Source organism: Platalea leucorodia, assembly GCF_965183815.1.
Source record: "Platalea leucorodia genome assembly, chromosome: 3".
NCBI classification, from domain to species: domain Eukaryota; kingdom Metazoa; phylum Chordata; class Aves; order Pelecaniformes; family Threskiornithidae; genus Platalea; species Platalea leucorodia.
Genome location: NC_138825.1, coordinates 49,316,354 through 49,604,711, shown reverse-complemented (window position 1 = coordinate 49,604,711; position 288,358 = coordinate 49,316,354). Strand labels below are relative to the sequence as shown.

The following is a 288,358-nucleotide window of genomic DNA, read 5'->3' as shown; positions in this document are numbered from 1 at the left end:
AAGAGGCAGTGGCTTGAGTACAGCGAATGGCATCCAGGCCCTCAGAGCCTGCACGGGCAAGCCCCAGGAGCAAGGATGCAAGGAGAGGGGTGGTGCTAGGCCATGCAGCACCATCTTGGAGAGCAGTGTACGAGCAGCTGGGGACACAGCGGTGGCCCCCTGTCCCTTGACAGATGATGTGGTGCTGACACGCTGCCTCTCTGCAGAAGGTGTGGCAGGTCTTCCCAGGGCTGCTCCGGCTGTGCCTGCCCTGCCAAGGCAAAATCCCCAGGAGCGCTCACACTGCAGCTTTGCACGCTCGGCTCTCACCCTCTTCCTTCAACAAAAGGCTGTATTTACCCCTACTGCTCCCATCTGGCCTTCAGCAATTAATCTCTGTGCCTCTAACTGCAGCACATTGTGTGATAATTTGTTATGTTAATCCCATGTGTCAGCAGCGAGCCACTTAAAGGCTTCCTGGGACACAGTTCCCTGCTCCTCTTTTGGAATAAAAACTGGGTTTTCCAGTGATGCATATAAACAACCACATTCTCTGGCTTTCAGATATACAACGCTAAAGTTTGGTTGCTCCTGCACCTATAGCACTGTGTTCTTACCTAGTTTCAAATTTTGGAATAATAGAATTAAGGGGACCTAACTACACATTGAATCTGCAAGCTCCCCTTCCTCTTTTAAATGCAAATCTCTAGGGCAGAGGCAGTAAGGAATTAAACATATTTACACTATTACAAGCCACTCTATGAGCAGCAGAGCTAATGAAGCCTGGTTTTGTCCTGTCTGCACCCAGCTGCTGGTTCTGATGAATCTTTCAGGAACACCTTTGAGACCATTACCGCCTTTGGTGGTGTTTAAGATCATCCAGCAGGCTAAAATGTTGCTGGGGGGCAGGATGGATGACAGACAGACAGAAGGGGAGGCCGTGAAATCAATGACACATCCTTTTCTCGTGAAAGCAAGCTGGAACCCCTCTCAGTAGGCGCAGCAAATTCAGTCACCTTGCATTATCAAACCTGGATTCAGCTCCTCTTCCCCCTCCTTTCCCACTTAATGGGGTTGTAGTGAGGATGGGGGCAGTTTATAAAATGGTGCGTTCTGGTTGTGGAGGTCAGAGAGATTTAGGACAGATAAGCCAGTATGGTCTGAAATAGGGCTGTGTTTTCCTGGCACTGATGGAAAGAGCTTGTTGCTGCTTTTGGCACGTGTCCCACGCAGGCAACTCTTCAGTCTCCTGTGGAGCCACAGCAGATGAAAAGAGCATGGCGGTGCTGACCCGCCTCGTGAGCACAGACTTTAAAGAAGTTTAAAGTTTTTAAAGTTTTAAAGGGTTTAAAGAAGGAGGGGAGGGATGGAGTCCTGAATGCGTATAGAGAACAGTTTGTACTTGGTCCCTGCAGCCAGTGCCTCCAGGCTGGAGATACACAGCCTGAGAGGGAAGTAGCTTGAGCTGCCGCTGCCTCTGGAGCCCTATGGCCACCAAGGACTGCTGCAGATCCTGGGGCATTTTTCCCAAGCACTCAGTCCCTCAGAAGCTCTTAAGTTGGGCTTCAACAGCTCTCAGTTGCCTGAGTATCACTGAATATCTGGAGTGAAACGCACACAGCACCTCTCCCAGAGCTAAAACAGGCTCTCCTGAAGCCTCCAGCAAGTCATGGATGTCCTTCAGCTGGGTCACAGCAGCTTTAGGTCACAACTAACAGTGGTTTTCTTTTGGTTCTCCAGGTAGCTGAATCCCACCCCCCTCAGATCCATGACTGAATAAAAAAAAAGGAGGAAAATGATGAAGCTAATCCAGGCTATTTTATTTCTTTTTTTTAGGTTTTTCTCTCTCTGCTTTCAAAATTTCAACTTAGCTACAATTAATTTTAAAACAAATTGGGAATGTTTGCATGCTGAAATGATGGTTCGATTTTTCTCCTTTTCTTTCCAACTAGATTAGTTGGGCCATGTTCTGCCTGAACTGACAAATGTTTTCAAATGCCCCAAACTTGCTCTTTTTCTTCTTTTTAACTCAATGAAATATTTCTCTGGCATAGTGTTACCTGAATCCAGCTAAGCAATACGACAGCATGTTTCACTTGCTTCAGCTAGCTATTGGCATAAAGACACAGTTAAGGATCTCTGTGCAACCGTCTCTGTGTTTTTGGTTTTAAATTAAGGTTTTCTCCTTAGGGCTATTGCAGTATTGATATTCCACAGACAAGGAAGAATTGCACGCAGGACTACAAAAACCTGAGAAATTGCAGGAGGAGCCCTGGGCTAAATAATATGCTCCAAATATGCTCTGTAATATCATAAGGGTAGCATGTTTCCGACTCAGAATGAGGAATGGGTTTTCCAAAAGCACTAAGCTTGGGCCCAAAAGCTGAACTCTAGGCAAAATTAAAGCAACAAGGCTCCGAGCTTTCCTGCAATCAGCCAGCGACTTCAACTCTTGCTGCTTTTAGCTTAATGTCAAGCTTCCCTACCAAGTGTTTACATCTGACTCTGCTAATCAGGCAAACACAGAGCCTGCAAATGAAAGAGCTGTATCCCTGTGCCATCAGCGTCTAGCACAATAAATCCAGTCTGTCCACATCAAATGGCTCTAGGTCTGCTTTCCCAGCCTTCCTCCTTGCCTCCTCCCCGTGGCTTCTCAATCTTAATGCAAAAGCAATAGCAGCTATTCCTTAAGGCATGCTTCCTTAGCATATCATCCCTCCCAACCAAAGCACCACTTCCCTGGCTTTGTTTCTAAACCAGCAATAAATGAGGGAACAGAAGGGCTCATTAATCCCAGGGAGAGGCTGCACGCCCAGCAGGGACACAGAGCAAGCTCGGTGGCTCCTCAGCCAGCCTCGCTGGGAAGCATCAAAGACCAAGAGTCCACTGACACAAGCAGGGGTCCCTCTGTGCCCTGGGGTCAGTTGGAAAATGGTTGCTTGAAGGCCTTGCTGGCTGAGAGGGCTCAGCTGCCTAGGACTGCAGATGGGGAAAGAAGGACTTGAGAGAGAAACTTGCTCAGGGCCACCAAAGTACGAGGTGCAAGCAGGCTTCATGAAAGACCATGGTCCCTCTGAGCTCTTTCACGTTAAACTAAGGTGGCTGATGAAGCTGAAGGAGAAGACAAAGGGAACCGAGAGCACTTACCAGTGCTTCCCTGAGCATGCCTAAATGCTCAGGTAACCGCAGCTTTGAGTCCAGTCATGGCTGAGGCTCTTCCCACCACTTTCTAGGGTGGCACCAAGGCTGGCACTGGTGCCAGCGCTGGGCTGGGCACTCCTCAGGATCTTCCAGAGGGAACCAGCAGGGACAGGGCTCAGCCTGCTGTTGCCTAGACCCCAAGCACCCGTCCATCCTAAGCCAGGTTTTGTACCTCTGCTCTGCATGGCTATGGTGGTGTGCACCTTGTTGTGAGAGTGGTGCTAACTTCTGCCAAAGGGCAGCAATGCCCAGAGGGTGAATGCAGACCATCAGCACTACGCTCACATCTGGGCCTGACCAGATCCCCTGGCAGGGATGGGCAGAAAGATCGGTTAGTTAGGTTTAATAATCATTAATGAAAACCATGGACTTGGTGATGAGCTGAAGACAGTTTTCTTACATTTTTTGCAAGAAACAGAAGTCACCAAGACATTTCAGTACATGTTGTAAAAGGACTGGTACAAGCCTGCTGTGGGTTTCTTGGTGTCCAGCATTTGTAAATACTGCTGGCAATGCATTATCTGATTTATGAAGAAAGTCAAGATCAGATGGTTTTGGCATTCTGAATACTATCTAGAGTTTTCTGGCTTTTGTGCATGAGAAATTGAAGGCTTGGATCACAAATTCAAGAGGTCGGCAAAAAGGCATAAACCTACACACATCAATAGATGGGAATGAAATCATAACTTGTAATGATGCTGAGTATTGCAAGATCTTCCAATCAACAGCTAAAAGAGCATGATGGAAGAGATGGTATGGGGATGAATCCTGAGATGGGAACACAGACAAAAATCTGATCTCTAGAAGCATGAAAATGTTTGTCTGCCGAGGACTCAGTCCTGACTGACCTTTCTTGTTCACTTTTTCTCCCATATCATGATTTTATTGCTTTTATGGAGCAGGTTTCAGAGAACTCTGACACTGCCTCATTGGGAAAGCAGGAAGATTTATGCTGAGCTTATTGCAGGCAGCAGTTATGATTTCATTATAGAACACTAAGATAGTAATTTTGTGTGTTTACACAGAATGTTTAATGCACACATTAAGCTAGATGTGTTTTATTTCAGTTTGTATAGCAGCCTAAATGGCGTAACAGTATGATACACTTGTTTATTTGGCATTAAAGCTCAGATTCAGTGCTTAAGCATCTTACTGAATTGGGGGGCCATGCTGTGATTTAATGGTTCAAATAAGACTCTTGTTAGTGATCAAAACTCCTGGATCTGTAAACTCAGAAGATTTTCAAACTCGTGGGAAGTAATACTGTACCAGCATGGTAACCCTGCTGACCTTTCTAACGCAAAAGACAGTAATTTTAATGAGGCTTGTAGATACTATCACAGTTTTCACATGTCGGGTCAGTCTACAGACTGATAATGTGAAGGTTATAGGGTGAATTGTGCAATTCTGAGGGTGGAGTTTACTGTTGCAAACATAAAATGCTTCAGAAAACTTCTCGTACTAGTTTCATGAACATTTTTTTCCCCTTCATATTACTTGAAGATGTATTCCTCCCCATATAAAATTTATTTACTGCAAAAAGTAGATATTGAAACTGGGTTATTTCATTCCAAAGCTTACTAAGATATCCGAGCTGATGTGGGTTTGGAAATAGTAGGATTGTATCACTCTAGTTATTAATATCACAGCTACTATTTGGGCTCAGGAAATACAGCTGTTTAAGCACACATAAAAGATTCAGCTTTTGGTAGCTTATATTTTCATAACCCGTTAGTGTAAGATGTGTTGTGGTATATTTCATACTGTTGAGTTTGCATCTAAAAAAGATCCTTGCATTAGGAAGACTTCAGTTTTAAGAAAATTACTTAATTTAGTATTATGGGAAAAAGCGTATAACAGGCAAAGTAGCTTCTTGCTGTGCACTGGCTGTGTGTTCAAACAGCAAGGTTACTGAAATCCCCCAGCTGAAGGCTCAGCTCTCTTCCCTTCCCCCTAGCTATGTAGTTGTAGAGGACAGTACTGACTGCAATAAACTAAAATTAAAAAAGGCTGGACAAGGGATCCCTCTACCCTTTCTCCTTCAGACTGGCTGCCCTGAAAGATCAGAAAATTCAGCATCTGAGGACTACAGAAATTTAACTATTTAATGGAAAGGACTATTTCAATTTGATGACCCCAGCAGGATCAAACTGATTTAGCAGAAAAAAAAAATATGAGTTTTAGCAATAGCCAAGGTTTCTTTTTCCCCTGTGTCAGTTGTACTGTGAACAATTGTTGACAACTGGTTCTCCCTGAAGAATGTACCTCAGGACATAATGGAGATGCCCCTTCTAGCTTTGAGGCGCACAGTTTAGCTAAGACTTAACTGTCCTTTCAGCTGCTTCAGAAGGGCGTGTTTCCTTATTTAAATAACAAGGTTGGCGTTATTTAAATATCTTGCATGTATGTTTTTCCCTTGCTTACATTTAGGCCAATTTTGCCATCACTGAAAATCTTGCTGTGACGAATGCTCGACAGCCACCTGCAAGATGCAGAGAGTTACCCACTTACCAGGGACTTTGTGATTTGGTTTAAAATCTAGGCACCGGTTATTTCGGCTGTGAGACCCTTCCCAATCTGTAAAACCTTCCCTGATAGCTCTTTGTAGACTACTCACTCTTCTTGTCCAAGCTATGCTCACTTCGCAGGACAGCTTTGTGTCTGCCAAGGGCTGCTGTTGGCACAGTTGCTTCTGCCTTGCTGTGACCTATGGCACTCCCATCCAGCCCTATTTTTTTGGTGGCCTGAAACTTGAAGGAATGGTGCATATCACCCTCAACAGCAGTACGGGTGCTGGGAAAATACTCAGGATCCGCAAAGCGTTCTTCCCTATTCAACCCTGTTCTGCACAGGGAGGGAGGAGAGGTGCAACCCGTTCTGCAGGACATTCCTACTCCACTGTCAGGAGATGCCTGCCGGCTTTTCCCCTCTGGACAAGAACAGGATAGAATGATTTAAATTACATTACTGATTTGGCAAGGAGTTTTCTTACTTCCCCGCCACCCCCTTCCCCCTTTTGTGTGAAGGGTGGTGTTCAGCCTGGCTGACACTACCTAGCAGTCTCATTCCCAGGGCAAACACCTCACAGTGGGGCCTGTCACCTTATTAGAGTACAGGCTGGTTATAACAGGACAGCCTTCCAGCCTACCCATCCCCACTGCTTCACTTGCCCCTCGCCCCTCAGCTGGGCAGCTCAGGAAATGGAGGCTGCGCCTATGCAGATGGCAGATGACACCTACGGGGCGTGCAAGTCATGCAATTTAAGGAGGATGTCAGCATGTCATCTGTGCTCAGAGCTCAGCTTCCCTGCCTTCTCCTGAGCCTGGACCGTGACAGCAATGTGCGTTTTCTCCTGTGATTCAAACTATGACTTACAGCTTCTGAGTGGTTTCAGCTCCCTACACTCCTATTATATTATGCAGCATATATGGCTCTTACCTTAATGTAATGAAGTTACTGGGTAACTATTTATTTTTGCGATCAGCTTTTACACCCGCTAACAAGCTTTTAATTACTGAATTCTCCCCATAGTTCTTTAATTCAATTTGTTTTGACCTTTCAGTTAGTGGGGAAATAAAAGAAAGGTGAAATCTGTGTTATGCCACTATATTCTGGCATTTAGAGCTGGAGAAGGGCCTTGGCAGCAGTGAGCCAGGGCACACGGGCTGAGCTGGGAGAGCGTGGCAGGACAAGAGCGTTGGTTCCCATAAAGTAGATGGAGTATTTTATCTTCTCAGAGGCGAAAGCTTTGACACGCCTGCTGCCTACCCACTGAAATACACCTCTTCGCCCTAAAGACCCTTTGTTTGCATTTTTTTCCCAGAAAGCAGAGGATTGACACTGAAGCTGTTGTCATACCCCCCGCCCCACTGCCACCACAGGCAGCTCTAGCTGTGCTCTAAATGTGAACACGTGCCCCGTAAGTACGGCCCCGTGCAAACCTGCCATACCAGTCAGAGCTGTGGGGCAAGGGACCACAGGAAAAATAGGCCCCTGAAACATGGAGAACGAGGAGAGGTTGCTGATGTTATACAACAACCATCCCCAGCTGTTTGGGGAGCTAACAATCGGCTTCCCCTTGAGGACAGCCGATGTGCAGGACCAGTGATGTCTGTGCCGGTGGATGTTTGGGATTCCACAAGGAATATTTGATCCTTGTCCAGCCAACCCGGATGGCTATGTGTCTGTTTGGAGTATTTGCACTGCAAGGTGCCGGATTAATGATTAGAGAGATTAAAATCTACAGGCGCAGCCTGACTTGTGCTAGTGAAATCTCCACCTGGCTCTGCCAGTGGACCTGAACATGAGTCCAAAGGGCCACATCTAAGGGTCAAGCGAGTCCAGAGGGCCATATCTAAAGGTCAAGCTGCTGACTGGCCTGTAGGTTGTTCAGTGCTTGGCTTTTATGCTGAGATTACCAACAAGATAACACTCATTGCAGGTTGGATGGCTGACCTTGGGATCTGTCCTAAACTGGAGTGGTTATGCCCATTTAACTTTCATAGATTCTTGATGCAGGGTACCAGAAAAACCCCAGGAGGATACCAGCAGCAACAGGAGAGTCTGCCTTTTTGTGCAAGACCTTCATGTGGAAACAAAACCAGCCAAACAGCCTCATTAATCTTGGTTCTATTACATGAAAACTTTCCAAGCTTTGGCAAATGGAGGATAGACAGAGGGCAGGCCAAGGGTAATTGCCCCCTAAGGGTAAGGTAGAAGACACAGCTTGACCATTGTCACAACCTTTGGTGACAACGGTGGGGAACTGGATGTATAGTCAGTCATGACTACTCAGCGAGGTGAGGATTCTTTGCTGGCTGGTTCTGCTGGGATCTTGTTTGTTTCGCACTGGTGATTCACCAGAAAGCAACTGCAATGAGCCTGATAACGAGGCCAACGGGGGGCTGATAGGAGCAGAGGAACTATTATCATGATTCCTAAAAAGATTTTCTGAAATTAGTCGTTTAAACAGGAATGGGCAGCATTCACATGGGTGTGCTTCATTTCATGTCAGTAAGGATTGACAGGAATTCTTCCCTTGTCATACAAGGACCCCCTATTATTAGCAAGCTTTTGTGTGTTATTTCTTTCCTAAGAAATTCAAACCCAGTAAATTGCTTTAAATGTGTCTAGGTCTGGTGATGTCAGATCCATTTTAAATAAATGGCTCTAGACCATAAAGTTTCAGTAAAAATCTGAATTATTCTGTTTTCCAGATTGTACTATCATGGTCTAAACTAATTTCATTTCTTCCTTAGTATTCTTATGAATGCTGAACATCTGAAATAGTCTCAATACATACTATAACTTAATTCTTTTTTTTATACAGGCATACAGTGTATGAATAATGAATTGAAAGAATTGGAAAGAAAGGTTCTTAAAATTAATATTAACTCTGGTTTCTCAAATATTGTCCTAAGTCCTCCCCTAAGAAACAGAGAAAATATTCCAACTCCACATGATGGAAAAGGTTTAATGCAGAGAACTCTCCATAGGACTGTTTTCATTTTGTAGTGTATTTTAAACATATGGACAAGGCAGACTGTTAATTATTTCTTCTCCTTTTGGCTCGGTTCCACGTACAACTCAGCAAAAGCAGAGCTCTACGGACTGTTCAATGGACAATGAATGGCTCTGCATTTGCTGAGTGCTGAATAAAAATGATGAAAGGGTGTTGTGACTAGTTCTCCAGGCACTTGTTGGCCCACAAAAAAACATCCTTGCCCCTTCCTACCCCAGCTGCTGCATCTTGCTCCTTCCATGTTGATTCAGAGGGGAAACATTTTGAGAAGAGGCAGTTTAATAATCCTACATGTGATGTCGGAAAAGGTCATTCAATAGAGTGAGGGGAAAGACCTTGCAACTAGTGGGACCATGTCCTTAAATGCTGTTGGATGCAACTAGAGTGCAACATGATGTGACCAGAAGGGCATCTGCAGCTTTTGAGGGACACACATAGGAAGATCTAGTTGCAAGAGTTTGAGACATTGCAGCCCATGGCTGTGTGCAGGGCCCTTTGCTGTGCGCTGTTGGCTCTCGAGCAGCAGCAGCAGCAGAGGACCTGCGCCGCTGCCTCCGCTGCCTCTGCCTGCTCCACGGTTCTTCAGCCCATGCCCAGCTGCAGCAGCAGCGGCACTGCGGTGGGCAGGCGTGAACCGGGAGGCTGTAGAAGGAGCACATATACCCTTCTGCTGCTTGAATTAGACTGCTCTGCACCGTGTCTGAAGTGGACGGACAGTAATATCAAATAATAATAATAGTACCTGTACTGGAAGGAACGGTAATATCAAAAAACACCAAAGGTGAACTCCTCTGGCATAGCCCTGGGGATGCCCTTGCCCCTGGGTCAGTTTCCTCCCACAAAGGAGCAGAGTTTGTGCCGGTCTTTCCCAGCTTGTCTTCCCCACAGTGTCTCTCTGGCAATCACTTTTACACTCTCTGCTTCTAATCTCCCAGCAGGGCATGGTGTGTGCTGCAGCAGACTGGTGCTTATCTTTGTGTCTGGGGACCAACCAATGCGTCTACTCTTACCGCTGGGTCCTAAAATTCGATGAATACTTAATTACTACAGTGTTTGTTCTGTTAGCAACACTTTTATTCTGTTGCAAACATTTTTCAAATATAGTGGGGATAAGGTCTCTGCCTGATATTGTTTGTAGTCTGAACATGTAGCTATAACCTGGAGAAAAATAATGAACAGAAATAAAGTGTTAGAGTGATGGTTTTCAGATGACATGAAGGAATGCTTGGGGGTTTTTGTCCTTGTGACTGGGATGAGAACACATCAAGAAGGAGGGGAGAGCCACAGATTATGGAGCTATTACTCATTATTAATTACATATTTTGCACCATTACAACCACTCTGAGATCTAAACATACCTTGCAAGCAATAACAAATTAAGCTGCATGATGGCTCTTTGATGTTAATCATGGAAGACCGAGGATTATGTACCCCTAGCCAGGATAGACTTTGCTTTACTTTCAAAGAAGTGTGGGGAAGGTTAACACCAACTTTAACTTTATTATCCAAATTAGATGCATTACCGGGATGGTGATAAGCACGAGTCACCGTGCTTAAATCGGCCTCACAGATACCCTCCCTTCTCTCTCCTGTGTTTCAAGACAGAAAGAAGTGGTAGCCATGTCAGCTTCTAATCTTTCAGGGTAGCCGGGTCTCCAAAAAATATTCTCTGTGCATTTCCTTGCCAAGAAACTAAGTGCAACCTTAAAAAAAGCAGATGGAGGCCCTTTCCTGTCCTCCTTTCAGCTGCTCCAGTCATTTTTTTCTAGACTGAGCCCCTGCTGATGTGCCTGTACCCACTGCTGCTGCCTGCCAGGTACCCTGGCATGCTGACAGCAGGTTTCCAAGGATCTCCCCTTACCCAGGGAGGCAGGACCATGTCCGATAGCCATGGGGACTCCAGGCCCCTCCTGCTACCCCTCCCAGACCACACTGGCCATGACAAGCTGGCACCATGACCACCAGGAGCAAAGGGCTGAGCCCCAGGACGATCCCAAGCCTGCAGAGAGGGAAACGGCAACTTCTCTGGAGCGGTGCCAGTCACAGCCCTGGGGCCCTCTCTTGATGCAGCTTACTGCCTGCTGACAAAATGGCATGAGAAAGACAGTGAAAGAATTATTTAAAGTGCAAAGGAAGGCCCCAGTCCTGCAGCCACATTGAGGAGTCTCCTGCACCCTGCCTTGGCAGCAGCCTGCTCACTTCAGTGGGGCGACGGACATGTATCTCGCGTACCTGCAAATGCCCAGCATTTCCATGCCTAACTAACTGGAAAGCTTCTATAATGGCAGGTTTAAGAAAGGTTCACATGTTTATTCTGCTTTGCCTCTGAGTCAGGCACAACTCCTGAATGCACGACAGGGTGGATCCCGCTCAGTCCCCGGGGATGTGCTCAGGCTGTTCCCCACCACCACCAAGCAGAAGGAGCAGGCTGGCTTCAGCTGCGCCGAATCACTCGCCTTCCCTTTAGAAACAAATCCCTCACCTTGCCCAGGGATTTTGGAGAGCACGCAAGGTATTTCCCAACTGAGATTATGGCGATGTAATGGGATTTACTGAATGTGTCAGTCTTCCCTCCCCTTCCTTTTCCTGCAGGATTTCAGTGTGAAGCAGCAAATGAGCGGGGTTTAGGACTGGGTCCCCCTTCCTCTCCCTGCCAGGGCTGGCTGCAAGGTGGGCTGTGGTCTCGCTGCACCGCGTTGGTCACGGCTCAGGTCAGCACTGCACAGCACCACACGGCACAGCTGGTGTGCCTGCCAGAGGCGGACGCAGATGGGGAAGCACTTGCAGCATCATGCCCTCAAATCATTACAGCCAGACAGGCTGGTGATTTGCAGTCCAGTTCTTCACTGCGCTTTAGCATCTCGCCCCTCGTGAGATTTCAGAAGAAAATAAAAATCCAAAGCCAGAGCACTGGCAAGCAAAGCTGACAGTGCTGAGCAGCTGCCCGGCAGTCTGCAGCGCCATCCCTTCCCCCAGCCGCCGCGAGCTGATGTGCCAGTCTCATTTTGATGTAGCTTGTGTTCTGATTTCGCCTTTATTTTCCCCCAGTTTTTTGCCCTGAGGCAAAATTCAGCTCTCACACCCGCATGGCGCTGTGCTCTCCCTGCTCCCGGCGCCCAGAGCTCCCACTGACAGGGTGCAGCAGTCAGCCCCGGGATGGCTGCCGCCATCCCTGCCAAGGGACTATGAGCAAAGTGGCTTCCAGATATGCAGAGCAGGAGATTTGGATCAGCAACAAAAATGTATAAATGCAAGACTGCACACATATTAGTTTGGAATACCAATTAGATCCAGAAATAAAGGCACAGAGTAGCCAAATGTTTTGGGAAGCCAGCATTTTGTATCATTTATTATTCCTCAGATAGCTTGAGTTGGAATAAGAACTGACCGAGTGCTTGAGTATCATGTTGTCCCATACTGGTATTGTTTGTGTCAGAGGTTTTGGCTTAGGATCTACAAACGCTTTGGCAAGTAATCCGGTTGGCCAAGTCTGACCTTTTGCTAAAATGGGGGCCAGGGAGTACCACTAAAGGGATCACAGTACGTGTGAGGGAAGCTGTTCCTGTTTCTCTACAGTGCTTCGGCTGCACAGTCCTGACATTTTGTTTAATGATATTTCTACAGTTGTTAGGCCTGGCCAGTGCAAAAGCATCTGTGAAAATGGAGCATTGCGGGCCCTCCACGAAAGGCTTCTCTAAGTTTAAGATGGGGAAGGCTTAAACAGCAGACTCTAGTCCAGTGAAGGGAATACCCAGGTAGAGGAGCCCCCATTCAAGGTATATCCCACAAACTCATTGGGAGGGAGGAGCCACTGGAGAGCCGGTGTGCCTGATGCAGACCGGCGGGCAAGGGCTCCAGAGGAGGAGTGAGAGGTTGGAGATGTAGGAGAGCAGTAACAGCAGGCACACAAAAGTACCCAGAGCCAACTACCCAGAAAGGCTAGGACTTTGAACTCCAAACGCTTGCCTGCCAGTATAACGTTGAGTCAGGAAGAGGCTGAGGTCCATGGGAGAAGTTCTCCATGGAAAGACTTCTTTGTTAAAACAGTGGTACATGTAAAGGCAATGCCTGAAAAGGCCTGGTCTCAATGAAAGATTGCTGGATGGTTGACCTCTCCCAGGGCTTTGCCTTTCCCCTCCCTCCTTGCACAGCTCCCCGCACACACTCTGTGGCTCGCTAGGTCTGTCTGAGGGTTATCTTTTATCTGCCTCTCCGCCAGCTTCTGCAGAGCTCACCCAGAGCAAGGCTGACATGTCAGTTATTATTATCACCTGCTGGAAGCAAGGGGTGCGGGGGACTTCTGCTATTTTTATCCAGAGCTTCTCACTCTGCAAACAGCTTTCTCACCTCTCATATTATAAGTGTTGTTGGATGAGCACCAGTACCACAGTGACACTGGGCCATCTCTGCGTGTCAGTCCCAAACTCTTAGGATGTCCTGGTGAGAAAAAAGGGTGATTGCTCTGAGCTGGGCTTGGTTTGTGGTCCTACGGTGTAACTCACTGGAGACAAAACTACTCTTAGTTTCCTTTTTAATGTCTTTTCTATAAAAAAGGAAAGATGTCAGTGAACAGCACAAGCAAACTGTTCGCAGATTAAAGAAAAGGAAGGTAATGCCATCTGTATAATGCACTTTGGGATGTAATTATTTATGTGATCTTAACCTGAGTAGTTTCTGTCCTCTGTAAGACTCAATCTCCAGTTAACTGGAAGAAAATCCATCAAAGTCTACCCAAATAAACTAGTGGGTTTGTGTGTCATGATGTCTGTGCACTGCAGTGTGCCTGCAGGGGCCAGGGTCCCAGTCGGTACCTCACTAGACACTCACGGAACTAAACCATCACTTGTGCTTCAGAAAGTTTCAGATATAAAGTCCCAGCCTTGCAAACATCAAGATGGTCATTTTCCAGTCAAGGCTGGGAGGAGGGCAGTGGGGCCTGTCAGAAGTCCATCCTGAACCCAGTTGTTATACTCTGAGAGTTAAATGATACCACTAGCATCCCACATCCCGCTGCCTCTGACTTCTCCAGAGCAGAGGAATAGCTGTTGGATAAAGCAAACTGAAGGAGACACGAGAGTAAGAGGGGAAGATGGCAGGGAAAGGAAGCAGCAGAGCCCCTGGCTGTGTGTGAAGGCAAGGCAAGAGATGAATTCTGCAATCTGTACTTTGGTCATTATAACAGCACATGCATTTCATTTACTGTATTTAGAATAGTTTGACATTTTACTCTGATCCAGTTGGCTGTAACAATATAGTACCGGTGCATAAGACAGGTCAGAAGAGCGCAGTGAAAAGGAAAAGAAATGCTTCTCTTGGCATCCTTGACAAATACTGGGCTTAGCAGAGAAGGCAGGGTGCCATGGAAGAGATTCTACCATCCTTATCTACCTAAAGTCTTCCAGCAGCATGTGAAAGTTGTTTCACTGATTGTTAGATTATGCCAATGTGGTACCAATATTTATCATCACAGATTATGAATTCCATTCTGCGTAGAGAGATGCTTTTGACAATACACATTAGGTAAAAGGGTGTAAAATCAATCTTAAGAAGAGATTTTTATCAGTATATTCTTAATGATACAGAATACACTTAATGATACGCTTGGGGTCTGGGTGTTTAAAATGGCATGTGCGGGCGTCTTGCATTACAAAACTCTGGAAGACGGATTGAGGTGAGTGGGATGCATAGATATATCTTCTTTAGATTCCTTTTCCAGGCAGCTGGACCGGCCTAGAACAGGACTTTCAAACACTACAATCATATCTACATCTTTCATTCCTACAGAAGGCTGTCAGATTAAGGACGCGATAGAGACTCTTCTGTCATAATAGAAAAGGGCTTATATGGGTTTTGCAATGAAGATATGATAAAGCTTTAAGAGGGTTGTACAATTTTATGCTAATCCTTGGCAAGCAGATCAATATCAAGGTAAAAGGCGTAATGTTTTTGCAAAAGGAGGGATCAGCGTGGATGTACTCGGATGAGAGGCAAGGCTACAATCAAGTTGCCAGGTGATGCTTGTAGTACAAAATCAAATAAGGAAAGATTTCTTTTTGCAGGCATGGTAAGCTTGTTTCTGTTCTTCAGGAACCCTAAACGTTAAAGCTGGAACAGCCACATTTGATCATCTGACCTATCGGAATTGTTTAGCACATCAAGTCTCTGAGTAGCTTACTGCTCAGTGTTGCTGCGTGGAAATTTATATTCCCTGGAGAGCACTCATATACACTTATGGACATCATTAAAAAATTAAATAACATTTAATCATGTATCTCATGCAGAATTCATCAGTGACAGGGGATATTTCACTGAGTAGGTTTTCCCCTGCTGTAAATCAGTACACAGCAGTAGAATAAAAAATAATAAGATGAGAATGAGTATCCAATTTGGAGGGAGCACAGCAATCAAAAATGATGGTTTCTCTACTGAAAACAATTGGATTTTGCAGACATGCCCAGAATCTGTTATATATTTGTGTCCTTGAAAAATATATTGATGGGATTACTGAGTAGTCACAGCTCGTAAATTAAGAATATTTCTGATCTATTTCACAGGGAAAAGGAGGGAGCATAAAGGGGGCCTACAGGTAGGACCTGGTGCGGTGGAGGCACTCCATGTGTTGTGTGATTGCGTAGCCTAGCTCGATGAACACAGACAAGAAGAACAGGGGCATAGTTTAATATTGGCCTTGACACAACAGATTAATTTTGTAGACACAGCAGATTACTTTTCTGTAGCCCTGGGCTACTCCTCTCCCTCCCTCCAAGAAGTCCTGCCCGGGCTGCCTGCAGTCACCGACCTGCATGCAAGAAATTGCCAAGAGAAATGTGGGGAGTGGAGGGCATGGAGCAGCTGGTCGGGCTGGTCGGAGGATGAGGAGAAGGAGAAGGAGGAGAAGGAGGAGGAGGAGGAGGAGAAGGAGCGGGGCGAGCAGGTGTGCTGGGTGCGGGAAGGCAGCAGTAGGATCTTGGAGCTGGGCCTTGGACAGGAGGGAAGGGGAGCTGTGGCCATCTCTGCCCCTGGGGTACGGCAGGGCTGCATGCTCGCTGTCTGCCCCACATTCCCACACCAATCCTGCTTGCTTGACAAGTCAAAAGCCACCTCTTAAAATCTCCCCAAACCGTCACAGCCCTGCAAACCCTGCAAGGTCGCTGAATGCAGAGCAGGTAATACAGCTATCTCCATCACTGTCAGGGCTGAGACAAGACTGAAGCCCTGTTTTTCTCAAGTTCGCCTTGCAGAGCCACACCAGCCAAAGGGGAGTGGGCTGGGTGCTGCTCCTTTTGTTCTTGAGCAAACACTTCTAAGGTCCCGTCAGATACACATCTGCAAACACAATTACACATCCATCACCAGCAACTTAATTTGAAGAGAGCAGCACAGGTGTGTGAGAGAAGCACCTGTAGCCCGCACATTTTTTTTTTACTAGCTTCAGCAAATACAACTCTCCGTTTTCCATGGGAACAGCTGGGTCGAGTACTAAAATGTCTTATCCCTCCAATACAAGCGCTTTCAGGAGAGTTAAATACTTTGAATTTAGGGCACAATAAGTCTGGGTTTATGTGAGCGTGCCCTCTTTTTCAGCATACAAATTTTGTTCAAATGAGGAAAATAAAAAGGAATTTGGACTTTTTCCAGATTTTGCAGATGTCAAATAAATTTTGTCTCATCAGGCAGCTTCACACTGATTCCAGAGTCATTGTATACACACACATACACTCTTACACCAACTATGCACAAGGCAGACCTTCTGTGGCCGTGCTGCCCAACTGACCTCCACTTCCTCAGCAAGTCCCACGTGTTGCAGACACCTCTGATTTACTCCAATTAGCTGTACAGCACATATGCCGTAGGCTCGGTTTGTCCCAAACTCCACAGAGATATTATATATTGGTGTGGGATAAGTGCTAGGGGTCCGAGATATCTAACAGACTCTGCACATGTATTTTGTACCCTCATTTCCATCCAGGACTCCCTGCCTGCAGATATAGGGGCCATTAGTGAATAGCCTAACTAAATTACAAGCACGACTGACACGCTACACATCCTGTTTGATGCAGCCCTCGTTTAGCTGGGGGCAAGCGCAGGCAGCCGTGCAATCCCACAGCCTCCGCCGGCTCACGCATCCTGCAGCCCACACCGTGCGCAGGGGCACTGCAGGGGACTCCGGGCAAATCCGCAGCTCGTGTTGCCATTTATTGCTGAGCACCCTCATTTCCTGAGATCTGCGAACTGGAGATGGTAACTGCTAATAAACAGAATGCTTATTTAATTTCCTCCACCCTTTTAGCTGAAAAGAAAAGGCAAAAGCAAAACAGTGCTAAGTGTATTATCATGGGGTTAGCTAATTGAGCTCTTTGGCAATTTTAGATGTATGCAACTGCACAGCCTTGGTAGTGGCATGTAATCACATATTTGCACAACAGCGTGAGGCGGCAGGAAGCTACCCGGATAAGAATTCAGTTACGGGTCTCATTCTGTCAGTGAGAAACTTGTTTGGTAATCCTTCATAACTCCAGGATTTTAAATAACATCTTCCAAACTCATTCTTCTTTCCAGGGAGACCTGTTTCTGACGCCACCAGTGTGCTTTTCAGTGAGGCTTTGCCCCCACAAGTCCTTGGACAGTTGCTGCATTCACAAGCAAAATCTTGGGCTGGATTGTGCCCGCTGCTCAGTAATGACTGTACTCAATTAGGCCCTGGGTTGGTAACTGCCCCAGCACAGCTGGACCCCTGAGGCTCCATAAGGACCGCAGCATGCATTTTGCCGTACAGCATCATTGGCATGACTGGGGCTTCCAAATCCAACAACTCACCGACTAATCTTACAAAAAAACCCAAGTCCCCTGCTAAAAGAAAAATGTGCTTTGCGTGGCCCTTGTTCTAGCAACTCAGAAAGCAGCTGAATGAAGTTCTTGTAAAGTTATCCCCCAGACCTGACCTGCTGGCTGCAAATTTCCATGCTCAGCTTTTAGGAGGAGGACATATTTTCCCCCAGAGAGTGATGGGTGAGCAAAATCAAGATGCTTACAAGGAAGCACATGTTGCCATTTTAAATGTATGGGCTAACGTGGGGAAAACTATCAATTAGATTTACAACAGAAAGAAAGTTTGTACAGGCAAGAGATGCCAACTTCTGGTACTTGACAACGAAAAACTCTTACTGTAGGGGGATCCAGCGTCCCCCCTAGTGAAGCTGTGTTCAAAATCTGAGCCATCTGTTGATCTCCTCTTTGAAAGCAGCCACTATTTGCATCGCTGACTGAAGAATGTGGATCTGAACAACACTGAACACTGCAGAGTCCAAACATCAGGGTTAACATCAAGATTTCTGCTAGTCTGAAGTCTTAATGCGTCACAGTTCTCAGCCTCCTTGAGCAGCCTGAGAATTGCCATGGCCTTGTTGATCTTTCCCTGTTGACTCTGTTTTGGGAAAACAACAGTAATAGCTGGGTTTCGGAACCACTTTTCCCCTAAGCATTCAATCTGCCTTTGCCCTTCACACAGAGTATATAGGGCACAAGTTGTTTTATTATTGTTATTTCCAAATTAGCTCTTCTAGGTGTGTCCCCTGCCTTTTGTAAATGGGAGTGTTATGTCTTGCAGCTAAGCAGCTATCTAGATTTTAGGATATTTTTCTGGTTGTTCATGCCTGTAGCATCTCAGCCTGAACATGAGGTTCAGCCAGAGAGAATGAACTCCCCACTGTTCATTCCCCCCACAATGCCTCCAGTGGGTCTAAAGACAGTGAGAAAATGGTAACTGTAGGATGACTATGTGGGGAATGGATAAAACTGGAACTGGGGAGCGGAAGCTAACATAGAAGATGAAGCAGAACAGGCTCAGAAAAGGCCACGCTCACTTCTGAGGCTGTGAGGGACTGGGTTTTTTAGTCTGTCTTTGGTCCCTGAAAGATAAATGGCTTTTCATCAGCGTGGGCAGGATCCCCCATGAGAAGAGCCGGTCCTGGCTGCCTTCTGGGGAGGCTGCTGCTCTCCTGGCCGGGTCAGGAGAGAGGACGTCCCAGCACGCCTTGTGACTGCCAGCCTGTCGTCATCCATCTGGGTGCTGAGAGACTTGCTCGGCGAGTTCAGCAGCTCATACGGCTTCCCACAAGATACTAGAAAATTGCTGCTGGATTGTTGTGCGATGAGTAGGTTAGATAACAGGACTATTAAGCACTGTTTCATCACCACCCCCAAACCAGTATACCAGATACTTCCTCTAAAAATACTGTTTCATCCCAAGTCTAATAAACGTATCTATTCTAAACTCCATCTGCTGTTACGGTATTTAATCAATGGGAAAAATGGCCGGTGTTAGTTTTGATAGCTCAGGCGTAAGTTATCATATAGTAGGATCTGTTAATTATCTGAACAAAAAGTTTGTATTTGTATTTTCAGTCTGGTCAGATACAGTAATGATTTTTCCAAGCCTTCAAGCCAATTTCCTTAATGTTTTCTCCATAATGCATTAAGACTCCCATTCAGCAAGAAACATAAACACATGCATAATCCCAGTGTAACAGTTGGCAGCTGCTTGTATTAACTGTAAGATTAATACCTTGCTGAAAGAGGGCCTGAGAGATCTAGGAGCAGTGATGCTCAGTAGACTTGCCTTGGCAAGGGGAAGCAGTGGCAGGTCCCTCCTCGCGGCATGCTGCTTGGGACTGCAGGTGAAACCCCACCTGCCAAGGTCGGTGGGCAGCTTCAGGGTATGTTGTGTGGTCCGGAGGGTCTGCTCCCCCTCTGCAGCTCCAGTGCGTCCTTGCTGTCATCCCCATAGCGCTGCGGATAACAGGAGCTGGAAGTCACCATTTCAAAGCCAGTTTTCAGCTACAATCCCCAGCACTCTTCTGTGGCTTTTGGAAGGTCAAACCATATCCTGCCTCAGAGGAAACAGGAGGGAGACACAGGGAGGTCACATCAGCAGCAGACAGGGAGTCAGCACCAGGATCTCCCGGCCGCTCGCCCTGGCCCAGGGCCAGCTGCTCAGGGCCAGCAACTCCATGTTTCCCCTTGCTCTGCCACCGTGCACCATCCAGGGCAGGACTTACCAGGAGCGATCATGAGGGTGCAGCCCTGCCATGCCGCAAATAGGTCTCGTACAGGCTGGGGGTCATGTGAGGCAATGCAGAAAAGCCTATGCTGCTGCGTGGTACCCACATTGCCATGGTGGTTGCACCTGGGTGCAATACCTGGGCACAAGGAGCATTTTGGCAGCATACGCTGCCACTATCTGCTCTCCCAAATTGCTGGCAAGGTGACAAAGGGATTGTTATGGGCTTAGATAAAATACACAGGCCACCAAGATCATCGCCTTTGATTAGACCATACACTCTGCCAAAAACATCCTCATAGCACAGCTAGCCAAAAGACTGGAAAGCCATAGTTTCACCTGTGGAAAACCTTCAGAAACACCTGGGACTTGGTCCATCTTTGAGTTTTGCCAGCAGTGTGGAAAGTCTGCAGAGCAAACTGCTACAGCTCTGTTAGCTGATGCCCTGTGGCACTTTGCTAAGGGTAAAGTACTTTTGTTGATATGGTTCGTTTCATTTTGGGACTTGCAAGAGAGCTTTTTTGCTACGTGTCCATAGGTTAGACTGGGCAAAAAAGCCAGCATCCACCTTTCAAGGACAAAAATGATTCCATGAGACATTTTAATCCCAGTATAGGCCTGCTGGATTATTATCACTTATAATTAGTTCTCTACATGCTGCGACATTCCCTGCTGGCAACCTCTTTCTCATCTGTAAAAATACTAAAGAGTAAGAAGCAGGAGGGCTTGCCAAGACATCTGTATCAACGTTGCTAGTGTAGACAAGGAATATGTGTCCCACCTGGGAGGTTTGCTGTGTTTAAGCCAGACCCATTCTATCTGCATTATATCCTCTCCAGGGGCATGGCTATGGCAGTAGTATGGTGTTCTGTTTCAGCATGAGCTTTAACTCTTTATTTTTTGACAATAATATATATTTTGAACCCTAATGCATTTTTCACCGTGAGTTGGTGAAGCAATTAACTAACAGAGAAAAAGTGCTTTGAGTTCAGTCCTGTAAGTAATTTTCATTTTTAGTGGTTTGCCCTGCTTCTCTACACACATCTAAACACCCTCTGAGTCTGAACCAGTTTGTTGCTTCCCATGTCCTAACACCCAGTGCATCAGTTTTACTGAGCATTTTGTACTAGTTGAGCCTAACAGCACACATATGCAGCACGCTGAACCAGCTGAATTTAAATGTTATGATAAACAAGCTGACATATGAAAACCACCACTTGCCAAATACCCCACTAGCCTGGAGGAAAGCTTGCTGGGCTGCAAAAGGGGAGAGCAGAGTCTGAGAGCTGTTTAAATTCCTGCACAGCTCTTCACTCACACTACTGACTTACGCCACACACCTCACCAAGAGGAGAGCTTGAGAAGAACCATGGTCTTTACTTTAGCAAGGCTTTTGGTGGTAGTAAGGCCAATTGCTTCCCCAGAGGCACAGAAGCTGACAGGACCACGTGCTGACTTGCAGCTACGCACAAGCACATGATGGGGTCACTCTAAAGGCTTCACAATAGAAAACAGGTTTTTCTGAATTTGGGGGTGAGCTCTGATTTTTATTATCTGGCAGAGAGGAGTGCATGTCTTATGAAATACTGGAAGGTGGGGAGGACTTTGCCCTCCACTATTTCTTCCCAGCCTTTTACTGGTTTGGATGATCAGAGTATGTCCTGCCTCACACTTAGGTGCCATGAACTATTTGTTCTGTCGCCTAAGATAGAAATTAAACTAGACTAACATTAGCTACGTTTTCCTGTTACTTTAAATAGCAGCCCACCTCCTTCTAATGCAGAATATGTTTTCCTCCTTCTTTGCTGCTCCCTGAAGGCAGTGGTCACGTTCTGCCTACACAGTGGCTCTGCTGCTACCAGGATCAGCCTGGACCTGCTTAGATATCCTTACACATTTCTAATGGCATATGCATGAAACTTGCCCCCTTTTAATCAGACTTATGCAGAAAAGCACACTTTTCAATGGCAGAATGAACTCTCCAAGGCATTTAATGTCAAAGCAGGTCAATCAGACTAATATTAGCTCTAATTGCCACTCTAACTGTTCTTACATTCCTCACCTGCATCCCCTTTCTTACCTGAGACAGTATCAATAGTAAAAATGTTTTCTATCATCTCATGACATTGGTTCATTTAGTAGGATAAGGGGGTACATCCAGCAGCAGCAGTGATATACGGGTTTGGAATGCAGAGTTTGACCCAGGTATTGTTCACCGAGTCTGTGATTCAACATTCAATACCAGCTCTGTATCTACCAGATCATCTGGCAGTACAAGTTTAATCCAGATCAGAAACAAGCTCTCAACTGCATTTCTAGCAGGTTAGTAATTGTGTACTTTAGGGAGTCTGTGCCAGCTTGCGCCATGATCATGACCTGGCAGCCCTAGTGTTGCATTTGCCCTCTTTTTGGTTGCCTTTGTGTGACTGAGGAACGTTGTCCCCGTTGCATTGAGAGGATGTTTGGAGGTGGCACCCCAAGGGGCCAGCCTTCCAATTTTAAGGACAGTTTACATGTGTTTCCAATGGGGTCCTGCAAAAGGTGTTCAGGGGAAGCTCAGCACTATGGCCAGCAATATATTTCCAAAATCATATTAAGCAGCAGGATTAATTGACACCCAGCTGCATCCTTACACCTGGCAGAGCTGATTCACATAGATCCTGTTGTTTAAGTTAAATTTCCTGATCCCTTGCCTGTTGATGAATAGGGCCAGCCTACCTATTAAGGAATGAGTTATCCACCACACGCTGCCACTCTGCTTTGGTGTGGAAACTGGATATCCAGCAAGATAACTTTGGAGCTGATTTATGCTACCCAGAAGAGTCTCTGTTCACACTGTCTACAGGGGATGAGCACCAATGGACAGCGTGCCAGTCCTTGCTAGTATGACTGTATGTCTCCAGGGTTGGGACCCTTGAGAAGAGGCAGATGGCCGCCCTTTGTGTCTCTCTGTCCTTCTCCATTCTGTGCCAGGACCTTGTGGATCACCACGGATGGCGATTGCCAGTTTGTTCTGCTGGCCTGGCAGGCTGCACAACACCTGGGATTCCACAACTCTTGCCTGGCCAAAGTATGCAAAACCAGCAAGTGAGCTCCTGTTACAGCGAGCAGTGAGGTAAATGGAGACAGTATACTGCTGGTGGTCTTTCACGCTCTTGCCTCCCCTTCCTTTTCAGAAGAGATCAACTGCCTCCGAACAAACGGGTTAAGAGATGCTCCCCCAAAGCATCATTGTTCTATTCAAAAGCTGTGCTTATGTCCCAACTTGTAATGCAGTCCAACTCCTTTGCCCCAAGAGGAGCAAAACACTTAGTAGCCCACATTATTGTTGTTGGCTTTTTGTAGGGTCCTCTGAGCTAGTTAATCCAAAGAGGCCTAAACAAGGTGCTGAAATAATCATGTGGGATGGTATGACAGACTGTACTATTCCATAGGTTTCCACTGACAGCCAAGTGCATGGACACATCCATACCAGTACCTGTACTTGGGTCCAGTTAGGATCCAGCTAGGACCTGTGGAAGGTGGATAATGCCTCTGCAGGCATAGACAGAGCAGTGGAGCCACACTGCTAATGCTGTGCACGAGTGAGTCCAGGCACTAACAGGATTGGAAACTGAGGCACATTGGTAGCAGGCAAGGAGAAGTCTGAGCACAGTTCATGCCTGATGAGTGTGCAAATAGAAGAGGAAGTCCCTGGGTCCAAACCTGCTTACAGGGCAGTGCTGCAACAGCCAGAGACCATGTCCTTGGCGTGTAGGTGGCAAGAAAAGACTACGGGAGGTCCAGTCGAAGGCCTTGCAGATCTGCTGGGAAAATGTTATTAAACATTAGCATGTCAGAATCAGTAGATTCTCTTTAGATTGATAAATGGATTAATGTCATGCAGCTGTCATGTTTTTGACACAGTGCCAACTGCCCAAAATTTTATTTCTGGATTCATGGAACCATGGGGCAATCTAAAATAACCCATTTGGACCCTTTGCATGTAAGTAAACTTCTGTTTTACAAGGAGACCTCAGACACTCCACCCCCCAAAAGTCCAAAACATAAGCAAAATGCAGTAATATAAATGTTAACCATGAAACAGATAACTAATCTAAGTGCTAAGAGTAGGGGATTTAATATTAATATGGAAATTTAGAAAAGGCTAGGAGATAAAAAGTTGCTACAGCTGATTAGTAGGAAGAACCAAGTGCCTTCTCACCATCCTTTTTATTTTGGGTGTTTTTCAGAAATAACTCATCAGATCATGTATTTAAATGTCAGAAGGCGGCTTCACATCATTCCTCCCACCTCATAAAAATGAAGAAAATGGACAAGGAAGGGAGATGCTGGTAGGATTTGCAAGTTCGTCCCTGAGCTGCCGCACTGTAGTTTCGCCATTGTGCTGATTACTGAAGGCTGAATCACCGATAAGTAAATGGCCCTTGCCAAGAACTGCAAATGTTCCAGCCACCACGAGAACAAAAGTATGCAACAAAAGCTCACGTCCAACTTTTTGGGTAATGGCATGCCTTGAGTGGGAGAAAGGGGGCTTAAGAAGTGATTTTTCTTCCATGGATTTTCCACTGAGTACTATTAAATACAAATGCACCTCCTCTTTCTCACGGAAACAGGGAGTCAGAAATCACTGGAAGCTGGGGAAGTATTCCAAGAAAATATCACTGTATGCAAGCCCTGTTCCTGCTCTCTCCCTAGGCATCTGCCACTGACTGCTGTCCAAGGCAAGGCGTCGGGCTACGGTGACCCCTGATCTGATCCAGTGTGGCTGCTCTTCTCTTCTTGAAGCAAGGAAATCCAATTAATTTCAATTTGAGGCATTTTTCATTACCTTTATCCTATTAGGGAGTCTGGGTCTCATTTATTGTCTCTGAAAAATCGAGACACTTTGTACTTCAGTCTCCCATGCAGCTCAAAGCCTGGCAGAAATCAAGAACACTTGCGCTAGCCAGCACCATGTGGGGTTTTCCAACTCAGTCCAGAATAAATCAGCCTTTCACATTGACATTCGTCCATACCTTTCTGGGTATTTTTTGCTGGCTTGATTATCCTCAAAAATCTAGGTTATATTTACTTTGCTATGAACTTTTTGTCGATCATCGCCCTTCCATTTCATTCCACTCCTCGCACACTTGCACAAAAGATGGAATCAGGCTGCTGCTGCAAGGCTGCCATCTTCCCAGCTGCAGAAGGTTTTAGTAGCAGAAAATCAGCTGGCACACCTGGCACGAATGCATCAGAAACTTCTGCGGTATTTGATTAAACAGATGGACTAGAACTGTGCCCTTAAAAAAAACCAAAAATCCCCAAAAAACCCACCTAAGCAAACTTGGGAAGCTGGTACTGGATAACAAAACCAAGCCATCCTCCAGAAAAACAACTGTTCAGAAATCTAAGTGATTATTCCATTCAGGGAGCAAGGACATTGAAATGATGAAACCCGTCAACTTTCAAGCTAATAAGACAGAGGTAAGAAAGAATTCAAAAATAAAAAACAGAAAGGGAAAATAGGGACAGCTTGCCAGCATCCAGTTAGGCCAGCCTGTTTAACTGGCTACTGGAAAAAATTTAGCAGGGCATCTAGAGGTAAAAGGCTGGTATTTGCCATTTTGGGAAATGGGAGTTGGCAGTCTTATTCTACATACTTCAAATGGGCTTTTGTTGGAGATATAAATATACTTCTCCTCAGACCTTTCTCCAAGGTAGCTCTTCTCCAGCTACCTTTTACCTTCACTATCAATGCTCTAATCAGCACTTAGATAATTCTTGCCTTGCCTATTTTAGTATATTTAAGCTAGAAAGGTGTTAACACACCAGGTCTTTGTAATCATCTCCATTTTTTCTGACAATTGTAAAAGATAGGTCTCAGCCAAGTCAACAAAAAATGGCATCCTGTAGATCAAACCATGATCAAGACATAATATGCCAAGAACATTAGGGTTTTAAACCTGAAAAAGGGACATTTCAGAACTGACTCCCTCTCTTTAAAATGCCATAGATGGCTTGCTGCCTGGTGTCTTTCAAGATCACTCCTTGGGATGGGATGTGCCAGCTGGGATTTTTACTGGGAACAATTTTATTTCTGGAGAAGTTGTAAGATAGAAAATAGGCCTAAAAACTAACTTTAACTACAGAGTGGCTCCTGCTACTCCATAACACTTAGGCCATTTATCTTACAGCAAGCAATAAAGCAGCTGGTGGAAGCAAACAGCAAAGCAGGTCAATGAATCAAGTTATAGTCACTTTCTTTTGCAAACCGTTTCCTCCTTTTTTCTTCCATATCCATCTGTCCAAGAGTTAATTCTGAAATCCCTGGATTTTTTTTTAGTAAAGATTCCCACAGCTACCTAAGAAATACTCATTTCAGAAGACACCTTGGTGGCCAGCTCAACTGCAATATAATATCCCCTGGAATGTCTATCATGTTTCCATGCAAAGCTTGGTTTTGAATTAACTTTATATATATATATATATATATATATATACACACACATATACATAAAAAAAGAAATATAATTTTTATATATATAAAAATAAATATTATTTATAGTGTGTGTGTGTGTATGTATATGTATACATTCAAAAGAGTTTATATTTTAGCACCCTTTGGCCTGCTTACAAAACTTCATCACTGACAAATTTTGCAGCATGGTTCTGCCCTCTGGTTCTGCAAAGGCTGTGCCTGTTCAGAGAGAACAGGGGCTAAGAGAATTAAAAAATGTGGAATGTCCTCAGGGCCTCACTCCCGGCCATAATTCATGCAGTTTGCTGCAAGTAGAGATGTAAGTAACATTTCCCATCTTGGCTCCACCCCAAAGAGTAATGACTTTCAGTTTTCATTTTATCCTGACCTAGGTTTCAGACACTGGGAAAGCCGAGAGGAAGGATTCATTTAACTAGTTCCCAGATCATGGAATGATTTTGGAGAACAGTCTCTTCACCAAAAAATATGTTTTTTTTCTAAGCTGGCTAGCCCAAACTTGGATACAACCCTAAGTCTCAGTCATTTCACATCCTTTCTCAGAGCATGTATTTTCTGTCTTCTTTTAACAACTTACAAAGTTAATAAATACTCTGAGGAAGAGTAGATCACACTGCCACTGCCCTGTGCATTTACATGTGTGCATATACACATGCACATATATGTGCACTATGTATATATATGTGTGTGTGTGTGTGTGTGTGTGTGTGTGTGTATGTATATATACAAAAACCCCTACGGTAAGTAATAAGTGTGGGAGTAAACATGGGAGTATATAAAACCCTACCTCTTACCCTGGGAGCATAAAACATAACAAAGCCAAGTTTGCATAGTAATTTATATCAAAGAGTGCAATTAAAAATAATATTTGCTTCCCATCTATTATAAGAGACTTTTGCTAGCAAAAAGGATTAAAAAATAGCATTTCACTGCCCACACCAGAATCTTTACATATTTGTTAGCCATAAGGTAATATTGGCAAAACAAAACAAATCAAAAGGCATATCTTCTGAAGAAGACTCAAAGGTGAACACAATTCTGCAGTCAAGCAAAATTGCCAGCACAGGCTTCCCCGTTGTTCCCAAAATAAGTGAGGTGTCAGTAAAATTCCAGTTCATGCAAGGTCGTAATGATTTCTCCCTCCACAAATTACACTGCAATTTTAAAAGAGGGAAAATAATCCGAGCCCTCCTCTTGACGGTGCCTGCAGCAGTAAAAGGGCTCAGCGCGTGATGGTCTCCCAGAACACAGATCATCGCAGGCAGTAAGCAGGTTTTCCCTGGCTCATTCGAACAGTCAGAGTTCATACCACAGAAAGTCAAACTGAGGATTATGTGAAGACCTAAGGAAAATAACCAGCTAGCCCATCTAAACTGATCCTTCAGCCTGGAAAATTGTAGTGCTGTAATAAATAGGCTGCTTTGTTTTCTCATCCAGACTTTGTGCCCACTGCAAGCTTTGTTGAGCTTTCTCCTATTACAAGCTTACAAGATTTGTTATCCCACTGGCCCCTGTTTACTTTATTCCTTTATATGCAGCAAACTGCCTGTAAAATATTAATACACCGACTGTAGAAAATGTGCAAAATCCAAATAGGTGCAGGTGAGACCACCTTGATAATTGAATATCATAGTAAAGACCCAGTATAATTTAATTTACTGTGATAAGCATGTAAGTCCCAATTTTCCTGACAATTGCTTATCCGGTGTTTCAATTTTTCTTTTCTTCTTTTAATATTCTTTTAGGTAAAAAAGTTATTTCTATCAGATCCACAGTGGGTGGATAAGATCAATAAAATATACATAGCATTCACAGAAGTGCCAGGCTTTATTTTTATTGAAAAATGTAGTAGTGATGTGTAATAAAAAGCATTCTCCCTTTGTGGAGGTGGAGAGCAGCTAGTAACATTCCAGAAGGCCTCTTTTTTCTGTACTCCTCCTGCATTTTAAGAAGAGATCACATCCATTCTCACTTGCTTTTCAGTTTTGATTGAAGCCAACAGACACAGACAAGAATTTAAACCTGCATAAATCTGACTCTGCATTGCAAGGTTTGCGTACATCCTCAGCTTCTCACTAAGGTACGGGAGCTGCCCCTGAATACAAAGTTGGTCTCCTAAGTAGTCACTGGCAATACAGCTGCTTTGCACATATTAATTATGTTTTATTTACTGGATCCTCTTTATTGTGATTGTTCAAGGATTTTTTTAATCCTATAAAATATGCTAGTCATATAGCATTGTCACATAAACATTCCCAAAATGATCTTGCCTTTTGGAAGCTCCTAATTCTGCAGTGCTGGCCCCGTTACCTTAGCACTATTTTTCACCAATCTTTTCCATTTTAACTAAACCATCAGTGGCTCTATCTGGTCCTGGAACCAGCCTCTCTGAGGTCTCTCCACACCAGGCGGCACATGGAGGCACAGATTTCCATACCCAATAACCTGCCACTATATATGATCCTCCTTCACATGCTAACGAGAACTCGTCCCTATCTGCCCCTGCGGCACAGGAGCATGTCGGGGTGATGGGGGGATGTTTGACTTCGAGCGCATCCCATCTGGCTGAGCTCTGCTTGCACTCGCTGAGCTCAGGGCCCCTCTCCCTGCACCTCCGGGGGCTCCCTGCAACTGTTCCCGACCAAATATCTCTTATTTGGCAGACGACTTAAAGGCGTGTCCAGGAAACATTATCTTTAAGCCAAAAAGCACTGATGAAACAAAGAAATTGAGAAGAGCACGAAATGAACGGCCTGTCAGTACAACCACTCTTGGCCCCTGCCCTTTCCTAGCCTCAGCACAGGCAGGCCTGCCCATTTTATTTGCATAGATGGTGAAAAGTGCTTCTGCGCCAGGGGTCAGCACAAAGCCTATAGATCATTTAAGACCTTGGGCTGGCCTTCTGGGCAGGGATGAATTTTGCTCAGCCAACATCTTTATTATCTTGAAGTAATCTCCAACCTCTTGGGTTTGGTGTCATGTGGAAAAATACCTCTGCTGGGAGAAAAAACCCTCCCTGTTTATTAGAAAGGTCTAGACTGGATGGAATTTTCTTTTTCCCTTAAAATTATCCATATGATATATGTTGCATTGTAATTTTGATCTATGTCTGTTAAGGTTATACTTCTGCTCCCACCAGAGTCTGTGGCTAACACTCCCCTGATTGTAAGGAAAGCAAGCCCTCGAGCTGGAGGGAGTTAGACCTCCGTGGAAAGAATAGCAATTATAAGAAAATTCTAACTTCATATCTATGGTAATAAAAGAGAACAGCTCAGATAAAAATGAATTAAAGGAACATGAAGGTTTCAGGTCTGTAGGCAGTTTATGGAGAATGAATATGTTGTGTTTTTAACACTCTCTGGTTGAAATGTTAGACTAGGAAATCAAAGTTTGATCCAATAATAAATCAGCTGGTTAGCACAAAATCTGATGCATTTAAAATCCGGCTTCATAAAAATGTCATTCATTGATGCTGTATTGAGAGACTGCCTAGTCTGTCAAACACCTTCAAGTAGGTCATCTTTTAGGGATTAGTCTAAGTTGCGATCTGTTGACTTTTCACATGCGACATCATAAGCTTCTTAAAATGAATGAAATTCTGTTTCTTTTTTTTTTTTTAAGGCAAATGATAGCTGAAATCTTGCAAGGCACAAAGATTTGCAAAACTGTCTAGTGATTTTGCTGCCTTGTATTTGGAGTTTAACAGAATTGAAAGAGCCTGTTTGTCAGGAAGTGAGTGCTTATTTTTTTCTGAAAATCGGACTTCCTCTCTCAAACTGGAACTTGAAACATGAAACACTGTAGAAATGAATAGCGTCCTCTGAAAATCCCTACCCGTCATCTTCTAATTAATGATGTATTGCTCTATTATTTGTCAGAAGACGACCAGTTAGGAAGATGGATGTGAGTTTGATCCTCTAACTCTCAGATCAGTTCTGCTACCGATTTCTTGTGTGCCCTTGAGCAAGTCACCTGTGTTAGGCTTCTCAGAGGTGCTCATTGCTGGCCTCATCCCTTGGGCATTACAGTCCGCTTTGAAACGGTCCGTGAAGCTTTCTGTGCCTCAGCATTACTGTCTGCACAACTGAGGCTCCTAGTGCAGGGGATCACTGTGAGCACGACTGCGAGTACGGCACCATCCATATGTAAAATAGACCAGCGAGACCTACACAGCAGGACTACAGGGCATTACAATACACAGATGTTTCTTTTCCAGCTTATATTTCGATAACCGGATAAAATAACAGGAACGTCTCTGAGCGGGGCTTCCTAATGGAGCGGCAGAAAACCATGGAGGGGCTGCAGCTTCTTTGGGTTGCTCCTTTCCTATTTGCCCCCCGCAGTAGCCCTGGGCTCTGGTGTTGAGGACAGTGAGAGAAGCAGAACTGCACTGGGAACTGAGGTTGCTCCCTGCTATTAGTAAGAGGGAAACAGGACAAATAATTGATTTAACATGAATGAGACTAGTAACTCATCTGAATGCATTAAATTAAAAAGAGGGACATTATACGAGAATGTTTATTTTTACTGTAGTGAAGCAGCATCATTTTATTGTGTGTTCTAACTACTTAAAGCCATTGTGCTGGCCATCTTGAATACACTTAAGGAAAATACCTTTATGGAATGGTTCTCTTTTAAACATTAACTGGAGAAGAAAGCTAGTATGAATAACGGTACACTAAGTACACTATTTATAAATGTCATTTATTTATACATCCTTTGTATATTTGTGTATTCATTGAGACCTTAGTTTCTCAAGAAACTTATCTTATTTACTTGTCTGGAGTGGCTTCCCCTTTCGTACCAGTAAACTAAACATATAATTGTTTAGAAACACTGAGGACTTGCCAAAATATGAACTCATGCGCATGGAAGGGGGCAGAAGTTCAGATTTCAATCTGGCCATGTAGGGCGGCACGTGCTGTCCTAAGCTGCTCTAGTGAAGTTGTTCATCTTAGTTGCTCTCCAGAGGCTCTTTTATTGGGAGAGAAAAAAGATCTGACTGCCAAGAAGGAGGATGATGCTGTCTGCGGAGATGTATCAAGGCTCTAATAGGGAAAACAGAATATTTCTTTTTTCTTCTTTCTCCCCCTGTTCTGAGGGACTCTGGAAGAGAGTATGATCCAAAAATGATAACTCTCTGCAGGGCCATATTCTCCACGCAGGGCTGTGCTCTGGCCTTTCAACTCACTGTGCTGGGCCACTGACTGCCCCTTTCTGTTTTCTCTCTTTGCCACTGTAAAGGAGCCCCTAATTCCTGGTTCACGGCCTTCTCCTTTTCTTCTGTGCTCCTGCAGTGTCTCATCCACCAAGCAGCTGTAACCAGGATCACAGTCTGCTTTACTGACACATATGTATTTTCTTGCACCTTAGGCATAACTCATGAGCAATATGCCATCATACAGCTCCACAGGGGAACAGGACACAAAACCCCACTTCTTTTTCCTTGGGCACACATTCAAAGGGCTAGTCACCAGCAGAACAAACTGTGGATTCAAGGAGAAATAATTTTTTTACCAAAAGCAAGAAAAATGTTTGTTATCATCTGTACGGAGCAGAAAAAAAAAGAATTTGCTCCTTTGGGTTGTAAATACTCACAACCTGCGTGAAATCCAAATGACTAGAGAGTACCATATAGCTCTCCTGTGCCATTCAGTGCTTGGGAGGACCTGGCTTTCGGCAGCCTGGGAGCACCCAGAGGTGGAGCCCACCTTTTCTCCCTTGCTGTCACAGCTTCTAGGTTATTCTCTTAGGGTGCTGAAGGGTACCAGTACTGGGAGCTTCCAGGTCTGCCATGTGACATGGGACCAATGTCCCTTCAGGTGCACTTAACCCTGTGGTGTAGCAGCAAATAAAAAGGTGGCTGCGCTTTTCCTGTCAGGTACGCCTTCTATTGCCCCAGCTGGCACTTGTGGTTAGCAGCAGCTACGCTGCCGACTCGTGCAGCATCGTTTCAGGCTTTCTGTTTTGATCGAGTTGCTCAGAGTAAAATGCCAAAGCACGCTGCTGACCCAGAGTCAGCCAGAGCAGGTGGTGAGGCAGAAACGCCGTGACTCCTGTGAGCCAGGGTCTTGAGAAGCTGTTCAGCAGCAGCTGTTTTGTGCAGCTTCAAGGGCACGTCACAATAAAGAGCATTACAGCATCTTAGAGCCTGACAGCGCAGCTTCTTTGCCACAGAGAGCTCAGCACTCAGGCAGCATTTCTCAGCACTTCAGAAGGCAACAATCCACAGACCAGCACTCCTGTGAGCATGCACAAGATGCAAAGGAGCCATGCAATGTGAATGGCACACAAGAAAAGCTCAAGCTAGCTTCACTCACCCCGTCATCTGGATGAGCTGGAATACGTCGTTGCATGGAAAGCACGCTGTGAGAAGACTGCTGCTGCTCCCTTCTGCAGAGGTTTGCTCTTCCCCACGACATGGCCATGTGTTATGGCTCATATGGCAAATTGCTCATCAGATTGAGTTTTCTTCCTCTTCTTGAATAACATATCCCATCCCTTCTTCATTCGTTATGGGGCATGGTACATCTGGCAAGGCTCGGTGCACAGAGGGGTGGGAGGAGGTGGGTGCACTGTGCTCAGGTGCCTGCCTGTGGACCGGCACGCTCATGAAGGCAGCAGGCAAACCCTGCGGCACGAAAGCACTGGCTGGGAGGACAAGGTGGCATAGGATGAAGGGTTGCTATTGGCATGTTCTATAAAATGTGTGTCTTTCTGACACATTTTGGAAGATAACGCAACAGACATGCATATGCCACCTAGCACACTTCTGGGAGCATGGCAGGAATCCAGCGGAGTTACAGATTAAAGCTAAAATGGGATAGAATGTCATCGCTCATTTCAAAGATGTGTATCAGGCACTCAGGTCAGGCCCTCTGGGTAAAATTTGTGACTAAAAAAATTTTCTGCAGATGATTTTGTAATTTTTCTTGTATTAATGATGATCTTGATCAGCAGATATTTCATCTCACACTAGTTATGTCCTCCCTGTGTGCTGTGAGGGACTCCTAGATCCAAACTCAGAAAGTGTCCTGGAGAATGCACTTCTAGGGAAGAGGTGGGGGGGTAATGCAGTTACAAGGAAATCTAGGCTACGCTTTCTTGGTTGGTGTCAGTTTGATTGATTTTATATGGAAGATCTGAACATCTTTTTGTGGGCAAGAGTAGTAAAAAAGGTAGTTGCAATTCTCTATAGATGTGTTGGGAGGGTGAAGGAGAGTCTCTATATTCCAGCCACAATCCAGCCATTTATCAGAGCTACCCCTTTGCCACAAAGCACTCCAGTCTCTTACCTGCCAATATCTTCCAGAGGGAGAAAACCGTATGGGCAGCTCTCTGTCTTCCTCCTCAAGGCGTGGCACGAATTCAAAGCGCATCTGAAATCTGATAGAGAATCTCTATGAGGATCCTGACAGCCAGGATCTGTTTTTACACTCCTTTGATATGCAGAAGTACTCCATCAGCATGCTTCCTCTCCTGCGTCTGCGACTTCCAGACACATGCAGGTCTATGGTTCTTGTAGGAGCATCCCACCAGGAGGGCAATGCATGTGTTATCTGTCTGCTATCAGTATTATTCCCCATCTTCCAATTCTGCATTGCTATTGATTGATTGTGTGCTGGCTGGCTGACTCTAATAGATAGCTCATTCACTGCCTTTAATTGATTGCAAGTTCATCATCCTTTGCCCAATACCCTGAGCAGATTGCTATTAATTGCCATTTACTTATTCCACATTACTATTTATTGCTATCTTCCTTCTCATCAGCTTCTCTCTTTCTCTCTCCTGTCCTTTTTGCCTCCCCTTTGCCCCCTCCATCTGCCAGTGTCTCTCCTTTTCCCCCGTTACCTCCTTGCTCTCCTACATCATGAACCTGTTTTTCACCATGGTCTTGGTGAAACTTGTGCCTGCCACAACCTCCTATCTTGCTGCCACTGGTGTTTGCCTTCTCTGTCCTCTGTTCTGGGAGGGCCTCTCCTCACACCTTCCCCTCCTGCCCTCAGCAGCTCCCAAGAGGAGGAACAGACAGGCTGGCACCGAGCACAGCCCAGGGGACCGCAAGGACCTGAGCCTGTGCCCGAGAGATGTGCAGTCCTGAGCCCTTCCTTGGGGGCTGCTCAGGAGATGTGCAAGTCCTGGTGCTCCAGATGAAGGAGGCGAAAGTGAGAAGAGGCAAGTGTTAAAAGCAGGCTTTCCTACAGTATAAGGAATAAGACAGCCAGTGTCTGTGCTTTGGAGTGGGAGTGTTTACAACAACCCTTTGAAGGTCTGCGCTGTGGCTACCAGCATAGGGACACAAGCCCCAGTGAAAGTTTCTGGTAGGGAAAACTGCAAATGAGCAGACGTCTTGTCTGTTGGGTAGTGACCCTCTTGCTGGTGTGTGTGAACAGTCTTCTACGTGGCGATGGTGCATGTGTGTAACCTCAGCGGGTGGGACTGTGGGCAGCAGCATGCTGGTGGACACCTATTACACCTGCTGAGAGTGGTAAGTCTTCAGTATGTCCTGCCACACCTGACATGAGTCCAGGCAGAGTGCAGCGTGAAAACAGGCACATCTGCCTTCAGCACTGCTCATCAGCATGCGGAAAGAGGAACCTCCGCACAGCAGGGTATGGCTATTGAGAGCCAAAGCCTGGGAGGGACGCTGGGATCAGCGTGTTCAAACACGACCCAGAACTTTATGCATTTCATGGATCAGCACCAGGGAGGTTTGTGCGCCTCCCTGCCTGCCTTTCCCCTCCCAGGAGTGCTCCGTAGCCAGAGCGCGTCCCCTTCCCAGGCTGTGGCCGGCACCACAGCAATGTGCTGCGTGGATGTTATTTCACAGGCAGGAGGAAAGGGCGCAGGCAACTGGCTGAGATATACCTTCAGTGCTCCCCTTTGGCTCCTGCCCAGGCCCAGTCACATTACAAACCTCACAGGAAGGCTACCAGGGACACTCAGAATGCTCGACCAAAATCATTAAAAACAGGCTCATTTTAATAATTCCAAGCCTTGCACTCTCATATGTCTTAGAAGGAGCTCTATTGCTCTCCAATCTGAACCTTTAAAAATAGTCTGTGTTTTGAAATCATCATAGTGCAGATCATCCTTCACTGGCGGGTTGATAGGAAGGTGTGAAAAAAAAGAGCAGACAAGGATCTGGAATCAAAGGCAGGGAAGCACTTTGAGACATGTCGATAAGAAGTGCTATAAGAATGCCACATTAAAAGGACTGGCAGATTTCTATCTAAGCTGTTCCTCCTCCTGGGTGCATTCATCTTTCAGCGGAGCGCTTCTTCATCCATACCATCCCTGTGACTGTGATGGCGCCTTTCCAGAAGACCGTGTTCTGACCAGAGGTACGCAGATCTAGCCACCTTCCCTGGTCATATGCCCTTATCTGAAGCCAGCGAGGTCAGGTCTTTGGTCCCTGACCTGCGCAGTGTGGCAATGGTGCAGACGGTATGTGGAGTGCCCCTAGCTCAAGCCCATGCACATTTTACTCCTCCTTTTGACCCATGATGTAAGTAGACCAGATCGAGTCACTTCTCTTGCAGAAGCTTAAAGATGTCAGTTCCAGGCGAGGCAAAAAATTCACAGGCCTCAAGCAAATATCCGCCAGTGACCAAGACAGCCGAGAGCTTTCCGCTGGCTGCGGGTGCTGCACGTGCTACCACGCAGCTGCAAGACAATGCTTCAGTCATATTTTGAGATGAAAAAATCAAAGATGTTCCTCTCCGCCTAGCACATGCCAGAAAAAACACAAATGGACAGCGCTACTTTCAGTTCATTTGCCGGACAAATTACGTCTAATGAAGAAACGGCACGGGGGGGCTGTTGAAATGAAGGGCGTGCAAAAGAGAAAACTGTGAGAGTCGCCAGGGCAGGTGCGGAGGCGATCTGTGAGCAGCCGGGGAAGAGCAAAGCCTCCCTGCACTAATCCCCACGTCTCCCTGGTGCACAGGGGTTCCCGGCACAGGAAGGGATGGCGTGGTGCCCGGAGGGCTGCTCACAGGTCCTGCTGCTTCGAGTGGAGGGGCCGATGCGGGTGGCTGCTGGCTGGGGACCGCTGCGGCTCACTGCCACTGCCGGGTGGACCCAGCGGGCACAAGTGTGTTGCTGATGAATTTGGCCATCATCCCTCTGTGAGCGGCAGGCAAAGGGCGATAAGGGAACCGAAAATGCATCTTTGAAACGCAGCTCAGAAGATACCATGACACAAATTTCAATTTCAGACTCTCAGGTCTGACAAATTAGACTTGATCAAAACATGATTCATCATTCCTATTATTTAACATTAGGGGCGAGATGCAAAATTCTCCAGAGAGCAAAGACACATGGCCGAGTTCAGGTGTGATACAAAGGTGCTTTAAAATAACCCTTCCTTTACCTTCATTTTTATCTTGCTTTAACTGAAAAAGATCATTACTTTTTTTTTTTTTAACCAAACTGGCAGAATTTAGGCTTTGAACAGGAGAGAATACACGTCCACCATAAACAAGAGATGGTTTGTGGATGTTTGTATTTGACAGCTGTCTTCCAACAGGTAATCAGATGAAATAAATGGTGTGTCAGCTACCCACTATAAGAGAGCTAACAATTACATACAGGAAGATGTGACACAGTTGGTTTTGATGGTTTCCCCTGTGGTCTTCACTTCTCCTTTTGGTGAAAGTGATGCAACTGTGATTTCTCTCATTTCCACCCTCTTCAGAATTTGCGAAAGTGTCCTGTCTGTGTTTCTTTTTATATCAGCATCTTCATTTTGCTGTCAATTCAGAAGCAAATCCAGTTGTTCAAATGGATTAAGGCTAAAATGAAACATAGCTGGGAAACCGCATTTCTCTCAGCCAGTGTTTTGTGCATAAAATCACTGAGTCACAGAATCACAGAACAGTCGAGGCTGGAAGGAACCTCTGGGAACCTTCTAGTCCCCCACTGCTGCTCAAAGCAGCTGACATATGGGGACCAAAAAACAGGAGTGTGCTCTGCCTGTCACTTCACTGAAATGCATGCAACAATTTCTGTAGAATACTAACACTTTCTTAGTGCATCTAATGAACAGCCCATGTTTAGATATCTTGGAATACAGATGGTATTCAGAATTCATGAAGCGGGCCAGAAGCACTCCCTTAGTCTTCATCCCAGAAATTAGCAACAAAGATATAAAATCACATGAATACTTGTATACTCACACCCTAAATTACAAGTTTTTGACATAATAGCATGCCAATGCAAAAGTACTGAGCAATTTTCCTTTAAGCAGAATGCAGTGCATTGCTTTTGTGCTTGCAAGCCCTTGGCTGTGTGAAGGCTTCTGTCTTTTCATAGCTTCCTTAACTGCTAATTTATTACACACATAGGAGATGCACACTCTCCATCAACGTCTAGATACAAGGAGCAAGCAGTGATGTTTTTGAAAGAATGTGCAAAGGCAGCTGCATCCAGTGTTTCTCTATGGGGACATGTGGCAGCAGCACACTGACGTTGGGCACCATCTCATTCAGCGTGAGTCTGTTTGCGTCCGATTCTGAGTCGCTGACTCTTTTCCATGCTCTGTCTAGGCAGCCAAGCCCCTAAACTTTGGTTTATATCCAAGGAAACCTGCAACACCCTGGTTTTAGCCACTTGAACTCTGTTGGATCTAGCTCTTCATGTCCAGTCCTGTACTACATCACACTGTAGGAGCTGAGGCCACCAAACACACGTGTGCTTGTGCTCCCACACGGCTCTGCCTGAACAAGCAAGGGGAAGCTGTCCAAGCTCATTCACTTCAGGGGACAGGCGGTCTGCAGCAAGGCTCCCCCTCCATAGAGGGTTTTTCTCGTTTAATCCAGCAGCTGCAGACTTACCTGCAGACTTTCTTCAGGTTAAGATTCATTGAGGTCTTTGGTTCATGTTCACCTCACAATTCGCTGGGAGAGTTTCTTGCCCTCTGTTTCCTGCCACCTCTCTGCCAGTTGTCACCATTCCCACAGCAGAGTCAGGACAATAAGCCTCAGCCTCTGGTTTATGGGTGGACCGCCCTGGGGAATGATGGCTGAAACAATGATGCTCTAGATGTCTTCCTCGTGCCCACCGTACCTGGCCCTGTGCTACTCATGAATCAGGTCTCAGCTTCTGTGATTTCCAGTTGAGCAGTGGAAAGCAAACCCTCGCCGATTTTGGTTTGCTCATTGTGGGTGGCAGCAGCGGAGGGACTGCTGCATGAGCAGCTCAGGCATTTGTATGGCAAACAGGACAGCAGAAGCAGAGAGGAAGAAACTGTGTGAGTCACGCCAAAGCGTGCTAAGCCAACCACATCCATCCATGCTGGTCCCCAGTGATTTCACTGCCATGTCAATAGACACATAAACGGGCAGCTTGGGTGCTACCTTCAACCACTGGTGGGTTTGGTATGTCTTGTCTGTCCACAGCTTAGGTTCAGTTTCAGTCTGTTCCTGAGCACTTTGGGCAGACTTCAGCTTAATGCAGAACATTTTAAATTTAAATATTTTAAATCAGAGCTTTTTGCTGTTATTAATCAGCTTTAAAACAACAACTAAGTTCAGCCAGCACAACTCAGTAGGTGGAAAAGTCCTAGGAAACTGGATGGGGATCAGGAAAGCTGGTCAGGTGTTCAGGCTGACCGGCTGGCAGCCTCATAGGTCCCGAGTGTTGCAAGAAATGAAACTCAGTGTTTACTCTATTCATTAATTCAAACACTTAAACAAATTAGAAAATTAAATATTGTTATAATCCGACTAATATAATTAATTTGGAATTAATTACAACCGTCATATCAAAGTCAGATGAGCCTCAATATTATACAGGAATTTAGTCAAATTACTTCAAAAATAATCAGTCTTTATGCATTTTAAAAATAATCTAAGAAGAAGGATGTCCTCTGTTTAGAAAGTACAGCTGAAGAATTTTATCAAAACCTGTCAAGTTGCGACTCTAAATGTTAACCTTCTTTGTGCTGAAATAAAACTACTGGCTGACAATCTGATTGTCTAAGGGATGATTACTAAAGCTTTCTTCTTAGAATTATGTTGCTGAATAGTTGAGTACTTAGACAGCCTGCTCTGGTGCCTTTGAAAATCATACTGGCAACCTCGAAAATCTAGTTGTTACCTTTCCCTGCCTCCACCCTCAGAGATGTTTATCAATTTGATAAGAAGTTTGAAACCTTTATTTATGAAGGATTGTAGATAATTGATTCTTTTCAGACTTTTAAACATACAATACACTCTAAAAAACAATTTTATAAAATAATATTTGAACACTAAAGCCTTCTCTAGATTGACTCTACATGTGCTCATATGCATGCATTTGGTATGCCTGCTTTCACGCATAAGATTAAGGAACATAAAAAGACCACGGCATTTCACAGCACAGAAGAACAGAGAAAAAAAAAGAATAATAAATTTCTGAAGATGGATGGAGTCTGAAAACATATCAGCTCTTTCAGGCTTCTGGATTTGTACAAAGTAAAACCTAGGATTGCAGCCAATAAGCCAGATGGTGATCTGCTGGACATCACATCTCTTGAACAGACTTTTGCTCCGTTCAAGATGACTAGTCACATGTTGGTAGGGGGTACTTTTTAGTGCTGTGACTTTTCTCTGCTCAAGGTGGACAGTCACAGAGCTTTTAGAATATTAATTTTCCTTATCTTTTTTAGGGCTGTTCTTTTTGCCTTCCAGAGCATCCGTCCAAAGTCTTTGGACAAATGTGGTACAAAGCCTATCTCGATGTTATGCAAGTTACTAAAAACTTTCAGGTCAACTCCCTAACTAACATCAACTTTTAAGAATTCTACTTTAAAAAGTAATTTAAATACAGTCAGTGTTTTGCTTCCCACAGTGCCTCCCTACCCCAAATATATACAAAATCCATAGACAGAAGACCATTTTTGAGGAAACTGGCATGGCCTTATCTGGCTGAAAGGTCTTGAGATAACATTGTGTCACCAATTTAGAGAAAGTTCAGCATAAAAATAGAAGTCACTACTTAAAAAGGAACCATGATAAACACTAATCACCAAGCATTTGCCCATCAGTGATATTTTGCATGGTTATTCTAAAAGATAAGTTTCACTATGGTGATTTTTTCTCAGAAACAGCTGATATGCAATATTTTCTTAGCACACAAATGGGCTCCATGTCAAGCTGTTTGTCAACTGGAAATTTCATCTTGCAAGGGAAAAGCTATTTTAAAGCCATTCAGGAGTGAAATTCATGTAAAGCACTAAACTGTATATATGAAATTTGCATTCCTTAAACTGCTCTTCCCATGCAGGAAGTCTGGGCTTCACAGCTCCCTGTGTTGATAGCAGAGAATGGCTGAAATACATAGCAAAAGCTGTTGAAGTTTCCTCCATTGTGCTGTTTCCACTGGGAACTGCATTCATGAGAATGTTACCATCTCCCAATACCATCGTCAGTAGAAGGTATCATTATTTACATGAATTCACGTAGACATTTACATCATTCTGTCCTAGAGATACTGCCTTTGCATGCCACAGCAAGGCACATTTTGTCCGAAGTCAGAGCAAACAGAAGAAAATAAACATTGTGTTGGTGAAGGTGATTAACAAGACATAAAACATTACACCTGTGACGACTCCTGGAAGGGAATAGAAGCATAAATGCCAACTAATTCTTTGTATGTCCTGAAAAACAGAGCTAATCTGTGCAGCTGGCAGCACTGCTGTGCCACGGGTACTCTTATAGGGAAACTGTTCCCGTGACTGACTCTCTACAGGGCACATTTTGTCCTTTATCCACAATAAGAAGAGAAGAGCAAACAGAAAAACCCATTCACAAACTGCCAAAATTGAGAAGAACCAACTCTGCAGGCTGCAGAGGTAGATTATCAGAGAGGCACCGTTGAGAGCTACAACTCAGAGATGGTTTCAAAGCTGTGATACCTGGATTCGAGTGGAAACCTTCCCCTAGGATTTCTCAGAAACCATTCTTATTTCTTTGGTCTCTGCCCTGGCACAGTTTTACCATCACCTCTGTGTCTCTCCATACCTCTCTGGTTTGTTTTCATTACATGCTTTTCCTTGCATCATCTCTTGCCTGCGCTAATGCTTGTCCTTCTGTACCACACTTTTAATTCTTTGTTCTTTTCATTTATGTTTCTTTTTCCTCTCATCTTTTGTGGCTCCAGTCACCTTGCCCATTCTCCTGCATATCAGAAAGCCTGGGGATGGGGTATTTGATACTCCAGGGGTCCGGTACCCCAGGAGGCTCCGCCAAGGGCTGTTGCCATGGTCATAACGGAGGCTGATGGACAACTGCTAGAACTGGTGGTCACATCTATGTGAGCTTCCACACCTGGCTGAGCTACAATTACCGTAACAATACAGAGGGAACATGAGTATTGTATAAGGACCCACCTTTACCTACAGATGCAGTGACATCAGGAGTGGCACTCATAAGGGATGAGTGGACTTTGGGTCACTCAGCTGTATTCCCTTACATTAACCCCATGACAAACACTGGGGAGTAAAATGTGTATTCGTACATTTTTAGTTACATAGCCACATACATATGCATTACAGCCAAATACTAAAATTCTTAGCATTCATGATTTCACACTGACTTTGCACTGTATTTATATCACTACAAAAGAGGCTTTAAAAAAAACACCAGATTTTCAGCAAGTGTAAATCAGTGTAGCTCCACTGAAGTGCATTGCCTTGACTTTAGTGTGAATGTAATTCAGACCTGAAACACTGAAGGTGCACTGACTTGTGCCAGCGAAAAATCTGAATGAAAAAAAACTCATAAAACAACTAATGTATTTATCTCCTTGTATCAAAACAAGCTTGGGTGAAAGCAAGCCAATGAGTCTATGTGTATATATACTACTTTCCATGGGACTGCCAACATTTTTTTGTTTAGGAAATGTGACTGACATATGAAATTCTCCATGGGAGTCAAACACAGAACTGTTAAAATTGCCCCTCTGCTGCTAATGACTTCTTCCAGTTCGCATCCATATGACTAAAGTTTTGCTTATTCAATAGCTAGAGTCAGGGTACTATTATGTATTGGTAAAGCAATTATTTTTATTAAACTTAGTAACAAGATAACGGGCTGATTTCCTCCTGACTAAAGGACAATTTGTATCGAGTGTGCGTTGTTTCTCTTTAAAGTTCTTTAAGAAAATGCATTCTCTTTGTAGGGAGCTATATAGTGCATTTAAGCTGATACCCACTGCCACTATGTAGAAGGCAAATTGCCAGCACTGCTAACACACATGGGTGTATAATCTGAGTAACCATTAAAACTCTCTGTGAGCCCTGCAATCTATTCTTGCTGGCACGCTGGCATTGTGGACGTTGCTACTAGCTCTTCTTCCAAACATCTTTCAGCACTCATCCCACAGGCATAGCCTGAATTTGTAGGATCTCATCTCTACTTGGTGCCTAAATCAGAGCTTTTTTTCTTTGATTGTAACACAACATTTACTGAGTAAGTCACAACAGAGTGGCGGAGTCCTGCTTTCGAACGGCTGATCTGAAAAGGGTGCAAGCGGAGCCTCTGCTGCTAAGATTCAAACACACTCTTGTTGACCTCCCTCTATAACAAAACTCTTCACCTGTGAGTAGTACGCCTCAGGAACAGATTGTGAGTGGGGAAGTCCTCCTGCACAGTCCTTTTTGGGAGAACCTGACGACAGACAGGCAGGTGGCATGCTGAGGCTGCTGCTGAGTATGGAAAATCCACTTGCACCTCCCCTCCGCCCTCTCCACAGTGCCTAAAGCATGGGAGCCATTTGGACCAGCACTTGCTGAGGTCCCTGGAAGTATCTGGGGTACTTGACAGGTGTTCAGCCTGGGGTAGTGTCCGTGGGCTCTGCCCAGGGACAGCTAAGAATAGGTGACTTTACTAACACCTCTCACAAATGACAGCCAAGAGCAGCATGACAGGTACCTACGCAAGGCGTAATGGGTGAGCGGGCAGGGAGGAGAAGGAGGAGTCAGGAGCCTGCCTCCTCTTTCTGCTTCATCGATTCACTCGGCACCTGCTTCCTCCTCTGTAAAATGGGAGTTTCTACGTTTACTCCCAGTTTTGATAGCTGGATGAAAAGAGACGATGCACATTAATTTTCATACTCTAATTTTCATAAGCAGGTATTAGGCTTGCTCATGATTTTGAAAAGCTCTGTCAAAGAGAAAGTCAGACTGAGATCATGATCTGACTCCTTCCCCAGCTCCGGAAAGACTCAGTAGTCAGTGGATACCAAACCTTCTCATGCAGCAGGTTTATACCCTGCTCTTTGAGGTATGGCAGTTTCAAAAACTTAGGCAAACTCACCGGTTGGGCATGTCAGAGGAGAGGAGCATTCCCACAAGGGAACTTGTCTGCCTGACTCGGATATTCAAATTTTGTCAGACAGGATCTCCCTCTGCGGTAGGCAAATTTCCTTCTGCCCTGGCTAAGGAGCAGCGGCAGCATTTTTTCAGGAAAACGGTGTCATTAGGTACTTAAGCATAGAACAAGGTGGGTGCCAAAGCAAGGGTAGACTGGAGCACAACCATGAAAACACCAAGTCATGGAAGATCCGCCACAGCACGACACAAGTCTCTGGTACACAAGGCTGTGTCTTCTCCTTTTTCTCACTGCTCACATATGTGTGTGCCATGCTTACCCTAAAAGAAAACATAGTATGATAAAAGTGATGGACTTGTCAGCCTTGGCTTTTACCCAGCACTGTCTCCTCAGGAAAGGCCAGTGAAGGAGTATTCGCTGTGGCTGACATTAGTCTGGTGGAGCGTGCCTGAGGCACGTCGCCTGCCCCCCCTGCCCTGCGCCGGGCTCCTCTGCCCTCTCCTGCCCCGCAGCCCCGTGGAGCCCAGAGACAGGCACCGCGCGAGCAGCAGAAATGATGAACGAAGCCCCTTGCTCCGGGGCTGGCATGGGAGTTTCCATGCACGGGGCGCAGGGTCTGGCACGTGATGAGACATGAGGCACGTGGTATGGAAAAGATTTCCTATTATTTCTCCAAAATTAAGGAAGAGAAGCATTTCCAGGGGTTGATTCAGAACAGCGAGGTGAGGATCCTGCCCTGAGGTGCCCTCCGCAAGAGCCTCTCTTTTTAACGGCAGAGAAGCCGCAGCGAGCGTGGCTTTCCCGTGGTAAAGGCAGCCTCTGTGAGCATCTTTTTATCACCTGGAGAAATCCTTGAAGATCCTAATTAAGGCCTGACTTCACCTAAATATCTGTAGCCAGGAAAGATAAACAAGCATATGCATAACTTAGCATGAGCCGAGTTATATTCTTTGTGAAGAGGAACTCAGCAAATATATTTGCTTCTGCCTTCTAGAATGGGCAAGGCAAGGCAAAGAAAGGCAAGGAAAAGAAAGGAAAGGAAAGAAAAGGAAAGGAAGAAGAAAGGAAGGAGGAAAACAGAACAGGAAAAATGGAAAAGGCAGAGTGGGAAGGGGGACTTTCTTCTAAAATGGACCTTTTATTTTATTCTACTCTTGTCCCTTCTCTGTCTATCTACCACACGTTCAGTGTTGCTTTTGTTTTACCACTGTGCATTAAGTGTGCCAAATCCCTTTGCAAAAAGTCTTGAACCATAAATGAGCCTCAATTTTGTTTTTGCTACAGTCAATAGCAAATCCATTTACATCAGTGGCTAAGGATCATGGCTTTGCTTGAAAAACATTAAATCGGTAGCAAGAAGGTCATTTTAATGTGTTAGGCTGGGTTCTTAACTACTTAATTCAGTTTGGGTCTGGTGTAATTTTACTTTTCCAGCACTGGTGTGAAACCTGGAATAACCCTTTTAAATCTTCTGTACAGTTAATCCAGCAGGCTGCTGTACAGATATCACAGCAAGGCTGGGTAGCTGCAGTCTCTTTAAGATGTTCCTTAAAGGAAATAATTATATTTAAAAGGAATAATAATTTCTGAAGACTTTTTTTTTCTCTGCTCAGTCTAATGGAGCCCTTTGAGCTCAAGACTTTATTTGTATATGACAGTATTAAATTACTATTTTCTTAAAACTGTTTCAATTTCTTACCCTTGCTGAAAGGCTGAGGGCTGTAACAGTGGTATATCTGCTTTCCAGGGACAAATGCAAGTAACTAGGACTTTGGAAGGTCTTGTAAATATTTCTGAAAGCACATTTCATATCCCTGAATATTTTTTCTCCATCTTGAAGTGTATGTATGTGCTGTAGCTTGTTCTGAGACAGAAATCCCCAAACTGGCTGTTGAGCAAAACTATGGATCACAGGAATTTTTACCAATGACAGTCCTCTCTGACCTGCAGTAACACTCCTACTGGGTTTAACAAGTAACAGAACAGTCTATAATCCTTAACAAAAGAAGAGTTATCATATGTATACACAGTCTTCAGAGCCATTGCAAGCAATCTGTGATTCACTGAAAACAACCACCACTGCTTTCCTTAAAGATGTCTTAGCATTTTCTCTCTAAGCAACCCATCGGATCATTAGGGCTGAGCTTTAGACCACCCCTGATGTAACTTAACACAGCACTTCTTGGCCTAAAAGCATAACATGGGAAAAAAAAGAAGCAGTGACTATATATATTTATTTCCATTTAGAGAGATTTGTGTTTAGAAGCTCCTTTGCACTTCCAGACATCAAAAAGCCTGGTTTTAAGGAATGAAATTAGTTGCATTGCTGCAGATGGAATTTAAATAGTTCCCCCTTAAAATATTTTACGTTTGTTAGAAAGGTGTATGGCTAGAAAGAATGCTACTGTGCACATGAAGGAATGTTGTCTTAATATGTACTTTTTTTTTTTTTATTAATCTGGTAATGCTCTGTACTCTCAATTGAAACAATACAATACAGCCCAAAGATTCAGGAAGAACTTGATATGAGAAGTACGGCCTGATTTATGCAGAGCTAACCGTCATGCCAGAAGGCCCCAAAGGACTTGGTGAGCGCTCCAACTCCTACAGCCAGAAATACGAATTGTTGTTTTGCTGGATGCTAGTATCCCCTTTCAGAAAAGTCAAGATACGCTTGCAAGCACAATGAACAGCCTTAGTGCTTACTTCCAAGCTAGAAAAAGTGTGTTACAGTGAGAGAGAGGGCTATCTGTTTAGCTAGTTAAAAAGAAGAAGATAAAGTGCTATCTTTATACATCAGCAGGTAAGATATGAGTGTCTTAAAAGGGAGAAAATATGAAGTACCAAAGGGCTATCGAACAATACAGAGAAGTGTGACAAGAGCTAGTGCCTGCAAGTCGGATTTGGACAGATAGATTGAATAAAACACACCTGTTAGCAGTGAGGATGATTAACGGCTGGGACAAACCCCATGAGGTTCTTTATCCTCTCTCTCTTGCCATCTTCAGTTCAAGTCTTTGTGAAAGATAGGACTTCACCAAATGTAAGTCACTGAATTAATCCAAAGACCAGCTGAATGAAATTCTGAAGTTTGTATTAAACAAGCCAGAACAGATCTGCTGCTCATTCTGCCTCATAATCTACTGGAATATAGATGAGTCTTTCCATTGCTGCCTCTGCATTGGGGCACTCGTGTCACAGCTCCTGCCTGCAGCAGGGCATTTTATATTATGTCTCCTTAGCGGACGATGTTTTCTTAGCCCACTGTCAATCGAGAGTTACAGTGAGAAGGAGCTGTAATCTCACCACGCCACCTTCTCACATGATGGTAATTCTGGTGGTCAGATTAGGGTCAATAACTGCAAGGAAATCCAGCATAGGCTGGGGATTTCAAAACATCCTACTCAAGCTGAAGTGCCTGTGTCTTGGGCTGATGACCGTGCCCTAGCTTTAAAATGCTGCTAGCCGTATAACCCTGACAGCAGAGAGGCCCACCAGGCTGACCCCTTGACTCAGCAGCGTGCTTGGTGAGGCTTGCCGAGCTACCTGCTGCCACAGCGCCCTTGCGAGCGATACCCAAAGCGGCCAGTGCGGCCCCACGTAAATACATTGCAGCGAGTGCAACATAGACAGGCGCGGAGTGGCTGATCTCCGCCATGCGCCGGGGCCAGGGCTGAGCAGGCAGAGCCCCTGGCAGCCTGGCAGCACGTCCCAGCTTCAGAGCAGTGCCTCCAGACTCTGGTGATTGGTTGCATTAAGCAGTTTACATCCATCTGCCATAACCATGTTGGGTGAAGGTTTTTTGCAGAGCCTTTCTGTTGAATTCCCATATTCGGATAGGTGTTATTGGGAGGCAAAGGACACGTTTTTCATGCCTCGTGGTCTAAATTTGCAAGTGAAGATTCAGAGGTGCCTTTGATGGCTGGGAATTTACAGCATTTTAAAAAACAGGTCATTAATCTAGGTGCCTATTTCTGTGCATGTGTTTCTAACTTTAGTCCAAAAGAATGAAAGCAGTGATCTTCTAGTTTTGAAATGTAGAAATAATGTGATTCAGGAGATCCTTCACCGAGAGCGCTGTACTCCTCCATAATCTTTCTCTACAACAATCTTTTAATTCTTGGTTTCTCATTTGATTCGCCTGCCGTGCTGGATCTGAAGAACCTTCCTTGGGATATATGCCTTGGAAACCGTACTTTGTTTATGTCAGATCTACTCCCAAACTGTTAATAGTTTGGTTTTTTTTTTTTTTTTTTTTTTTTTGTTTGGTAACATCTAAATGCACTTTTACAATGTGAAAACAACGTAAGGACAAATTTTTCACTTAGAAAAACTGCACACGGGGAAGTTTGTCTGGGAGGTGTTGACTCTGAAGGTGCTTACGAGGTAGAGTACGCTGTCTTTAGGATTTGCGTAAATAGACCCCACAGTGCCTTCCTGGGTAACATTAAGTAAGGACACTCTTACACATTTCTTAAATTACCTACGAAGCTGTGTGTTGTGCATGACAGGCACATTAACAACAAGCTCTAGCTGCCATTGTGTCAGCATGCCCGTACTGCCAGGAGATGGTCTGGTTTTTCCATTCCCTGTTGTTGTACAAAATTGCACTCATGGGAGAAGGAGCCAAGGATACAAAATGCTGACGATTATTGTACCAGGGTCTGGTAGTCACACTTGCTTTCCTGCAAGCTTTAATATTTATCACGTGGTGATGCATCTTGCCCCTACTGTTTTGAGCTGTGCTAACTGCTGCACACGTGCACGAGAAGATGGTGCCTGCCTCAAAGTAATACGCAAATCCCAGCACATATTGAAACACAGTAAGGAGGAAAGGAATATAATGAACAGACAGAAAGGGGAAAGATGCGGAAAACATGGTAAAAACGTGAGGCTTGTGGTTAGCTAACAAGCAGAGGTCACAGCACACCAAGGGCCTTCTCCATAGGCCTGCAGTTCACAAGCTTCACGACTGTAGGGAATTTAGAAGGATCTGAAAGAAGTACCTTTGTGATTTTGGCTGGGTCTCTTCCCACAATCAAGGAGCAGCATGGGATGAAAGGTGAAGGTGTTTGAGGAAAAAATGCACAAGCTGGTATGAAAGGTTGGTCTCACAGAGAAGAGCCAGGGCTCAGTTATTTCAAAGTGTAATTATTGAGTATTCCTACGCTGGCAGATGCAGTGTTGAGCACAGACATCCCAGCTAGCTGTCTAGGAGGTGAGGCAGGAGAGAATTCACATGGACAAGTTCAGCCAGCTGAAAAGGACGCGCTTTTAAATGTAGCCCAAGTACCTCTATTTCACGTTCTGCAATGTAAATACACTGCCTAATATGCCCCCCCCCCCCCCCCCCCCCCAGCTATTCCCTTCTTTACCCAGTTGGGCAGGACTAAGCTGTGACATCCAAAAGGTGAAAAACAGGTCCTTCATTGAGCTGGATGCATTTGGTTTAACACAGGTGGAAGGACTCCTCGTCTTTGTATAAATGAGATGACCACTAGAGCTGTGTCACGCCTGACACAAAAATGGCATCATTGGCTAAAGCAATGCTGGGCTTGGAAGGGAAGCCTGTGCCACAATCAAAACATTGAAGCTTTGAAGAAGCTGAGGGATGGCAGCATCCCTCTCAAGGAGGGATTCACCTCACTTCTCTGTAGCCATTTAAAAGTTAGGGTTTAATCCTGTCACAAGATAGGTGTCAATGGCCTCCTGGAAATGGCTGCTTCTCTCCACTACCTATACAGGGAGTCTCCACTCACCCTCTCTGTCTAACTTTTAGACAATTCAGGTTAGATGATAACATAAACCCCACTGCAGGTTTCTGCAGAGGACTTTCCTGATGCTTTCTGTTGCTTTTCATTCCTACATACAAACCCCACTTCTGTTCCATACTTGTTCTGGACAAAGACCTCAAGAACGCAGAAGCATTACTAAGGAAAACTTGTCGAGGGAAGGATTGGCTTTTTTTGCTGAACAGGCACTTTCATTTCACAGGTTTACACCAATGTTTTCACTTATAAGCTTCCTGAGATATTTGTGTTCGAGGCTAAAGCTCTCCACATAGAGGACTTTCGCATTTTATATGATTTAAAAGAACAGCGATTGTTGGAGCAAATAATTGAATATCCATTACAGTCTTAGCTCAGTGGCAGGGTATTTTAAAGGAAAAATCCTTTTGGTGCTTTCAGATTGGTTCTGAAAAAGAAAATATTATTCTGAAATAAAAACAAAAAGCCAATGGCATCCTGACCCAGTTTGCTTCCAAATCAAACTTTTCTAACAAAAACTGCTCAGATGTGGCCAAACGACTTATGCTCATACATGAAATGTATGTACGAGTTATAATCATCGTGTGTGAAAACAGATTAAAATGAATGCTCTTTTAATTTTCTATACAATATATGCTTTGAATGGCGTTATTTTTTTAGTCAAGTAATTACAGGGTGGGGAGAATGCGTGGCCAATGGCAGCAGGTTAATTACAAGACCAAACACCCACCACATCTTGCTCAAAGAGCCTTGAAATGATTACACATTGTTGTGACTAACAGCCTAGTTTGGACCACTGATTAGAGAGCCACCCTCAACTTAAAAGAAATGCATAACTTCCACCTAAGCATCTTTACCATTTTTACAAGTAACGCTGTATACCACAGAGAGATTAGCTACATTTCTGGAGAAAGGGGATGTCAGTTTATTTACACTGTCCACTTGATAATTTTACATAGACTCCGTTTCTTCCTTTCCCTTCTTATGGTCAGCCAATTTCGCATCTTCTTTCACAACACAGCAGTTTGGGAGAAAATACTTTAGAGATCTGTGATTAAAAATGAAAACTATCAGAAAGCTTTTGTGGTACCTGCAGCAGCTCTGAACTTTGTTTTAACTGATTGCATTTTAAATTATATGGGATAAGGCCAGGAGGGATCAGCTGATAATCTAATGTGTATACCAGCCATTAAATTTCTCCTCAATACCTCTACATTGAGAACAGCACTCCCTGGATAAAACCTGTTTTCCAGGAAAGCATTCAGTATTCATCTGAGGATGAATCCAGGAGGATTCCAGTATTTGACTGACATCGACCACAGACCTCTGACTGGGACCTGACCCTCCTCCCATGTGCTTCCGCTTCCCAGGAGCTGCTCACCTGAAGACAAACATACATCTTGCTGCAGCCAACACGAATGCTCGCGTGCCGCAAGACAGTCAAACTCTCATCCACCTCGCTGAACGTGCATCAAAGAACGCACTTCAGCGAAGACAGGACGGCGGCTGTGCGTGCTCTGAACCTGCAAACACAGGTATGCCTGAGCACCCCGTCCGGGCAGAGGACCCTGCCTTGAGGCCAGCTGCGCAAGAACAACTTCAGGCTCTCTCCCCACTGCTGAACGGCCCACCCGACCGTTTCAGCATCCAGACCCACTCCTCTGTGCCCGACCATCCCTACGTTAAATCGTTAGCGTGGTCCGGCTATGAACCGGGTCGCTCACGAAACAACTCCTGGGCGCGGACTAGGAGCCAGCACGTGCCAGGGACCACTCCGGCAGGCAATTTGCACGCAGCCACCCTGTTTTAGAGCTAAACCAATTTAAGCCCACGGAGGTGGCCAGGCTAGGTCTGTTGGCTGTAGGGCTAGAGAAAGGCCCTTACACTGTTTAGTTTATTAATACAAAAATATAGCTGGAGGGAGCTTAACTCAAGAAGCGTTTACCAATAAATTACTTTGGAAGATCTTCTATACATAACAAAAATTAAGCCTCTTCCTTAAGTGGATTTTCTTGACAGTTTTTATAATTCATCCATATATAAACCAAAAGTCAGATACATTTATTTATTATACAGTTCTGTGCTTCCCTCTCCTTAAAAATAGAGCGAGGATAATTGAACTGAAAACCTAAAGATTTCCAAAAACCAATTACATAACTTGCCACACTTGCCCTGTTTTCCCCTCTACTCCCCCCCCTTACTTATTTTTTAAAGAGGCCAAGGTTATTAAATATAAGCTCCTACATTCATACAGTAAGAAAAATGGGATCTGAACATACAATAAAGATTTTTCATGCAGCATGAATTTGCCCACGTAGCCTACATGTACTATGTTTGTTTACCAATTAGGATACAAAATTGATACTTTGATGTACACAGTGTGTGCAATTCATGCGGGTGAGATAATGGTGCAATGAAATACTTCTTTTCCCTCCCTGACTCATGTGTGTTTGTAGTGTCCAAAGCTGCAATCCTTATTCCGGCTAATTTATTTACCTCAGTGGGTGTGTCGTCTATGTAAGGACAGCAGTTTAATGACCCAGGTTTGCAACGCTGATGTTGCTCTAACATAAGCTTTTGCATTGCGTTATGCAAAATTACAGCCCCGATACTTCTGCTCTAGAAATGCAGGCACACTTGGGAAGCCATGAGAAGGGTTACTTTAATCTATAGTCTTACCTATGAATTTATAACTTCCAATAGTGAGCTGATTTATACAGCATGGCACCATACATCAGATGTATGCTGCCTCAGAAAATTAATGCTGCATTCTGGCAACCATATGGCCAGCTGGCGAGCGGCCAGGAGACCAGCAGAGCATGACCCTACCTTCACGCAAACCTTCCCTACGCAGAAGAACCGTTTGCACGAACTGCACTGGCCGAGGAGCAGAAATAAAGAGATCCTGTACGTTGTTGTTGCTTATAACCGTCAGATCCCCCAGGGACAGACGTGCGCCAATATGATTCATGAGAGAAGCTGCACAGACACGACCCCCTTGCGGCAGGTAACCACATGGGCACCGCACCTCTGGATGTCTCGGGGAATGGAGAGGATTGCAAAGGCCTCCTTGTATATCTGTGTTGCTTCTTTTTGGATTGCTCTTCTAGTTGTTGCTCTCACCTGTGACAAAATTTAGCTTGCAAGCTCTACAGAGAAGGGCATTAATCTTATTTGCTCTGTAAAATGCATATTATACTTCAAGTGCTGAACAAACAATCACAATAATGGTTTACGGTAGCTTAGTTATCTTAAGCACCTTTAAAAAGAAAAGAACATTGTTCAGTAAGGAAAGAAGTAAAAAACATTTTTCTTTATCACTTGCAAGTAAAGCAGTTTTTGTTCCCTGTTCTTTTGCTTCTCTCACACTATTATTTCCTATCAAGTATTCGATCATTTATAGAGTTAAATCTAATTCTGCCACCAGCTTCAGTGGGACTACCTACAGCAATGCTGGGCTGAACTGGAAACTCCTCAAATAGCAATCTGTCCTCTCACTGTGTAAATAATAAAAGACTCAGAAAGAATACAGAGGAAATTTTCTTTTAATGGTTTCAAATAACTTTATGCAATAACTTAAATGGAAGATGCCTTGATGATAGCTCAAACACACAATCCTGTTTATCATGTATTTTATGTGTATAGTGCTTTCCATTCATAAGTATCTCTGAATTTTTGTTTACAACGCTTCACAGGAATCATGTCACTTGCTAGGCTTTACAGCAGCTGTTTTACTTCCCATTGCAATAGCCCTATGAAAAAAATAGGGATTGAAAGTGAAGCAGCACACATTTTCCACTGTAAACGAGCTGGTACGCTATAATTTCATGCTTTAGCTCTCTGCACACTAGCTCTTCCATGGAGGTCAGGGCTTATGCTTTATCTCCCACAGTACAATCTCCATACGCATACTGTCCTGCTGGTTCACTCAGGCAGCTAAATTCTTGTCTACATTATGGTTTTCCTTAAACCCTGATGCTGTACTAAAGCTGCTGCCGTTTGACTGTTGATGGCAAGAACTTGCTCTGCAGGTACAAGCGGGCCTGGTTTCTTTTAGTACTGCTTCAGCCCTGTCCAGCTCAGGGCAGAGCTAACCAGCAGCGTGGTCGCTGCTGGTATCTGACCATCAGCAGCATTTCCATTGCTCCTGCCACTACAGAAACAGATTGTAGTGACTCGGGATTTCTGAGAAATTACATCCAAACATTATTAGCCTGCTCCAATTCTGCTCAGTTTGAGGGATCTGTTTGTATCCAGACTGGAGTCTAGCTACTGTTTAGAAATGCTGACTAGCTGCAGTTAAAATAGAAATAAATAAATTCACAGCTGATTATATACACCACGTGGGTCCAGCAGAGTGATAATTTTATTCCTGGTGCTCCTCGGCATTTGAAAACCCAGGCATGCCAGCAACGCTAAATCAATCACTTTGGGGAGCCAGTTTTCCCAGAGCAACTGCCTCTTTTCCCCAGGAAAAACAATTCTATCTATGTAGCTCGTAAAAGCAAAATGGCGAGCTATGCACACCCTGTACCTAAAAGTCTCCTTCCTAATCTTGAAGTAATACAGCCACTCTTTCTCATCCCGTGTCCTGAACAATCCCATTTCACCAATATCCAGACAGAGCCAAGCATCCAAATCAGCACACCACTCCGCAAATGCCATCTGTGACAGAGCACGCAGCTATCTGCCTGGGTTGTGGACTATCGCATCACAGATTTCACATGGTTTCCTGATCTTTGCAGGCACTGCCAGAACATCCAAAGTTATCTGGCAGCACACTCTTTTCTGGATATGGAAAAAAAATCCAGCATAATTTTTTTTCCCCTTTTATGTAAGAAGAGTTATGTTTAGGTTTTTCTTTCTCTTCTCTCTACACTTTACTTCTAAAAGGAATAAAGTATAGTCTTAGGATTATGATGTTACAGGAACTTGAGGTTGCATCCCCACCTCCAAGTTCTGCAAGGGCTTTCAGGTGGCCTTTCAACCCCTCCCAGAGTCTGGGACCCGAGAAATAGGATCTCCTCCGTCCTTGGAGCTGTAAAGCTCTAATATGGCACAGTTACAGATGTAGGGCAAAAGTATAACTGACCTTCGCCTGTAAAACCAGAACTGCTAGTACTTATACAGGAGCTATACTGCTGGATAAAAACAATAATTTAATTGCTTAATGTAGACAAGGCCTCTGAGGAATCTCCTTCTTCAAATAACCCAGCCAATCAAAACTTCATCAGCAAAATCCACTCATCTGAACTCCCTCAGCAAAGAGGAACTTGGAATACTTTGCCAGGTACACTAAAAAGAAACAGTATTTCCCCTTTTTTAACCACCTGAAGAAACCAAAAAAACCCACACACTCGGATAACCGAGTTCAAATTATGACTGTTCAAGGACCAAGTTTCAGAGGGTGCCGAACGCAAAACAAACAACGATCGTCGAATTATCAGGACGCATTACTTATTTCAGCGAGTAAAAAACAAAGCCAAACCCCCAGAGCTGTACTGGATTCCAGAGCCTGTACAATGGGCGATGCCTCCTACAGCTAACAGACACGTTTTGTGAGAAACCACACATAAATTACGGATCTAAAAACGATTAAAACGTATCTGATGCTTTAATTCCACCTCGGGTTCATCTCAAGCTGCGGGAATTTCTGTCAATACAGTCTTTTCAGACAATTCCTTTCACGCAGCGCTCCGAAAACACGCCGTAAACATCGTTAAACAGAGCAGCACCCGGGGAAGCAGCGCAGCGCTGCTCTCCTGGCTCTGCAGAGAACCGCCGAGGCGCGGAAGGGCGAGGTGAGGGGCCGGGGCGCTCCGCTGCGCAGCGGCCTTGACCTGCTCGCCCCCCCCCGGCCGTGCGCCCTGACCTCTGCCCGCAGGCAGGGCGGGTTTCGGCACGGAGGGAGGGAGGGCTGGGAAGCGGGGACATTCCCGCCCGCCCGCCCAGGCGCGGAGAGGCCACGGCGGGGCCGCGCCAGCCTCCGCCCGCGGGGTCTTTGTTCCCGCGGCCGCGGCGGCCCAGGCCCTTTGTTGCTGCGACCGCCCGACCGCCGGCCCGGCGCGGCAGCCGGGGCTCCCGCTGCCGGCGAGGGCCCTCCTGCCGCCCGCGCCCCCCGCCGCGCCAACGGCCGCGCCAACGGCCGCCGCGTGTCCCCGGCCGCCGCCCCTCCCCCCGCGCGGCGGCCCCCGCCGCACCTGGCCGCGCCCCGCCCCGCCCCGGCCCCGCGCCGGGGGCAGCGGGAGGGGAGGGGGCGCCCTCCTGAGGCGCGCGGCCGCCGCGGGGAGGTGACGGGTGGCGGGAGCGCGCGCAGACGCGCGCCCCGGGAAAAGGCGGGCGGGCGACCGGGCGGGGGCGCGCACGGGACGGTGTGTGAGGGAGCGAGCGAGCGAGGGGAGGGCGATACCGGGGCGGAGAAAGGCGGCAGCTTCGCTCGGCTCAGGGCAGGCGAGCGGGGACAGACGCTGCCGAGCCGGGAGAGACGCCGGGCGCCGCCGCCGCCGGCTCGGGGCATCCTTCCTCCTCCTCCCCGCCCCCTCCCCGCCCTTCCCCCTTTCTCTTTCTCTCCTTCCCCGCTGTCCTCCGGGGCCGATCGCTATCGCCGGCGCGATCCCGGGGCGTTTCCGCGGCGCCCGTGCCGGCAGCGGCCGAGGGGAGAGCCGGCCCCTCCCCTCCCCAGCCGGGACTGAGGGACCCCCCGCTCCCTGCGCGCCTCCGCCCCTCGCCGGAGCTCGGCGGAGAGGGCCCGGCCCCGGCTCGGCTCCCCGGCGGCGGGCTCGGCGAGGATGTCGGGCGGCGGCGGCGGCAGCCGGGAGGAGGAGCGGCGCAAACTCGCCGACATCATCAACCACTGGAACGCGAACCGGCTGGACCTGTTCGAGATCAGCGACCCCACCGAGGTGAGCGACCCCGCCGCGGCCCCCCCCGGCCCGGCCGGCCCGCCGCGGCCCGGCCCGCCTCGCCACCCGCTCCGGGCCGCCCGGGAGGTGAGACACCGCGCCCGGGCCAGGCCGCGCCCGCCTCCGCTCCGCGGCCCGTGGTCAGCCCGGCCCCCCGCGCCGCGCCCCCCCACCCCGGCAGGCCGGGGGCTCGGGCACAGGCCTCCCCCCGCTCCCCGCTAACGCGCGGCCCGCTCCGGCCGGGGAGGAGGCTCCGCGCCTGGGCGGGGAGGGCCGGGGAGCGAGCGCCGGGCCCCTTGCCGTGCCCGGAGCGGCTCGGGCGAAGGCAGGTTGCAGCGGCCGGGGGGAGAACGGGAGCGCAGCGCTGGGGCCCTCCTCCCCTCTCCCCCCCTGCCGCGGGCACATGCCGGCCGGCCCGGCCCCGCGGGACAGACGGCTTCCAGGCAGGAAACCCTCTGGGGGCTGGAGGTGGCGAAAGGGGGCGGGCAAGGGCGGTAATACAGCAGCTACCCCCCCCCCCGCCCCCCCGACCCCGAAAGGGGTTACCGCTGTGGGCTTTTTTTTGTCTGTGGCTTAAACAGAGCCGAAAGGCGGCGGGGGGAAGAGGAGGGCTGAGAAGCCTGCCGGTGGGCTTTTTTTGTTGCTGCTTGTTTGCTTATTTACATACTCCGCTTTGTGCAGAAGGCGCCTCTTGGAGAGCAACCTGCTCCACTTGGGCGGCTCGCCGGGCCGCTGGTGCAGTCTGCGGGGCAGCCTTCCCAGGGCGTGACGGCCGGAGCGCCTTGGCTCCCCGCGCCTGCAGGCTGCCAGCCTCCCCTGCAAAGTAAATACCAGGCGCAGGTTCCTAGTCCTGAGTTCACATGTTGTACCGGAAAAACACAGCGGGTAATTTCTTCCTAATGAAGTGGGTGTTTCTGATGGCTGAGAGAGGCTGGGGTTTACTTTTTTTTTAAACAGTAATAGTCAAACCACACCCTATCGCTACCCCTTGTCATGTTCCCTTTGGCTGGTTCGTGCTGTGCGTCTGGTTTGAAAGCGGCGGCGGGGGGGGGGCAGGTTCCAGCCCTGTTTGTGTGTGACAGCGGGCTGCCTGCTCGGAGGGTGGAGGCTGATCATGTGCGTGTTCCCGGGGAAAAGGAGGAAATTCACACTTGCTCTTGGCCTGGCCCCGTTCCTGGTTGTTTATTAACAGAAACCTCTGAGAAATCACGTTGGCTTGGTCTTGGAGCTCGCTCCTCTTTCTGCATCCAGGTGCTGACTGCTAGGGTAGCCACGAAAAAGCCTTGAAAGGAATTCTAAGACTATTCAGTCTGTGATAGCTTGAAAAGAATTGCTTTGGGTATTTCCAGTTCTGCTCGTTGCAAACCGTTTCTTGAACGCCAAGATGAGGGGTTTCAGTGATTATTTCCTACGTCTTGCAATATTTATCATAATTAGAGCTCCTTGCTTGTATTGCTTAGGTTTTAACAATATCACTGTTGGCTGATGGGCGCTTGTTCAAAAAAGCAGGCTGATGCTAGCGTGAAGGAGCCTTCGTGATTGTGTTTGAGAGCATAGCACAGTCCTTCTGGAATTGCAGGTTGACTGCTGACTGTCCGTGGCTTATTTCTTATCTGATGAATGCATTTGTCCATTCCCAATACATTCTACCTTCAACCTGTTTTCTTTGTGTTGATGGCAGATTGTGCTTCTGTAGTTTTTGTTACTAAGTAGTTCAACAAATCTTACCATTTTTTGGGTCAGCCTTACATGTTTATCATAATTAACTAGACTTTGCACAAAACCTACCGGCTTTGTTATAGTTACTATGAAAAAAAAAAAAATTTACTTGCGTTAGCTCCACAATTCTGCAGTTTAAGCCTCTGAACCTATATAGGAGCATGCTTACTGCTGTCAACGATGACATTTATTTCAGTTGAACTACTGATAGTAAAAATTAAGTGCATGCATATCTCTGAACGTCTGAGCTTTTTAGACTGCTAGTTCTAAAAGTGTTTCATAAGACTGCAGGTGCGTGTACTATACACTAGCAGTGGGTAACTGTTTTGTAGATAAAGTGTATTTTCCTTCCGGATAATTACAAATACAAACGTTCACATTTTTTTCACTGTTACCCTGAGCTGACCCAAGTTTGGCAATATTTTCAACCCAGATGATGGTGTGATTCACATGTGTACTATTTATCAGCTTAAATGAAAGCTCTTTCACTAGACTGCTTGAGAGCTGACAATCCTCTGTTGTTTTCCCTGCTTTTCCAGGCTCAGCTTGACCATAATGCACGTCTTGCTTATTGTAGGGGCTGCAGCAAGCGTGGCATCTGTGAAGATGCAGTAACCTGGATATGACTTCTGGTTGGGTGTGCCTGAGCTGGGCCAAACCGGATCATTTTAAACTTCAGACATGATCATTGGCCTGCTGGGTTAACTTTGCAGCTAGCACGTGCCCATACTGCAAACTGTCACCCAGGAGCTTCTGGTTGTATATATCTTGTTCAGAATATCGAGACTTGATGCCTTACAGTGATTCTTCAGGCATTCCTTCAGTGTAAACGATCTGGTTTAAGTGGCTTGTCTTTTAGGTTTCTGGTATAGCGAGAGTAGGATTTTCCAGAGGAGCTAATCACTTCCTTAATAGTAGGGTTTCAGGGAGATTTACTTATTCAGAAAAGAAGAGTGAAATCTAATGTAAATTGACTAGAGTTCTGACAGTATAGCATAGGCTATGACAGTGAAAGGTACTCGCATGTGACCTACTGATGTACCTCCGTGCGTTTGAAAGGTCTAATTCTTTGGTCAGACACAATTGCTCTAAGTCCATTGGGTCCTCTTAGGTCCTCATCACTTCAGTTGGAGAGTGTAAACTGTGACTTGGTTTTGAATGTATTTTGAAAGTAGCTTAAATGTGTGGGGTTTTTTTGGAGAAGTGCTTCGTGAAATGAGTCGGTTTGAATTCCTGTTAAAATTTTATTGTATCGACTAGTCCTAAGGGATTAGAGATCTACTTGTCTACTTGCCTCTTCTGAGAGTCAGGCACAAATTATTTCTTAAAAGTATATTGCCTGTAAGATATTGAAAAGCAAGAGCCTTGGGTAGGGCATATTGTAGAGTTCTGTTACTTTTTCCTAACTTGCTGTGTGATATGAACAGTTAACTAAGTCATTCAGTGCTACTTTTCCCCAGCAAAACAGAGGTGAAGGGAACTTTCTGTTCCATGCTCAAAGTTGAGCATTCCTCTGTCTGTATCCCATGTGAGGAAGACTGAAGACTTCTTGGGAGTGAGGGTTTCATACCTTCGCTTATGCTTTCAATGAAGTCACTTGTGGACTCATGCTCGAGAGCAAGGTGGTAATTTTAACTTCGTTAGGTATTTACCTATTCTAACGCTTGCTGCTGTTCTGAGAAATCTGTTAATAATTTGCATTATTTTCATTCTAAAGATTTATTTTTTGTATTCAGAAAGTAGCTGAGAAGCTCTGTGGCTCGAGAAGCTTATAAATGAACAAAACCAAAACTCTGTTTTTAAAGTTCTAGCAGCCAATACTATGTAAACTCTAAAATTGTCAGGAGTGATGCTAGGTAAAGACCTTTGCTCTGTAATACTGGTACTAATTTAAACTTGATTAAGCTTTCCTGTCTCTACTTTAAATGATGAGACTTTTGCAAGTCTAAAAAAGATACAGCAGGTTTTGGGGAAATGTGGGGTAAATGATGTTTTTGTTTGTAGGTAAATCAACAGCTAGACTCAAAATGAAATAGTATGTTAACCCTTTTCTTTAAATCTGGTTCCACTTTCCCCTTGCCTTTGTTCCAAGTATTACCAAGTTTTTGGATGCTTTTAATATTTGGCTTGCTTTTTTTCTCTCCCCCCCCCGCCCCCCCCGCCCCGCCCTTTTTTGGGCCAAGAATAGAAATGCAGTAAAAAGACTTTTTGCAGTACGAGATAAATTGATGTTTTGATCTTGATTTAAGTCTTGGGTGATTATAGTACCCAAACTTTTCAAAAAGGAATAAGTTTGAATTAATGACTTGGTAGCAAGTGCATAGAGTTGTTCAGAAGCTTGTAGATAAGAAATGATTTGCACTTATACACTTTTACACCACCCCACCCTCCCGCCCCCCCCCCATGAAACTGCTTACTAGAATTAAGTGATTGATTATATAAAATAACTGCGTATGGATGTTTTTGGGGGAGAGCAGGGAATGCAAAGGCACTGTAGACTAGTGTGTTTATCACTATTGGATAGAATAAATATAAATCCTGAAAGCATTTAAGACTTGTTGGTTTAAGATGCCATACGTGAACTAAGTGTTAAAATTATTGTTCATCTTGATGGCAAAATAAAGTTTAATCTTTAATGTATGCTTTGATAACTGTGTATGAGAGGAATAGAAGTGCTGTGTTTTTTCTGATCGTGGTTTGTGGGTTAGGAATGTGAATTGCATTTAATTTTTGGAGACAGACACTTTTTAGAACAGGTGGGATTTTTTTTTTGCCCAAGGGCTTGGGGATTGTTCTCAGAAACACTGATCTGTTGTTTTGTTTTCTGATGGAGAAAACTGTTCTAAACTGATCTAATATACCTACGTATTAACAAAAGTGGAAAGGTCTAATCAAAAAGCTTAGAGAAATAACATGCTTTGCATTAAGAATAACTCCTAATAGAGTATTCAACTTTTAAATGGCTGTAGTTTAAAAAAGAAAAACCAACAAAAAACCCCCCGAGAAATTTGGAAGGTCTTTATGACTATTTGATGATTTTTTTTTTTTTTTTTCTTTTTTGTCTGAAATAACTTGTGTAGTCTTCGTAACAAGGTATTAGGAATAACTTTTTGGAATTAGAGGGTTTTTTGTTTGTTTGGTGTGTGTTTTGTTTTGTTTTGTTGCTTTTTTTTAATATTGATTTCCCCCGTGTTCTTGTGTTGTATATGTTTGGTATAGTCAGTATGTTTTAAAGTCTTTGCATTGGCTTTAAATACAAATAAGCAATCTATGGAGAATGTTGCACAGTACACTGGATGACAGGATATTTTAGGGTTGATGTCATTTTTGTCTTTATTCTTTGGGTTCAGATCTAATTCTGGTTCATTAAGTGTCATAGGGAAGACTAAGATGTGATGCAAGTTTGTAGTCTTTTCAAAGTAGTTGTGCAAGCTCTTTATTTAAATCTAGTTAAAGCAACAGGAGTTAGGCATCTTCTAGGTTTTAAACCCCCTGCAGATTCCTATCTGCATGGTTATTCACTTGTAGGCTTTTAAAAATCTGGCTCCGAGACTTCTAAAAGGACTGATGTTTTAAGATTGGGATTATCAGTGACTATGGCTGTTGCATTACGGGTGATACAAGTAGTGGAAGTGCAAGTCTGGAGGTAGGGAAACATCATCTAGATGGTGGAAATGCTTGTGCCTTCTCCACCATGTTGGATTCCACAGCTTTCAGTAGTTTTAACTATTGCAACTCTGCAAACTGTATAGATCTCAAGAAGCTGATAATATATCTGCAAACGCTGTCTTTTTAAGTTTGCCAAACCTATAGTATGGAAAACAAATTCTCTTTGCAACAAATGTTTAAGCTAATATTTAGAGAGTCTGGAAAGGTGTCTTGGAATCTTAAGGACTGGTGCCTGTACTTTTTAGCGAGTAGAGTATTTTTCAATAATTACTATCACTAAACAGACACAGTTCAAGAGGACGTAAAAACACTGAAGAGTTAGTTAGAGGTTAGCAATTTCTAATTGCAGCTTACTGAGTCCGTTGAGTTCTAGTTCTGCATTGAAATGGCTGGAGAAAAGAAGTCAGGGACACAGGTCTGCTCATTTGCATCAAAAGGACTATTTGGAGACCAGTTTTCCTTTAACTGAGTATAGTGAATAGTCTGTCTTTACAAATGAAATACAATCGCTACTATCTAGAGAGCAATAAGATGTCTGAATTAAGATCTTGACCACAATCTACAGACAGTGTCATGAAAATATTTCTAGGAAGAAGCTTTATGCTGTGCTTTTAATATTCCTTATGTAAGTTATTTTTTGAGTTAGTGGCTAATTAGGTCCATACAATTCAGACATACTACCTTTAAGAATTCCCTCCTGATGTGTGAATCTGTTCCCTGCCTAAAATGCCATTGGCAAGCATTATTTATCAGTTGAAAAAAACCCTAGTCCTCTGGACATGTTAGGGATTTATTTTGTTTGCACAAGTGTAGTTTTTTTTTTTTTTCTGGCAAAAGTATTTCCCTTTCAAAAAAGTTAAAACAAAATGAATGGAACACACTTCTATGATTTTTGAGGAAAACCTTGCTTTATAATTCATAAAATTTTGCTTTTGTCCATAAATGCTTTTGTCATCGAAATGGGGTAAGAAAAACTAAAACTTAGCTGGAAGATGTTAAAAGTTGAAATGAACTGGGGTTTGTGATAAGTATGTAGATCATAAGAAATCACTCTAAATTTATCTTTGTGTCAAAATTTGTTTGAAAAGTTGCTCTGTTACAAATGAAGGGAAATAGATTCTGGCTATGCAAAATTCAGAGCGCTGCATGAAGAATAACTTCTGGTTTTGACCAGTGGTTCTGATGAAGGTGGAATTGAAAATCACCATGTAAAGTAATAAACTGAATGTTATCATAAACTTAAGTGAAGTCAAATTTAGCAGATATTCCAGAGAAGTAATGGAGTATTTGCTCTGTCTTTCAAAATTAACTTCACACTAATGGAAGCCTCTTCTCAAGTGTATTTGAGTGAAGCACTACTTAGGTAATTCTTGATTTTTGGAGATTTTTGGCTAGGAAAAATATTTATGTATAAAATATCTATTGAGGGATGCTCATTTCAGTGAATAGCAATGTATGGGATTTTGCTTTTAGCTTGTGGAAAGGCTAGAGCCAGTTAATTTCTGCTGTTAAGGTTGTAACGTTGATTTTGGAGATCTTTTCTCCTCACAACATAATTTTACTTTAAAAAATCAGCTGCTAGCAGTTAAATACAATAATATTTTAGTAGGGTAGGTTTTTTTAAACTGGATATAAAATCCCAACATATGAATGATTTCAGTAACTGTTAAGCAATGTTTTCATGTTAATTATGTTTGTTAAGTAGCTGAGATGAAGGTAAGTGGGCAACATGTTGCATGTCTAGCTCATAGTGGAGTTCAGAATTGCCATATAAACAACTGTCTTCTGTCTAGTTTTGTACATCAGGAAATGGGAAATAATGTTGAACGCACATCTCCCTGGAAATTTTTTGAGATTTGTGTAAAAAATATAGCACAATACATTTCTCTTTCTGGATGGAATCAAGATCATTAAAAGTGAAAATGCTCAAGGACCATTGCTTTTTCTGATTTGTTGGGTTTCCTTTGTTCTCTTTTCTCTCCACTTGTTCATTTCCTTACCTCCTTCCATGCTCCTCTCTTGTTTTCAAGGAAGGAAATGTAAACTTTACTGATTTGCATCGAGATGCTCCTTTCATTTTTGTTATTTGCTAAGCAATGAAGAATGTGGAAATTGAACGTAAATTTACAGTAAGAACACTAATTTTTAGCATTGTCATTCAGTTCAGTGGCCTCTGTAAAGGAAATGTTCATATCTCTTGTTTCCCAAGTTGTTGCTCAGTGTTTTCTGTGGTCAAGGTGTGTATCAGAGCCAGCTTTTTCATGGTCTTGGTTTATTTTTATAACTAAGGGGCTTAAAAATATTCTTTAGCTAACTTTTTTTTTCTTTCAGTGAATGTTATAAGGATAAACCAAACTAGGTATTGGGTAGTTCTTCTGGATGCATGCATGACTTAGCTCATAATTGTAGGTAAACACTCTGCAGAGTGCCCCCCTCCGGTCTTTAATTGCAGGTAAAAACTGCTTACTGCTTTTCTGTAACTGTCCCTGTCTAGAATCCACGATGGAAACGGGAGAGAAGAGAGAAAATTCTGTAGTAGTAGTTCAGGTCTAGCAGTAACGTTCAAGCTGTCTTCCTGGACTGTATTGTGCCTTGTGATCTTCTGCATAATGAACAAATGTATACGGTCGTAACGTAACTTTTTGCAGTGGGAGGATAAGTTTTCCATGTGATTGGTTGCCCTCAAACATCAAATTGCAATTCTGCCTTTCATTGCTGTCTAGTTTGGTTCTCTAGTAAGACCAAAAAATCTGCTTTGACATGAAGTCCAATGTTCATTGCTTCTTTTTTTTCAGTACTCGCCTGTTTTGCTGATAGCTTCTTATTCTAGGTGACTTTTACTTTTTCTCTGTTGGGTATGTATAACTTGATAAAACCATTTCGTGTAATACTTCAGGATTATGGCCATCTACTCCTGTTACAGGCTTTAGCCTCAAGGTTATCGACTGATTAGTATTATCATATGTTACATTTCATTGCATTTGCTAGAGCTGCTTTCTTTCCTTGTGTGTTTCCCTGTAGGTTAGGCCCTTTGCTCAGCTCCTCTTCAGATCACGTTCTATCCCAGATATTCTTACCAGGGAGCCATTCCTCTGATACCACCTTCATTTTTGTCTACTTATGAAGAAGCCATCTGTCTAGATACTGCTTTCTTCATTTCTCTCCACACTGAGCAGGACAGGGCTCTTTATTGCCCTGTTTTGTCTTGGTCAATTTTGGTGTAGATTACTGATTACTTCTGGAAATGTCTGTAGAGTTTGAATCCTGAAAGAACTGGAAAAAAGTCCTAGGGCTAGAGTTGTCATCTAGAAGATCAATATATGATGTTAGTTGTAAACGCAAATGGGACACTAGGAAATGTAAATAATACCCCAATACACGTATTTCTAATCTGTGTTTGAATTTCGTCCAATAAATAGGAGAGTCTGTTAATAGAGTTTATGATTGTACTGATGAAATTGTATATACTCCTCTTCTGTAAGTTTGTCCATGGAATCTGTTCCAGTCGAGCAGAAATTACACATAGTCAACTTTGCAAGTTTTAAGCTTTTTTATATGGTGCTTGGTATATCTTAAGAATAATTATAAATGGATTTCTAATTTTACTCATGTATTCCAAGAGTATAAGATACACTATACTTGGGAAAAAAAAAAAGTCAAGAGTTACTCTAGTGATTCTTTTCAAGGACATTAGAAAACCTGCTGATTTGCAATGTAATTGGAAATTGAGTATCTGTTTGAATATATGACTCCTAACGTCAGGTCAACTCTTAGATAAATATTCTAGACTAGGTTTCATGTAATACATCACTAGTTGCTATAGAGCAGTGGCAGACTGAAACAAAAGTGGTGATGTGTGTTAATGGCTCCAGGGTGGTCTTTTGTTTGTTTGTTTTATTTGTTCATTGTTTTTGTTGCTACTTTGATATGTTGTACTCTGCTGTAGCTAGAACTAAGGAATATGAAAGCTCTCATGATAGCTTACCACCTAATACTAGATTTACAGTTTCTTGATGAACTGTTTTAAGTCTTGCCCTTGATGAATTGTGTCCCAGGGCATGCCTGCATTTCTGGTCTACTTTGTAGTGAAAGCCCCTTCATAGTGGGAAAAAGTGAAAGGATGAGTTCTCTGGCAACAATATTTATTTGGCCAACAAAGTATGTTGCCCATAGCGGTGTCTGTGAACTAGAGTTTTAGTACCTAGATTTTTCAAGCACCCCATGAGCTCTTTAGTAGAACTTTTTCTTTGTCACACGAGTCTTGGCAGTCCACACATGAGTATTTTCTTACAGGCAGATAACAACTTAATTGCAGTGTCATGCTTTTAAATACATGTTGTATTGCTCCCCAAACCCAGTGGAAGATCAGAATCCCCTTTCTTAATGAAGATTAGTACCTGTTGCATAGCCTATGGTTGGGCAAAAGAGTTCAAACAAAGAAACCCTCCCCCAATGACTACAACAACAAAAGGTCTCCTTCCCTCTGCCCTCCCAGAAGGTGCTCTACTTTGAGCAATACATCAATTAACAAAGGGCCCTTTAACTATTTTGTTGTTGTTCTCAATTTTAGTAAAAACAATTATTCCATGTTCTCCATTTAAAAAAACAGCAGGACAGTGCTGTCTGTGGTGCAGTGTCCTCCTGGACAGGAGGATGTTTATGTGGAAACAGACCAAATTGTACCAGGTTGTGTTTTAGAAAGCTTTGCATTGATAAAATGATCTTTATATTATGATTTCTTTTATGTTAAGAAATCTGCAGAAATCCATCTTGTATTCACCTTTCATATATAGTTTGATAATATTTACTGTGTTCGGATCATATCCAGGCATTGCATACTTGTAGAATGCTAGGCATTTTATTAGGAAACACGTAAGTTGTTTCCATTTAAAGTGATAGCCTTACTGAACATGCATACTACTTATTTTCAATGTAAATAGAATGGAAGTTTTAAAAGAGTTCTTTAACACTTTCTGTATTTATTCTGGCTATTGAAAGACTGGGGTAGATTGTTTTCATATCTGGAAAAGGAAAAAAAATTGAAAATTGTGATGGAAAGACAATATTTACTAATGAAAACGTTGCTCAACCTGTTAATTGGTTTATGTCTAGTGTTTGCTGTATAGTGAGGAAACCCAAAAGTGGAATTACTTAAGATTATTGCATTTTGCGATCTAATTCTTTTGCTTTGTTGAAGCCTTTTAAAAAAAAAAAGCGAAACAACTGTTTCCTTCTTCAAAAATTGGTGCAATGCTCTAACAAAGCCCTTCTTTGTTTTGTGTAAGACATGTATTGGAATACTTTCGATAAAGTCTCCAGAAATACTGAAATCGTATCTAGTATTACAAGAGTGTTTTAGTTGTTGCCATAGCGCAACAAGGACTGTTTCAATAAATTCAGCTGCTATGCCTATAACAAACTGTTTTCAGGCAGATAAAGATTGATATGTAGACTGGGAAAAAAAAATGAAGTAATTTTATGCACTGACTTTTGGCACATTCACTGAAGCCACCTAGAAGCATCTAAAGACCTAACCCTCCCAAAGTGATGAAATTATTACAGTCCCAGGAAGTGCTCAAGACATGAGCTGGGTTTGCAGTCTGTCTCAGGTGTTGTAGTCATTTAATAGGAAAAAAAATGTGGAAGAGGAGAGATACTGTCTCTATCCTAGAGCCTTTGTCAGGATTTGCAGTGAAAGATCTGGTTTTCTGTTACCTTCTGATTTCTATCTGTCTGTATATAGCTTTTGACTGAAGCTGGCCTGTAAAGTAGGATCTGTGATGACCTTACAGTGTTTGAATTTTACGGTGTTCAAAATCTTAGTAGAATTTTCCAAAGTAGTAATCAAGAAAATCTCTTTAACAATCTGATACTGACTCAGTATCTTGAGTATTAGTAGTTCTGAAGGAGTTACTAATTCTTCTTGTTGGAAGTAAATTGCAGTCTATTACAAATTCCAGAATACTTTTATTTTTGCGCTTTCTCACCTGCATTAAGTTTAAGTGTGAACTCAGAAAAGCAGTGCATCAAATTTCTGAGAGATTAGCCAAATTTGAAAACTTTGCCTTCTCAAAGTAATCTTCGTTCATTTTGAGTGATAACTATCAGGTGGCAGCACAAAACTTGGGCAGCATTGTACCAATGTGAGACAGTCATGTCTCATGCAGAGTATTGTACAACACTGTGATAGTGGTAGTTTGAAGTTCATAAAAACCTATTGAAACTCAGCACTTACTTTAAGCATCCGTCTTATCTTCAGTGGTCTGCATTCGTCTCCAGGTCTTTAAGCATCCTTGTGTGCATGGATACTCATAAATATCCATGTATTTCCTTATAAATGCACTGATCTAGCTCTCAATAAACCTGCCTATGTAGAACCCTTCTCCTCCATATTTCTGCCCCCAAAATCTCAAATCCACAACCCTAAACCGGACACCCCAGTCTTCTACTTAGGGTGAAAAATGCCAGTCCCAACAGTCTTCAGATGTGCGTATCCTGCGCCACAGGCTTCAGAAAGACCCTGGGAGCATGACTTCATGATTATGCAGCTTTGTCAGTAGCTTCCCGTGAGGTTACTGATCAGCCAGTCCTCTAGCACATGCCATGTGGACTTCTGGGTTTGGAGTGGCTGACCAGTTGCAATCAGGCCACTTTATAACCAGCTAGTCCCTGTGCTGATGCTGGCTGTGACAGTGGGGTTTTCTTCTAAGGGAGTGGGGAGAAAAGGTCTTTATTTCTTGCTTGCTGCACTATTATAACCATAGATAGGTCTTCCTTATTTTGGAGAGGATTCCTTCTTCTAATATGCTTTCAGTTTGAGTGTTATCTATTCTGGGTACCTGCCAGGTAGGGACAGAATGAGTTTTCTGGATTAACCTTGCTCTGAATTCCTCAGCTGCTGAGAAGGGAATCTTGCATCAAGGGGAAAAATTGCTTCCTAATTGCCTCAAAGGTAATTTGGATGATACTCACAGCAGGTAGAGTAGCTAAATTTAGCCAAATCCTGAGGATAAACAGGGTATTTCTTTATGGTGCAAAACAGCCAAGGAATTGATCTGATCCTTGATACACATGCCTTTTTCCTAGCTCCAACTCCCTTCCTTCCAAGGTAATACCATGACATTATCAGTAGAAGTATGCAAGCAGATTGAGATACCAGGATATTTCTGATACGTTTATACCCTTAATTTCTGAAGTAAAATATTGAAGAGCACTGTTCTTTGGCATGGTGTGTAGATGCTTAAGTAATCTGAAGCCTTTTCCACCTCAGCAGCTGTAAAAGGGGATGAACAGTTTTGCATATACGTACATACTGTTCTGCAGCCACTTCTTCACCCACCTCTTAGCACTTCTGAGGCACAGAAAGAAAGGTGGCAGTGTTGACCCTCTTCCTCCTGTCACTGCCATCTGATTGCCATCATGAGGGTTGTCTTCTGCAGCGTGGAACTGTCCATCTTTGATTCTCTTCCAGCTCTATGGTGTTGATGATAGCAAAAGGCAGCGATGGGTTTTTCTGCTGCTGATGTTTAGTAGTTGCTTTGAGCTGATCCTTATACTTCTACAGCATCCACAAGTACTGAATAGTAGCAGTTAAATTTGTATGTTGATATTTACTGTGGCTTTCCAGAGCTTTGGCCAGCCCTTCCTCTGCCATATCCTCCACCCCCAATGTCCATCTGACTTAAATGTCGTTAAATGTTGACAACATTTTAATTGGTGCTTAGTTTATTTTCAAAAATTTCTTTCCATATTTACATATGTGAAATCTATGTGAAAGGAAAACAAATTTGGACAAGTTTAGGTTTTACTAAAGGTTACTGCATTTGTTGGGAAAAGCTGCTTACTTGCTATACACAAGTAGAATTTTTTTTGTATTACTGAGCTTTCCTGTTTATATATGCCAGTACAAAATAGCATCGTAGCCTGACTTTTTCCTTACATTGATGATTGATCTAGAACAGTTTTGTAGGTAGAACATATATGATATGTTTTTTATGTAATGAGCAATTTTGAGTCTGATTCTTGAAAGTAGGCAATGGTCAATCAAAAATGTTTGGAAACCAATTATATTACTTGATTTTTTTTTAATTTTTTTTTTTAAATTTAGAGTGCTTCTGCAAGATGATATTAAACAAGATGAGATTATTTAGATCATACTTAACTTCTACTTTTGTGTAGCTGTTGCCTTTTCTTAAACCGTCTTGTCTTTGTTTAAAAGACATCTAGCATTCTCACTTTGTTATAATGTCCGCAGGACAGTGGGATGGGGAAACAGCGATGCAGATACATGAAGTAATGTTTTGAAAACTGTATTGTAAATCTGGTTACTACAGAGCCAGAAAGACAATCCAGATTTTTACGCATGTATGCAGTTTGCTATTTTCTGGGTCATGCCAATTTGAGATTTCACCCTATAAAATATAGGGCGGGGGGGGGATGGGAGTTAAACACACTTAGGATGTCATCCACCACAACCACCACACCATCCCCGGTTTAAATCTTAAGCTGTCTTGTATGGTATAGCAAAGAATGCCCCTTTTCTCTATTTGGTACCTGCATACAGTGAGAAGTAGGTTATGTATCTTCATAGAAAACTTGAATCATTTTAATCTTTGGTCTTATTTTTTTTGTTTCAAAAATACTTAAATACTAAGTCTACATGAGACTGCCTCATTTCAATAAATAGGTAACTTAAGTTTTGAACTTGATGAATACTTTCTCTTTTCCATGTGTGTAACTTTCTGGTATTCAAACTGCTAAGAAGCTTATAAACTTTTAATTAAGACAAGTATATATGTTTTATTAACATTATTAAAGTGAATACTGAAGACAGAAGAAACTAAAAATCCCCAAATGCTTTGCAATAATAATTAAAAAAAAAAAACAAAACAACAACAACAACAAACAAAAAAAAACCCAAAAAACAACAACAACAACAAAAAACCAAAACCAAAACCGTCTTGAATGAGTTACCCGAAGTACCTAATCCTAAAGAAAGCTTGCTTCTTATTCTGAGCTTGCTTCTTATTCTGGATAATAACAAAAAATACACAGCACAGATAATATGGTATTAACTAAGAATACATGAAATGTGCATGGTTTTTTGTTTGTTTGGATTGGATTTTTTGTTTTGTTTGTTTTTATTTCTGTACAAATAAAATATTTTTGTACAAATGAGCCTGGAAAAGTTTGCTGTCCTCAGCAGTAGAGAAACAAAACAGTAGCCAGCACACACATCACACTGGGAGGGATTATTGGTTGTTAATTAAATAAGAGGAAAAGAAGCTGGAGACTCCTCATATTTTTAAATCCTACTTAAAATTCCACTTCTGTATACTGCAATCTTTGCTTCTTGACAGTTTTTTTTTTTTTTTTTTTTCGGGTCATCTTTTCATATTCCTGTGACATGCTCCCTTACTAATGAGAGGATAGACCTGTCTTTTGGTGTAACTTTTCATCTGATTTGCTGCAAAGATTCTCTGGGTAATATCACCAGTTAAAGCCTAAATTGTTTCACGGTGAGTCAGAATGTACTTGAAATCTTGCTTGGTAGTATCACTTATGCCTTCATTAACTATGTTTTAATATCTGAGTAAGCCAAACCAAGTTACTAAACGCTTTTGTAATCTGAGCCTGTTTAAACTCGAAATACCCTGTTAATCATCTGCATTAATGTTTGTATTGTAACTTGTCCTTGGTCCATATGCCACTGAAATGACAGCCCCTTGATAAGAATAAAATTAAGGTTTTGATAGAATTGTATTTTAGAGCAACAAAATGCTGGAAAGTAAGCAACTGATTCATTTTCTGATAGTTTTTTGCAATGTAGTGATGATAAATGAAAGGTGGGAATTTTTTAGGTGGAGCTAACTAAGCATACAAGCCATGTCACTGGCTGCAAAACTACCTACTGGGCAGAAGTGCATGACTTGCTAAGAATAAGAATTCATGCACAGTACACTGGCAAACTCTTTCTTCTGGCGACTCCTGATTAACACAGCTGCAGAGACCAGTTTCGTTAACCAGTGCTATATGATAAAAACAGTAATTTGCTGTCTTCTAGAAGAAATCCTTAAAATAGAGCTAGTAGCGCTTTTTAAAACATAGCTCCTTTGGTAATCAAATGTGCCATTTGAAGGATGAAATGAGCACGTTCATGGGTGGATTCCCCAGTGCAAAGTTACTTTCCTGACTGGGGAGGTGCTTTTCGCTTTGTTATTCTACATTTTTTTAAAAAAAAGTATATCTTTTCTGTATATCTGAGACAGGTTATAGAAAACTTAAATGCTGTGAATTGCAAAATAAAATTTACTTAAATATATTGAAAGGCTTAGATTGTATTTTCAGACTGAAAAGCATTTCGAGTATTTTTTTTCCTAAAACTGAAGTGTATTCAGAGGGTTGGAATTTTTTAAGTAGTGAACAAATTTTAGTAAAAAAACCTTGTTTTTTCTTGTTTTAATAAAAATATATCTGTTCTGGGCTTGATTATTGTCAAAATCTGCTCCTTGAGATCACTTTCTTCTTGAAACAACCATGAAAATTTTCATTGTTTAGTTGTGTAAACCTTACTGATGATGAAGAGTGGGTAGCCTGTGGCACAGGGAGGAGTTGCATGTCTAAGCTCAGTAGTTCTTGATCACAGCTTAAAAATGAATGGATGCTGGCATTACCATTTCTGACTCTGATGTTGCAAATTAGTCCATTTCACTTTATTAGTATGGGTCTGTCCAAACAGAAGAGCTTGCAAAATGGAGACCTGTGTCTTTATAGAGAAAGTTAGACTTGCTCCTTTTTGTTGTTCAGCAGAACCTCTGAAAAATTTGGCTTTGGGGAAAAGATGTTCTATGTTTGTTTATTTGTTTACCTTTAGCAATTTGAGACATTATATAGCTTAATATTTTAGGCTGAAGACCTTGTGGAGGTGACATCATTGGAAATTAACAGCTTGAGAGGGAACAATATTTATAGTTGGTCAAGACTTCTGTATAGTTTGGTCATGTATCTCAATTTGTAAAGGTCCAAATATGTTTTTTACTGTATGGCAGTTTGATTTCAGGACAGAAGACTAAAAATGTGGTTCCTGTGTTCTACAATTAGTCAAACTATTTAGTCAATTTCATTATTCCTAAGTCCTGCTGTATATCACTTTAATTTTGAAAAAAATAATTTGCTGGACTGTAACTTTTGGGGGCTAAAACACATGCTCTCTTGGATATGCATTTGAAAGGTATGAATCAAAAAGATGAACAAAACCAACTGTTCTCTGCTTGGCATCAGAAAAGTCAGAGCTAGTTTTCCTAGTTCTTCAGTGCCCAGGCAGCCCACTTAGCATTAAGAAAAAGCTTATTTCATTATTAAATTATTTAATTATTAAATAATTTGAAAAGAAATTGATACAGATTGCCTTGATAGTTGCCCATATGCCTTCTGTGTTGAGAATTCCCAAACTTCTGACAATGAGGACCATGTTTTTATAGTGCTGAATTGGAGAGAGTCGTCCGTGTGATTTTGTGGACATACATATCTTTCAGATATTTAGTGATTCCCTGCCAACAAGTACTAAATATCAAGTTGCTCTTAAAAGATGATAAGGTGATCCACACGTTAAAAGTAGTGTCAGTGATGTGATTTACTCTGCTCTCTGTGGAGGAGCAGCCCTCTCGACTGCTCTGGGTATTCAGATTACAGTGTAGAAACAACTCATTACTGGCAGATATAGGCCATGTAGGTTTTACAATTAATTACTGCTATTCTAGTACTCTCAGCAGGGGTGAATATTTACTTGAGAATTTTTGATCATGAAATTATTGACAATGATTAGGAAAATCTTCATTTTTAGTGTAGTTAGTTTCTAGAACCAGCGCTGTGACAAATTCACACAATGCAGATCCTAGACCTGTGTCATATAAACAATATCTCCATTGTCATACAGCTATAATTCTACAGTGGCATATATAAAATAAGACCGTGATATTTTTCTATTGTTACATACAACTTATTAGCTACATACTGGTGGTGCCAGCTAAATTAAGTTCACAAAATAAGATCTCTTATCTGCAAATTGAAATTAAGGAGAGATTTAAAGGTGAATTGAGCGCCTAGTGTTTGAGATTGATAAATTGAACCACAAGTGTATTTTTCTTCTTAGAATAAGATTGTTGTCTTCTTTCCTAATTTATTTTTTTCAAGTGTGCAGGAGGAAGGCTGATCCTGTAACTGTTTTGTGGATTTGGGGCTTTTTATTTCATTTTGGGTTTTTTTTGTTCACGAGAACACTGAAGCGAAGAGGCTTCTCTTAGTGTCTGAAGTTCAGTTACTGTTTGGGCCTCGTTCCCTCCTTGTGGCCCCTATGTATACTTGTATGAAGTGAACAACTAAGCAGCTTGAAACTAGACTGTTAGTGTAATGAGAGCAGTGTTTCTTCATTCTTCTCTTGATCTCTCTTTTGTCTTGGTCTACCCCGCTTTCCTTTCATTCCCACTTCCTGAGTTTGTTTACTTCTGATGTTCTGTTGCTTTGTGGTATTCTCCTCAAAATCAAGTTGTACTGCTGTGGTTAGCATGTGATTATTATTAATATTTTCACCCTCCTGTGCCCCACATGCCCTGTAGCAACTAGAGGATAGCAACAAATTGGTATTGATGGTGGTGAATCACTTTCCCTGTTGCACTCAGATGCTTGTCTGGAACTTCAGAACAGAACTGTGAAAGTAACGTATACAACCTAAGGAAATCTCACCACTTTGAGGATGTAGGAAGGGCGGGGAATATTTAATTTTTTTTTTTTTTTTAAAGCCTCTTCTTCCGAGTCCTTGCCTTACATTTCTGTGTTTGTCTTGCTTTTTCTGATCTTCCGTTGCTTTTTGGTTGTATAATCTTTCTTGAAGGATGAACAAGACTTAGATGTTAAAAGAATCATCCTGAAAATTCTTGATGATCTATTTACGTTATAAAATATCACTTTGTATTCTTAAAGGAAAAATGAGTTAGAGGCTAGTCTTAATATTTTGCACTGGTGAATAGAGTAAGCAAGCTTATTACACTTAACTACAAATGTGTTCTGCAAAATAAAACTTTTCACATGCCAGTGAATAGTCAAGTAGTAGAACAGGTTGCACAGGGAGGTTGTGCAGTTTCTGTCCATGAAGGTTTTTAAGACCAGACTGGCTAAAGCTGCAAAGAGCCTGATCTGACCTCAGAGATGACCTTTCTTTCAGCAGGAGGTTGGATTGGAACCTCCTGAGGTTCCTTCCTCCCTGAATTATCCTGTGATCCTAGATGGATCAGTGGTGTGTGTGCCCAGTCCAGTTTATTTCCATCTGGGATCGATTGCATTGCATTAGTTGGAGAAATAACTTGTGATATGTGTAGCAGAACCACTTATATAGGTTTTACTGTCTATAATCTCTACCAGCTGGACTCATACCTGAAAAGAAATTTGCAAATGTTGTGCTGCTACTTAAACTACTTTATTTATTTAGCTTTATTCATCCCTCCTTTTGTCACGGCCCTTCTTGTGACATACATGTTGGGACATCTCAGCATCGGTTCTCTCCTGTTGGTCTCATCCTCTATTACTCTGTGCTTGGAGGTTAACTTGTGTAAACTAAGGGTATCTGCCTGCCTGACTGGTGTAATAATTAGTGTTTTCTGTAGCAGAACAGTCTTGGAAAATCAATTATCCTGTCCCCCATAGTTGTTGAAATAAGATCATAGGACACTTTGGTTTGGAAGAGATCTCGGGAGGTTTCTAGTCCAACCTCCCGCTCAAAGCAAGGTCAGCCCTGAGGCCTCTCAGGGCTTTACCCGGTAAGGTCTTGAAAATCCCTAAGGACCATGTACCAACCTCTCTGGGTACCCTCCTCCACTGCTTGACTCTCCTAATGGTGAAGAAGCTTTTTCTTATGTCCAGTTTAAAGGCCTCTACTGTTTCAACTCATGTCCGTTGTCTCTCGTCCTCCCACCATGCACTACTGTGAAGATCCTTCCTGCATCTTCTTGATGGCCTCCTTGTAGATAGTGAGGGCTGCTTTGTAGGTGTCCCCAAAGCCATCTCTTTTCCAGGAGGAACAAATCCAGTTCCTTCTATCTCTCCTCCTAAGACAGTTCTCCAGCCTCCTGACTGTCTTGTGGCCCTCTGCTGAACTTCAGTTTATCTCTGTCCTTCCTGTATTGGTGGCCCAAAACTGGACTGATGGATAGAGGAGGATAGTCATTTTACTTGATCTAAAGCCTATATTCCTCCTATTAATACAGAATTAAAAAACCCAAACAAAAACCAAAGCAAAAAAAAAACCAAAACCCAAAACAAAACCAAAACCCAAACCCCACCTTGTAGAAATTCCTCTGGCACAACATTTAGGCATGTGCTTGAGTGCTTTGAATATTGAAATGCTTAGATCCTTTTTGAAGTTGAGCCCAGCATTCTTCTACCCCTGTCCTACACAACTTTTATGACTGAAAGTACCTTAGTGTTTCAGGATCACTTCATGTATCCTTTGACTTAGGCATACATTGAAGTAACATACTTTGCTTATATGATAGATTGCGGGGGGGGAGATTGGATGAGGTCCTAATACTGCAGGACAAGAAGTGACTGTATGTTGTTTAAATTCCACTCTGTTTTGTTCCTGTTTTCTGTTCCTGTGTTTCCTCCTTCTCTGGATCACACGCCTGTATCAGTTACTGGAATAGATACTTGCAGTGGATGAGTTACGCTGGATTATTTTTGTTGGTATGTGTTTATTGTGAATAATATTTGCTTTCACTCCTGATTATTATTAGCTTTATAATACTGTATTTTGTGCAGTACAGTGTGTTGACTAGTTACATTGTTCATACTGAACCTCATGTTCTCTGTGTTTTGAATTCTGCCATTGTGATGTGTGTCTCTGTGATGTCTAAAAAAAAAAAAGTCTTAAAAAACAGCACACATTGCTTGGGGCAAGTATTAGCTGCTGAATGTATCTTGCATTTGAGATGTTTAGAAACAAAAAGTTTTATCTACAAAACGTTAATTTTAACCACAGAGAGGTCTTTTTTCATGGTATCAGAACTTCAAAACATCTGGTATAGTTGGTTAGATATGGAGATTATGTCAATTGCATGGAAATATAGCTATGCTGATAGTGTAACATTTTTGGTGGAAGAAATGCTGAAGTACTAGTTTGAAAGTAGACTATTATCTCATCTGGCCACAGATGTTTAATATTACTATTTGTCGCTTCAATGGAGCGCTTTTACCATTAAAATTTAAATTACTATTTTGAAACTTGGGTAGTATTAATCTGTTAATTCTGTAAATGTTCCAAAGCCAGTATTAACATAGCAGGAATTTAAAACTGGAATAAGCCAAGCAAGCAAAACCCCAAAACCTCAACATTATATTAATATTGATATTAATATTATATTTATATTGATATTGATATTAAATTTAAACAAAGCTTTAAATCACCTTTCCTGCATGTTATGTTGGAATCTATTTTGACGCAAACTTGCTACCCATTCTTAATTAGCTAAGTTATCACTTCAGCTGATAATCCCCCAGGTCCAGATGCTTGTTCTTGGGTTTCCACCTAAAAAATATGGTTAAAAAGGTTTATTGCACACTCTGGGATGTCAGTAGGTCAGGATTGGTTTGTCCCAGAAGTTCAGAGATCACAATCTGGAGTTCCTCAAGAAAAATATCCTTCCAGAAGTCTCTTTTCATAAATGGAAGCTGTTCAGCTGAAGACAGCCACAGCAGTGTGCGGTGGAAAGAGACTGCCTATGTTATGACAATATGAAGCTTTAACGTTGAATGAACAGACTCTTGAAGGAGCTATTGAGTTGTATTCTGCAAGATCTGTAACCATCTGCTCTCTCAATTCTAGGAATAAAGCTGCCGCCTAGTCTAAGCAATGTACAAATACAGAACTGTATTGTTTATTTTTAAGTGCATTATTCCAGACGAGGGGTGGATAGGAAGGGTGAGGAAGAAAGCAGTAGTGAAGGATGCTTATGTGATGATTAAGCGTTCAGCTTTTCAGTCGCCTGTATGTTGTGCCTATCTCCTCCCAGCTCCACACACCCAGTAACTGGTGCTCTGACGGGCCTGCCCTCTGAAACTTCCTCCCTCTTCTCTAAGCAGCTGGTGGCAACCCTTTGTGAAATAAGGAGCAAGCCCCTATGAAGTGATGGGGCAGTATTGGTTTAGTTGCTGGTCTGTTGGAGTAGATTTGTTTTGATGCTTAAATGAGAAGTGAGCAAGTGACTGGCTACTTAAAATTTTGAGCACTTAATCAATTGAATCAATCCTATACTTATCTTTCAACCCCTCATCACAACTAAAAGTGAAGCCAGGTTCTTAGCTTACCTGGTATTGCAACAAAATGCTAATTCAAGATGCTTTGTATCATTTTAAAGAAGTAATGGAATATCAGTGTTTATTAGTGGGAAAAGAGCTGCCTTGCTACTGTTTGGAAATAGAAATTTTTCATAAAACTTGAATAGTCTTGGACAGAACACTTATTCTAATTAGAGATTCAACCCCAAAAAGGTTGAGAGGGTAAGATCAACAATTATAAAATAGTAACTGAAAACTTTTTTTTTTTTTTTAATTTGGGCATATATCTCAGCTCCGTTGTTTGAAAAATTAATGGTCATTTCTGACCAAATTCCTTTTGACAAAAAGTCTCTAAAATTGGTCTTTATGCTTGTACCACATGATACCTTCTTCTAGATTATCTATGCTATTATGAAGAGAACTGCAAAGGAAATGAGGAGCTTCCTATGTAATCAAGTGGTCAACTGCTGTTTCCTCTATCGGGAATAGCATTGGCGATTACTCACGGTCGCTGCATTTGCATTGTTGTCCTGAGAGTGCAATAAGAGACTCTGAAGCAGTAGGAGGGAAGGAGAAAATACAGCGGCCATGGCTGAAATACTGCAATTATAGAAAAAGAGTAGCTTTTTACTCCCATAGTTATGAGGTGCTTTTGAGTGCTTCTTTGTTTTAATGACTGTTTGGTGGCACAATTAAATGTTACTTTCAGCAGGTTTAATTGAGCTTTTTAAAATATGTTTAACCCACCCTATGTCTGGACTGACTTTCTTAATTATGACCACTTCCTCAAATCTCATTTTATCTTAATAATTTTTCTTACTTTCCTCTTCTGGTGTGTTTTGTTGAAATGATGCTACTGTGATCTCTGCAGGACATTGGAGACTCTCAGGACTGTAAAGCTGTGTCAGTGTTTGTGTGTGGACAACATCTGATCTAGTGTTTTGCAGAAGGTCTCTTGGCACCACTGAGCAATTCCTCCACCATTTGTGTCATTCCTATTTCCTGAACCCTTGTCAATATTGTCTTTTTATGCCCAGGAAAAGAAAAATATTTCAGAGGCTAGTGTTGGTAGCCGGTGATTGTAGCTCTAATGTACTCTCTACTCAGTAGCTCCTGACAGTTTGGGGAAAAAGTTATTTCCAGTAGAAAATAACATCACCTTGGTATTTGGTAACTATAGTTATTATTTAGTTATTTTTAGTTGGAATAATAGAAAGCTATATTTATTTTTATGCAATGCTACTCTTAGACATTAGATGCTACGTCCTCTAGTATTATAAACAAAAATATGACTTCTATTCTCCTCCAGTTTCAAATACTGTATTACTTTCATAGTGTTCTGTTTGTTGGGCCTTAGACAAGGAAATAAATGTTTAGATAGGAATGATGAAATATCGGAATTCCCATAGATAACCAAGTTATCACCGCTAGATGCTGTTAAAGCTAGCCTCTAGCATACTCCCGGTTGGTTGGGTTTCTGGATCCTCAGGGGCGTTCCTTGCTTCTGTAAATTATTGTTCTTGGTTTTATTTTGAGTGCCAATAGCTACACAAGGGAAAAGTATGAGGATGAGATTTTATATTTACAGCTTAAGCTAGTAAAATGGCTTTCTAGCAGCAGAAGAGTGCTCCCCTCACCCCTTCTTCAATTGAGTGGTTTTTTTAATCCCTCCTTTATGCTGGCACTGGGTTTTACGTGACTCCGTGGTGAAGTTCTTAAGAAAGCTGGGGGACTAGGATTAATTCTCTTCGGGCTTTTTTCTCTGAAGTAGCTCATTAGAGTTCACCGAAATGCTTGTGTTGAAGAAATTGAAATGACATGTAGCTGTGGGGGGGTGGGTAGGTATGGAGAAGGAAAGCCCCCTCAAATGTAACTGCTAGTTGCCATTGGATTAGTTTAACGTCATACTCTCCCTCACTGCCACGTACAAACAGGACATGTGGAGTAATTTTTCTCCTGACGTAACCTTCCAGTAATCGGCAATTAGGGCCTCTCGGGGAATTTATTTCTAGGTCTGTGTGAATAGTACGTTGCATGTTCTATTCTAATAATAGTAATGTAGACGATACTTAAAAGAAGAAAGCGTTCAAGTATAGAGATTTTCTTGTTAAAGGAACCTGTTTGCAGAGCGAGACCTTTCAGCCAATGAACTTGCTTCCAGTCTGCCAAAACAGACAGTGTTGTAGATGGCAGCCGTGTGGAACCCCTGGGAGAAAAGGAAGCTGGTAGGTGATTGAAAGGTAAAACACTTCTTCACAAGAAGAAGGGTGCCAGCTCAAGTACAAAGCATTAAAGTGTATTGTTATGCTGATACCTACACTGTATCTTCTGTTTCAAATCTAAAAGTAAATAGAGTAGTGAGGGAATAAAAGCAGAACCAAGGCAATATTTTGGTTGTGCAAGTACCTTAGTAAGAAATGTGTTTATGTGTTTAGGACTACTTTGAACTAGCTTTTGTGTTAGAATGGAGGAATTTGTTTGTAGTATGAGAATAGTCAAAAGAAAGCTTCACAAAGCAGTGAGTGCAAAATCTCTATCAGTCTGAAGATATTGTAGATGGTGTTAATGCAGAGAAAGCCCTTTTTTAACTTGTCCGCAGTTGTTTTTAAGTGCAACTAACTGAAGATGAATGTCATTCACCAAGCACAGTGCTTGGTGAAATTGTTGCCAAAGATTATACAACAGTATTAAGTAGGATTTACAGAGAGAAGGCTATCAACAGATAAATTTTACCGAAGTATTACAACTACTGTAAAGATTTTTTTCCGAGCTATCTGTGCCCTTGGTAGTCCTGTCAACCAACATGCAGATAACTAATGGCATTAATTAGCTGCTTCTCAGGTTTTAAGAAATGACCTGACTCCTTTAAATAAAAAAATAAACAAGTAATTCAAAGTGATAATTCCTGGAGTGGTTTTTGACTGACAGAATTTAAAAAAAAAAAACAAACCCCCCAAAAAACCCAAAAAATACTTTCTGGGACTCTGTCTCCTATTTGGAAGTTGCAATGTGGACCCAGTATTTCTTTTAAATGTTCAGAAAGGTTACAGTTAATGCTTCTAATCGTGTCTAAAATTGTGTGGTGTTTTCATGTGTAAATTTGGCTACCTGTTTTGATTGTATCTGTAGTGAATTAATATCCTTTTTTCTGGCTGTATGGTAGAAGTAACTAGAAGGATATCTTAGCTTTGTGTGTGTGTGTGCGCGCGCGCTCAAGATGAAGCTGCATATAAGCACTGTGGTTGTGCATCTTTGGCTATGACACAGCTGATGTCACTAAATTTCATTCAACAGTGCAGATTTTGGGTTTGGGGTTTTCTGCAGAACTAATACTGTAGGTGTTGATGATTATATAGCCTGAAGTATGGTCCTTTTGTTCTTAAAAAGGAAAGGGGAAGGCCAGTATTTCAGGTAGAGAGGTAAAATAATAATAGCTCAAAAAGAGGTCCTTCCTCCTGTTTCCATAGTACTTGTTGCAACAAAATTGCGTTTTAGGCTATGTTTTGCAATGGTATTATTCCTTCAAACCTGCTTGACTAACCTAATTTACTTGGAAAATAACTTTTTGAAGTCCAGTCAAGCGTTGGATTTGAATCAATACGATCTGGAATGTATGAATTTAGTGATTGTAGACAGAATTCCAAGACAGTGCGACAGTACAACTGGAACGAATTTAAATGTTGCACATTAGTGTCTCTTGAGGTAGTAAAACGTGTAATAAGGTTAATGAAGCTGGCAACGGTCTGGTGCAATTCCTGTGCTATCACATTGCTTTTTGGCAAGATCTTGACCTGCTATAAAACCTTGAGCAATGTCAGTTTGGCAGTGAGCTCTTAACAGTGCTGTAAACAAGAGAACACAGATTGAGAGGTTTTTCTTACGTTTGGGACCCCTTTCTTTCCAAATTCAGGTGCACAATAATCATAGGCCTGCCTACGGCATTTCACCAGATAGCATCCTCTTACATTTTGTTTGGCTGTATAATTCTTCATATCCATAGCTACCCTAAGGTCTCCCAGAAAAGAAGTAAATACTTTGCTCCTTTTAAAATGTTTTTGAAGTGGTTCCGCCCCATCTCAGAGGATAGAGCAGAACATTTGGGTCCAATCAAGAATAGATTTTGTTAAGGTAAGGGTCTAAGTGCATTTTGGCGTTGTGTGGGTTTTTGAGTTTTCTTTTTTGTTGTTTGGTTTTAGTTTTGTTTTTGTTTGGTGGGTTTTTTTTTGTTTTTTGTTTTTTTTTTTTAAAGTCTTCAGTTTTTTTCCCAAGTAGATTCTGTGCTGCAGTTTGCTCCAGGAGAATCAGGTGCTTGTTTCCTACTAGGCTTGTTAGCATTCCTACTTGAAACTCCTGACTAATTAGCCGGGTTGCCAGAGCACTTGCATGCAGAATATCAGATAGCACCCGGGTTTTTCTAGTTCAATCAGTGTAGCTGGGTGTCTTAACCCTGTATGGTGCAGATTCCAGCTCATCCCACGGGAGTGAGAAACTAATGTAACACTATCAAGTTTATCATTGCAGAGTAGAAGTTGGGTCGGGTTTTCCTGGCTGTGTCAGCAGAACAAAAAATATGATATGACCCCTCATTGCATTATGTAAAAATTACCCTATTTTTATGATTTCTTTTGATACTGTGTTGCATCGTACTAAAGCCTGATACTAAAATAGTAAAAATGCAGTGCTGGTTACAAGAAATTAATCCTGTTACATTTTTTGCGATGCAATGAGAGTTTATTTCCTATATTTCCAGTGTATAGGTTATACTGAGAGCAAATAAAAATGAATACTTTGTCAGCTGAATATCAGGTGGTTGAAGTGAGGGTGTTTCTGAGCTGCTCTGTGTATTGGTTGGTGTTAGCCTGTGGGTGGGTACCAGCTTGTCAAATTTGGTTTTTGATTGATCTATTGGTTGTTAGATTGAACCTTCAGCCCATGTTAGGAATGTGAAGTTGCCGCAGTAAGTGGTCAGAGAGAGACAAGACATCAGATTTAGTTTCCACTATGTAGTGTGTGTAGTTCCAGACACTAGAGAATCCACATAGGAGGGAAATGTTAGGAATAATTTCATTTGTGCCACCTGTAATAAAACTGTGATCAGCTTTGGGAAGGACAGCCACAAGAAACTAGGCTTCATGAGTTTGATTGCCAGTGGAAATGCTTGTTTCAATATTGCAGCTTTCTGTCATAAGTAGATTAGCATTTCTGTTATAGATATCTGTTGCTTCTTGAGTGAAAATTACCTTTTCAATTTTTAGTAGTTTCACTGATTAATTTGAAAACTACTTGTACTGTCTTTTTTTTTTTTACTGATTTAAGATTATTCCTAATAAGTACCTCTACCAAGGTTTTATTATACAGGAAACAATTTGATCTTTTTAAATTGTAGAGAAATTATTGTGTGACTCCAGTATCCAACAACTCTTGCAGTATGCCTGTTATGGAAATGCCCTTAAGACTACAGTATTCTAAACTTTAGTTTGTGACTTTAAAAAAGTTGTTTCTTTTTCTAAATGTCATGCGTTTGTGGAATGAATCTGAAATGTTTGAGAGATTCGCCGTTCCTGTAGCAGGCCACAATTTCCACTTAGCTCATCAGGACTGTCAGTCTCTGCCAGGACGCAGTTCCACCCTATCAGTGTCAGCATCCCCAAGAGAACTTTTTCTGGTGATGATGCCACTGTATAGATGAGGTAGAACTACTTTTCCCTTGAAAAGTGTCCATTCAGATCTTCATTTTTTACATGTAACATTCAAAATGTACCTTTGAAAACCTGCTTGCCTCTAGCTTTAAAATTCCACTTTGAAAGCGGGATTGTCACTGTACGTAGAAACAGCTTATTGCTGTGCTGTTATACTCTTAACTGTTCCTTCAGAAAGTATAAACACCGCGTGAGAGAACAGAAATACAATTAAGTGTTGCCTGGGTGCTATCAAGTCAACCAGACACGGTGATGATGATGATACCATATGCTGCTGAGCAGGTGTGAAAGTGAGAGCAGTCTGATTAGGTTGGATAGGTGAGCCGCTGGCTGCTCGCTTCTTTGGTCTGGTGCTTGTCTGACCTGTGCAAAGACTTCAGGCACGCCAAGCCAGCATAGCCTGAAGCAAAAAACCAGAAGTACCTGCTGGCTTATAAAGCTGTGAAGTCTCTGTGCAGGGTCCGGTATGTAGTGATGCTAGTGCAAAAGTGGGAATAGTGTCTAGCTCGGCAGAGGTTGCTGTTTCATGGTTCCTTCAAGGTAATACAAGGTGCCAGCAAAAGGACAGTTTCATCCAGCTGCTGGCTCTGACAGCTTCCTCCACATTGGGGAGGGAGATACCTTCTGAGTGAGTTAGCCTGATTCATGTCGCTGTACGGCTGCAGGATGCTGGTGCCTGGCATGAGGGAGGAGGTGGGAATAAGTGTCTCGGTATGAGGAAGGGCTTTCTGCGGCAGCTTAGAGTTTCTGTTGCTGTAAAGTGACTGTGCCTACACTTTTAATGTTAAAGTGAGTAAGGCCAGTCTTTTATGTGATCCAATTGATGCCTGAAAATGCTTAAATACAGGGGTTGCGGCTCTGCATGTTGTTGGCAAGTAGCAATGCCAATGAAAAATTGGACTTCCAGTGCCTGAACTTTCGTTCTCCCCCTTACAATTTTTCTGTTGTGATTTGGTTTGAGGTAGATGTAATTATGTGTTCCCCTTCCTCCAAATCAGACCGTTTGTTTAAAAGAAACAGTCTTTAACATAATAAATAATACGAAGAATTCAGTTTAAATAAATCTCTTTTAAAGACATATCTGAAAGAAGCTATAGTGGATTGTGTGTACTTCTAATTTTTCTCCTCTGTTTTCTCAAGTTGTTTATAAGCATTCAGTTCTTAGTTCTGCAACAGTGACAGGTTGTAGGTAAATAGTAGAAAGCTAAGCAATGTATTCTTGAGGGCCATCACTATTTGTTAGTTTTACTCTTGCCTTTAAATATGTCATGACTAACTCGAAGTAGGCTTTGTTTTGGTTTTGACTGGCTTTTTACCTGGTTTCAAATATGATTGTACTCTGCCTGTATCTCTGTTTCGTTGTTAGAGACTTTCAGGGTATTTTGATGGACCAAACGTGTGTCAATTACTTTTCCTTTTTTTTTTTTTCTTTTCTTTTCTTTTCTTCCCCCCTGTCATGTCACCTCCTTCAAACATGGGGGGCATGTTTTCAAAGTATCTGTTGGCAGTGACTACCAGATCCTCAGTGTTGTGGTACTGGGAGAGTCACCGAATGGCTGTTGCATCAGCATTAATATGGTTTGGGGGGGGGGGGGGGGCTGATTTAATCAGAGTGTATGATTTAATCTCCTGTAGCTTAATTTGTTGCATTTAGAATTTAGGCAGTCTAGTGTAATGAATGATTACATCGTTACAGAACTGTTGGTAGTGCTCATCGTTGAAAATATTCTTGTTTTTCAGTTAACTGTTGTAGATTTTATTTTGTAAGAACAATCTACATTTTCTCTGGTTCATTGTGAAAGGTTAAATAATGCTGTCCACTGCAGCTTAACAAAAAATATCCTGCAGGTGGCAGACAGTTCCTGTGTGTTTCAAGTGCTGTCAAGATTTTCCCAATCATTTCCTGTAGGTTTGAAAATGAGAGTTAGAAGGTTAAGCCCATAATGCTTTTGGGGAGCACCCTTGGCAGATTTTTGTTTATTTTTAATGGTAGCTGCTTCTGGAATCGTAAATCTTGCTTGAAGACACTTCATGTTGCTTGTACAACAATGTCTTTTGTAGAAGGTTATGAAAACTTAAGTGTTTTCAGCGGGAACCATGGTTGATGGCTGCATACCAAGTCTGATGGCTTTGGCAAAATACAAATCTGAAATCAACTCTTTGTTTTGAAGTAGGTAGGAAATATTCTGGTTCATCTGCCTCATGTAGATGGGTCTGTTCTGAAGTTTAATTTTTTGAACTGTGAGGTATAACTCGCCAGGAAAATATTCAAAATTATAGTAATATTTGTTTCATTCCAGGAGTTATTATATTAATTGGTCTTGCTATCTGGGCAGATAGGTAACGGGAAGTAGGGAGAATGCATATAGGGTATACAGTAGAATATTTACATCAGTGATAATTCAAGGTTCACATGGGCATTCAAGCTGCATTTGTGAAAGTAAATCCTTTTTTAGGATATGTGTTAGTTACATTTATAGACATGAATTTTGGCCTTTAAATTAAGATTTTGTTTGTGTAGACTGTTATATACTGCAGTGGGTTTTGCATTGACTTTACTGCGTTACATTTATATCACAAAAATGTTTGTAGTACCTCTTGTTTTTTCATCTTGAGGCTTTGTTTTGTATTGTAGTGGGGCTGGTTCCTAAGACATCGTTTTCTTCAGGAAAATAAAAAGGGGATTTTGTTTAGTTACGCTCTTTGTGTTGTGGGTTATTGATAATTCTCTCTGACAGAAAGCTCTGCTGTTGGTCCTGCTTTTGTGAACATTACAGTGTGCGTGAATTGTTGTGGCAGAATGAGTCATTCTGTAGTGGAAAGTCTTTGTTGATGCAGGTGTCAAAGGTTTGGAAGAGGAAATAAAGCTGATAAAAATTATTTTTATAGGAGCTGTTTGTTCATCTGTATTGTTCTTCCTCTCTTCTCTTGGAACCGTTTAGGGTATTCTATCATTAGTCTTGAAGCCACACTTTTTGAAGGTATCTGAAAAACTGTAGTTTAGCAAGAATATTGCTTTTCTCCACTGCATGGAAACCAGTTTATAACAGTTAACAGGGTTGTGTTTTGTTGGTTTTTTTTTTTTTTTTTTTTTAAGACTATTTGGAGTTCCTTTTTAATAGTTGGCTCTAGAGTCTGTGTACAAAAGTATTGTCTATACTTTAGTTTCAAGTTGAGAATTCATTGCTGGGAATGTATGCTAGAAACCTGACCCTCATGTAATTTCAGTGCTTACTCCCTTAGTGATTTAATGTACTTGGATTTTAAAATCTTGTAGGAATTATTTTTTTAATATTCATTAGAATTGCAGGGATTTGTTGCATACTTATGGCTTTTGAAGAGGCAAAGGAAGCAATTCCATTTTACTCTGTAGCTGGCCCATTGTCAGTCTACAAAGGTGTTATGTGAATGTTTCAGAATATCCTGCAGTGATAATACTGTTGTTATGCTGACCTGTTATATCAATATTGTGACCTGAATTCGTTTGAAAGCAACTTGTATTTGCTTTAATTCTAATTGTTGCACTGTGGATTGGTTTTATTGTGATTTATATTCTATTAGCAAAACTCCCGAGCAACAAGTACGTGTACCTGAATAATAATCACAGCTTAGTTAGGAGTTAGTCTTCTGTAGGTTTTTGCCTGTAGAATTTGAATGGGGGAGGAAGAAAGATGTGACATTCTTAATGCTGGTTTTTGGTATTTTCTAGATGCAGTCATGCAGAATGCTGCTTGCGAGGCAAACAGTGTTATCAACGTAGCTAAAAGGGATCAAAGATAGGCTCTTGGAGGAGTTACAGATGAGGATTTCTGAAGGGAAATTTGTATATTCTCTACTGCTCAAGAGTTTGAATAGTTTCCAAAATGGATAGTGTGTAATATGCTTCAATATTGAAATATATATTGCTTTGTGGTTGATATTGGTGGGATAGTATTTTAAAAGCCCACGAGTATTCTTTGCTTGGCTTGTGGGAATAGTGATCCTGATCTTCTCGTTCATTGCTGCCTCCTACGTACTGGGATAATACTCCCTAGTTACCTCCTCTGACACTTTAAAGGAGGGGTTTCCTTTCTCCTGCGTGAGCATGGCTATGGATTACTGCTCCTGGATATTACTGCTTTGTTTGCAGAAGCCTCTCTGATTCTTCAGGAAGTCCAGGTTTCCCTGCTACAAATCCCACAGTGTCACGCTGCAGACTTTTTCCATAGCTCACTCACAGCACATTCTTTTTATCTCTTTCTACTTGTTTTTCATATTTCTTCTTGACTATGTTCTCCTTGTGTAAAAAGAATGGGATGGTTGGAAGAAAAAAGAGCTGTTTTTCTGTGGGGATTTTCAAATAGCTGAGGTATTAAATACCTTGATCTTCCATAACTGTTAACACTTTTCGTGTGTGTGTATGTAACCAGCCTCTATAATCAGAGACTGAAGCTTGAGACACTCTTCTCTGCCTCTCTTACTTATTTGCACTTCTGTATAACATAACTTCAAATGAGTGATTATCTCGATTATTACTGATTACTGCTTTAAAGCAGAAATACCTACTTGACAGTAAGTAACTGGGAGCTAGAGTTAAAGATCAGACAAACCATTTTGAGAAACAGGAATCACTTTGCTGAAGCTTTATGGAAAACTTTGACTGATTTGAAAACTTGTAGGTCACGTTCTCAGTTTTAAATGTGACTTAAGTGATCTGTGAGACTCTGTTATGTACTAAAGTCTGTTTGCTTCCTGCTTTTGTAGTGCTGTTTTTCAGTTGATGATGGTCTGAGGTCATTGAGGAGGATGTCAGAGGAGGGCAATAGCACTGAGAACGCAGATGTTTTCTAAGAATGTTTCATCAAAGCTTTTCACAAGATTTTGTAGAGTTTTGAAGTCTTTTGCTATTGTGAAAGTTGTTGTTTCAAGTGTGCCGTTCTGATGCTTTACTGTGTTTTTATTTTCTTTTTCTGAAGACACACTTTTGGAACATTTAACCTGTTGGTTTTCAAGCAGTTACTGCCTGTCATTGACTTAATCCAAAAAGTCATAATTAAGTAGTTGAAGCACATTTATAATTTCTTTTTTATGCCTCATGAAGAGGTGATACAACTTACTTTTGTTTGTAAAACCAACAAGCAATGGTTAACTGGCAATTTTTTATTATGTAAGTTGGAACCTTCTTTTGAGTAGGATATACTTTTGCAAACTACTGTAAGTTCTTCTGATAGTGATAAAAAAAGCATAATTAGGCTTTGTATTTAAAGAAAATGTTTTTTATGATTTGAAAGGCTTAAAAAGAGCTGATCTTTGCTAGGTGCTTTAAAAAATATATTTTGCAGTCTAGATGATCAGAAGTAAAATTTTGTAAAAATTGACTGTACTTGTATAGCCGAAGACTGTTCTGTATCCTCACATTCCTTCCTAAGGAGCCATGGACTTGCACCACAGATACATAAAATATCTAAAATGGGATTAGATGAGAGAGCTAACATTGCTTATGAGGCATACAAATTCCCGAGAGGAACTTAAAAGAGCTTTCATACACTTATGTAATTAGTCACTTTTGAAATCCAGAAAACATTTTTGGTAATTTATAAATGGCAGTTCTCATCTCTAGAGAAAGATGGTTTTGAGAGACTTGTAAATGTTTGGGGGAGATTTCTGCACTTGGAAGTGTATGTTAGGCAGTAACAGATATTTGCCATATCTTTTTGATTTAGGGCAAGTGATTTTTATTCCTTAGCCTCTTCTCTTGACACAAGTCCATGTTATAAACAGCAGTGAACCTACCTGGCAGACTTGACAAAGAAATTCAGAAGTGAGTAAGTTTGAGGATGAAGTGTACCTCTCAAAAATAAACGCTTTAATGCAGAGTTAGAGTGGAGAGTGGAAATATAAGCGATACCTATTTTGCTGTCTTGAGGTGGGTGGTGGCATCAGTCTCTGTGTATGTTTTGTAATTGATCTGCTAAGCACACGGCCAGAAAGTTAAATATGTCTTGAACTGGAGATAACACGCGCGCACACACACACACGTATGATGTATAAAAATGATGAAGATGGGGGGTGGGTGGGTGTTGTTTTTTGGTTTTATTTTTTTCCCTTTTTGTTGTCTCCTACTTTCCTAATTTTTTTGCAATGTGAAACCAATGACTTCCATATCACCAAATACTTTTTTTTAAAATCTGTAATACTCTAGCAATGCCCAAAGGAACAGTTTGGAACTTGTTGCAAAAGAAATACTAAACTAACTAGAGCTTTACACTGGGAAGCAGTAGAGCATTGTGATGCAGTTGTGCAGTCTTTTTTTTTTTTTTTTTTTTTTTTTTATGGAAAACTTTGGAAAATTGAGGTGAGGGGGCATGGACTGTGGGGACACAGCATGAGAAGCCACCATAGAAGATGATGGCGGGAAATGGACAGCCAGTGGTCGATGCATTCTGTTGTTTTCACATCCAGATTGTCAAAGCAATGAAACAAAACTTAAGTGACAGTTCTTCAGAGGAACACATTACTTTCTTTTCTAAAAGGAAAACTCACTTTATACTAACGTCATATCTTGAGTATTCACAATGCATTTTTGTCACCTCTCTGCTTTGTTAGTGTCTGGAAGTAGAAACAAGTTTTAGCAATAAAACTTCAACTGATAATAATAATAATAATAATAATAATAATAAACAACCCCTGGTAGTTTAGGGAGATTCTTGAACTGTTTTCTAGATCTTCTCTGAATGGATCTGTGTTGTGCTCCTTTGCTCTTGAATCTCTGCCAGTACTGCTGTGTTGTTGTACAGAATTAATAAAATCTATAGGATTAAAAGCATGGCTAGTGGTTTTCTCGGTAAAATAATCTCCTCTCCTTAAAAAGGGGGGAAAAAAAAAATCAACTGGAACCTTATCGTCCGTAGGATCTCACACAATAATTAACTCCTGAAAAAAGAGATTTATAGTGTGCTCATTATCTCTCTTAATTCTTGCCTTGTGTAAAGGCAAATAAACCTTGTATAAAGGGAAATAAATGTTATAAATGGGATATGATTATGCTTCATGACATTCCTGCAGAAAGCTCATGTGTCATCGTCTTTTGCAACCGCCAAACAAGTGGGTCAAAACCTTAAGTTGGTTATAAAAATAGTCATGGATGTTTTGTGAAGCATCATGGTTAAGGAGTATTTACAGAAGAGACAACCATTTAAATTGGCCCAAAAGAGTGTGTGGGATGTGGCTCACAATGTTACCTGTGAGAAGGCTCTTTGCACTAGAGATCGTAACGTGCTGAGATTCATTTTTCTTGCAGGAACTGCAGAATTTTGCAACTCTATTGGAAATACAGCATAGCTACACTAGGGAAGCTTGTTAAAGCTAAAAGAGGAAACTAGTAGCAAAGTACTTACCACCTGCCGAGAATTAAAGATGCCATGCTGGAGGTACAGACCAAAAACATGCCAGCTATCGAGGGAAGTGTGAAAGGAAGCTGGCATGGCTGAACATCAGGCAAAGATAGTTATTAGAAAGCTGAAGTAGTATCCAAATGAGGAAAATTGTAAGGATATAGAATGTGGCAAGTAGAATATAAAAGCATAAGATAGAACAAAAGAATTTGAGGAATAAATTTTGAAAAGTCTTTAATAACTGTCTTTCAGCAGACCTACTACAAGCCCTAGGGCCACGAGATGATCACTTTATAAAAGAAACTTTCAGAAGATGAGGCGATAGCAGACAACCTTTGCTTTGCATCTATCTGTGTTCATTGTTGAAAATCTTGGAAAGGTTGCCCTGCCGAGAACCTTTTATGGGTAACTCATCAGAGGAACTCTCTCTCAGATCAGCGTTTGTTAAGAGTTTAGAGAACAAATGGACAACATAAAAGCAAGTTGCTAGAACCAGACAATGTTCATCCAATAGCTCTATGGAAAGTGAGGGGTAAAGTAATTTTACTGACTGGTACATAATGACTGCTTTAGCTAGACACCTTTAGGTTGTTGGATATAAATGCAGTGTGAGGCCAGCATTAAAAGGACCTTTACTCAGAATGTTGTCTGTGTGGATTAGAAACTACAGTAACATACAGAGTTCATGAACACGTGGTAATTATAATGCTCTATGGACCTTTCTGCCATCTATTGTGAAAAGAAGTTGTGCCTTAAACCTTTTGGAGCTCACTGAAGGAGTTAGCAAGAGTACGTGTAAGGAAGTTCCAATTTGCTATGGTAGGTAGGATTTCCAGAAGTCATTTGGTAGGCGCCTGCATGAGAGGGGTAAGTCCTCGTATGGATAATTAGTTAATAATTAGAGATAGATAATTAGAGACAAGAAATGAACTGGATAGGATGCTTTTCAGAGGTAAGGAGTAGCTGTTAGAAAAATATTCAGGGTAGAAGAATTGAGACCCACTTCTGAATAATTGCAGTTAAGTCCAGAGTGGATGAGGAGGCAGCAGTTCAGCTGAAGCGAGGCGTGTGGAACCTGTAACTCCTTGCAGGAAGGAACGCTAGTTTGGGATTACAATAGAAAGTTCTGTAGGAATACCAGTTTAGGCTCAGAAAGATCAATTCTATAAATTGTTAGGATAACAACGGAAAATAAAACAAAATTGGCCATTGTCTAGGTCCATGGTGCATTTGCATTTGACTGCTGTATTGGCGCAGGCTTGGGAGTGCCCTGGGAAGAACAGTGCTTGCTTCTGTGTATATCTAGGTGGCTGAGATGTTTGTCTTGGTGTAGGTTATAACGCCTTTTTTTAGAGTGGCTTCAATAAATATCTCAGGTTCTTTGCTGTTCAAGGAAATGTTGTGATGTGTTTCATGTGATTAGATGTAGTACTGGAAAGAGCTGTGCTTAGCATGAAATCTACCACTCCACTCAACACCTGAGGGTATATCTATTTCAAAGCCTCTGGAAAGTGAAGACAAGAGCAATGGTTATTAAACTGTAGAGTAAACTTGGCAATGTCAACTAGGGCACTTGAATCTTCTTGATTCCCCCTGAGTGCAGGGCCCCATGAGTGCTGGGATTTATGCAAGGGGCAAGAGTCAGCCATGTGGAGACCGCTGGGGAACTAAAATTTGAGTTTGGAGTCGGTGTTCAGACCAGCAGTGATATTGCATGAGCAGCCAGTGTTTTCCTGCAGTTTGTTAGGCTGGAGTGGAGGATAGGACTCTGATGGCTAAGGAAGATATTTGAGGATGTGAATTTACAATAGTTTGAACAGACTGATGTTGCAGCTGTGGTATAGCCACCTGGTTAACAATTGCAGTCCCTTTCTTCCCTCCCTTTTGCCTTGTGTTGGCACCGGAGCTTTTCTTCCCTCCCAGAGTGTTTAGGGAGCTGTACCAAAGACTAACCTTTCATGGAATCATAGAATCGTCAAGGTCGGAAAAGACCCTTAAGATCATCGAGTCCAACTGTTAACCTAGCACTGCCAAGGCCACCACTAAACCATGTCCTCAAGCACCACGTCTACCCGTCTTTTCAATACCTCCAGGGATGGAGACTCAACCACTTCCCTGGGCAGCCTGTTCCAATGCCTGACTGCCCTTTCTGTGAAGAAGTTTTTCCTAATATCCAATGTAAACTTCCCCTGGCGCAGCTTGAGGCCGTTTCCTCTCGTCCTATCACTCATTACTAGGGAGAAGAGACTGACCCCCACCTGGCTACAACCTCCTATCAGGTAGTTGTAGAGAGCAAGAAGGTCTCCCCTCAGCCTCCTCTTCTCCAGGCTAAACAACCCCAGCTCCCTCAGCCGCTCCTCACGAGACTTGTGCTCCAGACCCTTCACCAACTTCGTTGCCCTTCTTTGGACACGCTCCAGCACCTCGATGTCCTTCTGGTAGTGAGGGGCCCAAAACTGAACGCAGTACTCGAGGTGCGGCCTCACCAGTGCCCAGTACAGGGGCACTGTCACCTCCCTGGTCCTGCTGGCCACACTATTCTTGATACAGGCCAGGATGCCATTGGCCCTCTTGGCTACCTGAGCACACTGCTCACACTTTCTGAAAATATGAAATAAAACAAACAAATTATTTAGCTTTCTGCACAGGCTGTTGCTGGGACAAACAGATGTTAACATGAGAGAGAGGAGTGCATGAAGCGGGGGAGAAGAGGAAAGAAAAGATGATGCTTAGGACTGCTGTGACAGAAAGCTGTTCTCTTTGAGACATGTTGCTGTTCCTTGAGCATATTTAGCCTGCAGTCTTACAGATGTAGGATACAGGGGCCTGCTCTGGGTAACAAAATATATTGAGATCAGTCTCAAAATGCATTTCTGGATTTAAAAAAAAAGTTCTTAGTAATTCTCCTTAGGTAAACCTGACAATGGCTGTAAATTTGAATACTTAAAGATTCAAGTTTTAAATATTTCCAGTAATATAGAGTACTTAATTTCTTTTTACAGGATATCCTTGTTTTTTCAAGTTTATGGTGTCCTAATTAGTAAATTCTACTGTCTTCAAAATTTTGAAAACCAGTGCGATATTTGAATGTTTTATATTTTCATCATATGTTTGTAACTAATAAATAAAAGAACTCTGAACCTTCTAACTGTTAGCCAGCACTCAGATTGTATTTTTATTTCTTTACAGGATCTGGAGTTTCATGGAGTAATGAGATTCTACTTTCAAGACAAAGCAGCTGGAAATTTTGCAACAAAATGTATCCGTGTCTCTAGTACTGCCACAACTCAAGATGTGATAGAAACTCTTGCAGAGAAGTTTCGACCAGACATGCGAATGTTATCGTCCCCTAAATACTCACTTTATGAGGTGCATGTCAGTGGAGGTTAGTATTTATTCACGAAGTCTTTCTTGCATCCACACCACCTTCCTATCCACCCTCAGCCAAAATATTTTTAGGTTTGCCCCCAGCTTCTGAAGCACGTAAAACTTGGGTTTTTTTGTTCCTAAGTACCTTGCTACTAATTGTTACGTGGTGGTGAAGTATTTCAAAATGTAAGTACGCACATCAGGCCTGCAGTTTATGTAAGTTTTGATTATGATCTCTTAAATTCTGTACTTGACATCCTGTTAATTTGTTGACATTTGTGAGAGAGTTGCTATTTTTAGGACTAGTAGGTAAAAACAAATTTTATAATGGGAGAATAAGAGTGTTAAATTGGAGCACTTAAGAGTACATCCTCAGTTCTTTGATGTTGTGGGCCTTTGATAGGTAGCCTTACAATGCTATGTTCCTTTACTGCTAAATTGGGGGAAGTTCAACATAGTCTTGTTGGAAGCCACTGTGTTTCTTAAATAGATCCTTTCATGTTAGCTGTGAAGAACTTGGATATCTAAATAGCCTTTTGATGCTGCTAGCATTTGTGTCTCCCTACCCCAGCAGAAAGCTTCCGGTTGGAAGGTGGTAGTGTGTGTGGTGGAGACAGGACTAGGAGAAACTAGGTTTTTGTCGTGCTTTTTCTTTTTTGTACTTCAGAAGTTTACACAAGTGGTTTAACTACCTTAAATTCTGCTTTTGAAAGACTGAAAATAATTTAACTTGAGAAAGAGAATGGAAATTTATTGGGATATGTGTCACTTTTCATGGTCTACGAATGATGACTTGATATGAATTATATGGGATTAGGGAAAAGTGCATGTGTCATCACTAATTTAAGCGATGAATAGTATGTGGGGTTTTTTCTGCTTTAGGTTTCTTTGAAAATCTGTTAGCACTTTACCTGTAGTCAAAATGAAATGGTTTCCTTTGCAGAGCAAGCTCCTGATGTTTGAGGCACCTCATTCAATAGGAGTGTTTCTCATGAAATAAAATGTAACTGCAAAGACATGATTGTCTTGCTGTGCATATGTATTGCCTCCCTCTTCTAGAAGGGAGATCAAATGGCATATCTTGTTTAATTTTTTTAACCACTCTCTCAGATTTTTTTCATATACTTAAAATAAATATAATACACTAAATACACTAAATGAAATTTTGTCACATATATATGCATAATAGATTTTTTTTTTTTTTTTTTAATTTCATAATCTAGTTTATTTTTTTGCAGTCTTTCCAGAATAGTAGTTCTTGGGCCACAATCAGACTGGTTAAATTTAAAATAAGGAAAATGAGTATTTGGAAGTCTCATGAAGTTATAAAGTTTGAAACATTATGACTGTAGCTGTTACTTCTCCTGAGTGATAATCTTGTGTTCTCAGACTTCAGTTTGGACAAAGGAGGTATGCAAGGCTACTTTATGTGGACCTTTAGGTTGTGTAGATAGAGGGAATACGCTTAGGCTGGTTGCTGGAAAGGGGATATATATTCCTACCTCCTCAGGCTTTCTGTCCCTATACTTAACAGGGAAACATCAACTGATGTGTACTGTTCAGCAAATCTTTTGGTTTTTTTAAGATGATAACTTGTTTCTAAGTATCTTTGCTCTTGAGGTGCCAAGTAACTGTTACTGCTTTTCATTTTTTTGAAGAAGAAAGAAGATTAGATGTAGATGAGAAGCCTCTTGTTGTACAGTTAAACTGGAATAAAGATGATCGAGAGGGAAGATTTGTTCTCAAGAATGAAAATGATACGCTTCCTCCAAAGGTGAGCCTTTAAGGACTATGCTTGTGCTAACAGCAGTTTTGAAATGTGTGGGACTTGTTTATATAGCAAAACATAATTTCTACTTTTCTAATTCCTGAAAACAACTGCTGCTGATCACCTTTGATATCTGGAGCAAGTCTTTTAAAAAAATGCATCTTTGCAACACAACATTCTTGTGATCTTTCAGATGGCTTGTGTTGCTTTGATCCATGAAGCTGTCTAGTACTAGAGCATGTAATACCCAGAGAACTTAGAGCTTGCTTTGTTCTAATATGATGAATTAAAAATTTCCTCAAATAATATATGATGCCAAACACCTAGGAAGTAACCTACCTCTTGCAGAGTCTTTAAAAGGGGATGCCAGAGGGAGTTAAATAAAAATTGTTACCTCCTGAGGTAGCATTCTGTTTCTTAACAAAACTGATGGGAGACTGTTTCCTTTTGGGGAGGGGTTTTTTGTTTTTTTCCTTCCAAATGCAAATGAGGGACGTGCAAACATCAGCCATACAAAAGCTTGCCTTTTTTTTTTTTTTTTTTTTTAATATTAGTCATTTAAACTTTAAATTAGATCAGACTTTGGCTCCTGAAGTCATATAATTATTTATTATATCTAACTTGGATGTTTATAGCTATGGAAAACATGCTGTTCAGTGTGGGTTATTTTTAGACAAGTTTTTTGTCTTGCATTGAGCACTAAATTTCTTTTGCTCTTGGAATTGGAGCTTGTTAATTTTAAAGATGCTTTGGGTATAGGTACATGAACTTTTCTTACACTACGCTTTTGACTACAGGATACATCCATGTTAGAGGTGGGGAGAGAAAATTAATGATGTCGTACACTACATCTACCAGACTTGCTATTCCTATTCATTGTATTAAGTAATCTTCAGTCTTCCTTCTCGGTGTTCTTCACTTCCTGATAGAAGCAAAAAACCCTGCATCTTCTTTTCCTCATCTTCTATTATTTTCTCTATAGAAGGCAAATGAGCCTAGGATTACAGGTATCTTGTGTATGCAAGGAGCAGGAATTGGAGAAGAGAACACTGGAAGGACAGCTCAGGAAAATACACCATAGAAGAAATGTCCTCTATAATGCTTTTCCTTCTGCGGTTTATTCTTATCTGATGCTCCAACAAAGTTGTCTTGAAAACAGATTAAATGCAGTGTTGTTTTGTGAAGTATTTTTACGGGGAGGCAGAAATTTGTTCTGCAGCCTTCAGTTAATCTTTGAGGCCAAGTAGCTAGTAGGCATTATTCAAGTAAAATTCTGCTGTTTCTTCACTTTCTTGAGTACAAGGTGCTTAATCAGTTCATACCTGCTTTGGAATATGAAACTATTTTTGCCTTCTATGTTATTCTGGAGAGTAGTAGTCCTATCTCTGTGTAATGGAGTATTGTTGCCTGGAGTATTGTTTTTGTGTTAGTGATACTATGTCTTAATCAGATTTATCTGGAAAGTTAAAACCAATACTAACTTTTCATTGGACTAAAAATGACAGAGGTTGTTTTAAACTCATTTATTTCAGAAGGCTCAGAGTAATGGCCCTGAAAAACAAGAAAAAGAGGGAGTAATTCAGAATTTCAAAAGAACTCTCTCAAAAAAAGAAAAAAAAGAAAAAAAGAGGCGTGAAAAAGAGGCATTGCGACAAGGATCAGATAAAGATGATAGACTTCTTCATGGGGATGATATGTAAGTGTGTTAAACTTTGATCATTTTTTTGATCATATAACCTACATCTTACTTTAAAGGATTCCCCCTCTCTACCAAATAAGCTGTTGTTTCTTTCAAAAGTAAATGGTTGACATGGGTGCAATATCATCATAAACCAAAATATGCCATGGCAATTTCTGTGGTTTGTATGTATGTTTTGCCTCAAGGTTTGTTTTTAAACCATGAAATAAGCTTTTTTCCACCTCTTTGACCTTGTACAGAAATTGACACATGCTTGGTGGCATGGACTTTCCCCACTATGTTTATTTTTGAGCATTTACTCTAGAGTGGCTTGATTCCTCTCCCTGTGTTTGATTGTTTTGTCTTTTGCCAGAAAAATTTGTATTTGTAGGTGCTTGCATTTGACTTACCACCTGACTATCAGTTTGTTTTTCTCTGAGATGTATTTTGGTAGCCAGTCTTCTAGGTTCTTCAACTCCTGCTCCCAAATCTGCTGTGCCTTATTCATTGAGACAGAGCAGGATGTACATTGGTCCTTGTGCAGAAAACTGGAGCACAGGAGTCAGGCATGAATAACTGTATGTAGAACTAGAAAGCTGAGAAGGGTCTACATTAAATTAAACGTTGTCTCTGTACCAGATTCTGTAGCTTTCATATATAATGCACCAGAAAAAAAATCACAAATGGTGGATTTTTAACATACCCAGAAAGAAAATGAATGATGGAAACTTATTAATTGATAACAGAATCTCAGAGATTAAAGAAATTAGTTGACTGGTTGACATATAAAACATATGATATATTGATATATAGGTTGATATATAATACATATCATGTTCTTTAGATGTCAGCATGATCTTTCCAGTATTCTGTGCTGTTACTTAGCTTGGTCTTAAGTTTTTTAAATTAAAATAGAATTGTATTTAAGTGCATTATCAAAAGAAAAAGCATGAGCTGCAAGCACATGCTAACTCTGCTTCCACCTGATTTGCAATATTGTAAATCAGAATGAAATTATATTGTAAATCAGAATGAAATTAGGCGTATAATGTAAAGCTTCTTTAATGCCTTTTTCTTTTCCCCCTAAGAGGTAGAGGGCCTTTTTTTTTTTTTTTTTTTGCCTTTGAAAACTAACCACCATCAATACTTAAATTGGTTGTTGTCTATTTCAGGTGAGCATGGGTACATGAACAGTGTTTAATCCTAGCAAAAATGAAGTTCATGTAGAAACCATCTTACAGTAACTTAATTGATCTCCTGTGTGTATGGATTTTACTTGCCTTTTATCCTTCGTGAAGTGATGAGTATATATATATTTTAAGCTATTAATGACAATTTTTTCTTTGTATTTAAACTAACTTGGCAGTGAGAATTCTCGCCTTGCAGCTGAGGTTTACAAAGATATGCCCGAGACCAGCTTCACTCGCACAATATCCAATCCTGAGGTGGTTATGAAACGGCGACGACAGCAAAAACTAGAGAAGAGAATGCAGGAATTTCGCAGTTCTGATGGCAGACCAGACTCAGGTACTTAAATTTCTTCTGGTTAAGTTGTAAACAGTAAGCTGTTTACTGAGAGAGTATTTTTAACACCAGCAACTCCTGTAAATTTGCTTTAACTTATGCTTTCTCCAACATTTTTTGTACTTTATGGCTAACTTATCTATGGTGTAACCGAATGAAGGATTTGTAGAAGAAAGATGCCACAGGAGTGTGTTCTGTGATGAGTGCGAGTCAAAGCTTTCAGTGACGGGCAAATTGATGGGAGAGAATATGCTCATTGATCTTGCTAACGCTGCTAAACTGGGAAAGAAGGAAGGACAAAATGAGACTTATTAAACTGACAAGCTGAGGAAGTCTTCTGAAATAAATGTCATTCATTTTACAAAGAACAAGCTGAATGACCTGAGTGTAAAAATGCAATCAGTAGCACAAATACAGGATGGCAAGGAGTAATTGTTCAGGTCTGCACAAAGGGTTCTGGTGTTCACACAAGATGTGAATATCAGTGATCAAGTATTTCACATTCTTAGGGGTGGGGATACAACAGTGGTTGTATGAACATCAGCATTAAATGAACGAATGAAGCAACGTTAGTTTAGTACTGATAAAACATCAAATGATGTATTCTGTCCGTGGAAGAGTAGTGAAGAAGGAGTTAAGAGGTGTAGAAAACATCACCTGAGGGAAATCTGAAATGGGCTTTTTAAAGAGCGGGGAGATTCTTGAAGGTCAGCACAAACTTGCTGTCAAGATGGGAAAGGTCAGTGCTTCATCCAGTCATTGTCACTAGTTCATTTTAACTTCAGGTAATATTAAAAATGGTGAAGCACTGGGGGAAAAACTTGCTTAGAGAAATTCGGAAAGCATCACTGGAGGTTTTTACCAATGGCAGAGACAAACTTATTTCGGGGATGTTATGTAACTTTTCATATATTAGTGGATTGACTAAATTATTTCTGAGGGGGTTTGTTCTTATATTCTGTTAGAAATGGCTGCATGTCTTTCTTTTTATTCTCTGGTAGCATTGTTAATTAAATTTTGTTTCCAAGGTGGGACACTGAGAATTTATGCAGACAGTTTGAAACCAAATATACCGTACAAGACAATCCTGCTGTCCACTACGGATACTGCAGACTTTGCAGTTATTGAAGCACTGGAAAAATACGGTCTAGAGAAGGAAAATCCCAAGGATTACTGTATTGCTCGTGTAAGTGAAGTTACTAAGTCATAATCTTCCCATGCTTCATGTTTGATTTTGTTCCTTGCAGTAGCTTTAAAACCAAATGGAAAGACTCTGGTAGTTCTGCGAGTAACTTTTTAAACTTAACAGCCTCAGGAATTCTGAAGTGATTTGTCAGATTTTTTTGTTTTTAAAATGTAAATCTTGCAATCTTACTAAGTTATTACTTGCTACATAGATAAACATTAATAATGAAAGTAATATATTTCTGTATTTGGTACTGTGGTTTTATACCACTAAGTATGCTTATGGTTCGCGGATATATAAACTAATAGTTAATCCTGTGGATACCTAAATTTGTGCTGTTTGTGCACAAAAGTGTTCCCCTGAACTAAGAGCGTCTGCTCAGAGGCAAAAGTACTGAGTCCAGACTCCATTACAAAAGGTATATGTTATATGCTGTTGCCTTATGCGTTTCAGTGGTAGCTTACCCTCATTACATGTCAGAAAAGATTAAACATTTAAGTGAAACCTACACTTCTTTTCAGAATTTGATTATTTTAGGAGTTCTAAATGAATTGTATAGAATTGCTGTTTAATCAAAAAGTCCCATGGGCCGTACCGATTAAAGGTTATGAACTTCTGTCCGTATCATCTTCTGAAGGAGAATAGTGAGACTTGAAAACATTTGATCCTTGTTTGAGTCCAATCTTTGATTACATTTCTGGCTGCTATTTGTCTAATAAACTTGGATTTATTGCTTCTTAAAATGATGAAAGAAAGGGAAAAATGTTTGTGTCTCATCATATTGTGCTCTCCTCCCCTGCCCCTTCTCCAGTGCTTAAAGTGCCACTGGAAAACAGTAAGGAAGCTTCTGTTAATTGCTATTGCCCATGCTGTCTAGCTGTTCTAAAGGATGTGGATGTATCTTGGTTTTAAAGTTGCTTTCCGATTTATTTTTTATGGTATCTTTTGAGTAACCTTAGTGTCTACTTTTGCTGTGCTTACAGCCTCTAGTTGTATTATTAGCTGGGAATTGGCATGTTGCTCCGATGTTGTTCTAGTTAGTAATAAGGAAACCATATGGTCGTACTGCTTTTGTAGATTCCTAACCGTGAACTAATCTTAGTTTTTATTGTTTCAACAGTTTTGTCTTAGGTCTAGACATATTTTTAATGAAGTTCTGGACATTTTATCCTTGTCTTCATTAACCTGTAGTTGGGGTCCCAACTCTGAAAATTAATTTTACTTAACTTCGGTAAAATTGTATGTAGGTTTTTATTATAGAGGGGAATAATTTTGTAAGCAATAGTTGTTTTTTGTTTTTTTTTTTTTTTTATGACGCAGCATATTAAAAATTGATTCTCCATTTTGGCTGCAAAGTATTTTATATGTGTAGTTTTAATTATGACAATATCTTTGTATTGTGGGTTCTGTAAATTAAATTCATGATTCTCAGTCATTGATCTTATTAAATAGGCTGCTGACTTGACACGTGTTTTTCGGCTGGTTTGAGAGAATTGTAGGCTACAGCAGAGACCTTGTGACTGAATTTGGAAGACAGTTTTGCATCAGTCTGCTTAGCTCAGAGTTGGAGGGTATTATGATGTACTAAGAAATATTTATATCTTAGGGAATTTATTGAATGGATTGCACACTTACCAGGGAAACTATCGCAAGTCACTGTTGTGGTGGTGGTGGTGGTGTTCTCTCTCACCTCCCCTTGTTCTCTCTTGTGTGAGATGTTTAATGTAGAAAATAATCTAAGGAATGTTGCTTTGATCTTGGGAGAGATTAACAAAGTCTTTGCTGTGAAACAAATTGATTTAAATTAGTTTTCTGGAAAGCACTCCTGGAAAATATTTTGTCTTTTCTGAGCAACACATCTTCTTGAAATAGTAAGTTTCTATACTGACATAAGTTGTATGCTTATGTTTACATTTGAAATATGCAAGTGGTCTTCATTGCCTAATAGCAGATCTTTTTTTATACATTTAAGTGTAGAATACCTTACTCTTTTGCTCACCGTAATTCATTGTAGTTGGCTGAAATCTACTTGGCCTTTCTCAGTGCCTCTGCTGATACAGTGCTTGGGTTTTAAATATGATAATCCTTCCTTTTTTAATAAAGTTGGGTATTTTTAACCTAACTTTAAAATCCCCTTTTGGCCAAATATTTTAAGAAGTTGCTTTTCCTTGTTGGAAACAGGAAGATAGCCTAGCTTTAGCTTGATGTGTCTTTCATGACTGTTTTCTTTTTTGGAAACTCAGAAGTACGGTGCTACACAGCTGCCATGGCCATTGGTACTCCTTTACACTGAAGTCTCACAGCTGTTCTTTACCCCTGGTGGGCTTTTGCCCCTGTTCTTCTGACACTTTACAGTGTTCTGTGGAAGACAAATCTACCTTGCACATGTTCCTATTCTTTACTTTTTGTTGGGTTTAAAACAGTGTACCGTGGAACGTATAACTTCAGTTTCTTATTGGTTGGGATTTTTAAATGTTCTCTTTGGATGGCAGGTGAAGTGTCTTCAAAGAAGGCATTTACTTAACTATTAAGATGGATTTTAAGTTATATGACAAGACCTTTATAAGGCTGCATAAGTACCTGTAATAAAGTTCACTGACTTCTGAAGTTTCAGTTGAAAGATTAATATTGTAAGAATTTTTCTTAACACTTACCATTGACAACTTTTATTGTAAATGGGAGTTTCCTGTTAGTTGCTTGCTTTCATACCCTGGTTCGTGGTGTATTGGGCTGTACCTTTATGCCCACTTCTGAAGTGCTTTTCTCTGTAATCAAGTAAACACGTTTGTTCCAATATACGTTTTGTTTGTTTCAGTTTGCTTGGCTTGAGTTTCCCTGAATAATACGGGATTCACTGCACATATCTCAAGATGTCAAATTAATTAGACAGTCTTCCAAGCTACCTCTGCATATTCACTTAGGGCGTAAGACTTGAGGCATGCAGCAGACCAGTTAAATCTTAAAAGTAGAATCTTGATTAGACTTTTGTTTTAGCATGCTCTTATTTTTTACTGGAGGATAAGGCATAAATAACTTTTTCTAATGTCAAGCAAAAACATGCAGTTCATGGTGATTAGTTTTTGGTGAGTGGGGTTTTTTTTTTTTTCGTTGGTTTGTTTGGGTGTTTTTTAAGAAATAGACATTACAGACATGAGGCATTAAATATTTTTTAGCAAGTTCCATTGTTTTTGAATGCAATGATGAGGAAGCAGAGTATATTCTTCCTAATTATCTGTTGTGAATTTGTTTCAGTTCGTAGGTGGTCAGCTGACAACCTGCTTCTAAGACTTGTGATCTTACGCTGGTTTTACCCATCTCCATTTTCTACGCTGTTGCAGAAATCAGGGAAATGTCTGTGCCTGATTTCAGCAGTCTGTATGGATTCAGATTCATGAGAGGATATTTAACTGCATCTTCTGTTTTTCAAAATGAAAGCAAATCTCTACCCACGAGCCAAAACCTAATCATAATATAAACTTGTTCCCATGTTTTTCCGTAATTCTAAAATGTAGGAATTTCAGCTTTGTGGGTGACACTGAGGCAGCATTTGCCTAAAATACAGAGATGTTTTATAAAATGGCTTCATCACGATTAGAAGCCTCCTGGCCTGCATAAGCTCAGATGTGGTGTTCTGTGACTTTCCGCAGGTTAGGTCACGCACTTTTTTTAAGTGAGGTATGTCTGAGTTACCGGCTCACGCTTCATGAGAGATGGGAGGAATGGTAACTGGCTGGGAGGAGGCAGGGATTAGTGCTTTTGTGACCCCTCTTCTCCAGCTTGTCTGGTTTACCATTGCTGCTGTTAAGCCCAACACCAAGTACAGATAGTCATCCAAGTTCCAAAGCAGAAGTAATATTGGAATAATTGGAATTTAAAAATTGTTGCTTGTTGAATAAGGCTTGAAACACAGTTTTACTTTAATTAGCTAATCAAAATTATCCTGTAGGTATAATTGATTTTCAAATCTGAGATGTGAAATAGAAAAGAGTGGTTTGGCAAGACAGGATTTGAGAGTAGATGTGTTTCTGTTTCCCTTTGGTTTATACATTTTAATGTTTTCCTGGTTTTATAATATCTTGTCTATTTGAAAATCTAATTAAAGATAATTTAATTAGTCTATGTTTAGCCAGGTTTTGCATAGAAAATGTTTTAGGGAAAGGCCAATGACTCGATTACATACTTTTGATCTTAAATGTACTTGTTTCCTGCTTGGAAGAAGATGAAAGGACGTTTGAGGTGGATCTGTGAGAACTTAGTTAACGCTGAAATGGGCGTGGAGAGGAGGCGACAAATGAGAGCAGAAAGCCTCTTGAGGGCTGCCCCATAGTGGGGTGCAGTAGCCAATAGCTGCATTACTTCAGAAGGTGTTACCTCGGTCATAGTTCAGAGATGGGAATAATTTTGAGTAGTTTGTTTAAAATAGAGCTGTCTATGAATTTAAATAACATTGTTAGGATGAGGGAGTAAAATGTATTTTATTTTATTTTTTTTATTCCGCTTTGAAAGATGTATCTTTAACTTAGAAGTTACTCACACACTGTAATAATGCCTGTCATTGTTTTTTATGCTTGATCGCTGTGGGAAGTAGTAATGCAAATGTGCATGAAATCACAGGCTGTGACTCCTTTAGAGTCAAAACTCATAAATCAAGGTTTCCCCCTTCCTCTACCTTGTAAGGATATAGCTGTAAAAGGTATGAACAGTCTGTGGTTCTGTTCCCAAAGTATACTTAGTTTTGGTTCTTCCTTAAAGCTAGACATCATGAAACAATTGTCTGAAATGCTCCTGTCGTGCCCTTAGTTTCTGTGTAGACCAGGTAAAGGTTGGGTAAGACAAGGATGCAGGAGGTATCACAACATTCTCTTTGCCAGCTTGTCTTGCCATTTCCAAAGATGGAATATATCTAGTATTCTGGGAAGTGTGATTTAACTGTAACAAGAGGCAAGAGAGAGAGTTAGAAAAAGTCTTGGAAAGCAAAATGCATTTCAAGTTACTGAATTCTTTTGCTTTATCCCTTGTTATAAACAAAAAAAAAAAAAAGTAATCAGAAGATATACCCCTGAATCCTTTGTTCTAATTGTCCACTAACAGCTCTGAAAACTGATAATGGTTCTTTTCTAGGTCATGCTGCCTCCTGGTGCTCAGCACTCTGATGATAAAGGTGCTAAAGAAACTATTCTTGATGATGATGAGTGTCCACTGCAGATATTCAGGGAGTGGCCTAGTGATAAAGGTATGTCTAAAAAACTTTGAGATTTTTGTGCCTTGGATGTTGTAAGCCATGGTGTGGACCACCTGTAAAGTAAGAAATCGGAACATATATTTTGAAGTGTTTTGTTTTCAGGCACTTTTAACACTATTTAGAGTTATTTACTGTTTCATTCAGCACTGTTTATAGTAATACATCTTTAGACAGTAGAAGGGTTTTACATTTTATCCTGAAGTTTCTAAATTAACCACTGTGGAAAAGTATGCAATTAATCTTTCAAATAGTTTTAACTTAAAAATAACTACATAAAGAAATCTCAGGAACCTAGTAAGCTGAAAGTGATTCTATGGAACACTTAGAAATTAATAGATGTTGTATGTGTGCTTGTTCAGTGATAGTGAGACTCAAAGGACGTGTAATATTGTGTTTTAGGAATACTAGTCTTTCAGTTGAAAAGGCGGCCTCCTGATTATGTCCCAAAGAAATCCAAGAAAATAACTGATGGAAAGCCATTAAAGGGGAAGGAAAGAGTTGACGGGTCTGGCTATGGCTCTTGCCTTCCTCCTGAGAAACTACCATACCTAGTAGAATTAAGCCCAGGTAAGAATTCTGGTTATCTAATAATCTAAATTACATTATTACATAGTCATTTAGTTTTTCCCAAAATAAGGCTTTCATTGGAAGCACAAGAAAGTCTGTTGGCAGTGTTAGTGAATACCACATCACTTGTTCTTCTGATGTCAAATTCTGAATTGGAGCTATCTAGAGGTAGAGCTGCATATTTCTTTAATACCAAAATTTTAGTAGCAAATGTTTGGAGTAAAAAAAGGGGAGAAATTATTGAAATTATTTGTCTCTATTAGCATGGTTTCATGTATGAAGTTTTAAGTGTTTCAAAAACAAAAACATCATTCAATCTTCAACTTCCTTTGGATTTTGGGGTTTAAAACTTAACAATAAGTAAAATAGTTTAACATATTGTCTTGTGATTCGTGGGGGGGAACCAGAAAGGCACTCCTTAAATCTGTTTTGTTTTACATTCAGAAGTATACTGTAGCATATCCAGTAAGATATATTTGACAGTGCCATCCACGAAATACACATTTTTAGAAGGACAAGAACATGAATTTTTAAATCAAACTTATTTGCTAAACAGTTTTCAGCCTATATGGAATCAAATCACTAGCAAGGCTGGGTTTTATTTTGGCATTGTTACAACCCTCTGGGCTGCATTGTAATTTACAATTAATTTTATGATATAGGAACAGCCAGGGGAGCTTGATTGTTTATAGCACAACAACTGATACATACACATACAACTTCTGCTCTTAATTTCTGTTGTTTTCATGTTTAAATATTTGGATACGGACTTTCATTTTTGGTGATTTAGTTATTTGCAGCTCTTTTTCATATTAAGTGTAACTTGGGTACACTCAGGTATCAAAACAAGTGATTTACAACTTGAAGTCTGGTTGTTTACCCTTCGGGAGGCAAGGTTGGAAATTGGTGCTGAAAACTTTGACCAGAACTGCAAACAGAAGGTTAAATTCCAATAGCGTGGTGGTTTGTTTTTTGTTTTTTGTTTTTTTTTTTTTTTTTTTTTTTAAAGGCCAGATGAAATTAGCAGTACACAGAATATATTAAGTGTATTTTAAATAGTGTTCTATATATGCTGAGGTTTGATTTGCATATTAATATTTTGAGTTCTTTTAATAGTACTTTTGATTTCTTTTCTTGTGCTCTAAACTCTTACTCTTCGTGGAGCCTAGTTGCTTTAGTATTAAAACGTCGTGCTTGGGCAGCAGAGCAAGACATCCGTTAATGGAGAGAGGAAAAACAATCTGAAATGCCACAGGTGGCAACGCTGTGTGCTAAGTCTTTGCACGTTGCCTGTGGGACTGACCTATTGTTCATGTTTTTCTTCTAACAGCTTGTCATCGCTTTTCTAAACAATAAGGATTCAGTAGCTTTGTAGTACTGGTGTCTTTATATTCTATGCAGTTTCTAAAGTTGAAAGAGTTTAATGCACTTCATCCTTATAAATTGAGTAAGTGTTGTCTGGCTACAGTTTCACCCTTTCCTGTCTTTTCTTTTCCTGCCCTCTTCCGCATGTTCTGCATGGTATCTGTCCTGCTGGTGCTGCCTTCACCTGGGTCCTCTGCATGTGTTTCTAACCCCAGGGAGAAGGAATCACTTTGCCTACTACAACTATCACGCTTATGAAGGTAACGCTATATTTAATACTGTTCTCTCATTAGTCACTAAAAACATCGCTGGCTGTAAATCTTATGTTTCTTTTTGACAAATGAAAGGCTATCTTGCTTATCTTACTTTTTTCCAAGGGACTGCTTCTGTGAAGTAGTCTTCTGTCTTGTTAGCTGCCATTTAATTACTCTATCTGTGAACAAACATCAAGTAGATCATGAATGTGCTAACATCCAAAGAGTTCAACCTTCCAGCTAAGGTTAACAACTAAATTTCGTAGGGTGGTTTACAAGCAGTGTTGCGGTAGAAAGAAAAACGTTCTTTGATCCATCTGCTTGCAGGATTCATAGTTAAAAAGTAAATTGGGTAAATGGCATGGAACTTAATTGTGCTTTTCAATGTTTGACTGCATTGATGCAGTGGATGAAATATGTGATGATGTTTTGTGTGAAATAGTGTTTGGACCACTGGTAAAGTGACCTCACTTTCTGCTCTGTGGTGTTCCATAGCATCCTTTGGTATTTCTACTGCCTGGTTTGTGGTGTTGTCTAACATTAACAGTGTCCGTCAAAGAGATTTAGCCACATTAGACAGTAGATCCTTGTTTAGTTTTATCTGTGGCATTTGAAATTGATAACATAACCTACAAATCATTATGGATCTTTGACTCTCCTTGAAGTAATGTGCAGATTTGTCCTGGTTTGGCCAAATAGACATGAATACAAAGCCACTTTCTTCTTCGTTGTGAAATGTCTACCAAAATACCTTTTCCTTTTCTTGGTTTTATAGCATCTGTTTCCTCATTTTATTTTCTAGACTGCTATAAAAAAAGTACTGTATGTCTGTCGGTGTTGCTCACCCTTTCATGGCTGTGGAGTTACAATACTGGGGTTTAAAGAACTCTGCTCAAACTTACGCCTCCAGTGCTCAACTCTTTGATGAATTCAGACTTCCATTTCATTAGCATCATTATTCCAGAGAGCAGAAAAGTTGCAGAGAGTGTGCTGAAGTAATAAACATAGATGAGCTCTGCAGGAACACCTGACTTTTGAGTAGAAGGCTTGAAATTTGGTTGCATCTCTCTGGGGAAAAAAACCTACAATTTCTTAAATCTTTTATCTCAGAGTGTGAAAAAGAGGTCTTAGTACTCTAGAGTCCAGTCTGTCTCTTTGGAACAATGCATTTCAGGACATTTGTGTTTATTATAGAAATAACTCCTGTCCTTCTGTCAAAACATTGGCTGTTTATATTCTTGCAGAAGAACCTGACAGACTTCAGTTTCATGCCCTGTGCAATTACACAAATTCAGTAAGTTTGCTACTAGAAGTGTGTCCCGTTTTTCCACTTCTCCACAGCTGCTGACGTTGATGGTTGTATGATCGTTTTATAGACTGAAGATCAGATTCTGCACAGTATGGTAGAGGGTGCACTTCAGTAGTTTGTGGCTGTAAATGTGACAGTCAGCAATTGTTTCTGTCTTCCAAGTCATGTAAATGAACCAATAAACTGAGATGAATCTCAGTAATAGAAATAGACTGGACAGACTGAAGTGAGATATGGCAGCACTTTGAATAACTGATATTGCCTGTGTTATCTGTGAATATGGCTGCTGATGAGTTCAGGGATGTTATTAGCTTTGGTTGTTCAGTCATGATATTTAAAGGCTGAGAAAAAAGACAAAAAGCCCTTTTTTAGGATGTGAGCCTCTGAGATTTATCCTGCAAGCCTGAAATGAAAATGACAAAGCATTTAAAAAAAAAAAAAAAAAAAAAAGCAAAACCTTGTGGCTTTTCTCCCTGCCTCATCACGAAAGAGCAACCACCAGCTGTAGACTTGACAGCAACGGGAGATGCTGAGAACATGCAGGTATAACAACTTGGAAAGAAGAATTAAGTACAGGAGGTTCGAGAAGCTTGAAAGCCTTGGCCAGGGTGGTTTCCTTGGCCAACCTTCTTTCTGAGAAAAGAACTGCAGTATGTGGTAACACTTCTACATGTTAGTTTGAAGGAGCATTGTTGTTTGTCACATTCCTCACTGAATTTTCCTTTACCAAAAATGTTTACTATTGGCTCTTTCTGCTGGAAGTGCACATCTTGTCTGAAATTTAGTAGCAGAATTATCTCCTGAATTTGACATGGTATTTCAAATCTGCCCAACCGATCTCTTAAACTTCTTACTATCTAAATGCTTAGCTCTCAGGAACTTGTGCAGGAAATCTGCTGCTTTTCAAATGTGGATTTAAATGATTTTTAAGTCAATAGGTGTAGTCCCTTGTGTGGATGCTTTTGTTCAACTTTGGGCTTACTTTTCTATGATCTGATCTTCATCATTTGGTTTAGTCTGGTTTTAAGTTGATACTATTTCCCAGCATTGTTTCAAGCACTGGATTAGTGAAATCAATTGAAATTATCATCTCCAAAGTGGTGTAGAGTTCACCTTTTAGTGGTGAAGTAATGCATTTAAAATATATATCCATGAAGGGAGGCCTGTCTTGTCTTTTTCTGTTGATCAAAAATGTACATTTGTATTATGAATCACCGAGTTGATGTGCTTACAGTGACTGTTCACTTCTGTTCACTGTGTTTTTTTTTTTTTAAATAACACTGCTATTTGAAGTGTGAATGTTGACTCGTAACTGCATAAACCCAGTCATGAAATGTATTTCTGTTGCATCCTTAGCATGGAAAGTGATACAAAACCACAGTTCTCACAGGTTTTACATAAACCATTTCATTGGTGACTATAGGTGAATAGTAATATACTGTGCATCCTTTTACACTGTGTGTTTTGTGACGATTTTTACTGTACGTTTACATGCTTAGTGTTTTTAAAAAACCCTTTTTTCTAAATCACTGTTTCCTGCCTGGTCTTTGGTGATAAGGTCTGCTTTCTGATTGAGGGTTACCTCTTGAAATACAAGTTTGCGATAGGCAGTATACACAGATGTATATGTATCTTTGCATGTGTACTTCTGTCATGGGGGAAAATAACTTGTGAAACGTATTTCAAATGCAAACCGTACTAAGTTTATTTGAACCCTCATATGATGTCACTGGGAAAAGCTTTGTCAGGTAGGTAATTAAGTTTAATGTATGCAATGCTGGCTAACTTCGTCTCGTGAATCATAGTTCTTGCTTCTTCAGCTTGTGGCTTGGACGCATGTCTGGGAGGCATGTTCCAATTCAATTTTCTAAGCTTAAAACCCCCCCAAAAACTAGATGTTTTCTGCACCTATTTAACTCTGCTAATGTTATTCAGTCATGGGTGCCATAAAAGAATACAGGACATCTTTCTTCCATGGCATGTGTTTACTTATGCATGCATATAAAATGAACGAGTCTGTATAGAAGCCATACATTTTTCTTATGCCTCTTGCTGCTTCTTCTGTATTGTTTATTAATGCCCACCTTTCTGAGAACTTTGACCTTTCAAATTTCTGAATTAAACGAAAATTATTGTTGTGTCAGATGATAACCCCAGATGTATTATTCCCTGTGCCCCCCCCCCAATTCTGGACCTTAAGTCGCATGACTTAATCATATGTATCGCCTTTCTGAACCATGAGAAGTCTTTAAAGTTTGGTCCTGAGAGGCTCAGAACAGCCTTCTTGGACTGTCACAGTTTGGGGAGCAGGGACTTTACCATAGGTATGGCAGAATCTGTATCCCGCTGCAGTGAGTTACGAGGAATGCATTCCAAACGACGTTTAGGCGAGTTTCCAGCTGTTGAAAAACAGGAAATACAAGACTTTACCCTGTAGTATAATGCAGCCTTCCTTCCCTCCTGCATCCCTCCCCTAGAACAAAAAGGCCTTTCATCCTTTTTTAGAAGTTGTAGTAATTCTCTTCAAGATTAAGATACCTTTTGCTATAGAAATTGGCTTTTACTGATGGATGATTACATGTGTGCTCCAAATAACTTTCGGTCACTCCTTGAATTTTTCTCATTTTCCTGGGAAGAAAAAGAAGTGTTTGTATCTAGTGCTGTGGTTTTAAAGTAAGTTTTTTTTCCTTGTTACATTGGGCACTTCAGAGAAACTAAACAGTCTTAATTTGCCTTAGCAGAAACATTGTGATACTAAAATATATTTCTTATGTGAAAGCACATTTTTACATGACATGCATCTATATTGAGGATATATGGTGGTGTGAGGTAAATTTTTATTAGCAGGAACTTTGGTATTAATTGATTATTCACAAGTGCTGAACTCAGGAATGAGATCCGGAAGTTATCTTAAATAAACACCTGAAAAACATAATATTTTATCATGTATTTTACAGAATATTTCAGAAATATGTAGAAATATTTTAAAGTAGTTTTTTTCTCTTTTTAAGATGTCAAAAATGAAAACATACGGGGTGGGGGGAAGTATATTTAGTATAGAGATGAAATCACTAGACTGTAGAGCCTATTCTCTGATCTGTATATAACGGGCTTAGAAGAAGGCGCCACAAGAAATTAAGAAAAAAAGCCCTAAATAACTAGCCCTGACTTTTATGCCACTGACTTTTGAAAATCCAGTGTTTTTGCATGTTGAATAAGGGTCCTTGCCTCCAGACTGAATCTTGTACCTTTCAGGTGCCAGTTTTAACAAACTGGGATGTGGGTAGGAGGAAATGTTTGACTTTTGGATTCATAAAAAAATAATTGAAGGAGCTACTCTAGGTTTTGATGTGTAAGTTGCGGGGAGACATAATAACAATTCAGAGAATTGGGGTAAGCAGCCAAATTTATTCAATAGTGTATTACAAATCTGCATTTGGTGACATTGAAGATGCAGCCGTATAATTTGATTAGCGTTGTTAAGTATTAAAAACTGCACACAGTTTAAATTGCTGAAGATACTGTATTAGCTTTTTTACTGTACAGTGATATTAGATGTATGTCTCTGTAGATTCAAATATTGGAATTTAACAAAAGGCTTATCCCTGTGCCTGAAAAATGTTTAGAGGACTGAGTGCTCTGATGTTTAATACTTTCGTGATGGATGACACTACTATTACAATAGTGATTCTAAATATGTTCAATAACTGGATATTTTTATAGTGTCAGCACTTAACTTTGGTATTTATAGTACTAGTCTATGGACTGTCTCTGCCTGATGCCTTTGTGTCCCAATAACATCACAACACCCCCATGAGAAGCTTACTACTAGGAGCACCCATTATACTTTTCCCCGTGTCAAAATCATGTAAAACTGTTGGTGTCATTCTTCATTGATACCCAGCTTCTTCCCTGCCTCCATTCACTTTGTCTTCCTTTCTTTGTATCTTCTGCTTTTAGTCAGTGTATGGGTCTTAACTGTTAAGTTTTCTCTGTGCCGTTGACTTGTAATTCCTTTAAACACCGTTCTTTGAAGGATTGATAGAGGACTTCATAGACTAAGTGAAATTATATGGTTAAATGGCTTGCATTCTGATTTTAAGAAACAGATCCTGGTAGTAATGCTAGGAGTTTACAATTAGATTTATGGAGGTTCTGTTTATATTGTCTTCCATTTAAAATTTGAAGATGACTAGTATCCTACTGAAGACAGTATCACTGTATGTGCCATGGCTATAATAATATTCTCTAATGCTTCTTGGGGATGACTTGAAATCATTGTTCATGTCCGCAGGTAAGACATTCTTTGTCTTGCAGCCTCCATTTTTTTTCATCTTCCCTTTGGAGGAGAAATGGGAGAGAAGTCAGAAGTGACAGTATTAGTTTAATATCTGGTAGTATTTAAAGCTGTAGTATTTTCTGGGAAGCGGGGAGGATTTATATGCATGCCAAAACCCATCTGTGTTAGCCTGTGAAGGCAGCAGCTAAATCCTGTGCTGCATCCAGTGTATCTTCTGAAATTTTATTCTGTTTGGACAATATGCTCTTCTGGGGGGAGGAGGAGGAAGACGAACTTTATCATTGACCTAATTTTCTGTGAGATGAAAATATAGGTCAATGAGACTATAAAGGTAAGGCCAGAAGTGCTACAGTCCTGTATATCAAGACTAAACCTGTAATAGATAAACATTTTGTAAGATTCTCTTTTAATATTGCCCTATTTCAGTATCTGATGAATAGGAAACAGTTTGGCATGTGAGCCACCTGACAGTGGTGATGATAATTATTGCTGATAATCTGTACTTTTATTAAGATCAATAAATACTGTTATTATAGAGATCTGCAGATATCTTATTTTCGAAATCTTTTAAACCGATATTGGTATACCCATATAAAATCTTAAAAGATTAACAAAAATTGTATTGCTTAAACTACTAAGGAAACTATGTTCAGAATAGTAGTTCGTTCTTGATTACTTTGTTCTTTGCACTTGTAGAAAACAGCCACTCTGTTGAGTGGGCTCTGTCCACTTTCAATGTTTTTACACTACGATGAACAGCTATGTTCCCAACAAATCTTGAAAGAATGTCACTCAGTTATTTTTTTGGTGAACATTGCTCCTCTGAACTAAATTGCAACAATGAATAATGTTGTAATATTGTATGATGTTGTAATATTGTATGATGTTGTAATATTGTATATTTGAACTTTAATAACTTGCAAAATAATATTTGTCACTTGCTGTACAGATGGTTCTGACTCCAGAGATAAGCCAAAGCTCTATCGTCTACAATTAAGTGTCACTGAAGTTGGAACCGAAAAATTTGATGACAATTCCATTCAGGTATGGGAGAAAAAGCAGACTCGGATGACGGAACTGATCCGGTCTCTGATCAGTTATGTGTAATTGTGGAAACTAGTAAAACACTCTGTGAATACCCTTCAAAGCTCGAAGGGTAAAATATTGCTGCAATTTCATGTTAATGTTCATAATTCTCTGATTTATTTCATTTCCTCTCTCTTGCTTTAAGACAAAAGTGAGGGTTTCATTATTTAAAATGGAGTATTCTTTTTCGTTGCTGGATCAAATAGTACATACCAGTGTTATCATAACTGTTTAATGGCTTTCAAGTCCTAGTCTCAACCCCTTTGAGTGAGGTAGGATTTCTTAAATGTATGAAACAAGCATAGTTCTATGAAGTTCATGCCAAGGAGTCTCTTCTAGCACCCTGGGTCCATGTCAGTGCAGTTAGTTGACTTGTAAATATTTGCATTGTGAGATTTCACATCAAAACAGCAAGTGGAAGAAAACAGTTCTGAACAGCATATGACCAAAAAAGTGAAAAACTTTTCATTAAGGGATTTCTGCTGCACATTTTAGTTAAATGTGTGTTTTATCTCTGTTGCAAAGAAAATTGAAGTGAAACTCAACTGATTTTAGTACCACTCATCTGTGTTAAAATCATAAGCAAGCAAAGTTACGTTACGGGTCTGTAAATAGGGTAAGCTGCAGCTCAATCTTTTTGTTTTATTTCTGCTGCTGTATAGTTTAGTTTATTCCATCTTAATTAATTCTATTTCCAGTTATTTGGTCCAGGAATTCAGCCTCATCATTGTGACCTCACTAATATGGATGGAGTTGTTACTGTAACCCCGAGAAGCATTGATGCCGAAACCTATGTGGAAGGTCAGCGTATTTCAGAAACCACTATGCTGCAAAGCGGAATGAAGGTTCAGTTTGGGTCATCTCATGTATTTAAGTTTGTGGATCCCACTCAGGACCATATTATTCCTAAAAGACCTATTGATGCAAGTCTTATGGTCAAAGGTCCAAGACACAAAACTGGGTGAGTAAAATTTATTTTATTCCCACTGAGGTGAAGGGGGGAGCTTTGGAAAAAAATAGAGAATGAGAGCATTATAAATGGCCAGAGATTAGAGTATGACTTTAAATGAGTTCTGAGTAGCTGCTTTTAAGTGTTAAATATAGAATAACTATTTTAATACTTGAGCTCCACCTTGTGATTTTTTTTAGGATTAGCAAGTGTCTTTTTTATTATGAAGTATTCAGACAAGTTTTCCTGATGCTCACTTCTGCATTAAAAACAGTGGAATGCCTTATTTTAATGTATTTCAAAGTTCTTCCAACCTCCAGGAAAAGTAAAGTATTCATTGAATGTTTTCAGAGAGCCTGGTTTTTGTTTTTTCTCAGATAATAACTTTTAAAATTCCACTGGAAGGATTTGGAAATTAGGTAGGGTAGTCACAAAATGAGACTGTCAAGATAGGGAACTCAATGTGTCAGTATAACAACCACTTTTTACAGTGTGATTACTTATCTTCTAGTTTCTGTGTTGCAAGGACTAACAGTCCAGAAGTCTATCCTGTTATTTCTCTGTATATTCATATTTTGATAGGTTCATACTGAAAACACTGATGATGAATTTAGTGACTTGTAGAGGCTCAGGTATTCTGTTCAGTGGCTATAGAAATATTCAGGAGAAACAATCTTAAAATCAGACTGTATAGCATGGAAAAAAATAACATCACATCTTCCATCCTCTCCGGGTCCAAATGAGGCTACTATTGTAGTAGACCATAATTTAGAAAAGAAACAAATCAGCGTGGAGATGAATGAGAGAAAGATACCTAGGAAGAAAGGCTCTTCTGACTAATCTGCTGAGTTAGTAATAGATGTATACTTTAACCATTATTATTTTTTCTCCACTTTATTTTAATGTGGAAGAACACTGTGTGCTTGTTGTAGGACCTGTCTGCAGGAAGACCTCAGGCCATTTAGCTGTCATGTAATATTTCTGCTTAAATCTTGAGGTCATTCTACATCTAGCCTGAAGATCAATAAACAAATGCTCTTGCAGGTTTACATAGTCAACTGCAGAGCACTGTACTAGTGCAGAACTCTACCTGGAGAGCAAAATCTCTGGCAAAGGGCTATTGCTGCTTGAACTTTGTTTTAAAAAGTGAATATTAACTGGACTCATGGTATACCTCTTGAATTTTAATGTACTAATTTTAGCTGCTCTATTCCTTGTTTGTTAAATGTTTAACAAAATAATTTCTAAAAAGTACTTGAAATGTTATCTTGCTTTTAGAGCTGTTCAGGAAACCACATTTGATCTGGAGGGAGATGTTCACAGTGGAACAGCATTACCAGCAAGCAAGGTATTATATTATGTCTAAATTAGCAATAAATAATAAAAGATCATGTGTAAGTTAGATCAAAATTGTAACATCAGTAGTATTTGGTAAAGTGCGGCCAGCTCATCATTCTCCCCAGCCATTTCCTGTTGTGGGTGGCCTTGGGCGTCATGTGCGTGGTGGGGGGTCGTGTTTTTCGTTTTTTAATTCCACAAAATTGCTCTGTTTAAGCTTGTATTAGCATTTGGCATGCATTCTGTGCCAAGACTAGTAACTTTCTTTAGAAAGGCAAATTCCTCCAGCCAGGATGGAATAATTTCTCACCAAACTGACCTACTGAAGGCAGATTACATGCACGTAGAGATGAAATGATACATCATTAGCTTATGTATGTAGCATATGACTATTGTCATCTGTGATAGGGTAAAAAAATGTTCTACATAAAATGTGAAAGGGTGTTCAATTTTAATTTAACTAGGCTTTTAAAATTTAATGGATGTGACTTTTGACTTCAATAGAGCTCATGTACACACATTGACTAAACAAACTGTCTCTGCAGTCATAGTTATAAACATTTTATGAGGTGATAATCTTTTCTTGCTTTCTGTCTTTGTGTTAATAAATTCTGTGCCATAGTTGCATTTTCAAGAGAAATGCAGATGAAACGAGAGAATGAATTATTTCAGCGGTTTGAAATGTAGTATTCCTCCCAGAAATGCATTTCCTTTTATGTTTTATTACTGCTATTACCAAATTGAAATACTTGTAAAGAAATTTAGTGATACTGGTGTGCTAGCATAGGTATTAATAATACTCTGATAGCTTATGAATGTATTTTGTTAGTCTTAATTTTTTTTTTTTCTTGCCACAGACTTCTGATTCAGTTTTTTTCCTTTCGTTGTAGCTTTGTTTGTGACAATGCTTTCTTTTCTCTTGGATGCATTCTTTACCTCTGACAGGAATAATTTTTTTAGTGACATTTTGGAAGGAAAACAAAAACCCCCACTTTGTAAACTATTAAAATGCCTCAAAATTGCTCAGAATTGGAGTTTCTGACACTATTATATAGCATACCTCATATTCTTTTCAGACTCATTAGAAAAATACTTTTAGTGGACATAAGGAAGCTTGGGAAAATTTAATTTTTTTTTTTTTTGAGTGTTACTGTTTGAAAACGTGCATGACATCTTGTTAAATCACTGGTGAATCACTTGTTTTCTAAAGTCGTTCTTATGAGTTTGTTTTTCTATTTGGAAAAGGGGTAACAATAACTAATGAAAGTTCTCTGAGACCTGGTGATGACAGTGATTCATGGATTGGCATGTCAGTACTGAAAAAACTATTTTGTTTAAACTCTTGTTTTGAGATGTACTTTTTGGTAGGTTTTCTTGTGTCAAAGCAAATTATTTAATCCTAGAAATTTCTTAGGAAATGTGGAAACACTTCATATTTTACTGATGTTTCATTTTCAACTGTTTATACTGAAAAATAATTGCTACATATTTTGCTGCTTAAAGCAGCATGTTTTTCCCCTTCCTGATAGGATTTGATGTAATTGGAAATCATAAATTAAAGCTCCTATTAAGGAGCTTGTGACACTGAAAGAAAACAAATGAAATTCTACATAGAAAATTGCATAGTTTGGATTGCCACTTCTTGTCTTGGTAAATTATGTACTGTCTAGCAGATCAGACTTTCCTTAAGAACGTGATAAATGATGGCATGGATCAATAATGTAAGCACTTGGAGCTATTGCAGAAGCAGGGTAGGGGAGCATAGCCAGTTTTAAATCTGGTAATAATGTTTAACTTTGTCGCTTAGCTAAAGTTTTCATTAACACTTCATTCTTACTGTGTATTGATAACTATGCAACTTTTAAATAAAGACATTTGAAATTTTCATTATATGTTCTTGCAATGCATGAACAAATAGCTGCTCCTAGCTGGCCATTGTCATCTTTTGAATTGCAAGTGTGCTCTTGGATGCTTCATTGTGGTGAAAACACCTGCTGAGCTGCTGAATTCTGTGCTGTGCTCTTCTCTTCTGTTTTCCCATCTCTTTTCAAGCCTCAAATTGACACTTAATTTTAATAGTGCCAGGCACAACTCCAGCTAATCCAATGTTTGCATGCTAAACACCTGTCCTGCTGTTTTGAATTAGAGCACCAGCAGGCTTGATGGTGACAGGACATCATCAGCATCCAGCACAGCCGAACGAGGAATGGTGAAGCCGATGATTAGAATAGAACAGCAGCAAGATTACCGCAGACAGGAAAGCAGGTAGGAAATGGGTAATCCATTACTTCTCATAGTGGAAAACACTGGACACATTTTTCTCATAGATCAAGCAATGTGTTAAAATATTTTAAACTACCTGATTTTTCCCTATGGAAAATGATATTTCCTTTGAGATCTCACTCCCAATAAAACCCAAGATTAACAACGAAAGCAAAGACCTTCAGAATATTAAAAAAAAAATTTACTCCTTTGCTTCAGTATTCTGTTATTTGTAGTTCCCTTTTTGTAAAGCCAAGCTGATAGTCATGTCACCATTGTTGGTTTGTGGTTAGGCACGTAGTATGAAATGCCTTTAATAACAAAAATGCAATTACTTGACATTTTCATTTGTCAGTGGCAAGATGATGTGATTTACTCTGGAGAGGGAAATAATCAGGTCATTCCTATTTCTACAGTAGTGTTGTTGGCAAATCTTGTGAGCAAGAATTTTAACTACCTCTGAATGCTTGTCTTGTAAGGTTATGTAATTTATAAATACATATAACACCTCCTTCTTGATTTTTGCTTTTATGATATAGTGGCTGTTATTAGGTAGATAAATGCTATCCCATTTTGCTCATAGGTGCTTTTTACAGGTCCAGAATGACACTTTTCATACCCTGCATATTCAGTTTGTTTCTGAAGCCATAGTGGAAAACACCAACTTCAAATTGCATGCCATTTTCTTGCTATTCAGTCTCCATGTATTCATAATACCTTGTTCAAATTCAGTTTGTGCCCATCCAAAAGGACTCAACTCCTTGTTAGACAGTGTCTTTTAATGTTAGCATTGCTTCAAAAATTGTCTCTATTTTCCATCATAAATAGAGAAGACCTGAATGGATGCATCCAAAGATGCTGGGAGTTGGCTGACATCATTGCAAAGCCACTATCTCATCTTTGAAAGGTCCTGGAGATCAGAGGTACTGAATGACTGGAAAAGGGCAAATACTACACCCATCTACAGAAAAGACAAAGTGGAAGGCCCAGAAAATACAGACCAGTCAGCATTAATTCAGGCCCTGGGAAAATTATAGAACAAGTCCTCATAGAAGCTATATCAAGGCACACAAAGGACAAGAAAGTGGTTAAGAAAAAACAGCATGGATTTACTAAGGATAAATCATGCTTGACCAACCTGACTGGCTTCCATGATGAAACAACTTGCATAGTTAATGAGGGGAGAGCTCTGGGCATCATATCATCTGCCTGATTCTAGCAAGGCATTGTCACAATCTCCCAGAACATCCTTCTTGATAAGATATGGTCTGGATCAGTGGACTACAAGACGAGTAGAAAACTGGCTAAACTGCCAGGCTGAAAGGATGATGGTTAATGGCTCAAAGTTGAACTTGGGAGGTGGTAGTGAGTTGAGTTTCTCAAGGTCAATATTGGATCTGATATGACTCAGTAACTGCATAAACAATCTGGGTGACAGGATTGAATGCATCGTCACCAAGTTTGTGAGTAGTACCAAACTTGGAGGACAGCAAATAAGCCACAAAGACGACCTACTGTTCAGAGACACCTATGCAACAAGAATTGCATGAAGTTTAACAAAAGTAAATGTGAAGTCCTGGGCATAAGACAGAAAATGCCAAGAGCAACGTAGGCTGAAATCTGACTGTTTGGATTGTAGCTCTGCTGAAAAGAACCCAGGGTTCTGGTTTATAGCAAGCTAAACTTGAGTCAGCAGTATATCCTTGCAGCAGTGAAGGCAAACTATGTCCTGGGCTGCATCAGCAAGAACACAGCCAGCAGATCAAAGAATGTGATTATCCCACTTAACTCGGCTCTTGTTAGGCCACAGCTGGAATACTGTGTCCAGTTTTGGTGCCCCCAGTTCAAGAGAGAGATTGAAAAACTGGCAACAGTCCTGTGAAGAGACATCTTCACCAAGATGATGAGAGGATTAAAGAACTCTATGTATGAAGAAGGGATTGGTTTTTTTCAGTCTAGAAAGAAGGTGGCTCAGGGTGGATCTAATCACAATCTTCCGATACCTAAAAGGGTAGTTAGGGAGAACAAGAATGCTGGTTGACAGGTGAAGAGGCAATGAGCAGAAGTTGTTTTGGGGGAAAACTGGCTGTAGAGAGTGAGGGGGAGGAGTCTTCACTGTGAGACCAAGTGAACATTGGGATATGTTGCCCAGAGAACTGGTAGAATCTGCCTCACTGGAAATTTTCAAGATTCTGCTTGACAAGGCTCTGGATAACCCTGGGTAAAGCCCTGCTTTCAACAGAAGGTTGGAGCCACGTGATCTCTAGAGGTCCCTTTCAACTTAGGCTTTTGTGTGGTTGTTTTTTCTCCGGAGTCCAATGTCTTGGTCAGTTCTGATAAAAAGAACGTGTATTTATGGAAAGAATGACTGGGTACCTAGAGTTAGAACTACATAGCCTTGATAAGAGAAGGCTCAGGGCAGATCTTATCCGTGTGTGTAAATACCTAATGGGAGGAGCTTCCTTACTGTGAGAGTAACTCAACACTGGAACCAGATTGCCCAGAGAGGGTGTAGAGTCTCCATCCTTGAAGATACTCAAAACCTGACTGGACAAGGTCATGAGAACTTGCTCTAGTTGACCATGTTTTGAGCAGGGAGGTCAGACCAGATGATCTCCAGAGGTCCCTTCACACCTTAGCCATTCTGTGATTCTGTGAAAAGAATTTTTTTCAAATCTTAAGAAAAATACAAGATTGTATTGCTGTCTACATAAATCAGTTTTTAAATTTAGATGAACTGCTATGATAAATGGATGAAAGGTAAGGTAGATGTGCTGCAGGGTTAAAAAGTGCAGTGATTCAAGTTGTAAAGCTTCTAGTACCTTTAGGTGGATTTATTATTCACTAGACAGAAGACAGAGTTCAGAGATGTGAGTGGTAGAAAAAAGAAAAAAAAGGGCAGAAAATTGTGCTTCCACTTGAAGTGAATTCTTGATGTTCTAGTGTTTTGTAGCAGGGACATCTTTTAAATACTTTCAGTGAAGTTACGTAGAATACAACTCGGTTTTACACTGCACTCTCTTGTTAGAGGGCCTGGGCATTTTGCGTGTCTTTTTCAGAACTGTTTTTATTAAGGTTGATGAAGATTTAACTCCTCCTTGTTGACTTACTAGTGTTTTAACTGTAATTTTCCTCTCTCCTAAAGGATGAACAGAACTTCTTTGTAAACTTTTTATAGCCTATCAGAAGTTCTTGAGGCTTCTACTGTTAATGTTTCTTCAGTTCTAGCTGTGCATTTGTACGTGTATGAAGATTATTAAATTTCTGTATTTCTGCCTTTCAGCAAGAACACTTGTTATAAAGAGGATTGTCTTGTGCTATAGTTGTATATTTCAAAAATACAGAGCCATCTGTGAGCTGCGCCTTGGCTTTTTTTTTTTTTAAACTTTAAAAATTTCCTTCTGAAGACAATATGCATACTATTCTTACTGTTACTATACACAGGGGGTTTTTTCACCGTGGTACCTGTGTGTAGAAAATGTTTTAGAGAGGCATACAAATTACACTTAGATTTGTGATAGCTACAACTGCAGAGATCTTTTTTTTTATCACCAGTGTTGACATCGCTATTTTATTTCTGTGTATATCTTATATGTGTATAGTATGTGTTGTGTAATTACACTGAGAGTTATATATCTAAATACAGCATTTCTGTCACATGCTCTTCCTCAGATAATATTCACTGTGTCGAGATTAACAAATTGGCAAAGCCAGGCTGTCAGACTAGGAACTGCCAGGCAATGAGTTGCTCAAGTAAACTGAATTTCTCCCCTTTGTGGATGTATTTTGTGAATCTTTAGTTAGACTTCCTCTGGGATACTCTGGTCTCATTTTGTGAACTGTAAGGATGGTAATCATGGAGTGAAGTAATGTTATGTTAGTTTGGAAAACCAAAAAATCTTCACTGAGCAGTTCCAGGTTCTTCTTACCGTACAACTAGTCCACCTATGTACTTAGTGCCTTTGTCTGTTCTTTTTGTGTGTCTTCATCACTGCTGCTCAAAGGTGAATTAAAAGGCAAATAAGACTTTCTTCCAATCACTCACTGAATGGGTTGAAGACCAAAGATCAGAACTTTGCTGCCTTATTTTTTCGTCTATAGGGGAAAAAAAAAAATGAAATCTGAGAGCATAACTCCAATTTACTTATTGGCTATGGTTGTTCTGATTGAAATGTGTTTCTGTGAAATAAAAGATGATGACTATTTAGTTAAGGATTATGGTCATACATCCTCGTTAAATAACTGACTTGAATTAGCATGAGCAAGCATATAATAAAAAAGAAAAAAATGATAATTTTTTGTCTAGGATACCCTTCAGGAGTTCTTAAAAATGTGTTTGGCTGGAAATGAGACTAGTGATATATAAGTGGTGTTTAATGGAGTGCAGACAGTTAGCTGATTCCTGATTTTAACATGCCTTAGGAAATTTGTACGTAGCTAGTATGCTGGCTAAAACAACCATGCAAGAACAGAGGATGTTTTTTTGTTTGTTTGTTTGTTTGTTTTTTAATGAAGTTTATCACAGACAAGTAATCTAGGAGAATACAGAAATATCTGGAGAACGTATTATTGTTTTTAACGCCATTTTTGAAGTGTAATATTACCTGACTCTGTAGTTAGAGAGGAGGCAACCCCTAATCAATATTTTATGGCCTTGCTAGACTTTCAGACTGGTTTAGCTCAGAGCATTTCATCACCACAGCGAGGATTTTTCTATAAAAGCAATAGCACAAAGACAATATATACTTAAAATGTATCCAGTAACAAAGCAGGCTGGCTAGCTGCTCTCATACCAGAAACACAGAGAGTTATTTTAACTTAAATTTCCAATTTTCAAAGCTTAATTAGAAAGTATTTCTTTTGTGTGTGCTTAGGGAAGGCAGAAAATGGTACATTAGCTGAAGGAAACTTATATTAAGGTAGCTAAAATAATTGACTTTCTGCATCTGTTTCTAGAGAACTAATTTACAGGTAAACCTAAATTAACATTTCTTTTAAAGAAGTTTTTCCTCTTCCTACTTCATGTTCATTTCTCTTTTAAAGCCAATTTCCAAAATTCTGTAAGCAATCTTGCACTAATCCATATCAGTTCTCATCTCTCGTGCTGCTTTATCTCCCATTGGAGGGAAGACTGAGAATCCTGTTCCTTCCTTTGTGCTGAAAGGGATCACTGTCTTTTTTGTTCTAAAGAAGAGGAAATAAATCATCAACTGAAATCTGTCACTGTTTTACCAGCCAGTTTGTTGAAACATTTCTTTGTCTTATTACCATTCCTATAATGACAGATTAAACATTTCTCTGGAGTTGTCACTATAATTGTATTTTGATAATGCTGTATGAGTATTAGTTATTCTTCTACAGGACTAATTAAGTTCTCGGTGAAGATGATGCACTTTTGACAGTGTGGAGGTAGTGAAAAATTAGTTCATCTTAAACTTATAGCAATAAAAACAGAGGAAATGCTACAGTTTACACACCGAGTGCTCTTCATAAAGTGAGCACGCTGTCGTGTTTGAAATGTAACTGACATAAATTTGTGTACATATTGCCCTGCTGTGCCTGCTGTTCCTTAACTTTCAGCTCCTCAGAACTTCATTTTGCTGAGCTCTTTTTATAATAAACATTATCTAGGTGGCATAACTGAGTTCTCTGTTGGTGTAAGTTTTTTGGCAAGTTTAAAAAACAAAAAAACCTCACCAAAACCCAAACGTACCCTTAGATTTTTTGATTGAATATGCTAAAATTTAGTTTTAGATCTTTTGACATCAGCCTTTAAAGTTATCTTGTAGATTTTTACCACAGGAGATAGCTGAATAAAGGCCTTCAGTGTCCTGTCTGTGTTCTGTGGCATAACTAAAATTTCTCAGGAGAGCAAGGCTTTTATAACCATATTACATTCCTTTCTTTATCAAAGTTGCTGGGGAAAGTAGAAAGCTACCTATTGTGTTACACGTGGTTAAAAATGGCTATTGCATGCAGAAGATGTTAAGCTTTTACATATTTCCTAAAAATAGGTGCCTAACTACAGAGAACAGCTCAATTAATGTTTTTGCCTAAGGGAGGAATGAAATATGTGCTTAACCTTTTGTAGGCACCAGAAAAATCAATTTTCTGAACGTTTGTCTCCTCTGTGAGTTCTCTGATAGGGTACTGATAAAGAGCGCTGCAGTCAGTTTAAGTGAGGGCATAGTTCTGGGGCTTACGGAATGACTGCTGTTTCTTAGCATAGCATAGCAACAGCCAGGTGAGGGCAGGGGCTAGGTTTTACCTCCTTTTCCTCCCTACCAGAAGAAAGGACAAATAAGTTGACCAAGTTCTCCTTGGTTTGAGGGAATTAAAGATAGCAAAGTACATTTGTTGTAACCGAGCTCATGTTTCAGGTGAAGCTTCATTCACTTTCTTTCATGTGTCCATGAATAATTTGTTGCTTGAATCCTGTCAATGGCAGATGGCAAACTGATCCTGTCAGTCTGCCATACAGTGCAGAAGAGGACGTTCATTAATATCACAGACTCCAGAGTTCAAGTCTGTATTTTGATCTGTTGTGTTGCGGGCAAATATAGTTTGAATGATTCTAGAGGAAAGGTAAAAAAAGGATCATTTTGGGGGAGTGATGTTGTGTCAGCATTTGGAACCAGTGTATTTGGAGAAATCTGTCATTTTACAGTGGAATTAATATCACCTGTGTGGATTGTTTGTTTCAATTTGTCTTCTTTCTTTAGATCTCAGGATACCCATGGACCAGAACTGATACTACCTGCCAGTATTGAATTCAGGGAAAGCTGTGAGTAAATTGTGAAGTTATAACACTAACCCGTTGACATGTTTTTTTCTATAGTGTAATATTTCAGTCAGTTTGAAAACTTAAGGATAACTTAAGTAAACATTGAAAAGAATAATGACTAAACAGATGATAGCTAATCCAGTAATAATTTATTTTGTTGGGGAGGGTGAACAGACACTCCAGGTATTGAGGCAGGCTCATGCATATCTAATTCTAATTGCATTTCAACTTTTTATCTTTAGGTATTCAAATTTAACTGTGAAAAAATTGTTAATCCCACGTCCTCAACAGTACATTGAATTAATTCTCTTCTATATAGTTCTCCATGCCTTGGATAATAGATTGCATCTTGGTCAAAATCCATTTTATGTAAAATCTGATGAGGTTTAAATTTTCATTTAGAATTTAATTTTTTGTTATCTTGATCCCCAGGTTTTTAAGGTCTCAGATCTGGTAGAAAAATATCATACCAGAGATTGTCCAGACTTCAAATATTTGGAACTAAATGGATTCGTGAGCAAGCAAAGACAGATTTTTATTAGTATAAAATTCTCTATAATACGGGAGCTTTGTAGGACTAGAATGGACAAGAGAAAACTTGCATTTTCCTGTTCCCTTGAAGATGCAAATTTTCAGCAAAGAGATAGGAAATAGTGCAGAAATGTTTCCTGATGATCAGATTTTCTAGCTTTATATAGAAAGAAGTGTGTCGTTATTGTGCCTAAGTAACTGTAGTACATAATAAACAATTTAGAGTTCAGATTCCTGTAAATTGCCCCACGCCCCCAAAAAAGAAATCCTCTATCCCAAGTTATGAAACTGTTTTATATAATTTTCTTTCTTTGGCTTTATGACATGTTTTTTTTTTTCCTCATTCTCTACAGCTGAAGATGCCTTCTTATCTGCCATTATAAATTACACAAATAGCTCGACAGTTCATTTTAAGCTGTCACCTACGTATGTTTTGTATATGACATGTCGGTATGTATTGTCAAGCCAGTACAGACCTGACATCACTCCTACTGAGCGTACTCACAAAGTCATTGCAATAGTCAACAAGATGGTGAACATGATGGAAGGAGTTATACAGGTGAGTTTCTCTGCAAAAACATGTCAAGGGAATTAAATACATCTTGTAGATCATCTAGTAACCTTCTTGGTGTTAACCAACTATTGTTAAGGGTCGCACTAATACCTGTATTGATGGCCCATTTGAAGGTTTGCTTTTGTGTCAATGAATAATGTGAGTGGTAAGAAACTCTCTTCTGAGCAATGTGGGAGGTTAGGGAGGGGCTGTTGCTCTGAAGATAGATTCTCTGACAAGAAGTTACTCTTCTGTTCTCTAGAAGGTAAGATCTTTGCAAGCATTTCTGGCTGTGAGCTCTTGTAAAACAAGTTGGATGTGCGTATTAAAGGAATATCGTGTAGATAGCTGCTGTTTGCACTGATTGGTGCTTGAAGTGAACATACTAAAAAGAAACATGACTATTTAAAATGTTGATCCTGTTACTTTTACAACTTCTGTAACTGCAAAAATGGTAATAAAACTGGACTTTTTGAAATAAGCTGACAAAATTGCTGTATAAAGAGAAATATCTCAAATGTTCCAGCATCTTACCTGTAGTCTGATGTTATTGCTATTACATGTGCAACACTTCTACAGAAGCACAGGGGGAGTTCTGTTCTGTGTAGGAATGCAGGATAAGATTCATTGGGTTGTCTGTGAAATTAGACAATACCTTGCATTGTGTAGCTGTTGATAAAATGTAATGGTCATTTCTGAAAAAAGAGTGCTAGTTCAGGTATCCTCACTAAATAATTAGTTATTGTAAGTTCTTTGTCTGCAGTTTTTTCTCAGAGGAGGAATTGAAACATGTTTCTATATTAAAATGTATACATTTGTTGCAAAAAGTACTGCCATAGTAGTTGGCATAGAGCAAGGACCCTGCTGCCCTGCACTAGGCGCTGCACAAGCATAACAAACATGGTTTGTGGTGCAAGTGTTACACTTAACAGGTTGATAAGGGAGAAGAGGAAAGTAACAACAAGAGAGTGGCATGAAAACCACAGCAAACTAAAAGCATTCAGCTTTTGTTTGGGTTTTGGAAAGATTTAGTGGAGTTCTCATAAGGGAGAATGTTATGATTAGACAGCTCTGTAAACAGTTACAACAGGCTCCTACCTTTCACAAGAAAGAATGGGAGAAAATGTCAGCGTTGAAGTCACTTCACAGTAAGAAACCAAAGACTAGCCTTTCCTGTCCGTTCTGAAGCTGATGAGAGGTTGAAAGGTGGTTTGAATCTGGAGTGAAGAACTGGTATATTGCTTTGAGTCTCGATGCCGTGGTAAATGAATATTTGATAAAATTGAAATGGTATCAAAAGTTAAATATTCAGGTTCTGCTATAAAAGAAAAAAGATCTGGCTGTGGAAGAGTGAATTTGTTAAAGTTGGAGGGGAGGCTGTGGCAGTAGTGGAGAACATGAAATGCAAAGAGCCTGAACATAAGCAATGTAGTTGGGAGAATGGAAAGTAAACAAGGAAAGGGTAGGCTTCAGATATAATCTGGAAGTTACAGGACTGAATCAAAGAAAGTCATTATATAACTAATGTAAACTAGTAACAATGACCCCCCCAAAAGACTTGGGGTGACAGGGATGGGTACAGTGGGAAAGCAGAGATAAAGTTCTGCATTCTTTGTGTTGAACTAAAATGGATAACCATGTAGCTGCTAGAAGATACTAGAGAGGTGGGCTCAAACATCAGTTTGATTTGAAAACAAATCAAAACTAGAAGATAGATTATCCTGTGAAAACATTCATTTACAGCACTGAGAAGGGCTTCCCAAATCAAGTCCAGCCTTGTTGTTGTTGCAATCACATGTATTTTATATAATCTTAATAATAGTATTACAAAACTGTTAAAACCAAGTGTTTCTCTAGATTGTCCTTTGTGAAAGGTCATTTCTACAGCCTTGCAACTTTATAGTTGCAATCTAATCTCCAACCTAACATTTAAGGAAGACATCAACAAGGAAGTAGTAGCTGCATTTGTGGCTTATGAAAGATGTTAGCTAGTTGCAAGAAATAAACTGAAGAGAGTTGGAGGATGAAGAAAATTGGGGGGAGGTTCTTCCAAATGTCATGCTGAAGAAGCTGGAGGGAAAGGGGAAAATCAGAAATGTGATAAAAGAGTAGAACTTCAGTGAATTTGAAGGTTAATGGGCTGGAGACGAAGAAATGCATTGATTCTAAAGCTTGACCAGGAAAATGTCATTAGCTTGGACCTGTCTTAGTGGAGTATAAACAGTACGAGCTAAGCAAAGTCAAATTACTTCATCTAAGCTGTAGAATGAGTGGTTATATGGATGGATGTCACAGTTAAACTACCCTGTAATAAGTCACTGTATCACAATAGCTTTTTTGTATGTCTCGACTGTGAAGCATGCCTGAACTGAAAGGGATCTGAGGGTGTGAAAGACGGAGAAGACAGATGAGAGGCAAGGGGAGAGAGGCACCCAGAACGGAAGTAGAGAGAAGGTGCACAAACTCTTGTGCTGTACTGTGGGAGTAAAATAAATTGTTCAGATCCTAATTCTGCCTGCCTAGATCCTAAGAAGACTTGATAGCTTTCTGAAGTTAGTCAAGAAGTACTTGCTAACAAATTAAGTCTGTGACTTTCTGTAGTCTTTGCATTAGTGTATGCAAATATTATAGAAGACTTCATATGAGATAGGGATAAAATTGGAGAGATCTATGAGGAGGCTCAGTGCTTTCAATAAAAATCTAGGAATAGAAACTTAATTCATATAAAAAATCCAATTTTTTTTGTATCCTGATCCCCCCCCCCCCCCCCCAAATCATTCTGTGGCATTTCTGATCCTCTGCAAATTTTAACATTTGTTTGTAGAAGGAGCATCTCCTTTCGTTCTTTGCCAACGCATCTTCAGTCAGTTCAGAGTGCCTTGGTTGGGAAGGGGGAAGAAACAAAAAAAGCAGTGGCAATTTGTTTTTTTGAGCTCTAAGTAAAATTATAATAGTAACAGCAAATAACACCTCAAATTTTTGCATCTAAGCTCACTGTGTTGCAGGTGGGGGAGAGTGGACTGAATAGAAAGCCAAAAAGAATTAAATAAGAGCTGAGTTTTAAATAATCAGACAAACATATCTGATGGGTTTTTATTTTTTTTTGGTTTTTTTGGTTTTTTTTGCTTAACTCAATGTAACTTTTATGTACCAGCATTTAAGCAGTTTAGTGTGGTATTTCATTTGACTCTCTTTTGTTGTTTAAAACAGTCTTTTTGTTCTTTAATTGAAAAGCCATGTGTTAGATCTGTCCTAGGTGTTCTATGTTTTTTGGTTGGTTTTGTTTGTTTGTTTGTTTTTTGGTGGGGATTTTCTGTCCCCCTTTGTGTTTGTTTGTACATTGTCTTCATTACAGCAGTGTGGGCAAATAGCTCCCTGGATCTGTTACTTGGATGGCTAGTTACCCCGTTGCCTGCAAAAAGTTCTGCGGAGTTTCTGCTGTGCACTGAGCATGGAATAACCAACTAGCCTGGGATGTCAACTAGTATAGGGCATTCCTTGTATTAATCGTGACACATGGGCACTTCGGTTCTTAGCTGTTGTGCTACTAGTCCTATTAAAATAATTCATTTTTTAAAAGGGGCTCAGTTGCATCATACCTACTGATTAATGCATCTGTGTATAACTGTGAACATAAGTGTTGTACCTTCATATTTAGTGTTTGATTTCTAAAGCTATCATGATTGTTCACAAGTTTCTTTCTTCTATTCTGTTTGATTTCCTTCGTCCGTTTTTCTCCAGGAGGTAGACCAGGTTGATCAGGTAGGATATATTGCTGGGAACTGATCCTAGCTATGTTGGCTTAGCTCAGTTTCTCATGCTGCTTCCATATCAAAATACAGTACTCAAACAGCTGGACTTGAACGGTTCATAACACTCATTCAGCAACTGGAACATGCAGTACTAAAATCCTTTTTTGACTTTGCAACTTTTACGGCATTCCATAATTTCTGCTTAACGCACTTCAATGTGGATATGAAATGACCAAAGTTCTTTTTCTTCCCTTTATTTTCTTTTTTGTTGTTTGTGGTTCCTATTCTTTGGATTTCATCTGAGGTTGCCTGGCCTGGCATTTGTGGTCGGGAGATGGTGAGATAGATCAGTACTTGATACTGAATCACCTGGTATCAAAGCCAGTGAGCGCAGTATCAGGGTGGCAGTGGGCAGTAGTGAATATGCGCTTAAAAGTGCACAGATTACCAGATACTGCATTCTGCTAAGCTCTTAGCACTATATAACTAGATGCTTATGCCGTGGCTTTATTGATATGGCTATTGGCAATTTAACAGAATTTCATATCTTCAGTGAACATGTTAAAATTCAACTTAACCAGTTACAGCAATTGCAATATTACATATAAACATTTTGCAAATATCTGGTATCTGAGATACGTTTGGTGAAATGGGAAAATGTACTGGTCTATCTTTTGGAGCCTTTTTAAGCTGCTGTGCTTTATCAGAAAACTATTTCCCTGTATTATTTCTTGCTTCTTTCTGCTTACAGAAACAGAAGAATATTGCTGGGGCACTTGCCTTTTGGATGGCAAATGCATCTGAATTACTGAATTTCATAAAGCAAGACCGAGATCTTAGCCGAATTACTGTGGATGCACAAGATGTTTTGGCACACTTGGTTCAAATGGCATTCAAGTAAGGCTATCAAACTTCTGTTTCACTTAACATGTTCTATGTTTCTATGGTTTTTAGAATAACTTCACATTTTTGCCAAATTTTAGGTATAGCAATAATGTCTTTTGTATATTGTTGAATATCTGAGAGGACTTATAAAAGAGGCTAGACTTCTTTAGACAGATATTTTGTTTTATGAATGTGGATCACTGGGCTATGCAAGGAGTTTCGTCTCTTAGCTGTTCCTGTGATAGTTGAGGCTGCCAATGAAAATTTTAGGGAAATGTTATTTAAATTTAGTTCATGTTGATTGCTTTCTTTTAATTTAAGGTTTTTATGGAGATGTGAGGAAAGGTTATTTTTGCAGTTAGTATATAAATACATAGGCTCAAATATGGTCTCTAAAGTAACGAACCGTGCGCTCTTTAAGGGCTTCTAATTATATTCATAATCTACTCCTTTCATAATTCGCATAAATAGCAATTTGCGCAGTGGGTTTTTTTGCACAGTTTTTTCTTAAAAACATAAAGACAGGATTTGGCTTGGGTTAGAATAAACCTATGCTAGTCAGCTAGGCAATTACAATACTGTTTAAAAGAAAAATTGAATGAAGTATCCAATGGGAAGGGAAGTCCTCTGAGGAAAAGATCCTTGAACAAAGATAACATTGAGTGAGCACAGCGCTCATCAACAAGAAAGGCTTAATTTTTGTACGTGTCTAGATTATTTGTTTTCCCAAGCCAATATTGAACAAATTTTTTCAACAAATTTATGTCTCTGAAACTAATGTGTTTAGAGAAGTCCCAGTGTACCTTGGGTGATTTATACCCAGCCTTCCCCCACTTGTAGGATATCTATTTTAAATATAGCCTTTTCATACTTCTGTAATAGCACAGAATATAATCTTTCTTCTTTCTATACCATGACGGAACTGGGAGACCGAACCATGGTTTAACTGTTTAGCTTTAAGGGGGAGGCCGTATTGCTCTAAAAAGCGATATGTAGTATGTGAATGTGGTATGTGAAACCTTACCATTGCTTTCTGAACTTCTGAAAGGTATCAGAGAAGCACCAAACCACTTTGTATGTACTCCCACAGAATTTTTTTTGTTTCCTCTCTTGGTGAATTATGAGAAAATAGGGTATAGCAATTAGCTATTTTGACAAAGTTTTTCAATTTTTGTAGTACCTCAAAATTATTGTTAAGGAAGCCATGCCTTTTTGCCACAGGTCAGTGTTTTGGATTGGTGTCTTAAAACAACTCTTTGCTACTTCAATTTACTAGATAGTCATTGAAGACAGAATATTTCTGTGGCTAGGAAGGAATGGCACTGTATTTTTTTCCCTGTACATGACGAGCAGGCTGGATGTGAAAGGGTATTTCTGAATTTTAGCTGTATGTGGAATTCTCCCCTAAGTACACTGTTACATGGAAGATTTCAAATGGATGTATTAAACTTTTGGAGAACAGAACTGTGGAATATATATTTAGAAGGCAAATAAAAAAGCACAACAGAAGCATGAAAAGAATGAAATCTGCTGTGAAAATGTTATTTGATGGTAACAACGGGCATACACCAGAATTGGTTGAAATTGCCATGGCTTTTGTTTTCTATCAATTGAGGGTATTTCATTACAAATGTTACCAGTGAAACAGAAAGGGGAGTTGTAGAAAGCCATGAAATGTTTTCCTTTATATATGTGATTACAATTTGATTCCCTCTTAGTTTCAGTTTTCAACAGAAAATGTATAAATGAATTATCAAAAACAGTGTTAAAGAGAATGTTTAATTATTAGAAGAGAAAGAATACTAAAACAGGCTTTTTTCACTGTAGTTAAAGGTAAGAGAAATACAAGAATCAAAAAATTATTTACACACAACACTAGGGCCATTTCAGGATCTTGTGCAGAATTTTTTTTTTTTTTGAAACTACTCTTGGTAGATCTTAAAACAGAGAAAAGTGCATTTCTGTTTGGAAAAAATAGTTTTTGCAGTCTTACAGAACCAAAGTTTGACCCGACAGCATCTCTTTATGTACTGTATGATCTTTGCTTACAAGTGTGGTAGCGATACTGCATTTAAGTGGCTGTGTTTGTTCCCTGACAACCTAATTCTTTTTCCAACATTTCTAGGAAAGGTATAGGAGAACTGGTCTCTCTGGCCTTTAAAAAGTGTTATTTAGTTCCCTATAGTCACATATATAACACTGATTTCAGGAATCTTGTAATTTGATGGCTCTCTTTTCTCTAGAAGCATTCATAATGAACACATACAGGATTTTAACATTTCTTCCCCCCCCCTCCCTTCCAGGTACCTGGTTCATTGTCTACAGTCAGAGCTTAATAACTACATGCCAGCGTTCCTTGATGATCCAGAAGAAAATAATCCTCAGAGGCCTAAAATAGGTTAGACTACTTGATCTTTTCTTGTATCTTCTAAATCATACAATTAATTAGTAATAAATAGAATTTTTCTCAACAGTGATATGACATTTACAAGTTGCCCTAACCCCTGAGAATTGTTTGGATCAGTTTTGTGTGGATGATAAGAAAGGACAGTAGTGACATTCAAGTGATCCATATTGGGTTTAAAAATCATGGAATAATTTAGTTTGGAGGGGGACCTCTGGACGTCTTCTAACCCACTGTCTTGCTCAAGGCAGGTGCAACTGGATCAGGTTGTTCAGAGTATTGCCCAGTTGTTTTGAAACTCCACTGGGGGATGGAGGTGCCACAATGTCTCTGAGTAACCTGTTCCAACATTTGACCACCCTCATGGTGAAAATGCTTTTCCTATATCTAATTGGAATTTCCCATGTTGCGATTTTTGTGTTGGTTTGTCTGTTATTCTGTGCTATCACTGTGCACCTTTGAGAGGGATCTTGTTCTGAACCCTCCCGTTAGGTAGATGAAGACAGCAATAAGCTGTGCCCTTAGCTTTCTCTTCTCCCAGGATGAACTAAATCACACTTCTCTGTCCTTCTTTTATGTCCTTTTCTCCAGTCGCCTAATCATCTTGGTGGCTCTCTGCTGAATGTGCTCCAATAAATCGGTGTCTTCCTTGTGCTGGGGAGTCTAAAACCAGATGCTGTTCTGCAGATGCAGTCTCACAAATGCTGAATGCATAGGAGTGGTTGCTTCCCTCCCTTCTGCTAGCTTCACTGCTGCTAACTTAACAGCTTAGTATGCAACTGGCTGCCTTTCAAGCAAGGACACACTGCTTAATCGCATTCAGCTTGATGTTTACCAGGATCTCTACATAATTTTCAGCAGCGCTGCTTTCTATCCAGATGTCACCCAGCTTATACTGTTGCACAGACTTATTCCTTCCCAGATGCAGGACTTGGCAGTTGCCTTTGAACTTTATGAAGTCCCTGTCAGCCCATTTCTCCAGCCTACTGAGGCCCTTCTGAAAAATACTGCTGCCCTTCAGTGTATCAACATTTCTCCCCAGCTTGGTATGATCTATGAATTTGCTGAGAATGCACTCCATCCAATCACTCAGGTCATTAATAAAGTCATTAAACAGTATCAGTCCCAGCCTCAATCCATGAGGGAAGCCACTAATAGCTGACTGCCAGCTGGACTTTGTATGCACAAATCCACCAAGTCCAGTGGTCCAGCCAGTTCTCTACCTACATTATCATCTGCTTATCCAGTCCTTATCTCAACAATTTCACTATAAGAATGCTATGAGAGAATCTGACAAAGTACCTCCCAGATACTAAAGTTAAGCTGACTTGCCTTGTAGATTTCTGGCAAGAATCCCTCCCACGATATTTTAAATATGGTAGTGCTTCGCAGCAATGTCAGCCTTCCTGGGCTCAGACTTCTAACGTGCTGACTGTGCTCAGACTTCTAATGCCTCTTGTTTTCCGTGCTGAACATACATACGCACCGGCCCCTGAGACAGGGCCCCTCATTGTCCTTTTCACGGGGAAAGCGAGAGAGCCTCTTGCATTATGTAGCCTGAGGACTACAGAAGAAAATGGAAAACATAAAAAATATGCAAGTTTGAAGGGATTAACAGGGATAAAAGGTTAGGAAGAGTTAAGAAGATGGTGACATTCCGAAAAATTGAAGTAAAGGTGATCTGCAGAGCTATTAAGTACAGTCATTCTGTTCAGCTACAAGGAGTATTTATACAAAATTCATATATACTTCCTAGTCTTCTGGGTATTAAGCTTGCTGCAATTGCTTTTTTCCCATGTTGAACATTGAAGGAAGTATATAAAGATGTACTGTTTTGTTTTTAGTGCCCTGTATTGTAAGAGAGAGCGCTTTCTGGGACACAAACCCTGAAAAAGTAGCAAACGGACATTGGAATAAAGGCAGATGATGTTCATTATTTCAGTTATTTTTGAGCTCCTTTATAGATTTCTGTCTTTAACATACAGATATTTTTTTTCAGTCACAATCCCGTGTTTCAATGCTAAAGAAATTAATTTGGTGGTCTCTTCAATAGAGATTTCAGATAGAAGTATTGCCTTGAAAGAAGGCTTGGAGATAAATGTTCTACTTGCATTAATATATTCCACCAAGAAGCAGATAAGGATGTGTGCTGTTGGTGAAGCTAACAGGGAGACCTTATTGCTTCTTATATAATATTGCAGTGAACTAATGGGCAAAAGGAAATTTGAATAGTATTTTAAAAAACTAATGTGTAAACATGAGATACGTTGTGCAGTTCAAGTACATCATGCAATGCAAATAGTTTTGGCTGAAATTTTTGAATACGGTTTGATATTTAGCTGCAAGAAGCTATGGAATAATTGCAATATGCATTTGAAACAGTAGAATATGAAGTTTTAAACTCGCTATTAAAAATAACAGAAAAATTAGTTTACTCGAGTGAGGACATGATTTAAGTGTCAGATATAACCAGCGATATAATTGTATACTAAATATTTCCCCAAAACAATTAATTTTCATTTCAGGAGTTAAAAAACATATTGCAGCTATCAGTTTAATGTTGCTCCATCTTGAAAACCATGAAGCGGTAAATTTATTTCTGAAAGTCTGCATAACTTACTTACATGTAGGTTCCACCTAGTATTCACCAACCTGGGTTAGGTGTCTCTCTATTATTACTTATGGCCTAAACCAGTTGTACATTGCAGTATGTGAATGTAATTTACTTTTTGTTTTATCTCTGTAGATGATGTTCTGCATACATTGACTGGAGCTATGTCTCTCTTGCGACGGTGTAGAGTGAACGCTGCCCTGACTATACAGCTCTTTTCCCAGTTGTTTCATTTTATCAACATGTGGCTTTTTAACAGATTAGTTACAGCCCCAGATTCAGGGTTATGTTCACATTATTGGGGAGCTATTGTTCGTCAACAGTTGGGCCATATTGAAGCCTGGGCAGAAAAACAGGGTTTAGAATTGGCTGCTGATTGCCACCTGAGCAGAATAGTGCAGGTGAGTGTGTGTATTTTTGATCAATGCTTCTCACATAATTGTATATTCAAAGAAAGTATTTGTATATTCTGTGTTCCTAGAGATTAGCATGTGAACAAGTGTAGTTTGTGTGAATCAATCCTGGAACATTGAAGTAGCATGCAAAGACACAAAATAGGTTTTCAACATCATTAATATTTAAGTTACAAGTGAAATTAATAATTAGTGATTTTAGCCAACATGCTGTTCAATTTCTGTTCATAAGACTGAGCTATAACTATGCTGAACAGAAACAAGAAGAGTAGCTGAAAAATTGATATGCCTCGTTTATGATAGGTTTAGTATTAATTCATCTTGTAGGTACAGGAGATGTATTTAGTAGTTGTTTTGGGATATTTGTGTTGCTTCTGTAACAAGTCTGGCTTCTTGCTTTGTCTTTTCCTATCTCACATCTAAAGAAAACTCAGAAACAAGGCTTAAGGTTTCATTCTGGTTTGGATTTGTCTCCTATGACTTTTTTTTTCTCTTCTAGGCAACCACATTGCTTACCATGGACAAATATTCAAATACAGATGTTCCAAATATTAACAGTACTTGCTTTAAACTGAATTCTCTGCAGCTGCAAGCTTTGTTGCAGAATTATCACTGTGCTCCAGATGAACCACTCATCCCAACAGTAAGTCTCTTCGGTCACTTACTATGCTATTTGATATACCTGAGGAATATAGACTTGAAATAAAAACACTGGCTGAAAATAGCTCTTATTGTTGATTGGTTTGGAATTGTTACAAGAGTCATCGGAGTGGGCAATCTGCTCTCCATGCAATAAGAAGTATCGGGGGTATCAGCCTGCTTCTGGCCACCAGCTTTGGTGGGTGTACTTCACTGCATCTCAAGCAGGATATTACCAAAAATCTCTCTTACACCGAGTCAGAATGTAAGGCAACACTGCATGTTGAGCATAGTCAGAGAGGTGTTGCTGCACCTTACACCGTTTGTGGATAAAATCCAGTAAGGTAGTAGAGGAGAGGTGCACAGAGCACTCCCAAAAGCTAGTTCTCAGTATAGCCACAAGGAACAAAGATCGAAATTTTGACTATAGAAATCAAATGAAAGAAGCAGGAACACTAAGCTTTTTTATATGTGGAATATAAAAATCCATGAATCTTGACTCTCTTCATACAAGCAGCAGACAGATTGTCCTTTGATGGACAGATTGATACATGGAACATGTATGTAGAGATAGATACATATATGTTGTTTTCAGAATTGTTTTTTATCTTGATATTTAAGACATGACTGACTATTCCAAGTTTTATCCATGGGAAACATCTTTTTGGCAGAAGTCAAAAGAGGTTCTGTGTTCCTTGCAGAATTGTCACCATATGTAGATAAAAACTCTTAAGCTAAACCCTGATTACAGGATAGTTGACTGATCTCAAAAATCTTAAAAGGTGAAGCTAATCTAATATTTATATAACTGAATGCATTGTCTACAAAGTATTTTTTAATAACTTTGGATACATCTGTTTATTAAATCAAAGGTACTAATACAATGGTTCTAGAGGCGTTAAGGGGGACTTGTAGCTTGGATATATTTTTATATATTGGCTACCAAATCAAAAAGTCTTTCGCTGAAGAACATGGCTTATATTTCCTGTTTACATAGGGGTAGAATTCCACAGTTTATTATTATTGTTCTTTAGGGACCTCCAAAGAAATACAGTGCTAGATTTGACAGGTCATCTTTGTGTCAGAGGGAGAGTTACAACATGGCTAGTTTGTCCTGTTGTGGAGAAGTTGTATTTGTGACTTCTTTGCTCCTTGCTATGAAAAAGACTTGTATACTCAAATTCTGACTTACTGCTGCCAAATCTGGAAAATTTCAAGGCTTGGAATTTGTTCAAAGGAATGTAAATGTATTTACTTCTACATACTTTAGTTTGATAATTCTTTTAAAAATTAGCACCTTTTATGGTAAAAAGGCCCTTCTTGAAGAGCAATTCTGCAGACAGCCTGGATTTATCTAACTTCTCCCTGGAAATTTGCTGAAACTGAACATTTGGATGAGAACACTTGCATAGTTTTGTCTCAGCTGTGTTCTGCATTGTGCTCCAGTAATAAAATTGTTGTATCAGACTTACAGATTCTGAGTTGCACATTAGCTTAACTGGGGTGAGATTAAGACCACACTCTTAAGCTGGTCTTGGGAGCCAGGTAGAAGCTGTAGAAAGAGACTGGAAATCACATCTGAATCTTTGGTAAATCAAATCCTTGTAGTAAAGGAATCTATATGTAATATTTGTAGCGGCATCAGATAAATTAATTATAGTAATTCTGTCTTGATGCTAGCAAAATCACACATCTATGGGGTGAGTTCTCTTCCAGAAAGAATGCTGGTTAACTAGAGGTAAAGATACTTTTAAGTATTGGTGTTGTCTGCTCATTCAAACATAGTGATGAGTCAAACCTGGCATGATTTCTTGGTTCCTGAGGCAGAGCATGCAACTTGGAAGAGCCTGAGTGCTCAGAGAATTACTACTTACATCATTTTAAAAAGTTGCCTGTAACTTTTTTTTATTTCACGTAACAACAGAATACTATCATGCTAAAACTTAGGCTAGCCTAAGGCATATAAGATAACAGAAAAATGGAGGAACTGCTTGAGGAGAGGGAGAGAAGAACCTTTTCATTGTGCACTCTTCTGAGTGATTTGGGATAAATAGAAGAATGTAGAAACACAGAGTGCTGCTTGGACTTTTACTTTTCACAAAGTTGTTAGGAATTTTGATTTTTGTTAACTTCTGAATTAATTTTCCTCAGTTCATACAACGTAGTAACAGATATCCTACTGAAATCTTACAGATTTCTCTGAAATGTAGAAGGAAGACTACTGTGTGCTACATGCAACCACAATAGCTACATTGTGAAAAGTGCACCGGTTTCATAGAGCTTTTTGTGATATTAGGCGGAACAGTTGTGCACCAAATGTAAAACTTTGAAGTTCCTTGGTGCACCTTAAGTGATCCTGCTCTTGTGTTGTGTGCTTCTGCAGTGTTATTTAAAAAATAGATATGTACCTGAAGGGATCCTTCACGTTATACTGAGCTCCCAGGAAATGTAGAATTAAATTAGTTTTATAAAAGTTCCAAACAAGGGAACTGTATATGCCATTGGTCCTCTGTGGGTATATGTGTCCTGGTGGAGCTGAAAATCCTGCTTTACACAAGTTGTCTGTTTCCTTTCTGTATATTTAGTCTTACAGAAGTATATATATATATATATATATATACACTCAACAGAGTGACAAAATTTTAAAGCTGCCTGTGATTCCACCTCTGCACTTGCATGTTCTCTGCTATATCTTTTTAAATACAGCTCTCGCATCAAGTAAAAACATGTACCACAAGTTTTGAAAATACTGACGTAAAAATAAATGCTTCTGTTACGTTCTCTAACTACATATGGGATTTAATCAAATAAAGAACACAGCGTACTGACTGTACATAGTGGAGCCGAAGAAGTTTTATATCTGATAATTTATTTTCCAGATTCCTTTTTCTTGCAGTATTAGTATTTTCTAAATGCTAGGTTTTCTTCCTTAATGAAAATTATCCCTTTATAGTAACAATGTCTTTCTGCCTTCTGTCCAGGAATTGATAGAGAACGTAGTAACTGTTGCAGAAAATACGGCTGATGAACTTGCTCGCAGTGATGGCCGAGAAGTCCAACTGGAAGAGGATCCTGACTTACAGCTACCTTTTCTTTTACCAGAAGATGGTTATTCCTGCGATGTTGTCAGGAATGTTCCCAGTGGTTTACAAGAATTTTTAGATCCACTCTGTCAGAGAGGTTAGTTCATCTGTTGTTTTACAATGATCTTCTTTTTTTGGTGTAGAGAACACAGAATGCAAAAAAAAATTTAGTTAAATGTAAACCACTTTCTTTTTCTTTATGTATGTTTCAATCTTTTTATACTGTGTTTTTCAAGTGTTTACTTTTGCAACCCATAAAAAGCATGCAGGATATTTTAATCCTTACCCTTTCTCCTTGTCCCTTTCATTCACTTTCAAGGTTCTAAATAAGCAGTGCTGAGTTACTAGTGTCTACTGAAACTTTGTTTTGCCTTTGCTCCAGACCTTTTTTTGGATTTTGATGCTGGAACAGCAAAAATTTACATAAATGTAAATTTTGTAATACTTCAAAAATTTCACAGTCAACTTACTTTTAAAGCTAATGTGAATTAGATAGTTAAGTCACTTTTTTTTACTCATCACCTGCTTCCATATAACATTAAAAACCATGAGCTTAAAATAATTCTTTTAATATTCATCAACATAAGAATGTATGGTTTGGGCATTTGAAGTCCAACAAAATTTCAGATTATGAGTAGAGAGCTCTTGCAGTTGGCCAAAAGTGACCTAAACTTGAGAAGGTAAAGCAGGGGGTCTGTCAGAGCATTTACAGTGAATGAACAAGTTATGATCCTTATTTTGTGCTACTCAATTTTATTAGAAGCTTTTTTGTTACATATTTCTTAATAATTTTCTGCTTAAAAAGCAGTTGTTTAAAAATTTCCACAGGGATATCACGGTAGGTAGGACAGCAAAGGATGCTATCAACAAAGCAGATTTACTCTATCCTACAGTGAAGTTTTGCAATTGTTGGTTCCAACTTAGTTTATAGAAAAGCCATATTCTTGCATTTAAAAAAAAAAAAATAGTAGGAAACTGACTGCTTTGAAAGTACAGTGAGTTACAGAGCATGTAGTCTTGAGACTAAAGATGACTAGTAGAATAAATGCTTTAATTAGTAAGTATAACTAATTTGCCATACAAATGTCTGTGTAGTTATTACAAGTAAGGCCTGTTAATGCATACATTCAAAATTTTACTTTTTAGGTACCCCTTAAATTATGCTGAGGGACTGGTTTGTAGTAAATCAGTGTAAACTGAATTGCTGAAAGATGGTCTTTGTGAGGAGGAGAATCTCATCTATTTGGATGGAGTGATTTGTAATTTGGCTGTGATGTGGGTTTTCACTGTCCCTGATTTAGGAGGCAATGTTGGATACCTCAGCTGCTGTGGCTCGTTTTTTCAAAATTCTAGGAATTCCTCAATTAACAAAAAATAAAACAAACAAAACCATACTTTTAATTGCATGGTTGCATTAAAAACAGTAATGAGTCCAGGCGAAGCCAAATCTCTGCTGATACTGGTTAGCTAAACTCTGCAAAGCAGAAGATTCCTGTGGTGCTGTCTTTGAATTCAGAGTTCTGGTGGCTTCTATTCTAAAAGATGACTTGGTGTTTCATGTCTCTTTTGAGTCTGGTTGGTACAAGCAATGTTTTGCAGCCCAGGAGTTTTCTATGAGCTTGTAGTGTTTTTGAATCCATACGTTTCTCAGAAGCAGGAGCTATAGAACTGTAGGATTTTGTAGATACCATAAAATTGCAGTGAAGCACATGGCATCTAAGATGCAAGATTCAACACAGTAATGAATATAAAAAGATAAATACTGCTATTTGGTATTTCCTTGTGGCAGGCTATTTGATTTTAATTAATCTGTTGAGAAAATACCATGACTATGTTGATGTTACTTTCTCTTTTAGGTTTTTGTAGACTAACACCTCATCCACGGTCACCAGGCACGTGGACGATATACTTTGAGGGTGCAGACTATGAAAGTCACCTGTCACATGAGAATGCTGAGCTAGTAAGTATTGATTCAGTGAATAATTGTCAAAACTGGTGTCTTGGCAAGCCATTGTGTTTTATGTGATGTGTTTTAATGTTTATTAGAAAGAACAGGCTTCATCATTAAACATTTAGTTCATCAGTGATTTAGTGAATTTAAGGAACTATTTGCAGGTTTTTTGTAAGTCAGTGTTTTCCGAGGCTGTGGCATGATAAAATTCTCACGTAAGCAAACTTTGTCGTGTTCCCCCACCCTAGGGGTAAACAGTGAAGAAATTCCTTTTAAACACAGCAAAAATATATATGGACATGCATCTGTAAATAACTTGTAATGCTAATGGAGCTGCAGGCTGCTTTTATTTATAAGCTGGCAGTTACCAACCAAATGTTTAGTATTAAGCTGTAATCTCGTACTTTTTTTTTTCTGCTAGTTTTCAGGAAAAATTCTTCAATTTTCCTTTTCATTATACTAAATAAAGAAGGGTTTCACTTCGGTGTGAGGTGGCTTTTTTCTGTTGTAGTTTCTTTGTTTGTTTTATGTTGGTTTTTTTGTGCCAAGGGTTTTTTTTTTGTGGTTGGTTTGGGGTTTTTTTTGAATATGTGATAACCAAGAATATCAAAGTTACAGAACAACTTGGTTTTGGAAAGATGGTGGCTTTATGTGAAATAATTTTTAGAGCAACTAAACAGAAATAGCTTCATATTTATAATTGATATTTCAATGAAATCAGGAAGGCCAACATGAAACTAGAATTAATGTTCCTAATGCCTTTTGTGAAAAATACTTGCCCCTCACTATTCAGAGGGACCTGAAAGCTTTATTTACTCTGTTCAGAACCCAACATTTGTTAGATGACATTATACAGTGTTGCTGCAGTGGCCTGAAGAACGTGTTCACGGAAGAGAGCATCTCCTGAATCTGTATGACTGATACAGCAGAGCCCAGTCTTGAACTGATAAGCCAGGCTCTACAGGCTTGGTATCTTGGTAAATGAGCGTTTGACTGAGGAATATATAGCAGAGACATTCTTGAGACATCATGGTCTTCCTCCTCCCTTTGTTGCTCTAAAGAAATGCATTCTTTAGAGCGAGTGGAAACAAAAATCATCTGAACTTACACTAGGCTCTTGCTGTTCCTCATACTAAGAAAAAGCTAAAATAGAGTTCTGACCAGTCTTCTTAGAAAGGCTTGATAAAGAAATGCAGAATGAGTGGATGTTATTATTTCATTCATCCATGGAAAATGAGTACCACATAAGGCTGTTCAAATAACTTGATCTAATCATTCTTCTTTCTGGTGCATGTATGTTAATTGAATGAGAGTTCTAAAAGCCTATAGTCTTGATGTCTGAGCAGTGCTCTAAATGCTGGTTCACAAATCACCTCTTGGTGGAACATGTCTACATAATCTAAATACTACGTAAAAGTTCCATTTTATAGCTGTGATGTCTCTCTCTGCCCCCCCGCCCTCCCCAGCCAAAACTATTCTCACAATTCTGCTTCTGTTGGTAGTCTGGCCTAGGCAGTCCTCAAATTTTCACTGAAGAATTTCTTTGATTCTTAGACCAAGAGAGAAATTCAGTATAGACTAATGGCAAAGGTATGTTCCTAGGGGCTTACCTTTTCCAGTGTGTATGTTTTTTGTTGAATTACTTAATGTTTCTATTTAAATTAATGGAAAAAATCCTGAATAAAGTAGGAACAGATTCTGTTCTTTTGCCATCCTTGGCACAAGAGTGCTAGAATACTCCTAGCTTAAAAGCTACTTCCTTTTCTAATACTTGAACTTAATCAAAAAGTGTTAATATATTTTTTTTTTTTAATTAATTTCCTTTTGCTTATATTTTTACTTTGTCATAGGTCTTGTGAAACTTGCAGTTAGCAGGTTTTAATATGAATACAAGCCTGGGTGCTTTAACTTTCATGCTTCAGCTAATGAAGACTGTGATGGCAACTTTTTGAGTAGAGGGAACTGGCAATGTTGCAGAGATTAAAAAAAAATAAATTACTGAACATGTTTAGGGGCTAGGCCTGTATTTGACTTACGGAGTTTTCAGAAGTGAAAATTTTTGGAACTGTCTTTTAAGGCTTTGAAATTAATTGGCCTCTTACTATCTTTGCAGAATTATCTTCTGGATGCAGCACTAGAAACTGAGCTCTGTGTAGATCACCCTCACCTCTCTAACAGGGGCCTACCGAGTCTAAACTTCAGTTTTCATTAAAAGTTACTACAGTTTGATAGAGCTGTTACATTTCAAATTGTTAATCATTAATAATCTCTTTACTGAATTAGAGAAGGAGAAACAACAGGTAGACTTCAAAGCTTCAGCAGTGTTCATAACGCAGGTGTAGTACTTGATAATGTGAATTCATATTAATCAAATGTTAGAGAGTCTACCTTTAAAATGGAGTACCAGACATATTATTTAGGGTGTGAGATCTGCTGCTGCACTAACAACTTAGTTTTGATTGTAGATGAACTATTTTGCACAGTAATCTTCCTAGCCTAGCAGTGAATATGAACTGTTGTCTTTTTTTTATTCTTTTCCCTTCTCTGTTTGATAGGCTCAGCCTTTGAGGAAAGAACCTGAAATTATTACTGTAACACTAAAAAAACAAAATGGAATGGGCCTGAGCATTGTTGCTGCCAAGGTATGGAAGTCAGTTTGTGTAGGGCTTATTGAAAAAAAGCTGCTTTTTTTTTTTTTTTTTAGCAGCCTACTGTGGAAAATGTTAATGGAAAAATGTATTTCCTTTAAGTTTGTTGTGCACATCATGTTGATCATACTTTTATTCTGGCTGGGGAATGTTTCTGTAAAATACACAGACGTGAGCAGTACAAGGGGAAACATAATATGGATGTAGTTATTATGACATTTAAGTTTAAATCTCTACTATGGGATTATTCATTTTCAGAGCCAAAAATTGGCAGTGTAATTAAATGGAATTAATAAACAGGCTTATTTAGCACTTCTGCTGAAAAGTAGCAGAAGCATCTAGGAAAGAAAAGCAGTAAATAGAAAGAATAAAATGTGTGGTGGTTTGTTTTGTTTGTTTTTTTTTTTTTTAATTTGATGAATAAATAAAACAGTTCAAATATATACATTAATGTTTCTATACTTACTGCTATGAAGACGAACGCCTTATCTTTTGCACAGTGTACAGAAGCATGTATGACTTCAATTTTTCTGCTTTATAGTAGAGAGCTATAGCGTATTAAGTAGCTTGGTGAAGGAGGGTGTACCTGTTGCCCTGACTTGCCGAAATCATGGGTGTATGCTGCTCTTAGTAGCACTAGTTAGTAATGTACAGAATGCACATACAAGTCCAGCCACCAGATGGAGGACTCCACTAGTTGGTTGGTTTTTGCTTTATTAACTGGGTCACATAGCAGACATAATATTTGAGTTTTAAGCTTGTTATAAACTATGCAATGGTGATATCCAAAAGTCCTTGTTGTAGTGATGTGGTGTACAGCAGATAGAACAAGTCTTTCCTAATGTCTCTTCGCTGTGTAGTACATGGAACTTAAGAATGCTGCAGTACTCCTTGGTACTTATTGCATGGGCTGAAAACATGATTGTTCTACTGCTTTTAAGTTATCATCTCACATAGTTAATTGCTTCTAAACAGCACTATTTTTTTTTTTTTTTCCTAAAACTTTGCTCATTTCATAGTCTGTTCTTGAAACAGTAATCTTGCATGGTATTAGCTTCTAAGATTTATTTCTGACATCTGTAGAGGAATACCAGGTGTCAGGTGTATGTTGCTAACAATCAGCAGTTATTGAGGAAACTATTCAGTACCTGAAAAATGTAACTCAATATTCTGCTCTTATTTTGGTGGAGTGGGTTAATAATTTGAGAAGCAAATACTAGATCTTGAGATACGCCAGATTAAATACGTATCAGACTTCTGACCGCCATCTGCATTTCTGTTGAATGTTTCAAAATGTGCAGTGGAAATTTTTTTTTTTTTTTTTTTTTCACTTTAAACTGTGAAATCTGATTTCTCATGCAGAGAGAAGCAGGATATAGCAGGGGAAAAAAGTTTCCCTTTTCACTGGAGCTGGCTGGCTTCTATACGTTGTTTTAACAGCTGATGCTCTTAATTTCCATTAGCAGTCTGTAACAGTGGTACTGGTCAGCGTGTAAGCTTGATTTGAAAGTTTTTTACAAGTTATTTAACCAATTTCATGATTTCTTTAACATGTTCAGTGATGGAAGCAGCAGTCTTCATGTCAGCACAGTTGCAGAAACACTCACTGGTTCAGGCCGTGATTGCGTTTCATCTTGCTGCTGTGTGCCTGTCGCAGTATTGGAATTCTGATTTTAAAACGGTTATGCCTTAAATCTCGATCTGAAATAAGCAAGAGGCATATTTTTATTTCGGTTTCAGTGTACGTAGAACAGAAACTGTTGCTTAATTTGAAGTCAGCAGAATGTTCATTGGATAGAAAAAATTCATCTCATATTAAGTGTTGAAACAAGTTGCTGTAATAGTTAAATAGGATTATTTTCAAGGGGTTATTTCAAGGGGTTCAGAGTTGCTTATTGTAAGTAATTAACAGCATGTTTTTCCGTAATAAGCTTCATAAAACCAACAGAGTAAGGAAGAATACACAGGCATTAATTTTCTCAATCTGGCCAGAGCAGAACAGAACAGATTAGAGAATTGAGTGAGTGTGACTGAGAAGCTGGCAATAGTGAGTGGATTTTTTTCTTTCTATTCCTATCTTGTTGACTTTTACTAATAATTTTTCCAACATGTCTCAAGTCATGTATCTTTTACCAGCGTAAAAATTAAAATTCAAATTTTTTTCCTGCGGCTGAGGAAAATGGAAGAAGTTGTCCAGTAGACTACTTGTTAAAATTTTCTAAACATAAACTGGATAGAATATCTGAAATGAGAGGGAGAGGCAAGTGTGAGAATAGATTACGGTTTTTCTAACTTTTTTAATAGTAAAAGGTTGGCTATCAAATGCTCATATGAAAGTACCTTGTAGTTGAAGAAATGAAAGGTCATATTCTGTTTCAGAAATAGACAGTTACTGCTGCCGTGCACAGGATCCCAGTTTGATTGCTGACCCAGTTACGTTTATTGAACTATTGGTTTCTAGCATGCTTGAAAAGTGCTGTAATAAAAGAACATGAGCGGCTGGTCAACAGGTGGCCCTGCTCCAACCAGTGAAAGACAACCCTGAAAGTATTCAGCTTTGGTTAAGAAAACAGTTGGTTTTTTCCTGTGATGTGACAAACCAGTTGCTCTCAGTAACATGCTGTGAGAATCCCTTTGCCCCCCATCAGTGCTGACCTGCCTTTCTTGTTACATCTTAATGGGCTCCTCACACTTGTCACTGGCTTTGGATGAAGTTGATTAAAATGTAGGCTGGTGATATTCTGGAGATGGGTGAAATGGGCAGATTCTCAGAGATCATAAATAAAAAATAATTCCTACTGACTGCTTTTCTTCCTTCTACCCATTGCAAAAAATTGATGCTTTCCTAGTAATCTCTGCTCATCTCTAAGGAAACATCTAATGAATTTATCCTTTGATAATTCTTGGCATTTTTATTAGTTTGCAGGGTTTTGTAGATAAATAAAGTCTGTGCCAATTAAGAGTTTTAATGGGGAAATTAGATACCATACCTTACATACCCCTTCCACACCAAGTGTTCTTAATTACCAAATGATTGTCACACCATCTCTGCTGCAATCGAAAAGGACGATTGGAGTTGAAGCTAAGGTTATACAAGCAGAGAAGTGATGCAGCTTGCATTGAAATGCTGTGCACCTGCTTATTCTTGATAGGTGGTTTCAGTTTGTGATACTAGGTGATGGCAAACGCATTGGCATTAATGTGAAAACAAAACCGAAGGAGGTGTGTCAAGGAGTATATGAAAGTGTTAGGTCCATGGGGAACCCTGTATTTGATCCTCTTTCCACCTAATGACAGGTAAAATGTTGAAGTGCGTTACTTCTAATTAAATAAAATATGAGTAGTTGTGAAATAGAAGTTTTATGGGCCTGCCAGGAGTGCTGTAGAGAGCAGAAATGCTGCGTATCACCTAGTCCACCTCACTTCGCTGTAAGGGTGTTTCCTGAGGCAGGCCAGCCCCTTTGAGCAACCGTGTAGTGAGCATGTACGCTATATGCAAACATACCAGAGAAAACAAGTTTAGTTGTGAAACAGCTGTTAGCTGCCAGAGCACTGTAAACAGTGTTGTGTTTGTTTGGGATTTGTTTTGGTTTTTTAAATTGGGAAAATACCTAACAGCATTTCTTAAACTGAATACTTTACGCAGATTTTTATTTAAAGTTAAATTGCATAGCTCCAGATGTGATCCAAAAAGGTAACTTGTTGTTCTGCCCTTTCGTAGGTGTTGCATGTTTTCTTACAGTAATACTCCTGTAGCTTTACTAGCAGTAGCTTTTGTAATAGGCGTATGGAAACGTCGTTGGTAGGAGTGGTCGAGCATCGGGAGCAGGATTGCTTTTTGAGGTTGTGTGCAGAATCTGGTTGCTCTAACCCTGAAAGATGTTTTGATGTTAAAAGCTGCCTGACTCCCAACCACATTGTGGTTAAGTTTTTATGAAATCCAGATGATTTGGAAGCAGCGTGTGCATGCAGTTTACTTTAAAAATATATCGCTTTTTGGGGGCTTTTGCATGTGACTTCTTAGCCATCTGTGGGCCAGCACATTGCTTCCTGTTTAATTTGGAGGTTTTTTGTCTTTTGTACAAAAGGGCTCCCTTCTTGTTTTTCCTAGCAGTTTTCAAAGTTTAATAAAGCCTCTAAAGTAAATGGCAGTCAGAACAGCATAACTGATTACGTAAGAGCCTGAATATTGTATTGGTTATAGCTGGTGTTGATAAACGCTACACTGTGTCATAGCATCCAGCTCCGAGTTATCTTGATGGGTATCTTGGAAAATCCTGCAGACTAGAGCGGTAGTTGCTGTTGAGGGCTGAAAGAGAAGTGGAGAACTGTTTTTTTTTCTTTCAAGGATCTGTAGTCCCGGAGATCAAAATGTGGTTTTCTGTTGTTGGAAGAACAGAATCCATGGTAAGTCTGTTCAGGTTTCTGTTGGGACTGTTTTTCTCTGAAGTTTTAAATACTATCCCTGTACTTTTCCCTGCTCTCCTGCTTGTTTAAACCTGCCAGTAGTTACTTGTTCATGTAGCAACAATGTAATGCAGCATGCAGTTAAATATAGTCAGATGTTAGTAGCTAACTTTCTTAAATCTATAAAGAAAAGACTAATTTTTTAGCTTGTTCTTCATATGCACTTCTCAAATTTGTGGAAGTGACTATTAATATTAAAAGTTTCAGGTGTGATAACTGCTGTTTTACTGTGGCAGAGCATGAATAGCATGACCTGTGATCTGTTTACTTGTCATATTAGTTGGCTTTAATCCAGGTTTCTCTAAAAGTCTGTTTTCCCCTTACAAAGTCTTAGTAGAATAATTCAAATTGACACCCCAAACAGTACCTGTAAGATTTTTAATACTCTGTAGACCCTTCTGAAAAGACCAGAACATGCAAATACGTTGCAGTTAGGGTATCTTATGTTCAACATATTCACAGAGTAGAGCATTTAATACTGTTTAGATTGCTACTGCACAAAAGAAAGGATTCTCGTGTTCTGCAAGAACGATAGAGCAGGTTTTGTTGATTCATCTTCGCATGCTGGTTGTATTCATTAGTATGCTACGATTTAGTCCTTTAAAGCGTGGCACACTTCTGCTTCTTGCTCAGTCATCTTTTGTTAGTGTAACAGAAAAAGTTACCTTAAAATATATACAAGCGCCATAAAATACATATGTATATGCCCCTACTGGCTTATAAATCAGAGTGTATTTTCTAGGGTTTTTTAATAGATGGTCAGATTAAATATCTTCATAGCGCTTGCTAAAATAGGATGAGATGGTGATAAGGTGTTTCTTTTTTAATAGAAGTGTTTCAGACACTGAGTGTGACAGCTCATCAATAAATATTCAGGGGAAGGGGCTTACTTTTCTAAAAACAAGTGTATGGCATCTTAACCATAAATAATTCATATTATTTGGCAACCTTGATTGTTCTTAAGGTTTAATTAAATCATTCTAAGTCGCTTCATTTTCTAAAGCATTGCTTGTCATTTTATATTTAACAGTCAATTTAAGGTGTTAAATGTAAGGAGGGTTTGAGACTACCAGGAATATCAACTTTGATGTGAAATTTTTCTGAACGTTTATTCTACAAATATCTTGTAGGTGATCTATGTAGAAGGAGCAGGCTTAAACATTAATTTAAAAATCTTCTCTCCTCCTCCCCCCCCCCCCCCCCCCCCCCAAAAAAAAAAATTAGGGTTATAGTTAATAATACTATAATTTGATTCTCTGTACTCTGTGTTTGCAAATATAGACAGTTGATGGGATTTTTTTTTTTTAACTGTTTGTTAGCTCTTTGCTTGTGTTCCAGGTCTTAAGATTTCTTAAGCTTTCTGATACCTCAGTATCTGAAGTCTTCTTTGTGTGTGTGTGCGTGTGTGTGTAAATCACATCAGTGATCTGAACTACTGATGTTGCCTTAACAGGCTTCTTAGGAGGAATTTAGGAAAAATGCAGTATTTAATTGTCATTTCCAGCACAGATTTCTCAGTCTCGCAGGAAGAAGAAAGTATGTAAGTTGCCACTTTAGTCTTCATCATGAACAAAATAAGTAGCTGTGTGTTAGCGATTTGCCTGTTTCTTGTTGATTTGTGACTTCCAGCGGAGTTTTTGGTTAAATTTTGGTACCTTGTAGAAGTTCTATACAATTTTGCTAATACTTTCATATGCTGTGTAAAAACTAAAGCTTATGTCAGCACAGTGTCATTTTTCTTCTCACTAGCTGTGAGGCCGCAGCTCTGCTCCTGTAGAGTGTTTTTATCTTTTTTTAAATTTGCTTATATTTAGATTGATACTGCAAGTGGGTCACCCAGACATTTGTATTTAATGCCTTCTGGAACAAAGTGGGTTTTAAAATCCAGTTCCTCCAGTTCCTCCTTGCACTAATACCTCCTGTATGCGGGCACTTGCTAGCAAGCCTGCAAAAGTTACAGTGCACACAGGCTTTAGCTAGAATTCCCCTACCAGACTTCATTCAATTCTGGCATTCAAATAACTTCCAAAATTCCATTTAGATACATGTTAATACAGCATATTAATTTTAAATTTTTTACTCCTATTACTGAAAAAGACTTTCAGAAGTTAACAAGTTCTGTGTAGACTTTCTTCTGTATGAATAATGCTCTTAATTGGAGTAGAAATTTAGGCGCTTAACAGTACGTGATAGTGTACGCACTGATACTGGATGAAGCTGTATCCCTCTGAAACCGCAGAGCAGCGTTACGTGGAAGATGGTGCTGTGGGTTTTTTTATCAGTTGTAACTTGTCCTTAACTATAGAGCCAAGAGCCTTTTCTTCGAAAAAGTGCAAAGATACAGGGTGGGGTTTTTTTCCAAACCAGATTGCCCAGAATGTCTTGCCTGTAAAGACCTATCCACGGACCGAATTAAGAAGAGGCATTAGTTCAGAGTTGCCTTAGCAGGGAAGACCGTCACAGCATCTGCAGTGCGACTTGTGGATTGGTAGATAACTGAATAGCCCTTAGTGTGTCACTGCTCGTACAGTATTTATAGCAAATGTACATTAAAAAGTTAACCCTTTCTTTGGGGCAATAGAGCTCAAGCAATATATTTTCCTTGAGCTCAACAAAAGTTTTTTCCTTTGAAACAAAAGAAGTAATGGAATCAGGTTCATGTATTTAATTTCGTTTGCTAAAAATTGAGTGGTTTTATGCATTTTTAGAATCTCATTTGAAACTTAAGTTGCAGCGTTTGTAATATAATAATAATAATAACAACAACAACAACAACCACCACCACCCTTTTCAGAAAGGTTAAGAAAGACTGATGAATGAAACTTGCTTAGTCTTTTATGAATGTTGTATATGAAGCATTTTCCTTTTACTTGCCACTTCTCCTGTTTCATGAGAGCAAGAGTAAAGTACGGTTAGGTAGGAACTGTTGTGTACTTGATTCCAGTCTCAGAATGAGACCTTAGGCCAATTGCTTTAGCTAGTTCATTTAGTTGCTTTGGTTTTCATCAAAGAAAGTATCTTTTAGAAAGCACTCAATTTCCAAAGTGTGAGAGAAATGACGTGTTACAAATTGATACACTTCTGTCTAGCAGAGAAGACACTACAGCTATTTGTGTCAGCATGCCTGCTTTCCATGTTTATCTAATTGCCTTATTAAGGTTTCCGAATACCATAATTTGTGGGGATTTTTTGTTGTTTCAGGTTTGTTTTTGGTTTTGTTTTGTTTTTTAAAAGACTACATATGCACAAGACTACACTACTGCATGTTTTATTAATGCCATTTCAGGAAGTCCGTTACAGAACATCCTGGGTTCTTTTGGTCTTTTATCTCCTGGGAGAAGCACGCTTTAGGAAGATAGAGGGTATATTCACTTGCTTGCTTTGTGTGCAAGTCAATCTTGATTGCAAACATTCTTTTATAAAACAGTAATAGGTAACCTTTATTCCATTAAAGAGAACAACAAAACTCTTCAGTCCTTTCTCTTTACTCCCTTTGAGGCTATCTGTAAATGGAGCTTCTGGATACACTGGATGTGAAGTTTCTAGGTTGTCAGATACTTCAGAGTCCTGTGGTATTGTACTGCTTGCAATCTAGCTTTTTTTCCTCTGACTACTAAGACGCTTATTTTTAATCTGTTTTCCCACCCAGTGCAACTTAAAGCTACAACGGAATTGTTCATAGATGTTAAATGCTTGATGTTTCTTTGCCTGTGAATAATGTTGATTGTCCCCTAAGTTTGAATCTCCACTGCCTGTTTTGTTCAGTTGGAAATGTTTTGCCCACTTGTGATGTAGTTTGTCCAGCTCCAAAAATGTTTGGTTTCCCCCACCACCACCGTGGAGGAGAATTTGAGAGGGGAAAGCAGAAGTTTACATATGTGGAGCATGGGTCAGTTTTAAAATTCTTTTAAGTCAGGGTATGATGTGACTCATAGCAGCTGTAGCCACAACTAACAGACCGGTTTTACCTACAGTAGGCTGGTTTACCTCATTTATATTTGAAAGTTATATAGGGCATGCTATGAAGTAGTTTGTCTAATGATGACAGATTTCCAAAGTCTCTACATTGGTCTTGAGGTGGCTGAGGCCTTCGCTTCCTCTGACAAAGTGGTTTTTTTTCTGATCTTCAAGTCCAGAGATGGTTGCCCTCACTTAGAGGCGGGACCAGTAGCTACAAAGTTGGTCTTTCTTATTCCTCTGGGCTGACGGCAAGTAATTCAATGAGTTGTAGATGTATTACGTTCAGTACATAAAGTAGATAAATACGTACTCATCCAGGTACAACCTACAAAATGCATGCAGCTTTAGGGAATGTGAGTGTTTGGGTGATCAGAAACCTTTGCTTTTTCCTCCTAGAGAGTACATTTGTAAACTGGCTGCATAGTTTAGTAAACTGGTATTCTTGAAAATACTTATAAGCTTGGGATATTTAAATGCTTCTAGACTAATTCTTGCCAGGGAGCTCAGGCTGAGACTTGATTCTGCTGCATAAACTTGCCTTTAAGAGTGTTTATAAAAACTTAAGAGATCTTCTGTGTAAACTTCAGTCTGGAATCAGAGAATTAGCCTTGATAAAAATCAGTAAAATCTACTCTGGGTGTAGGCAGATAAAAGTTTTCAGGCCTCATGGCTGGTATCAGGCTTGATAGCTACGTTTCTGTCCTGTTTTGTTTAAAGGCATTTTAGTTGCAGGGATTCATTCTGGTTTTAAAGTGTTTCATTTTTATGAAATACAGCAGAAACTTAATAAAAAAGACTGACTTGGGGAAAGAGTGTCATCCTTGAAATCTTATGAGAGATACCAGGTCCTAATATTTCAGCAAGGTATATTTGTGTATGTATATACATACACATATATGTGACATCTACATTATTAAAATGAAATCTTTTTTAATGTTTGCATGTCTTGAAAATTATTTATTTTTAAAAAATCTACAGTGGTTTATATGAACCATTGGAGTGTTTTGACATGTTAGTTTTGGTATCTGAAGCCACTTAAATTGGAATATTACTTTGAAAAGGTTGGTAGCTGTATGACGCTTTTTTGTGGATTCAGTCAAACTGCAATTGGAGAATGAAGGATACCTTCACTTCAGGACTACTTTTTCATGTTACTATTTATGTGAAGCTTGAAACTATTTAAATATTCATGTATTTAAGACAGATATCTTCAAGTCAGTATTGAAAGGTCATTAGGAAGACTTTCTTGCATTTTGTGTAAATACAAGTAGTTAATACATGTAACGTTTTAAACAAAAACAACTTGTTATTGAAGTGTATTTTTTTTTCTTTAATCAAATGTGATTCTGCCAGTCTTTATTGAAAGCTGTTCATTGCTCCAGTTTTATTGGAGTGATAAATAAAGTATGTGAAGCTAGACAGGTATGAGCAAATGATGGTTTAGAACAGGTAACGACAAGACTTCACTGTTAATTGTCTGGAGCATTACCGGTTTGGTTAGGTGCCGTACCTGCAGGTGTGTTTTGCAGATGCATAGTTTTTCCTTAATTACTTAATACTGCAATTTTACTGTCATTCCTAACAACTGGAAAAGTGGTTTTGTAATAGTTTTCATAGTTTTAATTCTAATGATAGGTATTGGAATAACTAGGTCATCCTACAGATCTACTAAAACTGCAAGAATATTACTAACCTCACAGAAAGTACAGCTAGTTTGTGATCCACCTAAGCTAGTTGTGGGGCATGATGTTTGAGGAAGGGAGTAGATTAACTGCTAAGGGGCTATCACCTCGTCGACAGACGGACCTTCCTTCCCACCCTGATACCTTTGCACTGGGGTGCTGGTGGGGCTGCACAGTGTCTCAGCGCCTCCAGCCCATCACGCCGCTGGTGGCAGGTCCCCTCGTGGTGTGGCACGGCATGGGTGGCTCGCCTGGCAGCCCGGCTGTGTGTTGACGCTCACTAGAAGGAGCTGCCTGTTGTTTCCACCATGCCGTTACGGCTGCTTGTCCTGGCAAATACCAGACGGGAAGGAGGAGCAGGCAAGATTTCTTCTGCCTGCTTTTACTGCTTCTGTGGTGACTGACTCACCAGCTCGTGGGCTAGCTGTGATGTTGCCATTAGGAAAACTCTATCTGATGTTCTTGTTCTTCAAACTGCTACTTTATATACAGCTGCGCTCTATGGCGTGCTCCGATTTTATGGCTGATGTAATGTACGTAAGCCAAATTTCCCTGTGTGTGTTGCTGACAAGGAAGTCTTACAAAACTCATCTTTGTGACATAGCAACGCTAGCAATAAAATCCGTTCTCCTTACATATTTTCTTTAATTCTGTAATTTTTATTAATTCATTACTACTATAGTCTTATACATCCTCAATTTTGCACTCTTCTGACGTAGGAGTAGTTGTTTCTTTTTTCAGATCAGTGTAGCTTATCTTGTTCTTTTCCTTATTGGTCTGATTACTCCATAGAAGTGGCTGTAATTTTTTTTTAATGCTGGCTCTTCTATTTCTATAGTTCTCGTAGTAAGTTTTGAAGCAAACGCAGTATTTTGGGCGCAGTCCTGTTAGAGCAAGGAGGAGCTTGCAAAATAACCCTAACTGTGAAAACAAGTATGGACTACTATACACTGATATGTTGCTTGATAGATGGCCCAGATGATAAGCAGATGCGATGGAAAATGTCTTGTTTCTTGTTAGGCTGTCTCAAAAGCTGAGGTTAGATTGCATTATCCAACTCGGTCCTTTGGCTTCTTTAACATGACAGAATTTTTGTAGTCAAGCAGAGAACCGTACCAGGCTTAAAAGGGGCAAATGCCCACCTGGACAACAAGTATGAAATCTTTGCATACCTTTGCCATAAGTCTTAGTGAGCTGAGCATATTTTTGTATCTTTCGACACATCAAATGTATGATTGACTTTGCTGTGTTTCACCAACTTTGTTTTCCTTCCATCCTCCTGCTCCTAGTGAATTTCCAGAATTTTATTTTTTTTTTTTGAGGTTGCAGTCTGTGTGACTTGAAGAGTGGAAATCCCATAAATAAAGCTAATATTTGGGGGGTTTGTAACTTTCTTCACCTTCCAGGTACTCTTTTAATGAGGGAATCTACTGTTCAACTCGTCTTTTCTTTTTACTTTTTCTTTTCCCTTCCCTGCCCTGTGTCAGTGCCGTGAATCTTACAATATATTGTGTCAGCATACTAGAGACTGAAGTTACGCTGACCAGAGGTGCCAAAATTGCTCTTCAACTTCGAGGATTGCCATAGTTGCATGAATTTTCAGAACTTTTCTAATCTTTTAGGCCCTTCAGGAAAGTCATTCAGTCAATTAATTTGTTCATTTATTCAGTAAATTCTTTACTAAATTCCTTTATATCTGGTGATGTGTCCTGGGATACTAGCTTATGTTTTTCTAGTTGTCCTATTGCTTATTTAGAAGACATAATGAAAGTTTACAGAGTTTTTGTTACTTGTTAATTTCCCAAATATAAGTACTTAACAAGTACTTTTCCTGACTTAATAGGGAATGTGTATTTATAAAACCATATATTTCTGTATCTATCAATGTCATTTATATTATACGTGTAATAAATTTAAGAAGTTGTTGTGTCTCAGGTGAGATTTTAATGTTCACCCTTTTATTGTTTGCTCCGGTCTGTCTGAATTCATTAATCTAAGAGAGAGAGTTTTTTGAAAGAGCTGAAAGCTCCTGCTGAAGTTCCTGCTGGTTAACTGTGCTTTGCTCTGCAGTCTTTGGTCATATTTTGAGATTAAGTTCTGTTGATATTGTAAATGTATTGAGGGTCTGGGTTTTTTTGATTCCGTGTGATGGAGGAATGATAAAACATCCTCTAAAACAAATGATAACTACTGATATCTTTTCTCTCTTACACGTATGTATAAGCTACTTCTTTCCTGGTCATGAAATCCTCTCCTGTTTTAGTATTTATACATGTTAGTTTGTGGTTTGGGAATATAGTCTGCAATTTTAATTTCTTCTTCTAACAGGTCAGGGGGTTTTGCTTTGAAAAGAATTGATTTAGGAAGTTTTATAAGTTTTTTTAATAAAATATTCAATCTTTAGGTACTAGTGTGGGCACATCAACCTTTTCCTGATGAATTTATAGTGGTTTGGGGTTGAATTACAATATTTATGTATTTTACAGTGTTTGGGAGCTGAATTGCAATATTCATTTCATGTGTAGACTTTGTATGCAGAAGATTCAGTGTGAATGCATATGTAGGGCCTACCCAGACATTTGAGGAGGTCCCTTGTCAATTCAACTACAAATCACTAGAAAAATGTGTCTCTTGTTATTACAGATTGGAATGTAGCTGAACATTGTTGAACAATGCTTACACTAAACTAGGGCCTAATGAGTACCACTTCAATAATTTGAAGTTTTCATTGAATTTCAAAAGAAGAGTTGGATTTGCATGGACTATGCAACCTATGACCTCTGAACAGTACTGATATGAAACTCCCAACAATCATCCTCATCTAAATGTGTAATAAACTTAACAAGCTTCTCTGTCTTTTATTTTCTTGCTTTTATTTATATCCTTAGATTGTAATTTTAGACTCCATCTTGTAAAATTTTTCTGAACATGTTTTTGTTCTGTGATAAGAGCTATTTAAAACTAGGCTACCATGACAAAAATAAAGCTAGTCGTCTTTTCTGAAAGCTTACCTATACGGTGTATGTGGGCCACACAGATACAATAAAACCAGATCTAAAGGAAACAGAACTTCTGATGGAGTTTTAATTGCTGGGTTTATTGATAGCATTTCTTACCTCAGTGTCTTGCTTATCCTCTTGACTTGTAGCTCCTTTTATTCTTGCTCTGTTTCTTGGAGGAGGACGCATTGTTCATTTACTTTTTACAAGGCGGTCTGGTCACTTAAACAAATGTTTTCCCATACATTCTTTTCTTCATTTAGATTTAGGATAAAGACCTGAGTTACCACTGTAAGCAGACTTCTGTATGCAGAAGTATCCTGTGTTTGCCTTTACCTCTCATGTAGGATTAGAAGATCTATTAAAATTCCATCTAAATGCAAGAGAGTGTTCCTCATTGTCATAGAATTCCTGCAGCAACCTGTAAGTCACAGCAAATTTAGGATTAATTATTCTCATACTCTGACTAAACTTGCAAGTGCCGTATGTTAACATCTTTCAACTTTTGCTGTTTTAAAATATTAAATTACTTCTTAAGATAAGTGTCAGATGATAAAAAAAAATTCATACAGGTATTGCATCTCATGCAAATGCGTCTCTTCATTCTGAGTACTGGACCTAATAGTTTTCCTCAGTTTCCGACATGCATGGGCTGTGTACATCCAACTTAAAGATGAATAAGCTCAAGCATGGAGAAGATTATTCTCAGGGATCTTTTCATGTTTTTACTCAGACAGCTAATTAGGCTTCCTGGAAAAAAATGGGGACATTTTTATCCCATTGTGTAATTACATCAGTAAAGCTGTTCTGTTTTTTTTAACAGGATGTATTTACTTCAACTCAAGATACACCATTCATCTCCATCCCTTGCTAAAGTTAGGATGATTTGAATTTTTTATGTTTAGGAGGGGAATGGGTGGGCCTTGGCAAAGCTGGGAAGTGTCTTTTGGGTGTGCTTGCCATGCAGGCTATAAAAAGTTTAAAATCAAGATGTATTTCAAATGTTCATAACCTCCCCCCCCCCCGGTCACACTGGTCACCAAGTAGTGTAGTCTGAGGCTGCAGCAGAGAAACACTGATTGTTTTATGTCATGCTGTTTTAACCTGTTTGGGAATTACTTGGGCAGTGTTTAAACTGAAATATGCTCTATTGGGTCAAACTCCGTTGGTATTTTTTTTTGTATTGCCCATTAAAAAGAAGACTTCTGTACTGGAAGTTCACAGCTGTGATCTAAACATGGGCAAACTGTTCTTATGTTTAAAAGATGAACAATTCCTGGCTCTTACTCTCCTTCTTAAAGAGGGCTTTTGGATTTCTAGCAATAAAAAGCCCAGTTCGGGGTCTGATGTGAAAAGCCTACCTGATATTTGTCCTATATATTCACAGCTCCTGACAGTTACATTTGTTAGCGCAGGTACGCAGTTGCTGTAACCTGATGAAAGTTGGCACAACAGCTTAACAAGAATAATGTCACCCTCCCTTATTGATCCAGGCCCCTCCTAGCACCCCCCTTTCCTGTGCGGATATGAACAGTCATGCTCTGCTGTAAACAGTTTGAGGGAACTGATTTGGTTGAAAACAAAACTTTCATTTGGGAGGAGGGGGACTGGGGCTCAGCTTAGCCTTCGGCCAGGTCTGTCGTGGGACCTGCCACGAGGCGCTGGTGCCTGCGCAGGTCCAAGCACAAGACAGCATGGCAGCAGGCAGGTGGATTTTTTTCTGATGCTCTGTATGAGTTCACTGCTAGTGTCATTATAATTAATTTAGTATAACTGTTTTTTTAAAAAAATACTCAAATGTGTAAATAGTGCTTCACTGCTGGCCTTCAAATTTAGTTCTTTGTGCTTTATGCAGTTTTTATGATCTGTGTTGTTCTTTTGTACTGATTATTTTTTCTCATTTTGAAGGTCAGATCTAATGTACTCGAGGTATCAGAATTTTTAAATACCGTGTAATTCCCTTTCTTCAGTCCACAATTCACTGTTCTTCTAATTCTGATCAGCTAATATCTTCCTTAAAACTTGTTCCCCTGTGGTTCTCTGCTTTGGCTATGCATTGTAACAATAGGTAACATTCAGAGCTAAACAAAGGAGGTCTTCAGAGTAGAGTGTTATGCTCATGCAGTTCAGGAATATTGTCACCCAGGTGAACTGAAGCCTGTGTTGATGGCTTTTGATGTAATGATTGCACTTGTTTTGTAGAAGTGGTTCTTCCAGTTGAAAGCTGTGACTAAAAAGTGTAGCTGCTGATTTGGAAGCAATAAAGAAGTACCAGTAGGGTTGTGGTGTTTTTCAGTTATACACCTTGAAAATTTTCCTTAGATTATTACTTAACGGAAAGGATTTCCCCAATTTTTCCTTAAAAGGGTACTACTGTTTCACTTTCTGCTAGGATTGTGGGAAAATGTTGCTTCAAGTATGAAAGAAAAACAGGTAGATTGGTAGCACGAGAGAGTTTACTGCTATAGACGAGGCTTCTTTTTTCTTTTAGGATTTTTTTGCATGAGTTTTTGAAAAATACTTGTGAAGGTTTTGGGGGTTTTGTAATTGACTATACATATATTGGAGAAAATGTGCTCTAGGTTACTTAATCTTGGGGGAATAAACCATCTTTTTATGCTTACTACATTCTTGCTCTCCACAATCATCTATCTTCTCTACAGTTGTGTTCTGTGCAGACTAACAGATTTACAGATACACATGCTTTTGTTATTCATGATTGGAGAAAATAAAGTGAACTCAAAAGAACGTTTACCATATTACTGTTATTGATACACACACGTCATTGCTCTGTTTTGTTTGTGGGGGAATAGGTTTACTCATGTTGACCTTCACATTCCTTTGGGGAAAAAAAAAAGGCAGGTTAATAAGCAGTTTACAAAGAAACCTGTTTTATTGTAATGTCAGTAAATGCTAGGAGAAAAATTCATGTGGTGTATATGAGAATTTCGCTCATTTTGGAGTTTAGTATGCATGTCTAACCACATAGTAACATGCTTCTTGTGTCCTTAATAACTGTACATTTCCTTCTAATGCAGTCTCCTGGAAGGTGGAACCGAAGCAAAATTAAGTCTGTTTCAATAGAAATTAAGAATTTGGATTCAAATTACTCTAAAGCCTAGCGTAACAGTTGAAGGAAGATGATTAACTTTGAGGATGCTTACTGAGAGGTCTTCCCAAGCATAAGTGAGAGCACAGGCCTGTTGTGGGAAATACGTTAAATAGCATGTGAAGTAGGCAGAGAAGGAACTCATTTGTCCTAATAATATGTGAGTAGATGTGGTAGCTGATTAAGATTTTTGATGTAATCTGAATGGAGATTTATTTTTAAGTCCTCTTTTATGCTTTCAAAATTCATTAGTTTTGTATTAAGTGAGATGACTTGGAGCTAACACATCTGCTTGTAACTTCTCTTAGAAGAACAGGAAGGGGATTGACAAACTGTATAGGCTTCATAAAAGCATTAAAAAAGAAGGATCAGAGTAAAATGTCAACTCCAAATGGTAATGAAAAATTACTGTAAGGCTTAGAGTATAAGAACAGTTAGAGCAAAAATCTATCTGATCTGGTATCCTCCAGCTGTGGGGTATTTAGCCAAAGAACATAACAAAAGAAGTGTAAGATGGTTCCTCTTAGTTTCTAGCTTTCTCTAATTTCAGAATTTCCTTCAGAATATAATACATCTGTATAATTTTTTCTGAAAGCCCATGAAGGGCCATACCATCAATCTGTGATCTCTTTTGTGCATGTTTACACTTTGGCATCTACAGCAGTCTTGTTTCTGGCAGTTTCCCAATTTAATTATGCAATCCTATGGAAAATGTTCTCTTTTTTGTTGTTTTTTGTTTGTTTGTTTTGTTTTGTTTTGTTTGGCGTTTTGGTTTGGTTTGTTTTTTACTTTTTAACATATGCTAGCTGATAGCATGAGTAAGAAAGCTTTGTCAGCTGGCTGATTAGAGAGATGATAAATAACCCCATCTGTGCCACTCATAATCCCATAGACCTTAACTTCCTTGATTGTTGCTAAACTGAGGAGTCCATGTCTATTCAGCTGGTTCTCTCATGGAAACTGTTCCATGTTTCTGATCATCCTTGTTATCCTCTGAGCCTCAGAATAATCAGAATTGCAAACAGTTTGTGAACCTTTTAGATGTTTGGTGACCATGGTGGTTTCTGTTTTGTTTGTTCTTTTCTATTAGTTCTGTTGGCTTCCAGATACTTGAGCTGATATGTGAAGACAGCTCTGAAAACAGTAACTAAAAAGGTCTTTCTCAGGGAGTTAAAGCCAGCTTAGAAACTATTCTATGGATATTTGTGCAATTGTAAATGTTTATCTCATCACTGTCTGCAAACCAGTGCACATATCATGGGCTTAAACAGAAAGCTTCAACTTCATTTAATGTGCACTAACAATCATAATCAAGCATAAGAAAGGTGATATGTATGGATATAGTGTGTCTAATGTAATTTATGAATACCAAAGTCACAATCCCAAAATTGCTTGATTAATATGTGCACTGTTTAACGTGGCAATGCTCTTCCAAAGGCTTGCTGTTTCTCACCTAATCTTTGACTGTATTAGGCAGATCTTTGATTTACTGGACCCAAGGGGAATGAGATTCTTGCTAGCATCCTTTGAAGTTAGGACTGAATAAAAGCAGCATCAATCCCAACTGGCTTCAGAGTATATAAACCTAATCATCTTAATTTTCAGTTCCCAACAAGGGGAGGTGGTAACTGGTTCTGCTGACAGCGCCCTGATGGGGACTGGTGCCTTACAAGGTTGGAGCATTGCTTCACATTTGGACCAATGAAATACATATGCCCCCCTGCCCCTTATTGAGCCAGTGTTCAGCATCATGTGATCCTTCTCCAACCCTTGGTTTTAATTTAACCTGATAAATTTTCTGTATGGCAAATTTAGTTACATTATTGTTTGCCCTTTTTCTGGAACACTTACCCGCATGGTGAACAGCACATTCGTTTAGGGCTTCTCTGATGAGAAGACAAGGTGACCCGCTTAGTGGATGAGGGGAAGGCTGTGGATGTTGTCTACCTGGACTTTAGTAAAGCCTTTGACACTGTCTCCCACAGCATTCTCCTGGAGAAGCCGGCTGCTCATGGCTTGGATAAGTGCACTCTGCGCTGGGTTAAAAACTGGCTGGACAGCCAAGCCCAGAGAGTGGTGGTGAATGGAGTCAAATCCAGTTGGCGGCCGGTCACAAGTGGTGTTCCCCAGGGCTCAGTGTTGGGGCCGGTCCTGTTCAATGTCTTCATTGATGATCTGGATGAGGGGATCGAGTGCACCCTCAGTAAGTCTGCAGATGACACCAAGTTGGGCAGGAGTGTTGATCTGCTGGAGGGTAGGAAGGCCCTACAGAGGGACCTGGACAGGCTGGATCGTTGGGCCGGGGCCAATTCTATGAGATTCAACAAGGCTCAGTGCCAGGTCCTGCACTTGGGTCACAACAACCCCATGCAACGCTACAGGCTTGGGGAGGAGTGGCTGGAGAGCTGCCTGGTGGAAAAGACCTGGGGGTGTTGGCTGAGAGCCGCCTGAACATGAGCCAGCAGTGTGCTCAGGTGGCCAAGAGGGCCAATGGCATCCTGGCTTGTATCAGGAATAGTGTGGCCAGCAGGACCAGGGCCCCTGTACTGGGCACTGGTGAGGCCGCACCTCGAGTTCTGTGTTCAGTTTTGGGCCCCTCACTACAAGAAGGACATGGAGGTGCTGGAGCGTGTCCAAAGAAGGGCAACAAAGTTGGTGAAGGGTCTGGAGCACAAGTCTTGTGAGGAGCGGCTGAGGGAGCTGGGGTTGTTTAGCCTGGAGAAGAGGAGGCTGAGGGGAGACCTTATTGCTCTCTACAACTACCTGACAGGAGGTTGTAGCGAGGTGGGGGTCGGCCTCTTCTCCCAAGTAACAAACGATAGGACGAGAGGAAACGGCCTCAAGCTGCGCCAGGGGAAGTTTACATTGGATATTAGGAAAAATTTCTTCACTGAAAGGGTAGTCAGGCATTGGAACAGGCTGCCCAGGGACATGGTTGAGTCTCCATCCCTGGAGGTATTGAAAAGACGGGTAGATGTGGTGCTTGAGGACATGGTTTAGTGGTGGACTTGGCAGTGCTAGGTTAACAGTTGGACTCGATGATCTTAAGGGTCTTTTCCAACCTTAATGATTCCATGATTCTATGATAACTTCTGTTCCTTGTGAAAATGAGTAACTTCCTATCTGTTGTTTATCCGTTGTTGAACCAGTTATTAATATACAAGTTCCTTCTTATGCCATGTCACCTTCATGTCTTGAAGAACTCCTTGTAAGAGATCTTGCCCCATGTGTCCTGGAAGTCTAGGTGTTCTGTCAGCCAGATCATCCTTCGCCATGTGCTTCTTGGTTGCTCAGGGGAAAAAAGGAGATTTATGAAGCATGGTTTCATTTTTCATTATATTTATCTAGCTGTCTTCTGACTTGTATTTCTCATAACTTTAACCGATTTTTCTGCTATAAAGTTAAAAATATTCTGCAGTTACCTTGATGTTTCTTTTGAGTCCTTTAAAAAACAAACAAACAAAAAAGTAACTAAACTTTTTTTTTTTTAAATTGCCCTTACGTTCTTTCTAGGCAAAGGAAGTGTCCTTACTTCAGTTATTTATTGCAGATTTTTTCCTTTTTTTTTCTTTAAGTACAGCTTAAGCAATTATGAAAAATTTGGACATGTAGAATGTTAATCTGGAATCATGGGACTTGAAGTAATTCCTTTTCTGTGGCTTTTGAGTAAACATTGGGGATTAACTCAAGATTTAATGAATAACAGTTACGTTCTTCACCTGCTTAGAAAACCCATCTATAGCACTAGCTTTTGAATAATCTTCACCTTGATTTTTATTTTACTTTATTAGAATGGTAGGAGCAATCAATGCTTTTGCTGCCAAAAGGGGGGGGGGGGGGGGGGGGCGAAGAGTTGGAAAAGCTGGGGGAAAAAAAGGAGGAGGAGGTTGCATATTCAATATCAAAGCAACTTGGGAGCTTACTTTAGAAAATGACCTTCCATTGAAAACTGTGCTCTGTTGAAAACTTAGCACTCTTCTTCCAAGTGACTTGCAGAGTAAAATGGCATGGTTTGCTACAGTAGATAATGAAATCACAAGTAATTGTCTTACATTGTAAGTGACAATTTAAAGGTTTGCGATACTAACATTTAGACCGATCTGTGTGGTGTCTTGTGAGCTGGAGCATGTAGGTGACACAACAGCATGGCTTGAATAGATGCTTATGTTCTCTTGTCTTGAATCTGTTGGTTGTCGCGCTGTAAGTTCACTGTTAACAGTCCTTTAAAAGTTTAGCAGAATACTCTGAGGCACATGTTTTATGAACAAAATGGCATGATTTTGCAGTAGACTTAAATATTGGCTCTGTCAATTCTAAAAGACTTATTGATTATAACGTCTACTTTACTTGTTTATTGTAAAACTAGAGGCACTGTTTGTTCCTTTACACTAGCTCCTTTACAATCCTGACGAATGTAAAAAGCATTTTCTATTCCTTTTTCTTGTAATCTGCAATTTACCTTGTTTCATTTGGGTATTACCAAGGGAAACAGTGCAATCTTTTGGAACATGATACACAGCTGTATTAAAAATAATAACATGCATGTAAAAGTGCAAATAAGTATTTCTTATTAGAAGGGGATTAGAACAAACTTCTAAAGTATAAGTTTTAGTTAATGTATTTTCTTTCGTATTCAAGCTTGCATTAAGACCAAATATTCTTTGCTTCTAACAAGGCTTGCAGGTTCAGTAGGCCTAATATTAAAATTTTCTTTTGACTTTAAATGAATGTAACTCTTTTCTGTATAATTGTTTTTTTCCAGTCTGGGAGTATATAAAAGTAATGAGAACTTAGAGGTTTACCTGGCCATGTAAAATTATGATTAACACTTGTGGAATGCTTAAGAGATCAAATATAAATGTAATAAATGAATGCCTCTTTCTCTGTAGGGTGCTGGTCAAGATAAACTTGGAATATATGTCAAGTCTGTTGTGAAAGGAGGTGCTGCAGATGTGGTTAGTAATATTCTTAAACACCAGAAGTTCAAAGGTAGAAAGATCCTTTGGAAATGCTTTTAAATCTTTTGTTTACTAGTATGTGTGAATAATTGTTTTAATATAGACCATGTTAGCATTGGTGTATGAATTTTCTTCTCTTTTGAATATGTATTTAGGATGGTCGTCTGGCTGCAGGGGATCAGTTGCTCAGTGTGGATGGTCGAAGTCTGGTGGGCCTGTCCCAGGAAAGGTATGGAATGCTTTCCTTAGGTGTCTTTACATGAAGAAAATGCTAGAGTAATAACTTACTGAAAAGGGCTGAAGCTCATGTTTTTACATGTTAGGCTTTGTCTTGGCTTTTTATAACTGTCTATGAATAGCCATTGTAACAAGTTCAACTGTTCGTGTAGTATTTCCTGTATATGATGCAGGTTGTTTATATAGAAGAGATTGTATTACATGTTTGGGCTTTAGTTTTGAGCAAACTTTATTTAGCTCTAATATATATTAGATATATTTTGGCTTCTGACCTCTAACTGCAGAAACCAGTAATAGTACTTGCCTGTAGGTGTTGTCTGTTTAATAAGCATATCTTCTAGTCATCATCTTCCAATTTTTTTCAAAGTGATTTTAAGTATTAATCAGAAAAGGAGTGTTTTGTCAAACAAAAGATTACTAGAACAAACGTGAGAAATCATGACATACAAACTGATAATAAGGAGAACTAAGTGATACAGTGCCTAATTTTATTTTGTTTTATTTGCTTTGGCTTTTATTGCAGGGCAGCAGAACTTATGACTAGGACAGGTTCTGTAGTAACACTAGAAGTAGCAAAACAAGGAGCAATTTACCATGGTCTGGCAACCCTGCTTAATCAGCCATCCCCAATGATGCAAAGAGGTAAAAATGCTAATATTATTTATGTTGATAACAGCTTTATAAGTCTTAGAATGCAGAAAATGTAATAATTCACAGTAGCTTGCCGGATATTACCAAAATATTAAATCAGAAAAGAAACACAATTGTACAGAAAAGAAGCATTTCCTTTCATATCAAAAGTTCATCTGGTTTTTAATAGTTTGAAATTATGCTAGTCTAATCATTAATAAATGCTTTGCATATGTACCTTTTAAAAAATTAAATTATGCATTTAAACACAGTTCTGGTTTGAAGTAATTTTTATTTTAACAAATGGAATATAATGAATACAAAGAGCCTTAAACTTCCATGGCTTTTTTTTATCCCTTTCATAAAGCTTCTCTCCTCCTCTCGGAATATGACTTCCTTGTAACCAGAGAGTGCAATATAATTACTAAGAGAGAAGTGAGGCCCCTGGAGCATGTCTTGCCATTGATTTGATTTTTTTTTTTTTTTTTTTTTTTAAACTAGAAATATTGAAACAATCTTCTTAAGTTTCTGTGTCTGATCATAAGAAGTTCTTGGATGTTTCTCCAGTGTGATATTTTATCATCCTACTTCAGTGAACTAACAAAAGACATATTTAAGTCTTATGTAAAATAATGTTGTAAAGGAAAAAAATGTTGCAAAAGAAAAAATTCTGTAAAGGGAGACCTTTCCTATATACAGAGTAGTACTGCAGTATAGAAAAGAATGGGTTAAAAGAATAAATCCTTATTATCACAGTTTACAACACCATCCCAGATGCCATATGCCTCTAAGAAGTCAGCAAGAGACTTTTCAGTAAAGCACATTTGGTTTTTCCAAATATTGTGGTACCTTTTCAGAAGCTCTTTTGAGGCATACAAATCAAAGGAATCCTGTATAGTTGATACAAGAGTGGGATTGTGTATTTGAAGAAGTAGAGATTTTGAAGTCTAGCATTTGCTTTACTGGGAACTCATTTTTAATTATAAATGCAAGGTAGCGCTGGTTTGAAAGAGAATATGCTAGACAGTAGTTAATATAAGTGAAAGGGGGAAAATACATATCCAACTGTTACAGTTTCTGACCGCCGTGGCTCAGGTAAACCCCGACCGAAGAGTGAAGGTTTTGAGCTGTATAACAACTCCACTCAAAATGGGTCACCTGAGAGCCCTCAGCTGCCGTGGACGGAGTACAGTGAACCAAAGAAGCTGCCAGGGGATGACAGATTAATGAAGAACAGAGCCGATCATCGCTCCAGTCCCAATGTAGCAAGTAAGTAAGGTTATCCTTCCTTTACGGGTAGATGCCTCCTCTGCTGGTTTTAGAGGCTGTTGAATTCAAAAAGGGGATGATTGTTTTTAAAAATGGATTAAGTTTAAAATGCCAATGTAATAGTAACATTTGGAGTAAGCCTCTTGTTAGAACTTTTTCAAAGGAAAAATCATAGTTATTTTGTGAATACTATTATTTTATTAAGTTATGTAAATTATTATTAAGAGTCATGTAAATGCTTCCTTTAACTTTCCAACAGATCAGCCTCCAAGCCCCGGGGGAAAGAATGCATATGCATCTGGAACTACCACCAAAATAACCTCAGTCTCTACTGGAAATCTTTGTACAGAGGTCAGAAGTGGCAAGCAAAATGCTGGCTGTTAAACTTTCCTTAGCTATCAATAGTCTCAGTGTGCTTGAGTCAAACCAGTGTCTTACTTAACTATTTGAACATCATGCTGGTGCTAGTGAGTGGGTGGGGGTTTTGCTTATTACAGCTAATGAAAGATTGAGACAGCTTTGAGTGGTTTTTATTAAATTTTGTTCATTAAGTTGTCCTTGTGATTTCTTAGGTTTGTACAATATTGCATACTTGTTTTCAGACCATAAAAACATGAGTCATAACCACAATTGCATTTGATACTAGACAACCTCTTTATCTCCTGTTCCAGACAAATAATGCTCTTATGAGCCAAAAGAAAATATTTGGAAAGTGCAGGTTTAGAATAATGTTCTATACAGATCTGTGTGATTAGAAAACTCTACCTTATGTTCTTTGTACATTTTTCAGGAACAGACTCTGCCCCCACGACCTGAAGCTTATCCCATCCCAACACAGACCTATACTAGAGAATATTTCACATTCCCAGCTTCAAAGTCCCAGGATCGAATGGGTCCAGCTCAGAGTCAGTGGCCAAATTATGAGGAAAAACCACAGGTCCAGGCCGAAAGTAATCATTCGATCAATACTACAATGCAGGTGAGAAGTAATTTCTTTCAATATAAGAAAAAAACAGCTTTCTTTCCACTCCCAGGCTGCTGGAGACATTTTTGCAGAACAGTCACCTGTACGATCTCTGAGCTGTTGAGGACAAATTGTACCACAGGGGGGAGAACAACTGTACTTTTGCCAAGATTGGCTTGAGTTCAGAAACGCTACTCTCTCTCTCTTTTTTTTTTTTTTTCCTTTTCTTTTCCCCCTCCCCTCTTTTTCTCCTCCCATCCTCCTTAGAATTTATGTTATCATGTTCTGCAGACCTGTTATCTGGGATGTTTTAATCCCCCATTAGAGGTAGTGGGGTGTAGATGGTAGCAGGGTTTGTCTTGTAAAATGTTCTGTGGTTTTCTGAAAAGCAAACTAAATCTTTCACTCTTCCAAGAAGGTTTACGTGGAAAAATCTCTTTGCCTGTGGGGTGCATTGTTTAAGTGACAAAGTGAAGTATTAAAAATGAAATAAAACAGTACTTCCAGACCTATCCAAGGTCTTCACTGAAACACATTCCCTGCTCTCGGTTAAAAAAAAAAAAGAGGCATAAATAAATTCAAGTTGGATCTGTTATCATCTGTTATCAAAGTGCAGGTGCTTCTTGACCTGAAATTATTTTAGCCCCCCTGTACCTTTATAAATTCAAAAAATAATGTTGTTGTGCTCTTTGTAAATGAGGAATTTACTCAGATCCACTCAGGAAATTAAATGTAGATCTACTAAATCCAGTTACTGGATCATCTTTTTCTCTAATCCACCAGAGACTTAAAAATATAGAGAGAAAACTTTGGCTATTTCCTAATTTGTGATAAAAGCCTTACACCAAGTATGTTTTACTTTTGGAAAAGCAGTGTCATGTAAATTATCTTCAGATTGTGTCATAGAAGCAAAGTAAGGACTGATTATTGATTACTCACACATGTATCGGCAACTTAATTCAGTAAAGTCAATTGAATAAAAGCATAGTGCTTTTTTCTGCCAATATTATAGATATCAAGTCCTAATTATTTCAGCTGTTAAGAAAACAGATGTTATACCCAAAGTAGGATGGTAAGTTTGAAGGCGAATGCTGCAAGTTAAATGACTGTGGCAAATAGCTATGGAAATATTTTGCTGAATTTCCGTGCTTAACTCCTTCATGTTTCGTAATTTCATCTCACCTCATCTTAGCTGCGTAGTTAATGTCTAGGCTCTCTCTGTCAGTGATGGGACAGGGGGAGGGTAGTACCTCCAGAGAATGGTTCCTACCCATTCATCTTAATAGGATGAATTGCTGCCTGGACATGCATCTCTCCCCTGCTTAAGACAAGCTTAAGTGAGTAGCTTAGATGAGGTGGTTAAAACTGGTGAGATGAACCCCCTCTGTTAAAGTTGTTGACAGATACCAAATTTGAACTATGGTCTTAAGGCTGAATGCAGTGCAGAAAAGCATTTTCATAAAGCAAATGGCTAGAAGCTTTAGCTCCTTACAAGCATTGAAAGTGTACACAATTTTCCCCCACCATACAATAGTGCTTTAAGTTGAAAATTAGAGGAAAATAGACTTTCTTAAAAAAAAAAAAAAAAAAAAAAAAAAATCCTTTTAATCTTTACAGTGAGAACTGGGCTTGTAAAAAAAGCTGCCGTAAGCTACTGACTGATGCAAAATGTCTATTTTATGTTCTGAAGGCATTAGCAAACTGTTTGTCTAGGTGCATCTTTACAGCAAATCTAACACAAATAGCTGTGTGTTCAGCTCTGCTGGACTAATAGAGCATAAAAAATACACTTGTTCATCTCAAAGAAGGCATTCTTTAGAGGTCATGGTTAAGGTCATTGATGGAGGAAAAAGAAAAGGAGTTTGCTTTGTTAGTCTTCTCTCAGTTGTTGATAATTGGTACATTATGTGTTCAGTGCTTAGTAGTGCCTAACATTCAAAGTATGAATATTTGCTTCAAGAAAATTATTAACAGATTTGATAAGCCTAATTTATGGTCCAGTATTCCTTTTCAGGAGGTTGTACAGTGCAGTGAGACCCTGAACTTGTATAAAAAAAGGCTTGGTGTTCGACGCACCAAAAAAGCGACAAAAGCGCAGACCAATGCACCCAGGCCCCAAAAGCAGGTAGAATTAGACCTGACTGCCCAGATCCCATGCCTGTGAATGGCACTGCAGTATTCAGAGCTTCCCGCGGGTCATCTCGCCTGCTAACGGAGGAGGGTGGGCAGCGGCTCCCTTGTCTCTCCCTCAGCAGCCTTTCTGTTTGCCTTCCCAATAGGAAAAACGTTCCATCGAGCCAGCTGAAGGCTGAATGGCAGAGCTGGTATGCCGGAGCTGCTGTTCCAAGCTGCCAGGACTCTTGGGCTCAGTTGTGGGGGAGGGGGTGTCAGGGATAGTCCTGAGAAATTGTGTGAGCTAGGGAGGTTTTCAGCTCAAGCTCCATTTTGCGTTCATCCTTCCTGCCAGTCCAGGTTTCCAGGCATTTCAGAGGTTGCAGAGTCTTCCGTGACTTGAACGAGTTAAAAGGAGTGAGAAGAATATTTCATTGTTGGTTTTGGGAAATTTACTGGGCCTGGAAATGCTGAAATTCACTACAAGTAATTACCTTCAGTAATAAGAATGTGGTTTGTGAGCCATTTTCAAATATGTTTTAATATAGACGGACTATGAAATACATGCCTTGTTTAATTTTTTTCAGCGTGTGGCTCGTTCCCAGGAAGAACTCCGAGATAAAGTTTTCCAGCCAGAGAGGAATCGTTTGGAAGTTGTTATACGGAAGGATGTGGAGTACATCGATCGGAAGTCAGACAGTGATCAGTGGATGAATTCATCTGTGGATTCTAGCACATCTAGCCAAGAACACCTGAACCATTCATCCAAACCGGTCTCGCCTGGTTCTTGTTTAACTAAAAGTGGACCTGGCCGTTGGAAGACTCCAGCTGCTAGCCAGCCAACTCCAGTGGCCATTTCCCAGCCCATCAGAACAGATCTTCCCCCTCCACCGCCGCCTCCTCCAGTGCATTATGCAGCTGAATTTGATGAACTACCAATGGATTTGCCTCTGCCTCCCCCTCCTCCTCCAAATCAGGTAGGAGCACAAGCATCTTCCCAGGTAGCTGCTGCTGAGCGTAAAAAAAGAGAAGAGCATCAGAGGTGGTATGAAAAGGAAAAGGCACGTTTGGAAGAAGAACGAGAAAGGAAACGTCGTGAGCAGGAGAGAAAACTGGGCCAAATGCGTTCTCAGCCCCTAATTCCTCCTCAGCCTGTGGTTCCCCCTGTTTCCCTTCAACAAGTGAAAGCAGAAAAACCTTCAACTTTGCAGAGGTCTCAAGAAACAGTCATTCGAGAGCTGCAGCCCCAACAGCAGCCTCGGACTATTGAGCGGAGAGATCTGCAGTACATTACTATCAGCAAGGAAGAACTGTCCTCTAGTGACAGCCTCTCTCCAGATCCCTGGAAACGGGATGCTAAGGAGAAACTGGAGAAGCAGCAACAGATGCACATTGTGGACATGCTGAGTAAAGAGATTCAGGAGCTCCAGAACAAGCCTGATCGTACAGCAGAAGAAAACGACCGCCTGCGCAAACTCATGCTTGAGTGGCAGTTCCAAAAGCGACTTCAAGAATCAAAGCAAAAGGATGAAGATGATGATGAAGAGGAGGATGATGATGTGGATACTATGCTCATCATGCAGCGACTGGAGGCAGAACGAAGAGCAAGGGTAAAAGGGGATAATCCTTTTTAGACAAAAGTATTGTAAATGTGTATCTTGGTGGGTTCTCTAACTTTGTCCGGCTATTCTGGTGGTGTTATAGGGTAAAGGAGGATAAAGGTTTCTTAAAATATCCTGAATTTTAAAATTGCTAACTTACAGTGGCTTCACCAGTTAAGACATGTATTATGAAAGTATCATAGCTACCTATTAGAGAAGCCAAGTTGGCGGTCGAAGTTACTTTTCTGGTTGTGGGGAAAGAAATTCCCTTTGGATAAAGGGATTTTGCCATGTAGCTGGAGTTAGGATTAGAAGGTTAAATATGGCAGGAATTTGCTTACAGGAAGGTAAGCAAAAACCTTGGAAAAGATGAAAGTCTCTAGAAGAATCAGGAACAAAAAACAGTGTGATTCCCACTCCCTACCCCCCCAAATATATTTACCTCTAAGTGTTCTTATTTATAGCCTTGGACCTGAACACAGATTGCATGCTGTTTCCAGGGAACAGTGAACTGAACTGAGGTTGCACTTTGCTGGCCTTCCCTAAGCAGAGGCTGGGGCATAAGGCAGCTGCTACCTCTGCCTTTACCACCACCTCCGCGGTGACCCCAGCAGTGCCGGGGGGAAGCATCAGGCTGAGCCGCGTGGTTTTGGATACAGCTTGTCTGGGGCTCCAGCTCATACGTACCTGAATTGTGCGTGCTGTCCAGTTTCATCAGTATCTGACACGGTTTGCTTACCTTAGCTTCAGTACTGTGAAAGCTCATAATATATCTAATAAGATAATACAGCTGAATAGTATGATGAAATTTTCGTCACTCTGTTGGTGGCTGTTGTCTCTCAGAATCTGTTAAATTTATTGTTACTGGGAAACAATTTCTATAATAAAATTTGTTTTCCTTTTCTGAATAATAGCATGGATACCAAAGTGACATACCAATAGCTATGCTTTGACAGGCTTAAAAACTAGCTCTCTAATATGCTGAATGTCTTCTGTTTATCTTGAAAAATTGACTTAATTCTGTGATAAGCAAGTTTTAATTCTTGAGAAATATTTGCACATACTTATTTTGACATTCAGAAATAGCTATCGGCTTGAGTAGTATTTGAGTTCAGGATTGTTTTGGCAGCTTGATTTCCTAAACTTACTCTTCTCATGTTTACTGCAGTCTGCACTGCTTTCCTTTTTTCTTGTGGCTAACTGTATTACTGTGTAAAACAATAGATACCTCAAACTTGGAAACTGAAGAAAGGAAAAGCTAAATATATCTTTGGCAAACAGGTTGCGTTAAAGCCCAGCATCACTAACATGTAATTTGTAGCACATAGGCAGTTACCTATGGGCATAAAAAATCCATGTAAAACTGCCATTTTAACAAACAGTGTCTTTAAAATTTTACTGTAGCAAGGCTAAAAAAGCCATGTGTCACTAATAGAAAACCAGTTGTACTGCATAACATTGTATCAGTCTTCTCTGCAAGTGCTGGATTTAAAATACTATTTGTGCATAAAGTTCTTCCAGCATTTTGGAACTTTTTGAAACTAAAAGATAACAGTTGTCTTGAACTGAAGTAATGTTTGCATCTGTGGTTACATTTCACTGTCTATACTACTAGAGATGCAATAAGTAGCATCTCTGGAGAAATCCTGAGGTTTTGAATGAGTCAAACCGATACTGATAAAAATTTCGGATTATTTGATTGTTTTCATTTCTGTATTTCAGGATTGTGTCAATTCAGTTCTTCGTTCTAAAGCAGCTGACTTAACAAATAAAAGAAAATGCTTTTGAAATAGCACAAGTCTAACCTATCTTTATTTTCACTGTGCATCTTTCTTTTTTTCCCCTTTCTTACTACCTGCAGCAGACTGCTGTGCCAGCAATCTCTGTTCTAGATTTGGTATGTTTGTTTCTTTCTCTTCAATATCTCTTTCCCATTTCAATTCCTGATGTTATTAATAACCACCCCATGTGCTTTGGATGATGATTTGGCATCTTTGGGTGTTCAGAAATCATTGTGATACAATAAGCAGTAAGTTAACTGTAAGCATGCATTTAAATGTTTCCAGATGTGGTGACTCCTTTCCCTGTGTTTCCTTCCTTTCAGATGTTGTGTTCTGCTTGCAGGCTTGATGTGTTTGTTGTAGCAGTGGTCTGATGTAAAACTGTGTATTTGATGTTTTGTGCAATCGTGTTTATAAAATGTTACTAGGCACTTTGAATGACCAAGCTGTGAGGTACGATTTCCTCCCTTCTCTTCCCCACCCCTGCAGGTTTTAGAAGAGCTCTAGCAACACCATTCCTGAAGCAAAATTGTCCCGAGAGCCTAATAGTACACCATACTGTTTCAGCACATGCTGAAACCCTATTGTTTACAGGTGTTACAATTTTCTCATTAAAGTAAAAATGGGTTGTAAACTCAGAAATTACTTCTGAACTAATACTTCCAAGTAGGTCACATAAACATGCAATTATTATGTTACCATACAATTTCAGTTTCAATTGAGTAATGCCATTCTCTTGCATCTAAAACACGACAGGCTTCCAAATTGCAGCAGTAATTGCTATGACTTCAACTAATTCTGTATTTTACTGCTTTCATTGGAAATGGGTACATGGAAGAAAAGAGTTCCGTAGTCTTCTAGGGAGAAATATATCCCCTTCAAAGTGTATTTCTGTATCATTAGTATACCAATTTGAAAGAAGGGTAATGCTTGCAAGTCCTGTTAGTATAATTAATTTGCGCTGCTGGAGAAAACTGTAAACATCACTGTTAAAAATATGAATTTGGTATTCAGCACTGCTTTATTTTTTAAAGAATCTATTAAAATGCATACTTCAGATAACTTAGCAAGTCTATCGAAGGTGTTCGGTTTTGTATCTGTGTGGTACATTAGTGTTAAGCAGTTGACAGCAGGGAAACAGGTGAAGCGTGTCAGCTTTCTGAATCAATGGACAAGCCAGGAGTTACGGATTTTCAGACTTAGTATCTATCAATATTTTTTCTTATTACTACTCCTATATTTTTTGCTTAAGCCTTGGTCCCCGGAGCTGCGACTGGATAGATAACGTACTTTGCCACTCAGGCTGTAAACTTCTGGATCTTTCTGCGACAGAAGGTTGTGAAGGCAGACAGCATCAGCAGCTTTAAAAATGGATTAGACAAATGCATAGACATCACGCCTGTAAACAGCTACTCAAAGGATTACACAAGGCTGTACCAGCTGACGTCTCTAGTACCATGCTGAATGCTGGGGAGATACTAGAAGAAATGGCCAGGCTCATATACAGCTCTTCTTGCTATGGTCAGAGACAGAATACTGCGCTAGATGGATCCATGGCCTGAATCAGTCCAGGATTTTTGATGCCCATAAATTTAGCTTTAAAAAAGAAAGCAGGCTCATTCTGAAATAGATGATGTTGAACGCTATACCCAACAAATACTTCTTTTTCCTAATTTCGTCATTTTCATACTGTTCACATGACTTTCTGGGCAAAGTTGCATCTATCCTATACCACTTCATGTACTCAAGAAATTTATTTCATAGTTTCTAGAGGGGAAAAAAAAAAAACCACACTTTAGAATGGTCCATGTTTTTTTCTGTATGTCTAACATGAGCATTGGTGAGAGCTGTTCTGCTAATTAAAAGGCTGGTGAAAGGTGAAGTTAATGCATGAATTGTCATCTTGGCTAGTGTTTGTCTTTTTAAATTCCCTGGGCCACTAACAGATCTGACCCAGCTTTAGTTGTCATAAATAAATACGTATAAATTTGAAGTTCTTCTTTAGAACTTCTTTTAAAGCATTCTAAGCAGTGCTTGGAGAAATTAATTTTGTCTGGAATCTGAGACTTCCTGGGTGCCTGCCAGTCCCATGAATATCTTAACGTTTCTGATAAGGAGCTGATGGGCAGATCTGTTACAAGGAGCAACAGTGCAGGTGGCCTTTCTTGCCCTCTTCTAGGTAGGAATAGTGCTGCAAGCATGTGTTGGAGATAGGGGGCCAGAGTGGTGCGGCTGAGCCAACCGTTGGCACTTTCAGTAGGGCTGGGACAAAGCGGGGGCAAAGAATGAGTGCTTTGTGCTTAGCTGCTTCGCTAAGCTTGGAAGAATGCTCTTCTCCATCACTCTGGCAGTAGGGATCGGTTGTTTCTACCTGTTACAATATAAAGATGTGCTGCTTTGGAGAAACCCTGGAAGTACAGTAAATCACATGGAAACATGACTTAAACTAGAGAAAAACTAATTGGGATAGAGAAGTACTGAATCCAATTATTCAACCTGGGAAACTAATAGCCCTCTTACTAGAAATGGGATGTGAAGCTAGCTTTCCTTAGCGTCTTGAAAATTAGGGAATTCGTTCTGAGCTGGGTACTGTTACACGCACTCTCAAACACAAATGCCTTCAAGTGCTCCGGCATGCCTCGCCATCCCGCCGCTCCCTGCCTTGGTCTGGGAATGCTCCAAAGTAGAAACGAGTTACCTAACCATAAAGAAATGAAATGTCGCTCTGTAATAGCTGCTCTATTCCCGCTTGTGCCTTACGTATCATTTTTGGCCCTTTTACTAGGTGTTCTGTTTAGAACAGCCTCTGACCTGGATACAGTTGTCTTTGCAATTATTGTGCTTCAGATGTTGACAACGGTTCCCAGGTGGGCACCCTGCCCAGTTTTCCCTTCTTGCTTTCGTTAAGCTCACAAGAAAATAAAACTTCTCCTTTAATTTAGTTTGAAATATTTTCTTGTTTAAGTGCATTTGAATAGGAATATTTGCTACTAAGCAAAAAGGCATCCATGCCATAACGTGGGATCAGTAACTGCCATGTGCAGAGTTTTTCTCTAAATGCAATTGGGACAGAGTCAAGGAGGTTTCCTGTATTTTTTCACTGTGCAGTTTTTGCCCCTTTTTTTTAAAAAAAAAAAAAAAAAAAAAGGAAATTACTTCTCTTCTATAAACTCTTGAATTACTAGCTGTCTTTCCTTTTGACAGCAATATTATCTCCTTTGCTAAAATAATGTCTTTTTAATAACCAAGACAAGAAGGGGTCTTTAATCCAAGCAGGGAGTGAGTTAACTACTTTATTCCCTGCTCTACCGTATATACTGAGCTTGATCTCTGTCCTTATGTTGTTTTCAGTTAGGAATTACGAAACTTTTAGCCCTAAATAAGGGGAATTTACTGGGAGGTAGCATCCTCTAGTATATATTTGCCAAATTCCTGCCTAAATGAAATGAATTAAGTTTGTTCTTCAGCTTTCATGCTCAAAAAATGGTGGTTTTTAACACTTCAGATTAGAGGTGTTTTCAGCTAGTCTATATTGAAGAAGACAAATGTTTTCAAAATTACCTGTTGTACAAGGTCATAAGATACCCATAACACAAATACTACATGAACAGTGTGGGGAAATAATGACCAGAAAAATAGTGTGTGTGTCCCGTCCCGTGTCCCATCCCCCCCAAAAGTCTGTTTTTAGAATTGATTGGAAAATTGATTAGAAAACCTAATCTACTTTAAAGCACATTTCCTGTTAATTAACTGGGGGGGAGAGATACCTATATGAAGATACTCTTCACAAAGTCTATTAAAACTAAATTTCTCTTACTATATCATTACTGCTTTGTGTCTTAAGGGCCTTTCTCTGTAAGTGAAACTGGATTGTAAAAACAAATCCAGGCGTAGAGAAGTATCCATGTTACATGCAGCTTATAGCAAGATATACCAATCAGTACAAAAGATCTTGGGGGGTGGGGAGAGCAAAAATCACTTTAAAACATGCTGCAGTAATAACACAGCATGTAGTCCAGTTAATTTCTACTTGTGAATATTATTGTGCCAGTGAATATTCCTGTCCGTCGAGGGCTTAGATACTGCTAGCTTTAGAGAATAATGCAAAGTTTGGATTGTTGCTCAGTTTTCTTATCTGTGCAGTGTTTATCGTAAGCATATATAAAATAGTGTTGTCTGTTGGGCATCAGTTGTTCTTGTCAGCTGTTTAATCTCAATAGTCAAAGATTTCTTTGCCTCACTCTCTGCTTTTTTCCAAAACACATCTGTTGCAGATACAGTGGGAGATTTTATTTATCTCCCGGGACTATTTGCAGGCTTGCTGAATGAGCCTGTTGCTTTAAATGGATTGACCCTTTGACTAATGAGTCATGATTTTCCAGTGCTTAAATACTAATCCAAAATGAAAACCCAGTTGGCTGCTGGAGCTGTGGTCTGTTGGTTCCAAGCATTTAATTTCCCTTTACTGTACCTATGAGACTGGTTGCTGAGGCTGTCTGGAACGTGAGTCACCTCAGTCTTCTGCTAGGGGTTCATATATGACTGCTAAAAATGTCTCCCGGTGTGTTTTGTGCTTTTATGTATGTAGTTCTGTGCGTCTCTTCTTTTTCTTTTTGTTTTGTGGTTTTTGTTTTTTTCTCTTTTTTTTCTTTTTTTAGGGATTTTAGGGAAACCAATGTAACAAAGCGAACTCTTAACGGTTGGAAATTATATTGATTTATCTATAGTATAGTATTTTCTACTGAATTAGTTATTTTTAGATGCAAATACTGGGGTTACATTTTTTTTTGACCCATCTTATCTACAAGTGACAAAAAATTGAAGATGCGTCTCTGTTAGTTACAGGATGAAGAACGCCGACGGCAGCAACAGTTGGAAGAAATGCGCAAACGAGAAGCAGAAGACAGGGCCAGGCAGGAGGAAGAGCGCCGACAGCAAGAGGAGGAGCGGACCAGAAGAGAGGCTGAAGAAAAGGTTGTGGTCTTCTGAGTGCTGCAGGGGTTCTTACAGGCGCCTCCTCTTTAGCCTGGCCAGTAACAGCTCAGTGTTGGGTCAGCAGGGGTTAAATACGCTAGCCCTACTGATAACGGTCGTGGCCCAAAGCTTCAGTTTATCCAATATAAAACAAAAAGTAATTAAACAAATATCCCATTTGTGGTGCCCAGAGTTGACTGGTATTGCAGAAATAGTACCGTAGGCTTACCGGCTGAAAGTTTTTAGCAGTGGCAAGGGCTTGCCTTCAGAGCCTTTTCTGAAAGTTACGGCAGAAATCAATTGCCTCCTGGTTTTCCTCAGCCCCCAACACGACTTGCTGACCTTCTTTATTGTAACGGCTGAGTTAGTGGTGTTGGGCTTTGCTGCGTCTCAAGAGACAGCACTTAAATATTTTTGCAATAATTGTTTTATACAGCTACAGAGAGAGAGAGAACAGTGAAGTGGAGATGAGTACTCCATATAGTCTTTCATGTTTGGACTACAGGAAGGAAAGGAATCAGTTTCTAGAAAGGAAGAATAATTTCAGCAGATAAGTCACTATGTAATGAAACCCATTCTAAAATTCAGGCTCATAGGTTCCTTCAGAACATCACACATGAATTTGAGAAGCTTTATTGTTCAAAACTGGAAGACGAAGCACCTCATTTGACTCTTAGCATGTTTGTTAAGACCCTCTTCTTCTTAGAGAAAGAACAGTTCAGATTGAAGACTTGCCTGTAGTAACACTTCAGAATGAAGAAAGAGGAGTAGCTTTTAATGTTGTGAGAAATTTCATCTTGGAAGATTGAGCAAATATATTTAAAAAAAAAAAATTAAATATATTAACTTTGTTAATTTGTTTTGTTAGATTGTTTTCAAGCTTTGTTAGACTGTTTTCCATAAGCAGTGTGAGTTGATGAGTAGAAGAAAACTAAGCTGGGGGTAGCGATAGGTGAGAAGTGAAGAAGGTGTATTTGGACTGAGGAAAGTATTTAAAAATACACTGTAGGAAGTTGGTTTTTTTAAAAACCAAACAAACAAAAAAACAAGGCTTTCTTAATTTCTGGCAATGATGCAGCAAAATGACATTTGGATCACACACTTGGAAGGGTTTTCACTGACAAATCTTGACTGAGACACTCGTACATCTACCAACTCAGAACCATCTGACCACTACAGTGGTTTCAGAGAGTAGTACAAGGAGGTGAGTTTCATGTCTTTGCCCTAGATGAAGAAGATCAGAATTATTTATTATATTTTTAGGATAACTGGCTCACGGTGTTGAGCAGATAAGCAAATGAGGTGGATTGGTTTTAAACACATGGTTTAAAAACAGAAAGGATGGTTGTTCAAAATGTCATGTATTCCCAGCAGAAGTTATACTATACTTAGACAAAGGGTTTTTTTGTAACACATGGTTTCCAAATATACATTTTAATTTGTTATCAAACAAACTACTGAATAGACCCTTGTATTAATTTACAGTGTGGCTTAGACGAGCTGAACAGAATTAAATGCTATTTAGTTTAAAACAGTAAAAATCTTTTAAACTGGAAAAATACATAGAAGATATTTCATGGCCTTTTAAATGGTCAATAGCCTCATACAAATATCATTAGCATAGTTTTTTTTAATTAGTTTTTTAGAATTTTTTTAAAAAAACAGTTATTTGATGTCTGTTTTACAAAAGTTCTTTGTAATTTGATTTCTACATGAAAGTAGTTTTCCTGGTATTTATACTAGAAGCTTTGTTAGGAGCCATCTATTCCGAGGCTCTGCTGATGAATTTACGTTGTATAAGCATGCAGCAAAATTACAAAGTTTCTTTTTTAAGATGGTAGTTAATTTTAGTTATTTCCCCCTCCCACAGATTCTTTACAGCTTTAGTAAATGTGCCCCTTAATAACTGTAGTTACATTTTGAGTAATAAATGCTGGAATCGCCCTTAGTTCACACAGGCAGCTGCCTTAGTTAGCAGAGGCAGTGGTAGATCTGGAAATAATCCTGTGTTACAGGACGACTGCCATTGTTTTATAGTGTTAAATACTCTTTGTATGAGTCCATATAGATGCCCTGCTTATTGCCAGAAAAGGAGACAAAACCAGATGTTTGTAGCTCAGCGATGGAAAACTTAAATCTCTCTCAGATCGAAATGTCTTGTCTTTCTGACCACCGTGTTTGTGTTTCCTCTGGACTTACAGAGGCGACAGGAAGAGGAGTATTACAGTCGCTTAGAGGCTGAAAGGCGCAGGCAGCACGATGAAGCCGAACGACGATTACTGGAACCTGACGAGCCTGGTCTGTACAGACCTCCGCTTCCACGGGAATATGAACTCCCATCCCCAACCCCTTCATCTAACGCTCCTCCTCCCCCACCTCAGCGAAACACCTCTTACCTCAAAACACAGGTCCTCTCCCCTGACACGATTTATACTGCCAAGTTTGTTGCATACAATGATGATGATGAGGAGGAGGAGGATTCCAATCTAGCAGGTCAGGATAAGTACTCCGGCACAAGAAAATCTTATGGTGACCTTCCTCTTGCCACCCTTAAGCCACAGCAGCCCTCCCGCCCGCCTCGCCCAGTTTCAGATGGCCTCTTTCTTTCCAACTCATTCCAGCCATCTCCAGTCAATGCCAACAGTACTACTGCCAAAAAAAGCCAGCCCCAGCCCCCTCCAAACAAACCGAGTTTCATCCATGCCAGCAGCTCTAAAGGTAGACACCGTGAAATCAATCGCCTCTACAGAACTATCCTCATGTTTTCAACTCTGGTGCTGTAGATTGAATCGCTCACTTTGTGATTTATTTTTTTCCCACTTAATCACTTTTCACTATGGTGATCTAACTTAAATCCTGATATTAATATGAATCCTCCAATTTTTAATGGTTTTGATCTCTCAAATTTCCTTGTTCCTTACCCAGACTCTTCAAAAGCAAAAATTCCATCTTTCACACAACGAATCAGAAATTATTTTAACTGTTACTCAACCGATTCAAAGTACTGTTGGTTTTGGCTTTCATCCTGTATCTTTCAGTGATTCGTTTTGTATGACTGACCACTGGTTACTCAGGGCATCTGGAAGCGCACCTTTCTTGAACACAGGAAACCTTTTCTAATGGGTTCATGGACAGAGCTTGTCTTCTGCTTTCATTATTGGTACCAGGGTTCTCTCTTTTAATAGTGTGTGCAAATGGCTTTAAAAATTACCTTGGTAGATGCAGTTCTTAAATATACAAGCACCAAGAGACATATAGGGCATGCAGTTAGTTTCATGCATTAAGCACCATTCCTGTACTTTTGATTTGTACAGTGCCATTTTCTTGCAGAGAGAGACAAAAAATCTTAAATTTCATCTTGGTGCTTTTTGCCTTAATCCTTCCTTCCCCTTCTGCACCCATGTATTTCTTTGTCTCCTCATGTTGTTTCTATTATAACTGCAAGTGGGCAACCATAATGAAGTTTAATTTCAAGTAGAGTTCTAGCTGCTAGTAACTTCAGCACCATATTTTATCTGCAGGCTACTAGTTTAGCTATACTCATGAATTCAAAGCTAATTCAGTCCAAAGTTCCATGCTAAATTTTTTTTAAACAGCTGTCTCTGCAGATCTCTAATAAATTTGCAGTTTATTAATAAAAGATTTTGTCTTTAAATAGCAGCATCTGCCAGTGCTTCCCCTACATTTGTTTTCTTCTTCTGTACTCTTCTGAAGGGAATGGTGGCCAGGATATTCCCCTAGTTCATTCTTTTCACTTGTGCTGGAAGTCAACAAATGCCTGACAACCAACTCCAGCCGATCAAATCATCCTTCTAAAATGCAAAGGGCAGCAAGTCACCTGAGATAGCGAGGGAAAAAGTGCTTATGCTGGCTTCTAGCCCAATGGGTAACTTCTTTACTGGATTCAAGTCTCAATGACAAATATGGAAGCCTACAATATGGTATATCCCTGATCAGCTTTTTGGCCACCTAACAAATTAGGAGAATCACTTTCTTTAATCAGAGGTGTGGTATGCCCTGGTCATAGGAGCATACGAGCCTCAGAATAGGTTCCGTCTATCTGAAGCACTTCCACTCCAGCTGCAGTAGCGTATCAGTCTGAGTTAGGATGTGTGTGAAGCCATACGGGTACGTGATACTCCGAGCTTCCTGTCTGCATCCTTTTCAATTAAGGCTCAAGTCATCGTTTCCCAGCAAGGCATCCTTTCCATTGCAGGGCACATTAGCTTCTGCTGCAGTTGGGCTGCTTCCAGTGCCGAAGAGAAGCTCTGCACAGCAGTGCGTGGTTTTAATATTGCTGAAGGGACAGTAGCTTACCTCAGTTATAATTACTGTCCAACTGAGACAGTTGATGCTTAGCAGTTTCACTGTGTGGGGTCACTACAGCACCCAGGTTGCATAAAAAGGATCCACACTGATAGTCGTTTAAAGGAAAAAAAAACAAACCTGTTTGTTTACCCTGGCGTTGCCTATGAGATCTCGTGATATAGTTAGTAGTCCCTATGGATCCTGCAAGCCCGTCTGTTGCTCTTGTCTGGCTCTGTCAGAGGTTCCAAATCTTAAAGGAAGGTGAGGGAAGGTTTTAACTTTTAAGTGTGGTGTCGCTAGACTGGAGTATAAGCAGACACACCGTACACTACCTGCTATGTGCTACCCTTACAATGCAAATAATTCCATTACGCCTACCTACCATGCGTGTCAGCCCGCTGATAAACCCACAACCAGTGATCCCAAATCATGGTTTTGTATCAGAAGGACTCTAGCTTTTGAGCATCTTATATCACACAGAATTAATGAGTTAAAATAAGATTAAAGAAAGACAGGAATACGTGGAAAAGATTCTTTTTAAGCACTATGACTCTCTATGTTGTCAGCTTGCTTTTAGGAATATTCTGACACAGCAGGCTTCTGACATGACGCTTTAGTACTCTGTACTGAATTTTTGTTCTTTCAAAGGACTTTCTTTTTCTAGCAATTCCTATTTGAAACTGACTATAATAGAGTGTAAAATGTGCCTTCCATCACAGCACATAGGCTTCCAAAGGCCCTTGCTTCCCTTCCTTATTTGGCACTTCGAAGGCTGTACATGTGATGAATTATACCTAACGCTAGAACCATCAGTCACTGGTTGTCACCACCACTCTTCCTGCCTCCCATCATCCACAACCCAGAATGCCATTTCGTATGTAATTGCATTTCCCGATCCTGCTTTCTGTTAATTTTAATGGAAAAATGAATCTCAGGAAAGTGAAATGTTCAGTGGTACTTTTTGTGTGTGCACGTTTGTTTTCCCTGGAAAACAATCAGAAGGACAACCTACAAAGATTTGGTTAGGGTTTTGGTAACCATTAAGAAATATTGTGGTATGATGCTTCGCCTTTAATAACCTAATTCATAAACCATACAACTAATTCTGAATACTCTTATTTCATAATTTTTAAAATAGCCATGAGAACAGGTTAACTTCACCTGATTGCTCAAGCTTCTATGAAGACTGCCTGCGTAACGTACAAAGCCGTTTGCACAAAATGCAGAATTCACTGTGCAGTTTACCATCTCCCATCTCGCTGACTCTGTTACATTACTGTCCTTTACAGCTCTTTTCTGTTCTGAATGTTAACTCTAGTAAACCACGCTTCTGCAAATTTTGCTCTCGTACCTTCTTCCACTGGGTCTCTTAAGACCGTTGGGTCTGTTAACTAACCAAGAAAAAAGCGAACACCCAGATCAAAATCATTAGCCTAAAGCAGGTGGACGTGTGAACCACGGCTTGTGGATCCAGACTTTTCAAAGCAGAGAAGGTAGTGCTTGTATGCATGTAAGACTCACGTCTGAAAGGAAAAAAAATCTTCGTGTGCCTGGCATACCTAGTATGATTTGGTCTGCTACAGATTTTTTGGTGGAAAAAATTTAGCCTACAACACTACAACAACTTCATTTGCTTCTGTGTTCCAGCCTCATAGGTCTCTTCTATTGAATATTTATGAGAAGTTACATATACCAGTGGAAGAAGCAAACATTTCCTTCTGTACCGAAGAAGGTTCACAAGACATAACACGTACAACATTGAGACCATAACTGTCTGAAGACAAATCTGAGTCCTGTGCTGACGCTTATTTTCACTCTTTTCCTGACAGCTATTAAGAGAATGTGGTCTTAAATATAGATTAAATTATTAAACTTTTTGATTGAAAAGAAAAGGTTTTGTCTTGTGGCCTTTAGAAAGAATTAATATAATGTGTAAAACCTGTGTGTTAAATCAACTTAAACTAAAGGTGCAGTGCTGCAAGATACTTGCTTGAAATTTAAATTTAAGGGGGGGAGAGGGCATTTTCTGAGTGATACAGTTTGCTTAATCAGACTAAACAGAGACAAAAATTCTGACTGCTGAATTGCAAAGATGGTATATACTAATCTCAGTTTACTTTTAGCCTCATAAAGAGGGCAGCTGCAGCTAACTTGGTTCCTGTGAAGCTTGTTACAGGATAATGAAGTGTGTTGCTCTTTCCATCAATCTCCTTGAACAGCTTCTAATGTCTGTCTTACAGTAAGCCATAATAAGATAAAGACCATGATTTGATACGCGCCGGGTCATCTAAACAAAATGTGTTCTGACTCAAAGAATAAAAAAATTACAGCTGTTTTGAGGAGGGGTGAAATTTAGTAGTACTGGGTTAAAATATTCTGCAGGTCAGGTGACCCTCTAAATTTATTTCTGAGTCTAGTTTGAGATGATTTCTTGAAAGAAGCACTGCACCTTTTTGAGGAAATACAATATAAAACTTTTGTATTGTAACCGCAGTCCTTCAACTTACTTTTTCTTTTGCATAAGGAATAAATTCATACACTGGATCTACAGGAGCAGCTGTTGGGGCCCATGAAGTGTATCGGGATCCAAGAGACAAAAGGTCTAAAAGGTGACATGCAGGAGTCCGTTAACTTTTATACACCTGACTTGGCTAACTTCTGCAGTATTTTCTGTTGTTGTTGTTGGGGTGGGTTATTTATTATTATCTCTGTGGGCTATTCAACAGTTCTGCAGTTGGCTCTGGAGTATCTTGGGTTACTATAAAATCCAAGGAAGTTCTCCACGAGTCTTAAGGTGATCTGAAGTACTACTTCACAGCAGCAAATTTCAGTGCTACAACTGAGTAAACTCAGTATTGTAAATGAACAACTTCAACTGTTTTAGGTGTATTTATAAATCTGAACAGTACCTCTCAAGTGGGATTCTTACCAAATTTGTAATAAGCATAAATAATATGGGCTGTATCTTATATGTGAGTGGCAAGCCTTACTGTGTACGTACTGAAGATGTGACTGGGCTTGGCTAGGATTCTGTAGAAGCTGTTAGGCCAGTTCCTGCATTTTAAAATGTAATGTTTCAGTGGAGTGTGCAGAGCAGAGACCTCTTGGAGCTAAAAGTGAAACCTCTGCTGATCAAGAAACTGAAATTTATATTAAAGCTTTATTATATGAGAGTTAATCACATACGTAAAGTGTTGTTACAGCTACAGCCAAGAATGATTTGAGATCTTCACTGCAGTGGTCAGAAACATGTAACACAAAAATTGGTTTGCTACAAGGATAAGAGATAAGTGCAAGAGCTTAGGCAATGATGGCACTTGGAAGCTTTGCCAGCATAGAATGAAATACAGAGGTGTTGCAGCCGCTACAGCATACCTCAGTACTAGCAGCTTTGTTTACCGGGACGTAAAAGCTTTGTATTCCAGTGCTTTTCCCTAGACCTGTGCCGGCCCAGAAAGGCCTGCTGGTTTAGCCGTAAGAGCAATGCTGTGCTAATACAGACAGAGCCTTAGTTTACACCTGCACTTCACTTTGAAAACGGGCAAGCAGTTTCATTCATGTTAATGTGCCAGAGATGGCTCATGAGCCATTAATTTGGCTAAGTTATAGCACAGTGTCAGAACTGAAGGTACGTGTGGGGAGCAAAACCTTGCAGGACACTAAACGGAGACTCTTCTGCTGTAGTCAAAAAAGCTACCAGTCAGTGCATGTCGCTAAGAATTACTATATTTAAGGATATTGTAGATAAGAATTATAACAAAGACTTCTTTTTCCCTTTCCAGTCAAGATACAGATTTACCTGGAGCACCAGAAAACTTGACGTTCAGGGAACGCCAACGACTTTTTTCACAGGGTCAGGATGTATCCAATAAAGTAAAAGCTTCTAGGAAATTAATGGAACTGGAAAATGAGTTGAACACAAAGTAAGATTAAAGCACCTTATCAGATGTAATGGAAGATCTCTAAATTGAGGGATTGAGATGGGGGGGCACACTACTAATGAACAGAAAATGAATGTTTTCTGAAAGGAGCGACTTTGATTCCTCTATATCTAAGACTGTTAATTAAGATTTAGAGATGTTGCAGTAGCAAGAAAACTGATTACTTTGCCAGGAGCTTGTGGTTTATACAATGAAAGCACTGTAAAATTTTAAAGATATGAATCACGTGAAGGTAACTTTTTTTTTTTCTTTCTGTTCTGGGGGTTAAGTTCTTGTGCACCAGACCAAGTAGCACTTGTCAAAGATAAGTTCTGTTTCCTGGTGTTTTACAGACACACTTTTGTTTTAGCTGCTGAGCAGAGAGAGTGAGAATAGCTTGAACTGCCTAAACTAAACTGTGCACTAGAAACTAGTATTTTAGGTTGCTTGATAAGAAGCCAATATTTGGGCCACCTTAAATAGGACTTTATACGCAAGTTTGACATACTGTATGGTGTTCATACGATGATCAGCATATCAATACAGATCTTGCCATTACTTAGTACAGGAATAACACACATTCTGTAGGTAGAACCTTGGAATAAAAACATTTCTAGTCCTGTGTATTTGTTGGGTCTAAAATGGTTGCGTAAGAATTCATCTGTAGTTACGGAAAAGTCTGTATGTTGATGCATCCCCACTACATGTGCTTCAGACTTGCAAAAATGTGAAGATAAAACCTTTGGATAATTGTTTTACTAAAAATTACATAAGCAATAGACAGTAGGCTACACTGGTGGCCCTTCATCAGTTAGGACCAAAATGTTAGTAACGTGCTAAAGGCAAGGAGTAATGATTCCAGTTCCAAGGTGAGCAGAACAGATACGTATGTTTTCTGAGAAAGGTGGGTTAGAAGTTGTTAGGCAATTAGGCAAGGAACAGTATTGATAAGTCTGCTATTATCAGTTCAGCAATATCTCTTTTTTTTTTCTTTTCCTTTGGAGAAGTGAACTGGCATATCAGTGTGAGGCCTCAAATACCATACTGCTGGCTGGGAGTGGGAGTGTTAGTGAGGTCGTTGACAGCCGTGGTGCGCTGGCAAGGAACCATCGCAGCTCACGCTGAGGAAGCAGTGCGGGCGAGCAAGCTGGCTTCACTGACATCCTGTTACTGTTGTACTGAAAACCTTTTTGGCAGTTCAAGCTATTTTTTCACACTGTAATAGCCTTATTTAATTTTAAATTGTTAATCTTTTTCCTCCCAGTATTTCATCAGCTATGCGTATGTGGCTGATGATGTTGGGAATAAGGACCTCATCAGAGTTTTTCTCATTGTGTGATGTTAAGACAATATATATTGTGATTCCAAACAAATTTTCTATTTGACAAAGCCCTTTACTGGCTTTAGATGATTTTTTTTTTCCTGTATCATATTGTTCTCTTATAAATATATATTTAGGGAATTGTGCACACTTCCAAATACAAAGGGGTAGACTTTCACTGCCTTAGGAAAGAAATCACTTTTAATAAGAGTTGTATGATAAATAAATGCAAGTTAATGAAAATCGGAGTGTAAATATTTTTTACGTATTTCAGGTTTCTTATTTGAAAGTGTGCTTTTACCGTTTCACCTGTTAAATATGAAGTAGAAGATTAAACTGGTTCAAAGTGTTAATGAAGGATCTGCATGCTTGCTATGTCTGTTAATCAGGAAAAGCAAGCCTCTCCCAATTTATCTTGAGAACACTAGCAGCCTTACAGTGACAAATTTTTCTTAAGGAAAAAAACTTAGGCTGTGGCTGAATTACTGTTGCTGCTAGAATCTGAAAAAGGCTTAGCAAAAAAATACTTATAACCTTCAGTTGAGTGGATTTGGCCGCTATTGGGCATTCGGGTCAAGTGTGAATATGTGTAAAAGTGCTTTTCATATTTGTCTGTGCATTATTATGAAAAACATCAAAACTGCTGTAGTTTCCCATTTCTACTGTATTTCACTTGCAACCTATTTTTAATAAAGTTTGTATTGTATTTAACTTTGCATTAAATGTTTTTTGTACTGTTTGTTATTTGATTCTGCATTCATAACAGCATTACCATAAACCAGAGGGGCTCTTGTTAGTAAGTTTTGCCTTACCTGTCCTTTTAAAATATATTTATAAGCAATGTCAGTGTATCTCATAGTGAATAGATGAAAACCTCAAATTAATTTTACATGGAGAATCAACAAAGGAGGCTGATTCTTATTGATCAGAGAGAATTTCTTGGCCTAATGTTGTTCAATATCTGTAGCGGCGACTTGAAAGAAGTGATTTTGACAGCTTAACCAACAACTTTGGAAGTAGTAAATATTGGTGGGGTCAGTTACGCAGGCTAGTCATACTGTACTTGTATCCTCCTCAAGTGCAAAGTTGTACTTCTAACAGCAAAGAGGAACCTGGAATGCAGCTTCTTTTAGAAAAGTAAATAGTATTGCAACCAGAGTCTGTTGCTTGCTGTGATTGCTGTGGTCAAAAAGGCATTTGATCTGTTTTGAACACAAAGACAGGATAACTTTTTGTTATATCTCTGGGAAAAATCAGTTTGTCTGACCTGGAAGTTTGAGGGGGTGGACTCAAATCCAGTGTGTAGTTTTGAATGAAGGTTGAGTTAAAGGACTTCGGGATGGTGGTGCTCCTCTGTTACCGTTGGGTTGATGGGGTTAGATGACTTCCCTCTCAAAGGGAGGCAGCCGCTTAAGTTCTGCGTGGGGAGGGCGGGGGGGAGCCAGCCCCCAGCGCAGCGCCCTAGGTTATTTTTTGCGCCCTAGGTGCTTTCTGCTGTAGCTGAACGCCCGCTGGAGCCGGGACTGAGAGCAACCTGCCTCTCTTCCAGGTGAGCACCTTAATCGCTCGAGTTGTGGGGTCTGCGCTCTGGAATCTTCGAAATCACTAATGAGGACGTTCTGGATTTTAGTCTGAGAGGTGTGCGTACAGCGGCAGGGAAGAAGCTAAAGGAACGACAGAAAGCCAGGAGTGCTGTGTAGTATGTTGCAAGGACATGACCGCCAGGACCTCAGGGCATGGCTGAGGGGAATCTTTTTGCCATGTTTTGAGTCTGTAGCTTTTGACTGTGAGAACAGACTAAGAAAAAGAACTTTTAATTTTGAATATAGAATGCGTAGTCTAGAAGAAAAGGGCAACAATCCATTGTCCTTCTGCGTGGTGGTCCTTCAGCCTAGGCAAGCGCAAAGAACCGGTACAAGCAGAAAGCAATTTATTTGATGAGACGGACTATAGTTGTCACAACTGTGAACTGTGTCATAGAAACATTAATTTCCAGACTAAAGTAGTCCAGGGGTTGCGGGGGAGGAAATGTGTGATAACGCAACAGCGGTAACGCATTTTCAGTGGGAAAGCAAGTGCTGAGCGACGCCTTGCACGGTGAATTCAGGTCAGGTTTGCGAAGTGAGCACACCAGCGGCTCTTCCTCCCGTTTTGTCAAGTGATATTGCTGTCTCACGTGGTCGGTCAAGGGCTGCGTGGCGCAGAAGGCAAAGCCTCGCGGATTAAAAACTGGGAGTCGGCTGACTTCTTTCCCAGCTACGTAATGGCAGGTAAACTCCTGAAGGAGATCAAAGTGCAACACACCTGCTCGGAGAACCTCCATTTATTCTTAGTAACAGATGGATGTTCAGAACTGACCTACAGTTACCGAAGCAGATGTCTTGCAAAAAAACTGGGCTGAAATATTTACAGCTTCACTGAATAATGTTTTAGGAGACTTAAATGATAGGCTGCGCGCAGTACAGCAGTCTCGAGTTACTGTCTGCTGAGCTTGGTGAATGCGCTGCCATAGAGGCAGCAGAAAACCCGAAGGCATACTGCAGTGAATCTCTCCACGTTCGGCACAAGAGGGACAGCAACCTGCTCTCCTGGTGGTCTTCCCAACTGCTTTCCTACCCGTCTCGTTCCTAGTAACTGCAGTTGGGAATGCTGTAATGGACGACTGGTATCAGAATGCTGAAGCTGGGACCTCGTTAGTCTCATTGGTTCCACTACTGGGGTTAATGTGAAATGCATCAGAGTTATTCCAGACAATGCTTACTTCGCAGTATCCTAAGATTTATAATCCACCACGGTATTTCACTGATGCTAAAATTAATAGAGTAAGATGTGGATTTAGGCAATTTCATTAGATTTCTGACCCTCCGGTTTCCTAGAAGGATCTGTAATGAGGCAGGGCTCTGCATTTGCAGGGGGAAGACAAGATCAAGTTGGTAGAAGTCTGGGGAAAAAAAAACCCCAAGGTTCTTCAAAGCAGAGAATCGGTGTAGAAAGGCGTGCTGCAATACGGCCTTGCAGCATTTCCAGAAGACAGCTGGATTTTATATTTGGTTCTTGCCTAGATCGCACTGACAGGCTGTTTTGCTCCCTGCCCATCAAGCAACTTCTGAGCTTTGGAAATAGAGGGAAGTTCCCAAAAGAGAATTGCTGCTGTTACGGTGAGTCACAGACCATATTGTGGGTTTGGGGTTTTTTTTTGTTTGTTTGTTTGTTTTTTGATACAGATGGGACTGAGCTTTCAGTACTATCCAACTTTCAGGTGTGCATAGAGAAATGACTAAATAAGCGTAGTCCAGGGATGCTCAGTTTTAGGTTACTAGTTCAAAGTCAGAGTGACAGTAAATTAAGTCTTCTCTGTTACGGCCTACAGAAACGAGATTCTTAATCTCACTCATAGTGGGTAAAACCCACAGTAGGGGAGAGACCAACCATTGCACTTCAGAGATGGTCCTTCTGAGATGGAAGTTATGTTGGAAAAGAACATTGCTCTGACTTGATTGCTGCTGCAGGATAAGCATTACATATAAAAATTACAGCTCAGTGTCAAGAATTGAGTCACATACCCCCAGGCTACCAAAATATTCTCCCAAAATAGCTGATGTTGATAAAATCCTGTCTGCCTTACTTAGTGCCAACATCTCTTGATATTCTCAGTATTGCAGTACTTTGGACCTTTTTTTTTTTTAGCCTAAATCCATTTGTCAGTTTTCATTTTTCTACCAATGCAGAACTAGTTGCAAGGACAAACTGCTGAGAGGCTTCTAGTCAGTTTGTTTTTTTTTAAAACTGAGGCTGGAGTTTACGGGAGGAAGTTGCAATATCATGGAAGACAGTTGATAGAAATGTTTGGTTTGGTCTGTGAGAGGCGGGCTGCATCTGGGTTCCTCTGAAAAGGGTTGCTGTCCTTCTTGTGCCAAACATGGAGAGATTCAGTATGGTATGCCTTTGGGTTTTCTACTGCCTGTATGACAGCACATTCGCCATGTTCAGTAGACAGTAACTTGAGACTGCTGTTTTGCAGAACTGGATTCCTCTGTAATTATGATGTTGGCTTCAGTTTCTCAAAAAATAAAAAAACAAACCAAAAAACTCTAGTGCAAAAATAGTGTTATTTCTACTTCCAAGAAGCTGACATGTTTGTATCTGGCATACTTTCACATTTAGTAGCCAAATAGTATTCAGACTGCTTTCAAGATAACGTTAATCTTTCAGTGCAATACAGTAGAGCATTAAGTAGTATTGCTAGCGTATGTCACGTATTGGCCTCGCAAACCTTAGTATGAGACCCCCAGCCACAGCCTGAATGAACAGCTCCCGTCTTGGGCAGCCTCTTAGGACTCCCACACCAGCTGGACCTGCAGGCCTCGTCCTTCGCCTAGGACTAGCCCTAGGCACTGGCTTTGTTCACAGACTTGCTGAACAGTGGCGGTCGGAAGGGACCTCTGCGTATCATCTGGTCCAGGGCCAAAGCAAGGTCAGCTACAGCCGGTTGCCCAGGGCTGTGTCCGGTTGGGTTTTCAGTATCTCCAAGGACGGAGACGCCACAGCCACTCTGGGCAACCTGTGCCAGTGTTTGACAAAAATAATTTTTCTTTTTTTTTTTTTTTTAGGTTTAGAGGGAGTTCCATGTGTCTCCCTTTGTGCCGATTGCCTCTTGTCCTGTCACTGGGCCCCACGGAGGAGGGTCTGGTTCTGTCATCTTTATACCCCCCCCAAGGTGTTTACACATGCCGATCAGATCCCCCTCGGCCCCCTCCAGGCTGCGCAGCCCCCCGCACGCTCTGTGTGACCCACGTTCCTCTCCCTTCATCGTCCTTGTGGCCTCTTCGGCCTCGGACCAGCTGCTCGGGGGGAAATCCCGCAGCCACTACGGGAGCTCCAGGCTCTCCCCTCCTCCGCCTCGCCCTCTCTTGTGGCGGCTGAGCCCGAGCGCGGGGCCCGCTGCTGGGAGGTGACATCTCCCAGCAGCCTCACGCCAGCCCCGGGCTCCGCTTCTCTCCCTGCGCTCTTCGCCCTCGCCCTCGGCGGTCACCTACCCCAGGTGCCGCTGTGGAGGGAGGGACACCGCTGCCCGCCTCCGCTCCCCGCTTACAGCACGCTCGTTAACCGCTCCGTTAAATGCGGTGTGGGAGGGGGCGGGCAGAGCCCCCCACAGGCCGGAGCGGCGCCGCTCGCCTGCCCGCGCCCCGTTCCCCCCTTCCTGCGAGAGGATTGGTGCGCTTCCCCGCCACTCACGGGCGCGCCCGTTGCCGCCGGCCAGGCGCTGCCGCGGCCCCGCTACCGGCCGGCGGCGGCGCTCGCCCAGCCAATGGAGAGGGGGGGAGGAGGCGGGCCCCGTCACCATGGCAGCCGGGCAGACGCCCCGGCCGCGTTTCGGCTTGGCCGCCGTCAGCGCCGGGGCGCGGGGCCTCGCGAGGCCCGGGCGCGGGGCGGGCGATGCGGGCGATGCGGCCGCGGAGCCGCCTCGACCTGGGCTCCGTCTGGGCGCAGCGCCTCCGGCAGCTGGAGCGGCGGTTGCGAGTGAGCCCCCCGCGCCGCGGCGGCGGGAGGGGAGGGGAGGGGAGGGGCGGGCGCTGGGGCGGCGGGGAGAGAGCGGGCCCGCCCCGGGCCCCGCCGCCCCGGGCCCGCCCGGCCCGGCCCGGCCCGGCCCGGGAGAGGCGGCTCCGGCTGGGGCTGGGTTAGAAGTGGGGTTTGAGGGCCGCGGTGCGGCCCCGCTGCTGGGCGGGACGGGGGCCGGCGGCGCCGGGGCGGCGGGGTGCCCCTGCCGCGGCACCCTCGGGGGTCTCTAACGGCGCAGCCTTGGAGATGGAAACGTGTGTGGTTCTTTACAAATAAATAAAACAGCGCCTCTCTACCGGCCTGGCAAACGCCAGGAGGTGGTTTTATAAAGCAAAAGCAGTTAAAGTTTTGTACGTATGCGTTTCCACATAAGCAGGCAAAGTGACAGAAAATATAGGTAATCATGGAATATTAAGAGTTTATCCTAATGTTTATGTGCCTGTAGACAACTATTGTGCTGAGGAGGCTGGGGGTAGGTAGTCCTTTGGTTCTGGAAGACAGAGAAACAGAGGGATGTAATAAGACTGTTATAATGAAATAACATTCGTCAGACTCATATTTATTTAATTTTCACGTTTGTGGTTTTGGTTGGGTTTTTTTCTTAGACCAAAGAAGAAAGAATAGTTGTCCTGGAAACTGAAAATGCTGCTCTTCATCTAAAACTTGCAGAGGTAACTAGTGTGTTTTTCCAAAAAGAATGCTTATGAAAACAGAAGAAAAAAGACACTGAAATCTGCCTTCCTGTTTTCCAGTTTTGCACTCTTTACCTGTTGGGGAAATCTATGAAGGGATTAAGGCTCAGCGTTTTTTGGTTTTTTTTTCTTTAATCTGCAATAATGATTGGCTGATTAAGTAACTAGAAGTTGACATACACTTAAATAATTGCCATTGTTTTAAATCTACGAAAGTGAACTGAGGGAATGACTCTGCAAGCATTAAATATGGAATATTGCTTTCTGCTTGCAGGGAAAATGTTTGCCTAAAAGACAAGGGCAGATTTTGAAGGAATACTTTTTAGACGTAATTAGGACGATCCTTTAAAAAGGACTATTCGTGGAGTGCAGGAAAGACATTTCATTATTGCATGCCTTCATAGCACTAGCGTTATGCTTGTCTAGAAAAGGCAAGGTACTGTTGCAGAAGTCAGTCACAGAGCACACAGCAACAACTGGATGCCCTCATTCCCTTATATCCTTCTACAGAAGGATCTTTTGTTCCTAGACTGTTATTGAAACAAGGAGCAGCCTGTGATAATGTTGGGGGTCTTCAAAGGTAGGATTTCAGAGATTTACAGAATTTTCAATATTGATCTACACCGCTAGACCAGAGCCAGCTGTGAGTATTAGCCGTGATGGAGACTGTAGGCCAAGAGTTTCTAATCTGTGCTGAAATATTAAATGGTTGGGTGACCCCAGGAATGCCATTTGCCCTCCCCGTGGGTTTGTTAACACCTGCGGATAAAAGCAGGTTTAACATTTTTTCAAAGCCTGACTGGAAGCAGGTGGTACATCTGAAATGAGTTTTGCTAGGTATACAGAAGAATACTGTAATTGATTCTGAGAAAATGTTTCTATTATTTTTGTTCTGCTTTATAATATTTACCAAAAATCCTAAGTATTTCAGCTGTTTGGGTTGGTTTGTTTTTTTTTTACTCCCACAAACACAAGAAAGAAATTATTTTAGTCAGTAAGGTGCATCAGACGGAGGAAGTAGTTATCTGAGTATTAGATAATGGAGCCTTGTTTTCCAAATACAGCACTGTTTCAGTTTATTGCAAAATGTGCTGGAAGATACGAGCACCTACAGACACATGAAGAGCATGAAAGTGTTACCACCATGAGTCAGAGACAATGTCAAATGATTCGTGGAAATGCTTTGCAATTAACCTTGCACTGATGTTTCTATTCAGGCAGTTATTTACATACATTTAGAAGACTTTCACTTCTCCGTGGTTAATTGGCCCCAGCAATCTGAAAACATGAGCTAAACTGACATGCAATAGTTTTACCTTCATTTAAGAGTCTCTCTTAAAAAGAATACTAACTTTAATTAGATTAAGTTAAGGTTGTGCAATGTTGCACCATACCTCCCGATATGTCACCATCCGTGCTGGTGAAAAAAGCTGCTGCCCTCAGCTCTCAGTCACTGACCCCTCAGATCCGCTGGTGGAGCTGTCTGAATGATTGAGCTGTAACACGTTCAGTCACAGTGACCAGGGTTAACAGAGGTCTCGTTCTTAACTTGTAAAAGCTAATTGGATTCGTTTTGGCTGAAGTGAGTGAGGGAGCTTTGGAGACAAGCTTATGAGGATAGGCATAAATTAGGATTTGCAGTGTAAATGTTTGTCTATACGTTGCATCAGTTTAATAAAAATGTTCTCTCTTGCTATAGACCTTCCCTTGCTTATATCCGTAAAACAGTCAGGATTATCAGCACTGCCACTGTTTTCTGCAGCCTGGTGTATTATTATCCTGGCAGCATATTGTAAGGGTGGTTATTGAACATAAGAAGTCAGATTCTTTCTCTGCAGACTTGCTTTTGCCTGTTTGGAAATGTGTTTGCTTACCTGCATGCCCCTTGCTTTTCTTCGCAGTCTTTGAGGTCCTGATCCTGCCGTCTTCCATACATAAAGCCAAATCTGCCAGAATGGATCCAATTGCAGAACTGAGATTTTACTTTGGAGAACGCTATTAAGTAGTTCAGTTTCACTTCTGTTTGTTATAAAGCTGACTATAAAAACTTTTGTAGTAATTTTTTTGCTTCTCATGCATGAGCACAGATTTGCAAGTTCTGGCGTACAAAAAATTCTGATGAATGCTAAAACTATTTTAACAGAGAAAACCTCAAAACCAAGGCAGCCTTTGCAATAAAGATAAACTCGATAGTGCAAGTGATGAGAGGTTGACTGCAATGCAAGCAGAATTGACTATCCCACTTTTATTGTCCATGTGGAGACAAATGGGGGAGTCAGGGGGAACCTGTGCAGATGGTGGAAAACTCATTAGATGTTAAAAGTAGGTTTTAACTAGCTTAAGCTTATTTAACAATAAGGCTTGAGTACTCCAATTGCTTATATATATGCTTAACTTTTCAGATGTGATTAGAGATAGTAATTCTGGCGAGCTACTCGTATGTATTTTTGTCAAGCATGTTTGTAAATATTGCATCTGAGTAACATGAGTCTTGAAGATCCTCAGAGCAAAAGAACACATGAACACTGTATAGAATTGGTCTCAATTTCTGTGAGGTTAAAGCCTGTAACAACAAAATTAGAGTTCTTTTAAAATAATCTCTTCCTGCTATTTCTTTTTCACGTAAGAACTTTTTATATTAGTGCTAGGGTATTGTATAGCTGTGCAGGACTTGAGGTTGCAGTTGTAAATAGAAGATGCATGCTTTGTGACAGTGAAAAAGCCACATGAAAAGTTTGGTTTAAATAAGTGAAGTACTTTTCTTGGAAAATATAATCTTTCTTTATTCTATACAGCTCCAGAACATTGCATTGTTCTTGCAGATGTCATCTGTAGTTAAACTCCAATTAAACGTTTTCTTTTTAGCTATCATTATCAGATGACTGGAATTAAATCAAACCCATTACGTGAGTAGATTTAGCTCTTTCATGTCATTGTACTCTTCTATGCTCTGTTAGTTTAAATAACAGGGAACTGCAGTCACAGAATTTGTGGCCTGAATAAAGTACGAACTAAGTCTGTGCTAGAGACAAGTGCATTCCAAAGATAAGGAAAGAGGCATTAGTACTGGTTAAGGAATGATAGATGTCAACAGGTTGCAGGGGAAAATAGGCACAGAAGTTGCAGCTCACTTTAAGCACCAGGACTGCCCGTAAATGATGAAAATGCAGTGTTTAATATAATACAGTTTCTATCATATTGCAGAATTTCAAAAGTACCCTACAGAGATTTCTTTTTTTGTGTTCTTGCTTATAAATATTTAAAGTTGCACTATTTCTATTTTCCTTTTGACTTCAGCATCTCAAAAAAAAATTTGGCTATAAAAATTGTTTTTGCATGATAGGTAATTTTAGGTTATTAGAAAGCATTCTTCTCCACATCCTTTAAAAATTGCTTTGGTTGCTTTGATCTCTGAAGACCCAGCTTAGTGCTTTATGGGTACAGTTTTGCACCATTGCAACTCTCCTGAATGTAACAGAGTCGGTGTTGGCAGCAGGCTGGAGCGATGAACACCAAGTTGGGGGCTGTGTATTACCAGTTCCTTCAAGACTTTAGCAGTTCACACAGGTGTGTGTGTGTCCTCGTTCTGCTTCGTGTCCTTTCAGAGAGCTTTCTGCATTAAATGTAGTTACCGGAAGACACTCAAACCAGCTATGTAACCAGCCCTTTTCCCCAAGCGAAGGCACAGTTTTAACCATTTAGATCCACCTCAAGCATAAGTAAGGGGTTTCAGGTACTGCAAAAGCATTTTCGTATTCTGATGCTGAGGTTTACCATGGTAAGGAAGTAGAATATTGTGATGTTCGCCAGTTACCTTGAGGTGATCTTTCACGTGACTCAGAAAAAGGTAACAGAAAAAGGTAAAAGCAAAGAAATTATGTGTGTACAACATCACATGTAATCAGATAGTTGAGTTACAAATGTTTACAGGGTCAAAGGGGACAGAATGCAGCAGAAAACATGAGCGCTTTAAAGTGATTTTTAGGCAGTGGTTTGTTTTTTTTTTTTTAAACAGTATCAAGGGTTGGCTGGAAGAAGCACTACCGAAGTATTGCAGCTCTACTCTGCTCATGGCCAGCAGCAGAAATTGCAGAGGAGTTCTGTTGTAACCCAGCTGCATGGAGCAATAAAGGTAAAGACATTTAGTAATAATGCAGGCGTAATATATGCCCTCAACGTTTACATGCTTATCAAGTATAGTAAAACCCAGAAAATCATGGAATCATAGAATGGTCAGATATGAACCTGATCTATGGCTTTATTGTATTCATGGCAGTGCTTGCAGTGAAGTGTAGTAGTGCCTGAGTTAGCTTAAAAATATATAGTGGTTTTGCTGCAATAGGCCACAGAGTCACCCGAGAAGCGGTTAAAAGTGGCTGCTCCTGAGCAGGAGGATCTTATGTATAGGCTGCTATCGATACCTGAGCTAGACATTTTGTAATCAAAACCTTGCAATCCCTGATTTGACTATCATATAGACAACCCGTAAAAAACAATAATTGTGATATACTTTAACCAGATAGGCAGAGCCTTTAAAAAAGCATTGGAGAGCTCCATTTGTTTCACAAAGAGCTCTGCTCTGGCAGAGCTCACAAGAGAGAGTAGTTTGCTCTGTGCTCACGCAGGTTGTCTGAATTTTGCATCAAAGAGGCTGGAACTGTTCTCCCAGTACCATAACATTTTCCTTTGCTGAAGTACTTACTCCTTAAGTTACTCCATAGAATAGTAAGTTCCTTTTAGGGACGCTAACAAATGTCAGCTTTTCTCAGGGCAGCACTGAATGCCTGCATAAAACGACTGCAAAGTATCTCAGGAAGGAAATCTGATTCTTAATAGGCAGAAGGGTGTAGCTCAATTGCAGCATAGTTGGACTAGATGATCATTGTAGGTCCCTTCCAACTGAACTATTCTGTTCTGTTCTAATTGTGGTGATTCTGCTCAGTAAATTTTGCGGTGATGTTTTACATTGTAGGTTAGCTAGAATGGCAGAAATGCTTGTGATGCAATACCAGTGGATTGAGATGGTTTACTATCAGAGATCAATGAACGTTAGGAGAGAGCAAAGCTCTCCAAATAAAAGTCTAGATTAATGGTAATCCTATACCCATAATAAAAAAAAAAAATATTTCTTCCCAGTTATATTCTGTGGCTTTTGAGAGTGAGAAATACAGTGATTTTCTCCCTTTACTTTAGATTATTGTTTTATCATTAGTCGATTAATTCAAGGTCAGAGTTGGAAAAATAAAATGTCACAGAATATGTGACACTTTGTACCAGGCTGACTAATGAAGCACCACAGTGCTTCTGTGGGATAAGGTATGGTTAAGTTCATCTTACAGATGGCTTTACAGGTTCATTCCAAGACTTAGATGTCAAGAAGTCTACTAATCCTAAAATCAGGTCAATTTGTTTTTACTTTATTTGACTTTGAAGTGTATATAAGCTGCTCTTATAAACATTTAAAAGTCTCATCATTTATGTTATGCTGAGTTACATCCATAATACAAATACTTTTCTCAACAATAAACGTTTCTGATCTTTTCAAAATACATCTATTCTCATAGGAAGGCATAGAACTGGCTTATTTAAGAAATCGCTTAGAGTGAAGCTTAGCAAATACCTCCTGATCAAAGTGTGGAAAATGAATGCATTAAGGGATATATGGATCACAGTTTTTCATTGCTAGTTCTGGATATATCTTATAAGTGGACAGAACACATCACGCTCACATACATTTATTTTTGTTTGATGAAATAAGAAAGAGACTTTGTTATACCTGAAGCTGTGTTATGGTCGAAGTATGTACCATAAGATAGTAAGGATCCATAAAGTCTTGCTGAAGTCTTTAGGAAATGACATTGCTAAATACCTTGCAGGGTCCTTCTCCAAACATGCTGAAAGATATACTCCTGACAACTTCCTTTCATCAAGTAGAGGGTTCTTCCCGTCTGTGATATCTCACCGTAACTATTTGTGGTGTTGTTATATTGATTCTTCCTTAACTGCTGTTTTTGTGAGTTTATAACATATTTTTTCTTCCTGCTGAGAAGAGACTTAAGCAAGACCTGAAGAGCCTCCGTTCATTTGCTCTTGAGCTTTCAAAAGACTTTCAGCGTCAAAGCAAGACTTATCTTTACCAAGTTTTGACAGCAGTCCAAGGGCTACAGCTGCAAAATGAAGCAATGCAAAGTAAGGCTCATTGCACTTACATTCAAACATGTAACATCAAAAATGTCATTGTTAAATGTTTCTAACATTAAAAGGTTGAGTTTGATTTTTGGGAAACGTGTCACTGAAATTGTAGCACTTGTTTTTTGTTTGACATTAGATCATCACGGAGTTCTGAAGTGTTAGAAAGAGTACAAATAACTCTGCAGAGGTTATGACTGATAATTTGGATTTAGCTTTTGTGTTGATTGCAGCTGCTGCTAGACTGCTGCTGAGTTGGCTCAGCTGTAACATTTTTAATCTGAAGTTCTCAGGCTTGTTATCTTGACTATTTTAGTATAGCTGAATAAAGAATGTGTTGCTTTAGGTGAAATTTGTCTGCTTTTGACTGTACCAGAAAAGGACTCAGGTGATTTCAGAGATTTCTGAAAATACTGTCTGAAATTAGGACAGACTGGATTTTTAATATTTCTGTGTATTTACAGAGAAAATTTTACTTGAAAATCAACACAAGTTCCACTCGCTAGACTGTAGATAATAACACCATACAGACTACTGTTTCGGAATTCAGGTCCTTGTTCACCTGTACATATAAAGCAGACCCTGCAGTGCAGCGGCACTCTCTGCCCCCATCACTGAGGACTAAGTGCGTTGGTCCTACACCTGGAGCTCTTGGCATGGGTCTCTGCACCTGCTTTCAATATCCTTGATTCTGGTGGAGCTTCTACCAGGCCTGAGAAGCCCATGGCACATGCGGAGCTTAAATTGTTTGAAGCTTAGCAGCCTGATGAAAAACAAATACACAAATTTATAATCAGAGTCTGTGGGTGATGCTGTGATATCCATATGTTGCCATTTAAAAGGTACCTTTTTCTCCTGCTTTATTTTTTGGTTGAAATATTTAATTTTGGGACTGATTTGATTCTGATGGGACTGTTCATGCCAATAGCAACAAACAGCATTCTCAGTGATGGGTGTTTGCAGAACTTGTCCCTGTATGTTATGTACTAAGTTATGATTAAAATTGATTTGATCACTGTATTACCCATGCAGAGAAAATGTTTAATCAACTTGTCTTTAAAGCGGAAAAAACAAAGTGGAAAATTAACCCTAGATAAAGGTGAATGTTCCTCTTATTGAAGCAGGGGGCTAAATGAACAGATAGGAGGTTGAATTTGGCACTTGAGCAGTTGTGGTGTAAATAAATAGTAAATACACCTTATCAGGCCTTGCAAATTCCTGTTGACTGTTCTCAATTTGGACTTCGTGGTGCATTGTTCTATGAAATCATAACCAGGAGAAGCTTCCTTGCCTATAACAAAATAGTGTGTTGGTACTTAGGTGGATGACTTATGTTTTTAATTTGGCCATTTTTCAGTTCTCTGTCAAATGTTTTAGATGGAGATTCTATTGTTAAGGTTAAATATGACAGTCAGAATTGCCATCCTTAAATTACATATAATCTTTTGTAAACAGAAAGCCTGATGTATGTGTTCTGGAGTCACTATACGTTATCACTTTAATCCTAAAATAGAGATTGAAAATGAGTGAGAGAACTATAGAAGAAACATTCAAGTAGGTTAATTTCAAGGCTGTAGTTGACATGCAGCAAACTATAAAACTTTCCTGTAAAAACTGAGTAGTCCCTTGCTTAGAAATATTTATTCACAGTCTGAAAGCCAGCCTATTGCCATCTTTCCCACTGAAATTTAAATAGCAGTAATTCATAAAAGAGAGAAGTGATCATTATTCTTTTGTTATAGGCCTGCTTCCCTGATAAACAAAGCTGGTATCATTTAGGAAAAATACTGGCCACCTGACTGCAAATGATACTACTGAGGCAGATGCAGTAATTCAGCAGATTTCTGGAAGGGCAGGAATTTCTAAAAATTTAAGATGACTTTTTAGATTCTCACTGCTTAGCAAAGTGGCAGGTACTAAGGAGCAAAATCTGTCCAAGTGAATATGTGACAGAGGAGTTGCTGCAGGTTGCTGACATATCTTGTGAAAGCTGCTGCAGCCCAGTGACTTAGGTATCCTTTGTGGTTCCAGGACGCCTTCTCTCTAGGGTGGAGAAGAGGAAAAATTAGGTAAGGAGCTTATTTCCCACTTTGCCCATATGCTGGCACCTATCTGCTCTGCTCCTCTTGGAGAAAGCTGAGCTCTGCACTGTGCTGATGACTTGTATCTGTGGAATGTGAACTACCATCATCTTTTACCCTCAACTCAACAGCAGTCTCACCAGCTCAGCTGCCTTTGGAAAGCCTTTCCTTCTGAGTGTAGAGTAGGGGAGGAGGAGAAGGGCACCTTGGATCCAGCAACAGAAGTATTGCAGCAGCCCAAAGAATCATATTATAGCCCAGGATATCAAACACAGCTGAATTCAAAAAGTTTTGGAATTAAGTCTATTACATCATAGCTGCTTATCCTAGAAGGCACGGTCAGATTGACCTCGTTTTTAAACTGGAATCTAAGATTGACCTCGTTTTTAAACTGGAATCTGGTATGGAAAGAAGCATTAAAAACCTCAGGGAACTGTGGGGACAGCTACACATCCATATCCGTGCTAGGCTGTGGCTGTGCTATGTTGTGCTGCTCCTGTTGTTCATGTCACCGTCATAGACCTTTCCGTTACGCTGGTATAGCTGTTTGTGTGACCACACGCAAAAAACAGATCAAGGAGCTGATCCAGGACAGAAGTCACTCAGCAAGAAGGATTGCTTTTAGGCCTCCACGTGACTGTGGAAGCAGTTGTGTGAGCACAGCAGAAGGTCTGGTGCAGCACTGAATGGGAGGGAATGAAAAGCTCCTTAACCAGGACTGTCAATTAAAGAAACATCACAATCCTGAACATGTTCACAAGCCATCACTCTTCTACAACTGTTAGTCTGATTATCGATGAAGATCCTAAATGTGCTCAGTGATGTTTAAACAGAAAAATCAGCATTCCCAGCTCCCAGAAAGTTTCTGTATAGGTCAATGAGATGGGCAAAGCACGAGGGAAAGGGATGTCTGTAAGGGCTGCGGGCATGTAGTGACTATTTCTCTTGAATAATGAAGAGTGGCTTATTAGTATTTTAAAACAGATGCGCCCAGTGGCTGCCCCTGGGTTATGGATGAAAATGTAACTTCTGAATAGCTTGCAGCTGATGCCAAGCAGAAAACTAGTAAAATGATCAATAAGTGTTTATAACTATACAGCTCCACTTTCAGAAAAATTAAAAGTTCAGAAATAATTTATGCCTTAGGAAACTTGCTTTGTGGAGCTTCTATTCAAGAAGTTTTTCTGTGCTGCGCATAAAGCTTTACAGAAAATGGACATTAAAACTGATGGTTCACTTTTACAAATATCAAAATATCATCTGCTAAATGCAACAACTTGACTCATTTTCTACAGATCACAGTCCTTCACCTCTCTGCTCAAAAGCCCTGGTGTCAAATTAGGAAGCCCCAAGGTTGATTTCTGTTTTCACAGTCAGCTTCACCATAGGAGGTCTAGTTAGAAAAAAAAATTGAATAATTAGGGCCTAAGTTAACTTAAACTGTCCAGTAGGCTTCTCAAAGTCCTCATGAAGAGACCACTTAAATATTGAAACAAAGTGGCAATTTTTTTTTTCTTTCAAGACTGGAAGAATGGAAGAGTACCTTTAGCACCTATTGCTTAACTTTACTGCTTATTCAAGAGACTTCAAGTTTGTGTGTACACAAATTTATAAATTGAGATACTTATTATGGAGATTACTTAAATAATCAGTGGATTCCAACCTCGTATTTTGAAAAATACTGTATGATTAGCAGTCAGTGAATGTCACTTTTCACAATTTATTGTAACATATTTGCACATGATTCTCCAAACCAAGACATACTCGTGTTACTCCACATATAGGATGCAAGAAAAGGATTTTCCTTAGTGAAACTCCTAGACTTTGATTCCCCATCTGTTAATGTCATGTTTTCCATGCATGCATGCACTTGTGGAGGAACATTATGAGCTGGAGGTGAACAGCGTGGATATTACAAAAATAAGATCTGAGGAATCTCTAGTGTAGACTAGTGTCCCTTGAAGTCATCTGATTTTTAGTCTATACCAGTGAGCACAAATCATGTGTGTGACATGCTGAGATTTTAAGTCTGTTCCTTTCTTTGTAAGGTAGCACATACTGAGGCTGGTGGCCATCCCGCTACTCAGCTCTCAGACCATGGCTTTGACTGCTTGCTACTCTACATCTTCAAACTGCTCACTAATTTCTGGGGAGATTGATATCCCATCAGGGTTCCTGAAAGCTTGCTTTGTACACAAGTTTACAGTCACATTATGTGCCTTCTGGGCTGTATGTTTGGTTTAGGCCTGCTCAGTGTTAATGTAATTGGGCTGAAATGAAACCATTTGTGAAGTTAGAAGCCATTGTGAAGTTAAAAGGCTTTTATAATGACCCATATTGCTCTCCTCAGTTTTGTGAAAGAGTCCCTGGGGTTCAAAAGATCAATCTTTTTTATGAAATCCTGCCCATGAAGCAAGTGCACCTATCTTAAAGGGGAACCTTATAGCTGTTTTACAGGATTAGGAGCACTGTAAATGAGGCTGAGGATAAAGGATAGCTTAACTTCTTGTAAAGTTAGCTGGCATGAATCTAATAATCTGCAAATCTGGCATGAGCCTTGCAAGTGACAGCCCCATCCAGAAGGAGGTTGGTTCAAGTTTAGGTTTCAGGCTTCACTGACAGATAACATTAACTAAACTGACACATTTGAACTGCCTTTAAATATCTTGTCTTTTTGATTGTTTTTCCAGATTTCACATGTATACCTGTGGTAATTATCTGTAACTTTGCCTAGCCATTTCATAGCAAGAAGTATGATGAGATTTTTCAGAGGTGTCTAGTAGATCAGGAGCTAACTCTCCTAATTTAAGGTTGGTAGAAGTTAAAAAGGTTTATGCTTGTATTTCATGAGGTGCTACTGGAAAATTCATTTTGTAAAGTCACAGAATTTAGTTCTTTGAAACAGCTTTCTTCTTCCAGTGTTTCAGATAAAAGCTTTTGATCTTGAACAGTCTCTACAAGAGGTGACAGAGAGATATGAGAAAGAAAAGCAAAAGAGGAGAGCTCTACATAACAGCTTAGTAGTAAGTATCTTTAATGACAAAACATTTTCTTATTTTGTTGTACTTATGCCCATAAGTTCCTCACCAATAAAACTCATGAATATACTTTTCGTGGATATATTACTTCCCCCAGCTGTCTATATACGATGCATTTCTTTGCTCAGGCAGATTTGTCTTACAGTAAGCCCCAGCCCATTCTTTTTACACAAGCATCTTCCAAATGCAGTCCTGGAGCATATTGCACTAAGGATATCGTCCATTTTGAATGGTGAACAAAACTTGAGTTTCTTCATCCTCTTCTCTAAATTTGCAGCTTCTGAAATTGTTTTAGAATTCTTCAAATGATTAACTTGAAATTGCAAAGTGGTCTTCTTTTATTTTTCCAAATATATCTAGCTGTATCCTACTCATCCATTAGTCATGGTTCAGGATTAATTTTTTCGTTTTTGTACTTTAACTTTACTCTCCCTGCCCGCTCCCCCCAGATGACTAGTTTTGGGTTGCCTGATTCAGGACCTGATTTTTAGAAACACAAGCCACCTTCAAACAAAATTGTTTCAAGTTTTTCTACCCAGGAAAGTAAAGCTCTTTGTTAAAAAGTACTTACCTTCCAAACTCTGCCTCGTGTTGCAGTTTACTGAAAAGATATTCCCCAAGGCAGTGGGGAGTTAATGCCAGTGGTCACTAGCCATCACAGGCAAGCTGTTTTCACTAATACAAAACAAGAAGAACTGATCACCAATAAAAAGGAAGGAAAAACACCAGGTTAGATAAACTGAAGTCTGAAACAGCCTACAGAGGAAAATCACTTACTGGCTTTTTAGTCATGTATGAACACACGGTGGAGAGGAAAAGGTACAAAATGTTTTAGATTACACATCTTCCTCAGGGCTGGTGGAAAAGAAATGGAGTGTGTAACCTTGTCTGTTGAGTTAATACAGGTGTCTGAAGAAGCTCAAGTAAAGAGGAAGGAGACTGAAGAGGGGAAAATGGTTTGGCTTGAAAGCCTTTTTTTTCCCATATAGACTGGAGAGGGTTACACCTTTCCAGAGCTCTGAAGAGCTCATACTTCCTCAAGTACTTTCTCCTAACTTCTCAAGGCAAATGATATTGATACTATTTTTCCCTCCACAGAGTCTAAGGCTGTGACATTGTAAACACCTGCTTTCTTAAGCATTCATGTCTCCTTCACAAATTCCAGTGTATTTGTTCTCTCCAGTAGTTTGTGTTACATACATCTTAATATTCTAACCCTAGGAACTGAGAGGAAATATCAGAGTCCACTGCAGGATCCGACCATTACTACCTTTTGATACTGCTGCTGGACATTCGATATCACAAGATAGGTAATTTATTTTGGCTGTGTTAGATCTTAGCTGACTCATAATTAATATGCAGAGAAAACAACAGTTATATGCATGTGAGAACAACTGTGTTCTTGATTTTTCTGTTTTTATGTGTGTGGGGAGACGATGATGGTATCATCAAAACTAATTGCTTCTCCTGCTAAACTGGCCTTAGCCAATCTCATCCCCTTGTCTAAAAGTATGTCCACCTGAATAGGAAGCCGTAGGTGTTCTGCCAAGCCAGGATTATCCCTGGCTTGGCAGAAGTAACACAGCTGCAATCAGTGTAGAGTATATTTGCTATCCTACACAAATTTTGGGATACAGTAATATAATAACCGTCGGAAGTCGTGGGTAGAGAAACACACTCAGCATTACAGTTGTTCTGTAATGCTATAGAACAGATTTGCTGTCAGCACAAACACTGGTAATTCTATTTCAGTATAATTTGGCTCTGCATCCCTAATTTATAATACACTTACTGTAACTGAAGTGTCAAAACATTCCAAGATCCAAAAGGAAAAGAGGGATTAGATGCAAGTATGTGCTATAACAAGCTGAATTCTCCATAGATGACTAAGATGAAAGAAGGTAGGGATTGAAACATACACAAACAAAGAAAAAAGGGGAAAACTAGGTGGGTGGCTAGAAACCAGTAACATTATCATTTGCCCTATCAGTAAATAACTGATTTGGGGCTTTATTTTACTTTTGCTGGTTGGTAATTCTAAAAGAGTACATTCAGTGTTTTGAAGTTTATTAACTTTTGGCAAATCTTTAAAAAAAATATAGAATTGTTTTAATTAAAACAACAACAAAAATAGCAGACAAAAAATTTCAAGGAGCCTGATGGGGAAACTTGCATTAACTTGTACTTGATATACCTGGGAAGGAACCCACTCACTGTTTTTGTTGCTGTATGGAATAGTGCAATCAGGTGCTGAATTTCAGTGTAAAACAGGATGGACTGGGCCAAACAAACAATCATTAAGACTATCTTTTCTTAATATATCAAAAAGCGATTTCAATAAAACTTAGTTGTAAAACTAATTCTCAAAACACTTACACACATGAATGAATTTATACACCTCAGCAATCCTAGTCAATTTTTGGATTAGTAATGGATGCGAGATCAGGGAAAAATACCTAAAAAGAGGGTGTTTTTCACATTAATGTTCTAAAGTGAAAGCCTCTTGTTATGAGCTCACGTTACAATCTCAAAATAATAGAATGGTTTGCATGTGAATTAGTCTTAATTGGGTTTATTGTAAATTTCTTTTTTTAAGCAGATTATTTTGCTTGATTGCACTTTAATTTGTTTCTTATTCAGAATTAACTGTGGTGTTAGTATGTACATGGGTTACAATAATAATGGCAATTCTGAAAGGTACTCTTCAGATAATGTGTAGTTCACAGACGTTTTGAGCATTGACTTTCCTGAGCTAAATGGAACATTTATAGTTTGAAAGGTACCTTTTTTCCTCTACTGGCTTTTTTTTTCTTACAGGCAAAGAAACTTTTCAGAAAAAGTGGCTTACGCAGCTGATGAGGTGAGTATTTGATGGTGAAATTCAAAAGCACGTTCACAGATACTAGGAAGGAGAAACAAGAGGGACATGTGAACCATGGGTTTTTAAAAAAAATTATGTACTTTCTTGTCAATCAGTGCCCAGCTTTGATCACCCATGGGTGCAATAGCAAGTGATTTGTGCTGTTTTCATCCCGACTCTTTGTAGTAGTAATAGCTCGGAGCTTCTGCTGGTGCAGTCATCCGTGCACCGGAGGTTGTGTGTTTGCAGTAGTCAAACCGCTGCAGACTTCCTGCAGTCGGTCCCTTTCAGCCACTTGTATTTACTGTAACTATTTCCAAAATTATGTCAGGCTTTTTTTCATTTTATTATTGCAACACAACTAATGCATTAGGAGAGAAATATGATATCTCATGAACCACAACAGCCTACGTGGTACTGCAGTCAAGCATGTTAAAGTGTCCTGGCTTAGATCCATCAGAGGAAGGAGAATGAGCATTGAGGTTGCAAATCCAGATGACATTCCAGCATTAATTGAGGCCATTACCAAGATATAAAATTTAAAAAGGCACAGCAGTGTGAGCTAAGGTCAAAGTATTAACTTGGATTTTAATTTTCTTAGCCGCCATAGTTCTTAGTTGGCTGCTCACTGTTACTTACATGGTGATTAGCCAAATTCTCTTCTGTAGTACAGTGCTTAAAATATTGCTGAAGTGACCTACAGTATGTTATGCATTTAAATCTCCCAAATTATAGCTTCATTAGGCAGATCTCAGTTGCATAAAGTGGATACTTAGATAGAGAGAGATATATTTATGCAATTAGGAAACTAATGGAGCTTATAAAGAGTCAGCTAAGAAAGAATAAATATGTCAGGAGATAACAAACAGGGATCTGTAACGGTAGGCGTAGTGTTCTGGATGCCATGACCCATTTATTGTACTATAAAATGTCACGACCATTTCTGACCTGTTAAATTTTATTGCATGAAGGTGAAATTAGGTAATATTTATGTTTTGGATTATTTCATAGAGATATCTGATATAGTACAGTATCTGTATGTTTACAGGCAAAGCAGTGTCTGCTTGCTTATGCCAATTTATGAGTTTGAGTTTGTATGAAACAGTGACCTGGTAAGCTTCAATATGCTAACCTGTTCTCATGTTTAAAAGTCCTTATGAAATATTCCAGGAAAATAAATGTATGCATGGACTTGATTGTAAAATGAAATTTGCAGGATACTAACTTCCTGTTCTTGGAAAACACAACATTGACTTCAAATGTTTTATTGGTTTGCCTTGACATTTATTTGGTTAAAATGCTTTCTAGTTTTGATCAAACACCCCAAGTCTTTGTGTAAGTTTCTTAATGTGATTTTTTTTGAGAAAAAAAAAAAAAAGTTTAATGTGTCCAAGTTCATGAGGGAGGATAAAAGTACAACTGACTTTTTACAAAAAGAAGTCAATTTAGACTAATCTAACAAAAGTAAAGGAAAACAATGTTTATTTTGCTTTTAACACTTGAAGGTGTTATGCTGTGGCTATGATAAATATGCAATTTTCAGATAAAATTATGAGGCTTGATTTGTTATTGAGATTTTAGTTGCAACACAGTCAAAGCTCCTATTTCTGGAAGCAAGTTAACAATTTTCCAGACAAGTATTTATGATGTAAAGGAAATTTTAGTTCAAGGTGAAGGAAGACTGTATGTGATAGAGGTGCTGAGTTTGTTAGTTTTGCTTTTTAGATCATGGCTGTCTTTCCAGATTTTTCTATGAAAATACTTTGTGTGTGTAACATAACCAGGCAGTTTTCTGCCATGATCATTTTAGAGCTAATGTGCGTTAGAAAGCAGAGCTGTGTTTGTGAACCACAGTCACAACACAATCCAGCATACATGTTTGGAAACTATGGTTGGATCTTCTGGACAAGCTTCAGCTTGACTTTTTCCCTGGATTGGACTGGGGCTCTAGTAATACGCTGATCTGTCTCATCTATGCGACAACTTTGTCCTGTTATCACTAGAATAGGGAAAACATCTGTCTTGTAGTGAAAGACCACAACAGAAATTGCAGTACTTATAGAAGCTTTGCTTCTCTTCTGCCAGGAGCTGTGTTAAGACTTTCTTCGAACTCTCTGTAGATAGGCAGAACTGACACTTGGACAGAATGGTTGTGTATCTTTTTGTGAGACTGAGACTGCATGAATTCCATTTAGTCTTTGAGTGTTTTTTGTTTATTTAGAGATTCATACCATTCTTCAAAAGACATATGTGATCTTTTCTATAATCTTGCTCATCTTGTCTAGACAATCATTCTTCTTCTTCCAAGTCTAAAAAAGGCTTAAGATTTTACTGGATGTACAGAAGAGTATTTCATTTCAGTTTTTGAGGTACTTGAAGATTTTTGAAGTTTTCTTTTTGCTTTCCCGTGTATGTTCAGCTCCTCAGCATAATAGTAACAACTGTCTGAGCCTTTCTCCTGAAGCTGGTTGTGCAATAATGGTGGACAGTGAGTACACACTACACATCAAGCTGAACTACTCCACGTGGATTAGGACATTGAGCCGTGCTGGTATTGTCACTACCTGGGAAAACAAGTAGATGAGGTACTGAATGCTCAGAATCTTCTCAGTGGTGACAGGACAAGGAGGGATGGGTGCAAATTGAAATACAGGAAATTCAGCTTAAACATGAGAAGCTGTGAGGGTAGCCAAACATGGGAACAGATTGCCCAGAGAGGGTGTGGAGTCTCCATCTTTGGAGATACTCAAAACCTGACTGGACATGGTCCTGGGCAACCTGCTGTAGCTGACCCTGCTCTGAGCAGGGGGTGGCCTCGACAATCTCTGTAAGTCCCTTCCCGCCTCAACCATTCTGTGACTCTGGTCTAGGATCCCACTTGCTGCTTTTCTGTAATTTCGTCCATCTCTGGCAGTGTGCTGTGTGCGCTAGTGAATATAGGAGTCATGTTCGAATGAGCAGCTATGTTTTCCTCTGGATTCACAACAGCAAATGTAGATGCTTAAATGAGGTGCCTACTCACTCCAGACTCCCTTGTGGGTGCTGAAGTAGCCACCTCCAGAAGAAAAGTCATTCACCTAAGATCTGAATTAAACTTTAAATATTTGTCTCTCTCCATGACTGCATAGGCACCTGAGGCACCTGCCCTAGCCTAACACCTGAAGTGATGTTTGAATCCAACTTCCTTTGTCACAGAGAAAAGAGACTTGCTGCCTCTATGTGATTAATTCCTTTCAAATCATTTTGAGAAGGTTTTCACTTGTGAGTAGTTGAGAAAAAGGGGATAGCAAAGAGGCTGCTCTGAATATCAGGGAAGGTGCAAGATTCTGCTCTTTCTTCAAGACAGGACTGGGAAAACATGAACTAACACAGCCAAGACCCTCCTTTTCTTGAGAAATAATTTTGTAATAGATCAGATGGATGTAGCTATAGCAGTTGGAGACGTTATCGCTCCCCAGTTGCTTATCACCATCCCCAGCTAGAGGTTTCTTCCCCTGTTGCTTGCCCAGTGCGGGGAATTCTTTAAGCTGTCCGTGTCGGCCTCAGTGCTATGTCAGCTGGTTGCGCTGCAGTTGAGAGTGAAACATGAGGAGCAGTTGCAGTCTCCCTTACATTGGCTCTGCTGTGGAGCAGTAGTCTTGGGAAAGGGGGCATAGCCTTCAGGAGATATGCAGTAACAAGTGATAAGAAATGATAATTATCGCAGCTGGATTCTGTGATCATGTCTATATCCACTATTCTGTATAACTCATTTAAAATTATTTCTCTGCCTTACTGAATTTCACTTACTGAACTGCTCCCCAGGCTTGGGGAGTCAGGCTTGGGTGCCAGGACAGATTGTGAATATTTATGAAGTATCCTTTTGTTGTTTCCATGATTCATATTGCCCTGAAAGAACTCAGACTGGGAATATTTTGTGACTCTGGGGTGAAAAAAGGGTTCTTCAGTGTTCATGTGAGACAGCTGTATGGATTTCACAAGCACTATTGACAGGGAAACCTGATGAAATTCTGTAGGCCAGCAGCTGTGGTGGATATGTTAGGCCATACTGATCTCCTGAGAAAGGAAGGTCATTACCAATGCTCATATGAAACTTCTGCCTATTAACAATTCTTCTGTTTCTGTGTTATGCAAATAGAGTCTTTTCTGTCCCATTTCTCACCTTAGAGAAAGCTGGTCTGCAAGTAAATTTGATATCTTAATCAGAAATTTGTTCCATAACTCTGTATCCTTTTCCTTTTTTTTTTTTTTCCTTTCTTCTTTTTCTTTTCCCTTCCTCCAGAGCCTTTTGGTTACTGATCCTATTAGATTTTCTTTGTCAGGCCATTTTGTAGCACAGTGTTGCGTTCACATCTGTACTGCTGCTAGATTTGCCGCTACTGGGATGGGTAACATAGCTCATTCAGCAGAGTGAGTGTTGTCATCATTAGGTTGATAACGATACATTGGCCTTCTCCAAAGAGGAAAAAATACTTGTAAACTCAAAACAAAAAAATGTGATTTTTATTAGCCATTTGCATGCTGGATATACGGTTATGCAATCGTTTTTGCTCAGCTCTTTACGACTTCATTCTGTGGCAATACTCATTTGAAGGCCATTAGTTCAGCACTCCGAGCTACTTATCTGAAGCACAATAGGAATTTCAGCACTCCCATCAAATGCAGTAATGTAACTGCAGGTTAGTAAGCTAGAAGGCCTCCTTGAATTAGATGAAGTATTTTGTGTGCTAGTGATCTTCCATCCGAATTGTTGTAAACACCCACATTTTTTTTTCCTTTACTTTTCTCTGCAATTAAGCAACATATACCATGAGGAGCAGAAGGATACAGAAGTTGCTATGTAAGGCATGCCAGACTGCTGTGATTACACTCTGGTAATAGTTTAAAGAGCTGCTTACATATCTGTCAGACTTACAAAACTACTATATAATCCATCTGCAAAGTGGATTCCACTAAAAACTTGTGTAATTCTACCAATTGTGCTAGTGCAGTTCTTTCTCACAGTTGTAGACTAGCATGTTATTATATGAAATGTGCATCTTCTGCTCAGTTCTAGGCACAAATATATATGAAATCAATCTGAAAAGGCACTGTGAAAACTGGCCCTTTAATAAAAAAGGGCTCTTTCTGCCATTTTTTTTACCTGTGGTGGCAGTTAGGGAGGTTGGATTTACTTGCCTGTGGCTTTCTAGGCACATAAGAAGTTCAGGTAAGGGTTTGGATCTTTCTCGTGAACTTAAGTGCACATATTTTGTGTTGGTTGTTCTTTAGTAATCTGAACGTGTTTTGAGATCCTTTTTTGTGGTCTTGCTAGTTCACTGCAGTATACAGGCTGTAAAGCCTCATGTGTTGGTGACTGCTGGAGAAGGGCCTTGGACTTCATGATCCTTAACTACCGCTGTCACCTGGAATGGTAGAAATTATAAATATTTCTTTTTTTTTTATCTGTGTGTGCCTATGATATTAATTGTAAGTATTTTGTTTTCCTCTTAGGAAACTGTCCTTGTAAAATGTAGCCGTCCTGGTCATGCATCAGTAAACAAGACTTTTCAGTTTGAGAGGTGGGTAGTCCTGTGTAGCAATCTGTATTGCTGGAAGATTTGTATAGTGATTGCTAATTTTGTAGTAGACATTGGTTAGAAGGTAATGTACATGTTTTTTTTTTATTTATGCCATATTCGCGTTCTTCCCAGGACAGAATAATGCACTTCAGGATATAGATGACACACTTAGTCTTCCCTCTCAGTGAAGACTACTGATACGCCTCAGTTCAAAACCTGTGTAGAGACTTTTTTCACCCTCTTCACAGTCTGAGTAGCTCTCATGATCCTTGCAACATGTTGCGAGACAGCAAAGTGTTATCCACATTTTAAAGGTAAGGATTTGAGGTGGATTGCGTGACTTCAGCATTAGACATACAGCATGACTGAGCCAGAAACTGGACTGAGGACTTATAAGACTCAATGTTCAGCCATCCTACTTCTAACTTAAGAATTAAAATGGCCTGAACATAGATAGCGGGGTAGAGCAGTGGTGTGTAAATCAGCGCTCCCCGAGGGAAAGGCTGTAGTGTGACCACTTTCCTTATTAGATGCTCAAGAATCCACATAGATGAGAGAGATTTTAAATGCACCAGCTGTGATAAGGGTTTTAATTGGTGTCTGTGCCTTATGAGGCACCAGCGAGTCAGTCTGCAAGACAGAAAACTGCAGGGAGTCAGGCTGAAAGGTACCTTATGTTCTTTCAGAATGGAGCTGACCTGAACCTCTGAAAACAGGAATGAAGAGTTAAATTAATACAAATGAGTTCTCTGTAAATGAAGGAATACAAAATTTTGCCCCATGCTTTTTTTCTAATGCAAACTTTGCATTGCAAAGACTCATACAGGAGGCTCTTTACCCTGAACCATGCTTCAAAACCCTCTGGAAACAGAACATGAGGACAATTTCATGCTTCCTTGCTTGAAGGCAAAACTTGATTTAAAGTCAAATGTATCCAATGTGAATTATCGGTCCTGGTTTAAACTTAAGGTCTGAGCCTGTTCAGCCCGAACTACTGTAGGTTTGCTGCACATTGCCAGTCATTCACCCTTTCCTTGAGGCATCCTTCTCAGATACTGCCCCTTTCTACTCACAAAGACTGGGCACTGCTGTTGTGTAGGCCACCAAACAACTGAAAATTCCTGAGATGATGCAAATCTGGGGGAAGCTTTACTGACCCCATAGGTTATAGGACTCCCTTGATACAAGGCATATGCGATCTCTCAAGGTACATGGGCCCCTTGCATGTCTGCTAAGCTACTCAAAGTAATTCCTTTCACCCTCCAGCTATACCTAACACAGCCGTACCAGTTGAAGTAAATGCATTCATGCATTTAAATGAATTCAGCTCTGTAGAGCAACACACGTTACTGGTATTGCCACAGGACTCCAGAGGTGCTGTGACTCTGGACATGTGGTGTAGATCCTGATAATCAGGAAAAGGGTTAAAAAATTGTAAATCCCCCAAAGAATGCAGTTCTTGGCAAATGTTTTTTCAGTGTCCCAGCACAGCTCTTTTTTATAAACAGAAGAGCATATGGTTCTTATGAACTGAAAAATGTTTATTTTTTTAGCAAAGTTTTATGGAACTAATAAATGTCAAAATATTTGATTTCAGCTCAGGAAGAAAATTCCAGCTTTCAGCATGTTATGCTTTTATAATTTTATTGGCGAATCAGTTAGCAAAATAAAAAAGAAGCTCAGAATTTTCAAGGTGAAATTAACGTTAATCACTACATGGGGGCAAATCTGTCATCATTCTGGTAAAAATACAGAGGCTTATAGAAAGATATTCTCTGGATTTGCTGCATCTTTCATGGTCTCAGATAGCTAATTAAGTGGGTGTCCATGCTTCAGCCAGTGCTGGGATTACAGTGTAGCATAAATTAGTTCAAGCCAACTGTAAACTACTTCATTTGGGTACTGGTAGCATTTGAACCACAGCAGCTAAGTAGTGTCAGTAAAACCCCTTTAGGAAGTTGAGTAAATATTTGGAGTAGTTACTGTAACGTGGAGCCCCGTGCCTTTCCTCTGAACAGCTACCAGAACCTGAACCTGACCGAGTTAGCTCTGGCTATATTACTTTGCAGTGCAAACAGACTACTAAGACTGGTTGATTCTAGCCCTGGTTGTGGTCGGTAGCAATCTGTTTGCTTTATTAGACAGCAAAACCCATCAACAGCAAGTGAAGACAGTATGAATGTTCTCATCTCTAAAATACCTTTTTAAGGTGTTTTTTTTTTTTTTAATGTAGTAGCTCTGAGACGTCTTGATGTGTTAAGAAAAAAATCATTTCAACACATACATACTGAGTTAGAGTCCTAGTTGGTTAAGATGGAGGACGTGGTGCTAATGAATATTTTGTCGATTGCAGATGATAAATGAAGCAGAGAAAAGCGTTTGGAAGTGCTTTTGCTCTCTTATATTGACCTTGCAGACTTGATGTGCAAAGTTTACTGAAGCGTATGCTTGTATGCATGCAAAGCAAGGGTGGAGTATTGCTCTTCACCGTCTGTGTCCTCCCAGTACAAACTGTGCCACATCTCTGCATATTTGTTGGTTTCTCAGTGTAGTATGACAGCACATCAGTGGAATGGCAAGACAAGCAGTATTTGTCCATCAAGCCAGACAAGTGCTCCTTTCCTGATTAAAGAGAGTACATTTTCATGCAGCTTACAATTAGACTGTGGAACACATTGCCACAGGATATTACTGCAGGCCAAGAATTCAGCAAGATGCAGAAAGAAACTGAATACTAATTCTAATAATATTTTTTTTGAAACAGAGATTCAACTCATATTTCAGTTTTGAGGCCAGTTTACAGCTTTTAAGGATTAGGATGAGACACAGAGATGAATTATTGTGTCTCCAGCCACTATAGTGTTCCTTGCTTCTTCCTCCGGCTATTGTCAGGAACAAAATGCTGAACTAAGTGTGTTGGCTCTAATTCTGTATCTGTTTATCAGTGATCCCTCTTTACAGTCTTATTAATGGAGAACATGAATACAAAATCTACATTTGTGCAGGCTATAGACTGTAGTGGCCAGATCCTGGTCAAATATACAAAGAGGCTTGAGTAAATGCTAAAGAGCACACTATGTCTTAATTCAGTTAAACTCGTAGTACCATATACAAACTGTGGAATACTGCTAAGTGAAGCTTTCTAGTATAGTATGTACACAGGGACGTAACTATGCTTTGCAATGTTTGCTGTTTTACCAAAATTCCTGTTTGTAATTAGTCCTTTTGCTATAAGCTAGAAAGAACACACATCACTCATTGGAAAACAGAGATAAACAAAAAAAAAAGGAATCACGACAGAAAGATATCAGAAAAGGAAGCTTTTTCCAAAGATAAACATTCATAACTCAAATACTTAAGTGTGGCTAATGACATTCATGTTTTAGATTCTGTTCATCTTGTATAAACAATACTTGCTTCAGGCTGTAATCTTGGGGAGGACATGTTTTTGGTGTGCTAGAGAAGAAATGAATGAGTTAGGATGTCCACGTTTTACGATCAGAATTTCCTCCCTTTGATGGTTTCCTATTTTCAGGTCTTGATTTTTTATGTTGTACAAACTTGATAGTTGAAAGGGTTGGAGGAAAAATTTCTTTGAAGAGCCCTGTGTTAGCTTTTTTTTTTCCCCTTGACTTTGAAAAAATGTATGCAGCTGTTTTAGACATCATTGTTTTGGCCCGAGGATTGTACTGTCATTGCTCTTTTCTAAGAGGTGGAATAACCTCATTTAATTTAATTGTCTTTCATTCTGTTTAAAAATAAGTCTGAAATCCGCATCATAATGTAAAAGAAAGTCTTCCCTTGAGTGAGAAGTGTTTATTTCAGAGTAGATAGTTCGGCAGGGCTGGGGATGGAAATACCTTAGGCTGATGCTGCCCACAAAGACAGTGCATCCTTAAACATGACCCTCAGGGGCCTTCTGATTTCTGCTCTGCTGCTGACTCTTCTGAGACAAGTTTGCAGCCTCTGTACCTCTTTTTTTTTCCCCAACCTTATCCACATCTAAAGGGAAGCACAACCTGACCACTCCCTTCCTTAGTGTGACACAAAGGAGACACAGGCAGCAGGGACGTTTCACAGTCTGGCAGGTGGGAGAAAGTAACAGGGATCCAGTACGGCCTGAAAAAAGGCTCTGTCTGCCAGAGAGGCAGGCAGGAGGATTAGGATGAGCTCAGAGTGTACACCTGTGGGTTGTTCCCTCCAGGACAGACACAGCCACTCCCAAAAAGTGGGCGAGAACCTTGGAATTCTGATTTTCAGTCCCCTGACATAGAAATGTTGGTAGGTCACAAATTTTATGTCACTAGCCTACATTTTCCCTAGTTTGTATTCTTGTATTGTGACAGCATATTTATACTTTTTTCTTCAGTTAATCATTGCATTTTGCTCCTCAGAGTTTACAGTGCTTCGGAGTCTCAAGACACGGTATTTGCAGATGTGGCCCCTTTGCTAACGTCTCTCCTGGATGGGTAAGTTAAAAGGTGGGAGTAAGAAAGCTAAAGGGCAATAATCTACTGAAATCCATCAATTAAAAAAAAAAAATTATTTAATAGTGGTGGTCCTGTCAAGTTTTGTGGCTTTTCAGTTGCATTTTCCTATTTTCTTTCTACTCAACACCAAATGAACATTTTTTTCCCCATATAACCAGTGAAAACACTATTTACAAAATTTAGCAGAGCAGACAAATTTGGGAAAAAATAATTATTTTTTTTTTCCTCTGCTCTCTTTCTGGCAAACTTAAGCATTGCTTCTAATGGAGGATACTATCTTTTCTTGTGTTTTGGTAGGGCATGTTTTATAACTGGTTTTCAGTTGTAGACACAGTATGATACATCTTTTCCAACAGTGTATTCGTGCATGAAAGGCCTGCCAGGGCCACTCTCTGATCATCTGTTCTGTTTTTGTGTACAGCACAGGCCGTAGGAGGTGATATGATCCATTCCTGGATGAACCAGAACTGAGCATCCTCAGTCGTAGTTCTAACGCTCCTTCAGGCACTGGGGTTAAAGCAGAGTTCTGGTTTGAATACAAAACTGATCAGTAACAACCACTAACAAATATGTGTAATTACTTCTAGCCACTGAAGTTCATGAAGTGTGATTCTTCATTTATACTAGAGCTAACTTAAGCTACTCTTGCGAAGAAGCCTTGGAGTGCATATTGTTGTAATCCTTGAGGCTTGAACTGAGATTCATACAAAACTTCCTTTCTGCTCCTTTCTCACCCCGGCTCCAACTCCACTCAATTATAGATGGTGACTGTAGAGCTGTCCTGGACCTTTCCCTCCCTGTAGAGGGAAAGCCGGTCTCTTTCCATCCGCAGTGGCATAGTTGAACACTGGCAATCCTTGTTGCTGGCAGTCTGCACACTGAAGTTTCCAAGTCTCCTTTTCTTAAAAGCAACCTAGAAGCAGTATATCAAGATATTGTGGATATTGGGAAATCCCAGCCATCCCTTTACACATCATGCCACAGAGGGGCCCACGAGGGCTGCCTGGGCTAAGGGAAGTCCTATGCGGCCCATACGGCATTATTCTAGTTTACCAAGGATGAGTGACCACAGTTTCCATAGCTGAGCAACCTAGGGACCACTAGGTTGGAGGAGTTTGAAGAAGTCCTTATAACCACTGTTTTCTCTCTCTGCTTTTTCTTTTGCAACGAACATAAGTTTGCTTTGGCTCAACATGTTGTCTATGTATCTTCAGACATCTCTGATCTGTACCTTGAATCTGCTTTACTTCCCACTTTCTAATTTCCACGTCAAGAGAATCCTGTCCTAAAAGCTAGGATTTTTATATTCAGTTAGGAAATGTTCTGTTATTGAAAAGAGTTGTCTTGTTCTTCCAGAAGTGCCATTTAAACAGAAACAGATTTTCAGGGAAGGCGAGGCTGCGCGTACGAGCCGTGTTTCTCAGCAGCCTTCCCATTGTAAATGGGAAACAGACATACTTAGTCTGAACCTTGAACCTTTTTGCTGCTCCTGATTGTTTTAGTCTGGGCTCCAAAGTGGTCTGTAACAACTTCTAGTTAAGTAGAAAGGAGCGTTCCACTCCTTTATTTTTTCTTTATTTTTCTTTCTTAATGAATTGTTTCATTTTTCAGTATAAATATACAGGAAGAAAAGATTGTCCCATATGCAAAACAGACAAAGTACAGCAGGCTTCAAAGTTTACAGTTAGCCATACAGGGCCAGCAAGGGAGTAAGATAATATTTCTTTTCTTTACATCATTGAAGAATCAAACTTGTTTATTTATTTTGAAGAAGAATACATTTCTCCTCCTTTGATTTCCTTTAACAGTGTTCTCTACTAGTGGTAACTTTGCTATACTGAACGCCCACCCTCTTTTAATGAGAGAAATACGACAAAACTATTGGTATTCTAGCTTGACATAAGAACTTTTTGAAACAAGAATATAACTAATGAAGCAGAGTGGAGAAGGAGAAATGTCAGGGCACACAGGTGAATCGTAGTCTGAAATTTTCAGATTGCTCTATTGGAAACCCTTATGTTGGAACCAGAACAGCAACAAAGTAAAGCAGGTAAATATAAACTAGTCTGCTGCTTGTCTTCTTGTTGAATCACCCAACAGTTCATTCTCTCCTGTGCCTGTCCTACTTAGATATAATACTGCTTTGGATAGTTTGAGCTCACTTGGGCTTACTGAAATACTGTGTTACCTTTGGCAGAGAAGTTATCACTGATTGATACCTGATTTGCATCGTTATCTTCAATGCTACAAGCACTTGTCTGCTTAGCTTCTAATCATATTCTCTGTATCTTGTCAGAACTATTTTGTCCACGATGCTTACTTTGTAACAAGTAGCAATTAAGGAAAATTTGAATAGCTGGACTATACGAAAGTTTGAGAGACTTCTAAAAAAACTTCCATTCTGTTTTTCCTAAGGAAAGCTACTACCTGCAAACTTCTGGCTCCCTTTTTGGTTCCAAAGATCTCTCTGATTTTGGAGTGGGACTAGAAGTCTCAATAAGCTACAGGCTGGCGAGGCAGTGTGCGTGAGGGGTGGAAATTGCTAGCTGAAAACTACCAAAATTAGTGGGAGCTTTTCCACTGACATAAATGCAAGTAGAGTTATGTCAGCAGTGAATACTTAAAGAAATCCCTTGTTTCAGATTTACAGCCCTAATTTCTAGCACATTTCATTTTGCTGTAGTGCTCTTTATTTTCAGTTACAGTTATCTCATCTCCTTTACTTTGTCAAATCTATGACTAGACTGCTATTTCATACTCTGCATCCTGAAACGTGGAGGGAACTTACTATAGGTTCACTGACTGCAACTTCGACTTTGCATCCCCAGAAGGGGTGCCCAGGTATTTGCTTCGTTGCTTATCAGCCCACATTTCTTTTTAACAAGAGAAAGCTTTCTAAATAATCCTCCAAAACTAATTGCCTCTAGGCATGTTTAATATGCAAAAAATTGCTGCAAATATATTTCTCTGCAATGGCCATATAAGTATTTCATGACTTGAAACCATAAATTTAAAACAATTAGATGAGGGGTGTTCATTGAAATTTGCTGGCATGTGCTTGAAACAACATTTTTGATATAAGGAAAAGCATCGGATAACCAAAAGCAGCTGTTCAGGTCTGCCTATGGAGGAGGTATAGCTTAGGCAGTGAAATTTTACTCCCTGGCAGAACAGGAGCAAGCCCATTCTTGCAACTCTCTAGCAGAGCAGAAATTCCAGCGTAGCGCAAAGCACTCGCCATGTATGGAGATTCTGCTAACGTCGTGTCTCTGAACAAACGCAATAATCCAGGGAAGGAGCACTCCTGTCAGCATAACTGCATGTCTTCCAAGGGGTTTTGCTGGCACAGTTCTGTGGTCAACACCAAGGTGCTGGCAGGTGCGGCAGAGCAGCCGCAGCCCAGCAGGGACCAACCTGCAGCTGCACAGTACGGTGTTGGCCCTCAGCACAAAGTAGTGCTGTGGCTGGATGCGTTTGTGTCCGCCCACTTGTTTTGCTTAAGATGTTGACTTTGATCCGACTGCATTAGAAACACACTTTCTGGATAGGATTCATACATCTGAATTCAGATCCCTGTGGCACAGACATCGCCAACAGCTGTGGACTTTTTTAGAATTATTTTCAGTGCAGAGAAACAGGCATTTTCAGAGTTCTGTTCATTAGACGTATTTTACATGTCTACTTCTGAAGATGATGAATTGTGTTTCATAGGTGCCCGTACCTCTGCAGCGACATTGTACATTTTCACCTTCTACAAGTCCATACCAGAGCAGTTCCTACCACCTTTTTTCCAGAGTGGTCTTTGTGTGCATGCTTATACTGAACTAATGCATTTGGTTTAAAATCCGTGCCTCTTAATAATAAGTCTGTCTTATCTTTTCCAGTGACTGTGGAAAAGTTGGAGGGCTATGACTGATGAGCCTGCCTGAAAAAGACTACGATAGCTGAAGAGTTTACTCTTCCCAGCTGTTAAGATAATAGTGCTGTGGTTTGCAGCATAGCACTGTAAGACAAATCAAACCCAGCGATGGTTTACTTTAAAATGCTGTGCTGTAAACTGCAGTGGTTCAGGAGGTGATTAACAAGCAGCTCAGTAGTGCATGAACTGGAAGCTGGGCAGACACGAGGTCTAACCTCATCAGTCATTCCAAGCTAAGCATCCCTTAAACTCTGCTTAAAAGCATCCCTTCAGCTCTGCTTAAAACATGAAATCTGTTTAGGCAATGTTATGAGCAATACTTTGATTTCTGTCAGATTTTGAGATCTCCAGAAAGAAATCTGTAGGGGCAGTGTATTTATTTTTTGTTTCATTTATGTTCCCAAATTGTTTGAGTGCACCTAACAAACACATTTGGTAATGGTAAAATAAATGAAGGCCCTTTTAATTTTCAGGTACAATGTGTGTATCATGGCTTATGGGCAAACTGGAAGTGGGAAGACATACACAATGTTGGGCCCACAGTTAGTGGAGAACTTTGCATTCTCCATAGAAGAGGAATCAGAACTTGGAATTGTTCCTCGAGCTGCCCACAAAGTGTTCAGGTAACGACTAAGTAAAGGCTCGTGTCAGTGGCAGTCACCTTAAACTTTATAGAAAGGATGAAAAAATGTTTGTAAAGTTTACCAGATTTCAGCTTACAATGGTTAATATTTATAGCCTCTCTAGCTGCCATTCAATATTTGAGTTTAGATATAGATTTCTAGTCTCTCTCCTGCTTAGTCTGATTTTCTAAGAAAATAAGATCATGCAGTCTTGCTGTGTGTTATCTGTCTGTCTGTCTTTCAGAGTCCTAATTAACTTTTGAATATGTTTCAACCATAGTTGTGGGAGTCCAAAAGACAACTAAGTCCTTACAAGTTTTGTGAAAATTCACAATTGGAATAGTTGAAGAGGATCCAGATTAGAACCCAGTCCCCAAGAAGAATGATAGTAGAATTTTTAACCACGATCTGTTCTTGCTTTGAGAATTCTTAGATTTTTTAGTTGAACCTAATGCACGATTTGAACTGATACACTTCTCTGTTATAATAGAAGAGCAATTAGAGGTTTTTCCAGCTAAGCCTATTTCTTTTAGAGAATGGTATAAGATAAATCAAAGATCCAATTTTGTACCAGAACAACTGTGTCTAACTGCAAATACTCTCCTGAATACACAAGCCCTTAATTTATGAATTTTCTGAGGCTGTGGACAGATAACCTCTTACAGATCTAGCTGGGCAGTTTACCATCTCTGCCTGTTCATTGCGTGCACTCTGCCAGAGTTTATCATACCTTGAGCTCTGAATGTAACAACATCCACCAGAGGAAATGGTGTAAGAAAATCTGGAGGAGGGAGGGAGGCTAGTGGAGAAAAACAATTTAAGCTGACACAGCTGTTTGGAAAATGAAGTTTTATTTACTGCTCCACGTATAATTTAACTGTATATTCTGATTCTTCAGCTTAACATTAGCATGTGGATGAGGCAAAGCCAAGGCTGTGGATATTTAATAAGCACTTTTATCAGATTGTAATTAGATTACAATTAAAGGATAGATCTGTATTTGCAGATTTTTCACTTGGGGTTTGATTTCAACATTTTTTGGCTTTTTTCTTCTTTTTTTTTTTTTTTTTCCCTATTTTTATTCTCCAGGCTTATTTCAGAAAAGCCACCAGGAAGTTACTGGGTTGAGGTTTCTGTTGTAGAAGTGTATAATAATGAAATTTTTGATCTTCTGGCCAAAGACAGTTGTGGAAAAGTATCTGGCGTCAAACGCGATGTTGTCACAACCAGAGAAGGAAAGAGTGATGTTCCATTGCTTACACATGAGTAAGTACACGATTTGATCCTTATCATCCGACCACGATCTGGTGTCAATGCAATGTATAGCTGTCACAAAATTGCATTATAGGCAACAGTTATCGCTTTTAAACAGCGAGTCCTTACCATATGCAAAAGTACAGTTCTTGCTGTTTCCATTAGCCCAGTCTATTAGACTGCATTTGGCTGCAAATGTCAAAATACTTTCAGAAATAACAGTAAAATTAGTTTGGGTTATGATCCTGTGTTAAACACCACCTGCTCAGAATACCTGAAGATAGCTGTGTATTTCGTTGTTGCTGGATCTAGAGCATCTTGTCAGCTGTAGAAAAAGAAGGGGTAACCCAGTCACAAAGCACTTTCCCTTCAGTCTTACCAAATTATAAAATTTAGAGATTAGAATAGAAATGTATGTACTTCTTGTAGATTTTTAAGCAGCTGTAATGGTAGCTTTCCCTACGCACATTGGAGTTAAAAAAAAGTACTCCAGAAAGAATAAGATTTTAAGTGATCTTTTAATATAAATACCCATCTTACACTGCTTAGTATTCTGTTTTCATAACTGGAGGCATTAAAGTGGGAATTGATATACTGGCATTTGAACACATAGTTCTTGAAAATCCACGTTCTTGAAATTAAAAGCTAAGAAGTAGCTAAGCTTCTACCCATTCAGTTTTAAGATGAATGCCTTCCCAGTGTCAGTGTGTGGCAAGTTTGATTCTTATTTACACATCTTGACGGTGTAGAGAGAGCTAAGGTATTTAAGGCTACAGCTGTACTTATTTTAATGCCTTCTTGTACTTACTAAGCATTACAAAGGCTTGTTCTAGTACACATGGGAATGATTCTTGGTGTTATGTATGTGTAGTATACAAAGCAAACGTATAATATTTTCTTGTTATACATAAAACAGCTAACTTAAATGGTAAAAATCACATGTTCATAACAATTCATCCATTAACAAGAGCGAGTCTGTTTCAGATGCTTCATTTTAGTAATGGCTGTGTTGTTTATGCTAGTATTAAATCAACATGAGCAAAAAAAATTCTGACAAGCAGTACTGGTGGCACCAGAGAGGTGATGCTACCCAGTGGAATTAAGCTACTGGACATCTCCCTGTGAGCACCCAGCATTTCTGGAAATGGAAGGGAACATTTCTGTTTGTGCACTACAGAGAGGTCTAGAAACATAGAAAAAAATGTTCCTCTCCTTGGGCAAATGATGTTTGTGAAAAGAAACATCTTGCCCTATTGAAATGTTTAGCACGGTATTATAGTGTTTTATGTTTCTGGGGGAAACATGATGTTTTTCTTCACTTCTCTGTAATAATGCCTGTCATGGTCTAATCTTTACTTTTCCAGGAGGAATGAGAAGTCAGATATGAAAAGCATCTCCCCCCCCCGCCAATTAAAATAAAACGCACCCTCAGTGGAAATAATCGAAGGCAGTATTTTTGTCTTGTGGGACTTAGACACATTAGCAGACTAGTAGTTGTTTGTTTATGTGGGTTTATGCTATTGCCAGAAAGCCTCGATAAGAATACAAGAATGTACTGGAGGGTTGCGCAAACATACTTTTATTCTACCTAGTTATACACATTTATTGACTGGTATTTTCTAGCCATTGAACTGCTCATAGAAAAGTGGGACCCCAGAGAAATTGTAAAGTGGCTTTCTTCACTATGGGGGCTATATAACTCCTCTCCTTTCATTCTATGAAATAATAATCACTGCAATATTCTAGGAAGGATTAACATTTCTAGCTGGGGCATGCCTGCTCTTCAGTCTTGAGGTTAAACATGATTTCCAGAGAAATTCTGCATCCTTGATTGCTCTCTGCATGCTCCGTAAGAGCATGGAATGAATTAAAAATGACTGGAGCTTGAACCCTTTTGCCCTCTCTGTCTGCATTATGCTGACTGGAGGGTTTATCTCTGTCTCTGTTCTTGGATTTCCCCAACTGTGACTCTGCTCCAACTTCTGGCATCTGGTTAAGGCTCTGCTGTCAAGGGAATGAAAAAGTCCTTCAGAAGAGGTTGGGAGCAGAGCCTATCCGGTGTGTGCTGAATCTTTCTTGAAGGAGGTAATCTTTTTCCTTTGACTAGAGAAGAAAGGAACTGTATGACTTAGAAAATTAAGATGGATGCATATAATGTGGGTATGATTGGAGTTGGATTTTTCCTTCTTCATCAGAACCTCCAAGTAATTTTTAATTATGGTATTTCAGTAGCGAAGATGCTGGCCTGGATTCATTCCTGAAAAATGCCTGCTCCCCTTCCCAAGGGAGCTTTGCATGGTTAGTGGGTGACCCATCTCTTTTCCTAGGCTTTGGGGAAGGGAGAGATGAGATGTAGCTGGACTTGTGCCATAGAGACAAGAACTAGAAGCTGCAATAAGGTTTCATTTGTCCTTCTAGTTAATAAAATGGCTGCTCTGTTTATTTCTGTAAATTTTAATTTATGGTAAAGGAACCTGGCACCTTGAACTAAGCACCTCTTAAAAACCACTTATCTCAATCAATTGATAAATACTCAATTCTAATGCAAATATAAATAAGAATATGGACTTGTATCTCAATTACAGTGCAAGCAGTGAAAAAAGTCCAATTCATAAACAGGTTATATTAATAATTACACAGAAAGGTTAATAAGAAAAAGCAAACCCAAACAAAGTAAGGGAACCATTGAATGAGGCCACCCAGCTGCCCGAAATCTAAAGTAAACAGTTGCTGCTTTGAATAAAAACACATCCTCATTTGTGATAATATTTCATCTAGAATATATTGGCCTGCTGGGTCTCATTGGCTTCTCCATATATCCATTAAAGTACAGTAGTCTCTTTCCTGCTAACATGTACATCTTACTGAACCACAAAAACCTCAGTCTCTTTCTTCTTCTATGGCTTGGTTGACTTTGGAGAACATTCAGCATCAAATTTTTAACCTAACCGCAACAGGGCTTCTCTTTGTAGAATCTGGTCCTGGAACGTGTGGTACATACAGCATGATAAAGTCGCAGAGATTATACTCAAAAATTATTACTGTCAGTCCTGCTGAGAAGCTACTGTGCCAAGCTTGCAGCGCTGGGCTGGGGATGCTTTTTACCTCCAAAGTCAACTGCAGTTTCCCAGTAGGTGGCCAGCACCGACAGCATACCCTGAGGCTTATCTTCTGCAAATGCTCGTCAGAGGACAGCAGCTTGTAGCACTGACCCCTTGCCACTGCACAGCAGCAGCCTGCAGAAGCTGATGGCTTGCTGCTGCGTCCTAGCGAAGGCTGCTCGCCCCTCGGGCCGCCCGGTCCCGGCTGACGAGCTATTGGCAGATGCAGTTCAAAACTCGGGAAGGCAAGATCTGCCTCCTTGGACTTGAGGCAATAGTCGGATCACCCCAGCGTGAGGCTCTGCCTTCTCTGACAGTAGGAGCTAGAGCCACTGCTTCCCTGCTGGTGCCAGGTCAAACAAACAAGCAGGGAGATGTTACCAGTGGATGCACAGAGGCAGCGATACTACAGGGGAGGCCAGCATCAGCATGTGCGGCTCAGGATTGACGGGTGAAGTCTGTAGTGATCATTTAGCTCCTGCAGCTCTGGTTACACAGGGAGCTGCTTTTAGGTGGCTGCTTCTCTTAAGTGTCTATAAGCATGGTGTGGCTAAGTGTTTTTCTGTTCTTCAGATGCCCTTGCTTTATTTTCAGAGGCAATTGTTTTAGGTGGGTATAGCTCTTTTGTCTCTAGACTCTTCAAGTATGGCTCTTTTTAGCATAAAATAAGTTTGTGTCCAGTGTGACTTTCACTGAAATTGGCCAAATCTAAGTCAGGCCTTGCCTTTTATCACGTGCTTGCTTTTGCTGACTGCAGTGATGTGGAACCCAGCCTGTAGCCTGTTGGCAGAGTTATTCATGGTTCTGGTGTTACAGGGCATTTGGTAACCAGGCTGTGATACGCAGTCATAATAGTTTATACCCCCATCTAGAAACTAATGTTTGGCTGATGTAACTTGAGTGATTATTGAAGAAGGCAATGCAGTGAAAGGAAAGGGTAGGCAATCTTACCTCATTCGTTTTAAACATTGCAAACCTGAGGGAAATCATAGTGGTTTTTTTCTTTACCTAATCAGTTTATTTCACTTTGTGTTAGGCTTTTTCCCTTCAGTTGGTCATATTTGCAGTATTTCCTTTAACTGGAAAAGAAAACAGTGCATGATAAAATGGTCTATAGAAACTTAGGCCTGTCTATTCTGATGCTGTGCTGGAGTCCCTGCTCATTGAACAGTGGAACTGAACTTTTTTCCAAGGATTCTGGATTTAATTCCAAATGTGAAATATGATTTCCAAAGGCCCAGAGAAATTTCTTTTTTTTTTTTCTCTAATTCTTTACCTCCCAAAGAACAGGAGCTACCTTAACATAAACTGGACAACTCCACTTTTGTAAGACCAGAGATTCCAGGAATGTCTAAATCTGTGTCTTTTCTTCCACAGTGTGGAGGTGTAGAAATTTCAGTCACTTCTAGATCTGAGCTACAGTACCTATAGACCTGCAAGGCTGGCAGGCCACTTCTTCAGCACTTTCAGTACTACATCACAGCTTTTGTCTTGAATTTTCATCTTATCCCACCTATATGACTATATCCCACCTGAAAAAGGCTATATACAGTTGTTTGTGCAGCTCAAAACTGAGATTACTATAAGAAGTTAGAAGAGCAGGGAAGTAGAAATGCTTAGATTCATGTCTAAGTTGTCAGCTTTCTCGTGTGATTTTTACTGTGACTCAGTTAAATCTTCTGCTTGTTTCTTTACTTCCTAGAACTGTTGAAAATGTATCTGAATTTTTGCACCTAGTCAACAAAGGCCTACAGCTGAGAGTCACGCACCCAACACTGGTGCATGCTCATTCCTCTCGTTCTCATCTGGTAGTTACATTGACCATAACCACGATTATCTCTGGAGATAACTTTGGTAAGTAGGATGTTACTAAAATGTAAGATGTAGAGCCAGTTGTTTTTTGAAAAACAGTTCGTGGACTGAGAGATTTTCATATTGTTTTTTCCTCCTTTTTCCAATGTTTAATACATTCCCTCAGTTCTTTTCCATTGTTTAACTTCTGCGTACCTTCTTAAATAACAGACCAGTTGGATGTCTGAATGCTACTGAAACTTTCAGTTTCATAAAAGCTTTTCACTTTTCTTCACGTGTTGACGTACAGAGTTCTTGAAGTTTTATAGCATGAAACAACTAATGAAATTTTATCAATAATTCATAAGATAAGGTATAAGATAAGACAGATAAGATAGCGATAAGATAGATACTCAAATACAGTCATTAAATCACTTCGTATGACATATATAATTATTCATGCTAAGTTTGTGGTAAAGCTAACCATGCGTTTTAGGGATCATCATACACTTTTGGGTGAGAAAGAATTATTTTTTTTTACCCGCTGCCTTGCAAAAATGTCCATTAAATTCAGAGTCTCTTGAACTGTTAATAATAGGCCACTGTAGGAATGGACAACATAGTTGTCTTATTTACTATGGCAAAACCTATATTTCTACTTTTCATTACCACACCAAGACCTACCAGTTTATTGCTTTAGGAATAACTTCAGCTCTTGGGGATTAACTTTGTTTTCTTTTGCTCATGTTGTAATTAGGGTCTCTGCTTCCAGTGCTGTGGTCCATCTCCTTCATGCTCTGCAACAATAATATGGTTTTAGAAAGTGGAAAACATTTAACATTTTTCCCTTAGATTGCTATCAGAAATTAAACCGACGATATTAGCAAAACAGAGCAAACAGTGCCCTCGCTTACCTGTGGGCCTTGCCAAAAGACACAGTTACTTCACAGGTTGCAGCTCCAGCGCTCCAGATGTGAGCTCTAGCCAGTTCCAGGTTCTTGTCAATCAGAGAGATGTTACTTTTCAAAAAACAGTGTTTGCACCATTAGCGCACCAGCCATCTTGCCTAGTCCGGGCTTCCCCTTGCCATTTCGAATCGCAGTCACCCTACTACGCCATGTTGTCTGGCAGCAAAGCTCCGTAGAAATGTCTAATTTATGTTGGATGCAGACTCAGGCTTTCAGCTCATAGTGCATGGATGAAGATGTGCAATACGGGGGGCAGAGCAGCACTGCAAACGGGACCTCGCTCTAGCAGTGTGACAGCGCATTCTGTCTTGTTTAAAAGGAGAAATTCCTGATTTTAGAAGCTAGGTGCAATTGTCAAATAGCTCAACACTGGAGATCTAAGTCACTCAATAAAAAGTTGTAAAGTCTGTGATGAGTTCTGCACCTAAAGCCAGGGTTGACAAGCCAGCACTTTTTCAGATTTGATTAAGGTCTTTTAGCATTTTGTTTCAGTAATATCTGTTGTTTGAGGAGAGCAGTTTCTTAATTTCCTTGTCTCAAACTGAAGAGGAGCAAGAACACTTATTTTTATACTGTATGGCCTGAAGCCATTTATTCTGTGTAAACCAACACAGCTGCTCTGTCTACACTGTGAACAGCTAGCTTGGGTTTTAGCAACAGCCTAGCTGGAGAGGTACAGAGCTCTGCAACCCAATTCCATCTGTTCCTTACTCAAATTTTGCAGCTGGGAACTTTGTACTATTGCAACAAGACTCTTCTAAGTTGCCAAGAGAGTCTGTTGTCTCTATTACCTGTAGCAGAGTGTGTGCCTTTTATTCTTTTATGTCTTTCAGAGAGAGAGAGAGAGGGAGAGAAAGAGAGATGGATGAAAACCAAAACACTGACGAGAAAAAGCAAAACTGCTTCGGGAAAGCCCTTTTGCATATATTCCTGCTAAGCTAACATCAAAGCAGCTTTCCCAGAGAATCTGTCTTCCTCTTCCTTCCCAGCAGAAAGCGAAAGCCAGATGATGCTGCTGAGGAAGAGGAAGGACACAAAGCAGTCTAGTGCAGCCACAGAACTGCCCAGCATAGTAGGTAACCAACCTGAATGAGTGGGAGTAATGCTATTGAAGCTAATAGCTCATCATGAGGAGATGCAGCAGCGGCATATGAGGGCTGAAGGAAGTCTAGAGCGAACAGCAGCAAAGGACAAAATAGAAGAGGCAGGATGAACTTTTTTTTTGCCAGAGCACCAGCAGGTGATGTTTCAAATACATAGAAACAGACTTCAGAGCTTACTGCTCCCAAACATTCAAAATCTCACTTTGGTTGCAGTCAATCTAATCTAAAACATAAAAAATGCCCTTTAAAGTCCTTACTGGACTCCTGTTTTTGTTTTCCACGTAGAGGTGCGAACAACGGGGATATTAGATACAACAGAACCTACACCCAAGTCTCGTTACCAACTGGTATGATCGGTTTGATGAACAAAACCATAAATAAGATAGAAAAAGTCATTTGGCCTGCCCGTGCCATTGATTCTGGCCTGCATATTGCTTCTGTTAGAATAGCCTAAACCAGCAGATACTGTACTTCCCCTTTTGATGCCCCATTTTTCCCCGTCTCAATTTCCAGTGTCAGTGAGAAGCTCCCCTTGTTTGTGTTTTCCATTAACCAGGTACTTCATGGGAAGAAGAACAAAACAGTCAGAGACTAAATAAAGAGGTTTCCTGCACCTTTCCACAAAAAATGAGAGACAATAAATCCACCTCTTCTTCCAGAGCCTCTTCACCAGCACAGCTTGAAGCTGCTGAGAAACTGAAGCAAGTCAAAACTAGATTGCAGCTGGTGGATCTGGCTGGTAGCGAGTGTGTCGGTAAGTGAACGTGTCTGCTGATGGGCATGGATCGCCTCCCAGATCTAGGTTACAATAGTTGCTTTTACCTCTTTATGTAGGGGTATCTGCTACCCTGCTTTCACACAGGGGGTGGTTTAAACCCACAGATCCTGACATAAACAAAATTTGTTGGCCTGACTGTTCCAGTTTTACATGGGTACAGTTTAACTGAAATTCTGACTGCATAAGCCTAAAGTAAGCCCAGGGCGGTTACCCATACCATAGGTATATTATTTGTTCAGACTGGTTTTATTAGTCCTGTTTTTCTACTTTGAAAATTAGCATGTCTTTGTGCAGAAATGTTTAAAGTGCATAAATTATTTAAATATTACAAATATCTGTAATAATTGATATCACCATGTGTGGGTTTTTCTGCCTTATTGTGGAAAAAATCTTGGAGGAAGTTAGTGTTGAAAAGATAATACTGTTTTCATTGTTTCTTCAAAGCATTTTCCTCCTCCCCCCTCCTGTATGCACACAATAATTTCAAAAACTTGATTATTTCCTAAAGGACAAGCTTTCTTACCAAGAAAAGCCATGCAGCCAAATGTACCATTCCAGAAATAATGTTTTGAAAACTGAACCAGTATTATGAAAGAGTCTTTTACTTTACTGCCAAGAATTCTTGCTGTTGCTCACTGTTAAACTTTTGTTCTACAGAGAAACCTAATATAATACGTTTTTTTTCTTCATTTGCTCTAATTGCTCGAAACTGTTTGGTAAACACGTAATTGAGCAACAGAGTGTGTGTTTGTTCCCTCAGTTCTACCAGGACAAACATGTACTTGGTTTGGGGCTCGGAGGGCCAGACGCTCCAGTGAAGCCCAGCAGAACTGTGCTCACTTACATCAGTGTCAGAGGTGGCCCAGCACATACAGCAGACTGACCTCTGCCATCAGCTGCACTGGTGGAGATTTGAAGATGCTGGATTTACTCTGATAAAAGTGAGGGCAGCTGTTAACTCGTAATTGTTTTAAAATGTGAACAAATCTAAGCGAGCAGCAGTAGCAGGCATCTCACACAATTTAAATGTAATCAGCACCCTGCCTTGTTCGCTCCACGGCCATCCTGCATCATTTACAGCATTTACTAAGTAAGTGGTCCCTTTTTAGCAAACTAGGTTTCAGTTTGAAAACTCGGCTAAATGCTTTGTGGAAGTTCATCTGACCAAATGTAGATACTCATGAGTTTAAACGTGTACCCCCTCACCTATTTGCAGTTTTCTGCTTTAGGGTGATAGCCATTGTCTCAGGAGCCCACCTTCGCTGGTCGTAAAAGAAGCCTGGGGATGGCTGTAGACACAGACCCCAGTAGTCTGAGAGGCATCCTATCTCAGAATATTGACACCCTGTGGCAGGGTCTTCCAAACTGTTTTGTTTTGTGCCTCTCTGCAAAGAGACTCTACCATTCCAGCCCCATCCTCTCCCACAGTCACATTTCTCCAGCCCTCACCGTCCAGACTTCTGGGGGTTTTTTTGTGTTTTGTTTTGTTTTGTTTTTTTTTTCTGTTGCTGTGCCTTTTCACACTTGCCTCTTGGACACCTCTCTTATTCTCCCAGTTGGGAAAATACTGGCCTAAAGGGAAAACAAGATCCCTAGCCTCTCTCTGTACAGCCTCTTTGTCTCTCTAGAGGTGGGAGAGAAGGCAGTGGAGGAAACTGTTAGCCGCGTCTGACCGTCCCACTACCAGTAGCTCTGCCTAGCATGGATCGTGTGCTCTGGGTAATGAGAACTGATTGCAGATGCAACTGTAGCTCATCCACTATCCTGAAGAAAGGTTGAATTTGAAGAATGTGATGCTAAATGATAACAGCAAGTTTCTCTTTCCCAAATGGCAGAGGTAAGGACTGGAAGAATTAATTACTCCTAACTGCACACTCATCCAGACCGATCACAAAGTTGAGCTTGCAGCACCTCTTGAACTTGGTGCAACTTGATTTGTAGACCAAACCTTTCCAGTGTTGCTCGAGGACAGCATAGCTACGTACCACCATGCTGGGTGGATGGTAGAAAGGCATCGATTTCCTTACAGCAAATCATACCACAAAGAACAGCCCCTTACAGACTTTGGTGAACATAAATCCCTCACACTTGTGGCTGCTGTAGAGTTTTGTTTCTGCGGCTTATGCCATCAGTGTCTCTCCTGTTCTTCCTGAGGGATACAGACAGGGCAGTTAACTATTAAAAAAATGGTGGAACACAACAGGCTTCTCTCCGGAGACACTGTGGACTGATGTTTTCAAAAGCAGCATTGTCTTGTCTGGTCTTATGGTGTTCCTACTTTCTCAGTTCCATAATACAAACGGAGCCAAGATGCGTTGTACAGCTGAAGAGATCAACTTTAACATGAGATACTTCAGACCATCTGCAGGCACTGAACCTTCGTTAACCTTCCTTCAAAGAGCAGAAGTACTGAACAATGTATTGGCAGTCTGGAGTAAAAAATCACTACATCTTGCTTTTGGCATGGAAGTCATGGTTCAGAATTTGTGTTCGAAAATGCTGCATCAAAAGTAGATGATACAGCAACAGAATTTTTCACAATTACAATTGACGCAGCTTTGCTTGGTCTTACCATTGCCTTTTTCTACACTGTACTAGGAATGTCTGGAGTGACGGGTGCAGCACTGAGAGAGACATCATTTATTAACCGCAGCTTGTCTGCCCTAGCAGATGTTCTTGGAGCAATAGCAGAACAGCGATCTCATGTGCCATACCGAAACAGCAAACTTACGCATCTGCTTCAGGACTCTGTAGGTGAGGGATTATTCTGACTTTTGTTTAACGGTATAGATTTCTTTTTCCAATCTTTCCCCTCCTTTGTTGTGTAAAACTAGAGGATGACCTTGTACTCCTCCCTTGTATGTGAGCCTCTATTCAAAGACTCTGGCTTTGGAGCAGTGCGAGTACACAGTGAGAGTTCTGAACTCCTCCTGGATTTAGCTAAACCTTGCTGTTTCCAAGGTTCAGTTGAGGAATACGCTTGGAATAATCACAACATTTCTAATAGGATCGTGTAAAGGGCAATAATTGCATTTCACTGGTGTTTCATGTCAGGTACAGTTTAAAAGTTAAGCTTCAATCTTTATTACTACAGGGTGTAGTCACATATTTATTTGTGCATTCCTTAACGTGGTGCCCTGTAGCAAAGACAAAGGAGGGAGACAGAACATATGCATGGTATTGTGCTACAACTCCTTTTTGTGTTTGGGTCACCTTCTCTTCTCTAGCTCTTCATCTATGCAGAAATAGTTTTAAAGAAAGTGTAATTCCTGCAGTAATGTCAGATTTGTATCATATTGTTAGATATAGACTTCTCTTGAAGGAGCTGTCTGTTTTCAACAGCCCTCTTCACGTACAGTCTTCTGCTTCATAAAAGCAATAGTAGCCTACGCTCGTTGTCGTGTAGATCAATACATTACCAGTGTATGTAACTCACTGAAAATAATGAGGTAAATAAGTATGTTTTGTCTTTTTCCTGCTTTTAGGAGGTGATGCTAAACTGTTGGTGATGCTGTGCATCTCTCCTGACCAGAAGTACTTAACAGAATCAATGCAGTCTCTGGGATTTGGAACTCGTGCTCGGCAAGTTCAGAGAGGACAAGTCAAGAAAAAAAATTTCCCAGTGCAGAGTAAAGCAAAATAAAACCTAAGACTCCTGTGGATTAAATATTATTAATGAGTTCCTCAGACTGAAATGTATATTGTTGTCTTAAAGCCATTCTTTTAGATATCAACTGCCAGATAAAATAAACAATCCTCAACATGGCATTAGTAAGCCATAAACCTGCTGATAATGTTCTTGCTCCAAAGATAATAGCAAGTATTGACAACAGCTACCAACTGTGGTGGAATGGCGTAGAAATAAATCAGGCTTTTTTAGGAAAGCTACTTCAAGACAGGGTTTTGGTGTTGTGTTTCCTTCGGACTAAGTCAGCAGAGCCCTGATTTAGGATGGCTTGCTTCTGAAAGGCCAAGGGTGCATCCTGTTTTCTCAGTAGAAGACAGGAGTCTACATATCATTCTGGTGCTTCAAAGCAGCAAGCGAAATACTTCCCCTCAGCTTGGATTAAAATGAGACAAGTCATCGTGGCTTGCTCTTCTGTCTAGCACTGATGGGGTCGTTCCTAACGCACTATCAACAGGTGGGACTGCAAAGGAACCCATCAGCTGTATTGAATGGAGTTCTGTTCTCTGCTTTTCTGTAGGAAATAACGGCACTAGTGAGATGGAGAAAAAGAAATAAGGCTATAACTGTTATCCCCCTGGAACGCAGCTTAGGAAGCAAATAAGGATTATACAACTTTTTGAAAACACACTCGGGTTAAAAGGTTGGAGCAATCCCAACTCTGCTGAGTTCACTAGGACTACAGCTTTGCCTGTTTGGGGTTTTTTTTTGGTCCATGAGTGCTGAAAGGCCCTGAACTACAGATCCTAATGGGACCTAACTTGTACAACTGTTTTAGTAGTAGTCTGGCCTGTTTTTTCACTTGCATTTCTGAAGCAAGTTAACCGCATCACAACCTTGAAGATGTGCCTGCACATTAGAAAGGGGTAACATCCATCCATCACATGAATAAAACACCAAAAAGCCAGCTTGTGATACGATGCTTGTCATCTTCAAGAGGCTTTTACCCTCTTACACCAACATTGAGACAACATCGTGCAGGGTTTGTGAACAAAGTTACACTGGGAAAAGTTTCAAGGAAATTTAAGCAATGTTAGAGATGAGAAGTGGTTCCGAGACGAGTAGCTGGGTTCAAATAACATCCGATGTGTTTTATGCACTGCGTTATTGCTCAGCAGAGGCCTCAGGATCCACTCTGAATTTTTACCTCCAGCAATCCCTCTGCCTCTAGACTGGGAGAGGTCATCGGTAGGTCACTGCTTAAATTGCAGTGGCCTGCCCAAAAGGCTGGAGTTTATAGCGCTCCAAGTCACTTAACCTTCACAAGCATAAATATTTATCCAGAGATTATATAGCATACTATTACTGGAATTTCACCCTTGAATATATAACAGCTGCTGTGTTGCATGCAGCGCTCTGGTGCTCAGAACATTAGCATCCAACTGGAGAGCTGTAATAATACTTGTTTTCCTAAATACTGTCACGAGGGTAAAAATGCCTTAACTTCACCCGATTTCAGCAGTAACAGATGGGTAGAAGAAGAATGTGGACACAGGACTTTACGAAGCCGAATGGTCACTAAAGCAATCTCGGGTGAGAAAGTGTCAGAGCAAGGAAAGTTAGCCTGCTAAATGAAACGCCGGAGCAGACGGCTGCAAGCTCCCCTTAGTCTCACGACAGCTAGGCTACTAAAGCAGCCCGGATCACAGCTCTAAAAGAGGTTAAGTGACAAGGGAGGGCGAGCTGATCCCACCAGCATCTTTAAGTAAGTTCGTTCCTCAAATATTTTTAAGGATTTGGCATTTCTTAAGTGTTACACAGAAATGTAACTTGTCACGAACTGCGCTTTCTTTTCTGGAGCTGCTCTTCAAAATTTGGCACTTATTTACAATCTGTGTGGCAGTGGAAGAGCAGCAATACTTATTGTTAAAGCTGAGAAATAAACACCTTAAATATCAGCAAATACTAAAAGTTTAGGTTTCTACATTAGCATTAACTCTGCCAAGTTGTGCATATGCAGCATTCCCTATTCCTATTTTCCTTGTCAGCGTAGCGTATCACTCGCTGTTTGACCCACACACTGAAGTGTACAGGATAGGCAGGGCAGCAACGTTAACGTTTTGCTCTAAGAACTTCCAGTTTTGGAATTTCCTGGGTTATAAAGACGCGACTGCTCAATCCCAGCATCAGATGTGATGCACTGAAGGAAAGAAGGGTAAAAGTTGTAAGGGTGAAATGGCTTTACTCCAGCATCTAAGCTGAACTGTCTTCTGCCCGAAGGTTCACTTGGACCTGCCAAAGGAGAGGCTGGGATCTTTAGACATGTAAGTAGTCCTGAGGAGCAAGGATGACAGCATGTGCAAGGCCCTGTACTTCTCTGCTGTAATTTTTTTTTTTTTTAGTTTTCAGATCTTTTATGCTTTGAAATAACAGCTATATTAGAAAAGCAGGTGTGACAGACATTCACAGAGCTTACTTCAAGGTTTCCTTTGTTGACTGAAACCTATCCTGATAAACCCATCCTCATCGTCTTGACACTGGAGAGGTGAAACATACATACCAACACTGCGAGAAATAAAATTATATTTGAAAGTGTTTTAATAAACGGAGACAGGATGTCATAAAAGCACCAGGATTTAAGAGAGCCCATGTAGTCTATTTGCTAATACAGCTTTGCTCTGTGGGAGGGCAGGGGCACAAGGAAACGAGAGTAAAAACTATATAAATCAGGAGACAATCCTTTCAGTGAAGCCCACAAGTACCTAACCCAGAGCTCAGCCGCTCTCTTGGTGCACTGAAGCAAGAGCACTGCCAGCCCCGCTCTACCCCTGCCGGCTCAGCCGGGTGACTGGGTCACTTTCGGAGGGAGCGCTGCTCAGTATAGGGGGTCCTCTCTCCTATCCATGATCAGCACGCCCTGGTGGCAGCCAACATGTTAACCTTTCACTGCTGGGCTCTCATTCTCCTCCCCGGGGCCACCACTTTCTCCTGTGAGAGTTCAGCCCGTCCTCAGCTATGTCGCACCTTCTGCCGTCCCCTGGCTCGCCGTAGGAAAGAGGCAGGCCTCCACACGGCGAGGCAAGGCACCACAGACCCCAGCTACCTGCTGGGCTGGCCTTCAGACACCCCTCTCAAATTTATTCTGCCTTCTTCCTTGCCCTGCAGATGAGCTGAGCAAACCATTTTAGCAACAGCAGCTAAGAGCCTCCACCACCTCCTCAAAAAGCCTACCCGTTATCGAAAACACAGCAAACACAAGATAATTTGGTCTTGTGAATGCTTGGGTATTCAGCATCCTGGCTTCGTGTCAAGTTGGCCAGGGAGTCAACGGGGTGAAGCCTGACCAGCGCAGCGGCTGCCTGGGAGGCCCAGGGGCCGGCATTCATGCCAACGTACCCCGAGCACCTCACACAAAAGTGGGAGCTGCTTCCACACTGCGAGCACCCCTCACCCCTGGCACCCTGCTCACACATCCCCCAACCCACGGGCCAAGCACCCTCCCAGAAAGCAGAAAATTTGGATCCGGTTCATAGACAAAGGACTTCAGCTCGCGTCTCTCCCCGCACAAGTGAATGCTCTGGCTTGTAGGACACCCAGCAGATCTGGAGATGGGGCAGGGAAAATGGGACCTGCCAGACCGATCCCCAAGTCCTAATAACAGCAAGTGCTCATCTACGGTAAAATACACAGATATGTGTACACATAGACCTACGCAAAGTAAGCAGGAGAAGCCTAGGCATACCTAGAATCAGACAATAGCCTTCAAGGTATAAGTCCAAAATTTGGCCCAAAAGTACAGATTGGTGCCCACATTTCCCTGCGGATTTATCATTACAGATGGAAGTTACCAACTCCAGTTGTTGGTTCCTGTTGCAGCCAAGGGAAAGGGATTAACAGGATGGATAGATCCACTCTCAGCAAGCGCCTCTGCCTCCCTAGTCTTGCGAGGGAATTCAGGCAAAGGGTTTAAAGCCCCAACTCTCAGTTTGCCACGGCCAGGGAAACTGATGGCGCAGGGACCTGGTTTTGAAGGACATACATACAATTGCTGTGGAGGTTTTTCACTTACTTTTTCAACCTTGATCCCTACCATACCTGCCCAGCTCCAACATTAAGCTCTGCAGCGCTGGCCCAACACGCCTTCTTTCAGCCTTTGCAAGTCTGTCCCCAGTGCACTTGCAGCACCCGGCTTTCCGTACGGGGGAAGGCAGCGTGCGACGGGGCAGAGGAGAGCATACAGCACAGGAGCTGCTCCCCATCAGTTCCCCATGAGGATGTTTGTTTCAGCGCCCACAGGGAACACCTCCACGCAGGGCAGCTTACCACGCCCCGAGAGCTGCCCCACGCCGAGCACGTGGCCGGCGCACTGGAACTTCACGCTGCGGTTCGTAGCAGTCTGCACCCTCCGCAGGCCAGCCGTTCGTCTTCCTCACCACCCAGGAGTACTCTTATCAGCAGAGCCCAAGGAAGCGACGTGATCCACAATTACTTAACAGTGCTGCATTTCATCATGGGGTTAAAAAAAAGCAGTAATTAAACCAGCCAGTGCCTTTGGCCCATTCTTAAACAAAACCTTGACCTATGCTGACGTTTGAAAATTATATATTTAATTTCCACATGTGGCTTCATACCTTGGAAGCAGCCACACCACAAAAAGAGGCTGCTCTTGGTTTTGGCTAGGAAAACCATAATTAGCATTGGAAGGTTCACAAAAATGTTTAATTTGTTATTAAATTGCCAATTCCATTTTATGAAGCACTTTTCCAAACCTCTGCAGAATGCGAGGCACAGGCAGAACGAAGCGGTTATTGGAAAAGGCTTTCAGCTCCTGCTGTGGAGAAGCAGTTGCAAGCTGATGGGCTTGCAAGCCCCTTCCAAGCAGAGGAAGGGGCAGCAGCGTCTGCTCGCGGAGGAGCAGGCCGGCCCAGAGCGCAGGGACACCAAAGGTACCGCGGCCTTTCACAAAACCAACTTGGCATTTGAGCAATGACATTAACCATAGCCCTAGCCCAACAAAAATGCAAGCCACATACCATACAAAGGAGGGCACAGGGTGATCTAATTGAAGGGCACGAGTGAGGGGAAACATTGCCCACAATTCTTTTTGTCTTTTCTTGCATCCATTTTTATCAAACCAGGTTTTATCAAACCATGCATCTAGCAATTCATTTGCCCTTTTAATTTCATTTATATAAAGAGAAACAAAAAAAAAAAAATCTAAAAATTTCTAAAAAAAATAAAATCTGAGCCTTCTTAAAGTCATGCAAGTGTCTCCTGGGAGGCTGAGGGAGCGGACAGCTGCATTTGGTTTTGTTTATTTGAATTCATCTTTAATAAGCGGAAAGGTGCCCATGGTCTTGACTAAGGTTGGCAACGCATCCAAACAATAACCATCCCAAAGCTGTGCCGAAGTATTTTTTGGTGACATTTAGAAGTACGCATTTCACAGCATGCCCCAGGGGCAGGGAGAGCTGATGCAGCGAACCGATGGGCCGCTGCAGCACTTGAAAGGTTTCAGCTTGCGCCTGGCAATAGACGGGTGCCAGGGACCGAGGCCCATGGCTGTGAAGGCAATGCGAGTGCTGTTCGGTTCGGGTGCAACCCACAGCCTCCCCGACGGCGCTGGCACACGGCGGGAACCGCTGCACAGAGAGGACTGAAGCCACTGGGCAACGCATCTTTGTGCTCTGCTGTACATCCCTCTCTGAGCTCTTGGGCTGCGAGAACATTTTCAACAGATGATTTTGTCCACCCCCTTACTTCATGACAACACCTCCCCTCCGCCTGTGTTTTCACCTAAGATCTCAGATAAAAAAAGAAAGATATGATCCCTCTTCCCCATACCCAAGAGTTTGAGACTGATCAGACAAAGCATTTGGAAGAGGAGACCAACCTCAATATTTCAATGACATGATGCAATACTCCAAATTCACCTCCTGTCTGTTCAGTACATGACATGTCTCTCATGACTTGGAGACCAGTCTCAGAAAACCCGCTAAAATGCTTAAATGATCAAGTGACCAGACACATTCAGATGTCAATACTAGCAGTTCAAACACCACGGCCTAAATTCAGCAACAAAAGATGATAATTGCAGTGCTCCAAGTATTTAGCATCAGCTTTGATAGAAACAATATGGGGAAAAAAAAATCCATAGTTATCAAACTCCAGGAACATGAGATTTGCACGTCTTATCCACAGACCTGCAGGCTTACAGTTGCACCTCTGCTCATGTCCCTGGGGATCCCCAGTTAAGCTGAGTTACTGCCCCACTCTTCTTCCAGCTCCTCCAGCTTCATGCTTGCAAGTATCTATCTCCTCCAACACGTGTCCTCTCTTGCCCTTTTTCTGTTACATGAAATTACTACCCTAGCTGGGATGAGTCACTGCCCAGCAGTTCACTTAAAGGCAAGCAATAGGAGTGGTTTTCCCTCTCATTTTCCTCTGGACTTTACTAATCAGTTCCTTCCCTCTTCTAAACAAAAATAAAACCAAAACAACAAAAAAACCCCACCCCACTACTATAAAAAGCTTTGGAAGCCACACCAGGAGCTTTGAAGATCCAAGAGACAGAAGATGATACTCCCCCACTTCAGACGTGTGGGTTTTTAGCAGCCTGAGCCTCCTCCACCTCTTTCTGAGCACGCACGCAGGCACACAGACTCTGCCCACTACACGTTCTGAGCTGGCATTTGGAATAACACAAGCTCCAGGTTAAACTCACAACCAGCTTCAGAAATGCGAGCATTTTGCAGGGCAGCTGATGCATTAGCAAGCCGTCCCTCTCTGCGCTTTAGCCGCAGGCCTCCGATGCTTCCAGCCCTGCGTGCTTTGGCCAGGCAGCGCCGACGTTCCCGACACAATGTGCGTTACACCTGCTCTGATGAGTTTCATCTCTGTTTGAGATCCAGGCATCCGCACTCCTTTTCTCCCGACCCATTTCCCAAGCCCTCCCTGGGGCAGGTAGCTCCGCGTGGATGGATGCACCCACTCATCCACACGCCAATTAGTAAGGAGCTGGAGGAGCAGCCCCTGCCGCTCCGGCGGGGTCTGCTGCCCAGGCTGAACCCACAGAGAACGGCCAGCCGGTGCTTAACGTGCCGATGCTCTTAGTGCTTCGCAATGCGACTGAGCTTAGGCAGCCAGATCTGACAAGTTGTCTCCTGGCGTCCGGCTTGTGGGACGCACCTCCCAACAGAGACGGGACAAAGTTCGCAAGAGGCTATGCAACATTGCAGCATCCAAACAGGGACACCTCACGGAGATGGCACAAGGCACAATCCAGAGGGACTACAAACTGGGTGTTGGGAAGGTACCAGGCAGTGCAAAAGCCACTGCCCAGGCTACCTCCAGGGGCCACAAAGGGCATTGTGTCTCTGGACATCCCCCACTGATGCTGTCTTACGGAGAGACACGTGTCCCATCTGCTGCCCTCCCAGTCTCCATCCAGAAGAAAGGCTTTATAATGCCTTTTTGTGGAAAGCTGTTGTAGATGCGCTGTGGACATATACCAGCTGGAAATTACAGCAGTATCTTTTGCTACTCTTCGCTACCTAATGCCATGTGAGCAGAGAAACACCTCTTGGTAGCAAGCCCCTTAGATCAGCCAAGACACTACAGTGACGTACCTGTTGCGCTCTTTACCTCCCCTTGGCTCATGAAGACTCTGAAACTGCCCATGCCAGCTACCAGACCAGCAGCTGTGATGTGGGGAACATGCAACAGGCAATGCAAAGGGAGGAAAAAGAGGTCCGTAGTCAGATCTGAGCCTGACTTCTGCTTCCTTACCAGAATCTGGTTTACCTGCTAAATTTAGCATAGCATTTGCAACAGCAAGAGGCAGGATGAGGCCGTGACGCCTGAACACAAGAAGCTGTACCTGCATGTTCACCAGCATCATCTCCATGTGAACAAGGAGAGAAGACTTATGACGGACACACTGATGTAGACACTGCATGACTGCAGGCAACTCGCAACAGCCACTTTCAGGACATGGGATGCAAGCAAGAGGCCTACAGTTTTTCAGCATGAACACGTTTGTGTTAACCCCTTCCACCTCAGTCCCATAAATCCTGGCACATCAAAACATCACCACCTTTGCAATCCCAGCTGCAAGTCATGAGCTCTACTCTAAGGTATACAGAGAAAAGGCACAAGAATTGATGAATAATGAAAATGTAAAAATGGGCAGTTGCATGGGGACACGGGGCAGAGGAAGAGAGGCGAGCTACCTGCAGTCACTGTGCAGGTCCTGGGAGGGCTCCTGCTGGTAAGGATAGAGCAGATCCTGAAATCCTGGTAGAAAACCTTCTCTGGTCAAGTTATATAGCAGGGAAATGCAACACCTGGGGAAGGTGGGCACGCAACTACTGCCTGCTGCCTCTCATGTCACCAGGACCGCATCCCGTCCGGTTGTGGAGCTTGCGTGAGCTTAGACGTAGCTACTGGCTTTACCTCTGGCCAAATTCAGGCCAAGAGAGCAGCCATCTTCTCCACGCTCATACTTCTAGGAGGCATCCACCTCTTCTTGGTGGAGATGAGCACTCTTGCTGCATCTCTCCCGAAGGGAGCCGTGCCCTGCCACGGGACGGTGCGGTGGTCCCTCTGCAGAGCAGACCACGCCAAGCCCGAGGAAAGCGAGGTGCCGCTGGGGACACCTCTGCCCATGCGCAGGCAGGTCTGGCGCTGCACAAGGCAGCACCAAACTGCCTTCAGCCAGGATGCCTTTTTGGAGACCCCAACCAAGCACTCGGGATACCAACATAGCTCATGGTGACCCCTGAAATGCCGGCTTCCCGGGCAGGATGAGGTGCTCATGCAGGTCCGCATGTTATCTGGGGGTACACAGCTGGTTCCAGCACACAATTAAATTACACACAGCCAGGGACCACAGCCCAGCACCCACACATAAGAGCTGCTCCACAACAGCCGAGAGGGTCCTGCACCACCAGCGCTTATAACTCCTACAACGAACAACATTTGGGCAAGACCAAGGAGCAAGCAAGCCCTACCCCACCACCCCAGCAGGGCTCTCCTTACTTCTCTCCTGGGCAGCTCATCCACAGGGCGACAACACTAGAGCCTGCTGGCGACTGTTCTCCCAGAAAGTCTGCAGAGACCTTCCCCTTTCCCCGCCTCTTCTCCTGAGAAGGGAGCTGATTTCCTGTGCTTTGATTGCCCTCCTCTGTAGCACCCTCCACCTGGACCTGCTACCAGCTGCAGCAAGGTCAACACCTGAGCTGCTGGGAAAACTTTCTGGCCCCTGCTCGTGGCCAGAGGAGAGCAGCTTGGGGACATCAGAAGCCACCTCATGCTCCTCCACGCCTAGGATGTCACCGCTGAAACAGCCATCCCTGCTGTCACCGTGCCTTGTGGGGCTCTGTGTTTTATCCATGCATCCTCTACATGGGGAGAAATCGTACTTGGAGCTTCGCAGGCACCTGCCTGCAGTTAGAGAGAGGCAGCTCTGAGCCTGCAGGACAGCGTCCATGAAGCGGGGCCAGAGCGGTGGTAGCAGCAGTCTGGGGCAGCAGCTTTGGGGAGTCTCCAAAGCTTGTTAACCTTAAAGGTGCTGGGTTGTCTGAAAGCTCAGCTGATGCTCTGGCAACGTCCTTGGGAAAGACAGCCTTCAAGAGCTCCTACCCTGCTCCATTTATCCTGAAAACAGGATAAAATCAGCATCACAGCTGTAGGGCTCTCCCTTAGCATGCTAGCCCTATACTTTTCAGCAGTAATTCTGCTTTGCATCTCAAAGTGGTTTGTGCTGAAGCAGATTGGAAAGCAATGGTTTGTAACCTCTCGATTATTTGCAGTGCAAATGTCAAGCAAAATTGTACCCAGCTGCTCCCACAGCAAACCCTGCTGCTCATCCCCTGCTGCAGGACGTGGCTAGCTGAATGCCAGCACTGGCAGCCAGGCTGGGCTGGGACTGGCCGGGGGCACGGCCACTCCAGAGGAAGGCCCTCTGTCCGCACCCCCGGCCTCAAGGTATTTCCTAAGTGTGAGTTTGGATCTAGAGGTTCAAAAACACACCCGTACTTGGGGCTCTCCTTATTGCCCTTCTGGTATGGGCCCTTTGAGTGGTCCTATTGCCAAATCTTCCCCTCAGCCAGGTATGCTGGGAAGGATTCCTCGTTTTTCTTATTACAAGCTGTGAGCCTTATGCAAAAGCATGACTCAGGGAGTGGGGGCTTTAAACAGAAATAGTAGTGTACTGCAACACCTGTGAGAAATGTGGTCAAAGCTGGCGATGCTAATATTGTCCACCTGGCCCCAGGTGCCTCACCTGCCTTAATGTGCCCACTCCAGTAACTGGCATGTCTTTCTTGGCCATACCAAGAACGGAAGCTCCCAAAAACGCATCTCGTAACCCATCAGCACTTTAACGGAGGGATTATGGGAGCCCTCTGTTCATGCCTGACTGGAAGGACCATGGGCAGAAAGTCTGCATTAGCCACAGAAAGATCATATGGGCAGAAAACCCTCCCTGATCCCAGCAGCAGCTACGTGTGCCGGGAAGAGGACGGGGGCATTGCCGGTGTTGCTGGTCCTGCAAACGCAGAGAGATCAGCATCCACTTCAGCAGATGCTACAGACAAAAGCCAGGCCAGCTGCCCAGGCTTCCTCCATACACACAGAGCCATTTAACCCTAAATATAGGAACGCAGCCCACAGGCCAGACAAGAAAGATTTCAATACCACTGCCAGGAACAACAACAAGCTGCACCACAGACTTTATTTCCAGCGGTGGGTAAGTGCGGACGCCCCAGAAGAGGGCAAAAAGCCTCCTCACTCTCATACCCCGAAGTTAGGCATCAAGGAGAGAAAAGTACCTGGCTTCCTACAGCGCTTGTTTTTGCTCAGGGATCTCCATCCCAATAGCCAGAGCTCTTCTGAATGCACTTGGGTCTGAGACGGCATGGAGGGGAGGGTAACCCCAAAGCCTGCAGCCAGCAGAAGAGCGGGGAGGAGCTGCCTCAGTGCAGCCCTCCCAGTCTGAACCCCCTTGGTTAGAGAGCGAGCCGCATTTCAAAGCTTCATTTTCTGAGAGGGTGTGGGAATTGGTCAGTGTTGCCATGATCATCAAACAACTCAGGCTATTTGTCAGCTGGCCATAGTAAAGAGGCTGAGTACTTTGCTGTCACTAAAGTATTCAGCAGTATTTTCCATGTGGTGGGTTGAGACTTAAGGCTTCTAGCACATGCCATATCCAATTATCTCATTGCATATTGGGAACAGCAGTGTCTGGAGAAAGAAAAATAAAGATTGGTATAAATGTATTTATGAGATTTAAAATAAAAATGTGAGGCTGATATTGCCAGCAAGAAAAATAAAGCAGAATTTTAAAATACCACAGCTATGCTCTTCAATAGCCCATATTCAGCCACCCCTGCAGCCTACCAGAAAGGATAAATATGATTTTTGCTCATTACATCTCTGCGGTAGAACAACGGACTTCCAACGCAAGGGGTGCTATCTGCATCCTACTCTCTTAAACACAATCTCTTCCTTCCAGAGCCAAGTTCAGGGTCCAGAAGGACAGACGCAGCTGGTACCTGGCTGACCAGCAGAGTGAAAATGCAGCATGGCCACGGGCTGGAGCATGTCCCCAGAAAAAGAGCTGCAGGGACACAATACGTGCCAGCAAAGGAGGGGTGGGAACTACTTTGTGGTAGGTTTACTTTATAAAGTGTTGTTGAGATGCTACCCAAGGGCGTCAGGGAGGTGGAGCTGGTCTGTGAGACGCAGCAACAGGCAAGTGATTGCAACAGTGTGCAAATGTCATTAAAAATTCAGTATGGAATTAAAAATTCAGTCTGCGTGATCTCCTGGGTGCGGCTGGGGAGGCGCCCAGGGGCGCTGCTCCGATGCCTGCAGAGGCTCTGTGGGCAGGGTTCTCGTCCCGAGAGGAGGCGGCTTGGTGATGAGAGAAAAACTGCTTCACTGAGTGGTACCCAAGGCCTGTCAACACCCGTCCGGTCTCCAGCGGTGATGCCCCGTGCATGGTACTGAAGGAAACTACAGGCACCGAGCAGGCACGGCAGACACACAGCCGCCCTGCCTCAACTACCGCCGCTCGGATTCCAGCCGTCCCTGCCTCTGGGACTTTCCGCCCCAGGGGCAGATTGCACTGAATGGGTTCATCTTTCATAACGCGACTTCTTGTCGGGTTCTTTTGACCTCGAATCAGCATTTCCCACCTAGAGCATCCCATGCCAAGGACTCCCAGAAGCTAAGAAGGAGCAGCTTTGTACCCAGCGTAGCCTGGGCACACGGCCCTCGGCGCGGGATCTGGACGCGCTGCCCTCGGGCCCGAGAGATGCTGCCCCGGCGGCCTGGGACCACTCAATCCTTTTTGCGCGGGGTTCAGCGAGCGCCTGATGGCCACTGCCGTCCTCGGGCCCTGCTCGCCCAGCTACCGAGGTCCCGGCGGTTTGGCCCGCCTGGGCTTTCCCGCCTCCTCCCGCTTTACAGCCGGCCGTGCCCGGGGGCAGCGGGCAGGTCGGCCTCCGGCAATGCGCTGACAGAAGCCGCCCGAGCTGTCTGCTCCGCGCCACATGGCCCCCCCGCGGCAGCTCCGCCTGAGGCCGCTCGGCCCAGCCGGCACCGGCGGCGGGAGGGGGCGGCCGCCAGCACCCGGCCCCGGCCCCGGCCCCGGCCCCGGCCCCGGCCCCGGCCCCGGCCCCGGCCCCGGCCCCCCCGCAGCGCCGGCGGGAGCCGCCCCGGCCGTGGGGCAGCGGCTGCCGCGCTCCTCGGGCGCCGCCCCGCGGCCCGGCCCTGCCGCCGCACGGCCCGGGCCAGGCCGCGGCTCCGCGCCGGGAGCGGGGCGTCGCCCCGGGCGCTTCCCTCCGCCTCCCGCCCCACACGGGCCCCTCGGCCCCCTGCGGGAAGGGGGCGAGCGGCCCCACGCGTGGCCCAAAGGCTCGGGGCCCCGTTGTTAATATAGGGGAGAGAGACGGTGGCGGCCGGGAGCACCAGCGGGCGGGGTGGGCAGGCCGGGGCCAGGCTCCCCCTCGGCCGTTCCCAGCCGCGCCCAGGCTTCGCCGGCAGCAGCGCCGCGGGCACCTTGCTGTGCCCCGGGTCCCCCCGCCGCCGCCCGGGGCCCGGGAGCAGCCTGGAGGGGACGCGTTCGTTCCCTTCCTCCTCCCCGCCCCGCTGGGGGCCCCCCGGAGAGGCGGGAGGGGACGGGCCTGGCCGGGGGCACGGCCGCCTGGGCAGGCACCCGCAGCAGGGGCAGGCTCCGCGGCGGGGTCTCCCAGGTATGGGTGCGGGCAGGGCCGGGGACAAGCAGAGCTGCCAGGAGAAGCCGGGGGAGCCTGGCCAGGAGACACCGTGCCCACACAGGGGAAGCACCGTTGCTGGCGGGCAAGGAGCCACAGCAGGGAGCTCGCCCACCGGTGTGAGTCTTTACAACCAGTTCTTGCTCAAAAGTGTTCAGGCTCTTAAAACACCGTGTCTGCCGTCAGCGTCTCAGACCTCGCTGCCAAGAACTCCACCGAGGAACCGATCTCGCTTCGCCCCAAATACCTGAGGTGTTTTAAAACGCCCCTTCCCCGTCAGCTTTAGCTCACACCTTCAGACCTTACCTCCGTGCGGCTCCCGCAGTTGGCACGCCCCAGCGCTGACATCTCCCCCATCCCACGCCGCACCACCTTCATGAACCCACACAGGATTCGCGGGTACCGCGAGAAGCCCAGTCTTCAGAGACAGACTCATCCCGTACATTCTGGTCAGCAGCAGGGCACCCTAGCAGGCACGGTGCTATTACTTGCCAAGCAAAGAGAAGTGACAAAGTCCTTCAGATAGATGACTTAATATTTGCCTATTATTTAATTTACCTCCATAGAAAGCTCCATCTGCAACCAAACCACCTCCTTCCAGCATCCCCAAACCAAAGCTGGATGAGTCTCTGAAGTCCTTGAAAATTTATATATGGGAATCACAGCAGGTACTGGACAGAAATGTGAAGTACCAGATGGGAAATCATAAGAATAGGGGCAACACTACAATATCAAAGTACATAATAAAAAAATATTTTTTTTTTTGAACACTAGCTTTAGTGGTCCATAACATATCCAGAGAAAAGGGGGAAAAAAAAAAAATTACAGGGGAACCCTAGTCAGCAAGGTTCACTGAGAAGAGATGTGAATAGTTACACTACGGTACTCCTTCATAGATTTATGTCCCAAGAAAAGCAGAACTTTCCTTTATCCGTGCCAGACACCAGGCCAGCAGGTTAGGTGACGTACGGCAGAGCACTTTGCATCAGGTGGGCCGGCGTGCCCGTCCTCGGATGCAGCCCCCGGCAGCATGCTGACAGGATTTCTCTACGCCCCTGGGAGTTCGCACGCTCGGTTTTCTTGACTAACCACCGCGAGCAGCCTAACTTGTCCCTTCAGTTAGACTCAGGTCCCATTAGTGTTCTCGCTGGCTCCAACCTGCTCGACTGGGTCCTCAGGGCCTGACAGAGGCCCCTTTGGCAACGTGCTCCTGAGAGTGGCAGGGAAGAAAAGGCTGCAGTGCCATCACAAGCCAAGCTCACATGGGTTACAGTCTGGCAGCAAATTCATTTCTACAACCTATCTCAAATGGAAGATGCCACTGACACGCACCTCTTGGAGGAAAAAAAAAAATTATACACAATTACCTTTTTCTAGCCGTACTTTATTGCAGGTGTACATATAGTTATTTATATTTTATTTTAAACAAGAAATTCCTTTCATGGAAAGGAGAAACTTTTACCATTAAAATAGAGCGATTATACCATGAGTATTTTACAAATATGTACAAATATCGGCAGCTAGTTTCTAACATCAGCTGATAAATGCTTACACGGTACCCTCTACCAAACTAATCAAAACCAAAAGTAATAAAAGACCTTCTAAATCTGAAGACAAACAAAAAATAAGTCTATTACTAACAGAAACAGTTTTTTCATATGAATACGAAAACTTGCATAATAGATATTCACAGTGCTTGTAAGATATTAATGCATTCTCAGTCTACACACAAAAGTGTCCAGTCTCCCCTTCATACGCCTATGTAACTTCGAGTACAGGAGGGAGCTGCGCAGACCACCGAGAGAAGACTGCCAGACCTGGGGAGTTTGCCTTCCCCACCCGCCAGGAATAAATACAAGAAACCCCCATGTACGTACAAGGCAAAGGATGCTCACGCAAGAGCCAATTACACTGTTTTTCAGGCACTGGTGTATTTTTTAAGCCAGCAACAGCAGGATTACAGCATTTCACCAATTCCACTGAATGCAAAAAGAAAATAGCAAGCCGCTTGGTGGCAATAGACACTGAGGTGGTTAGGCTGGAGCAGGTATGAATGTGATCGTCTTTGAGACAAGCGTGCACGGATGTGAGCACATGGCGCACACGTGTGTTTTGTGACACTTTTCCAAACAACTATACCCTCTGAATTTTGAGCTTTTCTCCTGTTAACACCCATTGCCAGAACCAGGAGTAACCGTCCACCTGCACGCGTGGGAGAGCGACAGTTTAGCAGGGCTGTCACTCCAGACCCCACCACCTTTTCCACAGACAGACGGGCACCACCGCAGTAAGAGCCGTCCCTCCAGCTCCACGGCAGCTGCAAGAACAAGGCTGCTCCCGGCAGCACGGCCGCTGGCCTCCTGGATCCTGGCCATGCCCCTCTCCCACAGCTTACGGCCAAACAGGCCCCAGGTAACAGGGAGCGACCGACACCGGGAGGCTTGACTGAACTGTTCAGGAGCAGCCAGATGTCCTTTACCCATTTAGGAGAGTTTATTTTGGATGCAGTAAACATACCTCAAGTAAAGGTATTTTGACTTTGCTTGGAAGAAGGGAAAAGAGGCTACAGTGAACACAGCTCCTAATTGTTCATTACAAAAAGAAAGAACAGTGTGATCAAAGAGGGCACAGTCAATTAAATCATGGCTACAGTGAGCTTGTGCCCATCATTCCTTCCTCAAACGCAGAGCGAGGGTTTGGTGCTGGATTCATCTCAGAGGATGTACAGCCACTGGTGCCACTTCAGTACATGCAGATGCAGCTGGATGCCCTGTCTCTACACCACACTCACTTGCACAGAAATAGTGAGATGACAGACTTCATGGAGTTGCTATTTTAACAGTTTACGAGAATGCAATTTACCAGACAACTGCTAAGCCTGCAAGCCTACCGTCAAAGCAGCAGCTAGAACCCTCCTCCTCATGGCCTGGCCTCCTTCCTTTCCTGAATTCAGCTATCTTCAGCTTTTGAGTGATCAACACTGCACAACACGCACCTCCTCAACCGGCAGAGTAGCATCAGTCTGCTTCTAGAGTTTGCCAAAAAATGATTAGCTTCCACCTGCAAGGTTGTCAAAAGCTGGGCACAGGTTACACATGCCTGTAAGTACAAGCTTCCCAAATACTGGGAATCGATGAGGGGAGGAGGTACCAGGGGAAGACAGGGAAGGAAATCAGACAAACATACATTTATTTGGATGTAACAAGGTAGCAGGATGTTTTCCACACCAAATGCTTGAATCAAACAGCGTAACTATCATTATTTTCCTACTGAGAGCCAGCACAGCCAGCTCCACCACTCAAAATCACCAAGCAAGTAGCCTTGCTTTGGCACACAAACACCCTACGCTTCCGCCATCACACACTCACATTTGTATGACCTATCCATGACTAAGTTGGACAGAGTCACTCTGTCCTTCCAAAGCGACTTTTTCCAGTCCATACTTGCCTCCTAAGCAGAGGAAAAATGTCTAAGGAACAGATTTATTAAAAACAAAGAAAAGAACAACATAAAAGTATGATTCAAAGTAAGGGGTGATCATGCCTGGACAAATTCTCCAGTCACACTCCTGTCTTCAAGAGCCAGTCAATTAACGCTTTTAACTTGTCTTCTGCACTCTCAGAAGCAGGCGAGTAATTTGTTTTATCCCCTCCCCCATCTCCCCAAGGATATAAGCATTTATTTACCAATCTGCATCATGGCAGAAGTAAGACAGCTGAGAGACAGTTCCATTTGTTGTATAAAAAAAAAAAAAAAAAGAACAACACACATTGTATTTGGCTGGATGCTTGCAACAAAACAAAACAACAACAACAACAAAAAAAAAAAAGAGAAATAAACTCCTGGCAGAGCAGGTCTTTCTCCCAGTAAAGCAAATAGGCAACTTGTGTTCATTACAACAGGAACAGGCTAGACACTTCCATACACAGACCTCCAAACGTGCTCAGACCATATCCTGGCCTGACAGCTGTTGGCAGTGTTGCAGCAGCACAAACTTAAAGACAACCAAACTATTTGTACGCTAGCATTAACATCAGTGGACCACAAGAGAAAGGCAGGAAAATAAACTGACATAGACTTTAAATTTCTTTCTGGTAAATCCATTTAGACAGAGCGTTTGCTTTACTCGCTCGGCACCAGTTTTGGTCCACTGTTTTTGGTTTTTATGTTGGTTGCGTCACTGCTAATGGTGCAGGCCACCTCCATTTTCTACTCAGACAGACACTTCAAATGCCAGCGTTAAGTGCTACACTCCAGTTGATTTGCCCTGTAGTCAGGTCTGCAGAATTGATGCCACTTACTGATTATGGAGCTGAATAACAAAGCCACTCACAATCTCCTGCAAGAACCAGAGTGACATCACATGTGTTAATGAGGTATATATTTCCATGATGAGCTGTTTCCTGGTATGGAAGAGCTCCAATCTCATTACACCACAAACTCCTCCGGGAGCCGGTCCTCTCCCAGAAGATCCAAGGAGAGGCAGTTCATGGATCTCTTCCCATAAAGGGCAGACTTGGTTTTGCAGTCCACTGTGGAATAAACGCAGCCATAGATAGACAGCTTATCCTCCAGGCTGCAGCCAAACGTGTAGCTGTGGGATGTGTCCGAAGACAGTGTGGCACTTAGTGGTGGGTGCCGGTGCTTGTAAAGGCGGATGTCATCCAAACTCTGGCTGTGCTGGTCCGTGCAGCTCCTGCTTTTGGGCGATCTGACCTGCCAGTTCAGTAAGACACATGAATAAAAACGATGAGCTCGGACACAGCCTAAGGATGCTGGCTACGCATGCTACAAGTTTTCCAAAATTGTTCTTCCACTCCTTCAAAACAGCCCCACCAGCCTTCTGAAGGACATTGGCTTAATGAAGAAGCTGTGAACCATTAAGAAATTGCAAGTGCATTAAGCTGCCCTGCCGTGTTGAGCCAGATCCTGACCCCTCTGCACTGTGTCCTCAGTGTCCAATACAACAGACGAAACACTTGACAGGTATTGACACCTGAATGACCTGACAATTCTTGGCAGATCTGTGCGGTCATCCTCAAACAGACAAAGTGCACGTAACAAAAAATTACCCCAACTGCTTCAACACACTGAGTTAGTGAAAATGAGCTGAAAGGAAGGCTCAGAAGGCAACCACACAAACTAATAGGTTACTGTGTCCAAAATTCACTAAGTGCAACATACAGTTTCATCTACATAACATTGTTCAGCAATGAAGACGACAGAAGCAATAAACCAGCAGTAATTCCCAGAGGCAGCTTCTTGCTACACAAGCTGTAGAGACTTGGCCTCTGTGGAGGAATTACTGACCATCCGAGGCTTTCCCACCTGTCTTTTTTCTTACTCTGTCTCTTCATGATCAGATTTTAAATTCTAATATTAAAGCTGATTTCAGGAATATCACTTTTAAACCAAGACAATTCTGTTGGCAACACAGAAAACTCCCTCCCAGTATCACTTTTCTCACCACCACAGGATGGGAATTTAAACAACCACCCTGAGGACACCCTGTGCTGGCTCAGCTGCGCTCCCAGAAACAGGCACACGCTGTACGGTCCAGTCAACACTAAGGAAACCCAGCCCTGCAGCATTTAGTTACATGGCCTTGGAAGGAAGATTTGTTGATTTTTTTGTTTGGTTGGTTTTGGGTCTTTTTTGTTTGTGTTGGTTTTTTTTGTTTTGTTTTGTTTTGTTTGTTTGGGTTTTTTTTGTTGGTTTTTTTTGGTTTTTTTTGTTTTTTTTTTTAAAGATGCACCAAATATTTGATGCATAGAAGTGGCAGCCAGGTCTTTGCAATTGCTTAAACAGTCCTGTGTTGAACAGAAACATTCTTATAAAACAGATGCCTCCTGATCAATTAATAACGTAAGCGTTTGTTGGTAAAAGCATTAACATAAAATCATTACTTTAAGCAAGATGCCCCCTCCTTGCCTTGTGCTCTTAAGTCATTCCACTCAAATATAGGAGTAAGTTCATTATGATTTGTACTGCATGGCCTTCAGCTTTGGAAAAAATAACTAAGATTTTATTTAAATCTCCTGCAGCACTTTATGGACTATTTTGCTGATAAGTGAAAATTTCTTATCACTTTTGACTGGGTCCAGGAAGAAGCATGAAAAGAGGAAAAAAAAGTTCTAAGAAGTGATTAAAGTCATTGTTCAGAAAAGTTCAGGGAGTAAAGGGGAAAATGATGAATAGATTTTTTAAAATTCTTTTAGCAGAATTAAGGCTAATTTGGATTCAAAGAGAGAAGAAATGGTGGGGGCTTGGTTTTTTTGGTTGTTTTTGTTGTTGTTGTTGTTGTTGTTTTTTTAAAGAACACACACAACATTTCTATCCCAGTGGGTACAACTGTACTTTGAAAAGAAATATTGTTTGGCCTTAACAAGACATTTTATAAGCTTTTTCCAAGCACAACTTATGATATGACATATTTTACCATATATAGTTGCCTTTTCTCAAGGATTTGATGAAAAAAAACGTTGACAACAAAGACTTCAGCACATATGTAGTATAATCACACAAGTGATTGATAGTACTTAAGAGCTTGAGCATCTGGTTTTGCTCTGATGTGAGCTCCTTCGGGCTTCAGGAGCAGGAAGATGATCAAGTTTGCAACCCACATCCAAACTGCATGGATGGTCTTGGCTCTATATTGCACCCAAAATTTGCAAGTGGTTTATTTTCCATTTCCCATCTGGGAACCTAAGGCAGATGATAGCTAGCTTGCAAGATTTCCATGCAGATTTCTCCAAACCTCTCTATACTATTCTGGGACCAAACACTGCTCTCATCCTATTCCTGACAGCAGTAGCGGGCCAACAGCTGGTTTTGGTTACACCATTTAAAATCAGTCAAACGCAGACCCATCACTTTCACCTGATTTACAGCTGTCTCCATTACACTAGACCTTGGTTCAGTGCCCACACGCAGACCCTCCTGCTGAGTGCCCCACCTTACCTGGTGAAGGGATTCCACACTTTGACCTCTCATTTTTATTAGTGTGACTTGCACCACAGACAGCGATTCCTGATTTATAGCTGCAAAGGAGAAGGAGGAAGTGAAAAGCATTGCAGGTTTGAGGTTTTGTGGGCTGGGGAAAAGGGAAGTTGTTCTCACAGGCCACATTCAAGCAGTGCTGTCTTATAAATGTAAGTATACATCAGTAAGCACCCTCAATGCTCTGGGAGTTTTGTTCACAAGTACTCCGTTCTGCCCCTAAGGATCAATGTTTAAAAACTCTCAAGATAACAGCTTCTCATCAACTTGTCCCATATTCACCCATCTTGGTTTTCTATAAAGGCTGTACATCTTAAGGCCAGGCAGCTCCTGCGTGGCGCCGTTGTCTACCATTCCCTGTATCAGAAGCCACAAAACTTTACCTGTTAATTCCTGTGACTAGCCCATTAATCTGTGGTTGAACCCCTTGGCTGTTCTGTGGTATACAAGATTTTAAACCAAATTCCTTCACTACAGAAGGTTTACCTCAGTTATCTTTTTGTCATTAACTGAGTATAAACTTGGCAGATTTGGAGAAAGGAGACCTTGAGGAGCACAGAGGAAAGCAGCACTGTACAATATAGGGTGCTGGCCTTTAACATCTAGGTGAACTGACTTCAAATCCTGTTGCGGTAGGGCAGTAAGTAGCACTGGCAGTTGTTTGGAAGAAGACACAGCTTGCTCAGATCCCTCAGATTATGCCTGGCTTGCCAAACATATATTCCTGTTGCTAGAGCCTAAAGAAAAACACTGAGCAGTAGCAGAAAGCCATCTCACCTTGGCAGCTAGCAGCATCTAGAGGAAGAGATTCAACAGATTCTCCCACAGTGGCCTCCTCTAACTGGTCTCCCTCTAAAGGCGCATCTACAGGCACCTCCTCTGGCTCATCTACTGCCAGCTCAAGCTCTAGGAGAAAGAGAGCAGCAGGAGAAGGTTTAGCATTACACTTCTGCTCCAAACTGCTTCACGTTCTCTTACTCCCCATTCTCCTGCAGGAGAAGGCAAGAGCAGGCTTAGAGGTTGCTCCGCATCTCCAAATTCTTTACCATCATCCTGAGAGTCGTCTTCAGCCCGCCCTTTGCTGCCACTGTCAATGCCAGAGCTACCGTAGCTGATGGTTGAGCTGCAGGATTTCTCTTTCCTATGCACCCGGTCAATGCTGAAGGGCTCATCCACCGACATTTCCACCGACACACGGTGCCTGGAGTCAGCCTCAATGCCCGATGTGTGAGAGCTGCCGTGACTCCCTGTTGACTGGCGTGAGAGACGGTTATCCCTCCGGCTGCCCCCGCTGCTCCCGCTGCCGCGCGAGTTCTTATCGCACGGGTCCAGGTCCATGTCTAGCGTGTCACTGATATAGGACTCCCGGTAGCGCTTCTTCTCTGAGGAAGACAGATGAGAGAAACCAGTGGGAACTTTAAGCAAGACCGAAGGAAGGGCAGCAAAAATAATCAGTAAGTTCCGAGACTGGCACAACCCAACAATTAAGAAACAACTGCTGCAGCTACCGAACAAATACAGGGACAGTTTTGTATTTTGTTTGCTCAACAGATACTGGGATGCCCAGCTGGCTGTAAAAGAACATCAGTCATACTTTCAGTAAACCCAGCATCTCCTGAATTAGAACAGGCAGGCAGAAGCGTTATGATACAGAAACTAATAGCTGCCAGAATGAAGGAAAGGTCAAAAAAAGGGGGAGTTACTTAGCTAACCTAAGTGCTCAGTCTTTAAAAACAGAGTGCATTGATTGTTTCTTGAAACAGTCACCAACATATGGAGACAGCTAAGAACAGGATCCCCATAACTGGCATTTATTAATGATTTATTCATTATTTCTCCCATGGCTTGTATCTGTTACCTACAGAGAGGTGTGCTGAGGGTGGTCAAGAAATCCACAAGATACTAGTAGACACAAAACGACCTAGGGCCTTTTGCCCACACGCAGTTGATCAGTGAGCCTTTCTACAGGTGACCGGCACGTGCCAGTGGTTGCACCCAGACAGCTCAAGGCCAATTCTATAACCGCACTGAAGGGAAAGACAGAAATAACCAAGCTAGATGAAACCAAAGGCTGCCTTGCCCGGTACACCAATTCCACACAACCAGCGATCACTTCAGAGACGGACGTAAGCTCCTTAGAGTTAGCTGAGACAGGCAATAACCAGAAACAAGTTTCTTCCTGACTTCTCACTGGAAGGAGTCAGCCTATATCCTCAGACAAGAGGACCAGCTACTGCTAGCTGACTTCTACTGACCCTGAAGGTAACGACACAAGGCTTACAAACCCCAGAGAAGACAAAGAAAGTGTGAATGGAGAACGCAGGGAACAGCAGTTGGGAAAGAAGTAGGGAGGAGAAAAAAAAAAAAAAAAAAGCATTCGGGAGAAGGCTAGAGGGAAGGGGACACAACCCTCTGAAAGAAGACCTATGCAACGCATTAAAAAGACTGGGGAGAGGTAGGCTGAGAACTTGTAGGAGACTGCTTGCAGAGCTGGAATTGGAAGGGGGCAAGCTGAGAGGTGATGAAATGACTGAAGTTTGCCTGGAAGAATACCAGGGACTGTCAGAGTTCAAATCACCATCCCTGTGGAGAGGGGACCCCATCAGAAAAGACTAATTCTGGGAGTCCTGATCTGCTCTCAGGCTGTTTCTGGCACCTGCAACTCCCAGCTCTTAATTGTCAGACACGACAGACTAAATTGTCTGCAGTGTTTAGTAAAGAGCACTAAAAAATTAAGACACAGGCTCACAACTTGTACTGCTGCTTTAACACAAGAAGATCTTATCCAAATGGAAAGGTTTTTATTCAGAATTACTTCCACTCAGAAGCATGTGTCAAATGTGCACAAATTGGGAGCACAGAGAGTGAGGATCTCCTGTTACTCAAAGGGAGAGATTCCCCCTGTACTGCTCTCACACACACACTTTCTGATCACAGTCTAGCAATGCGGGAGCCACAAACACTTCCCAGTAATGGACTTGAAACATATCTAACACCTCTGTTTGTCTCACCAGCTTCCTGATAAGGCAGAAACACCATTTATTAGATAGAGAGCAGCCACCATGAAGCAACAGCAGAGCCTAACATGCTGTACTCTTCCCCTTACCAAAGTCACCTGCTCTTTCATCACGTACCTTCAGCCTCCTCCAGTTTTCGGATTTGCTTCAACACTGGCTGGATATTCAGAAAGAGCCGGTGGCTGTTGCTGAGGAGCTGCAGCAAGTGCCGCGACCTGAAGGGGCAACCCGTGTAGTAAACCAGTTTCCGTGCAGAGGGCAAACCATCTGGCTGGATCTCAAATTTTTTCCCCTGCATAAAGAGGAGAGATACCAGTGAAATGAAGAAGAGCACGTTCTCAGCCACAGAGCTACCAGAGATAGCTGCGGTCTTGTGCGTACAGGTGACAGGACTTGACTTGACATGGCAGTGCGGGCAGGCCGACAGCTTTGCCAGGTCCCAGGTTGACAGCCCGCTGCCAGATGGCCTCTGTTCCGTCATACTCACCAGGAACGCCAGCTTCCCGATGTGTGACCAGGGAAAGTCATAGAGGAGCTGGCGAACATGATTCACCTCCTGCAACACATCAAACTCAGAGTGACACAGGGACTGGCAGGTACAGGGTGGAGTCAGCGATGTGCAAAGAATTTGCAAACAACCAAGAATTTGAGATATGCGGAGCCTGCTGCTCGCAGGGGGAGGCAGAGGAGCTGTGGTGGGGGGAGCACAGGGGAGCTGGGCAGAGTTAATGCTACTCCAGAAGGCTTTCACAGCAGTCTGTTACCTGATAGATGTGCATTCCTCTCAGGGTCAGGCCCAGGATAACTGTCGGGCGATCCTCCTTCTTATCCTAAAAGAACAGAAGAGCCTGGAGTCAAAGGTTAATCTACAAAGACCACGCTCTTGTTCTGGCACCTACTGCAGGAGAGGTAGCAGGACTGCTCATCAGGCAGATGCCATCGGCTCATTTAGTTTTTATTGTGTTTGTAAAGTGCACCTTGCCTTGTTGACCCGTGAAATATCTACACCTAAAATCCCCTCATGCTGGATGTCTCAAGCATTTCACCAACAAACACGCTAGCTGCCCTGGACAGGGAATCCTGTAGCTTTAGTGATTTGAGGGCACGGACAACTACTGCTCTCAGAGGTACCTTGTAACCTCTCATGCTGCCACGCGCTGTCTCTGCTGTCCCCATCAACATGTACCACTCTCGCTCTCTGGGTGACAGAGCGCCTGAAACAGAAGGGACGCCTGTCCCCTTCTCCCTGCCACAGCACTGCTGTTCCCATCCAGGGACTTGCTGGACCTTAGGTGTCCCTTGGCCAGGAGGGAGCCAAATCAATGCCCAGAGTCACAGGGACTTTCCTTCTAACCTTTTGATCTCAGTGTTGGGAGCAGGTGGTTTTAAATGTTTGTGGCTGGGTTGAAATACTGCCTTGTTTTTCCTCATGCTGTATCTTGGTATGACATACTCGGTCTCTAATGAGATTCCTTTGCTTGAAGACCAAAAAATATCATTAATTAGTTCTTTCAGTCTTTCCTGGCATGGCAGAGTTAGGGAGGGGAATACATACTCTTCTTGCTAGGAGGAGCAGGAGGAAGAAAATTTGGGGGTACAAATTTATGGGCTCACAGAGCTCAAACTTTACATCAAAACTTTCTCTTCTTATTTGGCTTGTCAAGACACAAGCCTTATGCCATCACACTACCTCACCCTTTGCCCCTGGTACCATCCATGTCTCCAGTTTAAAATCACTAAGAAATGCTTTCTGCCTCCTAAGGGCAAAGAGCTTTGTAAATCGGTATTGGTCTGGAGGAGAGATATGGGGCTCAGTGCTGTGTTTTCTTTTGGAGTTCCCAACCTCAGTAGCAGCCATGAGGAGGGTGTAAGACAAAAGTGACTGCTTCTGAAATCTCAGGGCAGCCAGCGCAGCGACAACTTCACCTGGCACCCCTGTGCGCTCGATCGGGAGCTCTGTGTCCAAGGTGTCACCTAGGAGGAGGATTTCTCATCACGAGATGAGATACCTCTGTCACATGGCAGGAAGAAGAGCACATTGTGGATCAAACAACACATGAAGGAGTTAGCAATGCGTAAAATATAAGTTAAAGTCAGACAGGAATTTGGATATTAAGAGCAACCAATTTCACAGCCCCGGTGCTTTTGGATAAAAACTGTATCGTGTCCTGCCGGCTGGATTTCTTATGGCATTCAAGTGTAACCAACCTTCTTATGACTGCATCATTAATAGCATTAGAATCAAAACAGAGAGGACACGAGAGGTAGGGGGAGCATCTATGGTTTGCGAGGAACTGAAACGAAGCCTGGACTACAGACCAAACTGGAACTTATTTCCTCCAGAAAATGCGTGTTCCTCCAGTAACGAGAGCTGCTAGATTTGCTCAAAGGACACTGATGCCTCACAGACATAATTCCCACTGAGCACAAACAACCAAGAAGTTTAATTATGAGTCTGACACAGTGGATTATCTCCATTTGCAAAAGGTCCAAGCCATTCCTAATTGCATGAGCAAGTCGAATTGCACTCACCTAAGTCAAACAGAAAACATCTCTTTAGTCCTATTTCTAGACCTAAACTCTCTTAGCATATGAAAACGAAGCACATTCTGTTTAAGCAGGCTTGGGTAAGGAGTCTAAGACTCAGGGACAAGCAACAATCCAGGAATCCAAAAAACTGACATACAGCTGAAAAAACAACCACCACTTTGACAGGGTCGGAGGGGGAGAGGGATAAGAAAGTTGGGATGACTTAGTGTCACCTTCAGTTATTACATGGGATTTGTGTGAAAGCTGGCTGACCTCTTGTCACCATTTCAGCGGACTGCAACAAAAAAAAAAAAAAAAAAAAAAAGGCTTCCCAGTGATTTCCCTGGTGTGAGTCTACTGACAGGCAGGGACAAAAATTAAGTTTTGCCATTCCTGTGGCCAGTTTCTTGGCCAAGGAACAAAACTAGATTCCAGCTATACCTGTATATCGGCAACAGATCTCTTTGTGGGGACAGGCCTCATTGGCTGAACATTTTAGACCTGTTTGGCCTCTCTGAATCAGAGGCAACCGTCCCTCAAATAAACAGAAAATGAAAAATGCAATGGTGCACCCAGTTAATGACAGGAGAGAAGTTAAAAATAAGAAGCTCTTTGTTTAACCTTCTGCAGCCTGTAGAAGTGGACGGGCACATCTTCCAGCAGGCAGGACTCCTTAATGAATTTCAGCACCGCTTCCTTAGCACTCAGCCCTTGCTGTTCTCGGTGCATCTCTGGGGCATGTTTCAAGATGTAGTCGCTCCCCCTCTTCGCAATTATCTAAACCACAAGGAAAACAAACAGGTCAGCAACTCTTCAGCGATCCTCACAGGAGGCAGCTGTGATCAACAGCAAAGCAGAAACTGGAGGTGGAGGAGGTTCATATGGTCCCTCAAGATGTTAGTCCATGTTCACCTCTACCTCCCTGGAGGATAAGCATTTAAAGCAGCCCAGATGATACCGATGTCTCCAAACAGATCCTATATGGCAAAATCATAACAGACCAAGACTACAGAGGTCGTGTCAGCTTTTTTCATTTTTAAGTACTGGAATTAGTTTTCCTAACTCTTGGCATCCATAAATGCTTACGGGCAGATAACAAATACTGCCCTGCATGCCAACACAATCAACAGCGACATCTCCAAACACTGCAGAAATGCTAGGTGGTCCTTTAAAGACCAGAAACTACACATTAGGCTTATTTAGCATTTCCATCCTCAAAGGGGTGGATAACACTATCTCAAGGTATTTTTTATCTGTCAGGAGTGGTTGGCAGGCACGTGGCTTTGCTAAGCAGTAGAAAAACCTACAGTGGGCCTTTTGCTCTGGCCCTGCGAGTACCCAGTTCCCATGCTTGCCCACGTGCCCTCTCCATACAAGGCTACAGGGCAGCCTGGCCCCCTCCCGTGCCACACTGGCCCCGTCCAGGCTGCGAGCAGCAGGGACAGATAAGAGGAGTGTTGACTGAATTCACAAAATCCCCCACTATCGGGGGCATTTAAAACTAGATGCCACTAGGTACCCGAGAACATCCTGCCAGGAACAACCTGCCCTGGCTCAAAACAACCAGGCCCCATCACCACGCAGTTCCCACTTCCATTTTATATTAAGCCCCTTGTTTACTCTGTTCGGTAACACCTCTGCCCTCCTTGCCGGATTAGTTGCCCTCCCATGAGGAAGGCTGGGCTCGGTGGAAGACAACATCGATGCCATCAGCTGCGCAACATCAGCAGAAAGAGACGCACCAGCTCCACAGTTCAAAGCCGGGTTGATCACCCCAGGGCAGCACCGCCTCTCCTCACTAGCACGAGGCTTGGGGCAGCCCTCGGCCAAATCATCTCAAGCACGCGTTGGAGGAAGAGATCGCGTTGGAGGAGGAGATTGCTCAGTATCTCCTCACGGGAGCCCGGGGGCAGGGAGAGAAGCGTCCCCATGCCTGCCAGATTTTGCTCTTTGTAATGATGTAATAAATCACCCACATACTTGCTTGGGGTTGTGGCTCAGCGCAGGTGAGCCAGGCTTTGCCTTGGCCTTTGCAATGTTTGCCAGATGAGCAATAGTCTGTGATAAGACTTTTAACTGCCCCAGAAATGGCACGCATGAGACCCACCTTTTCCAGCCCTTTGTTAGCTACCTCCTGCCAGGCACCCCGTAGCGAGGAATGGCATGGGATGAAGGCCTGTTGTCCAGGAGAAAGGCGCATTTCTGCACAGCCAGGCAGGCAGGCTGGGACTTGTGCATAAAAGAGACTCTACCAGCCTTGCCTCCCTGACACAACCCCTGTCACTGCTCTGAACCTTCTCCCCAAAGCAGGGGACAGTGCCACATTTCAGGGGAGACATGACTCACCTAAGGACAAGCAGCCAGCTACCAGAGGCATCTGGGCTTTTTGACAGCTATTCCAAGGCACGCGCTGGGCTAAAATCCGCTGTCAGAGCAGAGAAGGGGGCCCCAGACCTAACTCAGGTGGCAGAGGAGGGTTTGTGCAGGTCCCAGGGAACATCCTGCCCCAGCAGACGTCATCAGACATTACAGTGATGTGTCTGTAGCAAATCTAGCTTCCCTTTCTATTTTTGTGGACGCTAAAGTGTTTATCAACAGTTTTCTTGACATTTTACCACAAGAGGAGAACTCTCTGCAGGTAACCAGCTCTGACAGAGTTTTAGTTAATTTGCCTTCATTTTACAACTAAGCCAACTCTTGGCTTTATAAGCTGTTTGTTACTCTTGAAGGGCAGAAGCCCATGTGCACATGCTTATAAACAAACACATAAACCCATTTCCAGGCCCTTCCCTTTTCTCTTACTGCAGTTGAGCCAGAGATTAATGACAAAGTAAGCACCAGAGGCACTGCACAGCAGTACTACCCCTTAGGGTTTGTGTCTATCCATCCCAGAGGTAAGCATTGCAGAGATAGGAACAAGGGGCAATGGACTTGGCTTCGCAGCCCTAGGTTTTCTGTAGAGCTTAGGTTGTGCAGATCTTGCTGATGTACTACTGCAAACACACAACCCTTTAAGCCATAGAAGAATTAAACAAAGACAGCCGCACTGTTGGAGTTAGTTATTAATTTGACACCAACACATTCCCTCACCAAGGAAGGGTACATACCACCCACCTCACTGATGAGTGAGCCCAGAAGGAACGGGCACCTACATCCAGTGGAAAGAGAGGAGATACCTGCTGAGGGAAATTCAGGGGGATGCTCTACCACTCTGCCTGATCATTGCAGTGGGAGTTGGGGAAGATGCATGGCTGCAGTTAGGTACCACCTTGACATAGCTCCTGCTGGGTGGGCAATCTGTTGACAGAAAGATCGCCCGAAACTTACCCATTGCGGGAAATAAGCCTGAGGTTCGAAATATTTGCCAGCATGGACCTTCTCCCTGTAGTTGCCGAGGTCTGCCTGTAAGCTGTAGGCAGCCAGCAAGAAGTAGATTTCTTCTTTGTGGTTGCACCGAGACATAAGTACTTGCTCTTTGAGATGGCAGTAGTAGAGCTGCCGTGCCACCTTATCACTGCAAGACACAAAGGCAAATTTAGTTGAAGAAGAAAAGAAAGTTCAAGCTCAGATAAGGCCCCTCAAACACATCTTCATTCTGAGAGGAGGGATTAAACTTTGACGTTCCTGATGTGTGCCAATGCCACCCTGACAACAGTTATGTGTGCGTAGGGAGCACCAAGCCAAGATCAAGGTCTTCTCCCACTAAGTGTTGTACAAACATGGGAAATGGTAGCTTCTGTCTTGAAGAGCATGAGATCTAAGAAGTTAGGGCAGAAGGCAGATGAAAGAAAATCACGTCACACCTGTTTTGGAGACTGACTACATCAAGCACTTCTGTTTCTCTGGAAAGCCTGTAGCACTCAGGAGAGTAAACCCCCTTGAATCCCAGTTCTGTTTCTTGCACATCTGTCCTCCTTTCCCCTCTAAACCTGGCACTGCTTTTTCATTTCACCTTGCCTTAGGCTCAAGGTACTTTTCAACAGCTAATTCCCTGCAAGGTAGATCAAAAGACACAGGAGCCTTGGGCATGTTTTTGTCTTCTTCCTCAAGCTGCTAAACAGAGATAGCCTGATAACGCGTAACTATCACGTAGCATTGATAACCCACACACTCCTCGCTGTAAGAGCTCATGGGAAGCGGGCTGCTGACACGTATGTATAGATGAGGTGCTGGACACTACAGTCTGCTCGTAAAAGTGTGAGTGTGTTTGTAGTTTCAAGGGGCCATGTAACCACCTCTGCATGACTCCACAAACCTCTCCAATTACTAGTGCAAGAGAAAGTTGCTTCTGACACTAAAGGATACGTACATTGGCGTGGTAGAATGATATGCAATCTCCCTTTGTACCTAAAAGCAAAACTAAACACAAAACACTTAACAGCCAAACAGACTCCAGAAGAGAGACTCCCCTGTATCCAAAATGAAAGGCTATGGAGAGAGAAAAACAAAAAAACACCAAGCTTTGTTCAAGATGAAAACAAATGCCGAAACTTTGGCAAAGATTTTAATCCACCCAAATGATCCCAGCTCTTGGCTTGCCCTGGGGTCACAGCCACGCCAGAAGTGCTGATGGAAATTAACTCTGTCAGTTGTTCATTTTCAACTACCTCATCCTTTGTTCTGTACTGTGGGTGAGGGTGGTGGTGTTTTGAGTGCAGCCTGCGTTCCATCTGAATGGACTACAAATGCAAGACTCTCTAACTTATGAAGTAGTTTCTTTTGTCCATTTACAAAAGTCCATTTCCAGGAGTAGACTGCACAGAGCATTGCTCAGAAACAAAAACCATATCCAAAATTATTAGCATGTGCTCTGGAGTATAAATAGCTATTTTTGGTATATTCACCTGATGCTTTTCATACAACCGAAAGATGCAAGCAAAAGAGGGTTAAACATATTTTGATACTGTCGTCATTCAACCTCCTCTCTAAACACAGATGGAAAAGCAGTCACAATTTTCCTAGGGATAAGGAGTATGATTCAGGGGGAAAACATTCATAGCTGGGTGAGGAAGTCTGTGAAGGTCTTTTTAAAAGAAACAAAGCAAAAAACAAGTGGATTTTTTAAGCTTATTTCTGTGAGCTCCCAGAGATGAGCTTAACAAAGAAACATTATTTTTCTTGCCTTTTAAGAACACAGTGAATAATTAAAAACACAGTAACTACCACAGAAGGGAACTTACCTTATTACTCTTCCATTTTCTACATAGTATTGTACTCTAAAGAACGCAACAAAAGGAGGGCTGAATTTCTCTGTTCCCTAGAGCAGAGAGAGAAGACAAGTTAAATAAAGTTCAGCATCCAAAATTCCTGTAACCCTGTCTGGTAACGTTCTCGTCTCCCAAGCTCAATCGCCATACTGGTCTTCATTTTCTACTCTTAGCTCTCGGCAAGTTTTGGGGGGGATCTGACTGTCTTAGAGGCTCACAACAATGAGGCATCATAAAACATTTAGAGAGGCTGAACGGCAAAACACCCTAGGGAGGGCAGAAAATTTTGGAGGTGGGGGTGATGATCAGATATAAAAGAGTCCCAGCGTAGCCTGGGGATGCCCAGCCCGGCCCAGGGTTACCTAGCTCAGCACCTGGCAGACGCCTTAGCGCTGAACGCAGCAAGTTTAACACAGCCTCCCTCAAAGCACCAGGCTGGGCGGCAGGGCAGCGTGCCAGGCTGGCACGGCCGCGGCGCTTCCAGGGCGCACCTAGGAGCAACCAGCCGTCTCTGCGCCGCACCACATCACTCAGCAGGGACACACGCGCTGCTGCGTTCAGCACTGACGGCCCGAGGCTGAGCCGCACCAGCCTGATATTAACTCCTCGCCTTTTGTTTGGCAGGGCTAATGTTTAGCTATTCACACCTTTCTGCAGCCACAGACCAAAAGAGGACACCGATGTCTGCTTCACACTGAAGATGTCTGTTAGAAGAAAGCCAGCAAGAGTTCTGTTGTTGTTTTAACTACAGTCTACCTTTCAGACTTACAGGCTTGTTTAAACAGGAGAAAAAAAGACAAAAAAAAAAAAAGAACAAGGGGTGGGGGGGAAGGAACACCTTATCTTACTAGCTCATTCTCTCATCTTTCCTACTTTGCCACTTGCTTCTTCAACGTTCATACAGGTAACTTTGCTCATACAGGCAGTTCCAAGGCTTTGCTGGTCAGATCCATCTCACTGGGACAAGGTACGTGGCACGCCATGCACATCTGATGCAGATGGTAACTTCTTGATCATCACGCAAATATTTACATTGTATTTCTGGAACTTGTCCATAGTCACCCTATATAATCAGCTGGACTGGGCTTTCCACCTGAAATCTCTTCATAGGAATTAAATCCCTGTCTGCTAACCCAGTCCAATAGCCTAACTCCTCTCAGACTTCAGTACTGCCAATGGCAACTCATTCAGCCTTTTATGATTCACCTCACACCAGAGGTTCAACACTTATCCTGACTTAAAAAGTGTTGCAAGAATCCAGCCTCAAAGCAACCACAAAGCGTACCACATCCCGAGGTGACCAGAAACACCTGCCTCAGGAAACCCTCGCTGGCTGGACAGACAGCCCTCCACACGACTGGCAGCTGTCTTTGAAGTAACCCTCACTTGTTTGGGAGAAGTAGTATGGGATAAGAGATCCCCGAACCTCACTAGTCATCTGCAAACTTCTCTAAGCAGCAGAAATGGCAATCGTGCCTACTCTGCAAAAGAAAATCCTCGAGGAAGGTGGAAAAAGTCATAATGAGCTAATTAAGACATCTGAACGTAACTGCATACTACACTTTGTTCTAGACTGCAGCTCTTCTAATAATGACACACACAAACAGGCATTATCATGTCTGAATGACCGGCACTAAGCAATTACATAGGCTTGTCTTTATTTCATGTAGCTTTTCCCTCCCTTGACAGGGCTGGCTAGCCTTAAAGAACTAAGACTCTTCTCGAACGAAATATCCTTCCTTTCGCTCCACTCTCCTTTTGCATGTACTCTGGAAGAGTCACAGCTCCAGCCCTCTCCCTCATATCAGGTTCAAGTCACAAAAGGTCATTTTAGGCTGTTCTGCTTAAGGACAACAATGAGGTCTTCAGACTCTTCACGGGCTCAGCTAAGTTCAAAAGGAAGGCTGACCAACTGACCTCCACTCCTGTAGCAGCTAAGCAGCAACCGTGTGGCTACTATTGCTCAGGTAAAGTTGTGTAAGGGGCTGTTTTAGCTCTTTTAATTAATTGTACTGCTGTGCAAAAGTCACTGCATCTTGCTACTGAACAGCATTCTACAGACCATCTTCAAGAAATGCTTTATGGACCTTAGTTTAAGAGCTTTCATTTCACTGTGTAGTCCAATGCCAAAGCAGTAGCCTCTGAAATTAAACATCTGTCTTACTTTGGTGGTCTCTTTCTTCCATTCCTTTGAGAAGTATTTGCTAAGCTTCTGCTCCAGGTCTATAAAAACATACTCATTATCTGAAAGACAAGAGGAAAAAAGCATTTAATGTTAAAGAATTAGAAATTCTTATTCATTCAATACTTAGATGAAGTATTAGAAGTATTAGAACATGTTGTTTCCAAGTGATAGGCTTTAAAACAAAGCTGACCAGGGAATAGACAGGGCAGGGAAAAGAGAGGTCACTGAGTCTCTCAAATACCTGTGCTACTCCAGACAGTATGGAAGGAAGGTCAGCTATGTCTTGATTCAAGAGATGCTGAGCTAAAGTTTCCCAACCATCTCAGCCAGAAATGCAAAATTCTTGCTTTATAAGCAAGAAGCCGCTTACAGAAGGGAAACATCATCTTACTAAGCTAATTGTACTGTCAGTTTAGTGGATTCAGGTTTTCATTATCATTAAACAAGCAAGCCCTACCCAAACTTTTACTCTGCCATCATGTAGCACCATGGTCCAACGTGGCATAAGCAAGTGGACAGAGTCAGGTATTTGACAGGTTTCATCATCTACATATGAATGGGATCCTCTGAAACGGTGAGCAGGAAGAGGACCAAACCCAAACGCCCTCCTCAGAAGGTCTGGTGTCTCCTGCTCACACCCAACTTCTTTCATACAGCAAAAAGATGAATGAAAGGAAGGGAAACCTGGCCTGCCTCAAAGGACCAGGACTTGCTCTCTACCCAGGTGAGGGTGAACAAGAGACAGCCTGAAGAGCACATCATCTTGAAAGAGCTTTGTGCTGCTTTCAAAGCCAATGTTTTGTAACACTGCTTACCAATTATCAAATCCAAACAACTCAGCCAGTGAAAGATTTTTCCCTGACTCTTGTCAAGTCTCTTAACAAAAAAAAAAAAAAAAAAAAGGCTTGATGTGCGTTTCAGGCTTCAGCAGCAATGCCAGCTGAGCACATTCACCTGACCAGTCCCTCTACTCTTTGGTCTTGCCCAGGAAAGTGTTTTGACAGGTGACATAAGTGCCAAGTTAAAGAGCTTGTTCCTTAGACATGAAAGGAGCAGGGGAAAAAAAAGGGAAAAAGAGGAAAAGAAAAAAAAAAAAAAAAAAAAAAAAAGAACGCTTCACAAAAAACCTTCCACCCCTGAAGACCAGTCTGGACTTCCAAGCTTTGGCTGTTGCTTTCTGATGTCAAACAAAAAAAAGAAGGGGAGAATAGAGGTGAAATTTTTCTAACAGAGATTTACAACCAAATGAGAGCTTGCACTCGTGTCTGAACAGCAGATGAAGGACTGGCAGAGGCCAGTGTTACAGCAGGTATTCAAGGGGGCTCTGAGCTACCTCGCAGCCATCCTCCCAGAGCATTCCAGTTCCTTACAGGGGCAGATACAGCAAATACGTCCTTTGTAAGCTTTTAAAAAACAAGCAAGCAAAACAACCCCCTATTGCCACCTCCTTCAGCTCCCACCTCAAGTGAGAGAAACCACATCTGGTGTTAGCCAGAGTTGGTCCACACACCACACTAACAGGAAGCCTTATGTAAAATACCAGTAACACTGGACACAAATAAAGAGGATAATCCCCCAAAAGTCCTGTTCCACCTCTATGGTCTTTCCTGCATTGTACTGATTGCAGCTGTAATTTTAATATAATTACACTTCTGCTTACCATGTTGCTTGACATGCCACATACATACACAACACAGCATTTAACAGCACTGTTGAACTGGCTGTACAAAATTCCTGAAAATTTTAGTGGTGGGAATTTAAGTGCTGTAGCACACAAGGTGATATAGAAGTTGTTTTGCTATTTTGACAAGGAGAGGAAGAGGTTTTTAGCATCACAGAGACTGCATCTTGTACCTGCCTCTTCACTTTATGCCTGTAAGATAGGGCAGCTGGGGGGCTATGCTGGCTCCAACCTTTGCTTCTCTAAGTCCATTAAGATCAGATAATGCTGCCTTGAAAAGGTTGATAGGAGTCCTTGTCAGCGAGAGAGATGGGTTTGGTCCATCTCTTGCACTTGTCTCTGTCCTTTGTCAGCTGCCAAGCTGACAGGCTTCTCTGCAAAGCTTTTCTTAAAAAGTAAATAAAAACTCATTTAGGAAGCAATTGCACAGCAAGCGACAGGAGCGGGATAACACAAGCACGGCACCCAGTCGCTCCCTGGGCTTCAGCAGTCCCAGGGCAGGGCGCTCGCTCCACTGCAGGCTCCCACAGCGGGACTGGGGCTGCTCCTGATGGCACAGCAGTGTTGGGTAAATCCTGTGTCGGTTCTGCCAGCACCACCGTGTTAAGCTGCCATCTTGTAAAGAGGGTAGGGAACCTGCACGGCTGTAAAAAGCTGTGGGGTCAGTTTTTCCTTCTCGCTCAGGAATGATCCCATGCCCAGAGGCGTTTAGGGAAATATGTGAATTATTCCTCAGCCTTGAGGGAAAGATGGCAACAGCAAGTGCAGTGATATACCCCGAGCCATCCCATCACACACGGATACTGGGACAGAAAGGGGAAAAGGATGACAGAGCAGATCCACTGTAGTAAAGCCATTTGTTACCCACACCCCACAGCCCCTATGTATCTCTGTCATATTAATTAGGTTAGAGAGATGACTCTAGGAGGGCCCAGATGTGAAGCCTGAGGACTCCAGGTCATTATCATGCCTACTGAGAGGTGCACATAAACCCCAAGAATAAGCTAGGCTGAAGGAGGAGGACACCTGGATGTATCAGCTCTCCCTGGGAGTCCCACTCCTCCCCGGCCTCAGCCCAGCATCCTCCCGTCCTCCCTCCCGTGCAAGAATGCAGTGCTGCATTCCTGCCTTAATGAAGTTAATATTGCTGGAATGTCAACCTGCAGTGTAAGCCTCCATCTACAAAAACAGAGGTATCTCCCTCCCCAGCCCTATGTGGGTTATGGGTTTTTTTCCTTAAACTGGATTAGTGGTGCAATTTAGAGATCTTTTGCCAGATGCTAAAACTGTCTCTGGTTTGAACACAAGCATCTCTAGCAGACATGAGGGCACCAAACTGCAGAACCTCAGCGCAGTGCTGTAAAGGACAGTATAGAAATGCACAGCTGGCTGCCTTTCCAGGGAAGTACATGTCCTATCTGTGGATCCAAACAGGGCTGGATACTCAGCAGGTACAAACTGTCATTGCTTCACTGGCCTCAGCTGAAGTACAACTGAAAGGTACCAAGAAGCTGGCTTAGAAGCACGCACACCTGCAAATACGCACCCGTTCACCTGCAGCTACTGACACTGCATTCATGAATCTTGTCTCAGTGCTGTCAGTGAGCTTAAAAAATACATCATACCAGCTTCTCTTAAAAGGTTCCCTCATGTATGCGTGTACAGGTACCAGACCTGGCACAACACACCAGTACACTGCACTGCAGTCCCAGGAAACCCATCTGGACAGCCGGCTAGTTTGCAGTAACGCAATTTACACATTTCTCCCAATTTCAGCTTTTAAGAGCCCTCAAATGAAATGAAGTTTATGCTGTAAAAATCTCACTTCAGATTAAGCAGTCACCAGAAATGCAAACATTCAAGAGCTCCTACTCTGCAAAATTAGCTTAGCACATTTACATATTTAAGCAAATATAGGACGCGCATTGTTGCAAAAAAGTAATAGACCAGGTCTCCAGTCAGAAAAAAGTCACACAGTTCCAGTGAGTGATGCAGATTTACAATAGGCATTATTTCCACCGCAGGGAAAACGGGAATAGAAATTTATGTCTGTAATACACGGTCAAATCATTTCTGAGTCATTGTGACTCTAAAAGCCATTATTTTCCATTAACCAGTGCCTCCCCATTTCATTTTTTATGAAAGGTTAAGTTCACTGCAGAAAAGATAAGTAATGGTGAATGCCAATAACCTGTTCTCCTTCCGTGTTTGGGCTAGGAGAACCAAGAAATTCCACAGAGGTAAGTCTTATCCTACCAAGAGGCAGAGCTCAGACCCCACTGGCAGCCAGGAACATCCTATTAACTCCTTTGGCTGAGTCAAGTATATTTTAATACTGTAACTATTTAGACAGTCCACAAGATTAGGATTCAAATAAAATATGAATTAGTGCAAAGCCAAAGTTCCACATAGCAAGCATTTTCTGCCTTAAAGAAAAGGGAAAAAAAATTATCCTTGGCTATAGCGCTTAACTTCTCCCAGATGCTGCAAGAAGTCTTGTGGCAATACCACTATTTCCCTTGAGAAGCAACAGGAAAGAGACCGGGAGCAGAACAGAGGGATACTGGGGTTAGGGGAGAGCTACGGCTTAAAAACCACAGCGCTCAAAAATACCTCATAACCCATGCTGTAGACCTCACATAACCTGTTTAGCTTCCCTGGATACCAGCATGAATTTTTTTGGTTGTTTATTGAAGAAGAGCCAGCTACACACTCCTTTTGCATGTGGAGCTCCCCAAGCTTCAAAGTGCTGGTGGCCTGGGAACATCACTATCCACATGGAATCTGCTCCCGCCACCTCTACATAAGTTCTCTGTGCTCCTGGTGTTACCTTTCAAGCCAACAGAAAGAAACTTCATCCACTTTTCAGTAGCTGGTTGATTATTTTACTAAGGGGTTACTGGTATTTTACTAAGGGAGGTCCTGGCTGAGGTTGCTTTACCTGGGATGGAGAGAAGGTATATGGAGGGAAGAATAAAAGGGAGCCCAAGGTCGTGTGGCCATTAGGAACTGTTGAGGTCTGAAGACTGAGATAAAGGCTCAGTCATTCCTGACGATGGATCGCTACTGCAGGAATTTTATGTTGGCACCTTACAGTTAGCAACAAGGCATGCCCAGGCAAAGATCTTCAGACTTTTGGCAGTGTCACAGGGGATTCTTCTGCACAAGAAGAGCTGCAGAACCATTTCCAGCATTGCTCATCCAGGAGCAAACAAACCCCTTGCAATTCTCAGGCAGAAGAGCACTTGGCTGGATGTTGTACTGATGCCGAAGGAGAAACAACAGACAGCAGGTACAGGCAAAAAAATGCCTTCTTAGGAAGAGACCATGCAAGTACTTCCAAGGAGTATTATACACTTCTTGAACACCTGAACCCCTGCAGTTCCCTCTAGGTGGCACATTTCTGCACATGTTTTTCTTACATTGCATTTAACTCATTTGAGGTATGAAAGTCATTATAATGGAGTGGTATCTTAGGTTAGAATACAGAAGAAATTCATAAGGGAGATGCAACTATCCAAGCAGATTTAAGGGAGGAGAGGCAGAAGCAGGGATAGTGGGGAAGGACTGGGGAGTAATCATCAGAGGGTATTTTGGAGAGTTTCTGTTGTCATCTGTCTTCTTAAGAGACCTTTTGTTATAATAGATACCCACATAATATAAAGATAACATGGTAGCGTATTCTGTCTGTGAACTTCAGTACTGAAGGCTACACAGATGCAGAAGAGTTAACTGCAGACAGAGTGGTCTTGGCAGAGTTAACCACCAAGCTCCTTGCTAAGCATGCGCTGGGAGGCATGGGTCTGGCAAGGTGAACAGCCATAGCTGTAACAGCTGAAGGATGATCCTTGAGACAGGGGAGCTGGAGCAAAGGGATTTGGTTTTGTTAGAAAGCCAGCTTGACAAACTGGTAAGAGGACACAGAGAGACAGCAACTGGGTGTAGGAGCTGCAGGCTTGCTCCTTCCCAATCGAAGGCTTCCATCTGCTTGGGTCAAGCAAGGTTTGCTCCTGGAAAGGAGAAGCCCAAGATTCAGGATTGAAGGGATCTGGCTTATAACAACAAAGGAGGCCTGGCTGTTCTAAAACAAAACTGATTGTCAGCAGACAAAGAAGACTGACTTGTGTCACTGCAAACACTTTCTGATAATGAGGGAAATCTCCCACAGGGCAGTAGATAAGGTTGACCCCGCAGGAGGAGCTGCAATATAAGACCCAGCTGCTGAAGCCTATGGAGCTAGGTTGAACCTAGCAGGGTTGCAGGGTCTTTCACAGAGCAAGCTACAAGGAAAAAATACACTTCAGCAGCAGCAGCATGCAAGGTATAGCCTGCTTGATGATCTGTGACAAAACTAGAAGAGCAACATGTTCCAAGCTTTGTGCCAGTGTGGCCTCCCATTAATATACACTCCTGAACTAAATTTTCAAAGCAATCACCTTCTTATAGATGCAAGCATTTTTCCCCCAAACACGGTTGGTTGAAGTGGTTTTCATCTTGAGAATAAAAAAAGCTCAAGAGCAGAAGGGGTGAAAAATGCTCTTCTGCCACCATTACTGTTACCTTAAATCCTGAAGCTTGCCCTCAGCATCTGTAACAGTCAGAAGTGAAGGCAACGAATTTAGGCAACGAATGCTGGAAGACATGTTCCAAGACCTACAGCTTAGATCTCGCAGCATTCACAGTTTGCAGTTTGCACGGGGCTTTGTGGTGCTGTTTTAATTTCTGTCACACTTAGGGATTAAACTTCTGTTTATGATTAAGGACCCCAACCTCTCCCCCTCACACACATACTTACTATGAGACCAACTGAGCATTAGTCTATCTGTACAATGTCTGCAGGTCAAATGAGCTCCTAATCCAGATAATCCACCCAGTGTGATTGGTTACAATTCTGCAGAAATCCTTTAATTTTCATTCTCTTGCCACTGCTGACAGTCAGGGTTTTGTTGACAAATTAGCAGCAAGGTAATGGATGCAGGTGGATTAGAATACCTTGTTTTGCATGTGGCAGCATCAGACTACCAAAAATAAATACACATTAAAAAAACGGGAAATATACCCTTATTAAAACAGGGCAGTTGTTTCTTAAAAAATTACATCTCAGAGCTGCAGCACAGAGAGGTGAAAGCATGATGCAGAAGAATACTTTGGTCTGAAACGCAGACGCTTCATCTCTAGTTTTCGGACATCTAACCTGCCCTTGCCTCACAGACCAGCCCCACGCCTTCCCTTTGCAGCCTCTGCAGGACGTACACCAACTTGCTGCCCCGCCAAGGCAGTTGACTTAAGTACCCACAAGACAACCCTGGGCAATGCAAAACTTACCCAGGCCTCCTCACAACCTGACTGGTCTGCTTCTCTTTCTTGAGTTGATAGCTTGCCATGAAACCAAAAATCCCTGAAAAGCGGGCAATGCCTTAAAGGCTACTTCCAAATGCCAGAGGTGGAGAGTGCTACATTTGCAACAGAAGCGAGACCTCACTTACCACTGGCAGCAAGGGAGATGATCACCAGTCTGCTGGCCAAAACAGGGGGGTGGGAAATCAAGTTGGGGAACAGAAAACCAAAAGACTTCCTTTGCTACAGCTCTACCGTAATAAACCTGGAGCTATTTTAAAAACAAAATAAAATAAAGAAAACTCTAAAACCCACTGCACAAGACTCCAGTCAGCAGCTTACTGGACTTTCACAGACTAAAGGTAGGGACCAAAGGAAGCAATAACAAACAGACCAGGTTTGCTCCCTCTCTCGAGAGCGTGCTGCAGCCTTCCCAGTGGCTGTGGCCATTCAAGCCGAGAAACTCACTGCTGACACTTTTCTGTTGTCTGGCCCCAACAGTTTCTTAAACAGAGGCACAAACAAAAATAAATCTCCTCCTCATCCAAAATCCTGACACCTGCCTGGGTGGCAGAGGGAGATGGCTGTCAGGAGGAGCCAGGGTGAGCACGAGGAGCCTTCAATGAAGCAGCTTTACAAACTGAGCCACAGCAAGCAGGAGTGAGGAATAGTCAGGAAAACAAAACAAAGCAAAAAGAGAGGTTAATTCAGGCTACTGGGCTCCTGCAACTCTTTTCTTTGACATTTTTCTAGGAGCTTGGCAAAGAATTAGCTTCTCCAAAAAGGAAGAACACTTCTGTGAAGCAAGAAGAAGATTGTTTATGTTTAAAGCTATGGGCAATATACATTAAGGACTAGTCAGCACAGCTGTATTGTGCTCTTTGGGTTGGGGTAGTTATACTGCGTTTCCAACAGGCTGAAAGGCATCTGCTGCAACAGGGTGTTTTGTGGCCAGAACTCCTGTGCTTGACAGGGTGAAGGAAACTGCTCCACACAAAAGTTAGGAGGGAAGGAAAAAGCCGGGTACAGAAAACATGTAATAAGATAGATATGAAGGGGGAAAAGTGAAAGAAACACAAGGAGAACAGGAGAAGAGCACATAACTCAAAGAAAACGGGAATGAAATTGCCCTGTCTTAGAGGTGAGGACAGGAGCTCCAATTTCACCCAAGAGGTCCTGCAAGTGGAATAGGCAAAAACTGGTGTTATAAAAAGGTGGTGGAGGGGGGTACTCACAGGAACACAGTCGATTTGTGAAAAAAGTTAAGAGTATTCAGGTCTTCCTCACATTAAAAAAAAACTGTGCTGGTTTAAATGCACAGATATATTTGTTAGCTACCAGTTTAGTTACATTGATGGAATCTCTTGGAGACTCTACAAACCTTAGAGATAAACAGCTTACGCTGGTCTTAGTTTAGTGCTGTGCTCAGAAAGAGCAAAAGTTCTTAAAGAGTGAGAGCAGAAAGGAAACGAGACAAGTAAACTTAAAAGAAACTATTTTATCCCACATACTCATAAGACAAAAGAAACCTTATTTAGAAGGACTCATAAAAGACTATTCTCATTTCAATGAAACAGTATCCAGAGTTGCAGTAGTAAATAATAACACACTAGAGAAAAATTTGGGGGGGGAAGAAAAGTCCTTCCCACACTTTTGGAGATGTAGGGAGGCAAGATAAAGAGGACAACAAATCCGTTTCTAATTACTAAGAGTTTGGGAGGGGTGGGGGCACGCCAATGCACACACCTTCCTAGAAATGTAATATCTCCTATCAGTTTACTCCTTTAAGGCATCATCTTACACTGTTCCCTGGTCAATACTAAGCCGTAGGACCAAGCAGGCTGGACTTCAACCCACGGACTAAGAAGTTTTACACTTCCCATGCGATACTTCAAAACCCAATATCCCCCACACATGCATTCAGTCCCCTCAAACCATCTGAGTTTCCTCCCCCTGGTGCCACATTCTTTGCATGTGACTTCAGAAGATAAGTAACACTTTCAGCCCCAAAGTCCTTTTAAAATTCACCTCCTGTTCAACTACTGACAGTCTTGAATTCAGTGACAAATATGTTGGCTAGCAACTCAGCTACAGGAGAAAAAGAAAACCCCACAAAGAGGTGGAACATAAGAACAAAGGAGGAGAACAAAAGCCCCCCCTTCTCCCAATTTGTCTGCCCACATACCAAAGATCAAAAGAGCTCCAAGAAGCCTGTGCATAATCTACATACTTTGTGACCCTATTACAATCAAATTGCCCGCAGGCACGGCTGCTGTGTATATATGCACACACTGTAAATACACAAGCGGGTCTGTGGACATTTGCCAAGTCATTTACTCTGTGCATTGAGTTTGCTTACTTTTAACAATGCTGAGGCCAAAGAAGTGAGGCTCTTTAATCTTCACTAAATCACAAACTTGCTGAAAGAGCTCCTGTCCAGTGGCTTTGACCTGAAAGAAACAACCAATCCAATGTTAAGGATGGCTCACACACCTGGATGGAGCAATTCTCCTTCTTTACATTAGCCAATATATTTTTGGGTACCACAGCAAAAAACCCCCCACATAACAAGCTTTATTTTCAGTATTATTATTGCTATTATCACAGAATAATAATCAACATGTCATTCTCCCTCCTTCACAGTGCAAAGTGGCTCAGCTCAGTAAGACATGAATTTAAAGTTTCCTATCTATTGGCATCTTTGTACAAGAACTTGGAGCACTGCCGGAGCCCTAGTTTTGTGCAGTACCTACCTGGCTATTTAGAGGTGCTCTTACAGAAAGCGTGTTTGTAATCATAGAAATGAACATACTACTCTCTTGCCGATTTTTTTTTGAGCAGTTAAGAGAAAAAACAATAAATAAAACTTTCCTTCAGGAGAACTAAAAACAAAAGTACACAAACAAACACAAGACTGCGTGGTTTGAGCAGAAATAGATCGTGGGTTAGAGATGAGGTTGCTCTGTACCCCACACAGAAGAGCTTGTTCTGTCCCCTGCTGACTCCTGGTCACACAGCAATTAACATCTTCATCTTCTGAAGCTGTCACCAATGGCCTATAAGCTCTTGCCCATTTCCATGCCACACAGAGATCTTCCAGTACGCTTGCCCCCCGTAACACTGTGCATGCACTGAGGAAGCACTGCGAGAGCAGAGCTGCCAGCATACGCTCCCACGCGTATGGGGACCAGAGGCTGGGCAGTATTTGCCAGCACGGCACAGCGTAAGAGAGCGCCGTGATGCTGTGGCACAGCTACCGAATGTACTGTTCTAGCAGGGCTGCTCGGAGCATAGGCTCCTCCAGCAAGAGCGTGATTCTGGCTACCTGCATGTGCAGACCTGGATGTGTACTATGATCAGAAAATTCCCCCACTAAATGTCCCCCCACCTATAGCCTCTTTTCCTCCACCCCAGGAGCACTGACACACAGACAACAAGAGGCACAAACAAAACCCCTCAGCCCTCAGAGGCACAGGGGAAGGAGTTTTGAGTGAGAGCGGGTGGGGAGAGCAGAACACCACCAACACAGAGAAGCTCAGCTCAGCCCTGGGTGCTCCCAGCTGCAACTGTGAAATGGGCCAGAACCTCCAAATTTGGTATACCACTGATGGACGATGCAGATTAGCAGGAGCAGCTTTCCCAAGGGGGGATAGTGCAGTGCTACCTTCACAGCAGCAAAGATGACGGGGCAGAAGTCAACTACTGAACTCTCCAACAAACTAATACCACCATCAAACTAGTCGCCACCATAATTCTTCAAACACTTTTAGTGCAGGCGTGCCACACTCCCCAGAAACTGGCTGCGCTCCCCTCCCTGCCCCAGGATGTACCATGTCACCAGACATGGACAGTGGGAAACTGGAGGTCATTTAAGTACTCATTTTCTTCTGCTTGACAAGGCATCACTAGCCAGCCACTCACTACCACTTTATCGGGAGCTTTGAAAACTGCGCTACAGCAATACACAGACGCGTGTGCATATATGTGCTTTGGGAGGGGAGCAGGTAGTGCACAGTTCTGATAAGACCCAAAACCACACCTGGGTCTTATTATGGGTTTCCATGTGAGACTGCACCCTTACAGTCTCACACCTAAATGCAGTATGTGCTCAGCCGCCAACAACATGCAGTTGGAAGGGAAAGTTGGGCATGGATCTGCCATCTTTCTCAAGGGAGCAAGCTCTGAGCATGTTCTCCTACGTGGGAAGGACTCGCTAAGGAAGAGGTGACCTACCCCTAGCCAGAATGGTTACGTGCATACAAAAGCCACTGGCAGCACAGGACTATGTAAAAGCTATACGATTAGATGAATTCTGTAAGTAAGCGGCATGCTTTCACACCTAAGGGAAGAAAAACCTGCTTTAAGATACTTAGTTCTAGAGAACTGAGCACTTCAATGTTTTGTGACACTCAGCTCTAAAGCAGTGATTTAATCAGATTTCTTGCACAGCAGGTATGTGAGCTACCACCTTGTCCATTCTCCTTTTGGCACTTCCCTTCTGTACCAAGTTTTACTCCCAGCCTTCAAGGCTATGCAATACCGATTACACTTGCAATCACTGTTCCCTCCTTCTGCCTTCCCCTCTGCAAAAAGCAACCAACGTTTCCCTTTGCATTTTTCACCTGTGCGCTTCTCTTTGGCCTTTCCTCCCTTTGCATATGGTTCCTGTGTCAAGCTCCATCCCAGACACGCCATGAATCATTCCTTCCCGATACTCATGTTTGCCCCATGTCAGATTCAGGGCTTCTTTACACATGAAATGTAGTCCATACTGAAGTGGACTGCAAGTTTACAGAAGGTCACTGCTACTCCAGGGTCATTCTCCATGCAAATATTCATGCGTATTGGTTACCTATCTCTATTTTTCTTGGTCCATATGCTTTAAAACATCAGCTCCGCTGCTCACAGAACAAGGGAAAGACTGCAGACCTACGCTTGCTGTTCACCAACACACAGGACCTCATCAGACTTCCTCCCCTCCAAAAATTTCTGCTCATGCTCCCACCCTTTCTCCAGCAGTTAGGCAAGGAGCAACATCTGCTATGGCTGCTTCTGAACTACCCAAACACAGGTAGGGTGGCTGCCTGCCCTGCTCCCCTCGTTGGCAGCTGGACCTTCGCTAGCATAGGTCTCTCTCCTTTATTCAGCTGCTACCACCCCAGAAAATTTTCAGAAACCTAGTCATAAAAACTAACTGATGTTGATCAACAGGCTCAAAACTATCTGGGAGATAAGCCACAATGCCGGCAGATAAACAAAACTGAACAAACTGGATACCACTCCAACATCTTTGGTGCAACCGATACAATTTTTAGTTGCACCATTCTCGCTCACAGCCAGCTTAAGCTTCCTGGTGCTCATACTCCATCTCCCCACCGGGGCTGCCTGGAGCAAGGCAGACTGCTTTGCTCTGTGCTCTGAAGTCCGTTCTCCCCAGCAGAAACCTGCCGCTTCGCCTTGCCGTCCTCAGGGCAGCTGGTGAGCTGCAGCACCCACTAGTTCTCCTCACTGCTCTGCTTCTCCTTGTGTTCACAGTTGGTTCCGGGAAGACAGTTTTCCTCATCACCACCCCCTCAAATTCATCTATACACCCAGAAAGGTGAACACCAAAATTAAGAGATACCAGATTACGGGGGAAGAGACTTTAAAATGGCTCCTGCTCTTCTCTTTTCAACAGCATTATCTGTGAAGGGCATAAGACAAACCCATTTTAAAGAGCAGCTTTCAATCTACATGTGACCACATAAAACACATATAGGTAAACTCTTATCTGGAAGGGTGGAATTTATATGGGAGGGAGGGAGAAAGGAATTACCTGCATAAACACTGTGCTTATCACAGGAAGGATCTATAATTTATTCTGCTGGAAGGATAACCATTCCTACCTACCTCATTGAGCTGCAAGCTTGTTTAGTATTTGCATTCCACACTGAAGAGGTTAAAAGGCTTTGGAAATCTTAAGTAGTGGCATTATTCTAATAAATGCACAAGTATCATCTGTGGTTGTGCTAATTAAATCTGGGTTCTACCAACATCACTAGAAAATTGCCTTGATGTTCCTTTAAAAAACAAGATCTCTCTAGCTGCGAAATCTTAATTTTTGTTGTTGTTTTGAAGGGGTGTTGTGGTAAAGACAGAAGCCAAATGAAAAGCTGGTTTTGGTGACTTGCCCAGCTGTAACAGGTCATGTTTCACTCTTTATGCAATTAGGACACAACTGTGCATTGAGGTCTCATGTTTTGGCCCAGGCAGCTATTCCCTTTCACACACAGGCATCTCCATGTACATATTTTCCCAACTTCCCAGCTGCCAAAGCAAGGAGCAGCAGACAAGAGGAGGGAAAATGTCTTTAAAAGGGCTACCAAGGGGTGCTGTGGCACGGACCCCTCCACAGGACAAGGGGGCGATGCTCAAGGTGCCCTGACATTTTGGAGGGGCAGCAGACAGGAACAGGACGGGGACACGGCATCTTCCCTCTGTCCCTGCCAGCACTCAATGCAAAAGACCATTTCTTATGCTTATTAAATACCCTGGAGGTATTTAGGACGCATAGATGTGGGCACTTAGGGACACGGTTTAGTGGTGGACTTGGCAGTGTTAGGTTTATGGTTGGACTCAATGATCTTAAGGGTCTTTTCCAATGTAAATGATTCTATGATTTTATGATAAACTGCAGGTATCCAGGATTTACTGTATGGTCTAAGCGCTGCCTAAACTTAATACGGTGGAGCATGACCCAGCGGTGGAGGAATAGCCATGTGCCTCGCTCAGGCATGGGCGCAGCAAGGAGCGGTGACAGCATCAGCCCTGCCAGCACACTGCCCTCCTGCACACCAGTCCACACCTTCCCCGCAGCAGGGCAGGCTCTGCTATCTCGGATCTTCAGCCTCCCTGATAAAAGCTATGAGAAGGTGAGATTTAGGGTCAGCTGCAACAGGCCATTACCCAAGCCTGCACACCTGCCACCAAGAACTTAATTAAATAATCATTTTATGGCTTGCACAAAAGCCAGCAGATTGCAAAAGCTTTCTGGGGCGGTAGATGGGCTGGGTTTGAACCAGTAACCTAGAAGCCCCAGAGCGCCCCAGATTTCACTGTTAAAGCCTTGTTCCATCCAGCCCTTGTGGCTCTTTCAGTTAATGATGCCACACTTAAGCACAGCAGGTAGGAAAATTCCTACATGGATTTTGAAGATTAGCATGCATAGTTTCAAAAGCCATAGTTTCAATCAAGTGCTTAAAATAACAGTTCACCTCAACTATCTTCTCTCCCCCTCATCGCAGAGGGGGGAAAAAAAACCCACCCAAAACAAAGCAAAACCTCCCCAGCCCACACATGAGTGCACGCACACGCTCACAAGAGAGCACTTATCTTTGAGGCTAGCTTGTTGTCTGAACATGAAGTGCCTCTGTCAGCTCAGTTTCTCACCAGTTCAAGGAGCAGCCGGTGTTGCACAAAGAGGCACCGTGCCATGGTGGTCACCGTGCCACACTGGGCTGCCAGCTGACCTGGCTCTGCTGTCACTTGTGCACACACACTTAGGCATTTGAAGCGGTGATCAAAGAAACAAAGCAACTTACCTCTAGGTTTTTTTGTGTACAAGTACTCAAAGGAGGGAGAAAAACCCTGAACGGTTGTTTACTCTGCCTTAGAGTCTTTGAAGAGATCTGCAGACTACCAACCAGAAATAGCTAAAACGCCAGAAAAACGGTCATGCGTTGGACATGCTTGCTAACTCGTCAAGGCATTTCAGATTCAATTTTATAAAAAATGCCTAGATTATTATTAGCGGCAAAAACACTGAGAAAGAATTAAAAAAAAGGAATAACAACAGAAAAAGAGCAGAGGGGACCCCCAGTCCAGAAACACAACTGAGACTTTTAAGGAACTCTGCAAATGACTTGAAGCTGCCCAATTAGGAAACATAGCACCAATTACCCTAAGCTGGCTAATAGCCTTTCGGTCAGGAGACCGGCACCAGGCTTTCGGGAGAACAATGGGAGCTAACAAAACTGAACCGCGACCTCCCGGCCACTCACCCCAACAGCCAGGCTGAGCTGCTCCCGGGTGGGCAGGAAGACGCAGACGCTGCGGCTCTCCGGCTGCATCCTGCCGGCCAGCAGCGCCCGGCTCATGGTGGGCAGCTCCGTGGGGGCCAGGGTCTCCTCTCCGGGCGTGCGTCAGGCTCCCTTCACCCCCCACACCTGCCGAGAAGGTGAGAGCATCAGTGCCACGCTCCTGCCAGCGCTGGGAGCAGCCTGCAGCACGTGTTTGATGGGATGTTTTCCTCCTTGCTGTTAAAAAAAAAAAAAAAAACACTCATCCATTTTAGGGCACCATAGCCAATGTTTCCACCCGCGTCGCAGCACAAATCGGGCAAAGTCAACCTTTGAATAGCCCATGAGTCCCAGGAGAGTGCCATAAAGCAATTGGATCTCCTTAGAATAACAAACCAGACTTCAGGTTTCGAGACACACGTAAGTGGTAAGGCAGGTGACACCATGGACCGCTTCATGAAAATGCCCACGAGGGAGGGGAGAGTGCCCTGTCCTTCAACCGGGTACCTCGCTCCCACCCAAAGCGGAGGCACGTGTCAGTGCAGTGGACTTCTTCTGAGCTGTCTTCCCCCTCTCCCCGCTCCTAGTCCCTGGGAAACTGATGAACTCAAATCCTCTACGCCTTAACTCAAAGGAGGAGGTGTAACCACATAAACTCGCAAGGCTGAGCTGCTGTTCTGTACTTTTTGTGAGACGAGAACTGCCAGCCTCCTCCCGAAGGCTGAGCCCAAGCTGCACAACCATCTTAGAGCTGAAGTTACCATAATAACAGAAATAAGAGACAGAAATTCAATTTATGCCCAAAAGCACAGTAGCCAACATCATCTTGACATTATAGCTAGGTTAGACAAGTTTGCTCAGCAATTTGTGATGTTTTATTTACAGCCCTCTGCTCTGACACTCCCCAGGGTAAGGAAGCATCCCATGGCACCCGACGAATCCGGAAGGAAGGGAGGAGTCCCCTCGAGGGTAGGTTAGGGATGAATGCTGGCAGAGACCTGAACCGGCAGGATACCAACCAGTTACGGGGTCTGCTCTATCCCCGCACAAGATCTGATGCGGGCCAGCAGAACCTGGCTGCCCCGAAGTCACCCTGGCACGACTCCCTTTGGCCAGCAACACCCAGACAGCCATCACTGGCACAGCAACAGCGGTGCTGCTGGCTGATGCCCGCCTGCAAAGCCCCCTGTGCCCTCGGGGACGGGCATGCACCCCAGCAAGGGCAGCCAAACGCACCAGCTCTGGCGGCGCTGCCCTCTCCCACCACCGGTGGCACAGGTTGCCTGTGGGGGAGAGGCTGTGAAGGGATGCAAGGGCTTTTCCTTCACCCTCCAAAATGGATTCAAGGATGAGGGATCATAAGCAGCAAGGAAGAAGGTCACGTTATGTTAACACACGACATACATACATATATGTACACATGCACGTGTGCGTTACATGTAAGTTTTAAAAGCATTTGGTATTTAATATTACATTTGTCCTGTTTCAGGGGAAAAACATGGCGAAAAAACTCTTGTGTGGGAGATGGAAAAAGCAAACTGCCACGGGAAAACAAAGTACAGTACAGAAAAAAGAACTTGGATTTACCCCTCTCCCTTCAATTCCGTGCTCAAGCATTATTGTTATTTTTTTTTTAATCAAATACAAGTAAAAGATCTATAAGTGACCTTTTGCAAGTACAAAAGCTGTTCCATGCACCTCCTTCCCTGAGCCAGCATATACAATGCTCCTTAGTAACACATTTTTGATACAAGTTCTTTATGCAGAGCATCTCTTATGAGACAGAAGTACAAAAAATTGCATTTATTGTATTAATGAAAAGAGAGGGTTATTAAAGGCTATTATTATCACTTTTTTCAAAATCAGAATTTAATTAAACAAGAACTATAAGTTTTAAAAAGAAGATTGCTCTAAATTATAAGCACACAGGAAAGACATTTGACTTCCTGGGACAGGTGAGAGCTTCTATTGAATGAAATATTAAGAGAAAAACTCTGATTTATCCTCTTCTATCAATATAATTATATTGGTGAGCCCTCTTAGGCTCCAGGCTACACACTACTAACAGCTTTATATAAATTACAGATGTCTACAGAATGACTCAAGGGCAACAGGTCACCATCATTATTGCCAGCTGATGTCATATGCACCATAAACTTTATCATCAACAGCGTAAAGACCTTGGAGTATGAGCTCAGGCTTTCCAACATAAGGAGGTTTGTCTTAATTGTCAAACCGCTGCCCTGGCTGGTAAACATTCCCACGCGCAAGGGGAGATCACGTTCAGTGAAGACATTCACGCAGCTCCTAACAGAACTGAAAACAAGACAAAGAAGCAACCGTGAAAAACATGTGCACACAGTTTTTCGTGGATACCTGAAGAAACTGAATCCCGCTTCCCCATAGCCTCCATAAAACAAAGCTTCTGGTAAGCTTTTCCTCTGGTCTCACACCTGCTTTGTCCATTTTGATTTTTAAGAGAACAACTGCGCACCCCGGGAGCAAGGAAGTGAGAAAGGACAGGGAGAAGGTGTTTTTCTTCTTACATTTTAAAACAAACGACCTTGTGGACCCCACCACAGCAGGTACGAGGTTAAAGAAGCAACGTCCTTAATCTGAAGGGGGAGGTCAAACAGAAGCCCAGCTCAGCCTTCTCTTCTTCAGAGGTATGTTAGGATG

At 41.5% G+C, this 288,358-nt stretch overlaps 3 protein-coding genes across 5 annotated transcripts; 2 read left to right on the top strand and 1 right to left on the bottom strand.

Moving 5' to 3' along the window:
- Window positions 1–55,752: 55,752 nt before the first annotated feature.
- AFDN (afadin, adherens junction formation factor) lies at window positions 55,753–190,428 on the top strand. Of its 3 annotated transcripts, none has more exons than XM_082307955.1 (33): window positions 55,753–56,226; window positions 94,202–94,397; window positions 96,040–96,155; window positions 97,682–97,845; window positions 99,194–99,354; window positions 100,380–100,537; window positions 105,659–105,770; window positions 106,179–106,346; window positions 114,524–114,618; window positions 115,359–115,621; window positions 116,888–116,957; window positions 119,094–119,212; window positions 125,932–125,993; window positions 126,878–127,083; window positions 130,819–130,839; window positions 131,581–131,726; window positions 134,018–134,112; window positions 136,865–137,130; window positions 137,642–137,785; window positions 140,763–140,961; window positions 142,721–142,824; window positions 145,371–145,457; window positions 166,570–166,635; window positions 166,794–166,867; window positions 167,399–167,517; window positions 168,601–168,774; window positions 169,034–169,125; window positions 169,565–169,753; window positions 172,438–173,460; window positions 180,072–180,206; window positions 182,408–182,504; window positions 187,039–187,123; window positions 188,297–190,428. In XM_082307955.1, exons 1-33 carry the CDS (start codon window positions 56,113–56,115, stop codon window positions 188,439–188,441), a joined length of 5,265 nt encoding a protein of 1,754 aa, XP_082164081.1. In that variant the 5' UTR covers window positions 55,753–56,112; the 3' UTR covers window positions 188,442–190,428. The 3 variants fall into 3 exon arrangements, with proteins under 3 accessions (XP_082164081.1, XP_082164080.1, XP_082164079.1); XM_082307954.1 differs by having other exon boundaries at window positions 182,408–182,699; XM_082307953.1 differs by having other exon boundaries at window positions 182,408–182,924.
- Window positions 190,429–195,200: 4,772 nt separating this feature from the next.
- On the top strand, window positions 195,201–237,405 carry KIF25 (kinesin family member 25; the record flags this gene model as incomplete). The annotated part of the gene is made up of 15 exons (XM_082305983.1): window positions 195,201–195,275; window positions 195,920–195,985; window positions 200,022–200,138; window positions 202,057–202,195; window positions 207,196–207,299; window positions 208,536–208,624; window positions 210,132–210,174; window positions 215,668–215,735; window positions 220,130–220,204; window positions 224,618–224,767; window positions 225,857–226,033; window positions 230,825–230,976; window positions 233,541–233,738; window positions 236,361–236,516; window positions 237,248–237,405. 15 exons carry the CDS (start codon window positions 195,201–195,203, stop codon window positions 237,403–237,405), a joined length of 1,767 nt encoding a protein of 588 aa, XP_082162109.1.
- Window positions 237,406–254,772: 17,367 nt separating this feature from the next.
- Window positions 254,773–285,757, bottom strand: FRMD1 (FERM domain containing 1; the record flags this gene model as incomplete). Its single annotated transcript, XM_082305986.1, has 13 exons — window positions 254,773–255,383; window positions 257,628–257,707; window positions 258,444–258,572; window positions 258,713–259,048; window positions 260,801–260,975; window positions 261,171–261,239; window positions 261,448–261,513; window positions 263,834–263,989; window positions 266,540–266,726; window positions 268,393–268,469; window positions 270,584–270,663; window positions 279,982–280,072; window positions 285,662–285,757. The coding sequence occupies 13 exons, from the start codon at window positions 285,755–285,757 to the stop codon at window positions 255,096–255,098; spliced, it is 1,830 nt and encodes a 609-aa protein (XP_082162112.1). The 3' UTR covers window positions 254,773–255,095.
- Window positions 285,758–288,358: the final 2,601 nt, after the last annotated feature.

Coding starts and splice junctions, on each gene's coding strand:
- AFDN (XM_082307953.1), top strand. CDS start 56,113: ATGTCGGGCGGCGGCGGCGGCAGCCGGGAGGAGGAGCGGCGCAAACTC. Junction 56,227..94,201: donor AGATCAGCGACCCCACCGAG/GTGAGCGACCCC, acceptor ATTTCTTTACAG/GATCTGGAGTTTCATGGAGT. Junction 182,925..187,038: donor CCATGCCAGCAGCTCTAAAG/GTAGACACCGTG, acceptor CTTTTGCATAAG/GAATAAATTCATACACTGGA.